The sequence below is a fragment of the Paroedura picta genome, chromosome 1 (genome assembly GCF_049243985.1).
Source record: "Paroedura picta isolate Pp20150507F chromosome 1, Ppicta_v3.0, whole genome shotgun sequence".
Taxonomy (NCBI): domain Eukaryota; kingdom Metazoa; phylum Chordata; class Lepidosauria; order Squamata; family Gekkonidae; genus Paroedura; species Paroedura picta.
The window spans coordinates 70,061,347-70,301,497 of record NC_135369.1 but is presented as its reverse complement, the minus strand read 5'-3'; the positions used below and the strand labels follow the sequence as shown (position 1 = coordinate 70,301,497).

Below are 240,151 nucleotides of genomic sequence, written 5' to 3'. Positions count from 1 at the left end.
AGAAGTTAATTTCATTTTTGTGTTTGTAGTACCTAGCCTGAACAAAACAAGAAAGCATTCATCTCAGCTGACATAAAGCCCACTATGCAAAGCAGGAATTCTCAGGGGAAATTATCTGTGTAATTTGGAGATCACTTGTAACTCTGAGATATTTCCAGGCACCACCAGGAGTTTGGCAATCCTAGCAAGACCTGAGAATATATTTTTCCAGGGTTGTAAATGACTGCCAGGGCAAGGGGAAACCTTGGAAGAAAGGAATTCTTGTATAAGGTGTACACAGTCCTTGCACTGAATCCAGGAGCAGTAGCTCTCTAGGGATGCTAGCCTCCAGACGGGACCCCTGGAACTACAGAGATCAGTTTCTCTGGGGAAAACAGCTGTTTTAAATGGAAAGGAAAAAGTGGGGGAGGGGAAAATGAGATCTCCTGTTTGTTATATCTCTTTCTGGAATAAGCAAAAGAGTGTAGATTTAAAAACTCAAACACACAATGGAACAAGACAGATCAAGGTACTGTTCTACTCGCCAAGGTCACCCAACAGGCTTCATGTGAAAGAGTAGGGCATCAAACTCATTTTTTTCAAATTAGAGTCTGTGATTCTTAACCGCTACATCATGTTGGTTCTGGTTATGTAGATGGGATAGAAGGAAAGGGAAGAGGCTGCAAGCATTGAAGGGGAGGCAGAGAAGAAATACAAAAGGGAATGGTGACATAAAATTCTTTTCCACATGTTTTGTCATGAGTTCCCCACTTGTTACTTCTAAATGGGTTTCCTTTCCACTACATTTCCCCTAACCCAAAACTAAATTGAAGTCTAGATTTTTCTTTTGCAATACTATCGTTTTCAAACAAAATATACCACATAAGCCATTCAAAAACAATCTAACAACGTTTCCACACTATGAACTACAAAACAAATAAGAGTGAGATGCTTGTTGTGTTTGTGGATCAAGCTTGAGGTCTGGGGCAGAATCCAAGCAGACCAATGCACTGGTAGATCCCGTCTGCTAGATCCAATCAGTTTAAACCTCGATCCAAACAATTGCGCACAGCAATGGGAAGATCCATTGTCTTGCTTCGAGTATAAATGTTGGGATTTTCTGGGGGATTTCTCAGTCTAATTGTCGGTTTCACTAGCAGCTTGTACTCATGCTGAGATCACAATAAAAGCCCTGGCTTCCTCTGAACACACAGATCTAATGATGCTTTTAGCACGAGTTTTGAAAGAATGCTTTCCTCCAGCAATAAGGACAGCTTCTGCTATGTGAATATACAAGAGGAAGCAGCAGATGAAGTAACATTTGGTCATAAGCCAGAGAGTGGAGGGGAGCAAAGTTCTCCCCAGCCTCCAAGAGAGGGTCAAGCCCTTTCCAAGTTAGACAGCAGGAGCCCTTCCATCACAGGGCCAGTTAGCACAAATCTGAAGCACCTGAGCACATAATCATCTTCACACTGAAGCATTTGCATGCAGGAGAATATGTAAAGCACAAATACTTTCAGCAACTTTGTTGTGTGTGGCAACAAAGCCTACCCCAATTTCCAGTCACAGAATAGAATGGTAACTAAGGTATCTCAAAAACATTTTTCATTTTCTTAAAAAAAATTTAAGTGTCCTTTATAAGCCTTCCTACCCAGCAACAAGTATAAGGACTTGGGATGTTGATTCCACTTTTATAAATCCAATCCACTGGTCTAAGGGTGAATAAATTTGTATCTTTTAAGCAACATTTCCCATAACTGGATATGTATGTTCCCAAAGTCCTCCAGATACTTCAGAGGCTGTATTCATTCTAATTTTGGGAATTAGCTCCTCGGTATTTCTGTAATGTCTTTCTCTGTTACTGTTCTATTTTAGTCACCACATGATTTTATGTCTTAACCATAACTATGTTATGAAACTAAAAATACTGTTTTATTTTTGTAGCAGAAATATTTATGATTGCATATACTTAATAGGTAGATTCTTGCTGATTCTCAGAATCTGCCTCGATTTCACTGACAGTATGAGGTTCAACTGTTGATGTCAAGATATATGATCAGCTGCCCTTCCCAGACAACCTTAATGCACCCTGCCATTCATCTCTTTTTCACTTACATCCTCACTATTCAAAACGCATAGGTGAAGAAGTAACAGTTGGTGATATTTTTCAACCCTAGAAACACTGATCCGGCAAGCTTTACCTGCTGAGTGGTTTCCCTTCATCCCATTACTTCCTACAGAGCCTAACAAAGAAATGTAAAATCATTGTTTTTGAGCTGCTTCCTGGACTGTATTCCTTTGGCTTGTGCATACAGGATATACAGTACAGGGCTATAAGTTCTTTACCTAGATTTTACCCAGCCTCTGCTTCTTCTGGGAAGCTAAAAAAGTCTACACCCCTGATTGCCTGGCAGATAGTGTAGGGCAAGAAGTTGCTGGGATATATATATAATCTTTCCATCCCATTATTGGATCATCACATTCTGTGCCTGACTGTGTCAGTTTTAATCTTGCATCCTTTAGAATGCCAGGTATCCTTCCGCATATAGTCCCACATATAGACTCTGAGTGTGCTTGTTATGAATCCCTCCACCAACTGCAACCAGATGACAACCGGATTTAATTTTCTGCAGAGCAGGACAGGGAAACTGCTCAGTACTTAGTGGAAGAAGTGAAACCACTGACTTTGAGTAATCTATCTTTTTGAAGAAGGTCAGTTGAGGGACCATATTGACCTGGGGAGGGGGTGGAGTTGACATTTCTAGTCCTGCTTTAAAGCAGAACCTACTGCCTCTTATATTCTGTAATGATGTTGATTCTCTGCTCTTGATAAAGAAGACAGAATTTAATATGTTGCTCATGTTCTGTGAGAAAAATAGGTTTTTGTATCTCCAACAAATTGTTGGGAGATAGTAAAATATCTAACATCACTTGGTAGATAAGAGATTCCAAGAGCTTGATAACAAGAAATATGAACAGAGATAGAGTTGACATGTATTCAAGGTCTCTAAATCTGGGTGACATAATTTGCACCTTGTTAGCTAAATATACAAACAAATCAAATTAATTGCTGGTTAATTTATCACTTTTTTGCCCCTCCTCCTACTAACTGTCACAACAAATGGAAGAGGATAATAGAAAACATATATTTAGTTGACTCTTTGCTCATACTAAAACTTGTTTAGGCTCTCGGCTGAGACACCAGCAAATAGCTTACCTGGGAGGGGAAAAAAAGGATGGAGCAAGATTGTGTGATTCACAGTACCTGATTTTGTTGTTCCATCAATTCAGGCAATTAATGTAATTCATGTGCACAACTACCGCCTATGATTTTATTATTGGTGTTTCATACTAGCATGTGCTTTTGTAAATTGTAGGGTACAAAATGGAGGAAGCACCGGACAATAAAGAACCAGACGCAGCTGAGTCTGCTGCCCTCCAAGACAATGCCCCTGAGCCTGGTGAGCCCACAAACACAGCCCCTGCACCAGAGGATGCTCAGCAAGGCCAGGGTCTACCAGGAGATGCTGAACAGGGTGCTATTCTACCAGAGGTTACAGCTCCCCTGGGCGAAGAACCTGCAGAAAGTTCTGAACGTTCTCGATTTAGGCCTTCTCCCCGTACAGCAGTAGAAAGCACTGGCCGTAGGTCATCTAAATTCCGTCGAAGTACCAGTGGAGTTCAATCCCTGCAGGAAACTCTGAAAGAAAAACAGGTTTGTAATCACTGATTGTGGCAGTTTTTGTAGGGGAAAATCCTTAACTTTCACTGAAGTTCAATCACATCCTTATGAAACAACTTTGTGGTGCACTCTATACTTAGTTAATCCCACACCTAACAATGGACAAATAGTTATGGGCACCCTCATTGTGACTTTTTTATGGCGGTTGTAAAGAAAGCAGATAGAGCCTCTTGTGGCACAGAGTGGTAAGGCAGCAGACATGCAGTCTGAAAGCTCTGCCCATAAGGCTGGGAGTTCAATCCCAGCAGCTGGCTCAAGGTTGACTCAGCCTTCCATCCTTCCGAGGTTGGTAAAATTACCCAGCTTGCTGGGGGGTAAGCGGTAATGACTGGGGAAGGCACTGGCAAACCACCCTGTATTGAGTCTGCCATGAAAATGCTAAAGGGCGTCACCCCAAGGGTCAGACATGACCCAGTGCTTGCACAGGGGATACCTTTACCTTTACCTTAAAGAAAGCACCAAGTGTTAGCTGAGTACAGATTTCAAGAAAGTTTGGAGAGACCTGAAGGACTATCTTGTATCGTTGTTCTATATTCTGCACGTGGCTACATGATGTGCAGTTCCAATCCAAATGCAGATAACAGGACATAGCATCATTAACAGCCAAGCCTAGGTCTTGCAAACTACAGGCCATGATTTTATCAAGTCAATCGATCTCACGTTAGGTCCTCCTCTTTATTTGCTGCCTTCAACTTTATTTATTTATCACATGTCTATGCTGCCCTGAAGGCATTTCCTAAATTATAGTTTTTTCCAGGGATTCTTCTCATAATGGGACCAAAGTACAATAGCCTCAGTTTAATCATTTTCTACAGAGAGTTCAGGCTTGATTGGAACTAGAACCCTTTTATTTGTCTTTTTGGTGGTCTGTCAATTCTCCTCCAGCATTACATTTCAATTTAATCAACTTTCTTCCTGTCAGTTATCTTCATTGACCAACTTTTCCAAATATCATTTATATATATACTAGGGGCAAAGCCCGTTGTATCCAAGAATACAACGAGCGCTAGAGCTTGGCAGTGGGAAGAGGAAGGGGAGGAGTTGTCCAGTCTGTAAGGGCATGGGGTTGAATGTTGACGCCTACTGCACAGGGTTGTTGTGCAGATGAAACAGGAGACAAAAAAAAACAGTTTCATCTGCAGAATAACGTTGTGCTGTGGCCTCAAACCTGCAGAGAGTTGCAAAGAAGAAAGAAACATGGCTTGGCTGTGTCTAACCCATGGCCAGAGCAGTATTTTAAGTGAAAAGGGGCTTTTCTGTGGCCTCCCTGTCAGCCAACTGCTTGGCAGAAGGGGAAAGTCCCCCCCTCAAAAGGAAGCCCCCTAAGGCTCCCCTGCGTTGCTCTTGGAAATACCTCCCTCCCCTCAGTCAGGGCCTGTCAGAGGCTCCTTCACAGCAGGCCTGAAGGGGGGGAGGGGGAGCACTCTGCAGCCTCCTGCCAGCTCTGTCAGGGTTCTGAGGCAATTTGCAGTTGGACATGACAGTTAGGGCAGCCTTGGGGCGAAAAGGGCTGGCACAGCCTGTCCAAGCCCTGCTGATCTCCTCTCCCTGCGGTGGTCAGGGGCAGACTGGCAGCCATTTTTCCAGACTGCCCCTGGCTGGATGGAAGTTTGGTCTGTCCTGGTGAGGGGCCAATTGGAAGGCGCTTTGCACCTTCCAATTGGCCCCTTTGCTTGTCAGTCCAGGGCCATGGGACCAATTGTTGCGCTTCCTCATCACGGACTGAACCTACCCCAACACCCCTTACTGTTTTATTAAGAGGGAAAAGATATTTACATGTTGTACATTTATTTGGTGATATGACCATATATGTTAACTAGGGGCCAAGCCTGTTGCATTCAGGAAAACAACGGGTGCTAGATTTGTGTGTGTGTGTGTGGGGGGGGTGGCGGAGTGGAAGAACTCTGTGGATGGCCTCCCCCTCCCCCCAAGACCTGGAAAGGCTGGAGGCCGCTGTTATGGAACTCACCAGCAGGGACAGCTCTCATGCAGCCTCTGAGGGAAATGGAAGGAGGAGAAGGTAGTCAGGGGTGGGGGATAGAAGTTGAGTGGCTGGCCACTGGACAGACAGGCATGCCGGTTGGAGGAGGAGACACTCAGGGTCGGGACAGCCACCCTGAGTGGGTGTTAAGCACTGAGTGGCACTTAAGCCATGAGACACACTCCTCCAAAGCCTTACCAGAAATATTAAGTGGAACAGATGTCGGCCTGCCCCCTCCCAATGGCCAATAATGGGCCTGATGAGAGTGAAAAGGGTAGGGGCCCTGGGTGGACATGTACACAGCTATGTTTCCCAACCATAGTCTACACAATTGTGCCACTTCTTGTGTTTCTTGAAGCCCAAAGAATGTTTAGCCTAGAAAAAAGGTGAGTAAGGGGAGATGAGGCAGAGGTTTATAAACTTATTCTTCATTGCAGCACGTGATTTCTTTGGGGGGGAAGGGTTCAGAAAAGGGAAATAATTGAAAGATTCTCTAATATGCGATAAAAGAAGTATAGCATTGGTTTCAAGTTGTGTATCTAAACATGCAATCATAGCATCACTTTTAAATACACTTTTTCTGCTTTGCAGGCCCGATATAAAGAAGCAAGAGAAGGCCGTAAAATGAAAATTAATACTGCATATAAATATATATTTGAAATTCTTTCAGACCAACTTGCTTTAGACATTACAACAGTGGAGGAACTAATCTTAGATGGCCCGACAGTGAGTCTACTTTATTATAATTTAAAATTAGTTATTAAAGCCTCACATTGACCGATTATGCACGGTGGCAGCCACACCAGGTTGCCGCCATTCCAGTGCGCCGGGGTAAAAAGCCCTGCCATCCCCCAAGTATGGGGGCGGGGCATCCCGGGTGCACGCTGGCTGCTGTGGTGCAAAGGCCCTGTGCACACAACACGGGGCTGGGAGTACAGATAAGCTGCGGCAGCGGCTGGTGGGGGATTGGGGGCAGGGGACCCCGATGCAGGATGATGGGGAGCATCATCTCTCGCACGATGGTGGGGGGTCTCCCCTGTTGGCTCCATGGAGCCAGAGAGCTGGCAGGGGTGAGAGGCATCCCTGCAGGGATGCCATAGGTCGGGGGAGGAGCCGGGCCAAGAGCCCAGCTCCTCCGATCATACACAGGGCTCAGTCAGGCTGGCCCTCGCTTGCGCCCTTGGGAGTCCCAGGACTCCAGAAGACCCCATGTTCCGTTAACGCGGGTCTTCCAAGGGCCTGGGCTGGGTCGAGTCCTGGCTGGCAGTAGCAGCATGCATAATTGAAGATTTTCCCCAATGCTCTGCCGCCACCAGCATGAGTGTTCCGGCCCATGCATAATCGGTCATGGGCAGCAGACAAAGAAATCCAGGGACAGGAAACACAAGCTGAGTAACAGGTTGGGTACTGTAGTGAGAATTTAAAATGGAGTCCTCTGGGCCACTAGTAACATCATCTTACTATTCTACTGCACCTTTCAACATAAAAGAGGAATAATGTAAAAAGAGGAAGAATGTATGACATGCCTACTGTCTATACATACCACACTAGTAGCAAGTCTTTCTAAAAACTAGTAAAGACAACATGGCTGTTCTGTGGGGTACATGATAGAACAGGTAGGGCTCTGTATACCAGGTAAGTTTTCCATTTTGGTCACAAATCATTCAGATGGTATTGGTGAGGATAACTGAGTAGTCAGATATCCAGATTTATGGTCAATGACATTGTGAAACATATCAATATTTTAAGGAATTACTTATGAGGGCAAGGCTGCCAAAAGTGAGGAAGAGTGGCATCAACAATATTTCAGGAGCTCTGGGCCATGAAGCAATTTGATACAGCCAGGCAAGGCCTATGATTTGTTTTCATATGATATTTGAGTTTGGTCTGAATGGTATGAAGGTCTTAGGGAATATTTGCCCTGGGGGCCTTTAGCTCTGTATAAAGTAGATTCCAGTAATGTCCTTGCTATGATGTCTTGTGGCACAATCATGACTGTTCCCTTGAGAAGCACAGACAGGACTGAGAAACATTATCCCAATAGGAAAATGTTCTTTTTCCAAACCAACAAATATAAATGGGATTCTTCCAGAACAGCTAACAAAAAAAACAGCGCTTCTATGTCTCCATTTAAAAATTGTTTAGACCTCCTGCACATTCAACACAGCAGAATAATGTGTCCTATTACAAGAAATATTCTTGGGGTACCATAATATAGCTTGATCTCATCAGGTCTCAGAAGCTAAATTCAGTACTTGAAGGGGAAACCACCAAGGAAGACTGCAGAAGAAGGCAATGGCAAATCACCTCTGCTTAGTTGTGAGTTCCTGCATTGTCCAGAGGGTTGGTCTAGATGACCCTGGAGATCCCTTCCAATTCTGTGATTCTCACTTGCCTTGAAAGCTCTTTGCTTTGGGAGTGTCACATATCCTATGGGTGAACAGATTGTGCTTATGATTGGACATGGTCCTACACCAGCCTCTTTTTGTAACATGTACCCCCTCCAAACACACACACACACACACACACACACACACACACACACTCTACTTATTTAGCTAGGCCTATGAGATGAATACTTCTATACAGTTAAGGAAGTGAGCTATGACTCACAAAAGTGCATACTGTAATATTTATTTTTAATCTTTAAGGTAATTTTGCTATGCAGATAGATGAAGGCTGAAGAAACAAGAAAACATTTAGAGGGGAAAAAACAGCATTTTTTTCCAGAGGTCTCCCCCCCTCCCAGTTTTTCTAACAAAAAAATTGGAACATTTTTGGGGTAATCACTGAAAACCAAAACTTCTATCTATGAAATATTTTCTTTGAATGACATCATTCTTAAGGCAAAGTTATTTGCAATAAAAATAGATAGCATGAAAAAAATCTAAGTACTTAGTCAATTTTTTCAACAGAAAAACTGAGAGATTTAAGGGAGCACTGGGGAAAAATACTTCCTATGAAATGTTTTCCCTACTGGAGTGAAAAAACCCTTTTCTTAAAAAGCCTTTCACTCAGTCCAATTACATAACATTAAGAAATCTGAGTACCTTCTCAATTTTCCCAAGACTAAAAAACCCACACAATTTACTTTTTGCTACAAGTCAACCCAGGCAGTAGTCAGTTTATGGGGATTCTAATGAGCTTCCAAGAACTGAAAGCAAGAGGAATAATTATGCAGCGGAAATTATGCAAGAAGAAATAAGCTTGTGCTCAACCTGGACCCAGGTTCTCTCCACATCTTGACACATTGTCCAAACTGAAAAGGCAGGCTGCAAGGCAGAGCCTGAAATATCCCAGTTAGTCCCAGGTATCATGGCCTCTGGCCCCAGTTATATAATACCTGGAATGGAAACTGAAGCCCAGATTGAGCTGTTGAACTGCATAGATCACAGATACTCCCTGATTTCTATACTGCAGCTGTTCCAGTAATGCAAATTGGAAGGCATTGACTGGTAAAAGCCTGGTTTGTGTCCCAACAGGGTGCCTCACAGATATGCTGCTACTACGTATCTCCCAGTGCTACCTTGCCCGACTATTCAGTGACCTCATTCCTGTCAAACACCTGCCAAGACCCCTGATACCTGTGAATCATCAATGGCAGTCTAAACTTCTACAGTTCATTCTGCCACTTTGGCTCTTCATTTCCTTTACTCCTTATTCATCTGCCTGTCTTGAGCAGGCAAAAGAGCTGTTTGCTGACTACCAATAGAGAGGGAACTAAGGACTCTGAAGGCCTAGACCTCTTATCTTCCTCTTATCTTCAGCCAAGAGACTCCTCACAAGCACTTTCCATCAGTGATTTTAGTAGAATGTAGAGCAGTGGTCCGCAACCTTTTTCAGGTTGCGGCCCATTGCCAAGGGGTGGGGAGAGAGGGCAACCTGGGGCCCTGTTCATGCGCGGCAGCCCCACGCAAACACGCATGCATGGACCTGCCGCAGATGCACGTTTGCGCCTGGCGGTGTGCTGGTGGCTGCGCTTCCCTCTCCCCCCCCTCCCGCAGCAAGAAGCTTGCCGGGCCTCAAGCTAATCGGCCGCTTCGGCGGCCAATTTGCTCGCAGCCTGGCGAGCTTCTTGCTGCGGGGCGGGGGAGCAGGGAGAGGGAGCTGCAGACCGCTGCCGAAGCTCTCACGGCCCGGCACCGGGATGCAGACCAGTGGTTGGGGACCACTGGTGTAGAGCATATATCCTATCTGGCTGTAATGTGTAATTTTATCGTGAGCTGGGAAATAAGGGTGAAACATTTAAGTGCCACAGAAGGTAAATAGTCCTAGATAAAATAATAGGTTGTTTAAATGATAAAATTTAAATGACAAAATAGTTAGCACACTGCAGTTTAAAATTTAAAAGAAGAATCTGAATGCATCTGCCTTGCAAAAGGAAATATGAATGTTTAGTAAGAGTCATGGAATAAACAAGATTGTTATTTTATTTGTCTGCTTGCCTATCAGTTTTTTTATTTAATTATAATTCCATTTATAGCCTGTCTTAGGGGGAACAACAGTAGGAGTAGCCCAGTGACCTGGCTGGCTCAGGGACTGACCCAGATCTTCATTGCACTGGCCTCAGCCCAAGACCTGGTGAAATAGCTCCAATTTACAGGTCCTGCAGAATTGGGAAAGTTCCATCAGGGCTCTCAGCTCTCCCAGGAGCTCATTCTACCAGGTTGGGGCCAGGACCAGAAAGGCCCTGGCCAAGGCCAGGAGAACTTTCTTCAGGTCAGAGATCTCTAACAGATTCATACCCACAGAGTGAAGTGCCCTGCAAGGAGATAGGTGGTCCCACAGATATGTTGGGCTCAGACCTTAAAGGTTAACACCAGAACCTTGAACCTGATTCGGGTAATGCAACTGCCTCAGCACAGGCTGGCAATGGGTCCTCCAAGATATTCCTGTGAGGATCCTAGCAGCCACATTCTGAACAAGATGTGATTTCCGGATCAGGGACAAGGGTAGGCCTGCATAGAGTGAGTTACAGAAGTTCAGTCTGGAGGTGACCATTGCATGAATCACAGAGGCCAAGCAGTTCAAGTACAGGTAGGGCAGTAGTAGCCTCACCTGGTGGTAAAACACCGTGCAGGCTACTCCCATAACCTGGTTTCTCCATTGAAAGGGAGGCATCTATGGTCATACCCAAATTTCTGGCTGAGGAAAAGATGTTGAGCTGCACCCCAGCCAGAATGGGTAGGTGCACTTCCTGATCTGTCACCTTCCTGCCCAGCCTCCTATGCTGAGGAGGTGTTGAGTTTCAGGCAACTCTAATCTAACAATCAATTTACAAAAAAAATGATGCAGTATTTTAGAACTTTTTGACTTTGAATCTATTTCTTTCATCAGTTACAAGCATGTGAAAGTTTTTTTGCAAAAGGAGGAAGCAAAACTGTGAAGTTTTTATATCAGGAAGGTGAAGCACCTGGTGTAGGTAAGTATTAATAATTTTCTATGCACTGATGCATTTAACTTCAAAAAGGATATAGAATGTTTTGCCCCCCCCTACAGAAGTACTTTTAATCACAGTGGATAATCTCATTAATAGACCTCTATTAATTATGGATCTCAGTATGTGAGAACTTTATGAAAAATAAATCACAGAAATCTGTGAATTAATAATACCCCACCCACACATACCATGGCAAGAGGAAATTAGATTGTTCGGGTCCCTGAAAGGTTATGCAATTATCTCTCCTGCAATTCCTTGCACTCCCTTTGTTTCTATTGATATATTTTATATTATTATTATTATTATTATTATTATTATTATTATTATTATTAATTTCCTGCCATATGAAATAAACTAACAAGCAAGCAGTCAAGGAGATGTTGCTCTGGAAGGAATCCCCACTCTCCTAAAATAAGTTGATATCTCTTATCTTAACATCAGTATATCTGATTCTTAATGTTGTGCCATCTGTGTATACTTAGGTCATTTCTACACATCAGTAAAAATAGCGTTTTTCCAGCTGAATGGCAAAGCGTTAAATGTTATCTTGCTTCCCAGCCATTTCTCACCTTTTCTGCTGTCTCAACTTGTATGGCACTGTTTCATGCTTCTTACATTCCACATGTGCAGCTGAAAATGGCGGAAGAGAGCAACATGCCTTGTTTGCGACTCTCTTCCGCCTGTTAATCAATCCAGGCAGCCAATTCCTTTTCTCCATATTCTATAATGGGAATTTCGGCATTCTTGCCTTTCCTGGGGACTGGGGAGGTTGGGATTTGAGGTAGAGCCTCCAAACTTTCAAGATAGCTCTGGGAGGTTCTTCCCTGACTCCCCTCCAAATGTCAGAATGATTGGACCCAGGGGTCCATGTCTAGGGGATCCCAAAGAGGGTGCCCCCATCCCTCCATTATATTCTATGGCAGGGGTAGTCAAACTGCAGCCCTCCAGATATCCATGGACTACAATTCCCATGATCCCCTGCCAGAATTTGCATTGTAGTCCATGGACATCTGGAGAGCTGTAGTTTGACTACCCCTATGGGATGGACTCTCCATAGGATATAATGGAGGGATGGGGGCACCCTCTTTGGGAGTCCCTAGAAGTGGACCCCTTGGACCAATCATTATAAAATTTGGAGAGGAGTCAGGGAAGAGTCTTCTGGAGCTACCCTGAAAGTATGGTGGCTCTACGTCAAGCCCCCACCCCCCTGGCCCCAGGGAAGGCAACTTGGGAAATAATTACTTTTTGCTTTGCCTTCACCCATGAATACCTATTCGTTGCTCCAGGCAGTTTGCTAAAAAAAAAATCCTATACCTGGGAGAAGGGAGAGGGAGATGGGTGCAAAGGCAGGACATTGGAGGCAGAGATATTCACCTCCATACATTTCTTTAGCATGTAGCTTGTTGGTTGCTATCCTGTAGCTCACGCTTTTAGGTTGGGGAATCCACTTTATGCGATTCCACAGCCAGCACTTTAAAATGGAGGATGTAGGTAGCAGGTAAGCATTTCACTATATTTATGGTGTGCAGAAAGGCCTTTAAATCTGAGGACTGGAGACATGGATAGACAAGACAGAATGATCTGCAAACCTAAGAAAAGCTTTGTTTTTTAGGAACATCTGAAATCTTTGTTAAAAAAACCCACACTGGGATAAAAAAAAATCCCCAAATAATAAAAGCAGAAATGTATTAAGAAATAAAAGCCTTCAGTGGCTGTTGCTAAGCAATCACAACAGTATTGCCAGCTTCCTAGCCCTACTTTCTCTCAAAGGCAAATGGGGTAGGGTAGGGGCACTTCCATGGACATGTTGGGCTTTGAGGGCAGCACTCAAAGTGCCAGTCCTGGTAGTATCCACCAGGGGACTTGTTATCACCTGACTTGCCTAACTTATCCAGGGCCAGCTGTTTGGTACTGTTAAGAGCAACCACTAAATGAAAGATAGTGTAAGGTAGCATTAAGAATTTTGGGCTAGAATCTAGGAGACACATATATGAATCTCTGTTCTGCCATGAAAGTTCACTGGGTAGACCTGGGCCATTTACACATTCCCAACCTAGCCTACCTCACAGGGCTGTTGTGAGAGTAAAATGGAAGATATGAGAATACTGTAAATTATTTTAGGCCCTCATTTTGAAGAAAAGTAGGCTATAGATGCAACAAAATTCTATATATCTAATAGCTGCATGTGGCCTCCATCTGCAGACACCTAAATCTGTGGATTGGAGCCACATTGACACTAAACAGATTTCCTGAAAGATTGGAGGACCACCAGGTTTTCATAAAAATATGAGGGCTTAAAAAAAATTAGGGAGTAAAAATCCCCCCCAAATGAAAAAGTGCTGCCTACACATGCAATACAATGTATGATTCTTCAGCAGTGGACATTGGAATTTGATCCAGGCCTGGCCACTGTTTTAGCAAACATTGGGAGCCACACTGAGATGCCAGAAATCACTCTAGGCCTGGGAACAACAGCAGTGGTGGATGCTGGGTTCCATTCTGGGCTCAGAGCAGCTCCCAGACACCACCCCTGTGATCAGCCTCATAGGTAGGTGATGGGGAAAGAGGTCAGTGGATCTGAAGAGGTTTTAATTTTGTGAGAAGGGTTTCTCCCCAGCAAATCTCAGCTCGCCCCCCCCCCCGCAATAATTATAGCTGAAGACGGGGCAGATGAACATTTGGTTGCTTGATAAGTAGGAATTGCCTGGATTGGAGAAGGGAATACACCCCCCTCCCCCGAGTCCTTGCTGGTTCCCCACCATGCAGTTGGGTCAGGCACAACATTTTCTCAGGGAGAGGCTGCCAGAATGAAACGAACAGGGAAAGTTGAAGACAGGAGCAGATAAAGGTAGGTTGGCTGGTAAGTGAGAAAGAGAAAATGAAGCCCAATAAGTAGAGAAGCTATAGGGGCTTTCAGGGAAGGGAAAGAGGACTTAATGGGAGAGGTGAATAAGATGCTCTCCACAAGTCCTTGTGGGTCTATTATGGAGGTAGTTACAATAGCAAAGATCTATGTGCCTGTGACTTGATGGTTATCTCTTAAAAGAACTGGAGCAGGGCTGGCTTTAACAGTTACTTCTTTCATCAATGCCATTATCCATTCATTTTAAGATAAGGATGTTGTTTTAAAATGTTATTTTCCCAGAATGTGGAAGAGCAATCCCAGGAATGCTAAAAGGAACTAAAATGATGAAGTTGTACATTGATGAATCACAAGACAAGTTCAAAGGACTGTGCTTATTTTTTGTACGCGCTCGGAATGATATTGCTGTGAATGTAAAAACTATGCATGAGGTATTCTTCTTCCCAACTGTTCATATTACACCCATCATTATAATATATATGGGGATAGTGAAGAAGAGTGGGATAATGTATTACTTAGGTTTTTTAGTGGGTTCAACTGCTCTGTGAAGTCCTTCTCAATAGAGGCTAGGGCAAATAGTATAAGGGGTAGGCTGTTGTACAGAAATAATAATCCTGCCTGGAGCAAGGTTGAGTTCATGGTTGGGGAGTGAGAGAAGGATGACATAGACCAGTGGTTCTCAACTTTTTCTTTGCCACGACCCCAACTTCGATGCTGAAGCCCAGCGGGAACCCAGCCAGAGGAGCTGCCAGCTAACACTGCGGAGGCGCTTCTGTCAGCCCCCCTAGCCATGGCCATGGGCGACCCCCCCCTGCAGGAGGTGACTGAAGGGGGGCGAGGGCCCTGCCAAGGGGAGGCAATTGCTGCTGCCGCCGGCACCACATCTACATTGCTCGTTGTCCTGCTCCAGGCCAGGTTTGGGTGCACGTCTTGCTCCCTTGGTTCGCCACTTCTGTCCTTTCTCCCTTCTTTTAACCATGGAGAGTTCTGCGGTGGCCCTGCTGCAGAGCACACGGGGCTTCCTGGACAGAGTCGGGTGGGATGGGGCGACTTTGGACCCATGGGTGAAGGGGGTCGCTTTCTTGCCTGCCTCTGCCACCACCACCCACCTCCTCCACCACCCGCCTCTACCTGCCACCACGGCGTTGGGCAACTGAGCGACTCCGAGGAAGGGGCCAGGTGACCACTGACATAGACTGATTCCAGGCTGGTGCCCATATGGCAGTGGGACTAATCTCCACTATCCAGTTTAGGATTTCTTTTTCTGGAAAGGAACATCATGGGGAGACTTCTGGCACCCTTGTGGCTTTCCCTTGGCTCCACAGCATGGCTTTGGGTCGGTGAGGTGGAGCCACACTTTGTAGCTGCAGGAAGCTTAAAAAAAATTAGAAAGAGCTATTATATTATTACAAGTAGCCCTGGCTAGCCCGATCCCACCCCATCTCAAGAACTATGCCAGGTCAGCCCTGGTCAGCAGGGGAATGGGGATGACCGTGACATAGAGCCAGGCCATGGCAAAGCCCCTGTGGATGACTCTTGCTTTGGAAACCCAAAGCACAACTCTACCTTGCTGATCCAATTGCCAAGATGTGACCTTGTACCCAGTCCCCAAACACACACACATACACATTCACACACACAAGCACACATATGCACACGATTCAGGCACAAATTTCACTTCAGTTTAAGACAGAGAGCTAGTGTTTTTAAAAGTTCAAACTGTTTAAACTATTTTGTGCTTTGGATTTTTAATCAGTATCCTAATGTTTGATTTTCAGGATATCTATTTCTCAGTACTAGATGGGAGTGAAGGTCTCCTCCTTGGGGTCAAGAATATGCTTGCCAGAGTATTTCTACCAGCTATCCTAGCAACAAGTAATTGGGGTGCTTTGAATCAAACCAAACAGGGAGAATGTGAAAAACAGAGCTTTATGGAAACTCTTAACAGATACCTTGCCTTTTTGGATGGTAAGGACCTTGTTTAATTAAGAAATAAAGAGCTCAATGAACTGTATTTGATTTGGAAACCCTTTACTTTTGTATACTCATTACAGAGATGTGTCCTAATACAAAATTACCATGATGTGCTTGAATATTTCTGCATTTGCCCTCAACAAACAGCACTGACATTGTCATGCTTTGAAGAGATAACAATGCTAATAATTTCCACCCATATCCTAGAAGCTGGATGTGAAGCTTTTAGCTTGGCAGTGATCTATTGTGCATGTGGACCACTGTTCCAGGTAGTTGGGATATGTCTAGGAAGCTCCTCTCAAGTAGACTGGCACTATTGTGGATTTTCTTCTGCCTCTGCATTCCGAAAGCAGAGGGGAGAAAATTGGTGAGAAAAAGAGAAGATGACCAAAATTAGCATGCATAGCTCAAGAGTTTTTGTTCCCTGGGGGCATAAAATCATCAAGTCTGCAAGGAACAGTTGCATCAAACCTAGTTTCTGGGACACAGGACAACAGAGAGTACATTATTTCAACTATGAGGGGTAAGGTGGGCGAATGGTCTTATTAAATGAAACATGCTATATAGATTAAACAGCATTTCCAAATGTGTTCTCTTACTTATTTTAGGTGCTAGAGTGAGCATTGATGGGACTGTTGAGCTGAGAAAAATAGATCACATTGACTTTTCAAAACTCCAGTCTTTTGAGGAAGTGACAGCTGCAGCTGCTAATCCTGACACCATTCATCAATTAGAGGATGCGCTTATGATATGGTATAAGCAAATTGAACAAGTAAGTTTCTTGTCCATCTGCTGTGATGAATCAGGAATTCACAGTACATGGGGCATATTGTGCATACAGATTTGTAAACATAATATGTTAGCCAGGAAAGAGTAGTGGGAAGCAAGATCTTTACTGTGCATGAAGGAAGGAAGAAGTGGTATTGCTGGTGCTGGGATGATGTGAGTGAAGAACGAGAATGGGGTCAATATACAGGGATTTGGGAGAGGCACATGGAGATGGAGGGTAAAGAGGGAGTGTGATGTAAAGTTACAGGTAATGTTGTCCAAAATAAAGCTTTCTGACCACATACCAATTAAGCTGTTTAATTTTATGCAACAGGGGAAGGGATAGAGGGATTTGTATATGGAGGTATCCTTCAACGTGCACTGTTCTGACCCCAGTTTGTGCTCTAAGTCCAGGTTTACGAAGGCATATACTTGGTGTGATTTTTTTAATAACTGAGAGAGGTTTCTAATTTGAATAAATCAATATTTATTGGCTATAACAATAGAAAACGTAAGAAGAGGAAGCAAACTTAATGTAAGCAAATCTGAAATGCAGTAAGAAGGCAGTTAAACAATTCCTAATGGAAGTGATCACACTGTTTTGCTGCATTCTCCCACAGCTAGTCCAAATGGAACCCACTGATAACTGTGTGTACTGTGTCCCCAAGTAAAGAAAAAAGAACAAAAAATCAAAGGAATGAAGTTACATAATGTGAGGGGAGAGGCATATTGGCTAGGAAAGGGGAGGAGAAACAGAAGAACAGAGAGATGGAGGGAGCTGGGAAGAGGAGTGAGGGTATAACGGTAGACTGGGAAGACAGGTGGATCTACGCTGGAGTGGATGAGAATAGGAGCAGAGTGGGAGGAAGAAGTGGCATGGCTGGGTGCTGAGAGGATGTGAGGGGAGAAAGAGGGAGGAGTCAATAACTGGGAGTGACAAGAGAGCCTCATACTTTGCCTAACCTGAAGTATGTGCATTGTAAGGAGGCATGGTGGTAGAAGACAGTCCTGTGTTAAACTAAACCTAAAATGGTGGACAGTGAAGGGAACCTCTTATCCCTAACATTTGCATCCTTTTTATTAGTAGCTGGAATAAGGTAGTTTACTCTGTGGGACATGCAAACTGGGACTGGAAATGACTTTTCCTGGTGATGGAGTAGTTGATTGCTATATATGGTAGGTATGTGCTGTTCTAGATGTTTAGCGTGGAATTTCTGGTGATTGGCCCACTGTTAGGAACCCAGGCCACTTCAGTGAGCACAAGGAGGAGTTTGGCTGTGAAACTCACTTAATGAAAATATTTCTGGTACTCCTTAGCCAAATATGGCTGAGTCAGGGAGAGATAGGCTATACTTGCTCTAGTGACATGTTAACTTCAAGCAAGAGGATTCTGACAATCACAGAATAATGTAATTAATTGCACAGGAAGTCTGATTAAGTGAACTCTTTCACCTGGGAATGCCTCAAACAATTGTATAATGGTCTCTGGCAGTTTGCTATGTCTGTGATAGTCTTCAGCTATTTTCCTCACACCTGTGTCCATTCTTTCCCTAATTTCTTCCCTGATTAAATCATCTACCAACCATTTCTCCATTCAGTTGCTCCAAGTTAGCAAATCCATTTTTATAAAAGTGGCTCTGCCACACCCAAATATATATTCAGGTACAAATGGTAATGTTGCAGCTGTCCGAGAGCACCCTTTTTAACTTACCTCACTCCAGAGTCTTCACTTTAATTCACTAAATAGCATGGAACTTGTATTTTGTTATTTAATAAAAATCCTTTTTTGTTACTTTCCAAGTTTGCCTCTGCCTGAGATTTCTGGTAAGGATCCTCTCCCCGTAAACATCAGCGGAATGATCTCTCCTGTTACTCCTCTTGCTTGGCAAATCTCCTATAATCGTTAATTCCCCCATCATACCCAGCCATTCATTTGATCTGAATGTTAGGAGACCTTAAGAAGTCCCAATACAAGGCCTGGGTGCAGCAATGTTACATTTCCTTGTTGTTGTTAGGTGCAAAGTCATGTTCGACCCATCGCGACCCCATGGACAATGATCCTCCAGGCCTTCCTGTCCTCTACCATTCCCCAGAGTCCATTTAAGTTCACACCGACTGCTTCAGTGACTCCATCCAGCCACCTCATTCTCTGTCGTCCCCTTCTTCTTTTGCCCTCAATCGCTCCCAGCATTATGCTTTTCTCCAGAGAGTTCTTCCTTCTCATGAGGTGGCCAAAGTTACATTTCCTATGGAAAGTGAATTGTCTCATGTTGTTGCACTTTCTTTGTATCCTAATTCCCTGGTCAGACTGAAGATTCAGCCTACCCCTTAATCTAATAGCACACAGGAGTGTTGGGGTCCTGCGAGTAGTACTGAACAGAACCTTTTTCTGCTGACCATGGGCAGTTATGCACTCAAAGTTTTTCATCAAAGTCAGATCACTGACATTGTTAAATCAATAAAATCAGTCTTCAGACCAACACGGCTACCCATTCGAATGTGCTGTTAAATCAGTCTTTGTAAAATTGCCCTTTTGGGGGCTTTTTTGCATATCATAGTAGATTGAGGCAAATGACTTTGCATTTGAGAAAGTTTTCCTCAAGTGGGAGGATACTTCATCCATTGTACTTGGAACTCACTGGTAGGTTGCAGTAAGCAGCAATGTCACCTCTGCTGGCAGAGCCTCATGGGAATCATAGTTCATGGGCTTTCTATTCAGCCATGGGTGTAAGACAGCTCAGGGGAGGAAACAGAAAACACAGTAATGTTTATGCATGCCATAAATAGTGTCCATGGAACTGAAATACAGGAAAGAATAATAGCAAAGCACATTTACAATACTGCAAGAAAAGGACTCAGAAAGTGCCACGAAGAGTGAGTGCAATGCATAATAAAAATACTCCAATGGGTTTTCCATGGCAAAATCACTGCCACATGCAGAATCAAAAAAGCAAACATCTTTTTTGCAGCCCTTTTGTGAGGTTTCCTGTTGTGCATAATCACCCTATATCTGCAAACTTGAACTTTCAAATTAGTTGTTGCTGTTGCAACAGCTCCTACATCCAGAGAAACAAGCTGCTGTTCAGTTTTAAAACATGAATAGCCTCTTTGCCTTTTGGAACTACTGTAGGGCAAACTTCAAATAAACTGCTTTCAATGAGCATGGGTTCTCTTCTCTATGCCTAAACATTTCTTTGGAATGCTGCTTATACCTTCGATACTTGAAAAAAGTTATATCAATGACCCCATCAAGTTATGGGATAGAGATTATTTGTAGATTAAACTGGTAAAGCTGGATTTAAGCCAGTTTACTTCCGCTAGCATCTATGATCAGTGCTTACTTTCTTTCCACAGGACAGAAGAAAACAAATCTGATAAATCTAGTCATGACTGTATGTAGCATTAATTAGCTATCTCCAAGTGAAAAACTGTAATGACACACACATTATTCTGTTGATTATAGGTTTTGATTGAGAGTGAGCAAATAAGAAAAGAAGCTGATGACTCGGGTCCTCTGACTGAACTAGAGCACTGGAAGCGTATGTCTGCTAAATTTAATTTTATAATTGAACAGATCAAAGGACCACCATGCAAGAATGTTATAAATGCTCTAAATGTGTCACACTCCAAAATGATAAAGGTAAGACCAATAAATTCTACAAAATATTTAATTGATTTAAAATATGCCTAGGACTTGCATAATCCAAGCTAGCCAAGCTAGTTAAATCTCATCAGATTTTGGAAGCTAAGCAAGGTCAACCCTGGCAGGTATTTAGATGGGACATACCAAGGCATGCCAGGGTCCCTACACAGGGCAGACAATGGTGAACCACCACTGAATGTCTCTTATCTTGAAAGCCCTATGGGGGTGACATAAGTCAACTGCAACTTGACAGCAAAATAATAATAATAAGGTATTTGTTTAAAAGATTTATATGCCTGTCTTTTTTCTGAGCATCTGAGAACCAATTAAGTTCTAGACAGACTTTTTGACACTGCCCATGACTAATGCCAAATAAAGACATTGCACATGACTTTGGCTCTGATACCCTTCTCCTGGTCTTTTCACAAGTAATTCAAGATACTGAAGGATAATGAATGTGGGAAAGATAGCAGAACACCTTAATACTTTTTCAATATGCATTTCTGTTGCTGAGGACAAGAATAAATTAAAATGTCATCAGCAGAATAAGAGACGAACAACATTTTAGTATTTATATACCGCTATTTCTAAATCTTCAGAGTGATATAGACTTTTTATTTTACATTTAACTTTACAGATTCTGTATTCTTCCCAGACAAGAACCTACCCTTCTAATTTTATAGAAGGAAAACTGAGATACTGACTTGTCTAAGGCCACAGAGTGGTGGGCATCCAACCAACTTTTGTTCTGATGAAAAACAAAGGATGGGTCCCCTTTATCCACTCAAATAGTTTATGCTGGGAATCATGGGACCTGCATGAGAAAAAGCCATGCGAGATAGGGGCTGTAGTAAGGAGTATATGGAAGAGCTGGTTGGATCCACCCCACTAAGCTTGTAGCAGAGTCCAAAATGTCCAAATGACTACCATGTTTAAAACATGAAATAATTTTAAATAGTCATCCTCAGCCTTTGGTCTGCTGCTGCCCACAAAGTATGGAACATTATCAGTGAATGTCTCCCAAGCCTCAAAAATTGGGCCATACAAACAGAACTCCAGACAAGGCAACTGTCATTAATATAGGTGTACTTCTAAATGGAGAAGTATTCTTATTATTGCTATTTTTTCCAAGTGGGAAGTAGACTGTCTTGATTGGTTCCTGCTTGCTTACTATTTTTTAAAGTGCTGTGAAGAGAGATGTGGAATATTCAGGGCACAGTGAACAGTATAAAATAATGTTTCTCCACGGTTACTCAGAAACCACCTTCCACTTTCCCCACAACTTTAAATACCCCCAAGATCTTCTTATGAATTAGTGGTTTACAGAAAAACAGTTTGAGACCAATGGAACCTTTAAGTTTAAAGAAAATTATTTACAAGAGAAAGTATAATGATTATGTGGTTTGAATAGAATTTCATTTCTGTTTTAAGCTATCAAATTTCAGTTATGCTGTCACCAGTATGATCACTATTTTTTTTACCTTAGCTGTGGCGAGAACTGGATGCAAGGATAACAGATACAGCAAATGAATCAAAAGACAATGTGAGATATTTATACACACTTGAAAAAGTTTGCCAGCCCCTCTATAACTATGATTTAGTAAGTACAATTTTTCAAATTTTTTTAAACATTTCCATTTATGACATAGCACAAAATACAAACCTCTGCAGAATGTATTCTGAAATCATTAGCTCCTAAAATGGAGAATCTAATTTTACATAATCCCAATCTGGATTTTTTATAAACCCCAAAGGTGTTGGAGTGAGCAACTCAACACGCCTGGACGTTCCGGGGTGCTACATCACTCTAAATGTGTATAGGTGTTATCTCTTTGAATTGAGTGCCCCCCTTAGTCTTAACCTGGCAACTGCCCAGTGATCTCTTTCTCCATTTGTCCTTTCTCCATTTGTCTTTTCTTTATATGGCCTTCCATGGAGATACAGGTCTCTCCTGTTGATACAAAGCCCTCATACTCCCACACACATGACACCAGACATGCTGGACATTTGTGGTAAAGTACTCTATAGATTAGGGTTCTTTCTCTTCTATTGATTGCAACCTGAATGTGAACTGGATCTACTTGAATAAATGTAAGTTTACCTTTTTTTGCAATATACTTCTTGGGAGTTTTATTTACTGCATGCAGTATTACACTTCTATGACTGGGCAAAAGTCTGCTACATTAATCAAATATCCCAATAAAAGGCTGGACTTTTAAGGCTAATTATATAAGCAAAGTATAATAACATGATTTAGAAGTGCTTTTTGGCAATGATTCTAGTTAGAAGGAAAACCTTTAAGGTAAGATAACATTGTATAATATAAACATGGTACTTTGGATCATTCTGTCTTATTAAGCAAAGTGGAAAAACATTCCCCATTTTAGGTTTTGACAAGGTCTGAATCTTATTTAAAGAATTGGGGGGGGGGGGGCAGGAAACCAATAGGCATGTGGTAGTAACAAAGAACCTCTTTCTTTGAGAAGTAACTTAAGTCATCTGCTTATTATTTTCCTGTTATTTATTTATTTATTATTTAATTTCTAGCCTGCAAATAGCTCATGGTGGGTAACAACATATTTCATAAAATCCACAATAAAACCCCAAATATAAAACTCCATACATAAAACAATCCATCATGGCTAGCGACGATAACAAGCTCTCCCCCCACCCATATTCAGCCCAGACAACAACCCACTTTGGGATATAGGAGAATGCCCAATGTCCTGGTATTGCCTGCAGAGGGGCTCTCAATCTTACCTGCTCTTACCTGCATGCCAGCACCAGAGCCAGAGCCCATGCCTCCCCCCCCACACTGCGGCGCTGGCTGTTTTGGGCACAAACAGCCGCTTTGGGCAGCAAAGTGCCCAACCCTAGGACAACCCAACCCATAACTCTGGACCAGAGGGTGCATAAAGATGTTAAACAATGTGGGGGAGAGTATCGCCCCCTGTCAAACTCCACATGGGATCCAGTAGGGGTGTGACAGTTTCTCTCACACTGCCACCCTCTGTGTCCAGTTCTGGAGAAAGGAGCACAGCCAATGAAGGGCTGTCGCTCGAATCCTAGCTCTGGTGAGGCAGTGGGCCTTGTGGCTGACCACATCAGATGTGGCCTAATCTGAGGGCAAAATCATTCCACCTTCTCCAAGCTAAACTACTGGCATCCTACCTGCCCCCCTGAGCCAGTTCAAAGACTTCATGATAATGTGGGCCAAAAATATAGGGCATAATATTCAGGGCCATTCCGCACTCGTCCAAAATAGCACAATGGTTACAAATTGAAATCGCTACAGTTTTGCCATTATGCACAACGTCGTTGACAATCTGCAACACTCCTGAAACCGATCCGCTAAAAGTGCTTCGTTGTAGCGCTTTCAGGGAAATCCCCAAAAGTGTATTCACCCTCCGGAAAGTGCTACACTTTTGCAACTAATCAGCAACACTAGCAAAAAAGTTCTCTGCGTTACCATTGTTGCGGTTTCTGCAAAGTCCCGCCCCCTAGCTCTCTCCTCTGATCTTCTGGCGAAGCGATCGCCATTTTTTTCCCCTCTGAGCGAGCGGAGATCAACGCACCAGCAAGCCTTCATTTACCCAGAGAGGCTTCCCTGGCTGCAGAGCTGTTTTAAGTCACCAAGCATGAAACACACAGCCCCATTTGCTGGTTTATTTTCCCTTTATTTTTTACGGTATTTTCGGCCAAAAATCGCGCCCGTGCCGGGGGGGGGGTATTTTTTTTTCACTCGGGGGGAGCGTGGCAACGATGAAACGGCAGCTCAAACACCACCTGCTACCTAGATGGGTCTCTCCATTGCAACAAATCAACACAGATTCATTGCAACGTGTGTGTTTTTTTAAACTTCCTTAAAGGGAAAGGGGCTTTTTGGATCATGATAACGAATGCCCATTGGCTGCTTGACGGCCAGGGGCGGGATGAGCTCGGCAATATCGCTTCCTGGCTAGCGATTTTTGCCAAGACCGGAAACCTGTGGGAAACAATAGAAACACAACTGGATTCCACTACAAAGCCAGGTATGCATAACAACGAATTCCACTATTTAAAATGGCGTTTTTTCATCCCGCAATCAATTTGCCACATAGATCCTGGTGTGGAATGGCCCTCAGTTATCAGATTGGCAATATGTGTGGAAGAAAGGAGAGACCCCAGTAAAAATTTCAAAGAAAAAAAATGTTGGAAATGAAATTGGAACTTTTCCCGATCAGTGGTGGAATTATAAAAAGGCTAAAAAACAGGCAGAAGAGATTAGAAAAATATTGGGACAGTTGAAGGTAGAACCCTATTTATTAGATAAATCAATGAATAGTCAAAACAAGAGTATTTAGGTATTTTTCAGCAGCTCCTAGAATTTTGTGAGCTAAGAAATGAAAATTGGGAAAGATACCAATGATAGTTGAATGGCAGTGTAAAGACCTGGCAGCTGGAGCTAAATTGACCAATTGTATAGAGAATATTTTTTTATATATTTATATATTTATATACCACCACTCCCAGCAATGCTGGCTTGTGGTGGTTTACATATAATGACACATAATGCTGGGAGCGATTGAGGGCAAAAGAAGAAGGGGACGACAGAGAATGAGGTGGCTGGCTGGAGTTACTGAAGCAGTCGGTGCAAGCTTAAATGGACTCCGGGGAATGGTAGAGGACAGGAAGGCCTGGAGGATCATTGTCCATGGGGTCGCGATGGGTCGGACACGACTTCGCACCTAACAATAACAACACATATAATGAATAAAAACCTCATACCTCTTAAATCAAATCAAAAACATTCTAAAACATATAATGTTTTCCTGGATAATCTTGAATTTTGGAGGGATTATCCAGGACTGACTATGCTTGATAGCTGAAAATACAACACCCTTTATTTCCAGCTAAAAGAATAGCTTATAAGTGCTGATAAGGTATTTTTTTACTATTTTGGAAGAACGTGGATAGAGCTGAATGTATCCCCCTAGTCACTATCATTGCTTGTTTGGATACATGTCACTGTGTTTTTATAACATCTCATGTATGTTTGAAAATGAACAGATTACTGCAGACACACCATAATTTCAGCATCCAATATTATCTCTGTCAAAGGAAACTTACTATGTAAAGGCTGGTTGCCATAAATTTCTGACCACTCAAGGGGACAAAGATCACAAAACAATAAGAACCATGATTCTTCTAACTTAATTGGCTTTGAAGTAATCAGATATCCCATGGACATTTGTCAGTATCAGCAGGCAATATCATGCAGTCCTAAAACAATGAAATCAACAATGAGCAGCCAGTGTTTGATTAAATAAAAAGAGGGAGGAATTGAGCCCAGTAGCAGACCTTGCATTCCCATAGGATATTCCTCTGGTTCTTCTCATTCTAGCCATTATGCTAGTGAACCTAGAAATACTTCTTTGACACCAATTCCCAGTGATAGAAACAGAAGTGGAACAAGCTGCTCTGATCTGGAGGCCCTGTTCCATCTTGCTACCTGTGGGATTTTTCTCCCCCTCTTTTAGTTCACCCACTCCCACCATCTGGCCTTTGTAGAAATTATCCACTGGAAGCTCCAAGCTCTGTTTTGTCATTCTAAGGGTCTGTCACATACCTGCATCTTTCACTACCACAGGAACTATTTGCTGCACTTCCATACAACTGGGAGATGAGCAGTTTGCCAATTGATTAACTGCTCCCCCCCCCTTCCCTAGTGCATATTTAAAATTCTGTGTTTGAATGGGTAAAGGTCTAGATGGTACATAGAACAGCTACAAGCATTATGCTTGAAGGGAAAAACATTTGAAATAAAGGGCCAAACAATGCTATCAGCATAGCAACAGAATGATAAAGGGATCCCAAGTGTAAAGTGTAAACATGCTGTTTCTCTTTCCCACATTCTGTACATGCCCTAATTGATTGTATACCAAGGCAGAAGTTACAGAGGTTCTAAAAGATTCTATTTACCTTGGAGTGTTTGTTCATCCTAAAATTCCCCACATAGCAATGGATGCCTTCAGCAGAAACACAAGAGCTTTTGCTTGGATGGAACTAGCAAAAAAGGTTCTAGAACCCTCCTACATGTAACAAGGAGTTTTATCATCTCTCCTTAGTCACCTCCAAAGTTCAAAGAAGCTTTTTCCTGCAGTCTCCAGAAGGTTACTTTCTAGTACCTTAAGACTTCCTGAACTTTGTTTTTTGCTGCTAGGTGTCAGCTTCTAGTCAAAGATCATAGAATCATAGAGTTGGAAGGGGCCATACAGGCCATCTAGTCCAACCCCCTGCTCAATGCAGGATTAGCCCTAAGCATCCTAAAGATGTGATTGCCCATCTCATTATAGGCAGCCAGCAACTACTTACCATTTCTAAAGCCTCTCTGAGTAAGGTGAAGATTTCATATCACCTAAACCTCCAAACCTCCTAAACCTCCAAAGCAAAAAACATTTCTCTACAAATACACTGCCCCTCATTTATCAGTCATCAATGTATCTAATCATAAAATATATTTATTTTAGGTTTCCATGGCCCATGGAATACAAAACTTAATTAATGCTATACGAATGATACACAGTGTTTCAAGATATTACAATACTTCTGAGAGAATGACATCACTGTTTGTGAAGGTAGGTCCCTTAATAATAAGGATATGGATGATGGGAGACAGAAATATTATGTGGGTGTGGTCAGATTCATCCTCAGTCCATTGTTAGGGAAGTGTGTGCACAGTAAAACTGCCACTATAAGTATCGTGTTGTAATTATTAACTTTGAGTGAGATCCAAAGGGCTTGCTTCCACATATAAACAGGATTTTTCAAGTTTACTTTTCCTACTGCTGTCCATCATGTCCTACCCCTTCTTTTAAAGTCCAGGAAGCCCTCCAGAATAGAATCCAATCTCACTCAGGGACTTCAGTCAGAAATGGGTAAATTTTCCAATATGATTTCATTATTTGTTGTCTTCTGCATGATGGATTAGGCTGTGATCTATGATTGTTTGCGTGTGGGGCTGATTCCTGCTTTTGCACGGAATTGAGCCCAGTCTACGACAGTCCCAGGACTGGCCAAACTCAGGCCACAGTTGTCCTGCAGCAAGGGAACGTGGTGAAATCTGTGTAGAAATCTGCATTCCCTTTTCTGCCTCAGGATCCATTGGAATGTTTGTTGGGCCTGTGTTGTGCGTAAGAGGGAAAACTTGAGCCATCCCAGCCTGGCTTTGCTCCCACCCTCCCCTTGAGTAGCAGTGATGTCACTGCTACTCAGACAACATTACATGATTCCAAGACAATGAAATAGCAACCCACCCCACCACCATGTTTTGTGACCTTTCCTTTCTACTTTTACTTGGTTTTAGTGAGATCAGGGAGAGTCTGTGTGTGGGGGGAATGATGTGATAAATCAGCCAACGTTTTTTATTCTCTTGTTTGTGCTGTAATGGATTTATGTTACAAAGAAATAGTAATTTAATTTTTTTTAAATACTAATTATTTTGTTCTTGGAGGGGGTGTTTAAATGGCATTGGAAGGTGACTGGGGAGTTTTCATCATGTGACAATGATTGAGTAAAACAAACAGTGGGGAGTTTTGATTTCCTGTCCCTCTGCTATCTTAGGTGCAAACGGGGGAGATTGGGCCAGAGGCTACCTGGCTGAGTCCTCCATGTGGAAGAGGTCAGGATAAAAATTCCTGAGCCCTTGCTGGTGGGAGCAGTATGATAGATTTTCGGCATTGTTTAATGGTTAAGAACAGCAGCTTCTAATCTGGTGAGCCGAGTTTGATTCCCAGCTCCTCCACATGCAGCCAGCTTCTCACAGCCCTGATAGTGATGTTCAGACCAAGCAGAGCTCTCTCAGCCTCACCTACCTCACATGGTCTCTATTGTGGGGAGTGGAAGGAAGAAGAAGAGGAAGAAGAATTGGTTCTTATATGTCGCTTTTCCCTACCCGAAGGAGGCTCAAAGTGTCTTACAGTCACCTTCCCATTCCTCTCCCCACAACAGACACCCTGTGGGGTGAGTGAGGCTGAGAGAGCCCTGATATCACTGCCCGGACAGAACAGTTTTATCAGTGCCGTGGCGAGCCCAAGGTCACCCAGCTAGCTGCATGTGGGGGAGTGCAGAATCGAACCTGGCATGCCAGATTAGAAGTCCGCACTCCTAACCACTACACCAAACTGGCTCTCAAGGGAAGGTGATTATAAGCCACTTTGAGCTTCCTTTGGGAAAGGAAAAACGAGGTATAAAAACCAATTCTTCTAATTTGCATAAACATCCCAGAAGACTAGTCTGACATGATTCCAAATGCATGGGAGAAAGGAAATGTTCATTCTTATATTTCTAGAAGCTGCATGCCAGGACATGGCAATGCCAAATATGGGGGTCTTTCTCAAGCATAAAACTAGGAAGTAAGCAGCACTATGCAGTGGCAAAATAATAAATTTGTGGGTAGACTGTGTCACTGAACGAATGTTGAGACCCTTTGCTTTGGCATAGATTAGCAGTATGGTTTGTGGAAATATCCCTAGTTTTAGCAAAACTCCTTGCAAAAGCAATTTTTGCTAAAATCATCATATTTAAGGATCTAGAAATGAAGCAGTGATATCCCCATATACATCTATAGAGCGCTACAATGACCTTTTATGCACTGGGAACTTCACTGCCCCAGCTTCTGTGCAGGAACACAAATCGGGGGTAGATGAGGTGCTCTGGGCCAAATGCTCCCCCATGTGGGTGCAGGAAGAGGTGGGGCAACCTGCCACGACTAAAACTCCAGCCTGCAGCCCAGCATGAAACCTCCAGTGCATAAACGGTCAAAATGACCCCAAAATACCGATTAGCTGAAATGGTTTTGCATAATAGACTAACTTCATGTGTATGGTTCTTTCATTTTACCAAAGTGAGTTGTATTCTTTGTCTTTTATTTGCATGTGCTAGGTTACAAATCAGATGGTAACAGCATGTAAAGCATATATTACTGATGGAGGCTTTAGTCGTGTATGGGAACAGGATACCCCAACAGTAATTAAGAAAATCCAGGTTTGTATGCTGCATTAATGTTATATATTGTGATACAGGGACTTCCCCAAAGAGCAAAATACGCTACTGCTATAAAATAAGACTTTAGTTCTCATGCTACATAAATCACTATTGCAAATTCTCATTATACCTATTAGCAAAATATGTATGGTGCCATAATTTACATGCCCTGTTACATTTTTAAAACTTCTGGTCCTTCATATTAGGGTTTGCTGCTTAATTAGGCCTCAAGGGATTTACACTGGCACAGCTTTTTGTGAATTGATTTTTTTATAATGCAAAATTAAAATAAATTAATTTGAATAGTTACAAAATACCAAGCATCTTGTCAGAATTTCCCCTTAATTAGTAAGAAATGTTCAGCAATATAAGTAGGAAGGGGAGGGTGCTTGTCATACAAGTTAAGTAAATTTTCTCTTTAGGATTTCTACTACTTGCTCATATAAATACTGCCAATAATAATAATAATTCATTTTTTTTGCATTTTACCAGATGACAGTTATTAAAATAGTGAAATAGAGTTTTTGAATGCGAAAACTCTAAATACCTATTGGAAAGGCTCCACAGCAGTAAAAGGAATTATAGATGGTAGAACCTTTCTACATTAATTACATATCATTGAATGTATATCTTTCCTACACAGTAGGTGTGAAGCATAGCTTAGAACTCCATAATAGATGTCTTTCCTCTTCTCTACACTAACCAACTGGTTCAAGCTTACTTTTATTATTTACATTTTAGGACTGCATTTTTCTGTTTAAAGAATATCAGAAAAGTTTTCACAAAACAAGGAAACAAATTTTGGAGACCGTAGGAGAGAAAACATTTGAAGTATCTGAGATGTATATTTTTGGCAAATTTGAAGCCTTTTGCAAAAGGCTAGAAAAAGTAAGTGTGAATCTACTACCTATTTAAACAATGCATGTTCTAGTTCAGCCTGTTCTGCCAGCTGGATCCGCCAGCTGAATTGGGGCAGATTGGCCATACTCGTATGGCTTAATCTGTCAGCCATATTTGACATGGTTCATCACAAGTTACTGACCCACCACCTTGCCAGGGCTGGGATTCAGGGAGCAGCCCTTCAATGGCTGTGCTCCTTTTTCTGTAACTAGACACAGAGGGTGGCAGTGGGGGAGACTATTGAGCCTGGATGGACTCCCTTGTGGGGTCCTACAGGACATGATACTCTCCCCCACACTATTTAACATTTTTATGTGGCCTCTTGGATAGCTGATCCGGAGTTATGGGCTGGGTTGCCATAAATATGCAGGTGACACCTAGCTCTATCTCCTCATGGATAGCCTCCTAGACTCCCCCCCCAGATACAGATGTTTGGAAGCCGGAGCTGGATGGTTAGAGGAGATCTGCCTGAAACTCAACACCTCCAAGTCAGAGGTCCTGTTGACCAGGAAAGGGGCAGGATAGGAAGTGTACGTCCCCATCTTTGCAGGGGCTCAACTTAACATTTTGCCCACAGCAAGGAATTGGGGGTGATCCTGGATGTCTCCCTATCGATGGGGGCACAGGTCACAGGGGTAGTGTGCATGGCATTTCACCTTCTTCACCAGGTGAGGCTATTAGCGCCCTACCTGTCTCTGGACTGTTTGACCACAGTGATCCATGTGATTGTCACCTCTAGATTGGACTTTTGTAACTTGTTCTATGATGGCCTACCCTTATCCTTGACCCAGAAACTCCAGCTGGTGTATAACACAACTGCTAGGGTTCTTAATGTCTTATCTTGGAGGACTCCCATTTGTTATCAGAGAAGTACACCTGGCCTCAACTTGGGCCAGGGGCTTTTCAGTCCTGGCCCCAACCTGGTAGAATGAGCTCCAGGTAGATCTGAGGGCCCTGATGGAGCTACCAACGTTCTGCAGGGCCTGTAAAGCAGAACTCTTCTGCCAGGTATGTATGATTCTATGATTCTAGGTCTTTGGTTGAAGCCAGGTCATTTAAGATTACTGCCCCCCCCCCCAGGCTACGTTGTCATCAGATTAACCTTTCGTGGATGACTGTGGAGAGGACTGGAGGGTTTCTCTGCCATCTGAGTTCTTGGTTTTAAGACTGGAGGGTTTTTTTTTTGGGGGGGGGGTTAAGGATTCTACTATGTAATCCGCCTTGAGTCTAAGGAGAAAGGTGAACTAGAAATTCGATTAACAACAACAACAATCGTAAACAACTTATGTTCACTTCAAGCCTCTAAACAGTCTGGGACTGTTGTATCTGCAGAACCAGCTTTACCAATACAACTCCCAAAGAATACTTTAATCAAGCAAACAAAACCTACACAGGATTCCCGGCCTTTTCAGCATTGGCCACAGCCTGGTGGAACATTCTGCCTAAATAGATCCGGGTCCTGTGGGATCTTAAACAGTTCTGTTGGGCCTGTAAGATGGAATTGTTCTGCCAGGCCTATCCTTGAAGCCTAGGTTGAGGGTTGGGTTTTTACTGGCCGGCCAGCCTGCCCGCCCACCCGCCTACCTACATGCTAGAATCTATCAATCCCATTCTAACTTAATGTACTAGCATTTCTATGCATTGTCCTCCTCTTTTTTGATGTTGACTACTGCACTGGAAAAACATCATGTCCTTTTGTAATTTTATATTTATATTTTAGAGTTAGATTTTAATGTAATTTAAAGCGAAATTTTATATTTAAATATTATATGTTTTTACCTGTTGTAACCCATCCTGAACCTTTGGGGAAGGGCAGGCTAAGGGGCTTTTCGCACACCTTCAAAATCGCACAATGGTTGCCAATTGAAAACGCTACTGATTTGCCATTATGCACAACGTCGTTGACAATCTGCCACACACCTGAAACCGATCCGCAAAAAGCGCTTCCTTGTAGCGCTTTCAGGGAAATCCCCAAAAGTGGATTCACCCTCCGGAAAGCGCTACACTCCTGCAACCAATCTGCAACACTAGCGGGAAAGTTCTGTGCATTACCATTGTTGCGATTTCTGCAAAGTCCCTCCCCCTGGCTCTCTCCTCTGATCTTCCGGCGAAGCGATCGCCATTTTTTTTTCTCCGAGCGAGCGGGGCTCAACCCACCAGCAAGCCTGTTTAGAGGCTTCCCCGGCTTCAGTCCCTCCCCAGAGCTGTTTATTCACTAAGCACAAACAACAGACAAGCCCGTTTGCTGATGTATTTTCCCTTTATTTTTTACACTGTTTTCGGCCGAAAATCGGGCCCGTGAGGGGGGGGGATTTTTTTTTTCACTTGGGGGGAGCGTGGCAACGATGAAACGACAGCTCAAACACACCTGCCAGCTGATGGGTCTCTCCGTTGCAACAAATCAACACATATTCGTTGCAATGGGTGTGTTTTGTTTTTTTTTTTTTAAAAACCCTTTCTTAAAGGGAAAGGGGCTGTTTGGGAGCATGCTAACGGCTGCCCATTGGCTGCTTGACGGTCAGGGGCGGGACGAGCTTGGCAATAGCGCTTCCTGTCTAGCGATTTTTGCTGAGACCGGAAGCTTGTGGGAAACGATAGAAACGCAACTGGATTCCACTACAAAGGCAGGTATGCATAATGACGAATTGCACTATTTTAAATGGCGATTTTTCATTCAGCAAACAATTTGCTACAAGGATCCCGGTGCGGAAAGCCCCTAAGAATGCAATTATGAAATAAACAAAAAAACAAATAAATAAATAAATAGCGACGTGTTAGTAAAGCTGGGGGCTGTCAAACTGGGGGAGAGCCAGTTTCGTGTAGAGATTAAAAGTGGTGACCTCTAATCACATACAGCCAGTTCAGTGACCTTGGGCCTGTAGTGAAATAGTAGCTTAAAGTCTTGTTCTTGAAACTTTGGTTCCGGCTTTGGCCCTGCAAAATCTTTAGTGGGCCTTCTGAGAAAGTCTTTGCTCTCATAGTGTAGGAATGTAGTGCCAATTAGTTGCAGCTGTGCCCTTGAGAAGCTTCACACTATTCGCACTTACTGATAAGACAATTGGCTTCAGTTGTTTCCAATTAACTTGTTGTGAGAAATGGGCCTTGAGTGAGGTGGGTCGACATTACATCATCTGATTTAGGATTGGCTCATCTAATTTGACATTAGTAACCCTATTGGTTAATTAATAAATTGTTAATTTGGATATGATTGGTTTTTGTGCCCAAGACCCCACGTGGGAATCAGCCATAAAGGTTTTGTATTGTAACATCCTATTGTGCAGTTCTGATTTTGGGAAAACCTTGTCTGTGCCTTGTGAACCTGCAACTTTGAAATTCTGTCTTGTCATTCTGCCATTCTTGTGAGTATCATGTGTTAGCTAGATATATTGTATAACGTTTTTGTTTTCTCACTGCCAGTATATAATTATATGTGTGTACCTTAATAAATATCAACTTATTTTTTAGAACTGTGTCGTTTGATTCTGAGACAAGCTAAGACGAAGCCTAGCCCGCCTAACTTGTGCCATGCTACCAACTAAGCCTTTTGATTGTGGGACTTGTCCCTGGACAGGGTCAAGCTCCCTGGTAACTCCCTGATAGGCTTCAAGACTGCCTCTGGGTCTTGGATGCCTAGGGACCCGTTCAGAGGTGGTGGCAGACTACCAGCCAAGGAGGATAGACTATCTGCCTTCTTGGGTTTTGTAACTGTTTTGTCTTCTTGTGTGCCACCCTGTTCTCTAAAGTCTGCGGACTTGGCTTTGGGGAACTGGGATGTGACCACAGGGCCAGTCAGAGTTCTTTCAGAGCTCTCTCAGTCTCATCTACCTCACAGAGTGACTGTTGTGGGGAGATGAAAAGAAAGTGATTGTAAGCCACTTTGAGACTCCTACAGGTAGTAAAGCAGGGAAAACTCTGTGGTTTCCTGATCTCCCTGGACAGGTTTCTCTGACTGAGTGCAAGTTAAATAATTTTTTATGTATTTTTAAAAAATTAAAAATATTATTGGGATATGACCAAATATGGTCATGACAAGCTTTTCTCCTTCCCAAAATGGCCAGTGATGGTCCTGGAGGGGATGGGAAGGGAAGGGGCCCCAGCCAAACAAATCTCTGTCAGCCTGGTGATGTCAAATCTGGTGGGAGTGTCTGGGTGATGTCACTTCTGGTGACATGTGACTTCCATGGGCATTGCAGGGAGGTGTGGCCTACTGACATCACTTCTTGGATTTCTCAAAGTCTGAAGATTGTTTCAGGGGTTTTTCAGTGGTAAAAAGATTGAGAAAGTCTGGTCTAGTTCCTACTGAGATAATAAAATTGTGTGAGCTGTACGACTTTAAGCTGTCTGACATGATCAAGGCCTCCCCTGTACAAAAATATCCCAACAACATCAAATCTGGATGTCAAGGTAAAGGGTCTGAAACACAGACTTCTTTGATATGCTAATTATCTATGTGCAGGGAAGCAGCTGTACTGATAAGCATATACTGCTCAGTCACAAGTTTACCTCTCCCACGAAAAATAAGCCATAGTATTTTGTTTACAACAGCCTCTTGTGGCGCAGAGTGGTAAGCAGCAGACATGCAGTCTGAAAGCTCTGCCCATGAGGCTGGGAGTTCAATCCCAGCAGTCAGCTCAAGGTTGACTCAGCCTTCCATCCTTCTGAGGTTGGTAAATCGAGTACCCAGCTTGCCGGGGGCTAAACGGTAATGACTGGAGAAGGCACTGGCAAGGCTACCCTCTATTGAGTCTGCCATGAAAATGCTGGAGGGCGTCATCCCAAGAGTCAGACATGACCCACTGCTTGCAAATATTAGCAGAAGAGCCACAACTGTATTAAAGAAGCCCATGATTCTTAGAGTGATTTTTTTTTAAATTTCAGATTACAGAAATGATAACCATAGTTCAAACTTTCTCTGCACTGAGTATGTCTACCATTGAAGGAATTGATATTATGGCAATTAAATTCAAAAATATTTACCAAAGTGTTCAAAAGAAAAAATATGATATTCTAGATCCAAGGAAAACTGAATTTGATGTCGACTTTGCTGATTTCATGACAAAAATAGAAGGTTTAGAGGTATGTAACATAATGATTCTAATTTGGACTGAAGCTTATTTTGCAGAGCACATAGTAGACCTGGCATCTGTGACAAAAACCTGAACCAGGGAGGTCAAATTTGTTTCTCTAAAAGAACTTGGCGCTCCAAGTTTTTTTGGTCCTTCATCAGTCATGGACCTTGAGTCAGGGAGGAAGTAGTAATGCTGGTTTGGGAGGATTACACTACAGGGCACTCTCCAAACCAAAGATCCCAGGAATTGACCGTGTTAGTCTTGGGTGGGGTTCGGTTGAGGTCTTAGATATCTGGTAAGTGTACCATCCACGTTGTGTACCTGCAGATGACCTTCTGGACCTCTTAGAGGCAGCAGCCACTGGGGTGTTACAGTACCTTAAATGGATTATTTTGGGGACTTCAGTATCCACACAGACAAGCCTGACTTGGGGCATGGCCTGAGCCTGATGTTAGTCATGGTGACACTGGGGGTCTTGCAATTGTTACTGGCCCCACCCATTTAGCAGGTCACACCCTCAACCTGATCTTTTTGGTGGGGGTTGGAGTGGGTCTGATAGCCATTAATGTTATTTAGGAACCTAAGAGATTAGGCAGCAGAAGAATAAGTTAAATATTAAAATTCAAATATTTATTACATTCATGTACACATGTCTTCCAAGTCCAACAAATTCCTGATTGGGGCTAAACTACCTGGGCAGGCCATTCCTGGCTGAGAGCCATCTACTATTGGGGGAATTTTTTTGGGGGGGGGAAGGAATAAGTTGGGGAATGAGTTGTCTGAATGCAGTTTGAACTGATTTGCCCTCATTGGCATAATGCTGTCTCCCTATTAGTCACACCCCCCAGGGAGAGCCAATCAGGTAGGGAGTAAGTAATCTGCACACAATTTGACCTGATTGTCCCTGACTGGCAGAGTGATATTTGAACTGATTGTCCCTCATTGGCAGAATGCTATCTCTATTAGTGGCATACCCCCGGGACAGCCAATTAGGTAGGCAGTGAGTTGTCTATAAGCATTTTGAACTGATTGGCCCTGATTGGCAGACTGCAACTTGTACTGTTTGGCTCTCATTGGCAGAATGCTCTCTATTGGTGGCATTCCCCCAAGGAGGGCCAATCAGATAGGGAATGAGTTGTCAAATTGAGCTTTATTATGTTGAGTGATGTTAATTACTAATTCAAAGACAGTTGACATCTTCAGATAGAAATGTAAGAGCAAATAGTATTTCTGGAATTGTTTTCCCAATGAGGCTGAGCATCTTCAGAGGGCCCTGTGGCCACATATCCATTCTGATTTTACTTCCCTCTCCAGGCTCTGCACCCTACCTGGCAACCCTTCTCTCTCAAGTGCTTTTCTTTTCCCAATAGACAAAAATGATAACAGATCATTTGCTTCTAATGTTGCCAAACTTGGGTTGGAAACTTCCTTGAGATTTGGAGTTGAAACCTGGAGAAGGCAGGATTTGGGGATGGGAGGACTGCCCTCCAGGGTGCTAATCCATGTTGTCCAGAGATTGTAATCCTGGCAGTTCTCCACATCCCAACTGGAGGTTGGCATCCCTATTTACTTTCCTTTGGCCAAGCCTCTCTCCATAACCTAAGGGATGGTTTCATGCTGGTCTTGTTGATAGTGCTTCCAGACAGCATAGCCACATGTACCTGGGAACAGTCAAAGAAGCAAATATTTTGGTAAGGCAGTATTTTAATCACTGCATATTTAGTGGCTTTCCCTGAATATAGCAATCTTGTGTTCCCTTCCCCTTCCTGTTTGCATTCACTAATACAGGGAGCGATAACATCTTTAGCCGCTCCCGCGGAGTGGATTAAATAAAAGGGTAAGGGCTCCTGGGGAGGAGTTAGGGCAGGACCAGTCCAGGATAAAAACTCGGAGGGACCCAATCAGGAGCCGCAAAGTGCATAGCGCGCCTCCCTATTGGCCACTTGGCCCGCCCTGTACTGGCTGGCCAGATGGTTCGCTGCCAGGAAAGGAGCAGGGCCACCGCGTCGAAGATGCGGTGGCCCTGCTCCTTTCCCACCACCAGAACATCGCCCTTGGCTACAGAGAGGCTGCCCGGGAAAGGAGCGCGGCCATCGCGCCACCAACGCCATGGCCCTGCTCCACCAGCCCACCTCGCTGACTCGACAGTGACGGCCGGGGGGCCTTCCAGAGCCTCCCCACAGCCCTCCTCTCCAGGCTGCGCTTCCTGCTCGGCCCACCACCGCCCCGAGCAGCTGCCTGCCGGGAGGCACCAGGCCGCGGCCTCGCGGAATGGCACCCTTCTACACACCACTATGCTCAAGGTAAGCCTACCCTCCTAACACCCCCCCACACACACACCCATCCCCATGCTTCGCTGACCAGCACCCCCATGCTCTGCTCACTGCAGCTGCCCGCCCCCTCGCCTGCCCACCCCCTCGCCCCTACTCACACATCCAGTCGCCTACCCCTTTGCGGCACCTCCCAGCCACGCAGCGACATGGCCGCAGACAAGCTGTGCGACCCGCCCGGCCGGGGCCACTACCTCACACTGAACCACGCATGCACGGACCTCCATGCATGCCTGGTTCCTCTCAACCATGGCTGCCCCCCTGCTCGGCCCAGCTGATACACCAGGCATACACAGACTCCTGCACATGCCTGGTCCCGTCCCCATCACTCCAACACCCCCCACCCCCCGCTGCCTGAGATCGCCATGACACGTCGCCCGCCACCATGATTGCCCCGGGAATCCCCGCCACCGCTGCCCACCGTGCCTGCCAATGCTTTCAGGTAGGCCCCACCACGGCCCGCTACCCCAGCCACCGCCCACTGCCCAGCCTCCGCTGCGAAGGAACAGATGCCCAGGCGGGGAGCCGCCCGGACTGACCCAGCACACCGGCTAGCGCCCGTTATTCACAACACAGCGGGCTTACTTTCTAGTTTTAATTATAAAATGCTTCCAGTGCTCTGATAACTTGCATCTTTAATAATTTATTATGAATTAATGTATCACTATAAAATGTATAATTTTTGCTTTAGGTTCAGATACAGTCATTTATGAGAAGTTGTTTTGGAAGAATCTTACCTTCACAACTTGCTGTCCAACTGCTACAAAGGTAGGTTTAAAATCAGTTTAAACTGAGTACTAAGAGCCAGCATGGTGTAGTGGTTAAGAACAGCGGCCTCTAAGCTGGAGAATCAGGTTTGATTCCTCACTCTTCCACATGCTGGGTGACTTTGGCCCAGCTACAATTCTCTCAAACTTCTCTCAGCCCCACCTACCTCACAGGGTGTCTGTTGTGGAGAGAGAAAGGGAAGGCTAGTTTGGGACTCCTTTGGGTAGTGAAAACCAGGGTATAAAAAAACAGGTCTTCTTCTCATACATTTTGAAAAACTGCAAGGAGGTGTGTTATGTTCCCGCATGTTACTTCTAACTTATGGTGACCCTATGAATTTATGGCCTTCAAAGTGTCCTATCATTAACAGCTTTGCTCGGATCTTGCAAACTGAAGGCTGTGGCTTCAGTTATTCTCTCTATCCTTTTTGTGTTAAGTATAGGCTTCAATTGTTCTGTTTCCAGCGAAACATCATCTCACATTTTGATCAAAGTATGGTAGTGTCAATTTAGTAATTTTAGTTTCTAGAGAGAATTCAGGCTTGATTTGTGTTCTTATGAACAATCTCCTCTTTTCCTCTGAAATATAGTTGACCAAGAAGGAAGCTATTAATTCCAGCCTGTTTCTTATTTCCTTGATTAACATTTCACAAGCTGAAACAAATTAAATTATACTATTACAAATTCTGTTCCTTAGCAGAGACATTGTTACAATTATCACCTACAAAATTACTTTTTGTATGAAAATACTATTTCAGTGAGAACGCTTTTTAACATAAAGGGTATCAACTGAATGGACATCTATCTGGGGGAACTTGGTAGAAAGATCTGCTTCAGACTGAGATCCATGTGGTATTTATGTCAAATGCCTGAGGCCATATACTGGAACAGACTTTTGCAACATTTTTCCCATGAGAAACCTCTGAAACATTCTTCAGGCTTCAAGAACCCCCAGAAGTGGTGCAACCATGCAGAATATGGTTGGGAAGCATAGCTGTATGCTGGAAGGGTCCATCTGGGGCCCTTCCAACCCCCTCCAGGCCTACCACTGGCCATTTGGTCAGGGTTTCCACAGCAGCTGTGGGGAACAGTCATTTTTAAAGCTTATGGAGGCCCAATTCTGCTCAGGACCTTCCTTCCTTTGCACCATTTTTCTTGAGTTGAAACAGCCACAGGGGGAGTTATTTGCCCCATTTTGCAGTTACCTGTACATGAAATACTCCACATATACCCCCAAAGTTATGGAAATAGCTCTGCCCAGGCCATTTTGACATGGAAGTAAGGATCCCTGTTCCACTCACAACATTGCTTTGAGTTGAAATGGGCTTCCCTGGACCCAACTTGTTAAAAAATATAATTGCAGTTTGGACCTGACTCATACACTTAAGCTATCAAAATCAGTATTATGTAATCTGACTGGCAGTGTTTCTACAGGGTCTCAGGTAGAGATATTTCATATCACCTGAATCTTTGAACTAGATATATTGGGAAGTTAACCTAAATCCAATAATTTGACCCCCAGATCTGTCCTTAGTTTAAGATGCACCTTTAGTGCAGCAAATATGAATTGATCAATAGGCAAGAAATATTCAAATGAACATTAGTATGCCTGTCATTACTAATGTAATTTATAGCAGTTTAATAAATATTTTGAAGGGCAAGTGTCCTTTTTATTGCTGATCACAAGAAAATTTAGTTATTTAGTGTAAATCATGCTGACCTAATTAGGATCCTTATGGTGGCAATTTAAAAAAATTGCAACACACTTTTTGAAAAGTGCAGAGTAGAGCAATGGGAGAAATCAGACCAAAAAGGTAACTTCATGAGAATGCAGCATTGTCACTTCCAACCACATAATTAGAACTGTCATCTCTTGAAGCTCTAGCAGTTCCAGAAAGCACTATTATAAAACCACAGAGTTTGGGAAGATTGCAAGAGCATCCCCAGTGACACATGATTTCACATACAGTTATGCAGTCAGAAGTGGCATTACACAGTATGACATGTGACTGCATGATTCCCTAATACATATAAAATAACAATTTGAAACATAAACAGGAAAAAGGGTTGGAGAAAAAATACACCGCACAGGCCAAAAAAGCCACGAGGGAGCTCATGTGGAAGCGGGGCTAATCCCTGTTTCCACATGACAATGATACTGAGCCTGTCCCTTCCCGGGCCTTCCATGGATCAGGCCCTCATTTACCCCACGCAAAGGGAAATTGGAAGAATCTGTGTTCCTTTTTCAAAGTGGGATCTAATAGGTCCTGTCCACTGGCAGGCCTGTGTAGATAGGGAAGCGTTAGGCATGGCTCCTCCCTGTCCTATGGAGACCTGGAGGTGGCCGAAAATGCCCCACTTGGCTTCGCAGTGCTTCGCCATGCCACAGGGCTGAATTTATTTTTTGTTTTGCAGGAAGTTGGGATTGTGTTGTCATGTAATCCCACCTTCCTGCAAAACAACCCTCCTGCTGCCCCCCCTCCCCAGCGGAACCTTTCCACCATGGCTGTGTCCCCCAGAATCATTAGCCAGCAGTCTGGAAGCAGTGACAAAATGGTTCAAACAGAGTCATTTGAAGCTCAATTCTTCAAAGCAGAGGTCCTATGGCTGAGCAGTAAGGGACTATGCGAGGAAGTGCATCTGCCCACCCTGGGTGTTGTGCAGTTATCAGAGGCTCACTTTGCCAGGAACCTGGGTGTGATCCTGGATGCTTCCCTCTCAATGGAAACTCAGGCCACAAGAGTAGTGTGGCTGGCATTCTACCACCTTTGCCAAGCCAGAATACTAGCTCCCTACTTGGCTCCAGAACACCTAGCCATAGTGATCCATGTGACCGTCACCTCTAGACTGGACATCTGCAACCTGCAGGCTTGCCCTTAATCTTGATCCAGAAACTACAGCTGGTCCAAAATGCAGCAGCTAAGGTCTTCAAAGCAACACCATGGAGGTCCCACATTTGACCCACCCTCTGACAACTGCAGTGTCTATCAGTTGAATTCTGGATCAGGCTAAAGGTTCTGGTAATTACATTTAAGGCCATATGTGGTCAGGGCTCAGTATACCTTTCTGCCCATCCCCCTCAAAGAGCTTTGCACTCTGCCACCTCCAACTGGATAGTGATCCCTGACCCCAAAGAAGCCTGCTTGACCTCAACCAGGCCCAGAGCCTTCTTTGTCCTGGCCCCCACCTAGTGGAATGCGCTTCCAGAGGAGATCAGGGCCCTAATGGAACTAAAACAGTTCTGCAGGGCCTGCAAAAGGGAGCTCTTCTGCCAGGCATTTGGTTGAGGCTGACCTGAAGCAGCAACACTTGTTGGGCCCCTGAACGTCCCTCCCAGGAATCCATGTACCTGAACTAAACCATGGACCCGTTTGATTGTTATCCTATTAAATTGTTATTCTCTGTTGTTATTATCATTGCTGTATTTTTATTTGACACAAAATCTGAGTTTGATGTATTGTTCCTTTTACATTCGATGTGAACCACCCTGAGCCTCAGGGGAGGGCAGTATACAAATGTATAAATAAATAAATAAATAAATAAATAAATAAATAGTTCAAAAGTTATTGCAATTGTCATTCATTATGGTCATTTTATTCTAAATAGAAAACAGTAGTATCAGTTTGGATTGTAACTTTCTCAACTTACATGTGAGTGAATTAAATGCTGTGGAATTGCTTCTAACTTACAGCAAACCTATGAATGAATGCCCTCCTAAATGTCCTATCTTTAACAGCCTTGATCAGATCTTGCAAATCGAGAGCCCTGGCTTCCTTGATGGAGTCTATCCATCTCATGTTGGTAATACTGCTTTGACACTTTCTGCTACACCTTCATTAGTAGTCATTTCATGTCTTCATTGTTTTCTGTGAGTGATATCTGCATATCTCAAATGGTTAATGTTCCTTCCACCAATTTTCAATCCAACTTCTTCCGAATCTCAACCAGCACTTCTTATTGAAGAGTTAGCGATATAAAATACATCCATGTCTGACAACTTTTTCCAAGTGTAAACCATTCCATTTCTCCACTTCCTATAGCCTCCTGTCTAAAATACAGGTTGTACATCAAGACCATTAGATGGTGTGATACACCCATTTCTTTTAAAACCAAGCATAACTTTTCGTGAATCAAATTTATAGGACACAGTCTCAGAGTCAGTTTAAGGATTTGCTGGACCTATAGCACCAGAGCCAGTTTAAGTATTCACAGGGCTTTAGCAGAGCGCGACTGGCACTGTTATCTGCACTGTAGCAGCAGGGCACTCTTCTCAAGGATAGCTGGAACTATGGAAACAACTGACAGGTTCTTTATTTATTCCTATGGTCCAGAAGCCACATAAGAATGAAGACCCCCTAACATCACAGTGAGATAGCTCCCTAACAATACAGTATCGTGGGGCCCCTGAAACTGTGGGGCACATAGCATGTGCTTCATATGCTACTAGGCTAAATTTCCTCTGTACATTCTGAGTCTAAATACTATCTTCTATGTAGGTTTCAAAAGCTAAACATGCCATGCCTTCAACATGAAATAGAGCGCACTATTGGATGTATTCTTCAGAATTATGTTTCAGAACTTGAAGCCACTAAAAAGGTATTTGAAGTATTTACCATAAGGAGAGATAGCCTGCTTTAATTGCTTTTGTGGAAGCCTTAGATGATTTATTAAGACAGTCTAACCTTAGTCAGCCAGGGCAATTTTAACAGGTGAGACTAGATTTAGCCCACTTTAATTTTGGCATTTTACTGCTGTGGTGGAGGGTCTTTATGGTAGAAGTGTGTCATATAGTTTTGAATGTATTAAAAAGAAAATATCAGTGGTGGCCTTTTGTTCTAAGACTAGGTGTTCATTTTATTGAAATTATAATTCATTTTACACTCTTTGACTGTTTGAAAAACCACAATACATTGTGGTTTTGAAATATGCACATTTATTTGTTATTCATTCATTTATTGACAAATTGGTTAAAAGGCAAATATTTGATCAAGAAAAATATTTGATTGGTTGACAACACTAATAATCTCACTTCCTTAGACGTATCTTGGCCTTACCTAAAGGAACTCCTGCCGCACATATGCGTGCAGAGTTAGGGCTTCCATCGATCAGGGCTCGAGTCAACTTAGCTTTGTTAAAATTTTGGGCAAAACATAGGAAAACACTACCAATTCAATATTCAAGCAATGTTTTGAACTAACCTTGAATACTGAACCTTTCCGACTTGCCAGTTATGATAAAATACAATCACGGTATTCCATCCCAGATGATTTATTAAGAGCACAAGTTGATGGGTCTAATCTGAGAGACTGGATCTTTAATACTGATGCCATACTGGATAGACAAACAATAATAAAATCTAACTTTTCTCCTTTGTTTAAACTATTCAAAACAGTCCATCTCAGATCAGACTACTTAGTAACCATCTCTGTACAAAAACTTCGAACGGCGTTTGCTCATTTACGCTTTCAAGTTATGCCATCAGCCCTACTCTCAGGCCGTTTTTCTGGTGTACCTTTTGCCCTTCGCCTATGTATTTGTGGAGAACCTGCTGTTGAAGACCTTTATCATTATGTTTTGGATTGCCCACTATACTTGGAGCCAAGAACCAAATATATTGAGAGATGTTTGAGTGGCCAGAACTTCCCTATGAATTTGGACAAAATAGTCTTTTTATTATCAGATACCAACCCCCTGGAGCCTCTTGTGGCACAGAGTGGTAAGGCAGCCGTCTGAAAGCTTTGCCCATAAGGCTGGGAGTTCAATCCCAGCAGCCGGCTCAAGGTTGACTCAGCCTTCCATCCTTCCGAGGTCGGTAAAATGAGTACCCAGCTTGCTGGGGGGTAAACGGTCATGACTGGGGAAGGCACTGGCAAACCACCCCGTATTGAGTCTGCCATGAAAATGCTAGAGGGCGTCACCCCAAGGGTCAGACATGACTCGGTGCTTGCACAGGGGATACCTTTACCTTTACCTTTACCAACCCCCTAATTAGTTATAATGTTTCCCTATTTGCATTAGCCGCAAGGAAAATTCGAGCCAAACTTATGCCACCAGAGAGCTAGAAACCTGAATTCTTATTGTCTTTTATTATCTATGGACTACCACATGTATTGTTCTAATTCTTTTACTGTTTTTATATCAACTGATATATTGATTGCATTACATTGTAATGGCCTATGGCTGGAAACAATAAAGTCTTATGATAATGATGATGACAACACTAATAATAAATGGCTTAAAATAGTCTGCCTCTCCAGGTCTATTAACTATGTTTATATCAGTCTGTATTGTAAACTATAATTTTACTTTATCAGTCTCTGGTAATGCTGCATTGAAGATTGGGCTGATCAGCATTGAAAAGAGAGTAAAACTGACAACAATAGACCCATGGGAGAGGGGAATAAAGAACTCTTATGCATTTTAAAGCTATCATTAAGTTGGAAATCAAAAGTTGGGAATGTGTAGTGTCACTAAATGATGTTGCACATAGTTATTAGCATGTCAAGCTAGCTTTAAATCAGTGTTTCAACCCCCCCTCCCCCGCTTGGTATAGTGGTTAAGAGTGGCTGGTTCTAATCTGGCAAGGCAGATCTGATTCCTCACTCTTTCCTTCACAAGCAGCCAGCTGTGTGATCCTGGGCTAGTCACAGTCCTGTTAGAGCTCTTCTCTCAGCCCCATCTACCTCACAGGGTGTCTATTGTGGGAAGAGGAAAGGAATGCGATTGTAAGCCACTTTAAGACTCCTTTGGGTAGTGAAAAGTGGGGTATAGAAAGCAACTCTTCTTCTTCTCTTCATTCTGTTATGGAAAATTGTGTACCTTATGGAATTGCAATTAATAGATTGTCAGAACATCACCTGCAGTTTAATACTACACATTTTCATTCAATTCCAAATGCTTAGAGATGTACAAGAGTTACACTGTCACAAGTAGGTATGTTTTAAACCTGTGTTTATTACAGCTTTATCAGGCTCAAAAAGATGATCCTCCCCTGGCTCGAAATATGCCTCCAGTAGCTGGGAAGATACTGTGGGTGAGGCAGCTCTTCAGGCGCATAAATGAGCCAATTGATTATTTTTATGTAAGTTTATTATCATCCTCTACTTGAAGGAGACAAATCTGGTAAAGCGTAAGATTCTGTCCCTTTAAAAACTGTGATCAAGCGACAGGAATAGTGATGTTTATCATGTGTTCCCAATTCTCTTAGAGATTACATTTGGAGTAAAGAGATACAGGATAGTCTGTAGGTGGTGCTGTTTGACTGTCATGAAAGCAAATATTCAGCTTTACTCCTGTCAAGTGTATATTGAGATGTAGATTTTGACAATTTAGCGGTAGTCTTTAAGGTGTGTATCAAGCTTACTTTACAATGGTTTCAGGTCTCCTGAAAATCCAAAAAAAATCTGGAAACCATGTTTCCTGAAGAAACCCATTTTTATTGAACAATCTCCAGCAGTTTTTTCTGTACTTTTAATCAAGTGATATGAATGAGCACCTTAAGCCACCCACAATTTTAAGTAAAATGTGATAAAGGGATTTTGGGGAATGTTTGGAAAATGTGGCATTGTATATTAATATGCCACCTGAAGATATTTCCCATTCCAGATACTTGATTGCATGAATTTTTGAGAGAGAGCCAAACTTGTTGACATGGAAAGCCATGCTTTGTGTTTGTAATTATAGCACATTGCCCTTTTTTGTTGGTTAATCATTAAAGTTATCATACGATAGCTTCTTTTGTGCCTTTGACCAAGATCCAAAGAAATATAATGTGAGTACAGGGTCGAACCACATATGCCACTGCAATTTTGTTAGGTTCCATGCAATATTTCAACACTTATACAACTCTTTCCTTAAAAAATTCCTTGTCTGTTTAGCTTTGAGATCTTCTAGAAGATAAACAATAAACAAACCTGGGCCTGCATTTGTGTTTTCCCACTATATCATAGGACTTTTGAATCCATGCCCAGAAAAGCTGAAGTCTGTAATTAAAAAAACACACACACACAAATGTGTATAATCTTGATAAAAATAAGCCACATTATGTAATCTCCTAGACTGATGAGAGGAAGAGAGAAACAAGAGGCAGTATTCTACTTATATATTTTAATTTATGTATATCACTGATTCCAAATATTTTAACAGAAAAATTCAGATATCTTGTCAAGTCCAGAAGGTAAAACAGTTGTTCGATTGTACAATAAAATTTCCTATGTGCTGGTGGAATTTGAGGTACTCTATCACACAGCTTGGATGAAGGAAATTTCACAGCTACAATATGGTGAGCTTATTGTTCCACCACAAGTATTATATTACATAATTGTATCTTTGTTGGACAATTTTACAGATTTGTACAACATTCTTTTGTAATAAAACTTTATTTAAAAGGGGAAAAAATTATGTTTTGCACTTGAATTCTATAATATTTTTTTGTATTGAATTGTAGCATTGCAAGTAACACTTTTGGTACGGCATCCTGAAACTGGAAAGCTACTAGTTAATTTTGACCCCAAAATATTAGAGATTGTCCGAGAAACAAAATGTATGATAAAGATGGCACTTGATGTACCAGAGCAGGCAAAGAGGATAGTTAAAATTGAAAGTGAGGTTAAGACAAACAAATTACGATTGGAGGTATGTAGAATTAATACTGTTGATTTTTTAAAAATAATGAATCATCATATTAACATATTATTTTGTATAATTTAAACTTCATTCCACTAGTCTTGCTAATACCGATTCCGCACGGGTAGAAAAGGCTGGGCTGGCACCCATATGGTAGTGGGGCTAATCCCTGCAGACACATGATGTTGGCACCATACCAGTTCCGTCCTGGGCCTGGCCTACTTTAGGCGGTCTGTTGCCTCACAACAAGGGAATGCAGATGTTTCCACATTCTCAGGTTTGCCACAGGGGCCAAAGGGACCTGTCCAGTCGAGGCCTACGTGGATGGGGACCCCCTCCTATAGTGTCTCAGAAGGGACAGAAAATGCCCCATTTGATTCTGTGGCACTTTGCAGCATTGCAGCGCCAAATGGCATTTTTAAAATTTGCACAAAAGTGGAATTGTGTTGTGATGCAATCCCACATTTATACAAACGCCTCCCCCATGCAGCAGAACTTTTCCACCCTGGCTGTGTTGTGCGGATGCAGAAATCTGGGGTGGACAGTATACACCGCTGAAATAGGCCCCCTGTTGGGACACAGGAAGTGGTGGAGCACACTGCTCCACCACAATGCACCGGTGGCCTGGAGCTGCATCACTAGTGTGGAATCGATATAGGAGATTGTTCGTTGACTATTAACTGTCACCCTAAACAGACAAAATATAGTTCATTTACGTGAATAAAGATATTCAGATGTTTAGCTATATGTATCTGCTTTCACAAGCTCCAATGGCTTTTTTGATAATATATAGCTGATTGTGGCAACTTTTGATGAAATATATGTGAAGTACCTTAGGTTAACCAAGTATCTTAATCTGTGTTTCTTCCTTGGTTCAGCTTCTGTGTGAAATACATGAGGCAACTGAACTATTTTATTGTGACAAGTGTGCCATGACAATCATAATCTCTATTATTTGCAGAAGACTGTAGATTTTTAAATATGTTCTTCATATCTGTTACTAGCAAACATAGCTTGCATTCTGATAAGAATTCTTATCTTTAATATAGAACAGTTACAAAAGAGATTATAAGAAAAAGAACAAAGCACTGATATTTTATATCTTTTACATTACATTACAGGATGACATCAGTCATTATTGTTACAACATTATTTTACTTCACCTTTAACCAAATTAAATGTTGTCCACCTTCTAATAATTAGTCCCTTTTCATATGTTATACATACTCAAAGATCTACATTCTATAATCTCCAACTCCACAAAGTGTCCATCCATTTTTTCCCTTCCCTGTAAAAAGTCAATAAAAGGTTTCCACTGGGTCAGAAATGTACATTTTGATTTTTCTCTAACCAAAACAATAAGGTTAGCTCTTTCAGCCAATTCTATTTGACAATCTAGTCTTCTGTTGTAGGTAAATGTGATATTTTCTTGTTCTGAGCATATATAATTTTCACTGCTTTTGCCATATATCTAAAAAGAATACTTATTTATTATGATTATTTTCCCATTCATTATTAATCCCTTTTTTAAAATGTAGGATTTTTTTCTATATTGATAATGTCTAGTTTTAACTTTGTTAAATGGCAAAATATTTTTTTTCTCTTCCGAGGAGCATTGTCCATTTATATTCTATCTCAACATTTTGTAATCCATATTTAGCTCTTAGTGGATTCGGAGTCTCTTTTTCCCACTCTATTTTTTTCCCCTTGGTCTTTCCCCTTGGTCTTGCTGGTTCTGGCCCCAGTGCAGCACTGCATTACATGTGCAAAGAGGTGATAGAATTCACATCTCATCATATGTGATATAAATGAAGAAAATAATTTTATATTAAAAATTTCATGGAGTGATTTACTTGTAGCACAATGCTCCATTTTTCTTTTAAAAATTTCTTTTTTTTTACAATATTGAACATTAATTTTAATTCATAGGGTATTCTTGCATGTTATGAAAATTTGTGCCAGGAAGTGCCGACTGTGTTTGTAAATTTGATGGCACCAAAAATGAAGAAGGTGAGTCATAGTCATTTAATTCAGCAGAATGCACTTACTGTATATATAAGTACATATGTAGGCACAGACCAAAGTAGAGGGATGTGTATATATTCAGTATGGTATAGCTCAGAGTGGCATGGCCACTCCCCCCAAACACACCAGCACAACTCACCAATGATAGTGGCTGGATAGTAGGTTAACAAGGAGCAAGCAGAGCACTAGAAGGATGGTTTTAAATGTTTCATTGGATATGATTTTATTGCATTGATTTATGTCTATTTTAACATGTTGTCCATCACCCCGAGCCTTGCATAGAAGGGCTGTTTTTAAATCCCTAATAAATGCTTTAGGGTGCTTAGGGCTGATCCTGCATTGAGCAGGGGGTTGGACTAGATGGCCTGTATGGCCCCTTCCAACTCTATGACACAAGGATCACAAGGATGCTAAGATAATGTTAAACTTAATGAAAAAGGATATGTTAGTTATTTAATATTCATGATTGCCGATGTACTGCAGTCCCACTATTTTTCTTTATCCTGTCTGTTTTCTTTAGGTGGAATCTGTGTTAAGACAAGGACTTACTATTTTAACATGGTCATCTTTGACTTTAGACAGCTTCTTTCAAGAAGTTGATGAAGTCATGAAAATGTTTAATCAGCTTTTGAAAAAGGTAAACAGATTTTCCAGTGTCAAAGACATTGGCTTAATTGGCCTTTTATTTCATTTCGTTTTGAGAAATCTTCTATAACTAACCTTCTATAACCCCAGATGCTTACAGGAGAGGTGAATCCATAAAATAGTCAAGTGACTTGTATTTGAAAAATGTTGTTTTGATTGATAACCCTACTCTTAGCTTTGATATGGAAATTACAGCTGGTACAGAATGCAGCTTCTAGGGTCCTGGAGGACCCATGTCCAGCCTCTGCATTAGCTATCAGTCTGTTTCTGCATCTAGTTCAAGGTTTTGGTTTTGACCTTTAAAGCTATACGTGGCTGGGGTCCTACCTACCTGTGGGACCGCTTACCATCTTATGTCCCCTGCAGGTCACTTCACTCTGTGAGTATGAATCTGCTGATGGTCACGGGGCCCTGGGAAGCATGCCTAGCCTCAACCAGGGCCAAGGCCTTTTCGGTCCTGGCCCCTACCTGGTGGAATGAGCTCCATGAAGAGCTGTGGGCCCTGTTGGAACTTTCAAGGTTCCGCAGGGCCTGCAAAATGGAGCTCTTCCACCAGGCATTTGGTTGAGGCTGGGTGTGAAGAGTACCGGGGAATTTCAAACTTCCTCCCGCAGGTTCTTGGGTATTAGATCATATAGAACCACCCTGTTGTAGTCCATATCCACTCAAGCCCACCAAGTTGATTGTGTTGGAGACTAATTGTACCACTGTCTTGTTTCACTGTAATTCATAGTTAGGTGTATTTTATTGGGGTAAGATTTCAAGATTTTATTGTTATAAGATTTTATGTTACCATGTTTTATATATGTGTTGTAAACCGCCATGAGCCAGTTCGCTGGGAGCGGCAGTCTAGAAATCAAATTATAAATAAATATAAATAAGTTGTTTTTCAAAAAAATGTTGTATGAGGCAGGCAATTTAAAAACACTTAAGGGATAAATATACAGGATTAGATAAGGAGTCCTTGAGCAGAACCTGATTTGGTTTATGTCATGTCTGTTTCTGGTGATACCAGAGGGCATGCCTTGATGGGAAACTTGCACCATTGGTGATTAAACCTCTTCACCAAGTTGTTTCTGCATCGACTGCTATGCATTCAGATATAGCTGGGGAGTGAATCCAGACTGCCACCATGTACTGCTGCAGTTGTGGAAAGAACTGCTGCACTGCTGCAGTTGTGGAAAGAACAAACTTACATCTCAGATGCAGCCCCTCTTATCATTGACAAAGTACAGTTAGTTCAGTTCTCTCCTCCCTTCCAAGATCAAAATCTTACCAGACAGCTTAACAGAAATAAGTAGTATGCTATTAATTATTGTTTTGTTTATTGTAGATTAATGATTTGTGTGAAATGCAGATTGATTTAACAATGAAAGATATATCAAATACGCTTTTGCTTGTACTACCAGTCAGTGCTACAAAAGTAGAGGATTTATTGGCACGCAATGAGGTGACCATTTTTCTCTAGTTTCTTTTAACATAAATGTTATTTACTACATTGTTCCTAATAGATATGTTTTCAGTTTTTCAGTTTTTACTAATCTGCATGTAGTAAAATGTTTATAAAAGAAAAAAATGTATATTGCTTAAAGAATTCTGAATGCATTTTAAGAGTCTATCACTAGATGGCATACATCTCTTGAATCCTCATGTTATTGTTTTATCATTGCAGTATTTTCCTGGCTTAGGCCTGTGAGCTCCAGGATTCCAAAAGAAACCCTAGATTCTCAAACTTTCTCTGAGTTTCTTGATTTAGATTTGAAAGACTATGCACCTGGAAGAATCTGATCATTATTTCTTGACTGGAAATGTTAACTTATGTCATTCTGGGTTACCTGATGTGAGTGAGGTTCCCAGGAGTGGCAGCAAAGAAAATTTTTAAATAAATTTCACAACATACCTTTCACTTTCAGTTGAGCTAATCACTATATTTTAAGCATGGCCCTGTAATTTGGGAACTGCAGGACTGAGAAAGGAAATATTACACGGACTTGGATGAAATTATGGTAGATCCTGCTTCAGATCTATTTCATGAATTGGTGTTTTTCATATCACTTCATATCATATGAAGCGTGTGTTCCTTCTTGTTCTAGTAATCCAGATTAACAAAAGTGTTAGTTCAGTATTGAAGCCCCTTATGGAGCAGGCCATTAGGAAAGTCTCCATACATTTCATGAGAAAATTGCTGGGGAGGGGGGGGGGGCTGCAGGAGCCTTTCCTCCCCCTATGACATTATTCCAAGCCCATTTAGGCTTTTTGTAAAGAAGTAGTTCCTGCAGCCTGCCTGTCCTTGTCCTTCCTCCAATTGGCCAGGCACAGTCTCCATCACCTTGGACACTTCATCTCACACGAGACCTGGGTGGCCCAGATGCCTTGCCCCAAGCTCTGCTGGGCCAGACACCACCCCCTTCTGCCAGAGTTCTGACCTAGCCCAGGGAGGAAGGCCACCGGCATGCTGAAAGAAAGCACAGTTACTGTGCTTTCATATTCAGTACCACTGATGTAGATGTTAAAAAATACTAAATGCATTCTGAACAAATTTTAATTGTAATATCTTACCTTAATATCAACTTTGCTCAAATGCTTCCATTTCTCCCTTACTACATGTGTATACTAAACATCCTAACTGTGTATCACTGACAGACATATACCAAAGAGTGGGCTGAAATATTAAACAACAGAAGCAGACATGTAGAAGATGCTGTACAGGAGCTGATATCTATATTTGAGCACATTTATGAAGTCAAGCGTGTTAAAAAGGCACCTGTCAAACGATTGGCACCACAAGGTATATGTGTGTGAGCAAAAGGATTTTCTTACCATATTTATTGAAATGTTATAGCTTGAGGTTGTTTCAGACTAGTCTCAATATACTGCTTATCCAAAACCATTGCAGCATTAGCTAACATTGTTTTGCATGACATTTCAGAACTTTATCTCCTTCAGTTATTGTTTTGCTTTCCATTCTTCCTTCAAATCATCCCCATGGAGTTAAAAAAGATGCTCTGAGTCCTACTGAGATACAGTGATTCAATAAGTGCATCACTCTGGGTCTTGGTGATGAATCCCAAGGGACTAGTATTGTGGAGTAAAGTGAAGCAGACTCTTCCAGCTGCCTTCCTTTTCCTGGAGATGCATTTATATTCTAGCTCAAGGGAGTGGCTAATTGGACAGATTGGTTTGGCGAGCATCTCCGTCACACCTTGGGGCTTTAATATCTAGCATAAAATTGGTGCTATAATATTGCAACATTTAGGGATCTGGTTCTCTGGCCTTCTTCTTGTACCACCTTCTCCTTGTTCTTCCCTCTCTGTACTTTCACAATAATCCATCTCTTTTGTAGAGTGATGCCAGAATATTAATGATTCCAGCTTTAATTGCTACTAATCTGACCTAATTGACAGGGGCATGATTATTTTTTGCTGCACAGTATAACTAGCAGCTGCTTAGATTTCTTTTTTTGTCTGAACTGCTTGCACACACACCCTGCCTACCACATCACACATTGCTTTTGAGATTCTCACTGTCTTAAGCAGTTTGCCATCTGGTACGTGGGGAAGACTGATACTTGATTAAGAAAAAAAAAACAAGTCTAAGAGACATTCTTACTTTGGGCTTGAAGAACCAAGACTAGGGGTTCTGGTCACCTTGTTGGAGAAACAACAGACTTATTCCAATCAAGTAGTAGAAGAAGAAGAGTTGGTTCTTATATGCCGCTTTTCCCTACCCGAAGGAGGCTCAAAGTGTCATGGTATAAGGTTCTGAAAATGAGTAGAACCCAAATGTAGTATGGGAGGACAAATGGCATCTTGTCTGGGGCTCCATAGTGGCTTTCGAGAGTCTTTTGCAGAATGAATTGTTTAGTTCCTTGAAAGATTTGTGAAATAAAAATGTGAAATGATAATCTAATTAGAAGTGTCAAAGCATAGTAAGTATACTTTTGATTCTGTGACAATAATGTCTTTCACTGATCCAACTAAACAATAGCAAGAATCAGACAAACATATGTGTCTGGTAATTAACTCAATGTTGTATTTACATTCATTAGTTAACACATTGAGCTGGACAGCTTTTCATCTGCAGAAATTGCAAATCATTAAATATTATTTAAGAAAAGGAAAACAGTTAATATTGAAATTTGGCATATGTTCATAATGGCTACCCTGTAATGCAAATTTAGGCAAGCAAACTCATATGTCTAAAAAGTTTAACAACACTGCTTCTATACTGGATTGTGGCCATATAGTCCCCCACCCCGCCCACTATTTTGGAAATATTTTGTCCAATCTATTAATGGTGTTGTTCTCAGTAAACCAGTTAATTATGCCGCTTTTTGCTACCAGAAGGAGTCTCAAAGTGGCTTACAATTGCTTTCTCTTTCCTCTCTCCACAACAGACACTGAGGTAGGTGAAGTTGGGAGAGCCCTGATATTACTGCTCGGTTAGAACAACTTTATCAGTGCTGTGGTAAGCCCAAGGTCACTCAGCTGGCTGCATGTGGAGGAGGAGCAGGGAACAAAATTTGGCTTGCCAGATTAGAAGTTGGTACTCCTAACCACTCCACCAAGGTGGCTCAAGGGTTCAGTTCAGTCCCTTTGGTTAGATTCAGAGGAGATTAGGTATTGTTAGCATTCAGAAATGTAAGATGACTAATACAAAAACTACATATGGTATTAAACAACTAATATAATTCCAGTGCAGATGTTCTGATTATACACACTTCTTGTAGTGTTCCCATCTGGTTTTTGCCTATTTGTGCTTGATGCAACATTGCATAGGAAATTACATAGAGTTGCTATATTTTGAAAAGCAAATAAAAAAAAAAAGACATATTTCCTGGCTACTTCAAGCAAGTGATCACTATGACAAATCTAATTTTAAATGCCACCACTATTTGAACTGTGATAATTGCTACTAACTAGGATATTTTCATCAGTATTTTAAGAACCCAAGAGGATGGACACCAAAAAAGAGGACATCTGGTACTCCTAGTTTATCTGCATGCTAGCTTAATTCACATGATTAATTCACTTTATTTAGAAGGTATACAAATTACACAGACGGGGCCTATGTGTGAATTGGCCTCTACCAGAGCAGGACACTACTTTAAATCAAATGTGTGAATGGCAAGCAGAGGCAGCCCAGTGTAGTCCCTGTGCCCCATATTTGTAGATTCAGCTTTTGCCTTATTATCAGTTGAATGAAATCAGTTGAATTTTTATTTTACCATAGAAGGGAAGCATGTGGCATTTGGAGGTACAGGAATGGAAGACAGTTCTTCTGCAATTTCCATTGTTTCTAGTGAGGATGCTGAAGACAGTGAGAAGGAAGATGAGTTTAAAAAGGTACATCATTGTGAAACAGTAAAAATACATATATTTTATCACAGATTACTGAAAATGATTAAAATATACCTTTTAAGAATACAGTAAGACTGTCTTATCTAGCTGGCCAGTACTCCAATAACTTGGATGACTCCCAGTTGAATTCCAGATTAAGTTTAAGGTTTTGGTAATCACCTTTAAGGCCATACGTGGTCTGGGACCAGTGTATTTGAGAGACTGCCTCCCTGCCTATACTCCCAAAATTGCTTTATGCTCTGCCACTTCCAGCTGGCTGTGGATTCCTGGATAGCTGAGTATCTCCTGTTGGACTCTAGATGACAGAGATCACTTCCCTTGCTTTGGAGGATGGAGGATGGACTCTATGGCATTATACCCTGCTGAGGTCCCTCCCCTCCCTAAACTCTTCCTCCCCCCAAATCTCCAGGTACTTCTCAAGTTACAGCTGGTAACCCTATGAAGAAGCAAGGGATTGCATGGCTGCTGAGAGAAGGTGGAGGAGGGCAGGAAGTACTTCTCCACCATGGGCATCCCCCATGGCAACAGAAGGAGCAGAAAGCACCCATAGTTATGAGCTGGCCAAGAATCACTTCCTGCCAAGAATCATTTCCTGCTGCTCTGCTGTTTGTTACTCCACATAAGCTGGCAGTAATAATAATAATAATAATAATAATAATAATAATAATAATAATAATAATAATAATAATAATAATAATAATAATAATAATAAATTGAGGGGGGATTAAAAAATGATCCACCCTGGGCACCAAAAAGGTTAGGTATGCCACTGAGTAGCACTAATCTGGAAGGTGAATTCCAACACTAATCTGGAAGGGCTGCAGTCTTAACTCCTTGTCTGAAAGTAGAGAGTCCTCCCTATGGTCTGCTCAGTTGTTAATGGAGAACCATATCTTTAGTTTAAAGAATTAAAGGGAATTCAGAGGCATTATTGCATCAGAAATTTGAACTGTGATCTTCACTTTATTAGTTTAATATACTGAATAGCTCAGGACTAGGCCATGTTTGGTTCACGTGAACTGAAAAAAGACCATTGTGTTGTTGTTATGTGCGAAGTCGTGTCCGACCCATCGCGACCCCATGGACAATGATCCTCCAGGCCTTCCTGTCCTCTACCATTCCCCGGAGTCCATTTAAGTTTGCACCTACTGATTCAGTGACTCCATCTAGCCACCTCATTCTCTGTCGTCCCCTTCTTCTTTTGCCCTCGATCGCTCCCAGCATTAGGCTCTTCTCCAGGGAGTCCTTCCTTCTCATGAGGTGGCCAAAGTATTTGAGTTTCATCTTCAGGATCTGGCCTTCTAAAGAGCAGTCAGGGTTGATCTCTTCTAGGACTGACCGGAAAAAAGACCATACTGGTACTTTTTTGGTATTTTTAAGGCAGATGGAGATTCTCTAATTTGCTTCAGCTACCGGTATAGCTGACATAAATAAAACCTATCTTTTTTTTTTTGCTTTTATTCAGGCATACTCAGCAGTTATACTGCTGAAATACATATATACACTTTTGTAGGGACTCAGAGAATCATCCCATGGCCAAGAATGTTGGAAGATAAAGGAATGGTGGGCTCTCCTTAAACAAGAGCTATTGCATGCTCAAGCCATGACTATTCCAGCAAGATGAAAACATAATAGGGGATCCAAGAAGCCTATTAGAATAAGTAGAGAGCATCAGGAGGAGCATCAAACTGGGCCCTCCAGCATAGCCCAAGCCAATCCTGCAGATAGATGAGCTGTTTTGTCCGGCTCTGCATGGGTTCCCCAGCTGACTCCAAGGCCTTCCTGCAGAGAAAGTTTTCTTCACAGGATCTCAATCCCTTTAAATGCCTGGGAGCTGAAAATTTTGGCTCTTCTGGATACTATACCAGTATTGAGTTCAGGCATATCACAGTATAACAATATTTGTTTGCTCCAATATACCTGAACCTGAACAATACTGTTTTATTTTTTCACATGCCTACTCATCAAGAAGAACAGTTGGTTTTTATGCCCCTCTTTTCACTGCCTGAAGGAGTCTCAAAGTGGGCAGCTATGGATTTTTTTTTCATTGATTGCAGGAATGCAAAGAGGTCATTGCTTATTTTAGTCATCAGCTTTTGGATAGTTTGCAGAAAGCCACTCGATTGTCTTTGGATGCTCTTAAAAGAAGAATATTTGTTGCAAGGTACATTTGTTTATTTCTTTTATATCCTACTCCTCATAAAACACAAGGTGGCAGGACCTCCCAAGAGGGGCCATCTCCACACACAATCAGACCCAGACAAGCTGAGCTTTGACAGAATTTCTGTATCTAGTAGATGTATTTGCCATTGCCTAACCTGCTATTTCCCTTCACTGGTACTGTAAAGTGCCATCAAGTCACATCTGACTTATGGTGACCCCCTAGGGCAGGGGTAGCCAAACTATGGCTCCATTTCCCTTGATTCATGATCACTGTGGGAAAGAGATTTAGTATGCCTTTCAAGCCGTGCTTTTTCTGGCCTGGCTGAACCCAAAGCAAGACTCCCATGGAACAGAGGTTTTGGGTATTACTAGTATTATTCTTGGACTCTGTATGCACAAAGGAATTAGAATGTCAGATCAAGTCACCTTTCCTTTTAGTCTAATGCATTTTGCAGTGGCATATTTGTATTGTATTGTAATTCCTATTTACATTGCAGCTCTAGCACCTTCGGGCGGCCATCTTATTTGCCTCAGGCAGCTATTAGACAGGAGGATATTGTTTCATTTCTAAAAGCTGAAGTGCATTTAGCTATTCCAAATGTGGTAAGTAATTTATGCAACTAAGAAGGTAAAAGCCATAATCTTAGAATTTATTTAGAATAGAAAACTAAATGCAAGCATATAAAATGAAAATATCCATAAGAACATAAGAAGAGACCATCTGGATCAGACCAATGTTCTACCTAGTCCAGCATCCTGGAAGGTCAACAACAGGGCATAGTGACTGAGGCCTTCCCCTGATGTTGCCTCCTAGCTCTGGGATTCAGAGGCTTAGTGCTAAGGTGTTGAACTCATTTGCTACAAAGACCAGATCTGATATAAATGTCACGTTGCCAAACCAGGCCATGTGCATCATAAATTGTAATGCCAGGAATCAGATATATAAACTTTATAAAGGACAAGGTTTTAAGTTTTTTACTCAAAACACAAACACAAGCTATGGATTCTTAGCAGTGAAAGCAGTTGATTTACTGAGTAACCCACAAAAGCATAAAAATGTATTTAATTATATGCAACTAGGTTTTTTCCAGGGTAATACCATAAAAGGAGGAGCTTCCTACATTTCCAGACAAATTAGTCACTTTTAGGAGATGAGTCATCAGCATTGCAAGTAAATAAAGTAGTTTCTCAGCATACATCCTTATTCACCCAGTCTCAGCAGCAAATTCCAGTCTCAGCAGCAAATTCCATATTTTGTTCACTCTGTGTAAAGTAGTATTTCCTTTTGTCTATCCTGAACTTATGGCCCATCAGTTTCTTCAAATGCCCTTGAGATGCCCTGTACTTTTCCCAGTTCTGCTATGTCCTTTTTGAGATACGGTATGCAAATACATGCAAGCACTGGGTCATGTCTGACCCTTGGGGTGACGCCCTCTAGCATTTTCATGGCAGACTCAATACGGGGTGGTTTGCCAGTGCCTTCCCCAGTCATTACTGTTTACCCCCAGCAAACTGGGTACTCATTTTACCGACCTCAGAAGGATGGAAGGCTGAGTCAACCTTGAGCCGGCTGCTGGGATTGAACTCCCAGCCTCATGGGCAGAGCTTCAAACAGCATGCCTGCTGCCTTACCACTCTGCGCCACACTTTGGGTGTGATCTGTCAACCAATTCTCTTTCCATCTAACAGTAATAGAATCCATACCACATTTTGCCAACTTGCCAATAAGAATATCATGTGGAACCTTATCAAAAGCCTTAATGAAATCAAGGTAAACAATGTGCACAATATTCCCATGATCTAGCAAGGTAGTAACTTTCTCAAAAAAGAGAAGTTTAGTTTGACATGATTTGTTCTTGAGAAAGCCATGTTGCTTCTTAGTCATTACAGCCATCTGCTCTAGCTGCTCAAGGACCAAAGCTTGATGATTTGTTATGAAATTTTGTCAGCTACAGACATTAAGCTGACAGGTTGGTAGTTACTCGGATCTTCCTTTTCCCCCTTCTTGAAGACATATTTCTTATGGGATGAAATTATAGTGTGAAAGACTCTTGTCATACTTGACAGACAACATGAAAAGTCCAGGACTTCATAAGGGGATCCCAAGCATCACTTCCCCCATTCCAGCAAAGTCTTTGAAATGCAATGCTGATGTGGGGAGAAGCAGCAGCAGCCCAGATTTTCCCTGCAATTTCCCTATGGTTTTGTTTTAGGTTTCTAATAGTTACCAACCAGCTTACAGGCAAAAACTGTCTAATATGAGCAGTGTAATGGAATGGTATAGGAAATTGTTTCTTTTCTTTTACAGATTGGAAAACCAATCTGTAAATGAGGAATCCAGTCTTCTGTGCTGGATATTATTCGATTATCAGAATAGGCCATTCATGTGTGATTTTTTTGAAGAATATAGCTGGTAGCAAAATGTTTGCATAAGTTCCAGTTTGTGTTTAAGAAAATTTTATTGCATTGCCTGAAACATACCTTTACATTTTGTATAGATAATGGTGCCAAGTTTAGATGATATCCAGCAGTCCATCAATCGCATGATACAATTGACCCTGGATGTTAGCCGGGGTGTGGCACACTGGGGACAGCAACGCCAGCCAAAATCTAATATAACGCTGGAGGCCAATTTACAAGGATCGCCTAGCCAAGCAGGGGTAAAAACAGCTAAAAAAGAAGAAAGTACGATGACTGCTTGCTTTACCTTTTTTATGAAATGTAGTTATGAAGTAGTTATGAAGAGCTGTATGGGAGGGCAGTATATAAATTTAATGTAGTTATAAATGTAGTTATGAAGAGCTGTATGGGAGGGCAGTATATAAATTTAATAAATAAATAAATAAATAAATATATTTCAGCCCTATCCTTTGAAACTATACTTAGCCTGGAAGAGTGCTTTCTTGGGCATAACCTCTATTGAATAGACTTGAGCAGGACTCTGTTTAGGATAGCACTCTAATTTTCAAGTATTAGAGATTTTAATTTTAAAAATTGTATGCTGTGTAAATCAAATTTAATGTTACTCTTTTAATGTGTTTTTGTCCATTTAGACTAGCAAAAGCACTGCAATGTTAATGTATCTGTACCTCATACTGATGAGGGATTTTTGATAAGGTGAACTGCCATTACACTTTACCAAGTAACACCTTAATGTCATTGTTTGTACTGTTTTCTATTACTCTGTGCTGTTAAATCAGCAATGTCTAAAGAGGAAATTTAGACCTACAATCATCAACAAAGTTCTTATAGTACACCTGAGATTGTAGTTTCTGGTTCTGAAACATTATAATTAAGTGGGACATAACTCTGAAAATCTGCATTGTAATCCACTCCCATTGTAATCCAATTCTTGAGACTAAGTAGGAAAACAAAGATTTGCTTGTAGTGCAGATTTTTGTAGATGCTGTGGCTCATATATTGAGGGGTGGGATGTGGGGAGACACTGCAGCATTTATGGTAAACATTCTTTATTTTTCAGAAACAGTAGAAGAGACATTTCCAGCAAGAAAGTTGAGAAATTTTTATCCAGGTGTTGCAGAACATAAAGATATTTCCAAATTGGTTGTGCTTCTGTCCTCATCAGTAAACTCTGTACGGAAAGCAGCTAGTGAAGCCCTCCTTGACTTCCAGAAATATAAAGCTCTGTGGACGGAAGACAGAGATGCTAAAGTTCAGGTTAGTTGATCTATGAGTTTTTGTAGCCATTTTTGCAAGATGGCTATTATCCTAAGTGGTTCTTGGTTCAAAGGTTACCACATGGAATCTTTGAGGAACAAACTCAGTGCTGGAATGTGGGTGTACTAGCCTAATGAGCTTTTTTAAAAATTGTAAATAGCAGTTATGGAGGGTTCCAATAGCACACAAGGGGAGGAGAATTAAAATTCTTCCCCTGCACTGTTTTATTGACCTGAAACAGCCCTTTGGCATTTTGCCCCATTGTATTTTGCCCCATTGGCATAGACATACCACTACTATGTGTCCTCTGGGTAAAATAAAAGTTTATTATGCATTATTTGACTTTTTTGGCAGAAAAAATTCTGTTGTGGCTCTGTCTTAGATCCTGGAAAGCCTAACAATCAGAGTAGACAGTATTGACCCTAATAGACCAATGCTCTGACTTAGTATAAGACAACTTCATGTGCTTATTTGCACCAAAATTACAAAGATAGCACTCAAATTCCTACACCTACATTAAGGGAAAAGCACATACAGGCACAACTGTACATGTAGGATGGAAATTGATATGTAGAGCTATTCCCAATTTGAATATGGCATTCAACAATTATGACAGGTTCCTGGGATAGCCTAGTTGTGGGTAGATGGCAACAGTCAGGAGAAGGTGCTTGGGGAACAACAATGGGAGGGCTTCTGGATTTCTGGCTCTGCTTATAAACCTCCTAGGTTTACACCTAGGTTTTGACCACTGTGTTACAGAGAGTGTCAGACTGGATGGGCCACTGGCCTGATGCGATATGGCTTCTCTTTTGTTTTTAAGATTATAGGGGAGATGTCATGCTAATGGAGCAGGGAAAGTGTTATTTTTAGGCCTCCTGTATCTGTTATATGCATGGGGCAAAATTCATGCGTAATGTTTTAAGTAATAATATTAAATTGAGGAGCATTTTAACACAGCAAAAGAATATCTATTAAGGGTTTGTTTTATCTGTGCACAGCAATTTCTGGCCAGTAATCCCTCTCTGACAGAAATCAGATCAGAAATTCTTCATTATGCGACCTTTGAACAAGAGATAGAAGATTTAAAACCTTCAGTTTCTGTTGGCCCCATTGAACTGAATACAGGTATGAGATAATTTTTTCTTGCAGATTTTCAGAGTCATAACCTTTTAATCTTTGGACTCTGTGTCCACCTTATGCACCATTCTTTTTCCTCCAATGTATTTATTCTGCAGCTCCAATTTTAAAAATACACTTCTCTAAATCAGAATGGAATGTCACTTGTAACATGCAGGAGGTAGCATCCAAAGTTTTTTTTTTAAATTACACAATTGACCTATCACAGCTGCACAGTAGTGTCCAGCAAGCACCTTCCATGTAAATCATTGTGGATCAGGTTCATTGAACACAAGGGAACAGAAATAAATGCAGGCAAAGGGGGGAAATCAGATATTTGACCAGAATTTTTTTTAAACTGACAAGCATCTACAAAGTCTTATTTTCCATGTTGCTAAGCATTAGGGGATTCTCTTCTGTGTCACTGGCCAATTAAAAAAAATGGAAGTCACATGATCTCATAATATGGGGGAATATGTTGAATGTACAGAATGCACTGTCATTGCAAGCTCTCGTTATTGGCATTGTTTATGCATGTGCACGCATGCACCTGTGCAAAGTAAGCTGCAACTCTATCAAACTTTGCATGGGGCTGAAATTTGTATAGAGAAGTCCTCTGGTAGAAGCTCCAGAGATTTTTTTAAAATTCTTGTGCCACTAAATGTGAAAAAATGTATTTTCACTGATGCCCTAGCACAGTTATATAGTAATGCTAATTTTCTGTCTTTCCTTGCAATTTTTTTTGTGTTTTTTTTCTTTGTGATTCTCTTATTTGATCCTGCACAGGGGTTATGATCTTGGCAGTTTTCTTAGAGCCTGTTCCATGCATATTGCACTCTGTCCACCAAATGAATCAATCTCAAGCAATTCTGAAGTTCAGCAGTTTGTAGAAGGTCCATGTGGTTTCACTGCCATTTTAATGTTAGGCTTCCAAAACGCCCCCTCCCCAAACTTTGTATACTAACAGGAAAAAATGTTTCCAAAGCTTTAGGCTTCCCATCACAGCATCTCTTTTTATTTACATCTCAAGTCAATTTCATTCTGAACTGATGATCTCTGCTTTTATCTTGTTTGCATGTAGCACTGAAATTCTTTTCTATTATTGTCCTGCTGTTTGCCTCCTCCCCAATCCTGCTTGCAGACCAATAACAGCAGGGAACTAAACCCCACACAGCTCTTTTCAATTTTCCATCTGTCAATTACTTTTTAAATAATTTACTGATCCAAGACTAGCAATAGTATCCTATCACAAGACTCATGCCACTTGTCAGAAAATATAAAAATTTCAAAATGAAGGGGAATGGAATTTATATACCAACTAGTAATCAAGCCCGCTGTAATCTAAATACAGCGGGTGCTAGACCAGGGAGCCCCAGGCAGTTGTGCGGAGTGCGGCTGCTGGGGGCTCCCTTTGTCAGCGGCCTGACGCGGCAAGAGGCGCGAAGTGCCTCTCGCCGTGTCAGGCCGTCGGGCAAGGAGCCCCCGGCAGCCGTGCGGGGTTCCCTTTGTCAGCGGCCTGATGCGGCGAGAGGCGCGAAGTGCCTCTCGCCACATCAGGCCGCCATCAAGGGAGCAACTGCGAGCCGTGCTCTGCGCAGCTCGCAGTTGCTTCCTTGTCAGCAGGGCGGGAATCGGCCGGGCCAATCGGCAGGCGCAAAGCACCTGCCAATTGGCCCGCCCGATGGTCTGTCCAGAGGAAGGGGCCAATCAAGCCCCTTCCTCATCACGGACAAAGCCCTCCCACAAAGCCCTTACCGAATTATTTAGTCCGCGGCGCCTGTGGCGCCGCGGGCGTGTTAAGGATGAAGGGGGAGTACAGCAGAAGCAAGTAAGATTCGACTATGGCCTATTAATACCCCAAGGCATCTTATGTTCTTTACGTTTTCTGTGATTGGGGATGGGGATGAGCTTTTACTCCGCTGCCAACTTTCTGGTATTTATTGTTTGGATTTTTGCTTTTTAGCGGGATTTTACTGTGGGGTTTTATCTGTTAGCCATCACAAGCTGGTTCCAGGAGTGGCAGGTATAAATTAAATGACCTTGATGTGAGTGTGGGAGTGACCCTTGGGGGGGGATGACAAAAAGGTGGGGAGGTAATCTGTATACTTTTGAATTACCTTCTGACTTGGAAGCAAAACAAAGGAAAAATCTGTACAAATGCAGTCTCAGAAAACCAGAGAAACAGCAGCCAGGAAGTGAACTGAACAGTGAAGGGAAGAAAATCAATATGGAATGACTAAAAAAATCCAATATACATGGTGAAAACAAAGCAAAACACCCATGCATAGTCTTTATTATTTGTTTATTAGACCTAACACTGTAAAATGCACTAATTCAGATTTATATTTAAAGTATGTGATTTGCTTTGCTGCTGAGAGTCCATAATTCATATTTACAAATATATTCAGTAATCAGTAATCGGTGGATACAAATGTTTAAATAGACATGATCAAAGGAAAAATCTAATTGTCTGTAGCCTTTTCCCATTTTTACAATATATGTTTTTGAAGCAAGGTTTGGAATAGCTGAAGCTACCAAAGGTTACTTTTCATGTTATCTTTATTTTACCTTTTCCTGTTGTCTGTACATTTTCAGCTTTTCCTCTGTCTGTACCTTAATTTGGTATTGAGGGGAGATGTGAGGAGAACAAAAGTATAGCCTAATCTGGAAATGCCAGACTATCACTAAATTTTAAAAAATGGTATTAGTGGAAATTTATTTTAAAATACATTTTACATGACAATGGCCATTTTGCAACAATTGTTGTTGTTGAAGTCATGTCCCACCGATCGTGACACCATGGACAATGATCTTCCAGGTCTTTCTGTCATCTACCATTCCCTTGAGTCCATTTAAGCTCGCACCAACTGCTTCAGTGACTCCATCCAGCCAAATTCTCTGTCTGCAACAATAACAATATTTTATTAATTGCTTGCCTTTCTGAGGGAGGGGCATAGACCACCAGGAATAGTGCAAAAGAAATGGATTTATGTTGGCTATGTCTACTAAACTTCCTAACAAAATTATGATATTATGAATTCTTGTCTGAATAGGAACAGGAATGTTTAAATTAATTATTCAAAGGGAGAGCAATTGAGCAGATATTTATACTGAAAGAATCGTCCTATAAACCCAACATCCTCAGGGGAAGTCAGCAGATTTCCATGAAGCCACTCCAGTTTATACTATTTAAAAGTTATCCCTAGTATAGGTTTATTTGAGAGTGGTGGTGGAAGGAAATAGGATGACAATGTTTCAAATTAGGCCACATGTGCCTGTGAAACATCCATCCTGCTCTGTATGACAAAGCAGAGTCATTTTAACTCACATGAAAAGCAGTTATATATTTTTAGGTGCTCCTGAAAAGGGCTTTGGAGATAATAAAGTCCTTAAGATTAGTGGAAGTCTGTTAGTGGCAGAATACATTTAAACATTCAGGAATCTTGTTGTTGTTATGTGCGAAGTCGTGTTCGACCCATCGCGACCCCATGGACAATGATCCTCCAGGCCTTCCTGTCCTCTACCATTCCCCGGAGTCCATTTAAGTTTGCACCTACTGCTTCAGTGACTCCATCCATCCACCTCATTCTCTGTCGTCCCCTTCTTCTTTTGCCCTCGATCACTCCCAGCATTAGGCTCTTCTCCAGGGAGTCCTTCCTTCTCATGAGGTGGCCAAAGTATTTGAGTTTCATCTTCAGGATCTGGCCTTCTAAAGAGCAGTCAGGGCTCTATCAAATCAGGAATCTATCAAATCCAAATATTTTATTCACTATAACCATGATTCATAAAGTTGATTAGACATGCACAAGAGTTTGATCACATCTAACATTGCTTTTTAAAATTCATTTTTATTTCCACACATACAAACATGCACAAAATATCAACTTGCACTGGAAAAGTTCTTTAAGTCCTGCACCAGATTTTGCCTTACCATGTCCAGATTAAGGCTCTGGCTAGGGATGAGCATGAACTAAGAAAGTGCAGTTCAGTTTGTGGTTTGTGCAGTTTGTGGTTTCAAAAATGAAACCAGGAAGTTTGTTTACAAACAAAAGTGGTTGATTTATGGCCCTGCAAACTCCATAGAAAGGGACTACAGCAGTTTCTTTAAATGGGGTTTGCAGAAAGCCTTAAAAAAAGCTGGGCTCAGCTGTATGGGGCTGTCTGGTACAGACCTTTAAAGTTTAAAGGTCCTGCAGTAGCTAGCCCAGAAAGAGTTTTGTGGTAGGGAGCTGCACCCCACTGTTTGGGGCTGTCTTGTGCAATCCCTTTAAAACAGCTGTGTGATGGAAAGCACCACCCAGCTGCTCAGCTGTTTTTGCAGTTTTCATGGGGAACAGAAGACAGGAGTTTAAAGGGACACAGAGTCCCAGTAAGCCGCTGCAACTCCTTGCCACTCAGCTGTTTTTGCAGCTTTTGCAGGGAAAAGAAAGCAGGGATTTAAAGGGACTTTGTGTCCTTTAAAATCTCTGTTTTCTGTTCCCCCTACAAATCACTACAAACTGCTTTAAAGGTTCATAGAAATTCATCATGGTAGTCCTGTCACAAAGTTTTCTTTGCAAACTACAAACAGCATAGAAATCTAAGTATAAAAATAAATAAATAAAAACATAAGAGTTAGAGAATCATAGAATAATAGAGTTGGAAGGGGCCTTATGGGTCATGTAGTCCAACCCCCTGCACTATGCAGGACAGCAACATTTGTGATGAATTTTGCTTTATGGTTCAGTTTGTACCAACCCATCTCCTAGCATCATAGATATAGGTTGTTTAGCCCCAAATTTGGAAAGTAAGGCCATTCCTGTGAGGGCTGTAGTATGAGATAAACACTACAAAAAATGTCTGGCAACATAAAACTATTTTTACAGTTTCTTTAGATCTAATGTCTAAATATGGTCATTTTTTGACTTAGACTGTTATGTCTTAAAGGACTTTGTGTAATTTCTTTGATGGTCAATTATATAAATAACCTTGAGATCATAATTTTTAACAGGACCAATGAAACTAGCTCTGTCAATTGAAGCCAAAGCATGGAAAATGTTACTCTGTCGCTATTTAAATGAAGAATACAAGAAGAAAATGCAAGACATGATAATCTTTATAACAGAATATTTGAAAAAGCTGTCTCGACCGATTCGAGATTTGGATGATGTCAGATTTGCAATGGAAGCTCTAGCTAACATACGTGACAAGGAAATAGAAATGGATATGACCTTGGGGCCCATTGAAGTAAGGTTCTTCCCCCTCCCATGGATCCTAGTTATGGATGTTGAACTTTTCTGAAAAGGTGATTATGTGGCATTCCCGTTTTGTTTCATCTAGGAAGCCTATACAATTTTAAATAGATTTGAAGTTGAAGTGACAAAAGAAGAATCAGAAGGAGTTGATACATTGCGGTATTCTTTTAACAAGTTACAAAGCAAAGCAGTAAGTATATGAAAGTAGGCTTTTATACTCTTATTTCTGACAATATAAATAATGAATATCAGCTGACACTGAGGTGTATAAATCAATCCTCCCCCCCAAAAAAAGTTTTTCCAGGCCTCCAACTAAGATTTGTATTACAAATCCTGCTCTCTGAACCTCCGCCTTCAGAGGTACAGTTATGTGTCAACCAGAGACAGGGCTTTTTAGTAGTGGCACCACTCTTCTGGGTTACCCTGTTCCTTGAGGTTTACCTGGTATCTATGTTGCTTTCTCTTAGGTACTAGACCAAAATGTTTATGTTTACCCATGCTTTTAGCGAAAGGGTTTATTTTTAATAAAGGGTTTATTTTTATTTTGTAACCCACCACGAGCTGTCAGGGAGTGGCAGGCAATTAAACAAACAAACAAACAAACAATACTTATTTAAGTTTGGAAACATATTTTAAGCTGTCAGGGAGCTGTTTTTATGGTCTTTTAAAATGCTGGGCTGTGTTTTTAATGCTGTATTTTAATTAATGCCTTATAATGCTTTGATTTTTATTAATCTTTTTGTTTTGTGAGTCGCCCCAGGTACATTCCAGGAGAGGCAGCATTTCTTTTTTCTAAATAAATAAATAATATTGATTAATGAATTCCTCTGAAGCTATTCAGCTGGATATGGTTATAGTTCATTTATTCAGCTTTTCAACTATAATGACTTCTATAGAAAGTCTTTGCCTTGTGAAAGATTTTTGAGTAGTCCTATTTAATATTCTGACATATACCTCTAATACCAGATCACCACTCAAGCCTTCACAATGTAAGGCTTTTCCTTTTGCCTGGTAGGAGACCAGTTCTGGCAAAGATGCAATACCTTGTATGGCTTATAATATGTCCACAGCTTTATTCAATAGCCTCCATGATGGAGGGTTGGCACAACATGATGACGAGCGTGATGTATGCAGCCCACTGGCTGCTACCGCACATCCAAGGCCCCATGGAGTCTGTCACTTATCCCCACCGGGAGAACACGGATCCCCATACTCTTGACAATCCATATGGGAAGGGGCCAAAGGGCACAAACCTCCTTGGCCATCCCCCTGGGGTTGTGCGGCAGAAGCAGCATGCCTCCCCCACCGGGTCAGCTCCCTGCTCATGCAACCACCACTTTAATAAGGCCCCACTTCCAGGGGAGTCCAATCGCACACTGGTTCCTCACAAAAAAGGCTCATCTCATTTTACAAAACCTGCTGTGACAAAAACAACAACAACAACCTTATAACAGGAAAGGTGGGAGGGGTCTGCTGATCTGGCACCCAGCAAAGAGGCAGGGGCCTGGCACCTGGCACTATACATAGTAGGGCTAGCCAGCCTTGCCTCCTACATGCTGAACATGCCACCACAAGAGGCATGCTCAGTGATGCTCCAGCCAGGTCGCCTGTGCCATGCTCTTCTTGGCCCACCCTCCATCCTGGCAAATGGTGGCTCAGGTAAGTCACCGCCGCATATTATGAATTAGGGCCTGCCAGCTGGACCTTTTCTTCATATTCCTTTTCACTTGCACCAGATTACCTCAGATCTTGCCTGATAGTTGCAGACTTCCTCCTTCTTGATCAAATGCTTTGTAATACTTCAGTTTATCTGTTTTAGAATGCTTCTGATACACCAACCTTTGAAAATAAATTTCCTAGACAATTCTCAATGAGTCTCTGGATGTTGAATCAACCTTTCAATAGATAAAATTGACAACAGGTGATATTAATCTTCTGTACATATAACACATGAACATTTACTTCTATTTCAGTCTAATGTTCAAGACGAATTGATTCAAGTGCAGCCCAAGTTTAAGGCTCAACTATTGGAAGCTGTTGAGGTTTTCCGTGAAGATGTATCAAACTATGAACTAGCATATGAGATGGTAATATATTTGCATGACTTTTGGGAAATGTTTTTTTTCATTGTCTATCTCATTTTGTCTCATGTTAAACACAGCACAAAGGTTCAGAAAAGGCAAGTGGGTTTGAAATTTTAAATTGCATTCAATTGAGGTTTTAACAGGCTTATATAGCTCTGATCAGAAACAGCTTTGTTGCTATCCTATACGAAGAAATACATTCTCAGAGAGAACAGTCTATAAATTTAAATAAATAAAGACAAAATTATAAGAAAAAATGTTTAATAACGAGAACATTTTTATTGCACACATGGGAAAAAATCCAAAGATTACGGTGTCTCCAGCACAATGCTCAATGTGGAATGAGCAACTGCTGTAAAAAAAAGAAATCTTGCCTCTGGCTGCAATCCTAAAAACAATTTCCTTGTCAATAATACCCATTTAATAAAACGGGACTTGATTAGGATTGCTCGCTCTGTGTGTTTACGCATGTCTGGTACTCACAATCAGCCCTCTGTAGATCATGGGTCCCAGGTTTCATCCAGATACATCAGGCTTTATAAATTAACTTCTTCAGTCAAACAATATTATCTATACATTGAACATCCTTCTAAAAATATCTCAAAACCCAAGACCAATGTAAGTAATCTTTATTAACTATGGCATGTTGATACTTAAAAAAAAGCAACTGAAGGAATATGTTCTTGTAAATATTGCCAAGTAATTACTAACTGTTGTGGTATTTATGGACAACTTTGATAGATTTTCTAGTGTTTAAAATCTGCCTGTCATTTGGAATTCAGTTTAAGCATATTTACTTTTAGATAATCGCGCTGGTTCCAAAATAACTATGTATATGAAAAAAGTGCTGTTCACATGTTATTTTAATGACTCTACCTGCTGTGGGGCAGTGGGATTACATATATTTCTCTTTGCTCCTCCATTAGACCCAGGGATAAGGTAGAATATTTGTAGCTAAAACATCATCAGGAGAATCAAAACAACTGCTACTCAAGAATGAATGTGTTATAACACATGGCATATCCAATATATTTTCAAAAGCTATCTTCTTCAGATGCAGAAGAATATACCTTTCTGATAGCTCTTATATATTCAAGCATGGATACATTCCAACATATATATAACACTAGGAGCCAAGCCCGTTGCATTCAGAAATACAACAGGCTCTAAATTGGGGGGGGGTGGGGGTGGAAGAACTCTGTGGATAGCCTCCCTCTCCCCCCAGGATCTGGAAAGGCTGAAGGCAGCTGTTATGGAGCTCATCAGCAGGGGCAGCTCTCATGCAGCAGGGATCTGCAGCCTCCAAGCCTCAGAGGGAAGTGGAAAGAGGAGGGGTGGTCAGGGGTGTGGGACAGAAGGCGATTGGCTGGCCACTGGACAGACAGGCAAGCCAGTTGGAGGAGGACGCACTCAGCGGTGGGACAGTCACCCTGAGGGGGTATTAAACATTGAGTGGCACTTAAGCCATGAGACATGCTCCTCCTCCAAGGCCTTTTCAGAAATATATGGTGGAACAGATTATACACCTGTGCCCTAGCACTCATATGATCAATTCACTGAAGGATTGTGAAAATAGGGGATAAGGCCTGTTATAAATAGCTACTATTCATCATTGGCCATACTTCTGTTTTAGGAAGGACCCATGGTTCCAAATACACCACCTCAAGAAGCTAGCAATAGATTACAGGTATTCCAGGTAAGCTGAATGATTTGCTAGGTTTTAATCACTATATCAAATATAGTTTCAGCAATCTTTTTGCTGTTTAATTATTCAAAAAGTAATTTCAGTCATTAGAATTACAGTATTTACGCATACGTAAACCTCAGGTACCCCTTCAAAAAAGACAGGATTGTCTTAAATTCCCATATGAATTAGTATTTCCAGTAATGTAAAAAACCTACTTCATGTGTATAAATTTTTTTTGAAGTTCCTCATATTCAGGATTGTCTTCATTTCATGTAAATAATGTGGTATTCTGTACAAGATATCATGCTATTATATTTTGCCTTCAGAATCTCCAAAATCACAAAGATCATAAAAACTTTTAAATTAGGAGGTAGAATAATTTTGGGGGATTCTTCCTCATAAAGCCTGTTGTACAGGTAGATCAAAGAACTCTTTATTGGCTGGATTTATTTCATTTTCTAGGTGCTTTATTTTCTAAATGAATGGACTTTGAATTATTGCCTCCTGATCACTTTTTTACCACTAGGCAATTTCTGCTGTCTGCTTTCCAATGTCTATATATTTTGCATTATGAGGAATTCATAACTTTTATTGAACACTGTGATATCCCACCATCATGAATTGTGTATACATCAATAAATGAAGCTATCCACCATTGATCTATCAAAATCAGTATGATCTACTCTGACTGGCAGTAGGCCTCTAGGTTTTGAGTAGAGGTCTTTCACATTGCCTACTAGTTGAGTTAAAAAAACAAAACAACTGTAGGTGGTAGGGATTAAGCCTGAGGCCTTCTGCATGTAAAACAGAAATCTTACCACTGAGTCACAGCCCCATCCCTTGTACAGTTATTTAAATCAGTATAAGAGCTCCTCAGGATTTGCAAAATAATGAAAATGTTCATGTTAGCCTCCCATAAGAACAAGTTTTATGTTGTTTCATCCCCAGACAGTGACTCATTTTCCATGTGTATAGAAATTCTTGTGAAGCTTGTAAGAACTCCAGATTTAAAAGGTTCACTGGGGCTTTTTTTCTTCCATATCTGTTCAGTTCTTGGCAACAATCTTTATTTTCTCAAATGAGAATAAAATGCAAAGGATTTATCACAAACACCATATGTTGTGTTAATTAAAAATGAACACTGAGTTTTGATGCTGGACAAACATGTAGTAAAACCTCACAATTATTGTATTGCATAATCTAGATCCTTTATTAATTTTTATGCTTATATTTATTAGGCTAATTTTGATGAGCTGTGGAGGAAATTTGTTACTTATTCATCTGGTGAGCAGCTCTTTGGGTTGCCTGTCACGGACTATGAGATTTTACATAAAATCAGGTAACTGTGGAAATTTGCTCTATTTGCCAGAATAAACTGAGCATTGATGAAAAGCTTCAGTGATAGAGGAAGGCAGTGATAGAGAAATTGTACCTACTTATGTTACTGTCCACTGAAAATATTATATAGTAGAATCATAGAATCATAGATTTGGAAGGGGCCATACAGGCCATCTAGTCCAACCCCCTGCTCTACGCAGGATCAGCCCAAAGCATCCAAGAAAAGTGTGTATCCAACCTTTGCTTGAAGACTGCCAGTACAGTCTTCAGAACTAAACTCCTTCAAAAGTTGTTTGGATGAAACCACCCTAGAAAGAATGAAAAGAGAGGACAGCTTTGTGGTATGTTTCCAAAGTGCAGAATCAAAGAACTACTGAATTTAAAAAGTTAGTGGTTGGGGTCAATGAAAGAAAAAAGGGTTGTTAAGACATGCAAATATAATCTGGGAACTGGAACTGTTACATGTCAGAAATAATACAATAATGGAGGAGGAAACAGGAATGATAATTTGTAGAGGTCTATTTGGGGAGAATTTTAAGAACTATGGAATTGAACAGATATTGGGCCCTTATGTTTCACACATGCTTTATCCATGGGACAAACAAATCATGTGTGCAAAGACAACAATAACATTACAAGTTGATCTAGAGACATTAATAAACAAGAAGCAATTTCTTAGACTCCCCTTGAAATATAAGGTTTTAATAATATAATTTTTATTTTACAATATCCTAAAATCCAGGGCTAAAATCTGAAAATCAAGTTAATACAGGCTGTCAGCAGCCTCTCAATCCTCACTTTGTGATGACGCACATTCTTCTGCAGTCAGCAGTTGTCTTGTTAACATGGTATGGTGCCTTTTAGACTGGAGCTGTCTTCCAGCACATAGCTGGAATTGCTTAATTGGCTCAGGTGAGCCAGGTGGGTTGACAAGATAGGGAGCTGCAGCTGGAGGCCAAGCAGAGGAACTCCTGAAACAACTTTGGAATCTAAGCCCTAGTTTGTCTGCAGCTTCATTCCCTCCTGCTGGTCAGAGCTCTCCGCATGTTCAACATCTGGCTGAGCTAAGCTCTCATCTAGCTAAGACTCAGGTGAAGTTTAGAGCTCCTGGCAAGGTTTTTCATCCGAGGAGTCCTCCCTAACCAGACATAGGTTCACAATATTTCCCCATGTCCCTGCAGCTGGCCATCGGAGCACTCCTTGCTTTTCCTCACCTTCCCTCTCAGAGGGTCTAGGGAGATCCAGCAGCCTTTCCCACCCAGCCTGGGCATTGGGAGATGTGAGGGGGTTTGAAGGAGACAGCACCTTCCTCCATGGCCTTCCCCAAGCAGCCTGGCCTTTGGGAGATTTGGTGGTGGGTTTTTCCTGCCTTGCCCAGTCTTTGTTAAATGTGGAGGAGAAGGCAGAAGGTGGCAGCCCCCCTCCTGCAGCTTTTCTGGCCTGGCATTTGGAAGATGTGAGGTTTGATGGGAAGGTGGGGACAGTGGTGAGCTGTATGGGGGTGGAAATAGGAGGGCCAGTGCCCCCCCCCAAAGCAGCTGTTTTTCTCCAGGAGATCTGATGCCTTCCTTTGACTCCCCCCTCTTTCTTTCTGTCTCTTTCATCCAGTCTTTCTCTCTTTCATCTTCCTAAAGGTTTCCAGACTCCCATCTGGAAATTGGCAACCCAGCTCGATGAATATGGATGAGTCAGGAATCAAACCCAGCTCCTGAGATTAGAGTCTGCTGTTCTTTAACCACTTTATCACACTGGATCTCAAGAATGACCAGGGCACGCGTGGGGGGGGGGCAGAACCCAGGAAGGTCCCAGGGCAGGTGTTTGTGCTAGCACCCATTGTATTCCTAGGTACAATGAGCTTTACCTCTAGTAAATAAATAAAATACAGATAATTTAGAAGAAGAAGAGTTTGTTCTTATATACCTCTTTTTCTCTACCAGAAGGAGTCTTAAAGTAGCTTACAATTGCCTTTCCTTTCCTCTTCCCACAAAAGACACACTGTGAGGTAGGTGAAGCTGAGAGAGCCTTGATATTACTGCTCGGTGAGAGCAGCTTTATTAGTGCTTTGGCGAGCCCAAGGTCACCCAGCTGGTTGTACGTGGGGGAGTGGGGAATCAAACCTGGCCGGCCAGATTAGAAATCCATGCTCCTAACGACTACACCAATTAATTTGTCAATTCTTTATCATTTAACATTTACTATTTGTCCACATGTAGCTTGTAGACAAATGTCTATTGTACAGAATTTAGGGGCCTGAAAATAATTTTTCACAGTGCTTAAATTACAGTTGGAATGCATTTATGATTTCAGAGTTTCTAGAGAACACTGAGATCAACTTCAATTGTATGCCCTATGGGTTTATATTTCAGAATGTATTTGCTATACTTTTATAATCTTGTTATCCTAATGAGTCTAATTAAACACTGCTGCTTTTGTCTTGTAGAAAGGAGCTTAGTTTGCTTCAAAAATTGTATGGATTGTATGATACTGTGATGAATAATATTAGTGGGTATTATGAAATCCTTTGGGGAGATGTAGACATTGAAAAAATTAATGCTGAACTTCTGGATTTTCAGAACAGGTAAGCTTTCTTTCTATATTAAGGAGCAGTTGGCTCTACTTGTATATTTTAACAGGATATGCTTTATAGATTATGCTGTATAATCCACAGTTTGACAAAGTGTACACTTTACATCATAGTATATGTTCTGAGTGAATGGCTCTTCCTTGTGACCTTTCATAGCTTCTAAGCAACTACAGAGTTAGTTTTTATAACCTGCTTTTCATTGCCCAAAAGAGAAGCAGGGAATCAAACGCAGCTGGCTAGATTAGATGCTACTGCTCTTAACCACTACACCAACTGGAAGACAATAGTAGCAGTTATGCATACCTTCATAGCTGTCATTCCAGTTTTGTTGAAATTGTTACTTAAATCTGCTTGATCTTGGCTATGCAATTCTTTAGAGTGCAATGCATCACCTTCCTTTTAAAGAAATTTTTCTAGGGATTAAAAAAAAATGATATTGTTATCTTATAACTGAGTTGTTTTTGCATTATTTTTTCTACTAAAGGTGCCGCAAACTACCCAAAGGGCTTAAAGACTGGCAAGCATATTTAGATCTTAAAAAAAGAATAGATGATTTCAGTGAATCATGCCCACTGTTAGAAATGATGACCAATAAAGCAATGAAGCTGAGGCACTGGAACCGTATTTCTGAAACTACTTCGCATCCATTTGATGTAGAATCTGATTCCTTTTGCCTTCGAAATATCATGGAAGCGCCACTTCTTAAGCACAAGGATGATATTGAGGTAAGAACCATTTTATAATTCAAACTTAAGCTTCCATTTTATTATGTTCAGACAAAGGATTCACACCAGCACTAATCAAAGCTATGTTTTTGGAAAAGACAATTAAACATCAATCAACCTCAATAAACCTTTATTGGCAAACAAAACCAGCATTTCATAGGTTAAGTTAGAGTGCATAACAGAAATACAAATTAAAATCAAAACCTCAGCACCTTCACTTAGTGCAAACTCACTATCCAGAGTAACCATAAAACTCCAAATATTTAGGTGTTCTCTCACCAAAATCCTTAGTTGTACAAGATTGTGCCCTTTATCAGAGCTGTAAGAGTTGAGCTGAGACTCTTTTGCTTTTCCATCATTCTCTAATGTTATTGTTGTTATCATGTTATTACTGTTATCACCTGTTGTTACCATATTGTTATCTGTTCCTGTTTCCTGTAAACCGCCCTGAGCACCCTGAGCCTTTGGGGAGAGCGGTATATGAATGAATGAATGAATGAATGAATGAATGAATGAATGAATGAATGAATGAATGAATGAATGAATGAATGATGGCTAAGAATTCTGCTACATATTCCATTACCACAGAGGATGTGTCCACTAATAACTTTTAATATCATGAGCAGAAGATTTGTCAATCTGCAAGAGAGGGCCCAACAAGGAAGAGCATTGTTTATAAAATAAAGGGCAAGAAAAAAGTATGTGAGAAATGGATTCAGATTCACCAACATGGCAAGCACACATTCTTTGGTCATAAGAAGTGTCCTGATATCTCGCTAACAGTACTGCTGTTGGAAAAACATTCATTCTAGCCTGCATGAAAGCTTCGGCAATGGAAAGGGTTTAATAAATTGGCAAAGTATTGGGCCATAGATTTCTCAGGCAAAAGGAGGCCAAAGAAAGAATGAGTATAATTAACCGTGTGAAAGTTCATCCAAAAAACAGGTGCAAGAAAATAATGTTTTTTTAAAAATTAGGGCCATTGCACACAACGACCAATGTTGTTAATGTTTGCAGTATGCAGAAACGCTATATTTAATTGTGGAATTTCATCATTCTGCACGCCTTCAATTCTAGCGGAATATTGAAGTCCCAGTAGCAGTCTATTCATTCCCCACAGGTTTCCGATCTTGCCGGAATCACAACAAGAGAGGCAATATTTTTCCACATTTTTTCCCACCCCTGGCCGTCACTCAAACAGAACAGCCAATGAACTGTTGTGTTCGTGCTCCCCAAAAGCCCCTTTCCCTTTAAAAATTGTTTTTTAAAAACCTGAAAACACCAGTAGCAACAAATATTTGTTCATTCAATGTCTTAGAAAGACCTTTTTCGCAGCTGTAGGAGCTGGCGCTTAATTGTTTACAAGTAAAAAAAAAAAATCCCCCCCCCCCCCGAGGAGTACAATTTCTGGCCGAAATTACGGGCAGTGTCGAACAGGAGGCTGTATTGTGCTCGGAAACTTTAAAGACAATTGCAGAAGGGAGCTTTGTTTTACTGTTAAGCGCTTCTGTGGAGGGACTGCAGCCAAAGAAGCCTCGCTTATTCGTTGCTTTTGCTTTTGGTTTAAGGGGGGGAAATGGCGATCGCATCTCCGGAAGCTTGGGGGCGTGAGATAGGAAGGGACATTCTTTCTATCACTATTTTGAGAACGCACATGTCTTTTGCTGATGTGTTGCAGCCTGTGCTCAGAAGTGTAGTGTTTTTTTCGGGAGGAATCCACTTTTCTGGATTTCCCCCTAAGCGCTATAAAATTCCGATGGTTGCTGGAGTTTGGCAGGAGTTTTGCAGTTTGTTTACGATGTCATGCAGAAAGTTAAATTAATAGCGTTTACAAAATGTAAACTTCGGCTACATTTAAGTTGTGCAGAATGGCCCTTAGTATCATGTGTTTTTGATGACTATAAATCGATCAGTGGTATATATATCCTGATGGCTTGCTAGAATTGCTTTCAGGTACAAGACAATAGGCTCTTTAATAACATTATTGGTTCTGAAAATACCATTTGAAGGAAATAACATACAGCAGTGGTCTCCAATCTTTTTAAGGTTGAGGACTGCCTCTGGGAGTGGGGAAGAACCGGCAGCCCGGGTGCCACGCATGTGTGTTTTCACCACCAGGGGGCGCTAAAACGCATGCGTGGCAGCTCTGCGCATGTGCATTTGTGTCCGCCGACGTGCCAGTGGCCGCGCCTGCCTCTTCCCCCCCTCTTGCAGCAAGAAGCTAGCTGGGCCAACATACAGCCTCAACCAGAGCCAAGGCCTTTTTGGTCCTGGCCCCTACCTGGTGGAATGAGCTCCCTGAAGAGCTGGGGGCCCTGTCGGAGCTCTCTGAGTTCTGCAGGGCCTGCAAAACAGAGCTCTTCCACAGGCATTTGTCTGAGGCCAGGTGGTGGCCTGGAGGCTAAGATTGGGCCCTTCTCCCTGGAGGGGGAGGCCAGTATTAGATTGGCCTGGTTCCCCAGATCATTCCACCCTATGCCCAATTATCCATCCACTCCCTTCTGCTCATCCAGTAGGCCTGTATGGGAATAGTTTTTTCTTAATCGTCATCATTGTGACTGAATAATTTTTATGGAGTTTTAATGGGGAATTTTGATGGTTTTTAATGTACTGATTTGTATTGAAATATTGTGAACTGCCGAGAGCCAGTTTCTGAGAGCGGCGGTCATACAAATTGAATTAATAATAATAATAATAATAACAACAACAACAACAACAACAATATGAACATGTGGTGGGAAAATGCACAGTATTTATAACAAGGTTGATCACCTATATATTAGGCACATCTAGATACTTTTTAGTATTTAAATATCATATGAATATGCTTTGCTTGCCAGGACATTTGCATATCTGCTATAAAAGAAAAAGATATTGAAGCTAAACTGGCTCAGGTGATTGACAGTTGGGCAAACCAGATCCTCAGTTTTTCAGCATTCAAGGGAAGAGGAGAATTGCTCCTCAAGGGAACTGAATCACTTGAAATTATCACACTGATGGAAGACAGTTTAATGATCCTGGGCTCTTTACTTAGCAACAGGTAGGTTAAAGCAATTTATAGTGAGTTTTTGCATTTTTATTAATATAGTTTTATCCTGTCCCTAACTTCACCGCTGTTCCATCAAGGATGTTGGGGGGATATCCCAGCATAACTGACTACCTTGTTAGGGTTGCCACCCTCCAACTGGGGACTGGAGTTCTTGCAGAATGACTATTAGGGTTGCCAGACAGGAGAGTTGCCTACTTTCAGGAAGTTCTGACCACAGAGTTCCTAGTGAATGATGATTCCTAGAGCTGCCGAGAAGTGACAAGGGTAGCTGTAGGGATAATCAGAAATAGATAATAATATTTGGATTGAAGTTAGCAGAAGTCATGGCACCCATTTATGTGATCTAAAGTGCATTGTCTCTCCTGTTATGGAGAACTATGATTAACAGTACAGGTAAATGTTAATGATAGTTAATCCAAATGACACTATGCAACACTAGCTTGGGGAATTCTTGAAGACTGGCAGGAACTTCCTGGAGAGAGTGAAGGGGGAGTGATGCCACAAAGTGATGCCACAAAGTGATGCCACAAAGTCTACTCTCTATAATTGCCATTTTCTCCAGGGGAATTGATATTTGTAGTCTGGAGTTCAGTTATAAGAGAACTTGAGGCATCAACTGGAGGTTAGCAACCCTATTTCCAAACCGAGTTCCAAACATTGTTGCTGGTTTTGTACTAACTGAGGTGATGCATTCATTCATGTTGATGCAAGTTCAACCATGGTTAGTTGCAGAACTGAAAGGGCAGTGGAAGTGCAATCAAGAGAGAAAGATTGTATCACCCACGGGTAGCATTCTGCCTATGCCAAACCATGGACTGTAGAAACATTTGGATGAATCAAGTCAAAATAGTCTGTTAATGGTATTTTAGCAAGTAATGTGAAAAATGTAATTGAACATATTGATCTAATTTTTGTCTCCTATTTTAGATACAATGCACCTTTTAAAAAAGATATTCAGACTTGGGTATACAAACTCAGTACCTCCAGTGATATAATTGAAGAATGGCTGGTAGTACAAAACCTTTGGGTTTACCTTGAAGCTGTTTTTGTAGGAGGAGATATTGCCAAGCAGTTACCCCAGGTAAATCTTTAACTGTTCTGTTATGTAAATAGTATTCTTTAAACATCCCTTAGTGCAGTGGTTCTCAATCTGGGGGTCAGAACCCCATTGGGGGTCAAACGACACTTTCACAGGTGTCACGGCAGGGTGAGCAGCTTGGCCCGGAGGGGGGGCACGGCCACTGTTGCTGCTCCTCCTGCAGGTGCCCATGCTCAGCTGCCAGCTGCTCTAGCAGTGCCTCCAGCACAGTGCAGTTTCCCACCAGGCACTCCAGGTGGTGGCACAGCTCGGTGGGACAAGAGGCAGAAAGGAACTGAGAAACCCCAGAAAAAAAAAACAATTTATATACAATCAGGAACAATGGATCTTCACACCATTGGTCAGTTTCGGTTTAATTTCTGTGAAAGAACAATTGCATAATTTTATGGTTGAGGGTCACCAGAACATGAGGAACTATATTAAAGGGTCACAGCATTAGGAAGGTTGAGAACCACTGCCTTAGTGCCAGTTTAACTTGGTAGTGTCCTATGATACAAATTCACAGATTTATTCCAGATTTTCTATTTAGGAAGCAAAACGTTTTCAAAACATTGACAAATCATGGATAAAAATAATGCAACGAGCTCATGAAAATCCAAATGTTGTTAGCTGTTGTGTTGGAGATGAGACCATGGGCCAGCTTTTACCACATTTGCATGAGCAGCTGGAAGTGTGCCAGAAGTCACTCACAGGGTACAAATAATGTTTTTTTGTTAAATGTGTGTGTTTTTTAATAATAGTCAGAATAAAGTAATAATGTATTGTCTTAGGTATCATGTATTAATGTAGGTTGTAAGAAAATTATCTCCTTCTTAGCAATTTATTTTTAATTAATATTATTTATAGTGTCATTGAGAGTCAAAGAGTTTGTGACATATTCTTTCCACTCACACAGAGGGCTGACCACGCTCCACAGCCTCTCTTAGGTTCTGGGTTACAAGTAGGTTAGGCCATCATTTTTGCTTCTTTTAAAATACAGAGGGAGCCATGACCATTTCATATCTTCTCTTTCAGTTACACAGAAATCAACAGATAGGGTAGCACAGAGCCCTTTAAGAATTTACCCTTCAATCAAACACTGTGCAGAGTTAAAAGAGTTGGGGATGCATAACTGTTCCATTCACACACTGCCACCATATATATATTCAGATCTTAGCCTGTGTGGGTTTCTTTCCCACAATTAGCCCACAGGGCAGAATAAAAAAGAACAAGAAGTTAACTTTTATTTTTGGTTTGAATGTAACACTGAAGGAAGAGCCAGCTTGATGTTGTCAGGAGTGCGGATTTCTAATCTGGCAAGCCGGGTTTGATTCTGTGTTCCCCCACATGCTGCCTGGGTGACCTTGGGCTTGCCACAGCACTGATAAAGCTGTTCTGACTGAACAGTAATATTTATTTATTTATTTATTTATTTATTTATTTATTTATTTATTTATTTATTTATTTATTTATTTATTTATTTATTTATTTATTTATTTATTTATTTATATTTCTATACCGCCCATTTCTTTGAAGCTCTGGGCGGTTTACATTGAACATTATCTAACTTACATGGAATATCAGGCCTCTCTCAGCCTGGCCTACCTCACAGGGTGTCTGTTGTGGGGAGAGGGAAGGGAAGGCCACTTTGAGACTCCTCCTGGTAGAGAAAAGCGGCATATAAGAACCAACTCTTCTTCTTCTCAGATTATCAACAGAACCTGCTTGGTCAGAACAGCTTTATCAGTGCTGTGGCGAGCCCAAGGTCACCCAGCTGGCTGCATGTGGAGGAGCGGGAAATCAAACCTGGCTTGCCAGATTAGAAGCCACTGATTAGAATTAGATTAGATTAGAAGCTGCCCCACTTAACCACTACACCATGCTAGCTCTCATTTGATCTTATCTTTTTTCCTGAAACCTAGGTTGGGTGCCATATTGGGGAATGCTTAAAACAGCTGTATCTGGCTCCCAAGACATTGGAGCTTTAGGCACTTTAATATGATAAAATACATACATTTTAAGATAAAGAAATATGTTTTTCTTAAAACTTTCTTTTTTTTAAAGGTATTTAGAAAAGAAAAGACTGCTGTTTCCCAGATTCTTTTTTATCTCTGACCCTGCTCTTCTAGAAATCCTTGGACAAGCTAGTGATTCACATACTATTCAGGTGTGTTCCAGGTATATCTTCAAAATTGCATTTATAAAATGATGGACAAAGATGACCTTAATAGAAATAAAGGTATAAAAGACACCACTAATCAAAGTTCATTTCTAATTTCTATCATGTGTATGCATTACTAAATGTCATTGCAAGATGATCCTGTAATATGACTGGATTTTTTAACTCAGATAAAATTACTATTTTAAAATTTTAAAAGATTTTATATTTATACATACTAAGTGTTTTGCTTTGTATTGTTTCTAATCTGTAATGGGAAACTAAAACCTTTTGGAAAAATTTCATTTAGCAAGTTGGTTTTAGATGCCATAAATACTAGAAAAGGTCACTGTAGAAAAGGGGGTAGATGGAAAGAGGGTCAGTGTTCTTTTATTTCATTATAAATATTTAAGAGAGATTCAAAGAAAACTTGTAATTAACTCCTGCACTATTCTGGGTTCACACTGGTATTCCCTTTTCATTAAGACAAAATTTGGTTGACTCTTCATACTGATAATTATGACAAATCTGGTGATTCCCATAATGGTTATGCAGTTATTCTGAAACCAGATAATGTTTATCAGTGGTTCTCAGCCGGGGAGGTTGCGACCCCTTTGGGGGTTGAACAACCCTTTCACAGGGGTCGTGGCAGGGCAAGCAGCTTGGTCAGGGGGGGGGGGTGCTGCCACTGTTGTTGTTCCTCCTGCAAGTGCCTGTGCTCAGCCGCCAGCCGCTCCAGCAGTGCCTCCAGCACAGTTTCCTGCCAGGCGCTCCAGGTGCCAGTGCAGCTCGGTGGGACAAGAGGCAGAACTGAACTGAGAAACCCCGGAAAAAACAATTTATATATAATCATGAGCAATGAATCTTAACACCATTGGTCAGTTTTGGTTTAATTTCTGTGAAAGACCACTTGCATAATTTTATGGGTGGGGATCACCTCAACATGAGGAACTGTATTAAAGGGTCACAGCATTAGGAAGGTTGAGCCTCTTTGTGAAATCATTTTGTCTAGATCAGCCTTTCTCAACTCTTTTACTGTTGAGAAACCCCTGGAACATTCTTTAGCCTTTGAGAAACCCCAGAAGTGGTGCGATCATGCAGAATATGATTGGGAAGGATAGCTTCTACATGTCCACCCAGAGCTCCTTCCCTTCCCACCCCCTTCAGGCCCATCACTGACCATTTTAGGAGGGGGTGGGTGGGTTGACATGACCATATATAGTCATATCACCTGATTAATATTTAACATGCCCATCCATTCAGGAAACCCTTTCAGGGATTTCATGAAATCCTGGTTGAGAAAGCCTGGTCTAGATATTTCTATAATTTTTTCCCCTTTCAGCCACACCTGCCTGGTTTGTCAGACAACATAAATGAAGTGGAATTTCATCACAAGGATTATGATCGCATACTGGCAGTCATTTCAAGAGAAGGAGAAAAGATTCCAGTAAAATTTTAAATTTATTATCTAATTCTATATGGAATTTTAATATTAGTCCCTTTTTTTGCTCCCCTAAGAAAATTGGCTAAGTCAAAAAGAAATTCTGTATTATAATATATTATATAATTATAATATAATATATATTATATATTATATATTATATATAATTATATAATTATATAATCATATAATATATTAATATTATTATATAATAATAAATATATAACTATAAATATAATTATTATATATTATTATTATATCTATATTATCTAACTACCTACCTACCTACTCATATATACATACACATATATGCTGGTTGTTCCACTGTGGCAGTAGCCCTCAGGGCCCAACAGGAATGCTAGCCTCCAGGTGGGGACTGCGGATTACAGAACGAATCTCCAGATTACAGAGATCGTTTCCTCTGGAGAAAATGGCTAGGTTGGATAATTTGCTTAGTTCTTCATTTTCAAAATTGTCTGAAGAACAAACACAAGTACTTTATTGCCATCTCTGAAACTGTGGTACTGGTGTATTTATTACACTTAACAAAGAGGCCTGTTCTGTAAAATGGGTAGAAAGGAAGATATTAAGAGAAAATAGTTTTAAACTGAGAGAGGTTACAGTAGAATAAATAGTCCCAATACCTGGGCATATATTTTTTTAAAGCAGTAATAAATTCTTGGGTAATGTTGACCTGTTCAACACCCTCTATAGCTCTTCATGGGACATAGTTTTCAACAAGTCTTAAAAGATCTTGGGGACAGATAAACACCTTTTTTATTTTTTACTAGGGGCAAAGCCCGTTGTCTCCAAGAATACAACGGGCGCTAGAGCTTGGCAGTGGGAAGAGGAAGGGGAGGAGTTGTCCAGTCTGTAAGGGCATGGGGTTGTCATGTGTGTTGTGTGGGAGGCTGTGGTGGCATGGTGGCAAATGAGGCCATGGGTGTGGAGATATGGGTGTCAAGAACCTGTGGTGTGGAATGTTCGTTGATTGTGGGAGAGGACTGACCTTTGAGAATTGTGGCATAGTAGTTACAGAGGAGCTTTCCAGAGCCATGTCCTCAGATGTGTGAAGGGAAAATCAGACTGGAGACTCTTCTTAGGGGAAGATTACATGGCAACCAATTTTCCCCAGTTCTGTATCATTTCCCTTCTTGTGTGAATTAGGCCACATTCACCGAAATGCCCCTCTGCCCTAATACACATGGGGTAGTCACAGTACACAGGTGTCCACCCAGTTCCTTCTGTCTCCCATGTTTTCACTGTTGGTAAAATGTTATGTGGCCACATGCTTCTTTCATGGTTGCTCCTTAGAAGAACGGATTTTTGTACCCTATTGCTTACTACCCAAAGGAGTCTCAAAGCGGTTTACAAACACCTTTTCCATTCGTCTCCCCACAATAGTCAACCTGTGAGGTATGTGGGGCTGTGAGAGATCTGAGAGAACTGGGAATGGGCCGCAGTGACCCAGCAGGCCTCAGGTGTCTCAAAGCATTTTCCAATCGTCTTCCCCTTCTCTCCCCATAGCAGACTCCCCATGAGGGAGGTGGGGTAGCGAGCCTCACAGGGAAGCTGGCAACCCTAAGAGGAAGACTGTGCACAGCAGTCTTGACCTTAGTAAGGTTTTTAATACTGTTTTTTTATTTGCCAGGCCAAGGTTATTTGCCAGTTACTATTTCAGTTACGATGTGTCTCCAGACATTTACTTGTTCTCTATTTAGTTTCAGGCTGTAAATATTTATTTAGATCTTCCTGCACTTTCCAGACTCACAGGACTGATGCTGGTCTGCCTGTCTGCGCCCCAGAATACAAACAGTTGCTGATAAGGGCTGGCCATAACCCATAGGCCAGGAGGGACACTCCCTACCAACTGCAGGCAAAAATGGCTCCTTTGAAGGCTGGACTCTGAGGCATTGTACGATTTTGAAGTCCCACCTCCAAACCTCCAGGAATATTTCCAACCCAGGGGTAGCCAACCTACAGGTGTGGCCTGGAGAGCTGCTGGAATTACAGCTCACCTGCAGAGTATAAAGATCAGCTCCCCAGGCAGAAAGGGCTACTTTGGACAGGGTTGTGGTAGAGAAGAAACATTTAAGGCTTCCCACACAGGTTGTTGTTGAATTGAAAGACTTGAGGCCTACTGCACAGGGTTGTTGTGCAGATGAACCAGGAGACAAAAGAGCCAGCTTCCTCTGCAGAATAATGCTGTGCAGTGGCCTCAAATCTGCAGAGAGTTGCAAAGAAGAAAGACACATGGCTTGGCTGTGTCTAACCCCCAGCCAGAGCAGTATTTTAAGTGAGAAGGGGCTTTTCTGTAGCCTCCCTGTCAGGCAACTGTTTGGCAGAAGGGGAAAGTCCCCCCCCCCTCAAAAGGAAGGCCCTCAGTCTCCCCTGCGTTGCTCTTGGAAAGGCCTCCTTCCCTCAGTCAGGGCCTGTCAGAGGCTCCTTCGCAGCAGGGGGGGAGGGGGAGCACGCTGCAGCCTCCGGCCAGCTCTGTCAGGGTTCTGAAGTAATTTGCAGTTGGACATGACAGTTGGGGCAAAAAGGGCTGGCGCAGCCTCTGTTCTCATCCCCCTTGGCAGCCCTGCTGACCTCCTCTCCCTGCGGTGGTCAGGAGCAGACTGGCAGCCAGACTGGGCTGGGTGAATGGAATTTTGGTCTGTCCTGGTGAGGGGCCAATAGGAAGACACTTTGCGCGCCTCCCCATTGGCTGCTTGGCCCTGGATGGACACTCGGAGGGCCCAATCAGGAGCTGCTTCGCAGCTCCTGATTGGGCCCTCTGAGTTTTTATCCTGGACAGGGCCCGCCCTAACTCCTCCCCAGGTGGCCTTACTCTTTTATTTAATAGGACCCTGTCCTATTTAAAGATATGACTGTTCTCAAGAAACCGGTAGAAGAGTTAGCACAACTGTCTCCCTTCTACCCTATCAAGATTCCAGTTCAATTTTTTTACTTAACTCCCTGGGTAAACTACTGGAATTCAACAATAAACACCAATCCTCTATTCTAAAACAATTATATAGTGATAGTGAACATATCAGTTTTTTAAAAATATATAATCCTATTTTGTATGACTAACAAACTGAATTTTTAGCTGGACTCCCCAGTGAATGCAAAGGGACCGGTAGAACTCTGGCTCATGGATCTATTGAAAATGCAACAATCTTCATTACACTGCATAATTCGAGCAGCATTCTATCAGATTAGTGATCCAAGTTACCAGCTGCTGAACTTCCTTAGCCATTTTCCAGCACAGGTGAGAAATTCAAAAGAAGTCTGTAGAGTGGCAAGATAGAGATTGGCCTGCAAGCTGAACAAAACACTTGATGAAGTGTACCCACTTTGGTGTAGTCAGTTGGTGTAGTGGTTAGGAGTGCGGACTTCTAATCTGGCATGCCGGGTTCAATTCTGCACTCCCCCACATGCAGCCAGCTGGGTGACCTTGGGCTCGCCACGGCACTGATAAAACTGTTCTGACCGGGCAGTGATATCAGCGCTCTCTCAGCCTCACCCACCTCACAGGGTGTCTGTTTTGGGGAGAGGAATGGGAAGGTGACTGTAAGCCGCTTTGAGCCTCTTTTGGGTAGGGAAAAGCAGCATATCAGAACCAACTCTTCTTCTTCTTCTGCACTGAGCCCTATGCATTTACATCCAGTCACTTTTAAATTATCTTAGTTACCAGTTAAATCAGTTGCTTAACAGTGGCTGGACTGTGTTCAAGATAATTGTTTTCATCTGAAGATGAGCATATGCCTGGTGACCAGTATAACTGTTCTGTGATGTAGTTGCTAAGGACGAGAGAGAAAGAAAGAAAGACCAGTTAAATATCAGAACAACCAAGTGCTGGAATTGTCAATTTATGTATGTACTAATAATTTAAAAGAAAAATTTAGTCAAGGAAGACAGAATGGAATAGATGACAATGTGCTCAACAGATGCAATAGTTTCCCCCTGTATTATTTTATGCTGTAACAATCACTGTGACTGCATTTTCCTGCATGGCAAAAGGTGCCTTCTACTTAAAACAAAATCACAGCCATGGAAGCAGATTTAGCAGCCTCCAGGTGGGACCTGAATATCTCTTGGAATTACAGCTGATCTCCAAACTGCAGAAATCAGTTTCCCTGGGGAAGATGGATGATCTGAATGGCGTGTTGCACCATGCTGAGGTTCTTCTCCTCCCCAAACACTACTTCCCCAAGACTTGACCTCCAAATCTCCAGGAATTTCCCACCCTGGAGTTAGTAACCCTATATTAGTGTTGTGACAAAAGCAACTCCTGTGATTTCATATGTTCTGATAACTGAAGTATTGGTAGAGAGCCTATAGTATGAGTCATCAATTTATTTGTGAAAGTACAGTCCACTTGTAGTGAAAGATGGGGCACTAGACCTGAACGTACTTGATAAACATCTGCTGACTTTGTGCCTGTCAAATTTTATCTAGTTTTTATAACTTATTTTAGTATTCAAAAAGGTTGTGAGCGTCTTACCGGAAGCTTTCTGGCAAACTTTCAAAATTGCTTCCTTGTATTTTTAAGAGGTATACGTGATTGGAAGAGGGCTAGGGCCATATTTATGCCATAATGGATTTGCAGAAGAGTGGTGTTTTTATATTATGAATGATGTCTGTATTTAATTATCAGAATGCAGTAACAGATTTACTTATAAGTCAGATTTACTTATGAATATATCTGAGTATGAGATAGAAGATTACCTTAGAAACTCCCTGATTTATTTTCTATATACAAAAGAAAAACATAGCAAAAAAAAAACAGTAATCACTCCAGTTAATCACTCTAAATTATAATTTTAAACTATGAGCTGTTGGACCATTCATTATCTAAAGTGGAATGTTCTGTAAATGTTCATATGTATTTTTGATTAGTTGTTTGTTAAATTTATAGGTAGGGTTGCTGGGAATTCAGATGCTATGGACCCATGATTCAGAAGAAGCCTTAACGAATGCAAAAGATGACAGGAAAGTCATGTCAGTAACCAATCAGAAATTTCTGGATATTCTAAATACTCTTATTGGCCAGACTACTCATGATCTTTCCAAGTTTGAAAGAGTCAAGTTTGAAACTCTTATTACCATTCATGTGCATCAACGTGATATATTTGATGACTTGGTAAAGTATAAATGTTAATTTTAAAAATTTAATATATTTCATATCTGTTCAGTGGAATTGTCTCAGTCAGCCAGTTAATTAGAGGAGGAACATCTGTTCCTGTGTCTCTGATTAGCAGATCATTGCAAATCCTAAGGTTGTAATAATAATGTAACAGTCTATCATTATCCCCTTTCCTGAAGTGCACTTTAAACTTAAGAGTTTTTTGCTTCAGAAAAAACTTGTAGACAGCCAGTTCTCCCTCAAAGGAGTTTACAATCCAGTGAGCAGAATCTGCTCAAGATTCCTGCCCCAAGGATGTCAAATTGGCCTTGACCAAGGCCAGGGGCCTTTTAAGTCCTAGCCTTGTCCTGGTGAAATGCACTTCTTCAGAGGGCCCTGAGGGATTTGGGAGAGCTCGGCAGGGCCTGCAAAACAGAATTTTTCCATCAGGCCTATAGCTGAGGACAGGAGGAATATCGAAATTCTGGTCTTCCAAATCAAAACATCTGTCAAACTGTCACCATACTACAAAATAACATCTGCACCACCCTCAATAGAAAACTAAATGTGACTTTGAAATAATTTGGTTTTCTAGGTTGTATTAATATGCATTTTAATATGATAATTATTATTTTATTGTTTTATATGTATTACGCACCTAAGCCTTTGGGGAAGAGTAGGATATAAATAATAATAATTATTATTGCACAGCTACAGTTGCTTCTTGTAAATATAATGAAAAATAACTCATAATCCCCAGCATTTTATCAAGTTTTGTTTTGTACTAGATATGTAACATTATGTAGATATGTAGATTGTACTAGATATGTAACCAGATATGCATTAGGAAAGAGCCTCTTGTGGCGCAGAGTGGTAAGGCAGCTGCCTGAAAGCTTTGCTCATGAGGTTGGGAGTTCGATCCCAGCAGCCGGCTCAAGGTTGACTCAGCCTTCCATCCTTCCGAGGTCGGTAAAATGAGTACCCAGCTTGCTGCTGGGGGGTAAACGGTCATGACTGGGGAAGGCACTGGCAAACCACCCCGTATTGAGTCTGCCATGAAAACGCTAGAGGGCGTCACCCCAAGGGTCAGACATGACTCGGTGCTTGCACAGGGGATACCTTTACCTTTACCTTTATGCATTAGGAAGATCTCCCCCTATGAAACTATCAGCTAAATTACACAGATTAAAATCTTACGACAGAAATACTTTTTATCAAAAGCCTGGTGCAGATATTTTTGTGACCTTTTCCAGGTCTTCTAGGAGAATAGAAGCTGCTGTTCAGTAAGCAATGAGCTATCTGTTGGAGACTTCTGTTTTAGAATAATAGCTGTGATTCCTTCCTCTTTTAAATGTACCAGTTCACGCGTAATACATTGTATCTATACATATTTAGAATGATTCATGTGGTATTTCCCCTCTCTTTTTAAGGTTAAAATGCATATCAAATCAGTGACTGATTTTGAATGGTTAAAGCAGAGCAGGTTTTATTTTAAGGAAGATCTGGATCAAACATTGGTATCTATTACTGATGTTGATTTTGTTTACCAAAATGAATTTCTTGGATGTACAGATCGTCTAGTCATAACACCCTTAACTGACAGGTGAGAAGCATAGTCTTTATTGACAAATATAGCAATGCAGAATTTTTATACTGAGGGCCTCATCTATCTTGGCGATAGCTGGTTGTAGTGGTTAGGAGCGGTGGCTTCTAATCTGATGAGCTAGGTTGGATTCCCCAGTCTTCCACATGCAGCCAGCTGGGTGATCTTGGGCTTATCACAGCACTGAGAGATCTGTTCTAACTAATATCAGGGCTCTCTCAGACCTTTTCTGCATAGACAGTGCCAAAGTATGACTCCACCTGCTTTTCAAACCATGTCCAATTACTGTCTTGTCCTGGATTTCTGCTTCCTGACAAGTTAGTTGGTAGAACAGAAGTCAGGACTTCCTGCTGAGTTTTTTCTCTGTTTTGGCCTGTCAATCAATGTCATGTGACAGAAACTCTCAATCACCTTCCATTGCGACATGTGAGCACCTCCCTTCCCACCCACCCTTTCCAAGGTTGAAATAAATCTTGTATAGTTAAAAAAAAAAATAAAAGGCAGGAATTGCATTGCAACACAATTCTAGTATAATGAAATTACACCCAGTCCACTTCATGTACGCATTGTTTGAATTATGCTTAGGTGGAGGAGTGACTGGAACTGAGGGGGAGTGACACATTTTCTTTCTTTTTTTTAAAGGACTGTAGCCCATGTGTCCAGGGTCTTACTTGTGAGGAACTAGGTTTAGGTTTGGGGTATCAAGAGCAGAATTTCTGAGAAGGAGTTGTGATTTGTTTTTGGTTTTTTTCCCTACAGTGATCTTTGACTTTTCCTTGGCTTGGAGAGAGATGGGGCACCACTGCTGCTTTTCCTCAGCTCTGCAGTGGAGCTCCAGTCACAGCCATGCTATTGAGCCGAAGGAAAGCAGCGGGGTGCCTGGCCCCTCTCCCTTAGCTCCCCAGCATGGCTGCATCTAAAGCTGTACTGCAGAGCCAAGGAAAAGTGTTGGGACACTGAGCCTCTATCCTTTGGCTGCTCAGTGTGGTTCTGACTGGAGCTGTGATGCAGAGCCAAGGAAAGGTGGTGGGGTGCTTTTACAAAGAAGGCTGTTGCATGTCAAAGATCTTTTATTTTTAAAATTTTTTTATGTAAGATTCATTTCAACCTCCGGGGGGAGGTGCTCAAACATCGCAATGGAAGGTGATTGGGAGTTTCTGCCCTGTGACATTGATTCACAAGCCAAAATGGGGAAAAAACAGCAGAAAGTCCTGACTTCCAGTCCACCAGCTGACTTGTCAGGAAGCAGAAATCCAGAACAAGGCAGGGTGAGATGTGAGACAGAGATTTTAGCGAAGCAGGAAACTTTACGGCAACTGGGCACAGTTTGGAAAGCAGATGGCATCATACTTTGGCAGTATCCATGCAGAAAAGGTCTGAGAAAGCCCTGATATTATTGTTCAGTTAGAACAGCTCTATTGCATTGCAATGCAATTTCAGCTATTTTTTAAAAAAAATTATACAAGATTGCCTCTGCGGCGCAGTTCCATGAAGCAGGCTCCCTTGCTGACCCTGCAGAAGAAGGCTTTGAAAAGTCCTTTGAAAATAAGGAGGGGGGATTGCAGTGACACTTGGGAGGTGGGAGAGTGGGAAAAGGGACAGCTGAGTTTTCCCTTCCTGATGGCCCTGCTACAACTTTGTCCCCCTCAGCAAAAAAGGGACCGTGGGTTTATCCACATTCCCTTATTGCAGGGCAACTGACTGACATAACTGGGACAGCCCTCGTACAGCCATGGCAGGGCACTGACATCAGGAAGCGGGAATTGGCCCCACAACCAGACAAGTGCAAATTCCTCATGTGGAAAAGGTCTCAGCCTCACCTCACAGGGTGTCTGTTGTGGGGAGAGGAAAGGGAAGCCGCTTTGAGACTCCTGGTAAAGTGGCATATAAGAACCAACTTTTCTTCTTCTAATTGCTACTTCTGAGTAGTTTTCCAAGGGTTAGGTTTAAGATTTCTACAGGTGCATCGTCTGCATTTGACAAACGTTTGAACATTATCGGAATATCAAATGTACAGTTAGATGAATGATATGTAAATATATAATTTCACATTTAAATGTTTTATATTATAATGATCTGAATTTACATTTACAGATGCTATATTACATTGGCTCAGGCCTTAGGAATGAACATGGGAGGAGCTCCAGCAGGACCTGCTGGAACTGGTAAAACAGAAACCACAAAAGACATGGGAAAAGCTTTGGGGAAATATGTGGTAGTGTTTAACTGTTCAGATCAAATGGATTTCAGAGGGCTGGGCCGAATTTTCAAAGGTGAGACTTGGCTTGTCATTTGCATTTTAGAATCATGCATTGTGAAGTGAACAGTATTCACAATACAGCATACCTCCACAAATGTGTATCAGTAACTGTAATTAACAGCAAAGTCAGAGCAAGCACAGACAAATTACCAGGGATGTACCTTCATCATCATCATCTTTATACATGAATGCCACCCTCACCTGCCCTGTTCTGATGAATGAATGAGGTATCAAATTAAAGCACAGAATAAATGAAACTGTAAGCCAAAGTGTAGACATAGCGAAAAGAAAAGTAAAAGCAAAAAAAGGAAGTAAAATGTTCAAAAGTTCTTTATCTATTTCTCACTAGCTGGGATATCAGGAGCCAGGAGGTTAGAACAGGAGTCTTGGGCCTCTCTTTAGCTTTAGTATTGTGGGATGCACATGCACATTCCTTCTGGTAAAGTGAGATGCCAGCATAAGGGCCAAAGGACAGGAAGACATGTCTGGTTGGTGAGAGAAGCACAGATGTGCAGAGAAATAGAGCACTATTGCAATCTGCTAGGTGTGCAGATGATTATAATGAACTGTGAATATGAATGTAGTATGTATAAATAGAAAAGGAACACAAGGCATTTTAAGCCGAAAATATAATGGACTTTATACTGTTCTTTACTTCCAAAATCGTATTTGTGTTTCCTTTACAATATTTCTCATATGAATAATTTGAAATATAAACTGAATGAAACTTGCATCTAAACAGATGATAGTGTTACCGTCTATCAGTACTGAGAAATGAATTAAGGTATGTTTTATGGCACTTTAGTTCTAAAGATATAAAGTTGTACTCTGCAACATTTATCATTTTTGACTGGTTTGCCAGAGTTGAAATTACCTAATAATGATAAGGATGTCAGCTTGTGACAAGAGGCTTTTGGGAAATCAGTTGAGTGAGACAAAGCTAGCAAGGATTTTATGTCTTGATAGCTTTGGTCAACTCATCATGCTGACTGAAAAGAAGTTGTTACCCTACAACCCAATTGAGCTTTCTGTGTGTTTAAAAGCACACTAGTTACAGTATTCCTTGCTGTAAGCTGCTCTCACTTCTCTGTCCTCCCAAGGTGTATATTATGATAACCATATAAAGATTGCCTAAAGAAGCAATTCTATGCACATTCACCTGGTATTAATTTCTATTGAATGGGATTAATTCTGAGTAAATTTGGCATAGGATTGATCTGCCTGTATCAAATAAGAGGGAAATCAATATCATAAAAAGAAGAAAATGTTGATGGTAGAGTTAGGTGAGAACAATAATTATAATTTATAACATTAACATTACATAAAATGCAGATGAGAGCAACATATTAAAATATATTGGAAGTGATGCTGCACTTCACTAAACTTTAATGGTATATAAATAATACTTGTTTCATAATTAGAAATGTAATGGCCTGGTTATTATCATGACTGTGGAGGAGTACATTGTTAAAAAGGTCATATAACTTTGGTGCTTATGATAAGATGAGAGAGAATATTATAGTTTAGCACCACTTATATAAAGTATGGAGGGGAGAATTTTCATAGCTGCAACATATATAGCAAGACACTTCAGTCCAGATGAAAAACTGGAGGATTATTTATTTTATTTATTTAGTATAATTATTTAGCATAATAATATTCTACCTTTTTCTTTGGACAGACACAAAGTGGTAAATAATACACAGAGAAATAAGCCACAACAAAGGGGGAGGGAAAGCTTCCAGGGATCAAGCAGAACATCTCTCTCCACCAACTGACTTCCTGCCCATCTCTAGACCCAAGTTAGAGGCTAGGAGCCAACAAGAGCCCTTTAGGCTAGCTCTTGTCTTTTGGCTTATATCTCTGGATATACTCAGGCCTCATATGTATGCTTGTGCAGAGGAAAACAATCTCAAGCAAGATATTTTTCAGCTGCTGCTATCTATCAGATGCCTCTCTAATTATTTCCTGGTCACTGATTACATGACCTAGTGCTATAGTTTCAGGACCTTTGAGCTTCAAATGTCATGTTTTTGTATGGCTGCATACAACTGGCATCTTACTTTCCTGCCTTCATCAGCCACTGTGTAAGCACAGTGGGTCTCTGGAAAGATGGTCTGATTATAGTCCAAAAGTAGGAACTGCAAAAATGTATTTACATGTCAGTATTTCCAATAGGGGCCATAAATGGCAGTTTTGGAATGGATGAGGTCTAATAAACTTAAATGTAATCCTGACAAAACAAAGGTGTTATTGATGTGGGGAGGAAATCTGACCCAGGAACTGGAATATCTCCCTTTCTGGGCAGGGTTGCACTTCACAAAGTGAGCCAGTTTGTGGCTTGGAAATGCTTCTTGATCCAGGCTTCCTTTTGCATAAACAGGTGGCAGAAGTGGCAAAGGGCATGTTTCATTGCCTTCAGCTTGTCACTGTAGTGTATATTCTAATAACATCTCGATTCAGTCACTGAAAGTACTCTCTACATGCTACCCATGAAGACTTTCCAGAAGCTGCAGTTGGTATAGAATTCTGTGGCTACAATGTTGATTGGAGTAAATTGTAGGGAAAATAATCATTCCAGCCTTGTTCCATCTACATGGGCTCCCAGTTTCCTTCCAAGCCAAGTTCATATTATTGGTATATACCTTAATGTCTTATATGACTTGCGGCCAAACTAAAAATCTGCCTGGTATGGAGGTTTGGGTTGGGTTGCCACCAATATGCTGATGACACCCAGTTCTTCCTCCTGATGCATGGCCACCATGACTCTCCCCCAGAAACATTAGCCTGGAGGCAGTAATGAGGTGGCTCAAGCTAGGCAGGAAAAACTCCTGTGGATAGACAGGAAAGGTCCAATCGAAGAAGCGTGGCCCACTCCGCCAGGAACCTGGGAGTGATTCTTGAGGCCTCCCTCTCAATGGAGGCTCAGATCATGACAGTAGCATTTTACCATCTTCGCCAAGCCAAACTACTAGCACTCTACTTGGCCCCGGTACCCCTAGCCACAGTGATCCACACAACAGTCACCTCTAGACTGGACTTCTGCAACTCACTTTATGCTGGCCTGCTCTTATCCATGATCCAGAAACTACAGTTGGTCCAGAACGCCGCTGCCAGGGTCCTCACAGCAATACCTTGGAGGTCCCACATCCAGCCCATCCTCCAGCAGCAGTGCTGGCTTCCAGTTGAATTCTGGATCAGGCTTAAGGTTTTGCTTATCGCCTTTAAGGCCATACACGGTCTGGGCCCAGTATACTTCAGTGATTGCCTCTCCGCCTATATCCCTCAAAGAGCCTTGCGTTCTAACACCTCCAACCTCCTGGTGGTCCCTGCCCCCAAGGAAGCCCACTTGACCTCAACCAGGGCCAGAGATTTCTCCATCCTGGCCTCCACCTGGTGGACCGAGCTCCTAGAGGAGATCAGGGCCCTGATGGAACTTGAGCAGTTCCACAGGGCCTGCAAAAGGGATCTCCTCCACCAGGCATTTGGTTGAGGTCGACCTAAACCACCGCTTTCTATTGGCCCCCAAGCCTCCCTCCTATGACAACCACTACAAATTCACTCAACCTACTGGGCCTGTTTGAGTTGAACTGTTGCTCTTTTCAGTTTCCACCATTCTTTAATGTTATTGTTGTTATCACCTCATTATTACTACAAATGGAGTTACCTGTATCATTTCTTGTTTCGTGTAAACCGCCCTGAGCCTTTGAGGAGGGCAGTATATAAATACAATAAATAAATAAATAAAATTCCAGTCATCTCCATAGGCTCAGTTTTGGATGTCCCTACCATCTCAGCCTAGATGGGGGCAGCTCAAGAAAAGGCTTTCTCATTTGTGGCATAAAAACTTTGGAATTCCCTCCCCAAGGAGATTCATCTGTCTCGCTCTCTCACCATCTGCTACCAGAAGGAGAAGACTTTTATATTCTTCAACGTTAAAAGTTTGGAAGCAAGTCAGTAATGTGTCAGTAATATGTTCTATAAGAGCTTGAGAATAACACAACTGCCTAATTATTCATATATTAACCATGAACAATATCAGGAGTATGCTAAATGATGATTTGCTACCATTGTCCTCCCAAGGCTAGCTAATACTCTGAAACTCCATGTTTAAAGGTTCTTCTCTTAATCTTATCCTGGAAAAAAATATTATAGGAGAGTGAAAAAGAAAGGGTTTAATCAGGAAGAAAAAATTCTGTTCCCATTTTAGGTCTTGCACAGTCTGGTTCCTGGGGATGCTTTGATGAATTTAACAGAATTGAATTACCGGTGTTGTCAGTAGCAGCTCAACAAATTTATATAATTTTGACAGCAAGGAAAGAAAGGAAGAAGCAGTTCATATTTTCTGATGGAGATGTTGTAGATTTAAACCCAGAGTTTGGAATTTTTCTGACAATGGTAAATTTATTGATAAGGTTATAAATGTTCCATTCTTGATGGGAGACAATTAATCATATGTCTGTTACTAGGCATACTTGAAAATAATTAATATGTGTACTTAATTACTATGTCTACAATAGCAATATATTTGCAAACATTATATTTATTAATATTTCATACATATTAACTAATAATATCTAGATATGTTGGTAGTTGTATGCCTTTTCTTACTGTCCTAGGAATATTAAGAGTATATAAGCCATTTTTGTGAGTGGTTTGTTAGTGGAGATAATGGCCATTCTTGCAGTATGACTATACTCCTCCCTTCAGGCTTGCTGTGAAGGGAGCCTCTAATAGCCTCTGACTGTGTTTCTGAGAGCAATGCAGGGGAGTCTGTGGACATGTGTATGCTTTCTTTTTGAGGGTGGAGGAAAACTTACCATTCTGCCTAACTGCTGGCAGGCAGGGAGGTCATAGAAAAGCCCTAGAGTGCCGCAAGCTACGTTTAGCTATTGTTAGCATGACTTTCTACTCTTTCAAGAGATTCCTTAATAAGTTGAAATTGGTCCTTAAATATAAAAACCATTGTCCCTTGAAAAAGCTGTAAGGCAAAACGCATCGGGACTTGTGTGAAATAATAAGAATAAAGAATTACTGAAGAGAGAAGACTCTATATAAGTCCAATTTAGATATTTTATTGCCATAGTGGTTTCCCAGTACATCTGCAATTTTCTATATTTGTTTCTTCACTGGGACCCACCCCTCCCAGTTCATTATTTTTGCACTCTCTAAAGCAGTCATTTTCGCCAGGGAAGCTAATCTTCTGCATGTGAGGGGGGAGAGCTTTCCTTTCAGCCTAACTGCCTGGAGATGAGCTATACTTCCACGGGATCCACAGAGGGTGGCATCCCTAAATCTCAGTGGAAATCTCACCCCTCCAAAGCAGCCATTTTTGCCTGGGGAGCTGATCTTTATAGTCTGGAGATGAGCAGCAATTCCAGAAGATCTCCAGGCCCCACCTGGAGTTTGGCCATCCCTGGCCTGGAAATATTCCTTGAGGTTTGCAAGTGGGACCTCAAAAATGTGTGATGCCACCGCAGCCACCTTACCAGCCACATAGCACCCCTAACCTATTTCAGTTCAAGAAAACATTGCAGAAAGGATTGTAGGTTCATGTTCTGGAATTCCACACTACTTGGGTGTGCATAAACCTGACTATAATCAAGACTACTATGCACAGAAGGACCTCCTCTTAGGGTTGCCAGCTTCCAAGTGAGGCACTAAACCCACACCAAACCATGAGCTGGTGCCCATTGCATTACAGAATGCAATGGGCTTTACTGCTAGTACATATATAAAATCGGTAGCAAAAGGAATTTCATTTTTAATACTATGTGTATTGCTTCAGAATATTTACAATGTAACATTGGGCTGCAGTCCAGCTGGAATAAGTAGGCCTTTGCCAATATAACTGAGAATTTCTACTAATACATATTTCAAAACAAAACTCCCTCCTAGCTTAACCAGGGTTAAGTAGGACCACTGGTAACTACAGTTGTTAAGAGTGGTGGCTTCTAATATGGTGAGACAGGTTTGAATCCTCTCCTCTCCATGTAGGCACCTTGGGCTAGTAACAGACCTATTCTCACAGAGCAGTCCTGTCAGAGCCCCCTCAGCCTCACCTACTTCACAGAGTGTCTATTGAGGGGAGAGAAAGGGAAGGCAATTGTAAGCTGCTATGAGACTCCTTTGGGTAGTGAAAAACCAATTCTAAATCCTTTGCATTTATTTGTAGAATCCTGGCTATGCTGGACGCCAGGAACTGCCAGAAAACCTAAAAATTCAATTTCGAACTGTTGCTATGATGGTTCCAGATAGACAGGTATTGTTTATCACTATGTTGTAGAAAATCTATTGATTTGAATTATTTGTTTATTCCTGTATTTATGTACTGCCCTTCCCCAGTATACAACATTCTTTGCTTTAAAAAAAAAACCTCACTTACAAATGTTGATGTAATTCTTAATACTGTATTATTCTATTTCAGATAATCATGAGAGTGAAACTTGCAAGTTGTGGCTTTATTGAAAATGTTATATTGGCTCAAAAATTCTTTGTTCTTTATAAGCTTTGCGAAGAGCAGCTTACAAAGCAGGTAAACTTATAGTACTAGTGTATCTTTGCGGCAATGAACTGCAGATGGCAATAACAGAGTGGTTCGGTTCAGCAAGCCAAAGACCTTTGTAGGAACTCCGAAGGTATCTTCTGACATAATCTGACCTATACATATAAGGAGGATTGCTTGCTGGGTGTACTTCATTTTCATATTTGTTTATGTATTTCCTGCCACTATTGAAGATCGCCTCATGGTGGGTTACAAGCACAATTCCCCTTGCAAGACAAGACTGAGAAGAAGTAGGAATTCAGCAATTCAGCAATTCTCTCCCTACAGACATTGGTTATTTGTCTATATTCCTCCTTGGTTATAAGGTCCTCCTTCCATTTCTTAAAGGAGTCTTTTTATTATTCAATTCTTTTGAAAGCTGTTTAAGGGGCCATCTTGGTTTTTTAGATTCCTCCCAGTTTTGCTTCTTAAGGAAATTGTCTTTGTGCCTTCAGTATTTCACTTTTGAGAAACTCCCAACCGTCTTGGACTATAGATAAGTACCTATAATGTTATTTATTGAGAAGGAAATAGGGGCTATCCTGCTGAAGGTCAACACTGGACTTCAAAAAGAAGTACAAAACTCAGGAAAGCATACCATAATTTGGGCAGCTAGTCTGTTAATATGATTACGGGGCTTTTTTTGAGAGCAGAAGTGATCAATAAATGACTTTTGTGATGAGTTTCATTTGCACTACAAGAATGAGAATTGATCTCTACTATAATTTTACTATGAAGAACTGATATTGTAAATACATAGCCTGGTGTTTTTTTGAGAATTGTGTTGCCTGCTTTTATTGCTATGTGCTAATCTGATGAGGTATCTTGTTCAGTATCTATTTCTTGGTAATGGCAATTTATTTCTTGATGCAGTCAAGTGTAGCATGATGGTATGTCTTCAGCATGCATATTTATTAGTTCTCATATCTACATCATGAAAGGTATTCCTCATGAGATAGAGCAAACAAAATCCAATCCATTTGGAGAATTGGATTGTAATGTTTATATATGTCAAAATATCCACATTAGCATTATATCTTTTTACAAAAGAAATTATTATTCATGGATATATTTGGTAGTTTTAAATGTTCTTAATTTTCCTAAGATTCTTTATTTTGCAATGTGTAAGTATGATGGTCCAGCATACATTTCAGAGCCTGTCATTATGGGTGCAGCATATCTGGAGAACACCCAAAATTGATGAACTTTTTGGTTTCCATTTTTAGGTTCATTATGACTTTGGACTGAGGAATATCCTTTCAGTGTTGAGAACTCTTGGAGCTCAGAAAAGAGCCAGACCAGATGACAGTGAATTGAGTACAGTCATGAGAGGGCTAAGGGATATGAATCTGTCTAAACTTGTAAGAATCAAATCTGTGTGCTCCACATGGTATTTAACAGACATTTAATCAGCTGTTGGCTTTTGTGCTTTCAGTGGGAGACTTACGTATTTTGGTTCTACCTCTCAGAGGACCGGTTGTGGAACCTGACACCAGAACCTTTTAAAACCTGCATATCTATTTTCATAGAGGATGCTTACAATACAAGGCTTTCAGATTATGGCATCCAACCTTTAACATCTAATCTGATGAAGACTTCTAGAGAGCTCAATAGTTTGCATACGTATTATTTTGGTTGGTTCTAATTAAAAGAATTACATAGGCTTTGTTTTTAGATTTTGCTCTGAGCCCATGCAGCTACCTTTAAACTGTATGGATAGCTTGACATTTAACAAGTCTTTTCAGTGCAGAACATGCCATTTCACAATCAACAGATTTGTGTCTTTATACAATTGTTTTGTCCCTCTGTATAGAGTGCAACCTAATAGCCTCTTTTTATAAACTGCTGATTCTAGATCAAGGCCATGCTGTGAAGACTCTTAAGCATTTTATTTATTTGTTTATTGTATTTGTATACCTCCTTCCCCTGAGGCTCAGAGCGGTTCACTTGGAACGTAAAGAACAATACATTGAACTCAGTTTTGTGTAAAATACAGCAATAATAATAACAACAACAACAGCAGAGAATAACAATTTAACAGGATAACAATCAAACAGGTCCATGGTTCAGTTCAGATGCATGGATTCCTGGGAGGGAGGTTCAGGGGCCTAGCAATTTTCTGGTTCCAGTCGACCTCAACCAAATGCCTGCCAGAAGAGTTGCCTTTTGCAGGCCCTGTGGAACTGCTGTAGTTCCAGAATAATGTTTACAATATACACTTCCACATCTAGCTTTGGCTAATCTAGCAAAAAATGGTGAGCTAATGTCTTCTGTAGGGCAAAATCCCCTTTTCTAATGTTTTGTCAACATAATGTCTCTATAGAAAGGCACAGTAATTGTTCAATCTCTTTGGATTTTTTCAGCCCTGGGAGCATCTGGGAAGGAGTAGAGTGGTCTTTTCACTAAAACCCCTTAGTCAGAATGGCACTTAGGCATTTATGTCTTCTATAAAGTTCCCATGAACTTTCCCTCTGGTTCTTAGAAAGTGAGCACTCTGGGCATGTACCACATCTTTCTCCCTTTCTCACACACATGAATCTTCAGAAATACTCCTGTGATCTCCCCTTACAACTAGATCATGGTTGCACCTTCTCTTCCCTAGAAGGTTTCTCTTCATACTTTGGATTAATTTGGGAGTATTCACCTGACTCCCCAAATTCTCTCTGCCAAATTACTACTCTAGTTGCCAGATACTGTGTTGATTAGCTCTCAATAGAAAATCTAGTACTATCACTAAAATCTCTCCTCAGATAAGTTTTTCAGCTAATTTTTTGAACCAGACCTTTCTCTGAACAGTCTCAAACTGAACTTAACTGAACTTCCAGACCATAGCTAGTATAACAACTCCCATTCAGCTGTGGCTGGCCAATCAAAGGGCTCAGAGCCTGATGCCCTGGCACAAAGTCTAGTCAGGATTTTTTGACCCCTCATTCATTGCTGCTGTTTTTCAGCAAATACAGCCTCATTTTCTAGGGCAAAATTCCTTTTTCTGACATTTTGTCAACATGATGAGACTATCGAAAAGCAAAGATATTATGCATTTCAACATATTCTAAAGCATACTCTAAAGCATATTATTATTTTAAAGCACATTCTAAAGCATATTATTTGAAAACATATTATTATTTCTAGGTGGACGAAGATGAACCCCTATTTCTTAGTCTTATCAATGATCTCTTTCCCGGGTTAGTGCTGGACAGCAATACATACGTTGAACTTCAAGCAGCTGTTGCAAATCAGGTTGAAGAGGCAGGACTGATTAATCATCCACCTTGGAACCTTAAGCTTGTACAGGTACAGCATAATACATTTTACAGTTTGAAGAAGGAAATAACATAAACTAAGCCAATTAGTGACATTTAACACTTTTTTAGTGAAGTTTAGCATGAAACCTTTTCCATATTGTCTAATCATTAGAACTATGAGATATAATTGTCTCTAGAGGGAACAAAAGCCCAAGGGTAATGTTCTGTAACTTGTAGTATGCATATGACTATTAATACACAATCCCAGTGTAACACCTGGTATAAGAAGACTAATAAACCCAAGTGGTTATTGAACTGTTCCAACCCCTGCCCCTTTTTAGTTGTATGAAACTTCCAAAGTGCGCCATGGATTGATGACTCTCGGACCCAGTGGATCTGGAAAAACAGCTGTGATAACTATACTTATGAGGGCAATGACAGAATGTGGATATCCTCACCGAGAAATGCGAATGAATCCCAAAGCTATTACTGCCCCTCAAATGTTTGGCAAACTGGATACAGCAACTAACGATTGGACAGATGGAATCTTTTCCACGCTGTGGAGAAAAACCCTAAAAGCTAAAAAAGGTATGCCAAATACAGTGATTTATACAGCGTAGAATTACACACTATTGGTAGTCTGCTGACATAGATTTACAGTTTGCAGATTATTAACTTCTTTCATAAAGTAGACATACCCTGAATATATAATACATGTAACTTTAGTTCTAAAAAATTGTAAAGTGCTGTTGGAAAATAAGTATTACTAGCTGTACAGTTGTACAGTTGTACAGATTTGAGACCTGTTGATTTCAATAGGGTTTTAAGCAGTGTGTGCAATCCAGAGCTATTAAGAGCCTAAATCCACTGTGAGAATACTGTACTGTTGTTGTAGCTATTCTGTGTCATATAGAAATGAAGAAGAGCTAGTTGTTTTATACCTTGCTTTTCACTACCTGAAGGAGTCCCAAAGTTCTTTACAAACATTTTCCCCTTCCTCTCCCTAGGGCAATAAATGAGTGAAAACATATTTGAAAACCACGCAAAATTAAAAAATGCTCTTATGTACAAACTGAACATGTCAGGGAGAAAATAGGGCTAGAATTTTATAAGATACGAGTCCTCTGTGTATTTGAAATGCTAAATTCATTGCATTCCACTAACAAAGCCTCAATTTGGTTAATTGCCTTCTGTTCATGGACATTTTTTTTTTTACAAATCCTTCCTTCCTTCCTTCCTTCCTTCCTTCCTTCCTTCCTTCCTTCCTTCCTTCCTTCCTTCCTTCCTTCCTTCCTTCCTTCCTTCCTTCCTTCCTTCCAAAAAAACCCCAAGGTGAGTAACAAACAAATATTACTTAGAAACTGGCCTGAAAGCAGGCCAGTGTAAGGATCCTGGAAGTTTCTTCCTCCCGCTTTTGTATAGTGGTCAGTTCCTGATAGTGTAGCCACTGAACTGGGCTGGCCTGTTAATCTATATGACCAATGCAAAGCATGGAGGGAAGTGTTTCATAATTGTTTCAGTGATGATCTCATAGGTCACTTCTTCTGTCATGTCTGGTGCCATTAGGTCTTGACCCAACTCAAGAGTTGCTGCTTCACAGACACTGAGTAGCATGTTTTTTTTTTGCATTTTGGCTTCCATTATGTCATTTGCTGCCCGGATAAAGCTGGGGCAAGTGGCTTATCACTCCCATTTGGAAGGGAGTGCTGGGAAGAACTCTTCAATGTGGCTCCCAGTGGCCATGATGGTAGCTGGTGCTGTGCACTCCACACAGGTTGGCACACAATGGCTCTTTTGGACAGTCCATCCCCAAAGGCAGGGCACTGATGTGATTTCAGTAGTCCCTCCTCAGAAAGCAGGGAGTAGGAGCGTTTTCAGCAGTCCCTTCTCTGAAGGCAGGGAGCAGAAGCGATTGGAATATTACTAGCCAGGGTTGCATCCCATCCTCGTTGCCAGTATTAAATCATGGTTTCAGTTAGTCACAAAGGCACCTTTTAAAAATAAACAACTAGCAAACCCTGAATGCAGAACAACAATAACCTGAAACTTATATACAGTTTAACGCATCAGCCCAAGTCACTTGATTGGCCATTAATAGATGCCTTAGATTGGTCCATAGAACTGTCCAATGAGTACATAGTCTCTGGTCCCCAGTAAATCACTGTGCAGTGTCTCTGATCCCAGCCCCTGGCTCCAAACTCACTGCCTACATTAGACCACATTCACAACAGGGGCCATGTGGCAGCTGCCTGGGCAAGCTTGATGGCGGGAGCTGCCTTCTTTCTCCCTCACCTGAAGAATCACAGGAAGCCTGATAATATCTTTTTATTTACTTGTTCATTTTGCAGTTTTATACTCACTGTGTAATCCCTACCTCTTAATTTCCAGGAGAGAATATTTTCCTAGTTCTTGATGGCCCTGTGGATGCCATTTGGATTGAAAATCTGAATTCAGTGTTGGACGATAATAAGACTCTCACTCTAGCAAATGGTGATCGGATTCCCATGGCTCCAACTTGCAAGCTGCTTTTTGAAGTTCATAACATCGAAAATGCTTCTCCTGCTACAGTTTCTAGGATGGGTATGGTGTATATCAGTTCTTCTGCCTTAAGCTGGAGGCCAATATTGCAGGTACATTTAGCAGTGAGGGCTGTTCTTTTTACAGTTTTAATTACAATTATTGAAGGGGTTTATGCTTACTGATGTCTGCTTATTTATAGGGTTGGCTAAAGACACGGACTGCACAAGAAGCGGATGTGTTGTTAGGCTTATATGATAAAGTATTTGAGGCAGCATACACATACATGAAACTAAACCTTTCCCCCAAAATGGAGCTCCTGGAATGTAACTATATTATGCAGGTATATAAATTATTGGTGTCTCAGTCCTTTAAAATAAGTATGAGCTTGCTTTCTTGACAATATTAGATATCTTTAATCTAAACCTGATATTATTTTGGAGAGGAGCAATGCATTCTGTTCACCTGTCTTTGATTTCACTGAATATCACATTGAAATTTTATTTAGCAAAAAATAAACGTATATATTTTTTCCTTCTATAAACATTTCCAGTCGATTAACCTTTTAGAAGGTTTGATACCTTCAAAGGAAGAAGGAGGCATATCATGTTTGGGACATCTTCATAAACTGTTTGTGTTTGGCCTGATGTGGAGTTTAGGCTCCCTTCTAGAACTGGAAAGCAGAGACAAGTTGGAGGCCTTTCTTAGAAGTCATGAAAGCAAAATAGATTTGCCGCAAATCCCTAAAGACACCATACAAACAATGTATGAGTTTTATGTCAGTGACTGTGGTAAGTTAAAAAATATTCTGATTCTTCTTATTAGTATATATTATTAATTGTGTTTATGGGGGTTATCTTTTCATCATGTTCCTAAACACATTTTGTTGATACTATTGAAAATTTCAAATAAATGTATTTGAGTTAACAGGCTTAAGTTTTCAGTATCAGAATAATGATTCATGCTTTCTGTCTCTGGTAATAAGAATCTAATCATTGAACTGGCTTTAGGATACTTAGGGCTGATCCTGCGTTGAGCAGGGGGTTGGACTAGATGGCCTGTATGGCCCCTTCCAACTCTATGATTCTATGAGTCTATGATTCTATGAACTAAATAATGCACCAATGTTTATTTGAATGACTTGGGTAATACATTAACTATTATTACTGGAGAAAATTGTCTTATTAAGTTTAAGATGAGAAAGTTATGTAAAGGTCATTAAGTTAAGTAATTGTTCACTGGGTCCTGTAAATTTACTCATCCCAATTTACCTCTAGCAGGTTGGCCATTAATAGGGGGAAGCAATAGGGGAAGGGGGGAACAGCTGGAAAACTACTAAAAACAGTTAAGAGGTGGGAGCAGAATGGTCCTAACTCTTAGCTGTTTTAAAGGCTTTATCTATCATCTATCTATCATCTATACTGTATTTATATACCACCCTTCTCAAAGGCTCACGGTGGTTTACATGAAACAAGAAATGATACAGGTATTCTACAATACTGTTTAAAGGGGTTGCACAAGAGAGGCCAAAACAACTGAGTCTGTGGGAGCAATCTCTACATTGGCCCAGCTCTCTTGTGGCCCTTTTGGGCTTTCTTATGCAGCTTTTAAAAACTGGCTCCTTTTACAATAGCATGTCCGAGATGATGGAGATCTGTGTGTTATATAGTATAATAAAGTATTTATTTAAAAGAAAATGTTCATACAGATACTTTGGCACAACACTAGACTGAGCAAGAGTTCTAAAAGAACTAGGTAAAATGTGAATTCTCTGTCTCTCTTTTTATATATGTCCTAAGAGATTATAAAATATAAGAGGTTCCTTAGCTTATGCAGCTGCAAATCTCCATTACTATTTCCATTACCATTTCCATTAGCCTGACACTTCCTTCATCTCTCCAGGAGGCCGCATGTTTAATGGCCACTCCTCCAAATTGCAGTCCTGTCTCCCCAATCAGCTTCATACCCAAGAGCCTTTCTCTTTGCTGCAAGGAGACTGTCCAGTCTAAAGTCCTCCAAAGCTCTGTCCCCTGCTTGGAGAAGGGGGAAGGTCCTGACTATTGTATTTGGCAGGACTGATTACCATTTCTTAAGAGGCCGTTGCAGTGCACATGGAAAGCCATTGACTAATTTCCTCCTTCCTGCCTAATCTCTGTTCAACTGGGGGGATTGGGAACATATGGACATGGACTGTTAAAACACTCAGTTCCAGCCTCCATAGAAAAATTGCATTTCTTCACCCTGGTATATCCAAATATATCCAGGATTTGGGGGAGATCCCCCCCCAACAAATCTCAGCTTTCAGGTACTATATATACTTGCATATAAGTTGACCCGCATATAAGCCGAGGCACCTAATTTTACCACAAAATCTGGGCAAATTTATTGACTCACATATAAGCCGAGGGTGGGAAAAGCTCCATCATCACAAGGTCTTCCATCCAGCCCCCCCCCCAACAAATACAGAAAAGTCAAGAGGATGAATAGCTGCTGGTTTTTGTACCCCGCTTTTAACTAACCAAAGGAGTCTCAAAGCAGCTTACAATTGTCTTGCCTTCCTCTCTTGATGCCGGACAGCCTGAGAGAGCTCTGACAGAACTGCTCTGGGAGAACGGCTCTAACAGGAGAACCAAACATTGACCACCAGGCCAGCAAACCAGAGCAGAACAACAGTTCCCCAAGTTGGCAACTTACTACAACAAGTACAATAGCTACTAAACTGGGAGAATGGACAACTCTAACTACAACTGCAGTGCTCCCTCTGAACAAAACAGTGAAATAAAGAGCTGTAAAACTGAACACTGAAAGAACAAAATGTAAAAATCAATTTTTAAAAGAAACACAACTCCAAAAAGAAAAGGCAAACAATGCTGCCCCTCAGATAAAAGAAAAAACACTAGGAGAAAAAAACCCAGTAAATCCCAAAACATCCTCAAAACCCACCCCACCCCACCCACAGAAACCAAAAGTATAGTTTGGAAGAAGTGATTAAGAAGAGGAAGAAGTGAAGGCAAAAGGAAAAAAATATCAGAGACCCTCAGTCAAACTGTTGATGTCCTACAAGAGCAAGCTCAGCTTGCAGTAGGCATTTGCAAAAGGCAATGGAACGAATGGCTGGCTGGAGCAGGCTTTTATTTCAATTACCCTATAAGCCGAGAGGGGGCTTTTTCAGTGTGAAAAAAGGTGCTGAAAAACTAGGCTTATTTTCATTTTAGGTAGATCTGATGGCACACCCTAGTCATTAATGTCTGGGTTTTTCTTATAAGGCAAGAAGCAGCAGGCCTAGAAAATGCAGTACCCCATTTCTTCCTTTATCTCTTGCCATTCTCCTTTATAGTCACTCACAGTGGAGGTATGGCAGATAATGCTTTACAATGTATTGTTCAGTGAGTGTAATCCTAGTGTTTTTGTCTTCTTGTAATTCTGACTTGAGGTCTCCTATCATTATTTTGTTCCTTTTAGGCGACTGGGAGCACTGGAATAAAAAAGTTCAGGAATATGTTTATCCCACAGACAGTATTCCAGAGTATTCATCTATTCTGGTTCCAAACGTTGATAATGTTAGGACACAGTTTTTGATAGATACCATAGCAAAACAACACAAAGTAAGTGCCTTATATCTGAGCAAAGGGACATAAAATGGTACAGAAAGGTACTCTACTCTAACTTGGAAAGTGGACTTGATCAAGCAGAAAATCTAAAGCACCCATGATTCTTGACTCAAAAATATCTGATTCCAGTCCTGGATGGATAATGATCTGGTCTGGTAATGATCACTTAAAAGGATTGTTGCCAATGATATAAGAAAATATCGGTAAAGGGGCCAGTACTGTCAATCCTAGATGTTTCCTTTCTAAGCAAGCATGAGTTTATACTATTCCAGTAAAGACTTTTGGGGGGGGGGGGAGGACTGAAATTTGAATAATATTTGCATGCATATATATCAGAATGTACACTAGAATAGCCACATGTAGACTGGTAAGTGATATAGCTTTGTCATACCATATGACTGCATAATAGTAATGGTCATAAAATATTGCAGGCCGTGTTGCTCATCGGTGAACAAGGTACTGCAAAGACTGTAATGATTAAAGGCTATTTAAAGAAATATGATCCTGAGGAACACCTGTCAAAAAGTTTAAACTTTTCCTCAGCAACAGAACCTGGCATGTTTCAGGTAAAGTATAGGGAGTTTTTTTGCTAATTCTACATGATGTTGCTTGTACTAATATTTTAAATATTTGGAACAATCCAGTATAAACTCCATTATTGGCTCAACAGTTTTTAAACATTACATTCCAATTATATTCATGCTTCTAAAATTTCAGGTCTATTGCAGACATTTTAATCCTCTTCCAATTAAAAACATATTGGGATGATTGCAGGGCCTCTTCTGCATGATGGATAAGCTGATGAAAACTCACTAAATACATCTTTGTTTTTCTGATCTCTGCACAGAAGAGTGAATTTACTCCGCAAAACTGATTTTGCTCTGCATGGTGAACTGCCTCTTCGGTGCTTTAAACGTCTTTTAAGTGTTGTTTCTGAAAGATGCTTTTCACCAATTCATTTCTCTCCTGCCTGCCTGAGATGTGTTTTTAGTAATGCAGAGAAGCTCCTTGTTATGCAGATTAGTGACTGCATTAGAGAACAAAGTAGAATTGGCAAAACTACAGGGGACAGGGCTATGAATTGTTTCATGTAACGACCATTGCAACATAGTTTTTCAACATACTATATTCAATGCAGAACAATGATTGTAATATAATAAAGAGGTCTAAACTGGTTGTTTTTAAAACCGTTCTTTTTGGCTCCGTGCAGAATACCTCCAGGAGAGGCATTTTCTGAACAGCTTTAATGTTCCAGTTTCATTTCACTCTGTTAACATTTTTTTCCATCTTTGTGGCTTCTGTGCAATTCCACAAAGATACTGCACTTTTGCAGGCCAGCCATGGGGAGGAGCTAGCAAGCTTTATAGAGAAGTTCCCAAAAGTGCTCCCCCTCCCCTACATCAGCATAGCCTTTCCTACCTAATGGTTATGTGACAGGTGAGGGGCAAGCACTCTTCCCTTAGTTCCCTTCTTGCCACCATAAGGAGAGGATGTTCCTAAGTGAGTTGTTTGACTTTACAAAAGATCTCCTTCAAACTTAGATGGGTTGTATGGAATTTTTCTAAAAATGCACGGCATATGGAACCAAAATGATGAGCACAAACAACAAGCACAAATCATGCCTATTATGTTTGGGTGAAGTGCAATGCTACCTAAAGCCTGGCCTGCCATTGCCTCACACCAAAGGCAGAGTGACCAGATTCACGGCCATTCTGCACCTCTAAAAACATAGCATTAAGCAACCACAAGTGCTTAGTGGTATAAAAGATCGCCCCCTCCTCCCCGGCCATTTCTCACTTCCTTGCACTTTTGCTTTCTTCTCCCGCTTTCTCATGCTTCCAGGCACTCTGCATGGCTGATTAAAATGGCGGAGGAGAGGATTCACTATACCTGCGAGTCTCCCCCCACCTGCCAGTCTTGGCAGCCAGCCAATCACCTTTCTGTTTTTTAAAGGGAAAGCTGTGCAAATGATCTTTAAAAAAAAAAAAAGGAAAAATTCTCTGTTCATCTTCGTGGTTTCTGTGCAGTCCCACATGGGTTCTGCGAAGATCGCAGGCCTGCCACGGAGAACTAACTAGCCAGCTCAAAGCAAAAAAAGGCTCCCAAGAGTGCTCACCCCTCCCCTCACAGAGTGACTTTCCCGCCCAAAGTCACGTGATGTGGGAGGAGTTAGCACTCTCCCCTCAGTCCTTTCTTTGCCGCTGCGGAGGAAGGATCCTAGCCAATTTGCTCTTCGAATTTCCCTCAGGAATTTCTGTGAGGAAAATATTTCAATATTTCAATATTCTAATATTATGGCACTGTTTAAAAAGTGCGGGGAGTGTGGTGCCAAGATGGCACAATCTGATCTGCACTCCTCTTGCCTCTTATGCCTGGGTGAGGGGCACCTGACTTCTAACTGCCCCTCCTGTAAAAGACTTAAACCTAAAACTAGGGATGAGAGGGCAAGAAGATTAAAGGCTGCTTTATGGGAGAAATCTCTCAGGCCTTCTGAGGCACCTGGGCCTTCTACTTCTGGAGTTCCCCCCTCTAACATTGAGGTGGCGGAGAAACAAAGGGCTTCTTCTGAACCGCCTAAGAAGAAGAAGAAAAGGGCTGTGGTTCCCTCTCGAGGACGTTCCCCTTCTATTTCTAAGAAAAAATCCAGAAGGGTGATTTCTCCCTCACCATCGCCGACGCGACCGGCATCGAGGGGCCATTCACAAGGCCGAGAGCCTACACCGGCGATGATAGATCGAGCTTCCAACGTTTCGCCGCCGCGTGATTCGTCGACGCCGAGATTGGTGCCCCCTCTCGTGGACGAGCTGTTAATTGCTGATCAGGGCTCTGGTTCAGCGTCGCGTCCGAGGTCGGCTTCTCAGCGTCGATCTGCCACGCCACCTAGTGGTCGACGTCGTAGGTCGGCGTCCATCGTTGAGGAGGCGGGTCCATCTTCGAGCAATGTTCAACGCTCGCCGCCGACCCTGAGCCGCCAGCACTTACCCTCGACTGATGACGACGAGGCGGTGCGGTTGAGACGCCGCCGAAGATTATCATTGTCGGAGTCATCCACCGAGTCCTGGGTCCCAATGCTGGTTCCAGCCTCTTGGCGCCGCTGGGGCAAGGATGCTCCGACTTCGATGAGAGAACTCCCTCCTGCTTCGGCCGGGCGGTGTCGGCGTCGTAGTTCTCTGTCTCCGGCCCCGTCGTCGACGAGAGAATCTTTCGACGGCAAAGACCCTCATCGACGTCGAAGATCTCTGTCGCCGGCAGTGACTTTGGCCCCGACCCTTCCCGTTGTCGATGACAGTCGACGTCGACAACGGAGGTCAGAAAGAACAATTGACATTGATTCTGTCTATGATTCCTTGTCTGAAGCTGATGATGTGATATTACCTTCACCGTCTGATGTAGTTAGAGATTCTGTATCCAGGTCTCCAACTGATGATAACAAGCCATATGCCCAGCAAGTCATAAGGATGGCTAATGCATTAAGTCTCCAATACAGGGTGAACATGGAGAAGTCTGAAGACCCTCTTATGGAGTTTTTATATTCCGCAGAGGGTGGTCCTGTGGCCCTTCCCTTAATTAGAGGGGTCACAGAGGTTCTTGATCGGGCTTGGCAGAATCCTGCCTCAGCCTCCCCATCTGCCAAAAAGATTGAGCATCTATACAAGGTGCAGGATGAGGGCTGTTCGTTTTTATTTAATCACCCTAAAGCATCATCCGTTTTTTCAGCAGTGCTCCCTGGAAAAGGCAAACCTGACCAACATTCCACTCCTCTTGATAAAGACGGAAGATGGATGGATGCTTTTGGGAAAAAAATATACTCTTCTTCCACTATGAGAGTTAGAGTTTCTAACCTGCAGACTCCAATGAGTCGGTATCAGGTGGTACTATGGGAGAAATTGAAACCCTTTTTGGCAGGGCTTCCTGAAGACCAAAAGTCGTTTGTACAGGCTTTGGTCACGGAAGGGAAAGATCTGGCAAAGCAACAGGTCAAAACGGCAAGGCACTCAGTAGATTGCTTGGGGAGAATCATGGGTACAGCCGTAGTAATGCGCAGACACTCATGGTTAAAAAATTCAACTCTCTCCACAGATATTAAATCTGCCCTGGAAGACCTTCCGTTTGAGGGAGAAGACCTGTTTAGCAGTAGAACTGATGAGGTTCTCGAGAAAATGAGAAAATATCACTTACAGGCGAGATCCTTAGGAATAGGGGCTTCCTCGTCTAGTCAATCAAAACCTAAACGATGGGGTCGCCTGTTTTATCGCCCTCGGCCATTCAGGCCTTTCGGGCAATTTGATTCTAAAAAGGTAAAGGTAAAGGTATCCCCTGTGCAAGCACCGAGTCATGTCTGACCCTTGGGGTGACGCCCTCTAGCGTTTTCATGGCAGACTCAATACGGGGTGGTTTGCCAGTGCCTTCCCCAGTCATTACCGTTTTACCCCCCAGCAGCAAGCTGGGTACCCATTTTACCGACCTCGGAAGGATGGAAGGCTGAGTCAACCTTGAGCCGGCTGCTGGGATCGAACTCCCAGCCTTATGGGCAAAGCTTTCAGATGGCTGCCTTACCACTCTGCGCCACAAGAGGCTCATAATTTGATTCTACACCCCAAGAATTCTCCCCTCCTCCCCGTTTTCAGCAGAACTGTAGGAGAGGTGGGGGATGCAACCGTCAGAATGGGTCTGACAGGGATAATAGGGTCCGACAGACCCAATCACAATGACTGCCACAGCAGTCCGTCACAGTTGGCGGGCTTTTTGGCAATTTACATGGTTGGTACGGTATTACACCAAATGCTTGGGTCCTTTCTATAATAAAGAATGGTTATTATTTGGAGTTCCTGAGTGTTTCCGACTTTAATACTCCATGTACCCATTGGGATTCACGTTCACCTGACATTCTGTCAGAGGTGGCTGATCTTATAGACAAAGGAGCAGTGCAGTGCTTGGGTCCTGCGCCCACCACGCAAGGGTTTTACTCCAAATACTTCCTTGTAGACAAGAAGGATGGAGGGAAATGACCTATTTTAGACCTATGGAAACTGAACGTGTTTATTAAGGTCAAACGTTTTCGTATGCTGTCCCTAGCTGAATTGATTCCTCTTTTATCAAAGAATTTATGGTTCGCTAAAGTGGATCTCAAGGATGCATATTTTCATATCATGATTAATGCATCCTATACGAGATTTCTCAGATTTTATGTGGGGGGTAATCACTATGAATTTAAGGTGCTCCCGTTTGGCTTGGCATCTGCCCCACGAGTATTCACTAAAGTCACTTACGTGGTAATAGCATACCTCAGAAAGCTGGGTATCCAGGTTTATCCGTATCTTGATGACTGGCTTTTAATTGGACACTCTGCAGAAGATCTTTCAACTTCTGTGTCTACCTCTCTCCAGCTATTATATATCTTTGGTTTTAATGTGAACTACAAGAAATCCATTCTTACTCCAAAGCGCGCTTTAGAGTTCATTGGTGCATGGCTGGATGGTGAGAATGGGATGGTATACCTACCCCCAGCTAGGGTCGATAAGATTTCAGCCTTGGCATTAAAATCTACCAAAGTCAGATCCAGGTCTGTTCATGAGATACAGACATTGTTAGGACATATGTCATCCACCACTGCTGTCACACCGTTCGCTAGACTAAAAATGAGACCCTTGCAGCTGTGGTTTTTGTCAATCTGTAAACCACATACAGTCAGCAGTTGGAAACATTTCACATTACCCCGTTCGGTTTCCCGATCTCTCAAATGGTGGACCGTCCCTTCAAATTTAGCTACAGGGGTACCTTTTGGGTTGCAACAAGAGGATTTACTCCTTTATACAGATGCCTCTCTGGACGGTTGGGGGGCTCATTGCCTCCAGCATGCCACTAGTGGTCGCTGGGGTGAGGCAGAAAAATTTTTACATATCAATATTTTGGAATTGCGAGCCATAAGACATGCTCTTTCTTTCTTTGCAGACCTGTTTACGGAAAAACATGTTCTGGTAGCATCGGACAATATGGCAGCAGTTTTTTACATAAAAAAACAGGGAGGCACCAAGTCCAAAAGACTATGCCGAGAAGCGACAAGGATTTGGGACTGGGCTGTGTCCAATCGAACAACCTTGTCTGCCATTCACATTGCCGGGTCACTGAACACATGGGCAGACGCATTGAGCAGGGATGTAAACATGGTTCAGGAGTGGTCTCTCAACCCATCCTGTATAAACCCCATTTTTCATCAGTGGGGTCGACCAACCGTGGATTTGTTTGCAACTCATCAAAACACAAAGTGCACTCAATTTTATTCCAGGGGAGGAATAGATCCCGCCTCACTGGGAGATGCCTTCCTCCATTGTTGGAAGGGATCCCTTTTTTATGCCTTCCCTCCGTTCGGATTAATAAACAGGATGGTGACCAAATTGGTAGCAGACGACACTCAATGTATCTGTGTCATGCCCTTTTGGATGCAAAAGACATGGTTCCCCACTCTCTTCCGATTGGCCAAAGGGAGGTATCTGCACCTACCGACCCAGGCAGATCTCCTAACTTGGGGAGAGCACCTGCACCCAAACCCCCAACCCCTCTACCTGACGGTCTGGAGGGTAGGTTTGTAGAAGACTTGAGAGTAGACCAGATTTTGGAAGCCGCCCGCAGGCCTTCCACTCGCCGCTCCTATGCTGCGAAGTGGGAGAAGTTTGTGAAATGGGCAACAGAGTCTAATAGGGTTGCTAACTCCTGTTCTTTACCGATCATTTTTTCTTAACTAAATAAGTTGAAGATAGAGGACTATCCAATTCTTCTATCAAAGTGCACCTAGCGGCTATTTCCGCTTCTCATGAAATGGTCGACGGTAAAACTGTTTTTGCTCATCCTTTAACTACAAAGTTTTTGAAAGGTTTAAAGAATGTGTTCCCACCTAATGTTCCTGTAATCCCACAATGGAGTCTATCCCTTGTTTTATCTCGTTTAACTCATAAACCTTTTGAACCTCTGGCCAAGTCGGATTTGTCTTTTTTGTCATTCAAAGTTGCATTTTTGGTTGCAATAACCTCAGCACGTAGAGTGGGGGAACTCACGGCACTATCTTCTGAGCCTCCATTTTTACAAACTTTTCCTGACAAGATTGTGCTACGTCCTAGTGTCTCTTTTCTTCCAAAGGTAGTTTCCAAGTTCCACATGGAACAATATTTGGTCCTCCCGGTGTTTTTTCCACAACCCACCTCTCAATTTGAAACACACATGCATACACTTGACGTTCGCAGAGCCATACTTTTTTATTTGGACAGAACCAAAGACTTTAGACAAGATAAGTCTCTTTTTATCTGTTGCCGGGGTGCGAGAAAAGGTAAAGCTGCATCTGCGCAAACCATTTCAAGATGGATTGTACAAGCAATTTCTCTGGCATACAAAGCTTCTGGCTTAGACTGTCCGCTCGGGATTAAAGCGCACTCCACATGGGCACAAGCATCATCTGCAGCGTTTGCAGCTAACCTTCCGATGAGTGACATTTGCAGAGCAGCGACATGGTCAACGCCTGGCACCTTTATACGCCACTACTCCATTGACGTTGACTCTGGAAAAGATGCAGCAGTGGGAAAAGCAGTGTTAAGATCAATAATCCGCTAATAGCCCACCCCAACTCCTTTGCTGTGTCATCTTGTTAATCTCCCATGTGGGACTGCACAGAAACCACAAAGATGAAAACAGGGTTGCACTTACCTGTAACTGTTGTTCATCGAGTGGTCTTCTGTGCAGTCACACAACCCTCCCTCCATCCCCGCTGGGCCGCTACTTATTGATATCCCGCTGAGCGGCAAGGGGAAAGGACTGAGGGGAGAGTGCTAACTCCTCCCACATCACGTGACTTTGGGTGGGAAAGTCACTCTGTGAGGGGAGGGGTGAGCACTCTTGGAAGCCTTTTTTTGCTTTGAGCTGGCTTGTTAGTTCTCCGTGGCAGGCCTGCGATCTTCGCAGAACCCATGTGTGACTGTGTCGGGAACCCGCTTGCTAACTGAAAAAACAGGGTGCCCCTTTGAAGAAAACGTCACGCCAGGCCTGGTGAACGATACAACAGGAACAAGCTTTATTTCAGCAACGTGGAGTCCGCTGGTATGGAGTAAGAGCTTCCACCGAACTCCAGGTGGAAGCTCCCTTTTATACAAAACCCACCTCCTTAGGCTGTATTGCCCCACCCAGTACTTGCGGAGGGAACATGCTGATACAATCATGACTCATGCACATATGCGAGGTTTTCCGGGGTTCCTGATGGCCCATTTTCCTGGAACAAAGGGCCATCTCCGGGCCCTTGTCAAAAGGTGGAGGAGGACATTGAGGTTCTTTAGCGGCCATTGCCACCTCAACGATCGGGTGGGGCGCCCAGCTGCCGGCTTGCCTATGATCACCATGCCCTACCTCCGTGATCGCGGGCGCCTCTGATGTCGGGGTTCGGTCCCGTTCCCAAGCCACCAAGGACCGAACCACGACATTCTGCCCCCCCAAAGGTCCATTCTCCAACCCCCCGGGACGGCCAGGATACCGCTTGTGGAAACGTTCAGTGAGTCGGGGCGCAAGGACGTCCGCTACCCAGACCCATTCCCGGTCCCCCAAAGCGAAGTCCTTCCATTCCACGAGGTACTGCAACTTCCCCCTGTGGAGTCTAGAGTCCAGGATATCCGCCACCTCGTGGTGCTCCCCCCCCGGCAGGACCTCGGGCGCTGGCGGGGAAAACACGGGGTGCCAAACGTCACCGTCCGGAGTTTTTTTTAGAAGGCTCACGTGAAAGACGGGATGGATGTGCCGGAGGTTCTTGGGGAGCTTGAGCTTGACCGACACTTCGTTGATCGGGGCCAAGACCTCGAAAGGCCCCAAAAACCGAGGGCCTAGCTTCTTGCTGGGCAAATTCAACCGTAGGTTCCGGGTGGAAAGGTAAACTCGATCCCCCGGTCGGATCTCCTCAGCTGGTCGTCTCTTCCGGTCGGCGTCCTCTTTCTGCGCTGCCTTGACTTTGTGGAGCTGCTCCTGCAGCGACTTCCAGCAGCTCCCGGCACGCTTCCCCCACTCGCGAAGGTCGGCCGATTCCCGGGCGGGGACCTCTCCAAGCTCCGGGAAGTGTCTCAGGTCTGTCCCGTAGACGACGGCAAAAGGCGACATCTCCGTGCTGCTGTGGTCTGCGTTGTTGTACGCGAACTCGGCCAGGGGGAGCAGGGGCACCCAGGTGTCTTGATGATAGGAACCGAAACACCGCAAGTACTGCTCCAGTACTTGATTAACCCGCTCGGTCTGCCCGTCCGTCTGGGGGTGGTAAGCGGAGCTCAGCCCTTGCTCGATGTCTAACAGGCGCAGGAAAGCTTGCCAAAACCGGGACACGAATTGTGAGCCCCGATCGGAAATCACCTTGTCCGGCAGCCCGTGCAGTCGGAAAACGTGATCCAGGAACATCCGAGCCAACTGTGAAGCACTGGGGACACTGGCGCAAGGAATGAAATGGGCCTGTTTGGAAAATAGATCTACCACCACCCAGATCACCGTTTTCCCCTTGCTGGGAGGCAAGTCTGTTATAAAGTCCATGGAGATCACTGACCACGGCCGGGTCGGGACCTCGAGCGGGTGCAGCAGACCTTTCGGCTTGCCAACCCCCGGCTTGCAGGTCAGGCAGACAGGACAACCACTGACGTAAGCTTTTGTGTCCCGCCGCAGACTGGGCCACCAAAACCGCCGCCGGGCCAACTTCCAGGATTTTACGAAACCGAAGTGCCCGGCGGTCTTAGCATCGTGGCAGAGGCTGAGGGCTTCCCGTCGTAGCCCTTCCGGGACGTAGACAGCCTCCCCCCTCCGCCAGAGACCGGAGTCCAAAATCAAAGAGTCCCGGAGCTCAGCCAGCTCCTCGTCTGTCCCGTAGGCTGCCACTAGGCGGTCTCGGAGCGGGGCGGTCGCCGGGTCGGGCTCCCATTCCTCCCTGGCCCGACGCCTAGTGACGACCCCCCGTCCCAGCTGCTCCTCACCAAACACGGACCTGGTGCAGGGAGCGTACCCCTCCCCATAATGCGGCAGACGGGAGAGGGCGTCCGCGAGGAAATTCTCTTTGCCGGGGATGTGACCAAGCTTGAAATTGTACCGTGAAAAGAACTCCGCCCACCTCATCTGCTTGGCGTTCAGGGATCGCGGTTGCCGGAGCGCCTCCAGATTCTTGTGATCTGTCCAGACCTCGAACGGCTCCTCTGTTTCCTCCAGCCAATGCCGCCATTCGGTGAGGGCGAACTTAATCGCAAACGCCTCCTTCTCCCAGGTAGACCAGTTCCGCTCCGTTTCGGCGAATTTTCGTGAGAGGTAGGCCGCCGGCCTCAGCTGTCCCGCCTTGTCTCGCTGCAGGAGAACCGCCCCGGCTGCTGCGTCGCTGGCGTCGACTTGTACCACCATCGGCTGGGTTGGGTCGACGTGCAGTAGCGTGGGCTCAGACGCGAAAGCTTGCTTGAGGGCCAGGAACGCTGCCTCCGATTTCTCATTCCAGCCGAGCGCTGCGCTGGGCCGCGTGGCGCGAGGACCTCTCCCCTTGGTACCTAGCAAGTCCGTGAGGGGAGCCACTACGGAGGAGTATCTGGGGATGAAGCCTCTAAAAAAGTTAGCAAACCCCAGGAAGCTTTGTAGCTGTTTCCGGGTGCGGGGCCTTTCCCAGGCCAGCACCGCCTGCACCTTCTCGGGGTCCATAGCTATGCCCTGGGCTGAGATGCGGTAGCCCAAATAGTCCAGGGAGGGACGGTGGAATTCGCACTTAGCCAGCTTCACGTATAGGTGGTTTGCCAGCAGGCGCTTTAACACCTCCCTCACCAGGGTCACGTGCTCTTGGGGATCTTGGCTGTAGATCAGGACGTCATCCAAATAAACCACCACCCCCTGAAACAGAAGGTCCTGCAACACCTCATTAATTAGACTCATGAAAACCCCAGGTGCCCCGCTTAAACCGAACGGCATCACTTTAAATTCGAATTGTCCCAATTGACAGTTAAACGCTGTTTTCCACTCATCCCCCTCCCGGATGCGTACCCGGTAGTACGCCTCCCTTAGGTCCAGCTTAGTGAACAGAGTCCCTTTGCCCAGCCGGGCCAGCAAATCCGGGATCAGCGGGAGGGGGTAAGCGTTCCCCGCTGCGATGGCGTTGAGGCCCCGGTAGTCCTGGCCAGCCGTCGGGACCCATCCTTTTTCCGGACGAACAAGACTGGAGCTCCCATGGGACTGGAAGCGGGCCGGATGAAACCTCGGGCCAGATTTTTACCCAAAAACTCCCGGAGGTCCTTGAGCTCACCCTCACTCATCTTGTAGATGCGCCCTTTGGGTAGTACCGCCCCCTCTGGGATGTTGATAGCGCAGTCCGTGCGGCGGTGTGGGGGTAGCTCGTCCGCTTCCCGCTCGCTGAAAACGGCTGCGAGGTCTCGGTACTCTGGCGGGACCTCGGGCTCTGGTTTCTCCTGCTGCGCCGCCGCCGCTCCCCTGGGACGCGCCGCCGTCCTCTTGTGGCTGGAATTCTCGTGGGGGACCCGATGCCGTGCACCCACCGTCAAGTCGAACTTCAGGGTCCCCGCCCGCCAGTCCACCATGGGGTTGTGTTCCTTCAGCCAATCCAGGCCCAACACCGCCCGATATCCCGCTACGGGGACCTGGATCAGCCACCGCAGCTCTTGGTGGTCCCCTATGTGGATGGCGATGGGACCCACCTCCTCCCCGAAAGGTCCCCCCTGAATCGGGCTGCCGTCCATCTGGACGAAAACCAGGGGAACCTTCCGAATGCGCTTCGGTAGCCCCAAAACCCGGGCTATCTGGGGGTGGACCATGCTGTGGTCGCATCCAGAGTCCAAAAGAGCCTCCCCCACCCAACTTAGTCCGTTCTCCGGGTTCCGGAGCTCTAAAATTACCACGTTCGGAGGTCGCGCCTCATGCTGTAGGGGTTTTCCCTCGCACCGCGGGACCTGCTGCCCGGCGCCGTCTACAGCAGGTCCTGGCCGTTTTCCCGTCGCCTGGGCGCTTCCCGGTTCGTTGCGGAGGTCCTCCGCCCGGCGTGCCTGCTGGGGGCGTGTCGCACCTCCCCCCTGGGAGAGCCCGCGGTCCTCCCCCCCTTGCCGTTGGCACGCTGCTGCGAAATGTCCTGACCCCCCGCATTTCAGGCACAGACCTTCCCGGCGTCTCCTTTCCCGCTCGGGGTTCGGGGGTCGTTTGGGGCGAGAGTTGTCGGGGCCCGGTCTCGGCGCCTCGGCTGACCCGCCTTTGGCCTCCCGGGGGGGTGCGGCGGCCCAACCCAGGCTGGCTTCCAGCTTGGCGACCACAAAACACCACCCCTCCAGTGTAGACAGATCTTCTTCCGTCCCCTTGATCACGGCCCATTCCCTGAGCTTCGGGTTAAGGCCCTCCCGGAAGTACTCGATTTGGGTCTCCTCGTTCCAGGAGAACACCTTGCCTGCTTCCCTCCGGAAAATGTCTATATAGTCCATAACCCCCCTAGTACCCTGTCGAAGTCCCTTGATCCGACTCTTTGCCTTGTCCTCAGCCTGGGGGTCCTGGAATCGTCGGCGGAGCGCGACCACGAAGTCCTGCAGGTCCCGAGTTGCCGGGTCGCCGCGCTCGGCCAACCCTAGGTACCACTGACCCGCCTTGCCCTGGAGACACGAGGCCACCCCCCAGACCAAGTCCTCGGAGTCCTCATACCGGTCTCCATACCTCCGGGCATGCGTCAGCGCGTGGAGGAGGAACTGCGGGAGGTCGTCCGGCGTCCCGTCGAAACGCGCCTTAAGCTCTGGGGGGGAACGTTTTGGAGAGTAGTCCGACCCCCTCCGGATCCGGGATTCTCGGCGTCCGCCGTCTCGTCCTGCTCCGCTCCACCGGCTACCAACTTGCCCAACGACGCCGTGCCGCTCCCTGCCTTGCACGTCGCTCCTGCGTTGGTCCGGCTCTCGCCGCCCCGTCGGCTCACCCGCTCCCCCGAGATCCTCTGCTATCTCGCCTCTCCGCTGGCCGTCTCGCCTACTCGGGACTGAAAACTGCTCCGGGTCGGGGTCCGGGGCCCGCTCACCAGTACCGGGCTCGTCCTCGTCGCTGGAGACGTCCTCACTCGACGCGATCCCCTCCGCCGTTGTATTACCAGTCCCTCCGGGCCCGGCCCGAGCTTGCTCACGGGCTTCAGCTGCCTGCAAGCGCCTGGCCAAGTCCGCCATGGCCCGCCGCAGGTCCTCTAGGGATTCCTCAGGTCCTACCGGGCGAAGCGCCTGCCTCAGCTGGGTGTCCCAGGTTGGGGCCAACCCCCCAGACCTCGGCGCGCTCCCCGCCGTGCTTGGGAAACCCATGGCCCGGCGCCTTCCCTTGGCCGCCGCTGCCGAGGGTCTCGGGGTCCCGGACAGCTGCTCCTGGGCCCCCGATTTTCGGAGGAAATCTCCCGGGGACATTAAACTCATGTTCCCGGGGTTCGTGGGGGTCGAGACCGCCCCGTTGCTTGAAAACGCCATCTCTGGATCCGTCCCGATAAGCGCTCGGATGCGATGCCGACCCTGGAGTTCGGTGGGAAGCTCTTACGATGTCGGGAACCCGCTTGCTAACTGAAAAAACAGGGTGCCCCTTTGAAGAAAACGTCACGCCAGGCCTGGTGAACGATACAACAGGAACAAGCTTTATTTCAGCAACGTGGAGTCCGCTGGTATGGAGTAAGAGCTTCCACCGAACTCCAGGTGGAAGCTCCCTTTTATACAAAACCCACCTCCTTAGGCTGTATTGCCCCACCCAGTACTTGCGGAGGGAACATGCTGATACAATCATGACTCATGCACATATGCGAGGTTTTCCGGGGTTCCTGATGGCCCATTTTCCTGGAACAAAGGGCCATCTCCGGGCCCTTGTCAAAAGGTGGAGGAGGACATTGAGGTTCTTTAGCGGCCATTGCCACCTCAACGATCGGGTGGGGCGCCCAGCTGCCGGCTTGCCTATGATCACCATGCCCTATCTCCGTGATCGCGGGCGCCTCTGATGTCGGGGTTCGGTCCCGTTCCCAAGCCACCAAGGACCGAACCACGACAGACTGCACAGAAGACGATGAACAACAGTTACAGGTAAGTGCAACCCTGTTTTGCTATGCCTATGCTTCATAATTATAGATTTATAGTGCATATTTTAATGCCACCTTGTTTTGGAATCATGAGACCTGAAGATCAACAAAAGTAATTATTTTCCCGATTTTGGGATGGGGGTTGAGAAGGCATGCTTTGTGTGCCAACTTGTGGGTAGAAAAAACATTTCCCCCTCTGCCTGGGTCAAGCAATGCATATTCGCTGCTCCAGGCATCTTGGTACAAAAAAAAGGCCTGTTCAAGGAAGAAGGGAAAGGTAGGTGGGCATGTGGGCGGGCGCTGGAGATGGAGGTCATGCTACTTCTGGCCACTTTAGTTACGCACAGCTATTTCACTAGTGGTTGCTGGTTGCTTTCCTCCTGCTCGTGCAATATAGTTGGGGGAATCCACTTTATGCAATTCCCCAACTTAAAATGGAGGATGTAGCTGCTAGTTTGCTGCTGGAACACTGGATGCTGACGGTGTCATGTAAAATGTAAAAAAAAAAAAATAGCGTCTGCAAGAGGTAATCCTTTCACTACATTTTCTGGGTGTGGAATGGCCCTCAATATTGCATTGTGTGAAAAGGCTTTAGGGGGCCTAGATGCAATACTGGATAAGTGGCCTGCCTTAGAGAGTCAACAGACTGAAAAACCGACCACTGGTTGATTGGCATCAAGAGAAACCTGCCTGCATCCCCTCCTATAATGATGTTCCCTATACAATGGGGCTCATGGGACTCACTGCCATTCAACTGTATAAGTAAAGGAAGCATTCATTTCAGCTTTCATCAAGCCCACCATGCAAAGCTGCAGTTCTCCTCAGGGGAAATTATCTTTGTGATTTGGAGATCACTTGTAACTCTCCTTCCCACCCCTTTCCATTGTATGGGAATTCAGCAAGGCCACTGCAGACCAGACAGATGAGCAGAAAGCTACTCTGTCCTCCTGACTTCTCCCCAAGTTAGTTAAACACGTTTAATATAAATATATAATATACAAAAAATCTTTTACATTTCTGAGGCAGAGCTCAACTGCATTGTTGGAAGATTAAGATTGAAAAATTAACAGGGATTAATAATTTACTTATATTTTCTTTTCTCATTTTTGTGTTACTTAATTGTTTAGAGGACAATAGAAAGTTATGTGGACAAACGGATGGGTAGTACATATGGACCTCCAGGTGGCAGGAAAATGACTATATTCATTGATGATATTAACATGCCAATTATTAATGAATGGGGAGATCAGGTAAAGTTCAAGTATATATACATATTAAAACAGCCCAGCCATGATTCCCTGTGTAGTTCTCCATACAAGTATTTAATTCATCAGCTGTCATGTAGACTTCATCTTCTTGGGTTAAGAACAGTTTTGTCTGTTGATGAACTTTTCAGTTATTAGCAGCCTGATTCTATGGCTTGCTTTGTAAGATAAAAATGTGGATAGGACAGGATGTTGCTGATCATGATGTACCACTGCAATAAGATACTTAACGAATTGCAGTTGCAGAGGAACTCCAAAATGATTCAACAAATAGACATAGTTAAAAGGTAAATGACAAATATTCAGCATGAAGCTTTGTAATGTGAGAGCTAGCTGACCAGTTCAGCTACACTGTGTAAGGGTTTGAACATGGGTCATATCATTCTTTTGGAACTTAACAGAATTCCAATGCATGCTAGAAGTCTATGAGCAGTGAGCACATATGAATGCATAAAAGTGTTCTGGCCCCAGGGCAGTCCAGTACCTTAATCACATAGTTTCTTTAGCCCATCATCACAGAATATAAAAAAGTGTTTGCATTAATGTCATATTTTGTCATGAAGAACCATATTATTGTACACAAATATCAAGTAGGATTTATGATCCTTCATCTCATTTTGATATATGATTTGAACTGATTGAAACCAGAAGAATTTTGCACACTTAAATTCTGTTGTTTTCAATAAGGCATAAGTGTACACACATTAAGGGTAAATTAATCTGTGCTGTGCCTTATTTGTATGTTCCTGGTTAAATCAGTAAGGTTTTATCTTTGCTACTTTCATTGGTGATAAACAATTTCATTATAAATTGCATAGGTGACAAATGAAATAGTGCGTCAAATGATGGAAATGGAAGGAATGTACAGCTTGGATAAACCTGGAGACTTTACTACGATTGTTGATGTACAGTTAATAGCCGCAATGATTCACCCAGGAGGAGGCCGAAATGATATCCCACAGCGCCTAAAGAGACAATTTACTGTGTTTAATTGCACACTGCCATCTAATGCATCCATAGACAAAATATTTGGTATTGAAGCTTATTTTGTGGTTTTAAATTCAATGTATTGTACAGAGTTCATCTATGGAGCATTAAAATACTTTCCCTTTCCCTCCTGTTAATATTGTATTATGAGGTAATTGAATAAGGTGACCAGATAGTCCCACTTTTGGAGGGACATCTGGGGGTACCTGGCCAATTGTACGTATGTTGAAATTAAATATATATATATTACAATACTATTTTTGCGTTCTATATGTTTTATAAAACTTTTTGTTGCTCAATATAGACCAAATTTTTAATCAAGACTCCCCCCCCCCCCGGTCAATGGTGCCCTGCTTTACCAATGTTAAAATCTGGTCACCTTATAATTGAAGCCTATACGTGTGTACGGAATCAAATATTTATTGCCAAACTTTGAAGTGGGCTACACGTCTTTCAATGTTACCAACATGAAACATCAGTTTAATTGCTACTAACAATACTAAAGTTCCACCCACCCACTCACCTCCACACACATAATGCACTTTATTTTTATATACTTCATTTATAGTCCACATTTCTCGTTGGCACTCAAGGCACATTACCTAACTAAAAACAATGCAATAAGATTAGCATAATACATATAACAAGCACTGCAATCAAATGGAATTACAAAATTACAGAAAAATGCATTAAAGACAGGATTAGGATTACAAAATAGGAAAACCATGCAGTAAAACAGCATATTGCATATAACAAACAATGGAATAAACCTGGGTTACTAGAAAACGATGCAATAAAACAGTACAATATAGACAATGAACAATGCAGTTGAAACTGCCTAAAATTTCACAGACCATATTCCCTTTATAAAACACATGCAACTCTATTCCCTGCATAAAAATATTTTCTGAACAAGTCTGTTTTATACATTCCTGAAAATGATGGTAAAGTAGGAGTCTACCTGGCCTTTTCTCGTGGGAGCTACAATGGAGAATGCTCAAGTTTGGGTAGCTGTTAATCTCATCTGATGACCTTGTAGCACTTTCAAAAGGCAACATTGTCACAGTGCAGCATATTGGGAAAGGTGAACTTGTATATATACTGATCACCGTCCATGAAGGGTTTTGAAAATAATGATGACTCATACTTTAAACTAAGCCCAGACACTAAATGTTCACCTGTGGGACATTTAAGAAGATTTTCAGTTTATAGTTGAATTATCTTTGTGCAAGAAAGCTCTATCAAGTCTGTATTGATTTTAAAACTTTTGCTCAAGTCTTTAAAACTGTGCATTGTTGATCAGGAGATAATCTAAACTTTTAACTATAGTTTCTGTAAGTTATTTAAAAAATGCTTTATACAGAGACAACCAAAAATGTTTACTTATTCCTTGTGCTGGCCTTATCATCTTGGAAGTCTTGCTGTTAGTGCCCCTGCTTCAGAGCTAAAATCATTTTTTAAAGATCATTAAAGTGTTAGGATTGTTAACAGTATTCCCTTCCTTTTCAGGTATAATTGGCTGTGGGTACTTTCACGCATGTAGATCTTTTGTACCAGAAATATGTGATATGATTGTGAAATTAGTATCAGCGGGCAGAATATTGTGGCAATGGACTAAGGTACAAATGGCTGAATGTACAGAAGTATAGTCTCTAATTGAAATATTTACAATAGAGGGCAGAAATCTGTTATATACCACTAGGTGCATGCCCCCAAAGATCGTTTCATGTTTTCTGTTTATTTTCATTTTTTAAATCTTGTTTATTTTTGCTATTATCCTTTTTACCTTTTTATTTTTGTATAATTTTATAGTTTATTATTTTTCCTTGTCCTGATTTCCTCCTCACTTCCTACGAGATGGACACTGCTGCTGCTGGCAAGCAGACCAAGTACAAAGGTCCTGCGTTCTGGCAGACTACCCAATAGAAAATTCATCTATTTTTCATTCTGTAAGATATGTACTGGTACATATCACAGTTTTCTTATGAATTCCATTTTTTCACTAATTTTGCCTAAATAAAGATGCATAGGAACAAAAAATGAGAAAGCAGGGGTATTTATTGTTTGGCAAGTATGAGTACCTTTATTACTTTGCAGCTACCATGGAAACCTTCAATGTATTGTTTTTGCTTTAGGTAAAGATGCTTCCCACACCATCCAAATTCCATTACATCTTCAATCTTCGAGACCTTTCCAGAATTTGGCAAGGAATGTTAACTGTAAAAGCAGACGAGTGTACTAATGTTGATGTTCTTCTGGCACTATTTAAACATGAATGCACTAGAGTAATTGCTGACAGGTATGTCCATTACATTTTTTACAGAAGAGTTTAGTAGGACAAGAGAGAAAGTCACTTTCCACACAGGTCTTCTTGAGACAGCCACACAGCCCCAGAGGTATACTGAGTAAAGCAAGAACCAGGAAAAAAGCTTCCTTATGAGTATAATTCCTCATCTCTTGAAAAAGGCTCAAGCAAGTCTGCAGTTGTGTCAGTGCACATGAGACTGGTCATCTTTTGGCTTACTGTCCTGCATTAATGTGAGAAGGAAAATTCATAGAATATCACACTCTGAACAGTGCCCTCACGGAAGTACTAATTTTATGTGCTTGGGTCCTGTAAATTTTTTTAAATCTGCTGTTCCAAAACAGGAAATGAGAATGGCCCCAGCTCTACAGCAATTTTGAAGCATGTATGAGGTACTTGTTCTGGAAAACCATTGGGATATATTGATTGAAAAATACTGCCAGTTGGCTGTATTGCATGTGATGTTTCCTGTATTGTTTTCATTTGATGCCAGCTTTTAATTGAATTTTATTTACAATATTTTTTGCTAAATTGTTAGCCACCTTGGATGTCTCTAAAGGCCAGCAGGTGACATAAAAGCACTGAATTAATAAGAGCAAGATTCTAAAAAAAGAAAACTCAACGGCTAAAATATGACATAAACCTGGGCTGATTCTGCACTTACTTTGTTTTTTCCGTTGTGGACCCTGCTGAATTCGGATCGATTTGAACTTGGTTCTTCCTCCCCCCCCCCCCCAATTGAAACAGAAAGTGTTCTGCACTCAATTGGGAAAGCTCGATTGGGAGGGGAGTCAAGCGCAGCAGGAGTGTCTTTTCTTGAATGGGGGGAGGGGGTTTGGAGGCAGCAGAGGAGGGCTTCTGGAGCGCAATCTCTTTAAGACAAGCCTTGCAACCAGGAACCAGAAAGTTTTTTAATTGATGTCCTGGCCAGTCAGGGAAGACTGCTTTGCTACAGTGTTGGTGGCACAAGGCAGGAAGTTAATTTGCAAAAAGCAGAGATCGGCACATTTACTGATGCTGATTTTTGAAATATTGAGGGTTATATCCACTTCTGGATATCATGGGGGAAAGATAGGGTCACTCTGGATCAATCATGCATGTTGCAGAGGGAAAATTTAAAGCTCCCAAAATCAAAGTGGAAATTGAATTCAGTGTGGACTGCAGAGATTTATTTGATCTGGCAATGGGTAAAAAGCCCCGTGCAGACTACACCCCGGTTTACAGGATAAAGAACAAACCACAGTTTGTCATACCTATCTCAGACATCACAAACCAAGATGATTTTAGCTCTCCAGTTGCACAGGGGGAAAGAAGCAGGTGGGAGGAGGAAAGTGTGTAAGGCCAAAAAAATTTTGGTTCATTCTTATTCTTATTTGGATTTATAGCCCACCACTCCCCTAAGATTCATGGCGGGTAACAGCATATAAAACCCCCTGATAAAACCCCCCAATACATAAAAACCATCCTAATACATAAACACATCAACCAACCCAACACTGCGACATTACCCAAGGAGGAGACCAGGGATAGCCTAAAAGGACTGCAGAAGAGGGGGACCCAATCTCACCAGGTGGTGGCAGCCTCAGCCATAAGCCTGGTGGAAGAGCTCTGTTTTGCAGGCCCTGTGGAAAGCTCATGGGCATTGTAGTCCATGGACACCTGGAGGGCTGCAGTTTGACTACCCCTGGTCTTAAAGGTGCTACTGGACTCTGATTTTATTACTGTACCTTGTATATGAATTTAATGTGATGAACCTCTCTTTATGATATATGTTGAAAAACCCTAATCTTCCCTTCAGGTAAACAGAATAACTTCAATAGTTATTGAACCCATGTTTGAAAAACAATTTTATTTTCTGATCATTTTAACCCACTTATATCTTGCAGATTTGTAACTGAAGAAGATGAAGCTTGGTTTGACAGAAACTTTACCAGGGCAATTGAGGAGCATGTTGATTCAGAATTAGTATCCATTATCCAAGCTGAGCCATATTTCGTAGATTTTCTGAGAGATATGCCTGAACCAACTGGTGAAGAACCTGAAGATTATGTATTTGAAGCACCCAAAATTTATGAATTGGTATTTAATTAATTTATTCCTTAGCCCTTCCTTTTCTAGATTTTTATCTGGGTAATAAAAATAATCTAATAGTAAACACATTAAAGTTACATAAAACATATAACTGAAAAATGTATGCAATTAATACTAAAATAGCCCAAGGATTTCTAATCTGATGAGATGTGCAGAAGTGCCCCAAGAATATGTTGTAGTGCTAGAGAAAGAAAATAAGATACATGTTATCTAAATACAATTCTGCTGAGGAAATTTTTTTGTCTGACGTCGGAATTCTACATTTCTAAGGCAGAATCTGTGAACAGAATTAAAAAAAATTATGTAATACTATGAGAAAGTTTATCTTTGCTACTATGTCAAATATATGATTTTCTTTTATTTCCATTTCTATTTTAACTTTATTATTCATTTATTGAATCTGATGTTTTAATTTTCCTTATTTTTTCTCCTTTTAGATTCCAAGCTTTGAATTTTTATGTGACAAACTGCAGTTTTACCAGAAACAATACAATGAAGCTGTTAGAGGAGCATTCCTTGATTTGGTGTTTTTCAAAGATGCAATAACACATCTTGTTAAGGTTTGTACTTTTATAGTAATCATTTCCAGTTGTATACCAATTGTAAATGAATTTTGGAAGGAAACAATAGGTTCACCAAACAGGCGTCTGAAGTCTCTAGTTTTTATTAGATGTGCTTTCTCGTCTAAAGTGGATTGGAAAACCACACATTAACTGATTTATCAAATGTAGGATTTTACTGCACTTTAAAGCGTGTCAGAAATAAATGGGGTTGATCACAATCAGTACTGGGGTGAGAGACCACTCAAGAAGACTGGGGTTGCAATGCAGAAGAAGGCAGTAGCAACCAACCTACCCTTCAAGATGGTCCAGAGCTGAAAAATTGTATAGAATGCAGGAGCTCAACTGTTGATGAGAGCCTCTGGCCAGATACATATCATACCAGAAAGATATGTACTGAGTCCAGTTCAAGATGATGATGTTAACATATAAAGCCCTAAATGTTTTGGGTCTCATTTATATGAAGGAGCATCTTTTTCTATACAGGCCTGTCCAAGCACTGAGATCTAAAGGAGAGCATTTTCTTGCAGTCCCACCTCTCTCAGACTGGAGGTTTCATGCCAGGCTGTAGGCTGGAGTTTTAGTTGCAGCAGGTTGCCCCACCTCTTTCTGCACCCACACGGGGGAGCATTTGGCCTGGTGCACCTCATCTGTTCATGATTTGTGGTCCTGCACGGGAGCTGGGGCAGTGAAGTTCCCAGTGCATAAACAGTCTCAGAGTTGCAGGGGTGTTATCATACACCCTGGTAGCCCCCAGACATCAGAACAGCCTCCCTCTTGTGATTCACCAGGTTCCTGTATAATAAAATCAGAGTCCAGTAGCACCTTTAAGACCAACAAAGATTTATTCAAGGCGTCCACGAGAGTGTCCTGTATGATATTGCTTTTGGGCATCTGGTGAAAACACACCTCTTCAGCCAGACTTTTGACATCTAGCTTCACCTGTGTGCTGTCCTGCCATGTTGGGGAGGGATGGGGTTTCATTTTAAATTTTTAAAATATATTTTATTTTTATTCTGAACCATTTTGACCCACCCTGAGACCTTCGGTATAGGGTGGGATATAAAAGCCTAATGCTGGGAGCGATTGAGGGCAAAAGAAAAAGGGAACGACAGAGACTGAGGTGGCTGGATGGAGTCACTGAAGTAGTCGGTGCAAACTTAAATAGACTCCAGGGAATGGTAGAAGACAGGAAGGCCTGGAGGATCATTGTCCAGGGGGTCGCGATGGGTCGGACACTTCTTCGCACCTAACAACAACAACATAAATATACAAATGCAATAAAATAACTAAAATAAATCCACATATAAATATTTAATAAACTGTTTAATTAATGTTTTAACCCTGTGTAACTATATTTGTACACCACAGTTTCCATTTCTTTGTAATCTAGATTTCACGAATAATCCGTACAGCATGTGGAAATGCTTTACTTGTAGGAGTTGGTGGATCCGGAAAACAGAGTCTTTCAAGGCTGGCCTCTTTTATAGCTGGATACAAAATATTTCAGATAACTTTAACTAGGTGAGAATTAATTGGAACAAGCTTTCATAATTGTTTTTTCTGCAAAGATAAAAGCTGCTGCTATACATGAAGTCTCATCATCACATTTCCATCTTGCAAATTAGATTAATGACAGACTTAGCCTGTTTATTGATAGGAAGATGGTACATACCATGATACAATCAAAAATTAGGAACATACTTCTTGTTAATTGAACTTCACTTTAAGCACATTTTCTAACTGCAGATTGAAATATAGAGTTTTATTCTTCAGCTATTCAACTAACAGTGATACCATCCTTCAGCACAATTAAAGAGTTTTCTTCTAGTACAGGGCTCTTCCACAGCAGAAGACTCTCTTGCATGAGAGGAAACCTTCTTACATCAGACGAGCACACCACTTTTAATTGAGCAAAGTATTTTGGCTCATGAGTGGGGAGGGGTACAAACTATCTCACAGGCCAACATTTGGTATGAATATTGAATGGTTCTAAAGCCTGAAATTGATGTTTGGGGAAGGTGCCTTCCTTGAACATTTACCAGACTTTTGTTCAGTTCAGTTTGGCTGTTCAGGGCCATTTAAATTTAACCACTGAGCAATGCAGGGTCCACAACAAATCTGTTAGTTTTAAATGGCTGGCAGCTATTTCACCAGTCAGTTTCAGTTCCTTCCATTTTGAAGCAGGGGAAGTGAAACAGATTATTGAAATTGCTGCTAGCCATTTCAGCCTAACAGCTGATGGGCACACCCACCAAATTGTAAGGCTGAAATGGCTGCAATTTTTTTTACTGATTGGTTTCATTTCCCCTAAATCAAAGCCACAATTTCAACCTAACAACTGACAGACTGATACATCCTTGTTAGGTTTAAATGGCTGTAAACCTACCACTTTGTTTTACTCTGCCCTCTGCTTTGAAGCAGACGGAGAATGGATGGGTTAATATTAAACCCCATCCTTTCTCCCTGCCACAGCAAACCAGAGCCATGAGAAATGGAAAAACAAACTTACTGGACTGGCTCAGGTTTGGTGGGAATCTTTTGGCTCCAAGTTCAGTTTGGGAGCCATTCTAAACCCTGAACCAAACTAGAGGTTTTAGGTTGATGTCCATCCTTATTGATGGGACAGTTCGGGCCAATCCCTAATATCAGATTCCCTCCTTTTAGTAGGGTAAGTCCAGTATCAGTGTGACTAAGGAGTACATGGTTTCATATTACCATGCTCTACAATCCAGCTCTCTGGAGAATGATGTACCACAGGCCTGGCTGTTGTCTCTAGTGATAGTATTTCTGTATGTGTGTTCCCTTTAAATTATATCAGTTTGCAGCTAATCAGCATGGTACACAAGAGCAGTTCATATTGAAATCAATGGTAATTTATTATCTCAGTTGACTTCACTGGCATCTTACAGGTATTATGTGGGTAATGTTAAGATTTTTTTTCCTCCTCGCAGATCTTATAATGTGTCCAATCTCACAGATGATCTAAAGGTTTTATATAGAGTTGCTGGTGGTGAAGGAAAAGGAATCACATTCATTTTCACAGATAATGAAATAAAAGACGAGGCATTTCTTGAATATCTCAACAATCTACTTTCTTCTGGAGAGGTAAGGATTTCACATTGATGTACTTGATATTGTATTTATTTCATTCTTATAATTATTGAATGTTTAGCCTACTGTACCTCAAAGTGCCTAGGACAAGTTACAGTAAAGATGTACATCCAAAGAAAAACATGTATAATTGAGGATGAATTCCAGTAGAAATTCTTAGGTATTCCTTCCCAATGATTTTTGCAGTAATAATTGGAAACATGAATTTTGGCCACTGATAATCAGAATACTGGCATATTGTAAAGCAGTGTGTTTTTGCAGGATTATTGTGGAACATATAGAAGTATTGGTTCTGATGTGAATTGGCTCAGAAATTCTGTGGAAGTTCAGGTCCTTTCTCTTGTGGTTCAGGAGCTGCCTTTGCCCAATCTCTTCTTTCAGTTAAAGGAAACTTTTGAATGGATATTTGAGAGGAATGGGCTCCTCATCTATTCAGGGGGAGGGAGCAAGAAAAGTGTATAGGCTTGCTCCTCAGAAGTGTCACTTTAAACTTTTCACACACACAGACACACCATCCCTGAATTTGGTAATGTGGGTTTAGCTGGTCACCTCAAGACCAAGCAGGGAGAGTTTTGTTTTTTTTAAACAGTTCTTTTCTTGCCTGCTTCACTTTGCCGCTTTCTATATATGAATTGGCCTGGTTTAGAATGATTATAGAGTCTCTTGTGGCGCAGAGTGGTAAGGCAGCAGAAATGCTGTCTGAAGTGTCTGCCCATGAGGCTGGGAGTTCAATCCCAGCAGCCTGCTCAAGGTTGACTCAGCCTTCCATCCTCCCGAGGTCAGTAAAATGAGTACCCAGCATGCTGGGTGGTAAATGGTAATGACTGGGGAAGGCACTGGCAAACCACCCCGTATTGATTCCGCAATGAAAATGCTGGAGGGCGTCTCATCAGACATGATCAGACATGTGCTTGCACAGAAGAAGAAGTGTTGGTTCTTATATGCCGCTTTTCTCTACCCGAAGGAGGCTCAAAGCGGCTTACAGTCACCTTCCCATTCCTCTCCCCACAACAGACACCCTGTGGGGTGGGTGAGGCTGAGAGAGCCCTGATATCACTGCTCAGTCAGAACAGTTTTATCAGTGCCGTGGCGAGCCCAAGGTCACCCAGCTGGCTGCACGTGGGGGAGCGCAGAATCGAACCTGGCATGCCAGATTAGAAGTCCGCACTCCTGTTTGGTGTAGTGGTTAGGAGTGCGGACTTCTAATCTGGCATGCCGGGTTCGATTCTGCACTCCCCCACATGCAACCAGCTGGGTGACCTTGGGCTCGCCACAGCACTGATAAAACTGTTCTGACCGGGCAGTGATATCAGGGCTCTCTCAGCCTCACCCACCCCACAGGGTGTCTGTTGTGGGGAGAGGAATGGGAAGGCGACTGTAAGCCGCTTTGAGCCTCCTTCAGGTAGGGAAAAGCGGCATATAAGAACCAACTCTTCTTCTTCTTCTAACCACTACACCAAACTGGCTCTCCAGGGGATACCTTTACCTTTTAGAATGGTTAAGCCCTGCTGAGTTTGACCAGAACAGTATGGGCATTTGCTCAAGTTAGGAATATCTGGTGTGCACCCTACAGCATCTTATGATGTTGTAGGAGAAGCTTCCTAAACCAAGCCAAACCTTCATGGCTTCACCAGTCTAAATCCTAGCGTTTGCTATCATGAGGAGGCTGATGGAATAAGAGGTCCTCTCAGCATACCATTGTATCCAGCAAGGAAAGAAATATGGCCGGATCAAGGCCTTTGGCAGCTCAATAGATAGGTTGCTTAGTGGAGTTTTGGACTATAATTCACTCCAGATCAGCTTTTTACTAAAGAATCTCAGCTGAACCAATTTGATTGTGTTAGTGTCTTTATTTGCACAAATGTTTAAAAGAAAACCAAAGGGTAATGGGTACCTGTCTTCTACCATGCCACTTAGCAAAGCCTGAAACCTTCTTCAAACTTAACCATCTTTTTCTTCAGTACAAATGGCATTTCAGTTGAAGGAAAGTTCCTTACCTAGAGAAATGTTCTCTGGCATAAGGTAAATACTGCCCAATACATTATTTTTAAGAATACTGCCCAACATGTAATTTTATTAAAACATTTAGTAAGGGAAAACTTGCTTCTACATGTGTATCCTTGACTGGCTAGATAATAGGAAACAGTAATATGGCTATTGACTGGGTGTGCAGTTCTCCTCTCTGATCCCACTTTTCTTGACACGTATATGAAACCCTTAAGATGCTAAAATAGTGGTTTTATGCTTATTAAATAGACCAGGTAAGTTCAAATAGTGGAAGAAGCTGGCCTTTTAAATCTACTTAATTTATGAATGTGCATATCTGGAGACATAAATACACAATTTATAAAAGAAGAAGAAGAATTGGTTTTTATACCCTGCTTTTACAACTCAAAGGTGTCTCAAAGTGGCTTACAATCATCTTTCCTTTCCTCACAACAGACAACCTATGAGGTAGTTGGGGCTGAGCGACTGACTCAAGGTCACCCAACTGGCTTCATGTGGAGGAGTGGGGAAACAAACCCAGTTTTCCAGATTAGAGGCCACCACTCTTAATCACTACGTCATACTGGTTCTCTAAACATCTCTAATATTATAATGATCTTAAACTTGCATTTTGTTTTCTAAATTTAATTTTTCTTCCTATTTTTAATTTTTTTGCTAAGATCTCCAATTTGTTTCCTCGAGATGAACTGGATGAAATAACTCAAGCACTGATATCTGTAATGAAAAAAGAGTTGCCACGAGTTCCACCAACTTTTGATAATCTTTACGAATATTTTATCTCACGATCAAGGAAAAATCTTCATGTTGTTCTCTGCTTTTCTCCAGTGAGTTTCTTTTACAAATATTCTTAAGCAGATTTTCTCATGTGAAAATGTTTTCATTCAGGTTTCATGAGGACTCATAAAGGGTTAAAGGTACAAAATAATATTTTTATTAAAAAATACAATCCAGGGACAATTTTAGTGAAGCTTGCTCTGCAAATTAATCTTATGAGAGCTTTGCTACTAGCTTTTCTATGAGTCTATTTGAATATGTGAGTTTTGAAACTGAGACATGCAATCCAGTATTAGGCCTGTTATGTTCAATGAGTTGATTCTTTTTAAAAAATGTATAAGATTACAACCCTAATCTTTTAAGATACATATCACAAAACCCAGCAAAACTTTCTAGAAATATATATATATATAACTCAGCAAAACTTTCAGAAATATATATATATATATATATATATATATATATATATATATATATATATATATATATATATATATATATATATTTATTTATATATATATATATATATATATATATATATATATATTTATTTATATATATATATATATATATATATATATATATATATATATATATATATATATATATATATATATATATATATATATATATATATATATTTATTTATATATATATATATATATATATATATATATATGTAAATAGAGCCTCTTGTGGTGCAGAGTGGTAAGGCAGCAACATGCTATCTGAAGCTGTCTGTCCACGAGGTTGGGAGTTCGATCCCAGCAGCTGGCTCAAGGTTGACTCAGCCTTCCATCCTTCCGAGGTCGGTAAAATGAGTACCCAGCTTGCTGGGGGGTAAACGGTAATGACTGGGGAAGGCACTGGCAAACCACCCCGTATTGAGTCTGCCATGAACACACTAGAGGGCGTCACCCCAAGGGTCAGACATGACCCGGTGCTTGCACAGGGGATACCTTTACCTTTTTATATATGTAAATATAATGTATTTATGAATTTAATCCATTTATTTGCTGCCTTTCCCCCTTTCAGAACTCAAGGCAGCTTACAATATATATATTTTTTAAATTAAACACTCAATACAATCAATAAGAATTTTTTTTAAAGATAAAAACTCATAAGAGGTCACAGTTTTAAAAATTCTGGTTAGGATTGCCAATAAATAAAAACTACATCAGTCATATGCAGTCCTTAATAATAATACACACATACAAGTAAAATAAACTAAGATGTTATTTTCTACTCTAGTCCAAAGCCTGCTCTAAGGATAAAAGCAGAGGGTGCTAGTGGGACAGGGGTTCTGAGTGGGGGTGAGGCAGCATTGGCGAGGAGTAGAGAGGATGGAGCCCCAAGGCCTCAACCAGGGCCAGGATGTTTTCAGTCCTGGCCCCTACTTGGTGGAATGAGCTTCCAGAGGGAAGCTGCGTAAGGGTTGGGCTTTGCTGGCCATACCCTGATTGGCCCTTTTCCAACTCCGACACACTCCACCCCCCTGCTGGTTTCATAAATTAAGAAGAACCATGGATAAGACTATATTTTCAAGACAATCTGTACAAGTATTGTAACATTTTGAGGCATAGTATGTTATTCAGATCCAATAAAATTTCATGCATGCTGCCCAAATTAGATTAGTTTGAATTTGGTTGGTGAAATTAGCTTTGCTAGAGAGGATAACAATAGATTCTCAGCTAAGTCAGCTGGGAAGAAGGCAAGGAGCACTTGGAGAGTCTCTGGCAAAGTGAGGGGTTTTTCTTTATTTTTGCCTCTTCTAAATGAGCCTCTTGTGGTGCAGGGTGGTAAGGTAAGGCAGCTGACATGCTGTCTGAAGCTCTGACCACAGGCTGGGAGGTTGATCCCAGCAGCCGGCTCAAGGTTGACTCAGCCTTCCATCCTTCCGAGGTCGGTAAAATGAGTACCCAGCTTGCTGGGGGGTAAAATGGTAATGACTGGGGAAGGGAATGGCAAACCACCCTGTATTGAGTCTGCCAAGAAAATCCTAGAGGGCATAACCCCAAGGGTCAGACATGACTCTGTGCTTGCACCGGGGATACCTTTACCTTTACCTTTAACCATGGCTGATGTGTACAAGGACAGTATTTGTGAATGAGTGTGTATTTTATAGCCTGCTGGAGAGTGATTTCTATGAGTAGTTTTGTTTGTAGCTGATTGAGGAAGTGTGTTGCTGGGGGTAGAGTGCAGCAGATTTGCAAGCCCCATCCTGTGATCCTGTGAACTCAAAGACTCCTCATCAGAGGTGCGAGGTGCAAGTCAAATGGCCCTTGCATGCAGTAAAATTGGGGCTTGTGTGAGAAAGCTCAATAAAAAAATTGTTCCTATAAATATGATGGGTTACTTATATTACTTAATTTATTCCTATTCTTATTAGGTTGGTGAGAAATTTCGTGCACGCTCTTTGAAATTCCCTGGTCTTATATCAGGCTGTACCATGGATTGGTTCACTCAGTGGCCCAAGGAAGCCCTTGTTGCTGTATCCCATTATTTCCTGTCAGACTTTAACATTGTCTGCTCCGCTGAAGTTAAAGCACAAGTAGTAGAAACGATGGGTATCTTTCATGACCTAGTTTCAGAAAGCTGTGAGAACTATTTCCAAAGGTAATATATGTAGTACTGCTGCAGTTACTTAAGTGAAGTTACTTGTGATTGGAATTTTGTCTCCTATTAAGATGTCAGTTGATACAGTTACTGGACAAATATTAAAGGGAGTGTAAAGAGTCCTTATGTTAAAAATCCTGCAGTTGTTTTGGTTATATTTTTATATGAAAACATAAATGCATCTTGTTTGCTTTCCAATTACATTGACTTCTGTTCTGCTATTAAGACATATCAGACAGCTGTGTGATTGAATGGACTGGTGTTATATAAGTTACCTTGGGCCTTTTTGGTGTTCGGGGAGATATAAATGTTTTCAATAAATAATATTGATAATTAACATCAAGAAAATGCCTGTTTATCATTATTTCAAAATTATTATTTAGATATCTATTTTTATAATTGTATCTCATTAAAATTTATTTACTTTAAATTTGAGAGTATACCTTGTGGCCTCTGCCTGTTATACTAGTCAACTGCTTATGGGTAAGCCTGTTTTTAGGATTGCATGTTGATTGTAATAATATCATGTTTATGTAGTATCTGGTTTATTGAAATTTCAACTATTACTATACATTACAGATACCGACGAAGAGCTCATGTCACACCCAAGTCATATCTCTCTTTCATTAATGGCTACAAGGAAGTTTATAGTGAAAAGTTATCCAGCATTAATGAACAAGCCGAACGTATGCATATAGGTAAGATTACCAGGAATGTGAAGTGCCACTGGAAGACCACGCCTGTCAGGCAGCAGTGAAGCTGGAGGGGATGGGGCCTCAGAAGTCCTGGGAGGTTCTTCAGCAATTAGCCTAGAGAAGCATGGCAGAGTCTGTTTCAACCTATGCTGCAGATATACTAACAATCAGCTGGCTGACAGGAGTGGACTATAAGCTAAATATGAGCAGTTAGTGTGATGCAGTGGTAGGAAAGTCTAATGTTATCTTGGGCTATATTAACAGAGGCCTAACAACCAAATTTCAAACAGTCATACACTGCATTGGTCAGGTCGCACCTTGAGTACTGTGTGAAGTAGGTTGGGTTGGGAGGCAGAAAGAGAGACTGATGAAGAAGGGAGCAGAAAGAATGATGGTGGTATAGAAAGAGAGTGATGGAACAGGGGACAAAGTGATGTAGTGGGATAGAGTAGAGAAGATATAAAAAGGAGAAGAGAGATTATGTAACATAATTACATATATCAAGGATAATTATAGATTACGGACTGTATAAACAGAAAATAGTTTTCCCTAACATCTCCATTATTATTTTAAAGACATTATCTAAAAATACAATGGTCCTTGCTTCTGTCGGGGTACTTTTATATTCAGCATTTTAAATTTCATAACTGATATATTTAGCAACTATATTATTACTTTACTAGTAATTAAGCCCACTGTAAAAAAAATACAGCGGGCGCTAGCCGCCCCCAACTGCCCTGGCAGTGCTGCCTGGGTGGCTGGGAAGGGCTGGGCCCCCCAACCCTCCCCCAGGCTGAAGCTATTCCCAGGCGCCTGGGAACGCTATTGCTGCCTCTCCGAGGCGGCGATTGGGCTCCCAGGCGCCTGGGAAGTGCTGTCTCCTAACCTCCCCATGCTAAAGCCTTCCCAGGTGGTGGAGAGCACGATGGGGGGCTCTCCGAGCCGGCAATCATGCTCCCCAGCACCTGGGAAGGCTTTCTTCTCCCCCCCCAGGCAAAAGGCCTTCACAGGCGGCGGGAAGTGCAATTGGGGGCTCTCCGAGCTGGCTCCCCAGTGCTTGGGAAGGCTTTTTCCTCCCACCCAGGCGAAAGGCCTTCCCAGGCTTCGCACCTCCCAACTGGTCTGTGCTGGGGCAAGGAGCCAATCAGCAGCCACACTGTGTGCGGCTGGTGATTGGCACTTTGGGGCCCTCCCCTTGTCAGTCTGGGGGAAGGGGCCAATGGACACCCTTCCTCATCCCAGACTGGGCCCACCTAAGGGCTGTTAGTCTTTTATTTTTACCACTCCCGTGGAGCGGTTTAAAGATTACTGCATATTCAATATTACATATTTTGTGATTTCTACATGTTCACAATAACTTTTTTCTCCTCAAAATCCACTTCTTCATACATTTATACTCCAAACTTGTACTCATTTTGCTTCTGAATTGAAAAAATATTTATATGCAATTTTTAAACTGTTTCTCATTCTAAATCTGTCTCCTGCTTGCATAATACACACTCCATTTCTACTCAGATTTTGTAGTTGATCTCTTTCTCAAATAAATTGTTAATTTTGCCATTACTGCATATTTAACAAGTTTATTTCCCATTTTTCTAAGCTTGGACATTTGTCTAATTTTAATGCATTGATAATTCTAGCAGCTGTCAACATATTTGTATAGCCCTTCTAAATTATCAAACACTTTCTCAGCATCCAGAAATTAAAATGCTGCTTTCTTTTCTTGTATGCAAATCCTTTCTTTTTTCTTGTTTCACAAATCCTTTCTTTTCTTTTGTTCCCAAATTCAAGCAGGCAAAGGGGAAGCAGACAGGAAGCAGAAAAAGCAAAGAGGATTTGGGGGCTGCCAAGGAAGGGAAGGAAGATGTAGTCAGGGAGGGAAATGCCCCCCCCCTTCAAAAAACTTTAAAGGTTCCCAAAACTTTAAAGGTTCCCATTAAGTAATCCCTGTGGCTTTTGATCACTGTAAACAGGTCTTTCTAAGCTGATGGAAGCAAGTGAATCTGTTGCTAAACTCTCTCAAGAACTTGCCGTGAAAGAGAAGGAACTGGCTTTGGCTTCTGTAAAAGCAGACAAAGTGAGTACCAAAACACATTGCCATGATAAATATACAGTTACAGTTTTGTTGAGCACTGATTTCATGTTTAGAGATTATATTTCTGCTACAGGGATATTGCAGTATTCAAAGAATACGTATTCAGTGTTTTGATGTAAAATTACAAAATTAGGTTGTTCATCCCAGATACCACATTTCATTGCTGTTGTCATTATCTTCTGGCATATATTGTAGGGCACAGTGAATTTTCTCTGCAATGTGAATAAAGAACATCTGGGCCTGCAAGAGATCTATTGCCAGCTGTTGTCAGTCCCTCCATTTTTACAAGAATATGTTTGCTGTTTGCTCAGAAAGAGGATGGAACAGGGAGGGCTGGGGGGGCATTCCATTACATGCTGATTATGAATTCCTTTGGAGTTTCTTCTTTAATTTGCATTAGTGAGCCTCCCTTTCTTCTGCATCACTAAAGATAACCACAGTCCTGATTATTAACATTTTAATTAGGTGTTGGCAGAAGTAACAGTAAGTGCTGAGGCTTCAGCTAAAGTGAAAAATGAAGTTCAAGGTGTCAAAGACAAAGCACAAAAGATTGTGGATGAAATTGATTCTGAGAAAGTGGTAGCAGAGGCCAAGCTGGAGGCAGCTAGACCAGCATTAGAGGAAGCAGAAGCTGCTTTGAATGTAAGTGACCATTTTTTCTGTTCAGCTGTTCTCTTGGAAGCACTGTACATTGATAGTCTTCTCTGTTAGCTACTACTGTTTTGAACATTGTATTTCTTTCTTTGAATTAGTGCCTTGCCTGCCTCTCTTGGTAACAGTTGAGACTTTTGGATTTGACTTGATTGTAGGTCCCTCCAGAAAAATAGAGCTGGAGAGTAACAGTGTTTTCAGTTATTGGTTATCTTGGTGGATGATGCACAGATTCAGCACTTTGAGGTTTAAAAAGAATAATCTTTCCTGCAAAGATTATACAGAAATATATATCATCTTCATCTTACAAGCAGTGCACAAAAAACTTAGGAAGTAAGGTAAAGGTAAAGGTATCCCCTGTGCAAGCATGGAGTCATGTCTGACCCTTGGGGTGATGCCCTCTAGCGTTTTCATGGCAGACTCAATATGGGGTAGTTTGCCAGTGCCTTCCTCAGTCATTACCGTTTACCCCCCAGCAAGCTGGGTACTCATTTTACCGACCTCGGAAGGATGGAAGGCTGAGTCAACCTTGAGCTGGCTGCTGGGATCGAACTCCCAGCTTCACGGTCAGAGCTTCAGACAGCATGTCGGCTGCCTTACCACCCTGCGCCACAAGAGGCTTTGGAAGTAGTTACAAGCAAACCTCTATTGCTGGCTTAGTGTGATGGACCCACATAGCTAGGAGCACAAAGGGACCTCTATAGAACCTAGGAAATCCCTAGTGGGAGGGGCACTCCTGAAGGAGAAGGGGGAGTAGCCTTGGAGGATTTTAAGGGAGAGATTCTAGAAGGGCAGTAAGTGAGGCTGGTACTGGGACCCAATATCCAGAATGCCCGTGCTGGCAGCATCAGGGCACCGGGGAGAATCCCCAGTTATGCAAGCCCCCACTGCCAGAGCGGGCATGTCCCGGTCCAGGGCCATGGAAGGCCTGTGATATGGAAATGCAGGGACTGCAATTTTCTGGATATCGCAGGCTCCTGCATGGGCTGGGGTGGGCTGATGCTGTGCATAATTGCCAGCTTCCTGGTTCCAGCACACAGCAAATTTGTGCGCACTATGCCGGGGCAGCCCCGTACGCCCTGTCCCCGTGCATACATGTGGAACAGGGGGCATCCTGCCCTGCCACAATGGCACAGCGGCCACCCGATGTAGCGGCTGCCGTGCATAATGGGTCTTAGAGAGAATCAGTGAGTGGGACTTGATCTATGAGTGGGAGTTGAGGAAGTCAAAGAGTGAGACTTGGCTGTCAATCCTAACAGCTCTGATTAAAACATGGGAAATTTGGCTTTGCAGAAGGGGATAACCAGCAAGAATCTGTCTTGCACAACTTGAGTTAAGTAAACCCTTTAGGAAACTCAGGCAGACAACAAATACTTTAAAAATATGATTGTGGCTTTATTTACAAAATAAGACACAAGACAAACACTAAACAATCACACTGCACATGTAGCAGGAAAAAATAAAAAAGGAAATGGTTAAGTTTGGGGAAGAGGACAGCAAAGTTCATACAATTACCTAACTTGCACAGTGAAGGAATTGGGTGCATTGAGGGAGGGAATCAGGGCAACACAAATAAAACTAACACCCAAGTCAGGTGTCACCAGAGGAGAGTGTGCGCATGGAGCCCAAAGCAAGGTTTTATATACCCTTTACATAAGCAGTCATGTAGGCTTTTGGACAAAAGGGTGCAGTTGCCCTTTTGATGTGATAACCAAAAGGTTGATTCATCCAGGGTGGCGAAGATCAAAATGATCAGAGAGAATGCTCTGGGAAGCTCTGGACCTGGTTTGATCTAGGTGTATACATAGAACAATAAAGCTCTTGTCAGGTTGGCATTATATTGGAAGGACAGGAAGGGGATTCAGGGGTAAGAAAACACTTCTGAGATCAGCTGTTTCCCCTGTTTGCCCTACAGTGAATAGTTGGGGAGGGTGGATCAGAAAGGATGTTCTTTGTAGGTGCAGGCAACGTGCATGTGTTTCCCACAGATGCAGGGATGCTGAGTTCATGAGAGGTCAGTCAATCATGCCAAGCTTCATTGATTCTCTCTTGAAAAGGTTGGCCTGACTTAGCTTTTTCTCTAGGCCAAAGCAAATGTCCAAAGTCCAGAGTATAATCTTAATTGAAATAGTCTTGAAGAAGCACACAAGTGCTAGGCTTGTCCCACTATGAGGTCTGTTGCCATTAGTACTGGTCCAGGGTTTCTGGCATCATAGAATATAGTCCAAAGGTCTGGTTTTCACTGGTTACAATCCAGGATCTGGTACCATAGGTAAGTATTCTGGGGTATGGTTTCACCGGTTACATGGTATTGGAGAGGAGTCTGAGGTGGAGGTTTGGTAAAAGAGAGTGGATATAGGAGATCCTCTGGGCCAAACAAGGTCGCATGTCTCAGAAAGACAGGGGAACCGTGGCTGCCTCAGTATTCATAAGGAATACAGTACTCATGGGCTTAGAGAGAACCTAGGTCTCTGACAGAACTGACGGTTGAAGCTGAACAGTCATATATAGTGCTTAATGACACAAGCATGCAGTGATTTATACACACTATACAAAGTGACCTTTTAATTAACAAGTTAAAGTGGAGAGTTGTGGAAGTTCCTTATTCCCAGAGGCAATAGCCTCCAGGGACAGGAGTAAGAGTGTCTCACAAACATATTGAAAACTATATCTTTCCTAAATAGTGAAAATGTCACACTTAACAAGCAAGACTACATGTCCACATGCCAGCAGATGGAGGACACTTTCCCTCTGGCAAGTAGAGCTCCTTCTCTTCTTGAAGAAAAAGGAAGTGGGCAGTGACCCCGCTTAAACAAAGGGGTCTCCCAGGCCATGTGCTTGGGCTTTATCCACTGGAATCTCACCAGTGACCACAAAGCTTAGCAACAACCCTTAAAGGCTGACTTCACCAAATTACTTGCTGATTGCCATTCCAATGCTAATATTATCAAATGTAGTCTCATGAAAAATACAAAACAAGTTCAAATTTAGGAAAATGTACTTTACATTTACTATAGTTTGATGAAACTGTCCTCCTCCCCCCATTGCTGTCTTCACATTCTGATTTTTCCACCTGGGTCTTCTACTGGAACCTGAGTGTTTTATTAATCCCAGCACAGTCTGTTGCTTAGAGAAATGCAGTCTGTTCATAATTCTTCATGCTTCTGACATTTTACATAGTCAGTCAGTCAGTAACCTTTTATTGGCCTAAAATATGTATAAGACATGTAAAAATAGGGTTTAAAATTTCAACAAAATAATAAAATAGGCCATGGGGTTACATAACCAAACAGATCTTAACATGATTAAATAAACTATAAAATATAAAATACAAGGTAGGCAGAATATTATAAAAGCATCTTAGTTAAAACTCTGGCAACTAAAATGGTTACCTCTGGGTCTTTGTCAGAGAGCAGAAATTGCAAGGTCATAGATTTACTTACAGAAGGCTTGTTTCCCAGCAAAGCATTTTACATAGGTAATAATTGAAACTAATTTTGTTCTTTGCAGACTATCAAACCAGCAGATATTGCAACCGTTCGGAAACTTGCCAAGCCACCTCATCTGATTATGAGGATCATGGATTGTTGTCTGTTGTTGTTCCAAAAGAAAATAGACCCAGTTACCATGGACCCAGAAAAACCTTGCTTGAAACCATCGTGGAGCGAATCCTTGAAAGTAAACTAGTATTTGAAAGTTCTAATAGATACCAACATAAATAATCTTTCTATTAGATATAACATGATATTCTAAACAGTATTTGAAAGTTATAATATTTAAAGTCTGTTCATTTGTATACATTAGTATACAGCTTGGTGTAGTGGTTAGAAGTACCGACTTCTAATCTGGCAAGCCGGGTTTGATTCCCCGCTCCTCCTCCACATGCAGCCAGCTGGGTGACCTTGGGCTTGCCACAGCACTGATAAAGCTGTTCTGACCAAGCAATGATATCAGGGCTCTCCCAGCCTCACCTACCCAGAGAAGCAATTTGGCCTGCCAAGACAGGGATTCTTATACCCCGCTTGAGAGGAGATCATGCCTGAAACTGCAGGTACTGTGCAAAACCAAAAAGGGAAACCAAAACCCAACCTAACCAGAAAAGCTAGGAACCCAAAGGTTGAGCTGCAAAACTAATGTTAAAAATTGCAAATATTGATTATAAAGTGCAATTTTTTTAAAAAATCTATGAATCACATAATCATCATAATTTAAAAACATCACATTTCTAAGATCAACTTAGTATGGACCAAACACATTTTGACCCTGAGAGGTCTTCCTCAGTGGTCAAATTGCTATGAGAAATGCACTAATGTATAAAATCAAAGGGCTTGCTGGATGGCAAAAATCTGTTTGGTGCTGCTCCAACTAGTCTTTCTAATATAAAGCTTTTTCTGACACACATGGGAATGAATTGGTGATTGAGAGCTGGAAGTATATATTTTAAACAGTGAGCTCCAAATCAGATACCTTCATAAATTACCTTTATACCTGGCTCACTAGATTAAAAGTCCGCGCTGCTAAGCACTACACCAAGCTGGCTCTTTAGATCCTCTTAAACAAATATAATAGATATACAACATAAAATTAAAAAATATAAGGTAAGATAAAACAAACAAAACAACCAAACAAAGTGCCTTCCCTGACCAATAACAACATATACTACTTTTTCATGACACTCTCTTGCCAAAACAAGCCAAAACCAAAACAAAATAAAACAGCTGTTCAGAGAGAACTCCTTCACAGCACACTACTTCCTACATGAGAGTTCTCAGTCCCCTAAGGCAGTGTTCCCCAGCTTCTGGTCCGGGGACCGGGACCGGTCCGTGGATCAGTCGGTACCGGGCCGCAACTCCTCCTCATCCTCTTCCCCGGCTGCTGCCTCGGGGTCTGCCCTGCCACTCTGCCACCAGCTCACCTTTGGTGCTCTTCGGTGGCCCCCATGGCTGGGGCTCCCCCTTGGCATGGCACTGCGCAGCTGCTGCTGGCAGCGTACCCCAGTGAGTGGTGGAAAGTCAGGGGCGCCGGCAGGAAAGCAAGCGGAGCAGGGGCTCAGGCAGCAGCAACATCCCTCGGCAAAAGACTACCCGCCTGGGCCTCAGTAAAATTGTCAACCGTTGACTGGTCCCGGTGATAAAAAGATTGGGGACCACTGCCCTAAAGGAAAACCAAAAGCTACAGAAAGGAATTTAAAAAATAATTATAAACAACAGCACACTGCCAACAAATGCCCATCCCTACTGACCAGAACTGGAATTCCCCAGCCAAGGCCGACTGTTTCCCAAACCATGATCATCCTCCAATTCTGCAGCCTGCTTGTACTGTAGAATCTCATGCAGTAGAACATCCAGTAAATGAACTCTCTCTTAATGCAGAAGGTATTTAAAGTAGCCAGAAAAAATTGCTTAGAACATTCTTCAGTTGAGCCTAGGATCAGTAAACAGACATGGATAATCTCTAGGAAACACCTAGTGCTAGGGGTTTCCCACACCATTCTGCACACATAGGATAATGCACTTTCAATGCACTTGGGCAGCTTGATTTTCCTGTGCAGAACAGGAAAATCTACTTCTAAAGTGCATTATCTACGATGTTCTCCAGCTTGGGTTCTAAGCTCTACTCTCTTACACCCAATATCATTTAGACCAAGACAAAAGTGGTCTGCAAAAAGCGAAAAACCAACCTACAAGAAAAAAAGAAGATTGGGACACTACAATAGAAGAGCAAAACAGTTAAAAAGTCAAGCTGGAGCAAAACTCTGGTGCAGAAAAGCACAATTTCTTCCACTCTTTTTTGTTATATAAATCCAATTATAAATAAATTAAAATACAATGAAATGAGGAATACATGAAAATATAGAAAGCATCCTTCTCCGAAAAAGTAACAGTGTAATGGTGAATGCTAAAACAGCAAACTGCATCTTAGGTGGCTTTGTTTTCATTTTTCTTGTGGGCTTTTTTTTCAGCTAATGAGTGGGCCATTTCTGCAGAGTCTCCAGCAGTTTGCAAAAGATTCAATCAACGAAGAGACAGTGGAATTACTTCAGCCATATTTTCAAATGGAGGATTATACTTTTGAGAATGGCAAAAAGGTCTGCGGTAATGTGGCAGGCCTCCTTTCTTGGACACAGGCGATGGCAACTTTCTATGGCATAAACAGAGATGTGTTGCCTCTTAAGGTAAAGAGCAATATTTGTGTGTGTGTGTTGTGGGGGGATCCTATTGATCTGAACTGAAAAAAAACAGGGAACAATGTTGTTGGCTTTTGTGTCTGTACCATGCTAGGTATGATAGCAGTACAGAGGTGTACATTTGCTTTCCCCTCATCCTGACTTCATTAGCCTCAGATATGCCTGGCAGTTCAAATTATTATTTCGCCTGGATAGTTCCCTCCAAATTTACTTTTAATTTTGCTTTGAATTCTGCTGGAACTGAAAATTTGCTAGCAATGCCAAAAAGTTTTATTGAGTAATCCAATGTTGTTGGTAACATAGGTTTGGATCTTGGGGATGTATGTGGAAGAAGACCTTTTTTCTCCCAAGCTTTGTTTGAGGAGCCAGTTTTTCCCAGTTACCCAGTGCCACCATGCTTCCTTTTGCTGTTGACAAGGGGCTCTCTAACCCTCAACAGGATTTTCAGGGTATATGGGAAGGGAGGGTTGGGGAGTAAAAGAGAAGGTGAGGGAAATTATGTCACACAAGCTCCTTTACTTACACATCTGTACAATACAGACTCTGGTACAAATAATAGCTTTAAAAAATCTCCCCAAAAGGGTTAGCCTTATCTCTGGTATTAATACTTTTATCTATCTATAGGTGTGATAAAGTTTAAACATTAAATTAGAGTCTAAGTTAGCCCTGTGACTTCAGTTTTGAAACTTGTCCTATGTTTGACCTCCACTTAATCCAGTGGTTCTCAAGCTTCCTAATGCTGCAACCCTTTAATATAGTTCCTCATATTGTTGTGACCCCCAACCATAACCTTATTTTTATTGTCGTAATCCTTTTGTCTGGTTTTGCCTGGAGAATATGGCTGCCAGCCTCCAGGTGAGCCCTGGGGATCCCCTGGAATCACAGCTCCTCTGCAGACCACAGAATGCAGTTCTGCTAGAGAAAGTGGTTGCTTCAGAGGAGAGAGGGACTGGATGGTATCGCCCCCAACTGAAGCCCCTATCCTCCCCAAGCGCCAAGCCCCAAATCCCCAAGAGTTCCCCCACATGGATCTCCCTCCCCCCCACCTGGCACCCTGCCTCCTCCAAGGCCCTCTGCAGGAGCTCAGAAGCACCTGCCCACCTGCAGCAGCTCCAGGACATCAAAGACACAGTTGACGTGCCTCTGGCTGGCCAGCAGCATCTCCAGGCAGGCACTCAGCATGGTGTCTATGGCAGCCATGGCTATCCCTCGCCCATGTGCATGGAAGGAAGGAGGAAGGTTGCCCAGCTCGCTTTGCTTTCCCTTCTCTGCCGTACTGCCTCCAGCCCTTGTGGGGAAATGCCTGCAGGGGGGTGATGCTGCCCTTTTGCATGCAGGGGCCCACAAGTAGGTGTGCCGGTCTCCGGGTGGAGCCTGGGGAATCCCCAGTGATTACCACTCCTCCCCAGAGTCCAGAGAGCAGGGAATGGCTGCTTTGGAGAGGGACGAGCTCTAGGCCTGATGATCATGACCCCTGTGAAAGGATCGTTCGACCCCTAAAGAGAACCACTGACAATCCTTCCTGTACTGTCCAAGATGAAAGGACAGGTGGCTTCTAGCTAAATCTGAGAAAGTGAGCTGTGACTTGGAAAAATTCATACCTCACCACAAAATTTGCTAATCTTTAAGATGCTACTGGATGTGCTGTTTTCCACTTTTTAGGATTGCTCTTCTAGTTAAGGTTGCTAGCTCTGTGTTGGGAAATACCTAGAGATTTTGGGGGGAAAGCCTGGGAAAAGCAGTACTGGGGGACGGAGGGGGTTGACAATTCTACCCTTAGTGGTTCTTTGGATTGCCAGGCAAAACAAAATCAAGTAGGCATTTTCTGAGGGTAAACCATTTTGGGACACAAATTCCTATTAGATGGCTTGTGTTAATTTAGCTAATATAGAAAAAAGCTTATAGATTCTTGTAAAATGATTAACTGATTTCTATAAAGGTATTATGGCTTCACTTTTCATTTCAGGCCAACTTGGCAAAACAAGAAGGACGTTTGAAAATAGCAAATGCAGAATTAGGAAAGGCTCAGGCATTATTAGATGAGAAGCAGGCAGAACTGGATAAAGTACAAGCAAAATTTGATGCAGCTATGAAGGAGAAAATGGTAAAATGAGAACATTTTGTAAAGCATAACTTTGTTTTTACTAAAGTTCTTCAAAATAGCATTAAGTAAAACGTTTCTTGCTTATTAATTCTTGACCATGATTACCTAGGTAGTTACTATGCTATGTAGCAGAATCCAGATAAGACTGGTAATACTGCTTGCGAAGATTGATATTTTTGAGGAACTGAGACAATTTGTGAGAGCAGGTTAAAAGCTTGGGATGTTCGTGTACCCTGCCTGGCTGTTCGAAAACTAGGTTAGCATGGTGGCTAGGAACACATTCTGTCAGTTGCATCTGATTTGTCAAGTGTCCTTACCTAGACTCAGCCAATTTGGTCATGCTCTTCCACGGTTCTGTAACGTCACAGTTGGATTACTGCAACACACTCTACGTGAGGCTGCCCAGAAATTACAACTATGGCAGGCCAATGATAGCCAGGGGCTAGCTGCTGGGGACAAAATGTTGCCCATTTTGAAACAGCTACATTGGCTGATCTTCAGGAGGTGCTACCAGGTCTGCCAATTTTCCAGGTATTTTGTAGGGGGTTGAATTACAGACATCTTTTAAGGGGCAAATGAGGGAGATATATGGGATTTGCTCTTTTCTTTTTGGTTTTAATTGATAATGATCAGTCCTATTGGAGGCCTTTTTGAACCATAAGGAAGGGTGGGATACAAATGTTTGAACAAAGTAATAGATAAATGGCAGAGGAACAGAGCAGCCATGATTTTATCCACCATCACCAAAAGGTCCTTCTTAAACATCTCCTGTATTATTCTGTGGAGACAAGGCTCTTAAGGTCCCACCTATGTGGCTAGCCTCACGTAACATTGGTTTCATTTCTCTCTTGAGAGTCCTACATTTTAATGAAATGCAAAAATGGGGAAATAAATGGGCCAACAACTTTTCTATAGGCCTATGTGGGGAGGGAGCAGTTCTTCCTGACCCAGCATCAACCAAACAACTGGTGGAAGACCTGCGGAATGTTGACAATTTTGTCAGGGGCCTTATCTGTTCTGGGAGCTCATTGCACTAGGTTGGTCAAGGCCAGGCACGGAACAGGAACAGTACAGAGAAATCAGTAGCTATAAATAACAATAATAGTGTATGACTGGTGATCTTTGCTTCTTTTTACTTGGTATTGTTCATGAATCACTCTGTCATGACTGCTGTATTTTGACCTAGAAGAAACTGAGGGATCCAATGCATGTTAGAGTCTTGAATCTTTGGCCACTTTCAGTGCCATCCTAAGCAGAATTACAATGGACTTAGAAGGGTGTGACTTTGCTTAGGGCGACACTGTAAGGGTCCTAGACCTATTGGTGTTTCCGGAAAGGCAAGAAAATGAAGGGGAAAATAGCTAAGAATATTTTATCAGCCATGAGTTGAAAATGCTATAATATTTTAGCTCCAAACTAACAACTATAATTAGTGCTATACAAGCCCTAAAACAATTAAGCAGGTTGCCAAATTTTGTGCTCATGTGCTTAGCATGCAGGAAAGACAACTAAAGCTTAATTAAAGGTATTTTAGAGCAATTTTACTATGCAATTTTTTATAATGTACCTGTTAATCATGCAACTTTAAATATTTTTAAATTTTGTATTGGTTCCCAGATTATGTAATTTCTGCTGTGAAGTGTTCTTTGCTATTTGTTTTATCTGGCTGTAGTGCTGTATTAAATAAATTTGATTTATTTGAAGCCCTAAAATATACATTTGTTTTCAAGAAGTAAGTTTATAAGTCATTTTGAAGCAAAAGCTATATTTCAGGGTGATACTTTGAAAATAATGTTATGTTCAATTTCTTCATTTTAGGACCTTTTGAATGATGCAGACATGTGCAGAAAAAAGATGCAGGCAGCTTCTACACTTATAGATGGCTTGAGTGGAGAGAAAATTAGATGGACCCAGCAAAGTAAAGAGTTCCGAGCCCAGATAAACAGGTACAGCATTATATATACACCAAGTAATAGGGCAGCATTCGTTTAATTTATTTTACATTTATATACCACCCTTTCCTGGGGCTTATGGCAGTTTACATAAAACTTTGCAGAACAGGAACAGTACAGAGAAATCAGTGGTTATACATAACAATAATGGTAAACAGTAATAACAACAGAACAGTATCCAATAAACAATTTTAAAGCTTGGCTCCACTTGGCACTACTTGGCTCCTGGGGTACTTGAAATGCTTCACTTGCTAAAATGGTACTGTGATGGATTGCACTTTTCAAAACTTATGAGTGCTGTACAAACAGGTAAAAGGACTGTGAAGGCTTAATTTTTCACAGAGCCCAACAGCCTTGAGTGACAGGCTGTTCCAAGAGATCTGGTTGGTTAGCATCAATTGACCAGGAAAGATTTCTGAACAGCATGCTGAGGAGAATTCAGTCAGATTTCAGCCTTAGCTGAGAAGAGTTGAGTACTGATATTTCCAGAATGCAGCCCTGACTGAGAGCAGTTTAAAACTGACAGGAAAAATTGGGGAAAGTTGGCAAGTAGTGGTGTTTCAAGAGAAGGGGCATGGGTACCTTCTGGAAACCAAAAGAGTCAGAGAATACTAAAGAAAGTGTGGTGGAATGTTTGGAAAACATTGTAACAAGCTTCATAGCTTAAAGTGAGAGCTTGGTGTAGTGGTTAGGAGCGTGGAGTGCTAATCTGGCAAGCTGAGTTTGATTCCCTGCTCCTCCACATGCAGCTGGGTGACTTTGGGCTCACCACAGCATTGATAAAGCTGTTCTGACCAAACAGTAATATCAGGGGAGTAATGTCATGGGGAAAGGAAAGGGAAGGCGATTGTAAGCAGCTTTGAGACTCCTTCGGGTAGAGAAAACCGGCATATAAGAACCAACTCTTCTTCTTCCAATTTAAAGGTATAATGTTAACCTTGTAATACCCACAATTTATTAAATTCCTGATTGTTGTTGTTGTTGTTAGGTGCGAAGTCGTGTCCGACCCATCGCAACCCCATGGACAATGATCCTCCAGGCCTTCCTGTCCTCTACCATTCCCCGGAGTCCATTTAAGGTTGCACCTACTGCTTCAGTGACTCCATCCAGCCACCTCATTCTCTGTCATCCCCTTCTTCTTTTGCCCTCAATCGCTCCCAGCATTAGGCTCTTCTCCAGGGAGTCCTTCCTTCTCATGAGGTGGCCAAAGTATTTGAGTTTCATCTTCAGGATCTGGCCTTCTAAGGAGCAGTCAGGGCTGATCTCCTCTAGGACTGACCGGTTTGTTCGCCTTGCAGTCCAAGGGACTCACAAGAGTCTTCTCCAGCACCAGAGTTCAAAAGCCTCAATTCTTTGACGCTCGGCCTTCCTTATGGTCCAACTTTTACAGCCTGATTAATTTACATTAATATAGGTTTAGGTGGTTAACTATGTTGGTCTGAAGCAGCAGAACAGAGTTTGAGTCCAATGACACCTTTAAGGCCATTTCAATTTATTCAAAGTAGTATGCTTGCACATAAAAGCTTATACCTTGAATAAAATTTTGCTGGTCTTAAAGGTGCCACTGGATTCCAACTGTGTTCTTTTTCTTACACAAATATAGGCATTCATTACTTTTTTTAGAGTCTTTCCTTCCTTTTGGTAGCTAGGAGCATGAGCATTACTTCCAAAATTAAACAAGACACCTACTGTGAGTCAGGCCTCACAGTCTTCAAAAAGGTCTCACCTTAAAAGCATTTGGAAGGAAGCCCTGAGAAGACGTTTCAGCCTGCACCTCCCAGTGCATCCCTATTGGTCTTAAGGTGAGCCCCCTCTTGAATGTGTGACCAAGAGTCAACCCCAATCTCATGTAATGGCACCTCAGTCAGTTCAAGTGGAGTTTTTTGGTTCCTGCTTGCAGTATAAATTAATGATGCTGATGATTAAAGTACTATGGTGTTCTGACTTGTATTGAATCATCTTACTGAAACAAGGGTCAACTCGCTAACAAGGGTTAGTGCTAGTAGATATTTCATCAACTTAAACAGTCAGTCATGTGGTTTGAATGCATATTTCCATTTTTAAAACTCACAAGTCAAAACAGACATCATGCTAAAAATAATGGCTGTAACACTTGGAACTTTTTTGAGACTAAAAATGTATTAACAGATTCATTCTTTTTCTAGGCTTGTTGGAGATGTTTTACTGTGCACAGGTTTCCTGTCATACTGTGGCCCTTTTAATCAGATATTCAGGAATCTTTTGCTTAAGGATTTATGGGAGTCGGAGATGAGAGCCCGGAAAATCCCTTTTACTGAAAACTTGAACCTAATATCAATGTTGGTGGATCCACCAACGGTAAGTCTAGTTCTAATTTTTATTGATGCTTAGTATGTGATTATGCATGTTATCAACTTGTTTCCAACTTATTTGAACAATGCTATCTCTTTATGCAAGCCATGAGACATAATTTATAGAGAGCCTTGCTAAACTTGATTGCTATCCCTGTAAGGAAGCAGGGCCCTGAGTGTTCTTTGAGTGGGTGCATGGAGGGAAGCTGTGAGGGGAAAGCAGTGAGACCTGAACCCTGGGGCAGCAGGTCTTTTATGTTACATTGTTGCAAGAGTTGTACAGCATTCATTAAAATTTGTTTGTTCTGGAGCAAGTTATAGAATCACACTAGGGTTAGATTGTTGAAATGTGCTGCTGTGGGACTTCCTCTGAAGATGGCTAGGAAGCTTTAGTTGGAACAGAATGCCACAGCAAGATTGCTGATTGATACCAGGTTTTTTGTAACTATTCCACCAATTTTGAAAGAATTGCACGGACATTACAAAGAATCCATTCCATAGTTAGTTCATCATTGTCGTCTTACAATGTCTAGAAATGTATTTAGAAGGAAGATTTATATAAAATTCACGCATAATCATTGTTTCTTGTACATCTGTAAGATAAAACTGTTTAGTATGTAGCACACAGAGTGTATGAAGTTCTTGCTTACTCTTATTGGGCTGGACCCTGCTTGAAATGTCTATTGTGCAAGGGGGGGGGGACAATGTATGCTGATCCTCTCCTCCCTTGGCATATTGTAAATTCCCACAAAGTTATTCCTGGGGGGGGGGTCTCCTGTTCCCAAAGAGCAGCATTTGGGGTGGGTGGGGGTGCAGTAGGTTGGAGGAAGTAAAGGAGATCACACTTCTGGGGACAGAGTTTAAGCAAGAACCAAACCATTGAGTTCATCCCTGACTTAAAGATAGTTCTTACAGGGAAACCTATGGGTGATTGTATACATGCATTCAAGACTACATGTAAGTTAATGTAAATTGAAAGGACTAGGACTAAGAGTGTTTCTATGATCACAAGAGTAATTTTGCTAGCTGCTATTATCATGGAAATGGATTTAACTGTCTTCATATAGTTAAATACTTCTGACCTCATACCAGATAATTTTGGAGCTTTATTACGTTTAGTGATATAGTAATGATGATGATGAAATGATAATGATGATGATTTAGTAGTAAGTTCAATTTTTATTTAAGTATATGGGGAAATAAAGGATTTATGGATCTCTACAATGGTCTTAGAATTGTGGTTTTCCTGTCTTGAGGATATGGTAGCTCATCAATCAGCTTTTCAGAACTGAAATAACCAGGTGTTAACCCTACAGCATACTATTGCTTTGAGAAAGCAATCCCATTATGGTGACTGTGGACAGTACGGCACTCACAGGTATGTTTTCTGGTGCCAAGTGTTTTTAGGAAATAAGTGGGGTCAGATAGGGCTTTTGAACAGCAAGGTTTCTGACTGATTATTTAATTATTTGTTTTTTTGACTCCTATACCTCCCTTACACAGCAAATATTTGATTGGCTGTGCAGATTTTAAAAGAAATGTTGCTTTGACAGCAGCTGCTGACACCACAAGGATTTACAATGCGTTACTGAAGTTAAACCATCATTTTGCGGCTGACTCTGCCTCCTGTGGCAGCCATTTTGTCTCGGCACCCTCTATGGTATATCAGAATTATAAATGTGTCTACAGGCTCAAAAAGTCTGGGACCCCTGGCTTTAAACATAATTTGGGACAATATTTCTCAGACCTTAAAAATATCAAAGCTAAGAAAAAGCAAGTCTATCTTTCTTTTGTGTTGTGACCAAGATGGTTGTTGTTTTACTGCATATTACAGTCATTGTGTTCATTAAATCTCTAAATATATACCTGAAAAAATCAGTATTAGTTTCTCTGGCAGTGACTTCTTCTCGATATACAGATTAGTGAGTGGAACCTACAAGGGCTTCCAGGAGATGAACTCTCAGTTCAAAATGGCATTATTGTCACTAAGGCAACAAGATACCCTCTTTTGATAGATCCACAGACTCAAGGGAAAACATGGATTAAACAGAAAGAAAAGGACAATGAACTACAAGTAAGTGCTGCAAGTTTTAAAGGAAAAAATATTTTTTCTACCTGTATATATCTGAGGGTCCCCCCCCCCCAGAAACACATTTCAAGTAAATATGAGTAAACCTTATACATTTATACTGTGGCAATACAGAAATTCATTTTGGGATGGGTACCATCTTCCGCAAAAGTCTGTGTCCTGAAATCTTGCTTATCAGTCAAATGTTCATTCTGGGACACCTTTGATTTCTTCTGATAACTTTACTTCCAGGTTTGATGGCTTATTAGACATTTCCTGTGTCACACCAATGAGCAAAGAAGTTATACTCAAACCCCTCTGGTACTAGTGTTTGTCCTCTTTTTCTGTTTCTGTATCATATCTGAAGGGCTTATGGTCCACCATTTCTAGACCATTTTAGCATATCCATTAACATTCCTGTAAAAATTAAGTTGACAAGTGACTAAAATAAAATGTGAGTACCATAATTTTTCCAAATTCTGATATTAAAAAATGTTCAAATATCACACGTGTTACTTTGAGTACCAGAACTCAACATTCAGCAGCTTTTTGATGTAAAGGTAAATATAACAACAGCCCTTGACGAAATCATACTTGATTAACTGTACTGGACATTGTTTGAGGTTATTTTTGTTTCTTTGGAGATGCCTCTGTTGTCTCAAGAATACCTGATTCACATATGCTTGTGTGTGTAAAGCACATATGCTTTACACATCAAAATAGATCCACAAAACTACAGAGATGGTCAGTAAACTCTGGTTAGTGACATGAAAATATTTATATGATTTGATTTCAGATCAGAAATGAACTTTTACTTGCACGTTTTCCTGTAAGTCTGTTTCCTGGGAAAGGTCAATATATAGAGTTATATGTGTTGGTCTAGACTTGAGATTCCTGAATTTGAGCCTTGGCATCCTGTAGCCATGGGCTCACAGGGTGTACTTGGATAAATAGTTTTCAGCTTCATTTCACAATCTTTTCCATTACAGAGTTATTGGGAGACTAAAAACTGGAAAGAACTGCACACTATGAATGTTTTAGAAATCAATAAAACCAAACAGAAGTATTTTATTTTTCTTCTAAAGAAATGGGCTGTTTCTTTTTCCAAGGTGACAACATTGAATCATAAATATTTCCGCACACACCTAGAGGACAGCCTTTCACTGGGAAGACCACTTTTGATTGAGGATATAAGTGAAGAATTAGATCCTGCCCTTGATAATATATTAGAAAAGAACTTCATTAAATCAGGAACCTCTTTCAAGGTTAGTTACCTTACAAAAGGAAATTGTACGTATTGTTTAAATGTCTGATCAGTGATTGCCCATTTCAGTTGGTAAATGATAGAAATTCTGTGTGCCCAAATGAGCGTATGGCCACAGATTTCTGTATCTTACAGCATCTGGCCCACCTGTCCTCACCTCTCCCAGTAAGGGATGGGATGTGTCTGCCTTGGTCTCCTGACCATCCTTTTCAGCCCTAATATAAGGTGACCAGATTTTAACATTGATAAAGCGGGACACCATAGATCGCGGGGGGGGGGGGTTCTTGATTAAAATTTTGGTCTACATGGAGCAACAAAAAGTTTCATAGAATGCATAAAATGCAAAAATAGTATTGTAATATATATTTTTAATTTCAACAATTTGTCAGGTACCCCCAGATGTTCCTCCAAAGGTGGGACAATCTGGTCACCTTACCCTAATAGTTACTCAAGCAGGGAGGTCTTAGAAGTGCCAGAACAGATTCCTTCACGTCTATCGATAGCTAAATGAAATTATATTTTATCAATAGAGTTGTTTTAGCTGCATAAGAGGTGGATGCATTAACGACATTATTTCTGTCTGTCTTTGCGGGAAATCAGCATTAAAACTGTGCTTTAGTATATCAACTAACACATTTAATATATACTGAATTATAGTTCCAATGCAGCTGCCTTCACATGCCAGCAGTTCCCTCCCCTGTCCAGCTGATGCCCATTAGAACAGGTCCACCAGTCCAGTTAATGATCTGCCTCCATGATTTATCTTACCAGCTGGAGCAGTTCAAGGGAGTCCTAGTTCTTCTCATTTCCTTGCAGTAGTTGAGATGGACTGAAAATAGTTCACTTTATTTTCTTTTTACTATTGGTCTTTCCCATTTTCTTCATGGTCATTTGGGCTGGATTATTGTGTGTGTGCCCTAAAACTGTGATATTTGCATGGGAAGGCTAGAAAGTCAGGAGTCTGGCAAAGGCCCTAGGGGAGTGTGGAGGAGAAATCTCTGAGTTGCAGTATGATGACAAGAACATTAAGAATTATTAGTTGCATCTAGTAGATTAAATGTATTTAATTGTGCATAAATAATGGGAATATTAAATGTATCTAGAGGTATTTCAAATGAATAATTATCTGTCTCAGTAATTAATAGTACTGAGCAACAGTACTGATTACGATGCAATAAAATGTTGTTTGAATTGTTTTCTAGGTGAAAGTTGGGGATAAGGAAGTAGATATCATGGGTACATTTAGACTTTATATTACTACGAAACTGCCCAATCCTGCCTTCACACCTGAGATCAATGCTAAAACATCAGTCATTGATTTTACTGTTACTATGAAAGGCCTTGAAAATCAGTTATTGAAAAGAGTAATTCTTACAGAGAAACAGGTAAGGTCACCAGTGACAATAAACTTCTACAAATAGCATAATGAAACAATAAGGCTTCATGGATGTCTGGGGGCCATTTCGCACGGCTTCAAAGTAGCACAATGGTTGCTATTTGGAAACGCTACTAATTTGCCATAACCCACGACGTCGTAGACAATCTGCAACAATCCTGAAACCAATCAGCAAAAAGCGCTTCGTTGTGGCGCTTTCAGGGGAATCCAGAAAAGTGGATTCACCCTCCGGATAGCGATACACTCCTGCAACCAATCTGCAACAGTAGCGCTAAAGACCTGTGCGTTACCATTGTTGCTGGTTCTTCAAAGTCCCTCCCCCTGGCTCTCTCCTCCAAACTTCCGGCGAAGCGTTCGCCATTTTTTTTTCTCCGAGCGAGCGGGGATAAACGCACCAGCGAGCCTCTTTCTGTTTAGAGGCTTCCCTGGCTTCAGTCCTTCACCTTTAGTCACTAAGCACAAACCACTGAAAAGCCCGTTTGCTGAAATAAAGTCCCTTTATTTTTTACAAATAAATTCAGCCGAAAATCGGGCCCGTGAGAGGGGGGGGGGATTTTTTTTTATCACTCGAGGCAGCGTGCAAACGATCATACAATCAAACGACAGCTCACATTAGGCAGCTGGATGGGTCTCTCCGTAGCAACGAATCTACCTAGATTCGTTGCTATGGGTCGTTTTTTTTTTTTTTAAACCTTTCTTAAAGGGAAAGGGGCTGTTTGGGAGCATGCTAACGGCTGCCCATTGGCTGCTTGACGGCCAGGGGCGGGACGAGCTTGGCAATAGCGCTTCCTTTCTAGCGATTTCTGCCGAGACCGGAAGCCTGTGGGAAACGCTAAAAAACGCAACTGATTCCACTACAAAGGCAGGTATGCATAACGACGAATTCCACTATTTTAAATGGTGATTTTTCATTCCGCAAACAATTTGCAACAAAGATCCCTGTGCGAAAAGGCCCTCAGAGTTGATTCAGAAGTGGTGTTCTGGCTCTCATCAAGAGATAGTTTTGAATAGATTTTAGGAAAAAGAAATTACAAATGAGTCAATATTTCATGACTGTTATATCAAGGACAAGATCACTTCATAATTATCCAGGCATGAAAAAATACTATAAGTGAATGAAAGGCCTCAATCTTGCCTAAGTTATTAGTCCCCTTGATTTGATTGGGAGGTGTGTGCATGGGGGGGGGGGAGTGTCTATCTCCCTAAGTATTTTATTGGATGTGGAAAACTGCAAGAGGCTAACAAACCATGTTCTGGTTATTACGGGATAGATCCAAAGTTCTTTTTCCGTTGTCTCTTTCTATGAATGCAAGATTTCTCCATGAGCAAAATGGTATCTTAGGATCTAGCCTTACGTCTTTACTAGGGGCCAAGCCCGTTGTATTCAGAAATACAATGGACACTAGATTGAGGGGGTAAGGTGGAAGAACTCTGTGGACAACCTCCCCCTCCCGGACGTGGAAAGGCTGCAGGCAGCTGTTAGGGAATGCACCGGCAGGGGCAGCTCTCAAACAGCAGGGATCTGCAGCCTCTGAGCCTCCGAGGGTAGTGGAAGGAGGAGGAGGGTGGTCAGGAGTGGGGGATGGAAGGTGATTTGCTAGCAACTGGACAGACGGGCAAACCAGTTGGAGGAGGAGGCACTTGGGTGGGACAGCCGCCCTGAGTGGGTGTTAAGCTCTGAGTGGCACTAAAGCCATGAGACCCACTCCTTCTCCAAGTTCTTCTCTTAGCTACTTTTCCCCATCAGGTTTTCTGAGACAGGTTTGCTGGTCTGAACAAAAGTAGTTGGGAAGAAAGTTTCATAGGAAAACCGGTGGGTGTGAAAGCATTAGGCACCCCTTGTTAGCATGGTTTTAGAAATTCTGTATTTGGAGTCATGTGTAATTGAATATGAACACAAAGCTGCCTTATACCGAATCAGACCATTAGTCCATCAAGCTCTATATTGTTGACTTGACTGGCAGCTCTCAGGGGTTTCAGGTAGTTCACTTTCATATTATCTGCTGTGTATAAAGTATGGTCAAGTTTAAGATAAGTTATGGCAACGCCAGTAAGAGGCTTTCGAGGCAACAGAGAAGTGGTTGGCCAAACCCTTCCTCTGAAGAATCTTCCTTGGTGGTTTTCCTTCTGAGATGACCCTACTTTGCTCCTGAGATCTGATAAGATCCATAGATACCATTCTACCTTCCCTCTTCTCTAGCACTTACTACCTGATTGTTAACTAGAGATGCAAGAGATTGAGCCTAGAACCCCCTGCATGCCAAACAGATGTTCTAGCACTGAGACATACCCTCTCCCCAAATGAGTTCCACTGATAAAGGTTAAAGTATGGAATACTTTGAAGGTATCAGTTACAGGTTTGAAATATCTGCTGTATGGTAAATATTGACCAGGTCTCCCTTGTGTAGTGTAAAATATAGAAAAAATAGAACTTCTATAAATTGATAAATTATAACATTATTTTTAAAAAAATATATAAAACACAGAAGTGTATTGTAATGTGAGCAAATGAGTTGTCATAAAACAACGATAAAGTGTATCATGGTGTATCTCTTTCAATATTAAATGTATTAAATTTAGGAACTGGAAGCAGAGAGAGTAAAACTCATGGAAGATGTAACTTACAATAAACGGAAAATGAAAGAACTGGAAGACAATCTCCTTTATAAATTAACTGCAACTAAGGGTACTATATATATATATATATATATTATTTATGAAGACATAGCTGCCTTATACCGAATCAGACCATTAGTATTTTTCATCAACATGAAAAAAAATGGAATTTACAACAACAAAATCTTACCAGGTTTACTGGCCACAGTGCAATTATTTAAGGTATTTTAGAACTTCTTGACTCCAAAGACTTGAGTCTCTGAAGTCCCAGGAAGTCCCAGTTCATTGAAATGCTTTTGGAAAGGGGTTTTTTGGCACATAAAATCTCTTGAATGCATTCTCATTGGGATGCTGACATTAATATAGCTGAGATGCTAGAAATTCCTATACGCTACTAAGTCCAATTATGGATCATTTTGATCTGGTATAGTAATTCCTGACTGAATTCTGGAGTCTGTGAAGACCATTCCCTGTACTGTGGATTCTTGTCACTTCCTGGTTACCGAAATCATGGAAGGATCACATCAGTGAGTTCCTGATGTCATGTATAAATCAATCACTCAGGATCCCACTGGCAAAAGGAGTAAAACAGGAGGTCCTGGCATGCCTACTTTTCACCTTTTATATTAATTCCATGGTGTGATCTTTATCAAACTGAAGTTTCCACCCTCCTAAACCAGCAATTAGAGTAATCTCCACTTTATTGTAAGCAGATGATGCAGTAATTTTATCTAATTCTCAAGAAGGCCTTAGGAGACACTTTGGGCCTTTACTGTACAATGCTAAGAGGAACAGCTGTCAGCGTTCCACAGGGCCTGTAAAACGGAGCTCTTCCACCAGGTCTATGGTTGAGGCTGGGATTGGCGAGGAAGAACATTGCCCCCCCCTCCCTGGGGTTTGAATTATACACTACTACTCTCCATTCTCTAACGTCCTAGGGGGATAGGGGGAGAGTGGTATTTTCTGCTATGTTGGGAATTTTTAAAAGTCTTTTAGTGGGAGTTTTAATGGGGGATTTTAAGACTGCTGTTACCCGCCACGAGCCTTGCAGGGAGTGGTGGGAAATAAATATAATAATAATAATAATAATAATAATAATAATAATAATAATAATAATAATAATAATAATAATATAAATTACCCCCAAAACTAAAATTCTCACCTTTATCAAAAAGTGTGAAGAAGAAGAGTTGGTTCTTATATTCTGCTTTTTTCTACCCAAAAGAGTCTCAAAGCAGCTTACAGATGCCTTCTCTTTCCTCTCCCCACAACAGATACCCTGTGGGGTGGGTGAGGCTGAGAAAGCCCTGATATCACTGTTTGGTCAGAACAACTTTATCAGTGCTGTGGCGAGCCTTAGGTCACCCAGCTGGCTGCATGTGGGGGAGCGTGGAATCAACCCTGGCTTGCCAGATTAGAAGTCTGTACTCCTAACCACTACACCAGGTTGGTTTTCTTGAGAGAGACGGATAGTAGATTGAGGAACATGATACTGAAATATTTTAGTGTAGGCTTCCAGTCAACAGAGTCTTAGAGGGCCCAAGCAACCAATAGGGTTGAGAATGCTCAAAGAGCAGCCTCAGCCATTATGAAGTTGTTCTTTGGATAAGGTACTTCCTATATCCCTGCAGCTATTAAGGTTTTTCGGGGAAAGGTTATTACCCAACTAATATATGGCTCCCAGCTCTGTCTTTACAAAGATCTTTACCCCCTGGGAGCAGTGCTATCTAAGTTTTTGCAATCATTATTTGGAGTCCCTCGATGTATGCTAAATGCTTTCCTTACACTGGAGACATGGATAGTCTGACTTGAGGTATGCATGTGGGTTCAAATAACCACATACTGGTTAAAATTAAACTAACCCCCAAGGATTGCCCCCCCCCAAAATAATCATTGTTCAGATTGGCTGAGAACTGTCAAAGGAAACTTGTAAGAGTATAGATTCTCCCCTTCAGCCTTGTTACAGCTAGACTTTCAGAAAGCCAAAGAAATATGTAAACAACAGATGACACCCAGCTCTATCTCTTGATGGATGGCTGCCCCAATTCTCCCTCTCCCCATAAACATTTGTCAGTTGTTTGGATGGAGTGGTGACAATGTGGCTTAGGCAAAGCTAGCTGAAACTCAGCCCCTTCAAGATGGAGTTCCTGTGGTTCTGTAGGAAAGGGTCATATCAAGAAGCGCATTTTCCCAGCCTGGATGAAGTGCAATTGAAGATCTTGCACTCAGCCAGGAATCTGGGTGTGATTCTTGATGCCTTCCTTACAATGGAGGGTCAGGTGTCATCTATGCCAGGCAAGGCTACTAGCACCCTATCTGACCCCAGAACACCTGGCCACAGTGATCCACATGACAATCATCTCCAGACTGGATTTCTGTAACTTGCTCTATAAGTAAACAAATAGAGATGCAGGAGCAGGAAGAGGTGGGGCAACCTGCTCCAGCTCAAACTCCATCCTTCAGCCTGGTGTGAATCCTACAGTGTGGAAACCATCTAGCTGAGTCAGTGAAAACATGTCTTTGGAATTGGCTGCAGTTTTCCTCCTGTAACCATTGAATGTCTCTACTGAGCACACAACTAGAACATTGTGTTTACAGCAAATAGCCCTGCAAGTTAGGCCTTTTTCCGAACATATAAAACAAGCAATCAGTAAAATTGCTCAAAATCTAATGCTTTGCAGCCTTTCTCAACCAGGGTTTTGTGAAATCCTAGAGTTTCTTGATGGGCCTGGAAGGGTTTCCTGAATTAGTGAGTTAATTAATTTTTAATATATGTTAAAATTTTCTTAAACATTTATCAAATTATATGACCATATATGGTGATGTCGACCTGCCCCCTCCCAATGGCCAATGATGGGCCTGGAGGGGGTAAGAAGGGGTGGGTCCCCGGGTGGGCATGTATACAGCTTTGTTTCCCAACTATATTCTGCACCATCATGGCACTTCTGGGGTTTCTTGAATCCTGAAGAATGTTTCAGGGGTTTCTCAATGGTAAAAAAGTTGAGAAAGGCTGCTCTAAATTGTTTGGTTATACTGTTTAAATTAGTTCAATTAAGTAGCATTTGTTTGATAAAGATAAAAGGAACTTTTCATGCTTAGTTCTGAATAAATACTAAAAAATTCATTATGAAATTTCTTTAGGCTCTTTGGTGGATGATGAATCTTTAATAGGTGTTCTGCGAACAACTAAGCAAACTGCTACAGAGGTATCAGAAAAGCTGGAAGTTGCAGGAGAGACAGAGAAAAAAATTAACACAGCACAAGAGGAGTATCGCCCTGCTGCTACACGAGGAAGCATTCTTTATTTTCTTATCACAGAAATGAGCATGGTCAATAATATGTACCAAACTTCACTGGCTCAGTTCCTAAAACTGTTTGATCAGTCAATGGCAAAGTAAGAACAGAGTGCTGTTGCTGCTCTTCAAAGGTCCATTATTTCTTTGCCTTTCCCCATTTCATCCAGTATTAACAGTAATCACGTTACTTGCTTTGCTTTTGTTTTCATATTGTAGGTCTGAGAAGTCCCCTATCCCACAGAAAAGAATCTCAAATATTATAGAGTTTTTGACATATGAAACATTTGCGTATTCTGTTAGAGGCTTGTATGAAAACCACAAATTTCTCTTTACCCTACTTCTGACATTAAAAATTGACCTTCAAAGGGGCCAAGTGAAGCCAAAGGAATTCCAAGCACTCATTAAAGGTAACAATTTAATTGTGAATTCTCTGTACTCTATTGCTTGTGATGGGTTATACATTGTTATCCTTCCACATAATGAATCATAGAATCATAGAGTTGGAAGGGGCCATACAGGCCATCTAGTCCAACCCCCTGCTCAACGCAGGATCAGCCCAAAGCATCCTAAAGCATCCAAGAAAAGTGTGTATCCAACCTTTGCTTGAAGACTGCCAGTGAGGGGGAGCTCACCACCTCCTTAGGCAGCCTATTCCACTGCTGAACTACTCTGACTGAAATTTTTTTTCCTGATATCTAGCCTATATCGTTGTACTTGTAGTTTAAACCCATTACTGCATGCCCTTTCGTCTGCAGCCAATGGGAACAGCATCCTGCCCTCCTCTAAATGACAACCTTTCAAATACTTAAAAAGGGCTATCATGTCCCCTCTCAACCTCCTTTTCTCCAGGCTGAACATTCCCAAGTCCCTCAACCTATCTTCATAGGGCTTGGTCCCTTGGCCCCAGATCATCCTCGTCACTCTCCTCTGTACCCTTTCAATTTTATTTATGTCCTTCTTGAATTGAGGCCTCCAGAACTGCACACAGTACTCCAGGTGTGGTCTGACCAGTGCCGTATACAATGGGACTATGACATCTTGTGATTTTGATGTGATGCCTCTGTTGATACAGGCCAAAATGGCATTTGCCTTTTTTACCGCTGCATCACACTGCCTGCTCATGTTTAGTTTACAATCCACAAGTATCCCAAGGTCTCGTTCACACACAGTGTTACCTAGAAGTGTATCCCCCATCCAGTAGGTATGCTTTTCATTTTTCTGACCCAGATGCAGAACTTTACACTTATCTTTATGAAATTGCATCTTGTTCTCTTTTGCCCATTTTTCCATTGTGTTCAGATCTTGTTGAACTCTGTCTCTATCTTCTGGAGTATTTGCCAGTTTACAGATGTAGATGTCAATCTCATGAGATGTCTGAGCACAGAGACCTGAGAACTTGTTAAAAGCTATATAGTTAGTTTCATTAGAAAAACAGAGATTTGGCTCTGGGTCCCCTACATGTGACTCATTCATGCAGTACAACTCACTAATATTATAAACACTAGTGGTGAAGCCTGTTGCTTGCTATAATGCAGTGGGTGCTAGGTAGCCTTCTCCCTGCTGCAGACAAGGAGGAAGGTTTAAGAAGAAAAAGAAGAGAAAAGGTGTCCCAATAGCCTTCCTTTCTTCTCCTCACAACAGACATCCTGTGAGGTAGGTGGGGCTGAGAGAGATATAACAGAAACGGCTCTAAGAGAACCACTCTATCAGGATTGTGACTAGCCCAAGGTAGTCTAGCCCATTTGGCTGCATGTGGAAGAGCAGGGAATCAAACCCAGCTCACCAAATTAGAAGCCACTGCTTTTAACCACTACACCAAGCTGGCTTGCCAACTGCTTTCTCACCTTACTGTGCTGGCAAATTGCTTTCCCCATTGGGAGAGCTGGTTACTGGTTCCTTTTTCCCTTTTAGGTGACTTGCTAGATGTTCCAAAGCCTCTTTCCATTAACAAGGCAATATCTGGAGACTTTGGAATGTACAACATCTCGTTGTAAGTATGGATACACTTTAATATGTTATAATAAATATTAGCTGTAATAAAACATTATTCACCATTTTGTTTGAAACCACATATGGACTCATTAATTCTCCTGAAATTAATAGTCCCCATTTGTGTGTATAAATGGGGATTATTTCAGCAGTGGAATATGTTGCCTAAGGAGGTGGTGAGCTCCCCCTCACTGGCAGTCTTCAAGCAAAGGTTGGATGCACACTTTTCTTGGATGCTTTAGGATGCTTTGGGCTGATCTTGCGTAGAGCAGGGGGTTGGACTAGATGGCCTGTATGGCCCCTTCCAACTCTACAATTCTATGATTCTAGGGTACAGAATGAAATGGTAAGTATACCATGAACTAAATCCATCAATCTATGTGCATAAGGGTCATGGACATTTCCTGCATTCTACTAACTCCTGACAGTTCTTTCCAGTATTACTTTTTTATGATTGACTGATGTTATGTTCTTGTTTACTTTGGGGGTTTTGTTTACTTTTTTGTTTTTTTATTTATTTATTGGATTTCTAGCTCGCCGCTCTCAAAGACTGGCTCACGGCGGGTTACACAAAAATCCATACAATAGAATAAAAGTTTCATAAAATCCCATTAATATACAATACAATACAGATGGGAAAAAAACATTGTCCCCTAAGACAATACTTGACAAAGGCAGCATAGGGGAACCAGATGTTCAGCGCCAAAATATTTGGGCACCAACAGGATAGGGAACCCATACCATTTGCTCTAGCACTTTAATTTCACATGTAAGCCACTTTTGAGTGCTATATTAGTAGGAAAAAATGAAATAAATACTATTTTAAAGCATTCAACTGTACCATTACATGGTTTTTAATAAGGAATTCTACAATGTACAACTATTTAAAGTTTAAGCATGCTCAAGAACTACATTCTTTACATAAAATGTTTGTTAAAAAGTGGTAAATAACAATGAGGCAAGTCTACAAGTTTTCAAGTCCTTCTATAGTCCCCTTCTGCATCTGCCAGTAGTCAGGATACCTGAGGACCCTAACAGGCTTTGAGGACTATTAAGAACTATTCCAACTACCCCCTCTGTGTTTCTGTCCTTTACGATACCTGGAGCTAATCCCTGGCTTCTTGGAGGGAAACACTAAGTAACCTTGTTAGTGTTTTCATTCATTATGGCTAAACTTTAAATACCCTCAAAATGGTTCCCTCTAATACTTGAATATAGCTGAAATACAGTAAAACAAATCCATGGAATACAATGAACAGCAGAAGGAAAACACAGACCAACAATGCAATCCAAAGAAGAATTGTACCTTTCTAAGCCCGTTGTACCTTTCTAGAGCCTCTTGTGGCGCAGAGTGGTAAGGCAGCAGGCATGCAGCCTGAAAACTCTGCCGATGAGGCTGGGAGTTCAATCCCAGCAGCCGGCTCAAGGTTGACTCAGCCTTCCATCCTTCCAAGGTCGGTAAAATGAGTACCCAGCTTGCTGGGGGGTAAACGGTAATGACTGGGGAAGGCACTGGCAAACCACCCCGTATTGAGTCTGCCATGAAAACGCTAGAGGGCGCCACCCCAAGGGTCAGACATGACCCGGTGCTTGCACAGAGGATACCTTTACCTTTACCTTTAAGCCCGTTGTACCTTTCTAGATGGGGAAGAAATGGAGATAGTGACAGATTTTATTTTCCTGGGCTCCAAGATCACTGCAGATAGGGACTGCAGCAAAGAAATTAAAAGATGCTTGCTTCTGGGGAGGAAAGCTATGGCAAATCTAGACAGCATCCTAAAAAGCAGAGACGTCATCCTGCCAACAAAAATGCGTTTAGTCAAGGCTATGGTATTCCCAGTTGTAATGTATGGCTGTGAAAGTTGGACCATAAGGAAGGCCGAGCGTCAAAGAATTGAGGCTTTTGAACTCTGTGCTGGAGAAGACTCTTGTGAGTCCCTTGGACTGCAAGGCGAACAAACCGGTCAGTCCTAGAGGAGATCAGCCCTGGCTGCTCCTTAGAAGGCCAGATCCTGTTCCTCTATAAGATTTTTATTTTTGTTTTCCAAGATTAAAGATAATGAAATACAGGCAATCTACATTGTTAATACAGAAAAAGAAAGGTTATGCTCTTCATTTGATACATTTAGTCCCCCGTTTCAATCCCCTTTTGTAATATTTAAAGATAATACAATGCAAATAATCTACATTATTGATACAGAAAGAAAAAGATTATGCTCTTCGTTTGATACACTTGATACCCCGTTTCAATCCCCTTTTAACTTATTTTCTTAGGTAGATCAGATAAGGGCCCCATTGTTCTTGAAAGGCCTCTTCTCTTCATTTAAGATTATAAGACTCCACATGGCTACAATATTATGGACTTTTACCCAAAGCTTATAAACTTTTTCACGTTTCTACCACATTTTAAAAGAAAAGTCTACTTTGTTACCATCGTTTCAACATTTGTTTGCATAGTTTTTAACAATTTTAACAATCATAAACAATTTATACTTAACGTGATCTTAGAGCCATCCTCATTTCCACTAGGGAAAATAAAAAATAAAAGCCTACTTAGTTGTACGGAAAAAGAAATATATATATATATAGGTTGTTAAGGTTGTAAGCTATATAAGTGTACATTATTAATACAAAAAATGATAAAATAGAGTCTTCATTAGTTTGTAAAATAAAGTCTTCGTTAGTTACATTTACACCTCCTCAGTTAGGTGCCTCCTGTTAGTTATGCTTTAAGTTTAAGCTGAGAGTCAATACAGAAATATGTTAATTCTAATTCAGCTTGCCTATATGGCTACGGAAAAAAAGCAGAAGGAGGAAAAGAATTTCAACCACTGTGTTTCATTTCCGTTCCCCAAGCTTCTTAAGGGGGTCTCATATTGAGGCCTGCCGCATCCTGTTGTTCCCGCTGACCCATGTTCTGTCCAGTTGGCCTTTGGCTTAGAGAGTGCAGTTGTAGTCTTTCTCTCGGAGTATACATCAGTGAGCCTTGAAACAGTTGTACCTCTTGGGCTCCAATATCAGTACAGTTTTTTTCCCAAGAAGCTCCTTTCAATCGATTACTTTCACAGCAGATCCATATATCTTTTGATTGGTTCTTGTATACTGTTGTTTTGGAGTGGCTGTATGTCTTCTTAGGTAAAGGTAAAGGTAAAGGTATCCCCTGTGCAAGCACCGAGTCATGTCTGACCCTTGGGGTGACGCCCTCTAGCGTTTTCATGGCAGACTCAATACGGGGTGGTTTGCCAGTGCCTTCCCCAGTCATGACCGTTTACCCCCCAGCAGCAAGCTGGGTACTCATTTTACCGACCTCGGAAGGATGGAAGGCTGAGTCAACCTTGAGCCGGCTGCTGGGATCGAACTCCCAACCTCATGGGCAAAGCTTTCAGGCGGCTGCCTTACCACTCTGCGCCACAAGAGGCTCTTTCTTCTTAGGTAGGGAGTCCTTATCTAGGCTGCAAAGCTCCGACATCCCCTTTTCTATCTCCAAAGTTTCAAATTTCTCTTCTGCTGGTAATTTTCCACCTTGTTTAGAGCTATCATCAGCCACTGTTATTGATTCATCATTCCTGTTAGAGACTTCTTCCTTGCCGCCCTTGAACTCCTTGAGCATATCTTTAAGCAAGCCATCTGTATATGCTTTCAAATCTTGGGTCTGTTTCTCTAATAAATAAGCAAATTTCTTTAACATGGACATGTTGTAGGCAATTTTGCAAATAACCAATAGAGGTCCTACGGAGTCCTAACAAAGAGCAACAGTCTGTTTTGATATTAAAGCAATGTCTCGTACTGGAACAGAATTCTCGCGAGATCTTCTCACCCACGGCTCTTATCTCTTATCTCCGAAAACCAAAACAAATGCCGTAAGAGCTATTACTAATTAGTTTGAGTTATTTTAAGTCCTTCTTCTACTTAGAAAAGAGAATTGGCCTGCCTCATATCGAGGTGGCTTCAAGCAGAGCCAGAGACGGGGGAAAAGAAAAAACGGGAAAGTACTTGCATCTATGCGTTGATTGATGTCTTAATATCTTGGAGTTTAGCAGATGTCCTCCCCTCAGTTCACAGTTGCAATAAATCGTAGTAGAGGATCAAAGTAGATTCGCTTATCTTCCTGTCTCTCTAGCTTGCTTAAATTAAAGAAAGCAGCTTTCCACGCCGAGAGTTTGTTCCAGAGGAGAAGGTGCCGGGGGAAACCCCACTCACTGTTTATAGGCTCGATCTGATGTCTAACAGATATTTTCACTCCAAAGTTGTGATGAATTGAAAGTCTTGCAGGGAAGTATCCAATTAGCTTTGTAGATTGAGAAGAATGCTGGGAGGGATTGAGGGCAAAAGAAGAAGGGGACGACAGAGAATGAGGTGGCTGGATGGAGTCACTGAAGCAGTAGGTGCAACCTTAAATGGACTCTGGGGAATGGTAGAGGACAGGAAGGCCTGGAGGATCATTGTCCGTGGGTTCATGATGGGTCGGACATTATTATTATTATTATTATTATTATTATTATTATTGTTGTTGTTGTTGTTGTTGTTGTTGTTGTTGTTGTTGTTGTTGTTGTTGTTATTTAATTTTTAGACCACCCTTCTCCCAATAGGTCTCAGGGCGGTTTACAACATAAATAGTTAAAACACAATAAAATCCCCATAAAAACCCCAATTAAAAGTTACATATAACATATCACATAACATATAGCGGTCACAATTCTGATCTTAGTTCAGCCTGGTGGAGAGAATAATGTTCAGAAGAGGGTGGCACCAGTACAATACATCTAACCATTATCTCGGTGTTAGAGATCTCAATATTGGAGGGGATCCTCTGATGGATTAGTGGGAGAGCTGCCCTGGCCTCAACCATATGCCTGGCGGAAGAGCTCCGTCTTACAGGCCCTGCGGAAAGCTGGTAGATCCTGCAGGGCCCTTAGCTCTTCTGGGAGCTCGTTCCACCAGGTTGGGGCCAGGACTGAAAAGGCCCTGGCCCGGGTCGAGGCCAGGCGAACATCCCGTGGGCCCGGGACAACCAGTAAATTCATACCCGCAGAGCGGAGTGCCCTGCGGGGGGGCATAAGCAACCAAGCGGTCCCGCAGGTAGACGGGACCCAGGCCACGTATAGCCTTAAAGGTCAATACCAATACCTTGAATCTGATTCGGAAACAGACTGGTAACCAGTGCAGATGACGAAGCACCGGCTGAATGTGGGCCCTCAAAGGTGTTCTAGTGAGGACCCTGGCAGCCGCATTTTGGACCAGCTGTAACTTCCGAGTCAAAGACAGGGGAAGGCCCGCGTAGAGCGAGTTACAGAAGTCTAATCTGGAAGTGACCGTTGCATGGATCACTGTGGCCAGGTGTTCTGAGGACAGGTAGGGCGCTAGTAGCCGGGCTTGGCGAAGATGGAAAAATGCCGTCCGAGCTACATTGGTGACCTGAGCCTCCATAGAGAGGGAGGCATCAAATGTCACTCCCAAATTCCTGGCAACTGGTGCAGGTGTTAATTGCACCCCATTCAGGCATGGGAGGCGCGCTTCCTGGTCCTGCCCTCTTCTGCCCAGCCACAGGACCTCCGTCTTGGAGGGGTTGAGTTTCAGGCGACTCTGCCTGAGCCATCCAGCTACCGCTTCCAAACAGCTGGCAAATGTATCTGGGGTGGAGTCCGGCCGGTCGTCCATTAGGAAGTAGAGCTGGGTGTCATCCGCATATTGGTGGCAACCCAGCCCATAGCCCCGGACCAGCTGGGCTAGAGGGCGCATATAGATGTTAAAAAGTGTGGGAGAGAGTATCGCCCCCTGCGGAACCCCACAAGGGAGCTCACAAGGGCTCGACATACTCTCCCCCATCGCAACCCTCTGCGTCCGGTTCTGGAGGAAGGAGACCAGCCATTGAAGTGCAGTCCCCCTTATTCCAGCTCCGGCGAGGCGGTGTACCAATAACTCGTGGTCGACCACATCAAATGCGGCCGACAGGTCTAGAAGCATGAGAATGGCGGAGCCGCCCCGATCCAGCTGGCGCCGGATATCATCCATGAGGGCGACCAGCACGGTCTCCACCCCGTGGCCAGGGCGGAAGCCAGACTGGTATGGGTCAAGGGCCGAAGTTTCATCCAAGAAACCTAGGAGTTGGTCCGCTGCGGCCCGCTCTATCACCTTACCCAGAAACGCCAAATGCGAAACTGGGCGGTAACTGGCGGGGTTCCGCGGGTCCAATGATGGCTTTTTCAGTAAGGGGCGTACCACTGCTTCCTTGAGCCCCTTGGGAAACTCTCCAGATGTTAAGGAGAGGTTGACAATCTCCCTCAAGGGGCCTCCTATCCGCTGGTCGCCCGATTTGAGCAACCAGGACGGACAGGGATCCAAGGGGCAAGTGGTCGCCCTCACTGAACCCAGTAACTTGTCCACTTCGGTTACAGAGAGCCGCCTGAAGCCATCAAACACTAACCCCCTTGACGGCCACGGAGCTTCCAGTTCACTAACTGTATCAATCGTGGCAGGTAGGTCACGGGGGAGCGACAGGACTTTGTCCGCAAAATAGCTCGATAATGCCACACAGCTCAATTCCAATTGCCTTATCGTTTGTCGCCCTTCTTCCAGGGCGGTAAGTGATCTAATTACCTTAAATAATTGTGCTGGGCGAGAGCTTGCGGACGCGATTTCTGCGGCGTAGAAGTCTCGTTTCGCCGCTTTCACCGCATTCTCATACGCCTTCATAAGTGTGCGATGAGATGTCCTTGTAGCTTCGTCACGAGTCTTCCTCCACACTCGCTCAAACCGTCTCACTTCCTTCTTCCTCTCCCGAAGCTCCTGGGAATACCATGGAGCCTGTTTGAGGCGAAGGCGGAGAGGGCGCCTAGGAGCAATCTTGTCAATGGTGGCCGTAAGGCGGGACTGCCAGTCCTCCACCAAGGCCGTCAACGAGGTGCCGGAGGGCATCGGGTCCCGCAGGGCATTCAGGAATCTCTCAGATTCCATGAGTCTCCGCGGGCGGACTAGAATACGTCCGTCACCCAAACGGAGAGGGGGTGGTATCCTCAGTCGAGCCTTCAGGGCATGGTGGTCTGACCATGGAACGATGTTATTCGCCACCAGATCTACCGCTATACCTGCACCAAAGATCAAATCGAGGGTGTGACCAGCCTGATGGGTGGGACCAGCAACAATCTGCGAGAACCCTAGTGTCTCCATGGCTGACACTAGATCCAGGCCAAGTCCTGAAGACGGTGCATCCGCATGAACGTTGAAGTCCCCCAAAACTAAAAGTTTTGGGTACTGCAACGTCCAGGCAGCCACCGCCTCCAGCAGGCCTGGCAGGGAATTGGGCGGGGCAGTGGGTGATCGATACACCAACCAGATCGCCACGTTCTCGACCGATTCCCACCCAAGACCGACACACTCAATCCCCGGAATCGTTGGCGCAGGGAGAGCCCTGAAGGAGAAGGTCTCTCTGACCAGAATTGCCACCCCCCTCCCCTCCCATGGAGCCGGGGTTGATGCAGGACGGAAAACCCAGGCGGTGCCAGATCTTTCAAGGCGACGGTCTCGCCTTCACGCACCCAGCTTTCCGTCACGCAAGCCAGGTCAGTCTCATGCCTTACGAAGTAATCCCGCAGGGTTGAGGACTTGTTGTTTATTGACCTGGCATTGCATAGGATCAACACCGGTTCCACCCTAGCCCTCTCCCCCATGAACCTGGGGATGGGACGAAGATTTGAAGGGCAACGTCCATATCGACCAGGCCACCGTCCGTGGGAATTCCACGGTCAGGGCCTTCTTGGACCTATGTACGTCGTTGCCCCCCTATTATTGAATCTCCTCCCACCGCTATGGACATGAATTTGCACCTAAGAACAACAATATCCATTGACTTAAATGAAATTTGAAATGTGTGACTGTTTAGGACGGCACTGTAAATCAAGCCGGAACACAATTATAAAGCAGCAGTAGATCAGAATAAAAATAGTTTTTTTTTAAAGTACCATAAATGGGTGTTAACCTGATGCCTAAGGATCAGTAGATTCAGCATCAAGGAATTACAGGAAGTGTCTTCCATAACTGGAATGCCACAACACAGGAGTTTTCCTTAATGGTTTCCCAAGTCATCTTAGAAGATGTGGAACAGGCCAGAGATGCTGACAGTATCTCCACAAAGCAGTATGTGTGTATCTTATTATTGTTGTAGAATATCATCTACGAGAGTAGAATATAATGGTTATAATGTGGTTGGGGTATGCTTTGAATGATTATTGGGAAGGCACTCAGCTTTTGACTGCTATTGGAACCATTAAGAAGGGTTAATAGATTTCTCAGTTAATGCACCCACATTTTTTAAAAACAAAAAGCTTTATATGAGTTCAAAATATTAAAGAAGGCAATGCTGCTGATGGACTATTGTGTATGACACTATTAGAGTTATTCTTGGCTCTTGTTTTGTATTACTCATATAAAAAGATTCTCTAAAAAGAAGTTATTCATAAAGGAAAATGTGTATGTGTCATACAGAAATGTAGAATTGCCCATAATACATTTATCACAGATGCAAAGAGGATGAATTAATACAATCATGTATAATGCCATGAAACTAGGCCAATTAAAAGTTTGTAGCAGACAATATGAATTGAAGCCTGAAAATTGATTCTGTGTTATTGCTATGGAGGATAATGGCAGGAATCTAAGTATTCATCTTGTAAGCATTCATCTTACAAGTATTCAGCTATTTTCTATTAAGAATGTGAAGACGACAAAAAAAGCAGTTTCTATAGGCATTCATATTATCCAGAATTAGTTTTAGTGAATTGCTGATTTATGATGATGATGATTTTACTTTATTGATTAAGTATTTTGAGTGAATGGTGTTTGCATTTTCTTTTCTTTTTTTTTTTTTACCGTCCAGGGAAAACAAAAATATCTCAAGGAGCTTCAGCACACAGATTGCTATGAAATGTTTCAGGCACAAGTTTGTGTAGTAGTTAAGAGTGTGGACTTCTAATCTGGCAAGCCAGATTTGATTCTGCACTCCCCCACGTGCAAACAGCTGGGTAACCTTGGGCTTGCCACAGCACTGATAAAGCTGTTCTGACCGAGCAGTAATATCAGGGCTCTCTCAGCCTCACCCGCCTCACAGGGTGTCTGTTGTGGGGAGAGGAAAAGGAAAGTGAATGTAAGTCGCTCTGAGACTCCTTTGGGTAGAGAAAAGGGGCATACAAGAACCACTTCTTCGTCTTCTCTGTCGTCTTCTTCTGTTCTTTCCAGAACAGACTACCTTTGTGGTGTGTCAGTTTTCTTTCTCTGTTGTTTGGTGTGATTTTTTTTTTGATAATCTGAAATTCAGACCTGCTAATACCAAGCATAATTTATATGTACTTCATAATAATAACATGATTGTTTTTGTCCAGGGGGCGCAGCACTGGATCTAAAAGCTTGTCCTCCAAAACCATTCCGGTGGATTCTTGATATGACATGGTTGAATCTGGTGGAATTGAGCAAACTACCACAGTTTTCTGAAATCATGAATCAGGTGTCAATATTATTGTAATTATTTATATTCCATATATTTTCATTGTTAGATCCTGCTGGTTTAGATCAAGGGTCCCCAAACATTTTGAGCCTTAAGGCACCTTTGAAGTTCTGACACAGGGTGGTCAATGCAACCTTAAAATGGCTGCTACAAAATGAATAATTTTTCAAAATTTCAGGCAGAAGCTCTATAAAAAGGATGCTTTTAAACTGATCATATGTTACTTTCAGTCCCTCAATGAAGTTCCTTGTGCTGTGGCAAGAGCTACTGACCAGGCAATTAAAAAGAAAATCCCTGTATAGTCAATCTGAACCGCTGCAGGCCAGAGCAACATGTGGCCTTGCCCACTTTCTTAAAACACTTGACAAACCCCAGGAAAGGTGTTAGCAGGCACCAGGAAGCCCACAGAGTCCATACCAGGGACCACTAGATTAGATAATGTTTAGATAATCTAAATCAATCTTACTTAACTTTTTTTTTACCATTGAGAAACCCTTGAAACATTCATGAGGCTTTGGGGAACTCCAGAAGTGGCACAATTTAGCAGAATATGGTTGAAGAGCATAGCTGTGTACATGCCCACCGGGCGCCTCTCTCCTTCCCACCCCATCCAAGCCCATCATTGGCCTTGGTGAGGCAGGTCAATATGACCATATATGAATACTACCCGAGAAATATAAAAATTAATTAACTCTCACTTATTGGGGAAACCCAGGGCTGTCAATAAACCCCAGGGATTCATGAAACCCAGGTTGAGAAAGCCTGATTTAGATAGAGTCATTATGTCAAGTTTATATATTTCTATGTCTTAATGTTGTACTATCTTCCTTCCACAAAGACATGTGAAAATAAGAACCACATAGCTGCTAGAATATTTTCCAGTTGTAGGTAAAATATAACCAAGGTGGTACTACCTGAAATTTATCAGACTTTGAAATGGGAAAATGATCACCTACTACTTTGGTCCATATTTAGATTTGTCGTAATGAGAAGGGATGGAAAAGTTGGTTTGATAAGGATGCTCCAGAGGAAGAAGTTATTCCTGATGGATATAATGACTCTCTAGATACTTGTCGTAAACTTTTGCTTATCAGGTGAGAAATCTTGTTTCTATATTTCTGTTTTGAATTAAGTTATGTGTCCCTCTTTAAGTGTATTGTATTTTAATACTTCTGTATGCTACATATTTTTACCATGTCAGTTTGTATCTAATACTTACATATACTGTACATTTTCCCCATATCAGTATGTATCTGAACCTGACACTCATATGAATCATTAGACCCAAATAATTTAGATAGGGGATACTCTTCTGAAGACCTGTGTGATTCTCCTGGTTTGTAGAAAAAATAGGAAAAAAAGAGGTGGGGTTTAAATCACATCAAGAGAAGTACGTTTTCTGTAATTGTGCAGACAATATACAGGAGCATTCTCCATTGGGTGAGAGAGCTCAGATGAGGGAGGGAGAGTAAGACCTGCCACCACCCTAGCTGAAAAGGCAAGGTGGGGGGACAGAGCCACCGCTACTAATGTATGAATAAGGTAAACAAGGAAAAGCAGGAGCTACCATTGTGCAAGCCAGTCAGCCAGCTAGGCAAAACATCCCAGCATAGAGGAATGAGAGCCTGCATTGCTGGTGCTAGAAGTGGGTGGGTGGGTGGGTGGGTGGGGAGGAGCAGCAGCCACCACCTCCTCATGAACCAGGTATGCAGAGGCAGCAGCATTGCAAGTGGGGGGAGGAGGAGAAGCCACTGCTACCCCCCAAACACACACACACACTGCAACAGCAACAGCCGCTGTCATGCAAGGCAGAACAGCTGGCAAGTGGCCAGCTGAGTAATCAAGACTGAGGATTATGGCATTTCCTTCCCCCTATAATATTTTTACAAACCTGAGAAATTCCCCAGGTTTGCAGAAAAATCTGAACTTAAAAAATGACATGGGGGTATAAGCCTCCACAAAATAATCAAAGCAAAACTTGTGGCTTTAAGATATGACCATCCCTTGAGATTTTACAGGCTGTTGTGGTCCTTGCGAGGCACAACAATATTGCCACCATTCATCTGTCTGCCTCTATCATTGTCCCTTGCCAGCAGGTGGAGTCTTTTTAGTTTCATCTCACTTATCCCTGATTATGAGTACTTGTCTTTCATCCCACGTTGTTTAATTGAATTATTTTATAACTTAAAAAATATTTTTAATTATTCAAATTTTTAAAGAATTTTTAAAGAAATGTTTGCTGCCTTTTGGACCCTGATTTGGTAGAAGGGCAGCATAAAATGTTTTAAATAGATAAATATAAGGTTGGGTATAAATTAAATGAATAAATAATGAAGAAAGTTGTAGGGAGGGCACTTTGGGTGGTGAGTGAGATGAGAGAAGGAAGCAGGGAAAGGGGGCTAAGCTATGGGGGTTGCCAGAAGGAGGGAAAGAAATATTGTGGGGAGTAGGATACACTGGAAAATGAGCTGCCCCCTGAAAATTGTTTCCAAAGTCTTGAAATTATTCAACATAAAGGAAAGCTGCTCTTAATATGAAGTTATATGTTTGTTTCTAGGTCTTGGTGTCCAGATCGCACACTTTCTCAAGCCAGGAAGTACATTGCAGATTCATTGAATGAGAAATATACAGAGCCAGTCATTTTAAATTTAGAAAAAACTTGGGAGGAAAGTGATAGACGAACACCACTCATCTGCTTTTTATCAATGGGATCTGACCCAACTCTTCAGATTGATGCCTTGGCCAGGAAAATTAGACTGGGTACAATTAAATTCATCACAGAAAACTGTTTTGCTAAATTTTCCTTGTTATTAAGCATTCATGTGTAACTAGCATTTTTCTTACCTTTATAGGACCTTCAGTATTATGCATTAGTTTTTTAGTCTTTAGCCTGTATTGGATTTAACTAGAGGATAATCAACTAAGGGTCTTGTTACACTGTCTTTATGAAATGTGAGTTGTACTGGTAACCTGACTTGCATTACAAATCTGACACAGGACTCAGCTTAAAACAATGTGTGTGTGTGTGTGTGTGGGGGGGGGGAGGTAGGATCGGCTTAATAGCTGAGCGGATTCAGGTTTCTCTCCCTTCCATCCTGCTGTACCTTTGTCAGAAAAGAAAAATGGCTGGGGCAGTGGTTTGTCTGGCTGCCAGTTCCATGTGTCTGCTCAGGATATGCAGGCAGATAAGTGAAACTGGCAGCAGGATGAGCCACCACCCTCACTGGCCATTTTTTGTCTGGTGAAGGAGGGAAGGTTGAATTTGCTTATTACACCCCCCACCCCCAACAGACTATTTTAAAGGTCCTAGGTCATACATGAGATACGAGTTGAGCAGGGAGGACCCACATCCCAATTCCTAAGTACTACAAAAAACTTCTAACTACAAGATCAGTTTAGTAGTGACACATAAGGGAGAGTGTGGAATCTGTTTCTTTGGTAGTAATGTGAAAAAAAGACCAGGAGCACAAACACCTGAAAATGGTTATGCAGACAGCTGTCTGGCTGAGATGCCCTCTCTGAGCCAGTTACTTTCAGTTTTCAGGCAAATGTATGATTGCATAATTTCTATGTGACTTAAATCCACAATTTGCCTCAATGCCCTGTGGGAAAGAGCGGATTTGATTCTTCAGTTCCCTCTCAGTTTCACTGTTTGCAAGGCAAGATCGCTGATTCCAAATCATGAAACCATCTGGAGGTTGAAGAGTTAAAGCTCCTGTCCTTCTACAAAGCCCCAAGCTAATGAAAAATCCTTTCAGTGATCAGCAGAATTATGAATAAGTGTCCTCTTAGATAATTTTCAGGGGGCAGATATTACCCTTTATTTTTCATTTAACGATGTTGTTGTTGGTATCCTAAGAAATTTATGCTGGCAAAAAGTCACATCATAATAATATATTGGGTAGGATTCAGAGTACTGCCAAGCTGGTGGAGCAGGATGTCCTCCCCATCTTCTCCACTTCTACTGCAGCACAAAATTCTGTTCCTTGAGTTCAAGGAAACCCCAGGCACAATGTGGGGGGAGGGCAAAGGGGAGTAGGGAGGGAGGTGGGGGGGGGAAGTAATCAGTGAAAATCACCCTCCATCACCAATGGAAATGCTATGTTATTGTAATGGCACCTTCAGATCCAACTTATTAAGAGTAAAATGCAGGTACATTTTATTACTGAGCAGAAAACAAAACAATTGATAATACAAATGAATGCAAGAGACATAGAAAAATATAACCCTGAAAATCTGATAATAAACACAAAAGTCCTTTTTGTCAGTGGCGAATCAAATCACAGAACTGAAAAATTGAATTAACAAAGAAAACTCTTGATCCTTTTTAAAAAGTTACTTGTAGCTGAGGAAGCTGATACTCCTGTTCTTATTGCCATAATGGCATTTCATTTGTTACAGAAAACAGAGCTATCTCTATGGGTCAGGGACAAGAAGTTCACGCACGCAAACTAATACAGATGTCAATGGTACAGGTATGTGCATTATCTACAATCCTGGGAAATACCCAGGTCTGATCTTGAAGTTAGCAATCCCATCTTTCATAGTAAGATCATCACACCAAAGACATGCATTTGGAAGTGCCACAGATTTGAATAGATCTTATAAACACCTGTAACTGCTACCCTAGGTTTGAGCACAAGAAACAGAAAGTAAGGTTCGCTGCACTCAGTCACTGACTTACTTCCAAGTAATGTTTATAGGCTGGAAAGGTTAATACAGCTTAGCTCCATAGCATAGCTGATTTTTTCATTTCATCTTTCAATATTCAGATATAAAAGATAAGATATATTTGCTTACTCTGAAGAGCAAAATTCTTTGATGATTTCTTTAGAAATGATGCATTATTTCAGGGGATCAAAGCTTGTTGAAATTGCCCTTTTATAATTTCTGTAACTACCACTAGATGTCAGTACTACTTTACTTACTCAGTGGACAGAGACTTGCTGTTCACATTTTTCTATGCAAATACATGTTTATTCTTGGTCAATATAACAATTTTAAAGTAGCTATGAGAGAGAAATGCTGCAATAAAATAGTACAACTTGCTCCAAATGGTATTTTCATATGTATTTATATTTATGTATAATTGTATTTTATTTCCATCCCATCTCTTGAGACTTTGGGACTTCATTATAATAAAATACACATATAAAATAATATATGGATAAAATATGGAAAATTATAATATATCTTAAATACAGTTAAAATCTAAAACATGTGGTCATTAAATTGCATTATCCTGGAAGGTATACGCATTGTTGACTGGATTATTGTTGGATGCAGGGTGGCTGGGTGCTGCTTCAGAACTGCCATCTAGGTCTAGAGTTCATGGAAGAGCTTTTGGAAACATTGCTGACTGCTGACATTCCTGATGACAGCTTTCGTGTTTGGATAACCACTGAACCACACGATAAGTTTCCAATTACTTTGCTGCAGGTTAGACCTAGTATATTCAGCGGGATTTAGATAAACTAAATGGAAAACAGAAGTAAAAATATTGTCTGCACTGAAATGTGGAAGCAAATGAAGAATGTCTTAATGTTTCCTCAGGTGAGGAACAATGAAGTATGGGTTGTCTACTGAATGAAAGGGGATTTCACTTATTCCAGAGAAAAACAAGCTTCCTATAGCAAGGTTCTGCTGCTTTCTGACCTAGATAGCCCAGGCATACCTGATCCTATCAGATCCCAGAAACTAAGCTCTGAGATCTGGTTAATATTTGGATGGGAGCCCTCCAAGGATTTGGATGGAGTTCCTCCAAGGAACACGAGGGTTCATGATGGGAAGGGAGGAGATGGCATACAACCTCTGAACGTGTCTTACATAACTGCCAGACATCCTCAGATCTCCTGGGTACACGACATGCACCATATGATAGATAAATAAATAAATAATACATCTACTTGACTTTGCTCCCCTGTTATTGATCAGTGGCAGCTGTTGGAAACCAACTTTTGGGTAGCAGGTTGAGGTGCTGCTGTTTTGGGATGGCATCACCGACATTAGGTTTGTTTTCTGGATTTTCTGAGCATGCAACTGAACATCAAGTCATTGATGTTCTGATTCTATAAGAGGATACATAGTTTTTTGGATTTATTGCATTGTGCTTTAAAAATGGCGAAATCACAACCCGGCTACTGGACAGCCTCAAGATGTTGTCAGCATCATATGGAGGGGGCTGTATATGCCATCAACAGGCCAAGGCTGTCCAGGAACATTGTCCTAATGTGGAAATGGTCTGATTTTTTTCAAATCTTATAACCTATCCTATGAGAAAGAGCCTCTTGTGGCACAAGGTGGTAAGGCAGCAGACATGCAGTCTGAAAGCTCTGCCCATGAGGCTGGGAGTTCAGCAGCCAGCTCAAGGTTGACTCAGCCATCCATCCTTCTGAGGTCGGTAAAATGAGTACCAAGCTTGCTGTGGGGGGGGGGGGTAAACGGTAATGACTGGGGAAGGCACTGGCAAACCACCCCATATTGAGTCTGCCAAGAAAATGCTAGAGGGCATCACCCCAAGGGTCAGACATGACCTGGTGCTTGTATAGGGGATACCTTTACCTTTACCTTTTATCCTATGAGAAAATACTGGGCATGTATTTAAATAAATGTGTATCATCTTATAGAATCAGGGCATCAATGACTTGATGTTCAGTTGCATGCTCAGAAAATTAAACATTGCATATCAAAACAAATATCCTGGCCTCTGATGTTTCTGTAAATGATATAATAGCATTTCATATATATGGAGGCAATGAACTCTATCTTTAGAAACAGCACACATTTTAGGGATGCCTCTTTTGGAGTCAAGTCTGATAAACATATTTTCTTTATATGACAGACTTCAATAAAATTCACAAATGAACCACCCCAGGGTGTCCGCGCAGGACTGAAAAGAACATTTTCCAGTATTAACCAAGATCTGCTTGATATCAGCAATATGCCTATGTGGAAGCCCCTTCTTTATACTGTTGCTTTTCTGCACTCCACTGTTCAGGTAATACATATATACTATGGATTTCACTGTATGTAGAATAGAATATGTCCACTAGGATATATTAAGACTAAACCTGTGTACTTCTACTGTGGCATACAAGCTGTATTTCCAGGGCTTACACTGAAAGTACAATTGTGCTTCAAATGTTTCCAAATTTGGCCTTTCAAGCTTAGTAGTAGCTTTTGTTATGACCGCTGCTAGCAGAGCTGATCTGTCTTTTCCCCTTCTCATTGCTGAGAAACAACAGCAATTTTTCAAACATGAGAAATAGTAACACTGGGGAAAAATAGTTTTAGCCTTTCACTATACTTATATCAAGTTTATCTGCTAAATTCACTGAAAGATCCAAACAAAAGTCCCTTCCTCACAGTGTACGGACAGAATAGCAAGCTTCCTTCTAAAACCAGTGCTGATTATAATAGGTTCAACAGCTAACTGTACATTTTGTAACAACATCTGATATTTAACACTTTACACAGAGATTATTTCAGTAGAGGAAATGTTGCCCTTTATTTACTGTACTCAGAATCTGTATGTGCAGAGGAGTAGAGAGATGTGATTACCTCATGCCTTCCCACTGCACATTAAACACAACCAGTCATAATATGTTCCTCTTTATCGGAAGGTATATTGAGCTACATAAAAGAGAACTGATGAGCAGACCCTTGAATAGGAGGAAGTAAATAGATTGCTTGCTGTTAAATGAGTTGGTATGCAGTAGTGTTTCTCCCAAAATTGTAGTAGCATTGCCTGTATGTTCTGGTTAACACAAGATTTAGCATTAAATAGTCTGCAAAAGTTCAAATTGTTGCTCTAAAAGAGAGATATCAAGCTTTTGCTGCAACTCAGATGCATTTTTCCTTTAATATTAGTTGCTTGCCCATGAACATATAACCCATGTAATCTGTATTACACTGTGGATCAAAGTCACAGTAGAAACCAGTACAACTGTTAGTGTCTAAATGGGATGTTGAATGGCTACACCATACTATTTCTGGTTCTCAAGATATTATGTGTCCTGGCCTTGACCCTGGTGTCCTTTCATTTGTTTCCAGTTGTGTTAGAGTTCCACAAAGTACAGACAAAGATATGTATATAATTAATTCATGCAAAGAATCACTTGTCCCTCTTCTATCAGTGGTACAAGCAAATTTTCATGAAAATGTTTGGACCAACAAATCATTTTAATCAGAAATTTTTGTAATTAGTTAAAACAAATGCATGAAAAGCAATCATACCACTTGTTTTGCATTGTCTTTTTGAAGGAAAGGCGCAAATTTGGTCCTTTGGGCTGGAATATTCCCTATGAATTCAACTCAGCAGACTTCACAGCAAGTGTTCAATTTATACAGAATCATTTGGATGAATGTGACATTAAGAAAGTTAGTAACTGTATACTATATTGTTCCCCAAGTGCCTTACTATGATGGTTAATTCATTTCTAACATCTGCAGTGTATATCTAATAAAGAAAAGATTCAGTTAAACAGTTTCTGCCCGTTGGACAGATGTTTGATTGCCAATGTTAACCAACATTATCTCATATTTAATAAATTGTGCATTTATGGTTTCCTAGGCTCAATTAGGTGAAGTTTAAGATATAGAGAATGACCCACTCCCCAGTGAGTGCAGCTATATGTCCAGAGGAGAATCAGCATAGAACCCAATGGGAATATTTCTTCCCTTACCCTCCTCTCTAGATCTTGACTGGATGTGCAGTTCAGTTTGTCAAGCTTTACTATCAACAGGAAGCCTGAGTGTAACTTTCCTATATTTATTTTATTCATTTATTTATTTATTGGATTGGTTTTATACCCCACCACTCTTGAAAATCGGCTCGCGGTGGGTCATATAAAAGAAAATCCATACAATAAAATTCAATAAAACTCCCATTAAAATGTTATCACAGTACCCAAAAATTTAACTGATGGCAAAAATCCCATGGCCCTCCATAAAACAGGAAGGCCCTTGTGAAGACAGCATGGGGGAAGCAAGATGATCGGTACCAGATGCTCAGATACCAGTGCCAAAAGGGGCCAATATCACCTGCTCTAGCACTAGCCCTGACCGTAAACCTGGCGGAAGAGCTCCATTTTGCAGGCCCTGTGGAAAGCAGGGCACACAGCTCCTCGATCTAGCTGGCACCGGAGATCATCCAATAGGGCAATCAGTACTGTCTCCACCCTGTGGCCAGGACAGAAGCCAGACTGGTATGGGTCGAGGGCTGTTTCTTCCAAGTTTCTTCCAAGAATGCCAGGAACTGGTCCGCAGCAGCCCATTCAACCACCTTACCCAGAAACGTCATATGCACTCAGCTGTTCCTCTTTTCCACAAATCTTGCACCCAAGTTACTCATGACATGAGTTGCTAGCAAGTCAGGACTTGAAGAGAAGAGGAATGGCTAGGTGTACATATGGAAAGCTTACATGGTCCTCATGTTGAAAGTAATGGCCTACTCTGAGGTATGCACGTGATATCATAGGGATATAATACCACTGTATCCCACATTAGTTAGACTGTGTTTGGAATACTGTGTCCAATTTTGGTGCCACAGTTCAAAAGAATATCAACAAGTAGGAATGTTTTTAGAGAAGAGTGACTAGGGCAGAGTCTGCACTTACTTTGTTTATTCCATTGTCAATCCTGTTGAATTCAGATTGCTTTGAACTCGGATCTTCCTCTCCCCCCCCCCCATTGAAACAGGAAAGTCTTCTGCACGTGGTTACGGTAGTTCAGAAGGGGGGGGGAGCCAAGCCTCTTTCTTTCTTTTCTTGAAGGGTGGGGGGAGAGGAGCCAAGCAGGGAGCCTCTTTCTTTTCTTGGAGGGGGGGGGGGAGATGATTGAAAAAGGCAGAGAAGGGAGTAAAAATCCAGGACCTACAGAAGTTGAGAGAAATTAGGGGCTTCTCCTTTAAGGCAAGTTTATTCACATGACCACCTGTGGCTAATCACGGGTCCTCTACCACGGAGGAGAGCCCAGATTCAAAACAGCTTTTAAATATTGAGGGTTAAAAGCACTCTAAGATATCGCACAATAAAGGTAGGGTCACTCCGGATCAATCCTTCTTGCTGCAGAAGGAAATTTTAAGTTGCCCCAAATCCAAATGGAAATTGCATTCTGTGTAGAGGGCAGGGACTGAATCGATCTGGGGTTGGAATAAAAGCTCCGTGCAGTTTACACCTAGGATGGCCAAACGGTTGAAATCCATGCATTACAAGGACCGTTTATGCACTGAAGGTTTCATGCTGGGCTCCAGGCTGGAGTTTTAGTCGTGGCAGGTTGCCCCACCTCTTCCTGCACCCACATGGGGGAGAATTTGGCCTGGTGCACCTCATCCACTCCCTACCTGTGCTCCTGATAAGGGGGTGGGGCAGTGAAGTTCCCAGTGCATAAACGGTCAAGGAGAGGTTGGAAGAGCTGGGTACATGTAGCTTGGAGAAGAGGGGGAGAAGATAACAGTGGCATTCTTTCCTGAGAGTAAGTTCCATTCCATAGGTCTCAGTAGGATTCTGAGTATACATGTTTAGGACAATCCCCTGCCAATCTTTTTCAATTCACCATTTTTTTTTCTAGGGCATATCTTGGAGTACAGTCCGATACATGATTGGAGAGGTGCAGTATGGAGGCAGGGTCACAGATGACTATGATAAGCGTCTTCTTAACTGCTTTGCAAGAGTAAGAAAATGTGATAGAACTGGGACTTTTTAGTAAGAAAACATGTTTCAAATGGAAAATGTTATATTTTCAGTTGAATTATTCTACAGAATCCTGTCAAAAATTTAGGGTTAGATCTCACAGAGAATTTCTGCTCACACAAGAGGTTTTTCACAAGCAGGAACACAAGAAAGTTATCACAAGCAGCACTTGGGATAAGTCAACTTGACTGTATCGAGTCTTGCATTTCCACTTGCACAAGACAGAGCATGAGGAAGCCAGTAACCCACAACCCCCAATAATGACCGATGATAACTTCCAATAATACACAGCAACACAAATTGAAACTCACTGGCTGATCCTACAGTAGCTTTGGTGCAAAATCTTGCACAAACAGAAACATTAAATAAACCTTATAGATGTTGTTGTTGTTAGTTGCGAAGTCGTGTCCGACCCATCGCGACCCCATGGACAAGGATCCTCCTGGGCTTCCTGTCCTCTCCCATTCCCCGGAGTCCCTTTAAGTTCACACCCACTGCTTCAGTGACTCCATCCAGCCACCTCATTCTCTGTCGTCCCCTTCTTCTTTTGCCCTCAATTGCTCCCAGCATTAGGCTGCTCTCCAGGGAGTCCTTCCTTCTCATGAGGTGGCCAAAGTATTTGAGTTTCATCTTCAGGATCTGGCCGTCTAAGGAGCAGTCAGGGCTGATCTCCTAGAGGAATCAGCTGACCAGTTTGTTTACCTTGCAGTCCAAGGGATTCGCAAGAGTCTTCTCCAGCAGCAGAGTTTAAAAGCCTCAATTCTTTGACGCTCGGCCTTCCTTATGGTCCAGCTTTCGTAGCCATACATTGCAACTGGGAATACCATAGCTTTGACTAAACGCACTTTTGTTGGCAGGGTGATGTCTCTGCTTTTTAGGATGCTATCTAGATTTGCCATAGCTTTCCTCCCCAGGAGCAAGCGTCTTTTAATTTCTTTGCTCCCCATTTGCAGTGATCTTGGAGCCCAGGAAAATAAAATCTGTCACTATCTCCATTTCTTTCCCATCTATTTGCCAGGAATTGAGAGGGCCAGATGCCATGATCTTCGTTTTCTTGATGTTGAATTTCAAGCCAACTTTTGTACTCTTTACCCGCATCAACAGGCTCTTTAGTTCCTCTTCACTTTCTGCCATTAGAGTTGTATCATCTTCATATCTGAAGTTGTTGATATTTCTCCCTGCAATCTTGATCCCAATTTGTGACTCCTCTAATCCCGCCTTTCTCATGATGTGCTCCGCATACAAGTTAAATAGGCAAGGCAACAGTATACATCCTTGCCGAACTCCTTTCTCAATTTTGAACCAATCAGTGATTCCATGTTCAGTTCTCACTGTTGCTTCTTGACCTGCATATAAGTTTCTCAAGAGACCAATAAGATGCTCTGGTATTCCCATCTCTTTAAGAACTTGCCACAGTTTGTTGTGCTCCACACAATCAAAGGCTTTAGCATAGTCAATGAAGCAGAAGTAGACATTCTTCTGGAACTCCCTAGCTTTCTCCATGATCCAGTGTATATTGGCAATTTGATCTCTAGTTCCTCTGCCTCTTCAAAATCCTGCCTGTACATCTGGAAGTTCTCGGTCCACATATTGCTGGAGCCTAGCTTGTAAAATTTTGAGCATAACTTTGCTAGCATGAGAAATGAGTGCAATGGTGCGCTAGCTTGAACATTCTTTGGCATTGCCCTTCTTTGGGATTGGAATGTAAACTGACCTTTCCAATCCTGTGGCCATTGTTGAGTTTTCCAAATTTGCTGGCATTTTGAGTGTAGCACTTTTACTGCATTGTCTTTTAAGATTTTGAATAGTTCAACTGGAATGCTGTCACCACCACTAGCTTTATTGTTGCTCAGACTTCCTAAGGCCCATTTGACTTCACATTCCAGTATGTCTGGCTCCAGGTCAGTAACTACCTCATTGTGGTTATCAGGGATGTTAAGCTTGCTCTTGTATAGTTCTTCTGTATAATATTGCCACCTTTTAAAAATTTCTTCTGCTTCTGTGAGGTCCCTACAATTTGGTCCCTTATCATACCCATATTTGCATGAAACGTTCTCTTTATATCTCCAATTTTCTTGAAAAGATCTCTGGTCCTCTCCATTCTATTGTTTTCTTCTATTTGTTTGCACTGCTCATTTAAGAAGGCATTCTTATCTCTTCTATCTTTTCTCTGGAATTCTGCATTCAATTGGGTGTATCTTTATCTTTCTCCCTTGCCTTTCACTTCCCTTCTCTCCTTAGCTATTTGTAAAGCTTCCTCAGACAGCCATTTTGATTTCTTGCATTTCTTTTTCTTTGGGATGGTTTTAGTTGCTACCTCTTGTACAATGTTGCGAACCTCCGTCCATAGTTCTTCAGGCACTCTGTCTATCAGATCTAATTCCTTAAATCTATTTGTCACCTCTACTGTATATTCGTCGGGGATATTATTTAGTTCATAGCTGAATGGCCTAGTGCTTTCCCCTACTTTCTTCAATTTAAGCCTAACCTATTTATAGGTTTGGCTATTTTCTAAAATCAATAGATACAAGTTTTAATATATGCGTAGGTTGCAATTGGCCAACATGACACTTTTCCATGATATTCTTGTCTAAGTAGTAAGCTTTTAGCTCCTTGAATGATTTGGAAAGGATTATTGTTTTTTGTGTTGTTGTCATTTGTTGTAAGAAGGGCTTATTCTCTTCCCACAAGTTATGGCTGCTTCCTTTCATCCTCTTTCCTCTCATCGCCCTCTGAAGAATCAAGCTCCTTGCCACTTTACCATCTTTATTGAAGTCATCTGGAGATAATTAGCAAAATGTTATTACTTTGCCGTTATACAGGATTATGAATGAATCTGTCTTTACTTTGTTCAGGTCTGGTTCAGTGAAAAGATGTTTGAGAACACATTCTGCTTTTACACTGGATACAAAATTCCAGTGTGTAAAACTCTGGATCAGTATCATGAATATATTTCAACTCTTCCTAGTATGGATAGTCCAGAAGTCTTTGGTCTTCATCCAAATGCAGATATAACGTGAGTACATCTAATTCTGTAGCAAAGATGACACTATTCAATTTTTTGAAGTTACACAACGTATGCTTTGAATAACAGTGTACACATTATGAGAAATTTCCAATCTGCATACCATGCTTCATGGTATAAATAAAACAGTAAGGGGGGTTGGGGTGGGCCGAGTCTGGGATTGAAATCCCGGATTGGCCCCTTGCCCCAGGACTGACAACAGAGAGGCCAATCGGAAGGCGCAAAGTGCTTTCCGATTGGCCCCTCTGCCATTCCTCACTGGGACGCGCCAGGTAGGCGGCTGCTGAGGTTTCAGTGTGGGCCTTGGATCAGGTCCACCGTGTTGGAGATGGGGCGGGCAGGGGAGGCTTTGCTGCAGGCCCGCTCTGAGCAGGGAAGTCCCCGGGAGGCGGGGTGGGCGGGGAAGGCTTCAGTGTTGCCCTCAGAGCAGGCCTGCCACATCTCTGATGTGGTGGGCCTGCTCCCGGGGCTGCAGCAACGCAATGAAGTCGCCAGGGGGTGGGGCGGGTGGGGGAGGCTCTCTGCAGGCCCGCTCTGAGGGCTGCGGCAAAGCAGGGAAGTCCCCAGGGGACGTGGGAGGCTTCAGCATGACCCTCAGAGCAGACCTGCCACATCTATGATGCTGCAGCCCTGCTCCGAGGGCCATGCCAAAGCAGGGAAGTCTCTGGGGAGGGGGAGGCTGGGGGAGGCCTCCGGGGGAACAATGGGGAGGGGGCCGGCAGGAAAAGGTTTCCCGCGGGCCTCGGCCCAGCCTCCGAGGTCCATGGGGAGCCAGCCAACTCGGTGGCGATGGGGGCCGGCGGAGGGGGGGCAGGCCCCTTCCAAACCACCCTCTTCCCCCCCTGCCCCATCCCCTTTCAAAGCCCATTTATTTTAAATGGGTTTTCAAGCTAGTATTATTATTATTATATTATTATATTTATATTTATACTCCGCCTCCCCCTGAAGGCTCGAGGTAGTATGTATATAAATCCCAACAAGGAAACTTTCCTTGATTTAAAAAAAAGTAAAATATAATAAAAATATAATAAATTTTATATAATAAAAAATAATAATACTTATGACAATGTTATAAGCAAGCTTTCTCTAATGATCTGACTTTATTTCTCAAGAACACAATTTAGTAGACATTTTTGACAAGGTGAACTTTTAGCAAACAGATGACATCATTATATTTTTTGTTACGTAGCCTTTTATTTTTAATGATGATGGAATTTCAATCTTACCTAATAACCAGTTCCATTTTAAATGTTGCCTTTCATTGAATCACTTTACCCACACGTAAATAGCAAGTTGTTTGTTACTTTGTTTCAAACATTATATAATCTGATACAAGATATAATCAGTCATTACATTTTACATGTTTTTCTGTTGTTCCTGTAATTCCATTATGAATTATAATTTGCAGATGTTCATTCTTAACTCTTCTAGGATTGTAAAAGTTGATCAAATGATTTGTTTAACAAGTTTTATACACTTGATTTTCAAATGTGTTATTATATAAATAGCCCAAGGGATCCAAAAGTTTTACTGTCTGAACAAAATATATATTTCCTCACTCTCCAATTTGATGGGGACAATAAGGTCTATTTCTTGTATTACTTTTGAAAGTTACAAGTGTAGTCTCAGTTTCCATGACTGAAGTTCCTCTCCAAAACAGATATTCTTATTACAGCTCTGACATTTTGTATTATATGATAGCATGTATTATGGTTTTGACATTTTGTTATTATTTGGGCATGCATGCGTTCTGCAATTACACCCATATCTTTGAGAAGTAATGTGAGGAGAAGCCCTAAGATATAGAAGTGTTCAGGAAAGTAAAATTTACCAGTGTCTTTTTTCTTATGAATTCCTGATTTGCAGTACTTGTGTAAGCGTAGTTGCATGGGGGTTATGCTCATATATGATGCCTAGCACTAAATCACTTGGAGTGCTAGAAATTGTGCATCAGAATTATATATGTAGTAAAGCCTGTTACACGATGGTTTGGTGTGGGTTTAGTGCCTCACTTGAAATCTGGCAACCCGAAGGAAGTCTCTCTGTGTACAGCAGTCCTGATCCAAGTTAGGTTCATGCACACCTAGGAATTGTGGAATTCCAGAACATGGACCTATCTGGCAAACTTACCTCCTCTCTGTAATGTTTTCTTGACCTGAAACAGTTATTCTCAAAACATGTAAAATGTAATAAATATTTGTAATATTTGAAAAAATTATTTTTGCAGCTCAACCTTTGGGTTCCTAACTTGACATGAAACAGGCCAGGGGGTGCTATGTGGCTGGTTGGGTGGCTGCGGAGGCATTATACTCTTTTGAGGCCCCACTTCCAAACCTCAAGGAATATGTTCAGACCAGGGACAGCTAACCTCCAGGTGGAGTCTGGAGATCTCCTGGAATTACTGTTTACCTCTAGACTATAAAGATCAGCTCTCCAGGCAAAAAGGGCTGCTTTGGAGGGGGCACCCAGGAGTGCACCAGGTGCTAGGATGCAGGCTTGGTGCCAGTGTGCAAAGGCCTCTCCGAGGGCTGCCATGCACTGGGGCAGTTGTCAGAGGCTCCAAAAATGACACATGCCAGGGGTGGTATGCAGTATTTTCAGAGCTTCCAAGGGCAGCCCCAGTGCATGGTGGCCCATGGAGAGCCCTGTGCATGTCAGCGCCATCCTGCCCAGGGCAGCATGTATCATTTTTGGGGTCTTCCTCCTTCCACTTGAGTGGGGGGCAGGTGGGTGAGGGTCTATTTGGTCTGTGGGCAGGCTGTGCGTTGTTCTTTCATCTTTATGTTATTTTATGATGATGATCAAGTCAGTTTGGCCAGGCAAATTACAGAAAAGCGGATGGAAACAATTCAGAATTTGTTTCAGTTCTTCCTAATTTCAGTGCACTTCCATTTTGCAGGCCTACATAGACATTATCATCCTCAAGTGCAGAGTAATTAGCTTCTCATGAGAACCTGCAGCCCAAAAAAATGGGGGAGGGGTGAAATCAGAAGTAATGAGGTAACTTTCTAGTGGGTTCCAGTAAGAATGTATCCTGATTGGGTGTCATCATCACTTCATGCAGCTTGGCCTAAAATTGAGCTATGAGCCTAGAGAAAGGAGGCTAGCTTGGATTCTGATGGATTAAACCCTGGGCTATGATATTTATTTATTTTATTTATTACATTTATATACCACCCTCCCCTCATACTCATATTACAATAGGCAACAATTTAGAGAATGCATAAGTTGTGGCCTTTGAATCTTAAGGTTTATAACATCTAATGCAGCTCTTGGAAATATGTTGGATAATTAAGCTAGTTTATCTGGTTGTGTGATATAAATTAAACATTTTGTTTTGAAAGATATTAAATAAAACTTTATATAATTTTTAAAAGGTTGAGATACTTGTGGGCTACTTTAGCCTTGGACTCCTTGACATTTGGGTTGCCGTAACTCAGAAGTAACTTGACAGTACTTCACCCACACCCAAAATCTGTGTTTTCGTGAACTATCATATTCAGAATTTCTAAATGTATAGTTATATCCTGGGCTCCAAGATCACTGTAGATGAGGACTGCAGCAAAGAAATTAAAAGACACCTCCTCCTGGGGAGGAAAGCTATGGCAAATCTAGACAGCATCCTAAAAAACAGAGACATCACCCTGCCAACAAAAGTGCGTCTACTCAAGTCTATGGTCTTCCCAGTTGCAATGCATGGCTGTGAAAGTTGGACCATAAGGAAGGCCGAGCGTCAAAGAATTGAGGCTTTTGAACTCTGGTGCTGGAGAAGACTCTTGCGAGTCCCCTTGGACTGCAAGGGGAACAAACCGGTCAGTCCTAGAGGAGATCAGCCCTGACTGCTCTTTAGAAGGCCAGATCCTGAAGATGAAACTCAAATACTTTGGCCACCTCATGAAAGGAAGGACTCCCTGGAGAAGAGCCTAATGCTGGGAGCAATTGAGGGAAAAAGAAGAAAGGAACGACAGAGAATGAGGTGGCTGGATGGAGTCACTGAAGCAGTCGGTGCAAACTTAAATGGACTCCGGGGAATGGTAGAGGAGAGGAAGGCCTGGAGGATCATTGTCCATTGGATTGCGATGGGTCGGACATGACTTCGCAACTAACAACAAATAGTTATATACATTGAGTTGGATCCACATTTTCACACAGATGCAGGAGTTCATGAAACATGTCTTACTTGCTTTGCCCTTCCCAAAGTGCCCCCTCCGTGTCCTGTACTGAAGAACTCCCATAAACACTAATGGTCTGTGGTTTGGGGGCTGCAGTCAAGAGGGGAAATTGGGTGAAATAACCCTGCTACTTTCAAAAGAATACTGTGGGTAAGAGAAGCAAGGAAAGATCATTTTATGTGAACTTGTTATGATTGCATGGATCTGTAGTCGGCCAACAGTGTGGGTTGTTATAGGACATTTCATGTATGGATATAGCATTCACTAACAGGAAATGTTCCCTATTTGGAAATGAAGGCTCATTGAAATGTTAGGAGTCAAAAATCAGAAAGCTACACCAAATCAACAGCAAAAATAAGAATAAAACATCCAAAGAGACAAAAGGGTTTTAATTCCTCTTTTGCAACTCCTAGGCCCATTATGCACGGCCGCCGCAACTGCGATTTCGGGTCACATGGAAAACGCGGAGGGGGAAGACGCGAAGCACACCGGTTATGCACGGGACGGGGCGTGACGGCAGCAAAACCCAGAGAAACAATTATGCACGCGGCGATCCTGGCGCCGCTTCTGGTTGCGCCCCGGTCACCAGGAAGCTGCGCTTTCTTCTGCGTTTCGCTAACAAAGCTGCAGCCGGTTGCAGCCGGCTCCGTGCATTATCGGTGATTTTAGTCGCCGCCATTCCACCCCGAATGTGCGTTATTCCCCCCATGCATAATGGGTCCTATAGAAGAAATGAAGTCTCTTTATTCACTTCCTTTTGGTAAGTCATCTACAGAGTTGGGCATTCTAGTAATTGTATATTATTTAAAATTACTCTCAGGTATCAGAGTAACACAGCAGCTGATGTTCTGAACACCATAACAAATATTCAGCCCAAAGAAAGTGGAGGTGGAGTAGGAGAAACTCGAGAAGCCATTGTCTATCGATTAGCTGAAGATATGCTTGAGAAACTTCCTCCTGATTATATACCCCATGAGGTGATTGTTTTAAATTTCCTATGAGAACTTCCCTAAAATCACAAATATGAATATATTAATTCATCTAGCAGACCCGTGGAACTGTTGTGGCTTCTGTTTGGCCTGGAAGGTGCACTGTGTAAAAGACTGGATTGCTAGAAACGGCATTAATTTATGTCAGTTATGTAATAAACAACTCACTGACTGTAGTGTAATGGGGAAGCTGTGAGCAGGAGGCTATAATGGAGGGAAACAGCTCAGAGTCCTAGGAAAGCAAACTCTCACAGTTCGTGTTGAAATAAAATCTTTGGACTAAGAACGGGCAGATGCTAAGTTAACACAAATCCATTCTAGAAAAATCTAGCAAAGTGGGTCACAACTTTATTCCCTATTAACAGCTCCTTCCTGTTTTGATGTGCAGTTTTGGTTTAGTTTTTCTTAAAAGCAGATACTTTTTCTAAAGCGAACCAATCAATCAGTAAATACATAGGCAGCATCATGACATTTCACAGTCAGTCCGATTTAATCATCTGATGACATCATGAAGCCAAATTAAAAAGTGGATGGTGCTTCCTGCCTACACTTTATTATTTATTCATTCATTCATTCATTCATTCATTCATTCATTCATTCATTCATTCATTCATTCATTCATTCATTCATTCATTCATTCATTATTTTTATATTTAGATTTATTGGCCACCACTCGCTGAGGACAGGCTCAAGGTAGCTAACACCTCCAAAACATATCCAAAGTATATATATAAAAACATTTGTGAAACAGCAATTAAAAATTAGCTAAAAGCCCCAATAGAGTGCTGTGATTTGGCCCTTTTTCATAGCATCATTCTACTCAAGGGGTCCTTTACCAAGAGGTGATGTTTTTTTCAAATATACCCCATTTCAGCTCACTTCTAAAAAATCTGCTACAGGGAATCCTCTGGTGTTGCATAAAAGGAATATCACATCTCCATTATTATGGTAGAACAGGAATTTGGCTGGATGTATATCTAATGGCTGTACCTTGAGGAAAAATTATTAGCTAATCAATTTCCAATGAGAATGGTTCCCTTGATGCCATATATCACACCAAAGGTCATGTGTTTCCCCAGATTATAGTAACTTCAGACAACTGTACTTATTAGTGAATAATTCTCTTTTTATAGTCAGGATGCTGCAAACATTTGGCATGAGTGCTGCCAATGAAAAATTCAGTGGCAATGAAAAAGCATTCAAGGGCAATGAAAAAAGCAAATTATAAGATTCTTCCAGAAGCAATATGAAAGAATAAAAGTAGCAACAAAGTTGTATTTAGTTTATTCTAAAAAGAAATCTGTACAAGATTTATTAAAAGCAGCATATAGCTGCAGAATTTAATTCTAAAAAATTAATAGGTGCATGTATTGACCACAATGAACAGATTACAAATCTTTAAGTAAAACACGAGAACACAATAATTGCATTTTCTTCCCACTAACTAGCTAGTCATTCCCTTATATATCTGGTCATAGAGGGTCATAAAATCTACTGACTGAGGATTCAGTCTACTGAGTGCTTTTCTGAGGGACTCCCCATTGAAATAAAAGGAGGTTGTGCAGCAGCAGTGCTTTGTGGACTGCAAGGCCTTTCCCCCCTAAAATCTTCATTTGATTCTCAGCTTGTGTTTAAGCATCAAATTATTGTAGTGACTAGTTTGTAGGTTCAACTGCTATCTTACTTCTATCCTTACTCATGATTTCCCACCCTGTGCATGCAACATAGCTTGGCATAACCTTTTAGATAAACACATATACAGAAATGTACAGCTTGACTTTTGAAGTGGTTCTGTGTCTTAGACCTGCACATTTACTTGGAAATCTTGTTAAGTTGACTTGTTCTTCAGCAAGTATGATTGCATCTATTTTCAGTTCCATTTTAGTGAATTTTCCCCAATAGGGGCCATAACCACTTACAGCCTTTCTCCATATCATCTTCACAAAAGCCCTGAGAAGTAGCTTAGGCTAAGAGTGAGTGAGTGGCCTAAGGTCACTCTGCAAGCTTCCATAGCAGTTTGGGGATTAGAACCAGGCTCTCCCAGATCCTAGTCCATCACTCTAATTACTACCTCATGCTGGCAATGGTATTTGTCCAGTTAGAGCCAAGGGCTTCAATTCAGGCTAGATGCTTGCAGCATATACAAGCACTGTAGTTTTTCTACTTCTCCCTCTCACAACAACCTGAAATGCACTCCTCCAATCTTATTCTTGGGGGAAGAGTGAGCACTGGCGAATATAAATTTAGTTTTTAAAGTGCTACTGGCCTCTGTTGGATTATGGACATATTAGAGCCATGTACAGGGACTACTGGCATAACCTATGTAGGACTCAGTTTAGTGTAAAGGTGACTTGCTAGCAATAAAATACCTGATAGCTCTTTGAATTTCTAAGGCTCCCCCCCATCAGAAATTGAATGTCTGCTATTTTTCCAAGTATTAAACAAAATTATTTTGCTAGTACTATTATTGTGCCTTATTGACCAACTTTTCATTTTCTGTGTTTAGGTTAAAGCTCGCTTAATTAAAATGGGACATCTCAATTCTATGAATATTTTTCTCCGCCAAGAAATTGACCGCATGCAAAAAGTTATCAGACTAGTTCGGAACAGTCTGAGTGATCTTAAATTAGCCATTGAAGGAACTATTATTATGAGTGAGGTAACCAAGCACTTCATACTTATGTACAATTATTGCTATGGATACATTCTTGATTAATTTTATTTCTCTAGAACAGGGATAGTCAAACTGGCAGGGGCTCATGGGAATTGAATGCTGGCAGGGGCTCATGGGAATTGTAGTCCATGGACATCTGGAGGGCTGCAGTTTGACTACCCCTGCTCTAGAACATTATTAGGTTTTGTTAAACATTATTAGGTTTTGTTAAAGTATGCATTGCCAAATTGTGTCCTGTCCTGCACCTTATCTCTCTGGGCTCCATTTTGTTCCGCACTTTTTCTCAGAGCTGGGCTTTCTGCTGGAAGAAAGAATGCTGAGAACACCAGAATGCAGAGACGTACGATTCAGGAAAAGGATGGATTTACAAGCACAATCCTAACCATAACTGTAACATTCTACATTGATTGAAGTCAATGGGGTATAGCTGTGTGTAGGACTGCAGTGTTAGTTCATTTTCATTGTACAGTATAGTCCCTCCATGGGTACTGACCAAGAACAAGCCAGGCATTGGAAGAAGTTTAAGCTAGCACAATAACAGATCAAGAGGAGCCCCTCCCAACTGGAGGTGCTGAGGCCATGTCCTGCCTAATGGTTACATGCTTCAGGGAGGAGCTCCTCATACTCCCTCAGATCTTACTTTGCCACTACTTGAGAAGAATTATTCCAGTTTTCTTCTTAAGATAAATGATTTCACTTTTCAAGAAGTGTTTTATCATGTTTGACAAAAATGACAAAGACAGATAAAGACAGATAAACATGAGGTTTGTTTGCTGTTTTGGTGAAGATCACAATGGTGCAGCATACACAATCTGCCAGCACTTCACCGCTAAAGAGAGAACCAATGGGGCCTCCCAGCTAAAAGCCACAGTATGGGAGAGAGTAATCAATAACCTGGCAGTTAAGATATCTGTCCCAGTAACCCAGCCTATACCCCAAGTGCCAAAGCCAATTTCTGATTGAGCTTCACATGCTCTACCACTAATGTCTACCTATTCAGTTCCACAATCAGACCTGATGGTCAGACCTTCAGGGACGCCTGATAAGACCCTCAATAGGTTGTCTTCAGAACCACCTTAAAAAAAATACCAAAACCAAAACAGAAATCCAAGCACAGGTCATACAGCTTGAACCCCATGGTTCCAAAGGAAAAAAAAAACTGATCCAAAGACGGGATTCCAATCTGAAGGTCAATAACGAACCGTGTGCATATCACTCCACACTAGTTTACCTATCTCTACCAAAGTCACCTTACATGCTCACACACCCAACTTTACCCTCTAAGGGGAAAGGCATGTCAGCACAAATCTTACCTAGATGGATACAGTTCACAATCAAGACAGCCTACAAAGATGCAAATGTACAGTGACAACTGAATATAACTGCACATTTGACTAGAATGCAATTGACACTGGCTGCTTTCCAAAGAGGCATTACACTGATGGAGGTGTGAAAAACTGCTATCTGTTCATCTGTAGGAATGCAGTCCTACAGTCTGTTTCAGTGAAACATTTACACCTGGTAAGTCAGCTTGGTGGTCTCACACGTGGAACTGCACAGGACAACAATGATGAAAATAGTGTTGCACATGCCTGTAACTTTTGTTCATTGAGTTGTCACTGTGCAGGCACACATTCCTCCCTCCTACAATGCTGTGAGCTATTTTTTTTAAAATAAAAATTAAAGAGTAAGAGAACTCATTCCAAGTCTAGCTTATAGTGTTGGCTTAGGAGAACTGAGGGTGTGGAGCCCCTCCCTGGAGCTCGTGATCATTAGGCAGGAAACAGCTCCAGCATCTCCATTTGGGCCTTTTATGCACGGCCGCTGAAACGGTGGCATGGAGAACGAGGAGGAGGAAGAAGTGAAGCAAACCGATTACGCACGGTATGGAACACAACGGCGGCAAAACCCAGAGTATCCAATTATGCACGCGGATACTGTGGAGCCGCTTCTGGTTGCACCCTGGTCCCGGGAAGCTCCACTTTCTTCCGCATCTCGCTAACGTGGCTTTTTCGGCGGCATACGTTGACTCTGCGCCCGGTTGCCGCCTGCAGCGTGCATAATTGGTGATTTTAGCCGCTGCCATTCCACCCCGAATGTGGACTTTCCACTCCGTGCATAATGGGCCTTGGGGAGGACTCCTGCTCTACTGCTATGCTAGCTAAAAAAAATGTCTGGTGGTTGTTACAGATAAGTGTAACACTGTTTTGCTTTCATACTCCATTATTGTTTCAACATCATTTCACCTTGTACTTTAGACGAAAGTGGGAAGACACTTGAATATATGTGCATGCATCTCCCTCCATTTGATTCTTATTTTAATTAACTAAAAAATGTTTCCTCTCTTTATTCCCAATCAGGGTTAATAGTAGTTCAAGAGGAAAGTGAGAACAGTGCAAGCCTAACAGTGGTGGTGAAAAGTGCCATCAAGTTCTGGCCTACTTATGGCAATCCCTCATAGCAAGAGATATTTCAAACAAGAGATGTTCCTGCCTGCCTCTGCAGGAGTAATAGTTGTGCAGGAAAACTATTTCACCCTCCCTCCTTCAGTGTCATGACCCTGATCAAAATCATTTCCCTTTGGCTGCTTTCTAGGAAAATTGAAGGCATCAAGAACTCTTTTGCATTTTATCTGATATGACTTTAGCTGTCTGTGTCAAGCGTGCATGCACACAAGAGCTTATACCCAGAATTTAACTTTGTTGGTCTTAAAGATGCCATTGGACTCAAACCTTGTTCTGTTGCTTCATACCAACACTGCTACCTACCTGCATGTGTCTTCCTTGTCATTGATTTTAGTGAAGTTGCACTTATTCTTGAGAGAATTATGCCTGCCTGGAATATGTGTGCAAATAAAAAGTCAGCCTCTCTGGCTGCCCAATGTGCAGAGATACACTATATTTCCAAGAAAGAATGAGCAAGTATAACATTTGCCCCTCTGCCCTCCATGAGTCTTCAGTGCTGCCTGGGTTTCTCAGGGTGCAACCCAAATGTTTAACCTTAATGTCTTTTTACCCCTGCAGCTACGCCACCTGTTGCTTTGGAATATTTAGTTGTATCTATCCCTCCCAGTCCATAGCACTTTCTGTATGCCAAGATATGCATGTATATCTCAGATCAGAATAAAACCAGATTAAAACATCAAAGAACAATCACTCCAGGAAAAAGGAGGCACAGGTTATACTGAGCAAAGCCCTTCCTGAGTCACTGAACTATCAGCGTTAATGCTTACAGATATTACCAATTTGTTATTTTTTCCAGTTTGGATCAAGTTTAACAAGTATATCAATAAATGGGAGCTTTTCAGCTCACTTTTGATTAGTTAATGTTTGAATACACATTTCTAATATCTCAAGTTATCAGCTACTTTATATATTTGGATTTTCATTTATTCAGAATTTAAGAGATGCGCTTGATAACATGTATGATGCTCGAATTCCTCACATTTGGAAGCGTGTGTCTTGGGATTCCTCCACACTTGGATTCTGGTTTACTGAACTATTGGAGAGAAACAACCAGTTCCGCATCTGGATATTTGAAATGAGGCCATATGTATTTTGGATGACTGGATTTTTTAATCCTCAAGGTCAGTGTTAGGAGAGACCATGTATTATACATGGCCCTATAGTTAACTACTACATTTACTGTACCTGATTTTGAAGTGAATGGTAGAGTAGGATCATGCAGAGTGGTAATTCAAAAAAGTTTAGAGGGTATTTTTTAAAAATTCTATAGTGAGAAAACTTACACTTGTAAGATGTAAGAAAGTTATAATAACTATTTGTATTTTTTATGCAAGAAGAAATTTCCATCTATTTGAATGTCTGATTATTTAAATAGGTTTGTGCTCATTAAGTCTTGTAACACAAAAAAGAGTATATAGTCCTTTCTAAAGTACAAGTGGCAAGGACTGGCTGTATGACTTTCACTGTAGTATTTAATTTCTCATAAAAATGAAAACCTGTGCACTATGTGATGTGAACTATCTGTTAAATGGATTAAAGTCTTATCAAGAAATATTTCAATTTAGGGAGGGGCATTCTATCCTCACCAAATTTTGGTGCCTGTTAATACCATAGTATTTTATCAGGGGCTTAAACCATTGCATTACAGTGCAAGTGGCCCGGCCTGACAACCGTTCCAGAACAGAATCTGATGCTTACAGTTGAGTTAGATGTGAATACATTCCTTGGCTATCTTTATAGAATTGTTCATCCTTTTTCAGCAGCCAGTTTCTACCCACCAATAGAACTCTGCATGTGTAAGGATAAGCAAAGGGGGTGGTATTTACTATCAGAGAGAAAAACTCAGGAATACCATGAAACATAATAAATCATATGCCACTTTCAGTGACTGAGTGACCACTTTGTAGTGTGGTGAATTTATGAGTGCTACCACCTGACTTGTAAGAAAATCAATTTGCTTCATGTAAAGTGAAAATAAAAGCTTTTGCTGAAATATACTTCCTTCCATAAAGCATTGTTTGTCATCTGTGGGCTTAAGATAGGAATCACTAGGGATGTCCAGATATAAAATACAATGCAGACCAATAACAGCCATAACTCCTTAGCCCGACTGTGCCTCCCCTCATAACTTGGCCAGCCCTGTGTTTTGTTGATTAAGCTTCCCGGTTGATCAAATTCTTAATATTCACTGCAACTCTGGATAGGGCTAGTTTGGTGTAGTGGTTAGGAGTGCGGACTTCTAATCTGGCATGCTGGGTTCGATTCTGCGCTCCCCCACATGCAACCGGCTGGGTGACCTTGGGCTCGCCACGGCACTGATAAAATTGTTCTGACCGAGCAGTGATATCAGCGCTCTCTCAGCCTCACCCACCCCACAGGGTGTCTGTTGTGGGGAGAGGAATGGGAAGGTGACTGCAAGCCGCTTTGAGCCTCCTTCGGGTAGGGAAAAGCGGCATATAAGAACCAACTCTTCTTCTTCTTCTAGTATTAACTCATAAATAAATAGCAACAGCTAAGTCTGCAGCACTGCTTTCTTTATTTGTGGCATTTTCCCTTATTTATGCCATTCACTTCTGTTATTAATGTATTCCAGTAAACTTTAGTCACCAACTGCTGCAGTTTAGTAGAAGACAACAGTTGGAGCTGTATTGTTGACCTGGTTTGTTCTTCCACTGACTTTGCAGGTTTCCTCACAGCTATGAGGCAAGAAGTGACTCGAGCACACAAAGGGTGGGCTTTGGATACAGTCACAATTCATAATGAAGTGTTGAAACAAGTTAGAGAAGAAATCACGGCGGCACCTGCTGTACGTGTAAAACATGTTTGTACATGTGTGTATATATGTAGGTATTTATCTGACAACAAATCAGACTTTATGATAATTCTGGGTTCTGGATGAGATGGTGAGTTACACCTGGGCCAGGGTGGGCAGTTGCACTTCCCAGTCCAATCCTTTCCTACCCAGCCACAGGACCTCCATCTTGGAGGGGTTGTGTTTCAGGTGATTCTGCTCTAACAATCCAGCTACGGCTTCCAAATATCTGCCAAATGTATCGGGGGGGGGATCCGGGTGGCCATCCATCAGGAGATAGAGCTGGGTGTCATCCATATATTGGTGACAACACACCTTGAAACTCCGTACCAGCTGGGCCAGAGAGTACATAAAGATGATAAACAATGTGGGGGACAACACTGCACCCTGCAGAACTCCACAAGGAAGTTGAAAGGGGACTGACTGCTCCTCCTCCACTGCAACCCTCTGTATCTGGTTCTGGAGAAAGGAGATTAGCTACTGGAGGGCTGTCCCACGTATCCCAGCCCCAGCGAAGTGGCAAGACAACAACTTGTGGTCAACCACATCAAATGCAACAATAATTTTCTCCCTATCATTTATAGTGATGACAAAAAGTGAAAGAGTGGAAATACGCACCTGGCCCACATGTTTATTCATAGAGCTCTGTAGACATGCATGCATAAACAAAGTACAGAGGCAGGACCCATGGGCACATTCCTGTTCCCCCTCTATGCATGTTCAGTATACATGTGATCAAATATCTGAAAAGGGCCATTGTATTTTTCGTGTGGAAACTGAATTTGAGAAACTGACATCATATTAAACTTTGCTAATTTACACCATGTTGTATATTGAAAAGCCTAACAGCACAATCCTAAACAGAGTTATATCTTTCCTGTTTATGAGGTTGGAAGACTGCAAACTTGCTTAGGGTTGCCCTGCAAGTCACCCAGGCATGTCATAATTTTAAAGAACAGATACTTTTCTATGCATTAATAAACATGCATTTTTTTCCTTACAGGAAGGAGTATATATTTATGGATTGTACTTGGATGGAGCTGGGTGGGATAGACGAAATAATAAACTCACGGAATCAACAGCAAAGATTCTTTTTACGGTACTGCCAGTTGTGCATATATTTGCAATTAATACAACTGGGCCAAGAGATCCCAAACTCTATGTTTGTCCTATTTACAAGAAGCCAAGGAGAACCGATCTGACCTATATCACTGCAGTCTACCTGAGGACAACTGTGTCTCCAGATCACTGGATACTGAGAGGAGTGGCTCTCCTGTGTGACGTCAAATAAATCCTCATCCTTAGACAACTATAAAAACTCTTTAAAATATCAGATATTGATCAAAAATATAACTTGTTTCCTTCTGTTTGGTATCTGTTCTCTTCTTCCTTAAACTACAGTGGTGTTACTGCTTCAATAATTCTGTCCATGTACATTAATGCTTTGATAGTCTGACTTTGTCAGCTCTATTAAATCTTTCTGTTGAAATGTAAAATCAAGTTCTGATTTCTTCCTCTCTTTTCACTTCGGATGAAAATCACAATTCCAGTCAGGACCTGTCAGGTCCAAGTCACTAACCAGTTGTGCTGGAGTACTTAGATTTAATGGCTAGTCATCGTGGTTAAATTGGCTTAAGTCCGGGTAGTCTGCTTCAACTTGGTGAATCAAGCTGTAGGATAGAAATAAATCCTGAAAGCTGTTCAGAACTGAATTGCAGTTCAGTTTTTTCTTCTTCTTGATGGACAGTGCAAGCTATAACACCATTGTTCCTGAGCCAGTTCAGCCAATTCAAGCCAATGAAATTAAGTCAAGAGAATATGCTACTTTAGATTTTGTGGATTACATGCAGTATTTGCAGGACAAAAGTCCCTAGTGGAACCTATTTCACTGCAGAGTGATATGCTCAAAAGTTTCATGCACAAAGGTTCTTTCATAGAAAGCAGTTTTTTTTCAGCTGACTTTACAGAACATAAAAAACAGAAGTTATGCCTGTAAAAGACATTGTACAGGTGTTTGATAGTCCATGAAATCCATCTCTACCTGATAAAAGGACACTGTGAATTCCTGCTCATGTATTGAATAGTTCAGACAGCACGAGAAATTATGTAAAAGGGTAACCCACGCACATGTCTTTTGGCCTCTTTGACTATTCTCTATAGTTTTTGTACTGATGCATATTGTAAAAAAGGGCTGGAGGCATTCAGGACAGAAAGCAATCTGTTTCATGCATCAAAATTTTCATAATTATTTCTGCTACATTTCTCACCCTCACAGCTTAAGTGTTTCCCAAAGTCATGGACTCTACTTCTTATGATACCATTGTATTGACTGATGCACCAGTCAGTACTATTAATACTGGGAAAGAACTCAGCCAAGTTATGATACCCAGTAAACCAAAACCGTTATTGTAAAGCAAACCGATATGATATAATCAACAGGACAGTTATTCTTCTAGCACAGGAATTAGAGCCTTAACTGCCTATGTGTATTCATCCTCAAATTAGCAGTTTGGCTTCCCTGTTCTTGTTAGTAGAGGGGAAAAAGTTCTTTCAGTGCCTGCACAGCTGCACTACTAGACAACAATTGGGCAGGAATCAGTCATCTTAGACTGGAGTAACTTTGCATAGGATTGCACGGTTAATCATTCACATACATTGGCATCGTAAAAACCCTTTCGTACTCAGCCTCCATTTTCTGATCCAGAAAATTCAACTGGACGTCGACTGCACAGGAGCTGTTATGCTGCGCTGCCCCGATTTTTGGCCCGGGGATAGTTGCCCCAAATTCTTTTCACAACTGCACAGAAACATTGGATGGCAAAGAACATACAGAGAGTATCTCAATTACTCCCTCTATGCCAGCTTTTCTCAACTGTTTTACCATTGAGAACCCCCTGAAATATTCTTCAGGCTTCTGGGTCTTCTGCAGTCCCCCACCTCCAGAACGCTCTCAGAGGCTGCCCCAGTTCCCCCTTCCAATATCTTCTGTGTTGAAAAAGACCAGAACAACTTACTGGCAGCAGGGCATCCTCTGAGGCTGGCTCCTCTTTCACCCAGCAAACTTCTGAAACCAGCAGGAAGTTGGAGATGGAGAGCTGATTCCTTATTAAGACCTTCCTGACTGAGGGCTACTTCCTGATTGGGTCTAAACTACCTGGGCAGGCCATTCCTGGATGAGGGCCAATCAGATAGTAGTCAGTTTGGGTTTTATAAGATTTACTGATGATAATAACATCCAGATGCCATTTAATAATGTCATCTCAGCAGTTTATTCCCCCTCCCTGCCATCAGAGAGAAGATGGTGAACTCCTGAGTTTTAATGGGAATTGGTTTTAATAATTAATTTTAAAATATAACTGTATATTACATGTTATAAGTCGTCCTGAGTCCTCGGGGAAGGATGGCATAGCAATCTAAAAAATAAACTCTTCTTCTTCTACTTGATTTAGTGTTCCTACATACTCTATGCTTTTCTTAACATTATCCTGTCCCAGATTTGCGCATACCTTATTCAGAAGCCTTTTACATTTTCAATTGATATGGAAGGTTTTCTAGACCCTGGCCCATTACGCATGGACATTCTACTACAGATTTTAAGAACAGTAAGCCTTTAAACTTGTCTTTGGATTCTCTGCCCACTTTATGCACCAATCTTTTTCCTCCAGTGTATTTATAAGGGTTGTGTGTGATGGTGTCCTAATCGGCCATTCCAGGCCAGCACCAAGGGGAGGCACGGGTGCTGGTGTGCGGAGTTGTGCACTAGTGTCTGCACCTCCCCTTCCCCCCCACCCCCGCGGCGCAGCATTGGCTGTGTTGGCCTGGGCGATTTGGACACCGCTGCACACAATTTATTTTGCAACTACAATGTTTTTAACGCATTTTTCTAAATTTTGGGGAAATATAACTTGTGATGGGGGTGGCATTAAAAGTTTTAAAAATTTAAACAATAGCCCTATCACAGCTGCGCTGTAGCATCCAGCAAGTGCCTTCCATTTAAATCCCTATGGTTCAAGTTTTGTGCATGCATTTTAGTGTTAGCTCACTAAAAAGGGAACAGAATGGAATACAGGCAAAGGAGGGAAACATGAAGTTGAAACTGACATGTAGATATGAATCTCTATTTTCCATAGTGCCAAGCACTAGGGGGTTTTCTGCTGTGTTATTTGACGTTGTGAAAAATGGGAAAGTCACATGATCTCATAATCTGGGGAAGCACATTGAGTATACCGAATACATGGCATTGCCAATGGAACTGGCATTGCAAGCTGTGATTGTTGGCACTGTACATGTATGTGTGTACATGCACACCTATGCTGTCTACCACCCTTGCTGCCTTGCCTTGTTCCCAGTGTGTGTTAGACATGCATCCTCCTTGTAGGGGGACTATTGAAGACTTGCCTTTTGCAGCCACCACATCACCTGCATCAAAAAGGATTCTCTTCCCACCCCTCCCTTTTCTTACTCCACCTCTCTCCCCCCATCTATCTATCTATCTATCTATCTATCTATCTATCTATCTATCTATCTATCTATCTATCTATCTATCTATCTATCTATCTATCTATCTATCTATACACACACGTACACATCTTCCTTTTCTGAAAAGCAGCAACCACCACAAGGACCTCACTTGAAACAGATGCTCATTGTATCTCTGGATGTCAAATATCAGTGCATGGGCCTGTGGCCACCACATGCCAAACTGGGAAGACTATTAGTGCTTCCCAACACACAATATTGTGGGGAGGTTTAAGGTATCCTGTCATACAGCCACCATGATGAGTTGATTTATTTACTTAAAACATTTTCATGCCACATTCCCATGTTATCAGTGTCCCCAGCAGCACACATTCCTCCTGCATAGTTGTGCAAAATTGGTGCTGTGTTACTAGATGGTGCGAATTGGTAGCTGGCCTTTGCATTCACTCCCTAAGAACAAAATTCAGCTACCCACCCAAAACTTTAAGTGTAGGCAGGTGAATATAAACTGATTCTACTAGCTACTGGCTCTAGGAATAAGAGATCTCTTACTAAAGGTTTAGCATGTGTATTGTAGCAGGCATCATCATCTGACTTCAGCAAGAAAGTTGAGCTATTTCATTTTTTAAATACAGATTTCCTTTCCTTAAAAGATTTGTTTCAATAGCTTGGAGTAATGTGCCCCACAGCTCATAAGTCTTGGCTCCCAAACAAGGTTTAATAGCATTTACTGAACTCAGGGGGCCCTCGGTTTCTGTTTCCAATTGTCTGTGTAAGAAATGAACTGAAACAAATTTATCTGCTGCTGCTGTTATAAACACCAGTTCCAAAGCTCTTAGATCCCTTAAAAAAATCAACAAGATATGTTCTCTTGAGAACCCCAAGAATCTATCATTTGTCAAGATGCTTAACTGTCTTTTTTGTCATTGTCTTGGGCAACCCATTTCCCATACCAATCTGTTTGGAAGTATGCTGAAAGCTTCACCATAATCTGTAAACCACTCAAGGAGCGGCATAAATAATTTGCTATGGCTAAGGGGGGTGGACTGAGTCCAGGATAGGAAACAGGGGCCATTGACCCCCTTGGCCCCAGACTGATAATCAGAGGAGCCAATCAGAAGGTGTGAAGCACCTTCTGATTGGGCCCTCACCAGGATAGATCAGAGTTCCATCCAGTCAGCCCAGCAAGGGGCAATCTGGAGACATCGCTGCCAGTCTGCTCCTGACCATTGCAGGGAGAGGAGGTCAGTAGGGCTGCCAAGGGGGATGGGAACAGAAGCTGCGCCAGCCCTTTTCACCCCAAGGCTGTCCTAACTGTCATGTCCAACTGTAACTTTGCCTCAGAACACTGACAGAGCTGGCCTGCTGGGAAGGAGCCTTTAACAACCCCTGACTGAGGCGTTTCCGAGAGCAACACAGGGGAGCCTCAGGGCATGGGGGTGGGCATTACTTTTGAGGGGGGGATTTCTTCTTCTGCCAAATGGCAGAGAGGGAGGCCACAGAAAAGTCGCTTCTCACTTAAAATACTGCTCTGGCTGGGGGTTACACACGGCCAAGCCATGTGTATTTCTTCTTTGCAACTCTCTGCAGATTTGAGACCTACTGCACAGCGCTATTCTGCAGACGAAACTGGATGCTGCTGCGGAGGCTCTTTTGTCTCCTGTTTCATCTGCACAACAACCCTTTGCAGTAGGCCTCAAGTCTTTCAATTCAACAACAACCTGTGTGGGAGGCCTTAAATGTTTCTTCTCTTCTACAACCCTGTCCAAAGTAGCCCTTTCTGCCTGGGGGGCTGATCTTTATACTCTGCAGGTGAGCTGTAATTCCTGGAGCTCTCCGGACCCAACCTGGAGGTTGGCTACCCCTGGGTTGGAAATATTCCTCGGGTTTTGGAGGTGGGACTTCAAAATCGTACAATGCCTCAGAGTCCAACCTTCGAGGAGGTCGCGGGTGCACTTCTGGGCCCGGGGGAAAGGCCACGCACCTAGTGCCTGTTGTATTTACAAGTACAATGGGCTTGTCCCTGGTACAAAATAATCTCGATGACTCTTTGAGGTGTTCGCAGGTTCTGCAGATGATGTAGCCAAGAGATCCTTGTGGTGTTTTCTTTCTGATTAAATAATGGCAAGTATACAAGCATACAGGAGTAGGCCAAGAACTGAGTGTCATTGCCAGATGTTTTTACTGTAGTACTTTACATTTTGCTTTATCCTGAAATGTGTGGATGACCACTTAACTGAGGACTAGCTCTCATTCTCATAAAAGCAGAAAAGAAGAAATAACAAACATAACTGTACTTCTCTCTCTCCCCCGTACTCCTCGGCTTCTGATGAAATGTGTGAAACAGAACCTGTGGATCTCATACATGGTGGAGCTGTGAAGCCCAGACATAATTTTGGCCTCATGCAAGTCATCCACAGGCTCCAAATGACTTCTAGAACTCAGATTTCACATCTTTGTAACCTACAAGGCACACTTCACATGAAAAAGTACAAGTCTACTTGTATGTTCCTTTCTCTCTGCTAGGAGACATACAAACTGGTCCAGATAGACAATCATGAGTGTTCATCAGACTTTAAAGTAGCATTACTTTTTAAACCAATCTTTCCAGATTTAACAATCCAGTTTCAATTTGCATGTTAGTGGCATTGTTGCATGTGCTTCTTTCCAGAAACTGCTGTGTCAGCAGTTTCATCAAAAATAAAGTAACTTCTCCCCTGTCAGATCATAGACAGGGCAACATACCTTCTCATTGTAAATAACTGAAATTCTGCACTAGCCTAACAATCTGTCCAAAGGGGAAATATTACAGTTACCCTTCCCTCCAGGACTCACCATATCCTTATCCATGGTTCCTCCTCTTTATATTTGTGAAACCGGCCTCGGGGAGGAGCGAGTCCAGTTGTCAGAGATGGAATTGGGCCAACCAGGGTACGGCCTGTGGCTCCTGCCCTCACTCTCCAAGTGCTCACCCCTTGCCTCACAGACGCGCCTGGCTGCTGGAGCCACCAAGTCTCCGCTGCTCTACCCATGCACTTGCTGGGCCCCAAGTAAACGGCTGTGGCGGCAGGCAGGGAAGATCCCTGTTCCGCATCTGGGTCAGAAAAATGAAAAGCATGCCTACTGGATGGGGGATACGCTTCTAGGTAACACTGAGTATGAACGAGACCTTGGGGTACTTGTGGATTGTAAACTAAACATGAGCAGGCAGTGTGATGCAGCGGTAAAAAAGGCAAATGCCATTTTGGGCTGTATCAACAGGGGCATCACATCAAAATCACAAGATGTCATAGTCCCATTGTATACAGCACTGGTCAGACCACACCTGGAGTACCTTGTGCAGTTCTGGAGGCCTCACTTCAAGAAGGACGTCGATAAAATTGAAAGGGTACAGAGGAGAGCGACGAAGATGATCTGGGGCCAAGGGACCAAGCCCTATGAAGATAGGTTGAGGGACTTGGGAATGTTCAGCCTGGAGAAAAGGAGGTTGAGAGGGGACATGATAGCCCTCTTTAAGTATTTGAAAGGTTGTCACTTGGAGGAGGGCAGGATGCTGTTTCTGTTGGCTGCAGAGGAGAGGACACGCAGTAATGGGTTTAAACTTCAAGTTCAACGATATAGGCTAGATATCAGGAAAAAATTTCCCCAGTCAGAGTAGTTCAGCAGTGGAATAGGCTGCCTAAGGAGGTGGTGAGCTCCCCCTCACTGGCAGTCTTCAAGCAAAGGTTGGATTCACACTTTTCTTGGATGCTTTAGGATGCTTAGGGCTGATCCTGCGTTGAACAGGGGGTTGGACTAGATGGCCTGTGTGGCCCCTTCCAACTCCATGATTCCATGATTCTATTCTATGATTCTATCCCTTCCTTGGGGCCATGCAAGTGCTTTCGCTGCCTTGCATGGGCGGGCGAGAGCACTTACCAGGCCCCTGGGATGTGGACACGCCACCACAGGCCCACAGGGCCTGGGGGGGGGGGACCTTTCAAAGCCCATGCTTTGCAGCTAGTTGGATAATATTTCTTAAGTTTGAATGTGAGCTAGTCCTCAGTTAAGTGGTCATCCACGTGTTTTATGATGAAGCAGAATGTAAAGTACTCCCCTCCTCCATTATGTTAAGCAACACCCAGCAAACCTAAGCACCTTTAAGGGCCATTGGATGCACTTGCAGACAATGTTACTTGTCCTTATATTTGTTTATTCCTTTAAATGAGCCAGCACAAACTATTTTCTGTTTCCCCCCTTAAAGCTTGTATGGGAGGAGTCTCAATGTTCCAAGTGTGTGCAAAACAACACTGCCTAACATGGACTGCAGGAGAAAAGTTGTAGGCCTGGGAAATTATAGATTTTTATATCAAATGCTAGAAGTGTCCAAGGTAAAATGGGTGCGCCCTACCACCCATCTTGTTTGGGGAAAAACAGAAGGTGTTTGGCTAATGGGAGAGAGAGCAGTAACTCACCAACTCCAAAATCAGACCTGGTGGATAGGTGTGTTTTGGCATGAGATCTACAAATCTTTCAGAAAGGGCAGGGGGCAAACATAGTAGGGCTCCTCTCATGAGTCACAAACCACCTCTTGCAGGAAAGCAACAAAGGGATGCCTCAAGTGTCACTGAATATAAAACAAGGAAAAGCCCCAAGGCAAAGGAAAACCAAAAAGTGTGATTACTCAGGTAAACGACCATGGAAAGGAGGGGAAAGTGGTAAACTAGATCCTCTGCCAAATGCCTCTCAAATTACCCCTTGACACCAGCCTGATGCAATGAGCTCCCAGGAGTACTGTGGGCCCTGACGGAGCTATCAACTTTCAACAGGGCCTGTAAGATTGAGCTATTCAGCCAGGCTTTTGGTTGAGGCTAGGGAGGAAGGTTGACTGAGCCTTCCATCCTTCCGAGGTCGGTAAAATGAGTACCCAGCTGCTTGCTGGGGGGTAAACGGTAATGACTGGGGAAGGCACTGGCAAACCACCCCGTATTGAGTCTGCCATGAAAATGCTGGAGGGCGTCACCCCAAGGGTCAGACATGACTTGGTGCTTGCACAGGGGATACCTTTACCTTTACCTTTAGGGAGGAAGAGCTGTCCTGGGGAATAATCTACAGACTGGAGGCTCTGCTGTCTTGCCAGGTCAAAGTGGCAAATGGTTCTTTTATTCTGATTTGAAAGCAATAAGCACACTGGTGTAAAGGTAGATGAGTTGTGATTTATTTAGTACTAGTAAAAAAGCCCATTGTATGAAGAAGACAATGGGCGCTAGCAGGTGGGGACCAGAGCGAGCGGCAGGCGAGGGACAGAGCGAGGGACAGGCTACCTGAAAGAGGAGGCGGGCGGCGGCTCCTCGGCATCTCGTAGTTTTTGCCGAGGAGCACCAGGTGTGGTGCGCTGGGCTGCGGCGGCTCCTCTGCATTTTTTTGTTCTTCTGCAGCTTTCCCGGCGGCTCCATTGTGTTCTGGGGCCATGAGGGCAGGGAGCCGCCAGCAGCAGCGCTGTGGGCGGCTGCCGGGGCTCCCAGGGCGCCGGCTTGAAGCGGCGACAGGCTCCTCCAGGGTTTTTTTTTTCTGCTGCCTCTCGTGGGCGCGCCGGCTTGGAGCTGCGAAAGGCTCCTACAGGGTTAATTTTTTTCTGCTGCTTGGAGTTGCGAAAGGCTCCTACAGGGTTTTTTTTTTTTCTGCTAGCTCTCGTGGGAGCGCCGGCTTGGAGCTGCGAAAGGCTCCTACAGGGTTAATTTTTTTCTGCTGCTTGGAGCTGGGAAAGGCTCCTAAAGGTTTTTTTTTTTCTGCTGCTTGGAGCTGTGAAAGGCTCCTACAGGGTTTGTTTTTTTTTCTGCTAGCTCTCGTGGGCTTGGAGCTGCGAATGGCTCCTACAGGGTTTTTTTCCCCTGCTGCTTGGAGCTGCGAAAGGCTCCTACAGGGTTAATTTTTTTCTTCTGCTTGGAGCTGCGAAAGGCTCCTACAGGGTTAATTTTTTTCTGCTAGCTCTCGTGGGCTTGGAGCTCCTACAGGGTTTTTTTTTTTTTTCTGCTGGGAGCTGCGAAAGGCTCCTACAGGGTTTTTTTTCCTGCTGCTTGGAGCTGCGAAAGGCTCCTACAGGGTTAATTTTTTTCTGCTGCCTCTCGTGGGCGTGCTGGCTTGGAGCTCCTACAGGGTTTTTTTTTCTGCTGCTTGGAGCTGGGAAAGGCTCCTTCAGGGTTTTGTTTTCTGCTGCTTGGATCTGCGAAAGGCTCCTACAGGGTTTTTTTTTCTGCTGCTTGGAGCTGGGAAAGGCTCCTTCAGGGTTTTGTTTTCTGCTGCTTGGATCTGCGAAAGGCTCCTACAGGGTTTTGTTTTCTGCTGCTTGGAGCTGGGAAAGGCTCCTACAGGGTTTTTTTTTCTGCTGCTTGGAGCTGGGAAAGGCTCCTACAGGGTTTTGTTTTCTGCTGCTTGGATCTGCGAAAGGCTCCTACAGGGTTTTTTTTTCTGCTGCTTGGAGCTGGGAAAGGCTCCTACAGGGTTTTTTTTTCTGCTGCTTGGAGCTGGGAAAGGCTCCTACAGGGTTTTTTTTTTCTGCTGCTTGGAGCTGGGAAAGGCTCCTTCAGGGTTTTGTTTTCTGCTGCTTGGAGCTGGGAAAGGCTCCTACAGGGTTTTTTTTTCTGCTGCTTGGAGCTGGGAAAGGCTCCTTCAGGGTTTTGTTTTCTGCTGCTTGGAGCTGTGAAAGGCTCCTACAGGGTTTTTTTTTTCTGCTGCCTCTCGTGGGCGTGCCGGCTTGGAGCTCCTTCAGGGTTTTTTTTTTCTGCTGCCTGGAGCTGGGAAAGGCTCCTACAGGGTTTTGTTTTCAGCTGCCTCTCGTGGGCGTGCCGGCTTGGAGCTCCTACAGGGTTTTTTTTTTCTGCTGCCTGGAGCTGGGAAAGGCTCCTACAGGGTTTTTTTTTCTGCTGCCTCTCGTGGGCGTGCCGGTTTGGAGCTCCTACAGGGTTTTTTTTTTTCTGCTGCTTGGAGCTGGGAAAGGCTCTTTCAGGGTTTTGTTTTCTGCTGCTTGGAGCTGGGAAAGGCTCCTACAGGGTTTTTTTTTCTGCTGCTTGGAGCTGGGAAAGGCTCCTACAGGGTTTTTTTTTCTGCTGCTTGGAGCTGTGAAAGGCTCCTACAGGGTTTTTTTTTTCTGCTAGCTCTGGTGGGCGTGCCGGCTTGGAGCTCCTACAGGGGTTTTTTTTTCTGCTGCTTGGAGCTGGGAAAGGCTCCTTCAGGGTTTTGTTTTCTGCTGCTTGGATCTGCGAAAGGCTCCTACAGGGTTTTTTTTTCTGTCTACGACGCTGTGAGCCCGCTGCGGCCGGCGGCAGAAGGCTTCCCTTCCCCCCCCCCACCCATCCACCCCCGAGGCTCTCTGGAGCCTTCTCTCGGCCGGCGGAGCGGGCTCGCAGCGTCCACAACGCTGCGAGGCCGCTCCGCCGGCCGAGAGAAGGCTTCCCGGCCCACCCCCCAGCCGAGGCTCTCACCAGGCGGGCCGCCATTTTCCGAGCGAGTGAAGCAGGCAATGGGGAGCCGCGCTTCGCGCGGCTCCCCATTGTCTGCTTGGGGCGGGATTGACACTCGGAGGGGCCAATCAGGAGCCGCTTCGCGGCTCCTGATTGGCCCCCCCCCCCCGAGTTTTTATCCCGGACCGGTCCCGCCCTAACTCCTCCCCACTACCCCTTACTCCTTTATACAGTCCGTGGCGCCCGTGGCGCCACGGGCTGTTTACAGATAATTAGCAGGCAATTGCAACACGGATTTTCACAGTTACATCAATCAACATCAAATCCAATCCCACCCTTTCATACTCTCCTAATAAGCAGTTTCTAATTTCTAATCAGCCACTGGGAGGCTAGTCAGCAGCAGAAATTGTGACCCCTGGCCAGGGATGTGCAGCGTCTGGGCCCGACCCACACAGAGCTCCCAGTGTTCAGCTAACAACTAGTTTTTAAACTACAACTAAAAGCCCCAAACGGGGGGGGGGGGTCTCTTACTTCCCAATACGTAATATTAGGAGTATTTTTCATAAGGAAAACAAAGGCCTGTGATGTCTCCCAATTATAACGCACCACCTGTTGTTAACAAGCTGAGATCATGTGAATCTTCACCCAGCCTCCTGTGTCCAGGTTCAAAAGGTTGAGATAAGCATGTTTACATATGAGCGATACTTGCCGCTGACAGCTGCGTTTTAGCAAGAAAACTAAAAGCAAGGCCTGCTTCTAGCCCCTTACAAAATGGAAGGAACAAAGCTATGTGATATGAGAAAGGACAAAGGCCCATCACTAGCTCCTCGTAACAATATCTTCCATGTGATTTTCCCATACACCTGCCAAGTAGAAGATCTATTTGATTGTACCAGACCACGGATACAGTTAGGATAGGTGATCCACTGACTGGGGTAGGGGAGGGGCTCCGCCATCTGCTAGATATTTTAGATTGTTTTAGTATTTTACTGGGGATTAATTCAAGGGGTTTTTATGGCAATTGTTGTATTTTACTCTTTTATGTAAGCCGCCACGGGCCATCTACGTTGGGAGGGGTGGGGTATAAATTAAAATATAAATGAATAAATAAATGACTTGCTGTCAGACTATGGAATGTCAAAAGGGGAAATGAGCATGCAGATAGAAAGGAAGGAGGACTGTTCAATGGATTTCCTCCACAGGCAATTGGATAAAGATAGTGTATTGCAGTGGTCCCCAACCTTTTTTGGCCCGGGGACTGGGGGGGAGAGGGAGGCGCCGGTGCTGGCATGCCAGCGGGCACAAATGCGCCGGCACAGCAGCTCCGTGCCTGCGCGTTTGCACCCACTGGCGCCAGTGCCTCCTCCCCCCCCCATGATGCAGCGCTAGCTGTGCCTGTAGTGATCAACCACATCGGCGATCAGCCCACTGGCGCACCGGCACCAATGCCTCCCTCCCCCTCCCTGCCATGGCCCAGTACTGAGGGCTCCATGGCCCGATACCAGTCTGTGTCCCGGGGTTTGGGGAAGACTGGTGTATTGGATGTGGTGATACCAAGAAGCAGTGAATTCAGGATTTCTGTGTTGTCCTTAGGATCCATGCTTTGAAACCATGGATTTCCACAATGGCAACAACACAAAGCAGTGGATCCATGTTTTTCATGTTGAAATATGAGGCAAAGAAAACAATATGTGTTTCGGGTGATGCAACACAAATGTTCTGAGATCCATGAGGATACCATGGATAAAATCTTAGCACCATGGCAGAGCCCGAGAGATGTGTGTTTAGAGATTTCTGTGGTGCTAAAAGTGGCCATACCCATAGCTATGATATGTTATTTGGTAATGATTTGGGGGGCGACTAAAAGTGAAACTCCTTGTATCCATGGGTATCCAACCTTTGGAACCATGTTTTTGCCCCATGGCATTGCCACAAAGGCATGGCTCTGTGATTTTGGGGTTTATGCTGTGGCTATTGCTAGAATCGATGATCTTATATTGAGTTTAAGGGCAAAAATGCAAAAATCACGAGGATCTGACCTTTGGAACCATGTTTTTGCCTCGTGGCATTGCCATGAAGACATGTGATTTTTGTGGTGTATGTTGTGCCTATTGATAGAATAGATGATTTTATGGTGAATTTTGGGTAACTGGCTATAAAACCCCTGAGTATGGAACCATGTTTTTGCCCCATGGCATAACCAGGAAGGCATGGATCTGTGATATTTGTGATGCATGGTTTGGATATTGATAGAATAGATGATCTTACATTGAGTTTGGGGTGACAGGATGCAAAAACTCTGACGATCCGTGAGGATCCAACCCTTGCAACCATGTTTTTGCACCCTGGCATCACCACGAAGGTGTGGATCGATCTGTGATTTTTGTGGTGAATACTGTGGCTATTGATAGAAGAATTGATCTTATGGTGAGTTGGGGTAGCCCAGTACAAAAATCATGAGTATCCCTCCCAAGCCACTTCTATATCAGAAGAGAGATTTTTGTGCACTTCATGTGCTTACGTGCGTGCACCAAGGAAGGAAATTCTGCCCCCCCAAAAGCCTGCAAACATGCACAGAGGGATAAGACCCATATGTGGTCATGCACGGTCATTGGGACATGCCCTTATGAACCCAGTTTGTGAGTTCAAGGAGACACGTGGGCTGGCCCATGCCCCTCTCTATGGAGGATGCTGGTGGATGGTGCTGTTTCGTGGCAGTGGCAAACTAGGTGCACTCGATCTCTGTGTCCTTGTCCTCACTGCCTTTGTAATTGTGCTTGTGCATGGCCTTGTGATGTGCTCATATACATTGTGACAGGCGTTGTGGGTGGCTGTGTCAGCGGAAACAGCTTCTTCTAGCATGGCCTTGAACTTGAGGTCCTTTTTGGCAAACAGGCAGGATTCAGTATGTTTGTCCTAGAGGCAACATACCAGGCAGCCCTGCAGTACTTCTTCCAAGTTGCTGAACTGGCAGTTGCAGGCCATGTTACACATTACAGCAACAAAGGCAGACTCACTGGTAGAAGGCATGGTGGCTGACATTTTCTCCCAGTTGCAAATTGAAGTGCCTCCACAGATAGTGGAGAATCTCCTCAAGGTTGGCCATCTCGACATCAGTTGGGGCAAGTAGGTCTTGGGTGAAGTTGAATGTAGCTGGTCCACAGATGCCTAGAAATATGGCGCTCTTCCTCTCACCATCAGTGTTTCTCATAGGATGTCCATCTGGGCAGCTGTGGTCAAAATGCTTGATTTGGCCCATTGTGGCCATAACTTCCATAGTGATTGAGCCTGCTCTCTGGTCAGTGCATCAGTCACATCGGTTGGTCACTTCCCTGGAGGTCAGTCACCAAACAGAAAGAGGGATTTCAGGTGGCTTGTCCCTTCTTGGAAGGCAGGGCCACACTAGTGATTTCAGACAGTTTGTTCCTCCTTGGAAGGCATGTTCTACATGGGCAAGTGGAAAGTAATGCACATTGGAGCAAAAAATATCAACTATAAATACACATTTATGGGATCTGAACTGGAGGAGCTGACCAGGAGTCATGGTAGATAACTCACTGAAAATGTTGACTCAGTTTGCTATTGCAATAAAAAGGGCAAATGCTATGCTGGGGATCATTAGGAAGGGAATTGAAAACAAATCAGCCAGTATCATAATGTCCCTGTATAAATCTATGGTGCTGCCTCATTTGAAATCTGTGTACAGTTCTGGTCACCGCATCTCAAAAAAGATATTATAGCTTTGAAAAAAGAATAAAAAAGGCAACTAAAATGATTAAGGGGATGGAACACTTTCTCTATGAAGAAAGGTTAAAGCGATATAATGAAAAGTGTCCAATGATTATAGTGTGGTTAGAGGTAAAGTAAAATAATGATGTATCAATAGCAACTACTGTAATCTTATATTGTAATGTAAACAATATAAAATATCTGTTCTTTTTCTTATAGTCTTTTTCTAAGCTGTTCTATCCTACCCTAGAACAAAAGAAAGGTTAAAGAGATTAGGGCTCTTTAGCTTGGAGAAATGACAAGTGGGGAGTTTTACAAAATTATGCATGGGATAGAGAAGGTAGAGAAAGAGGTACTTTTCTCCCTTTCTCACACTACAAGAACTTGTGGGCACTCAATGAAATTGATTAGCAGTAGACTTTGAACAGATAAAGGAACTGCTGCTTCATCCAAAGCGTAATTAACATGTGGAAATCACTGTTGCGGGAAGAGGTGGCAGCTACAAGCATAGACAGCTTCAAGAGGGATGGGATAAATATATGGAACAAAGTCCTGTCCATATCTCTTAGCCACAAGGTACAGATCAAACATTAAGTCAGAGGCAGTGATGCTCTAAATTCTTGGTGTTTGGGAGGTCACAGTGGAAGGGCTCCTGGAGTTCTTGTCCCACTGATGGACCTCCTGGTGAAAGCTGGATTTTGCCACACTCCGTGTAACACAGAGTGTTGGACTGAATGGGCATTGGCCTGATCCAATGTGACTTCTCTTATGTTCGTAACAAAGAAGCCTTGTGTTGAAGCTGCCAGAGTTTCCTGTGCCCTCTATGAAGAGGTAAGTTTAAAACTGCTTGCCCGACCCCAAAGGACACTACATAATGTCAGAAGAGTTTGCAACTTTCTAGTTGAGAATCCTGCATTGAACAGAAAGAATTTTTATTATTTTATATTTGTATTCCCCACCACTCCTGAAATCGGCTCGTGGTGAGTTGCAGGAATCCGTTAATAAAACCCCCAATAAAAACCCATTAATGGGAGAATTCCTGGAGGGATTAAAACAGGCAGTGGTACACCCATTGCTCAAAAAACCATCCTTGGCTCTGCAGGAGCCTGACAACTACCGCCCCATCTCGCATCTGGCATTTCTGGGGAAGTTGGTTGAAAGGGCTGCTGCAGGCCAAATATCAGCACTCCTGGAAGAAACTTCAGCCCTTGAGCCATTTCAGTTGGACTTCTGGCCTGGCCATAGGGTGGAGACAGCGCTAGTTGCCCTGACGGATGACCTCCGCCACCAACTGAACCAAGGTGAGTCAGTGCTGCTGTTACTATTAGACCTGTCAGCAGCGTTTGACACAGTCGATCATGAGCTTCTAGCTCACCACCTTGCCAATGCTGGGATACAGGGAACAGCCCTCAAATAGCTGATCTCCTTCCTCCAGGGTTGCGGACAGAGGGTAGCAATAGGAGAGAGAGTATCTAGCCATCACCAGCTCACATGTTGAGTCCCACAAGGAGCAGTCCTCTCTCCTATCCTATTTAATATTAATGTGCCCTCTTGCTCAGCTGGAGCGGAGGTTTGGGCTGGGTTGCCACCAATACGCAGATGACACCCAGCTCTTCGTCCTGATAGATGACTACCCTGACCCCCCCCCCCCAGAATCTTTAGCCAGATGCCTGGAAGGAGTGACAAAATGGATCAAGCAGAGTCGTCTGAAGCTCAGCCCTGCAAAGACGGAGGTCCTGTGGTTGGGTAGGAAGGGACCATGGGAGGAAGCTGGACAGTGTGCAGCTCCTAGCGATGCACTCCACCAGGAACCTGGGCGTGATCCTGGATGCTTCCCTTACAATGGAAGCCCAGGTTGACCTCTGCAACTCGCTCTACGCAGGCCTACCCTTATCCTTGATCCAAAAACTTCAACTGGTGCAGAACGCTGCAGCTAGGATTCTCACTAAGACATCATGGATATCTCATATCCAACCGGTACTCCAAGAACTCGGCTGGCTCCCAGTTGAATTCCGGATTAAGCTTAAGGTTTTAGTAATCACCTTTAAGTCCATACGATGTCTGGGCCCATTGTATATGAGAGACCACCTCCCTGCCTATACCCCCAGAAGAATGCTACGCTCTTCCACTTCCAACAGGCTATGGATCCCTGGCCCTAAAGAGGCATGTCGGGCCTCAACAAGGGCCAGGGCCTTTTCAGTCCTGGCCTCCACCTGGTGGAATGAGCTCCCCGAAGAGATCAGGGCCCTGCCAGAACTTCCACAATTCTGCAGGGCCTGCAAAAGGGAGGTCTTCCACCAGGCATTTGGTAAGGCCAACTGACTTATAACACCTACAGGTCCCCCCCCCCCTGACTGAAGGATCCAACCTACTGAGGGAGTGTCAAAGTTATTGTTGAAATACTATTCTAGGTGTTCTAGTTGGTATGTTATTGTTATTGTTATATTGAGAGTGTTCTATGTAAATGTTCCAAAATGTTTTATGTAAACCACCCAGAGCCGTAGGGAAGGGTGATATAAAAATCTAAATAAATAAATAGATAAATAGATTAATAGATTAATTAATTAATTAATTAATTAATTAAAATTAAGACAGGACATTAACAATTAAACATATAAGTAAGAAACATGGAATAAATCAACTATCCAACCCCCCATTATAAGATCTAATAGGGGAAGTGGCGAGGGGCAGCCATAACCCAATGCCAATAGATGACCTTGGTATATTGCTGACCTTGGTATATTTTGATGCAAAGGTGGGGGGGGGGGCTACGAGATCTTCCTCTCAACTTGTGGCCTCAACCATAAACTTAGCGGAACAGCTCCGTCTTGCATGCCCTGCGGAACACAGAGCCTGCAGCTTTCCCGAGAGCTCATTCTACCAGGTGGGGCCCGGACCGAAAAGGCCCTGGCCCTGGTTGAGGCCAGACAAGCTTCTGTAGGGCAAGGAACAACCAATAAAGCAGTACCCACAAAGTGCAAGGTAGACACTCCTTCAGATATGTGGGTCCCAGAATGGAACAGTTCAAGCCACCCTATGACTAAGGTTCACTGGAAATTTTTGAATAAATTGGAGAAAATGGGAGCAGAAATTAAAATTGTAACTCCAAATTACAAAAGCTGAGAATGAGTCAGAGGGTAATAAAATTGCAATAATGTTGCACTGCATAGAAGACGAGGCTTTGGAAATATATAACAATCTGCTTGTATCTATGCAGACCTGGCAAATAAGAAGCCCTTGCAGCATTCAAAAGCCAGGAGAAAAAACTGTTTTTGAATGGTTTCAGTTTTGACAACTTCCTTATGATGAGACAGCAGGCATAGGGTCCTTTATTACAATGCTCAGGCAGAAATCTCAGCACTGAAATTTGCGGCCTCCACAGAGCTGATGTTAAGAGACAACTGGCTTTAGCATTTCAGAAAGCAAGATCACAGAGCACATTTTGGAAACACCCAATTTAACACTGTCTCAAACAATTAATATTTGTAGAGCAAAAGCCTCAAGCATCTTTAATGACTGTGGAAATCAGAATTCTAACAGTTCAGTGCAGAAAGAACAATCTAGATACCCCCTCAGAGAAAGCAAACCAACAGGGCACTCATCTCCAGCAGAGAGAGGGCTTTGCAACCACGGAAGGCAATTATTGCAAGAGATATGGACATGTCCACAAGCTATGGCAATGCTCAATTTCTGAAGAAATTTGCTGTAAGTGGGTAGGGAGAAATCATTTTGCAAACAAGTGCAATGTACAGCATGTGCCCTCTCATCTTGTCAGAAGTATGAACACTTTGTTCATTGCAGCAATGACTAAATACCAGCCAACTAAGCATACAGGGAACTCTGACAATACTTGATATAGCCTGGTCACTGTTGCTGGTTTACTCATTCTTCTCAAACTATATACTGGGGCTGAGGTCAACACAATCCCCCAAGATATTGCAGAATGCCTGCAACACTAAGTATGTAGAACACTAGTTGCTTTTGGCCAAGAAACAAACTGAAATGCGCCATAATGACTCACCGCAGAGTGATCATCCCACATGCAATCTCACATTCTGTGTTACAGAGAAAGGGGTAGGTCAGCCCATACTGCCCTTGACTAGATCCAACATATCCATAATCTATCACTGCATTTCCATCAAGAACATTTTCAGATATTATGCTGCTTTTTAAATGGTCTTCTTGGGTACTTCTTAGGTGTGCATCACATTTATGTAGACCTTAAAGTACGACCAGTGGTGCATGGGTGCAGAACCCATATGAATCATAGAATCATAGAGAATCATAATGTTGGAAGGGGCCATACAGGCCATCTAGTCCAACCCCCTGCTCAACGCAGGATCAGCCCAAAGCATCCTAAAGCATCCAAGAAAAGTGTGTATCCAACCTTTGCTTGAAGACTGCCAGTGAGGGGGAGCTCACCACCTCCTTAGGCAGCCTATTCCACTGTTGAACTACTCTGACTGTGAAAATTGTTTTCCTGATATCTAGCCTATATCATTGTACTTGTAGTTTAAACCCATTACTGTGTGTCCTTTCCTCTGCAGCCAATGGGAACAGCATCCTGCCATCCTCCAAATCAGGGGTCCTCAATCCCCGGTCCATGGCCCGGTAGCGGGCCGCGAAGGCCATGGTACCAGGCCGCCAGCAGCCATGCCTGCCTCCCCCCCCCCGCAGCGAGAGGGGGGGAAGAGGCAGGCGCGGCCGCCGGCACGCCAGCGACACAAACACCCCTGCTGGTGAAAACGTGCATGCGCGGCAACTGCGTGTGCGCGTTTACGTGCAGCTGCGGCGGCCGGGCCGCCGGCTCTCTCCCACCCTCCGAGGCGGTCCCTGACTACAAGAAGGTTGGGGACCGCTACTCCAAATGACAACCTTTCAAATACTTAAAGAGGGCTATCATGTCCCCTCTCAACCTCCTTTTCTCCAGGCTGAACATTCCCAAGTCCCTCAACCTATCTTCATAGGGCTTGGTCCCTTGGCCCCAGATCATCTTCGTCGCTCTCCTCTGTACCCTTTCAATTTTATCTACATCCTTCTTGAAGTGAGGCCTCCGGAACTGCACAGAGTACTCCAGGTGTGGTCTGACCAGTGCCGTATACAATGGGACTATGACATCTTGTGATTTTGATGTGATGCCTCTGTTGATACAGCCCAAAATGGCATTCGCCTTTTTTACCGCTGCATCACACTGCCTGCTCACGTTTAGTTTACAATCCACAAGTACCCCAAGGTCTCGTTCACACACAGTGTTACCTAGAAGCGTATCCCCCATCCAGTAGGTATGCTTTTCATTTTTCTGACCCAGATGCAGAACTTTACACTTATCTTTATTAAATTGCATCTTGTTCTCATTTGCCCATTTTTCCATTGTGTTCAGATCTTGTTGAACTCTGTCTCTATCTTCTGGAGTATTTGCCAGTCCTCCCAATTTGGTGTCATCTGCAAACTTGATGAGTAGTCCCTCCACCCCCTCCTCTAGATCATTAATAAATATGTTTAAAAGTACCGGGCCGAGCACTGAGCCCTGAGGTACCCCGCTACTCACCTCTCTCCAGTCTGATGAAACACCATTGACAACAACTCTTTGAGTGCGGTTCTCTAACCAATTCCCTATCCACCTAATATGCTGTCCTTTCTCTCCTGAAAGCATTCCTGGATTATATTGAGGTAAAAGCGGTCATCATAGCACGGATCAAGAGCCTGGTGACAACTCAGAAAAACAATGGATTACTTGGATTATGCCTAGATCTCAGGGATCCCAACAAGTGACAAAGTTCTCTGTTCCTTAATTAGGAGGGCTCACACTCAGCCAGTGCTGAAGTAGCTGCATTGGTTGCTAGTGGTGTTCCAGATCAAGTTCAAAGTTTTGGTTTTAACCTTCAAGGCCATACGTGGTCTGGACTTGACATATCTGAACAACCGTCTGTCTCCCTTTGCCCCTCGCAGAGCTTTGTGTTCTGTGGGTAAACTGGAGCTCCCTGTCCCGAGTGAGGCGCACCTGACCCCAACCAGGGCCAGGGCCTTTTCAGCAGTTTATGATATTCCTCTCCCATGGCATGGGCTTATAGAGGAACCACTGTTGTAGTCAGGGAATACATTAGTGGTGGGGCTTTTTTTGGGGGGGAGGGGGGAGATTATGATTTTGCCATGCTATTCTTATTATTGTAATTTTATATCATGATGGGTTAGGGATTTAATTGTTTTTATCAGAGCCTAGATGGCTCAATTTGTACCCAGCCCGAGCCAGTGTGTCAGAGAGCAGAGGTAAACAAACAAACAAACAAACAAAAACAAACAAACAGTGTGCAAAGGAACCTGGCTGGCAAAAGCTTTTCACTATTCTGGATGAACAAGATGACAATGGGCAAGTGGCCCTAGAAAGACTCTGCAGAGTTCTGTACCTTCATCATCCCTTGAGGAGTATCATAGCAGCCACAACTCCTGTCCTGGGGCCCAGGCTACCAGTCGGAGTGCTTTTCTGATGGCAAGAGCATCAACAACATTAGAAGGGTCAGTCTGACAGAAACACAGTCCCTATGCTCTCTTTTCAAAAGAAGGGGACAGAGTAAGGAAATGGTGGGTGCCAGCAGCAGTAACTGAAAAAAAGATGTGAGCCATGCTCATACATGCTCACAAATTCTGAGGTCACAACTATTGAAGGACCAGAAGGCACCTTTTGAGAGAGTGTTCTTCCTCAGTCATATAACTTAGGAATGACTAACTGTGGCACCACTCCCACCAGAAAGGGGACCTGATCAGGAGATGCATGCTGTCCTTCAGTGGCAGAAACACTGATGTAATTAGGGAAATGGAGTGGGGGTGAGATAAGGTTATCTGCAAAATTCAAGGACTATGTTGTGGGATGGTGGTAAAGACTAATCCTCAACAGTGAGTCAAGGACTAGTGACTTCTGTTTCCCAGTTCTGAAGTGGTTTTAATAAATTGACAGTTAATTGATAAGAAGACAGTATCAGTTTGAAGAAGAGGGATGTGATATATAAATGTGAGTCCTCACAAACGAGTTTCTGTTCCCCTACCAAGGCCTTTAAGGGAGGGGCCTCTGTTTGTTCTGTGTGTACAGGTTGTATGTGAAGCAATAAAGAAGTCTTATGTTGAAGCTGTTGGAGTTTCCTCTGTGCTATCTGGAGAGGTGAGCTTAATGCTTACACACCAGACCTCAGGGATACTGCTCTACTTTTTCTGCTGAAATTAGTGCCACAATTCCGGCTCAATTGAGCTCAAAATGCTTTTGGTTGCTTTTTAACTTAACTTTTCACATTAATGGCCAATGCATTTGAAAATAAGCAATGGATGTTCATTATCACCTCTCTGATGTGGGAAGCAGGATTCAGAATCCCAATGCAAAAGTGTTTAGGGATTGTGATAAAGCCCCAGAACACCATAGAGAAACGTTGGTGTGTCTCAAAAGATACATGAATAAGAAGGAATGGATGTGATAACACTAAATCCAAAATGCTATACAGCAGTGGTCCCCAACCTTTTGATGGTCGGGGACTGCCTCTGAGGGTGCCGGCGGCCATGCCTACCTCTTCCCCACCCTGTGTCAGCAAGAAGCTAGCCGGGCCACGAGCGAAGCGGCCGATTTGACGGCCGCTTCTCTCACGGCCTGGTGAGTTTCTCACTGCGGGGGAGGGAGAGGCAGGCGTGACTGCCGGCGGCCTGCTGCCGAGGCCTTCGCAGCCTGGTACCGGGCCACAGACTGGGGGTTGACGACCCCCGCTATACAGCACACAGTATTATAATGAACTACATATACATTAAAGACAGAATGTGCAAAATGTAAGTGATATGATTTGAACACACACACGCATATTATAAAATTTGACATTGTTGGAATATGCAAAATTCAAGAGCATATGAAGAATATCCTACATGATTCAAGAGGATATGAAGAATATCCTAGAGGGTCATCAGGTGAGATTTATAGTTAACATATTTAGGTCAGGAGCTTCCTGTCATTTTTTTCATATAATCTCCTGCTGTGTTCTGATTATCTCATTTGGAGACTTCCTGCTCCTTTGAGCATATTTCCTCTCTCTTTGTGAACAGGCTAAATGAACAAAGAAGAACAGTTAGTTAGTTAAATATCTCTCCTCTTTGTTTCTCTGTTCACAAAAGAACTATTTCATTCTTTTAAGCATCCTGGTGTTTCAATTCTTCTTTGCATATTTAAATTCTGCCAACATCCAAAAACCATAGCACAAAACTGTGGCACAACATAAAACATAACAAAACAGAATATATTTTAGAACATGTGAACGTAAGTACTGTACTCTGTTTCAAAGATTCCTTATCGAATGATTACAAAATTGAGGTAAGATAAAATTTCTGCAACTAGGTCTCCAGTCTCTGATTCTAATCAGCACCAGCTGCTATTCTAGCTTACTCCCACACAATTTACACTCTAAACATTTGAAAATGCTGTACAATCCTTAGCGCAACAGAAAATTTAGAGATATCATATTCGGCATTTCAGGTAGCAAGGTTAAGGAATAGTTTCTGGAAAATGCCAATTTTAACTCTGGCTCAAGTAATTAATATTTGTACGGCTCTGTGGAATGACCATGGAACTCCATTCCACACAACTTAAATGTAGCTGAAGTCTTACATTTTGTAAACGCTATTAATTTAACGTTCCTCATGACGTCGTAAACAAACCACAAAACTCCTGCCAAACTCCAGCAACAATCGGAATTTTATAGCGCTTAGGGGGAAATCCAGAAAAGTGAATTCCTGCCAAAAAAACTGCTACACTTCTGAGCACAAGCCGCAACACATCAGCAAAAGACATGTGCGTTCTCAAAATAGCGGTAGAAAGAATGTCCCTCCGTAGCTCTCGCCCCCGAGCTTCGCCATTTTTTCCCCCTTAAACCGGCGAAAGCAATGAATAAGCGAGGCTTCTTCGGTTGAAGTCCCTCCACAGAAGCGCTTAACAGTAAAACAAAGCTCCCTTCTGCAATTGTCTTTAACGTTTCCAAGCACAATACAGCTCCCTGTTTGACACTGCTCGTAATTTCGGCCAGAAATTGCACCCATTGGGGAAGAAACAATTAAGTGCCAGCTCCTACGCCAGTGAAAAAGGTATTTTCCGAGACATTGAATGAACAAATATTCGTTGCTACTGGTGTTTTCAGGTTTAAAAAAAACAGTTTTTAAAGGGAAAGGGGCTTTTCAGGAGCACAAACACAACAGTTCATTGGCTGTTCTGTTTGACTGACAGCCAGGGGTGGGAAGAAACGTGGAAAAATATTGCCTCCTTTGTTGCGATTCTGGCAAGACCAGAAACCTGTGGGGAATGAATAGACCGCTACTGGGACTTCAATATTCCGCTAGAATTGAAGGTGTGCAGAATGATGAAATTCCACTATTAAATATAGCGTTTCTGCATACTGCAAACATTTAGCAAACATTTAGCAACACTGGTTGTTGTGCGGAATGGCCCTCAGAATTGTAGCAATTGTAGCAATTCAGCAACAAGCCACTAGGGCACTCATTTCCAAGGGCTTTGCGATTGCAAAAAGCAATACTTGTAAGAGATGTGGGTATGTCCACAAGCTACACCAATGCCTAATTTTTGGATAAATTAGCTATAAGTGGGTGGGGAGAGATCATTTTACAAAAATGTGCAATGGAAAACATGTGCCTTCTTATTTTGACAGAAATATAAACATAGCAGCAATGACTAAGCACCAGCAAGCTAAACATATAGGGAGCTTAGACATTGGTTGATATAGCATAGTCGCTGTTACCCTTCAAACTAGGTTTGTAACTTCAGGAAAACTCTGGGCTCCACCTTAAGGTTCAAAACTCTATGACCCTCCAGTTGCAATGTATGGCTGTAAAAGTTGGACCATAAAGAAGGCCGAGCATCAAAGAACTGAGGCTTTTGAACTCTGGTGCTGGAGAAGACTCTTGCGAGTCCTTTGGACTGCAAGGCGAACAAACCGGTCAGTCCTAGAGGAGATCAGCCCTAACTGCTCCTTAGAAGGCCAGATCCTGAAGATGAAACTCAAATACTTTGGCCACCTTATGAGAAGGAAGAAGAGTCTAATGCTGGGAGCAATTAAGGGCAAAAGAAGAAGGGGATGACAGAGAATGAGGTGGCTGGATGGAGTCACTGAACCAGTCGGTGCAAATTTAAATGGACTCCTGGGAATGGTAGAGGACAGGAAGCCCTGGAGGATCATTGTCCATGGGGTCACGATGGGTCAGTCATGACTTCGCACCTAAAAACAACAAATCTAATGTCAGGAACTGGAGGTACAAACTTTAGAAAGGACAATAGCTGGTAGGCTCTGAGTTGGTGCGTCCTCACTGCAAGGCTCCTTGAGCTAGGTGGGTGCAAAGGAAAACTATCATGGGTGGACTGGAGAACCAGTAGTACAGCACTGGGCAGATGGCCCCCAGGCTGCTTGGAAGGGGTAAACCTCTTTCCCAACCAACTCCTACACTAGTGCTGTGAGTTTGGGCCCCAGGGTAAAATTATGAAGTGACTAGTTGTTACGAGCTCCTCTCTGCCCCTGAGCCACCATGGAAGGGGACTGGATAGACAAGTAGAACTAACCCCCTCCACTACCACCCACAGATGCAGGGGGCAGTGTCCCAGACTCAGGGCCACATGCTTGGCAGTACCCAGGCCAAGCAAAGCTTAATAAGCTGGAGATACACTTGTGGCAGCTGCTGCATCCACTCAGGTCCATCAGGCAAATCCATGGTGGGGTGATGCTGGAGGCTCAAGCCAAAGATCATTCACAAGCCATGCTATTCTGATATGGTAGTGGCCAATCCAAACCAAAGGACACTGGATTGTCTGATGAGGGAATGGGCACCATATGTGCAAAGTTGCACACATGCCAGAGGCCCCAGGCCACCCAGTGACCAGTACAGCCAAAGACTGCCTTCCCATGAGGTGGCAGCTGCTTATGACTGATGGCTGCCAAGGGAAGGAGGCCTGGCCACTGAGTTGCATGCTTGGTTGCAGGACTAGGTTCCTGATGTGTGGAAGAAATTGCTGAAGAATGCCCCCCATGGGCCAAAGGATGTGGTGTGTGAATATTCACACACCACATCTTTTGGCCCATGGGGGGCATTCTTCAGCACTGCCACCAGCTAGACTCAGTTTAGGATAATCCCCTCCCATGCAAACACTGATCACTGCAGCCATCTGGGAGAGCATCTGTGGAGCTTCAGGCTGAACAGAGAGGCATGCAACCTTGCCTTGGAACCTGTGCTGGCATGAATGCAGCTGTGGCAGCACCCGACTTACTGGTGAGGTTGCCACTGAAGTGAAGAAGTTCTTCTTCACTGCAGCAGACAAGGTTTTTCTGCTGTACTGAAGTCACAATTCCCCCCACTTGCAAACAGCTCTGTCACACTAGTTGCTCATGGGCTGGATAAGAGCCTGAACAGGCTGGTTCCGGCCCTCAGGGCTTATGTTTGACACCCATGGTATCACAAGTGTGGGCAGCCAATTGGTATGTATGGGGGATCTGCCATGATGATGTTTGGTGGGACAAAATTTCATCTTTGTGTAAGGGTTGAATTGGATAGCTTCGGGGCTTCGAGCCCATACTAAATTTTCCTACTCAGCTACTGGGAGTGAGTGCAATAGTCTTGGCTTTGTTGACAGAGCTGCTCCAATGTCAGAAGTTGGCTTGTGTGGCAAAAGGCTAATGCTCCCAAGTCCCACCCTAGCCGGTATCTGAACCTTCAACCAGGAGGGGTCTTGGACATTCTGCTATGGCTTCCTCTGCTGATTGAATCACACAGGAACAGGGGAATGCTGTGGCTTGAGTGGCCATGTTCCACTTGTGACACTGGCAAAAGGGAACTCAGCTGCAAGCAGAAATTCAAGCTCACCTCTGTAGAGCTTCCTAGCATATATCTCCAGAGATCCTGCCGATTATATCATGGCATTTCTTCCAGTAAGGAAAAGCTGTGTTCTCTTTCTTTCTTCCCTTGAGGGATTCAGCACATGGTTGCCCAGACCACTGCCTAATGTCAAGGGGTCATGGCCACATCAGCTGTTACTAGTTGGCTGCATCCATGTATATCATCACCCTGAGGATATCAGATGGATGCCACTCTGTCATTGGTGGACATTGGCAGGGTTGCTATAGACTCTGGTATGATCACTAGGCAGTCTAAGCCTTGACGACAAGTGTCTGAGTCACTAATGTACCCTCGGCAGAACGGCCACAGGGTGCCAATCAGTGGCCTCAGGGTCAAGCATTAATATGTCAAGCAATTGACAAAGCTAAGAATTCCCAGAAACCTGCTCCTGACACTATGGAGATGCCTTTAATCAACCCCTCCCACAAACTGTTAATTACTGGACATTCCCCTAGCATCTACAGGAAAGTGCCCTCTATTATATCCTGGCCATTAAAGATAACTGACTTGCAGCTGCTTGAGGTAATAGCTGTTTGATAGCCATAATTAAAATGTAGCATTTTTATTTAATCTTTCAAGATGTGTTTTTGATTAGCTTAAAGCATATTACCCCAGAGAGAGAGAGAGAATGGCCTATGGGCTCACTGTGCTGTTATGCCACTCAACTTAAGGTCTCTGGCTGTTCCGTGACAGTGTGTGGGAGACTTACATAAGCAGCTCTGAGCCTCTTCGTGCAAGAATAATAAATAAAAATAATATACTTTCGTATCATAGACTCGGTTCATCTACTAAGGCTCACAGAAAGATATAGCAATGCACATGACATTCATTTCAAATAGCCTCACTAAATCTGGCTTGACGGTCTGCATAGCACAATGTCCAGGGACTTGCCGCTGTTGTATAAATTGCACAGAGTGGTTCACAGTAGTAGACTGAGGCAAGACAATTCTAGATTATGTCACTTCAGGCTGCTGATAGGCTGTCATCACCTAGAAGCTCCCTGTAGGTAGTAAGTTAACATATCAGATAGTGGACTACTTGCTAGAAAGATACGGATGCCTCATTGCTATCTAGCAACTTCTTTTGGTCCCCTTTAATTCTGGTATTGTGTGAAAGCACATGCACACACATCTCTTTCTCTCTTGGAGCAAGTCAGATGGTCCATTTAGCTTAAAACCATCCAGTCTGGCTACATCTCTCCAAGGTTTTAGGCAGACAGTGGAACTGAGATCCTTGCAGCTGGAGATGCTCCTGGGATGAGCATCAATCTTAAAAGCCTCTGTTCTATTACTGAGCCACAGTTCTTTCTATAACTATTCACTTTTCTAGTCATGCTCTTATTTTCCTCATCATTTCCCTTTTCAAAGTCTTTCTCACCTGTCCATTAATTAAGTTAAATGGGGCAAAAATTATGCATTTTCATTACGCCTAGCAGAGATCTTGCTTAAGTGAAGACAATGTAAGGCCTCATTACTGCAAATGTTGTTGCCAAATGTGCTAGGAAATCCTCCTTGGTAAGCCTTATTAAATTAATGCAGCCTTTCTGACACAGATCCCATTCATTTCAGGGCTGCTTACTCAGGAGAAAGCCTACTTTGCACCCAAGGCTAAATGAACACATTGAGAGTATGTCATCATTTTCGGCATTAACTACTGCACATGGTTTGTTTAAAATCCAAAGTACATAAAGCTTCACAAATTAATATCCTTTGTTTCAGTATAGACAAATGCTTTATGGTATTTGCTGCTGCTATACACCTTGAAATGTTTGATTTGTTCATTCTGTTTTTGCACTATTCAGTTAACACACACTGTCTTCTTTCATTTTTGAAAGGGATTGTGATATCTCTGACAGTACACAGTCTTGTTGAGTTTGGAAAACCACGGATGCATTACAAGGTATCAAAGGGTAATATAATTAGATTGGCAGTGTGCTAGCATAATAGAGTTGTTCAACTCACTTTTATGTTTCTAATTGTGTTTATGGCTACACCAATAGACATTTCATATCAAAACAAGCACAAAAGATTTCTCCCTTATTTCCCCCCCCTCCCATTTTCTAAGGAAAACCATGGCTTTTCATGGGGGGGATATAGTTGTCTGTGTATTTACAGAGAGCTATTACCAACAAAATAAACAAAAGGCCTCCCCATAGGCAGGAGAGGAGGAAATATAGATGTACTGGAAAGTAGGTTTGATGGCAGGTTTTGATAGACAAACTGGCCTAAAAGGGCTTGAGAAGAAAGACACAAACGTATATACAATCAAGAAGTACTTCCTGACTGAATGGTTTTTTGGTAAACTGAGTGGAAAATAGGGGTGAGCTGCATGATTCTGGAATACAGGCAAAAGTTGAGGGTGTCATTTACACGTCTTCAAAACTTCAAAAGTTGAAGTTCAAAACTTGAGGATGGACACCCAGAATCGTTCAGATAGGTGGAGAGGATCAATCAGCTGTGGCTTATTGGCTTAGCAATGAACACAATTAGAAACATAGAAGTGAATTGAACAACTCTATTAGACTAAAACACTGCCACTCTAATTATTATCCTGTAGGGGAACCCGTGTTACAATTAGTCACCCTCCACACACACAGCCTGAGTGTCAGGAAGCAGACAGAGCAAAGGCTGTATAGCGATCCTTGCCCTGTAGCTGATTGCCTTCCCTTTTGCTTGAATCCCCCCCATCACCCCCCGCAGTGTGGAGATCAGCAAAGGCAGAGGGGGCTCTGCCTACAATACTTGACTGCAGCATGGTGGCATCTCCCAGTGCAGGGTCTGCTGGTCCAGATGTCCTGTGACTAAGACTGCCCTAGTGTAAAAACATGTATCTCAAGTCAGTTACTTGGAGAAAACACTTAGTAATTTGAAGAGAGAAAATTGCAAGTAGGGAAAACTTAAGCTCTTTCCCCTTCAAGATGTCATAGTCCCATTGTATACGGCACTGGTCAGACCACACCTGGAGTACTGTGTGCAGTTCTGGAGGCCTCACTTCAAGAAGGACGTCGATAAAATTGAAAGGGTAAAGAGGAGAACGACAAAGATGATCTGGGGCCAACCAAGCCCTATGAAGACAGGTTGAGGGACTTGGGAATGTTCAGCCTGGAGAAAAGGAGGTTGAGAGGGGACATGATAGCCCTCTTTAAGTATTTGAAAGGTTGTCACTTGGAGGAGGGCAGGATGCATTTTCTGCTGGCTGCAGAGGAAAGGACACGCAGTAATGGGTTTAAACTTCAAGTACAACGATATAGGCTAGATATCAGGAAAAAAATTTTCACAGTCAGAGTAGTTCAGCAGTGGAATAGGCTGCCTAAGGAGGTGGTGAGCTCCCCCTCACTGGCAGTCTTCAAGCAAAGGTTGGATACACACTTTTCTTGGATGCTTTAGGATGCTTAGGGCTGATCCTGCGTAGAGCAGGGGGTTGGACTAGATGGCCTGTATGGCCCCTTCCAACTCTATGGTTCTATGATTCTGTGATTCATTTTCTTCTCCCTCAGGTAACCCCTCCCCATCAAACTAGGTCATGGAGTTGTAGCCACAGAATGCCCAGCACCTGGATGCGTAATGGAGACCTGTGGGTGTGCAGTGAACAGGACAGGATGGAATAACTGTAGTATCAAAACCTACATTTTTCTGGAGCTCAGGTGATCTCACTTTCTTCGCCTGGAAGGGGTGGGAAAGGGAGACACCCTGGGTGGGTGTGTACACAACTATGCTTCCCAACCATATTCTGCCTGATCATGTCACTTCTGGGGTTTCTTGAAGGCTGAAGAATGTTTCAGGGGTTTCTCAATCGTAAAAAGTTTAGAAAGGCGGGGTTACAGTGTTGATTTATTTATTTATTAAATTTCTATACTGCCCGTCCTTGAGGGTGGTTTACAACATATACTTTTAAAAGTTGCTTTTTATATCCTGCTTTTAATTACACGGAGTCTCAAAGCAGCATACAATTGCCTTCCCTTACTCTCCCCACAACAGACACCCTGTGAGGTAGGTGGAACTGAGAGGGCTCTAAGAGAACTGTGACTGGCCCAAGATTACCCAACTTGCTGCATGTAGAGAAATGGGGAGCCCAAGCTGGTTCTACAGATTAGAATCTGCCACTCTTGGCTACTACACCACACTAGTTCTAAAAGTCCTGGGTTCAAATCCCCATTCTGTCATGAAGAAGAAGAAGAGTTGGTTCTTATATGCTGCTTTTCCCTACCCGAAGGAGGCTCAAAGCAGCTTACAATCGCCTTCCCATTTCTCTTCACACAACAGACACCTTGTGGGGTGGGTGAGGCTGAGAGAGCGCTAATATCACTGCCCGGTCTGAACAGTTTTATCAGTGCCGTGGCGAGCCCAAGGTCACCCAGCTGGTTGCATGTGGGGGAGCGCAGAATCGAACCTGGCATGCCAGATTAGAAGTCCGCACTCCTAATCACTACACCAAACTGGCTCTCCAAGCTTTCTTGGTGACTGTGGACTATCATTCAACCTGATTTATGTCACAGGGATTTTGTGAGGATAAAATGGAGGGAGAGCCATGTGAGACAGCCTATGCTCTTGAGAGGAAGGGTAGGATAAAAATACATGAGATAGAAAGATTGTTGCTAAACACCCCTCATCAGAATCCACAAGGTGCCTGCAGGCTCAGGAAGGCTGGGGACTGCTGTTCTGATATTATTTCAATTTGGTTTTAAGTGAAGTGATACCTACAGGGTTGCACTGAAAAATCTGCACCTTCTCACACTCTGTGTTTTAGATTTGTCCTTTGTGTATTTCATTAAAAGTGGTGTATGGTTATAAACTAATTTTGTCACGGAGAGCCAAATACAATAATAAAATAAACTGTAAACCTATCCTTCTACATTAGTGTTAGATTGTTCCTTTTAGATACACATCTCAGCAAAGTATATAATTGTCTCTTCTCACTTTCCACTCAGTGCAAGCCAGATATTGCCTGTGATTTAACAATTAATGCCTTCTGCAAACACTGATGTTCTCTTTTACTGCAACAGTCCTGGGAGATTACGCATAAACTTTTGGGAAAGTTACAGTCTCAGAGGAGGGTTACTTAGTGCATTACGTTGCAAGATGTGTTTCTGGCCACAAGATGGGGAGTGGAGGGGAAAGGGGAAAGTCAGTCCTGGCTACTTTACTGGAGCATATCCCTATATAATACATCCATAGGTATAAACAGTTTTACTTCCTGGCACATGTGACATCCCTCAAGGGTAGCAGTATCTCACACCCTTAGCTCTACATGGCACAAAGGACAACTGTAGCCTCAGGGTGCTGTGCTTACTGCTTCACTATTTATTTATTATTACATTTGTCACAATTAGGGATGCCTTCAGGTGGGACCCGGGGATCCCCCAGAATTACACCTAATCTCCCGTCTATAGAGATCAGTTCTTTTGGAGAAAATGGCTGCTTTAGAGTATGAACTCCATGGCATTGTACCACACTAAGGTCCCTCTCCTCCCCAGGCTCTGGACCAAATCTCCAGTGGTTTCCTAACTTGGATATGGCAACTCTACCCTTTCATTCCCCCGCCAGTGTCTGGGGGAAAAGGGTCTTGACAAGCCAAGTCACGCTCTCTTGAGTGACATCACTGAGGAGTACTGGTATAGCCTCACTTAGCCGGTCACCTAACTTCCACCTTCTGATCATGATTTTATTTATTTATATTTGTACTTGTTGACCACCCCTCCCGGGTCTAGCCGGCTTGTAGTGGTTTACATAAAAATCTTTAAAAACCCGTATAAAAACAGTACACAACAATCTAGGATGGCAGCAAAAATCCCAATCTACAGGACATCCCAACCTCCATTCACATAGCCAACAGCCTTCCAGGGGCATGATTACAAGTGATATCTGGCTGAACAGGCCTTACCAGGCCTGTATAGGGAGGGAGCTGCTCTTCCTAGCCTGACCTCAACCAAACGCCTGGCAGAAGAGCTCTGTTTTGCAGGCCCTACGTAACAATGACAGCTCCATCAGGGCTCTCAGCTCTTCCAGGAGCTCATTCCACAAGGTTGGGGCCAGGACTGAAAAGGCCCTGGCTCTGGTTGGAGCCAAGTGTACATCCTGGGGGCCGGGGACAAAAAGCAGATTCCTACCCGCAGAGTGAAGAGCCCTGCGAGGGGCATAAGAAGACAAGTGGTCCCTCAGATAAGTGGGGCCCAGGGTGCAGATGGCCTTAAAGGTAAGAACCAAAACCTTGAAGCTGATCCGGAAGCTGATTGGCAACCAATGCAACTACCTAGGCTGAACATAGGACCTCCAAGATGACCTCATGAGGACCCTAGCAACTGCTTTTTGTACCAGCTGAAATGTCCAGGTTAGAGACAAGAGAAGACGTGTGTAGAGAGAATTACAGAAGTCTATTCTGGAAGTGACCATGGAATGGATCGCCATGGCCAGATCGTCGAAGGATAGGTAGGGTGCTAGTAGCCTAGCCTGCTGCAGATGGAAAAAGGCCACTTGGGTTACTTTTTTGACCTGAGCCTCTATAGATAAGGAGGCATCAAAGATCACCTCCAAATTCCTGGCCGCAGGCACAGCCATAAGCTGCACTCCTTCTAGGCAGGGGAGGCACACTTCCTGGTCCTATCCCCTTCTACCCAGCCATAGGACATCTGTCTTGGAGGGGCTGAGTTTCAGGGGACTCTTCCTGAGCCATCCAGACATGGCTTTCAAACATCTGGTGAATTATTTTTTTGAGGGGGGGGGAGTCCATCTGGCTGTCTATCAGAAGACAGAGCTAGTTGTCATCTGTGTACTGATGACAACCCAGTCCCAAACCCCAGATCAGTTGTGCCAGATGGCACATATAGATGTTAAAAACTGTAGGCCCCCTGTGGCACCCCACAAGGATGCTCTTCACCCTACCCCATCATGGGCATTCAGGAGCTTTCCTCTCTTTTCCCTTCACTGAACTCTTCTTGCTCCTCCCTCCAGTTTAAGTGACAGACAGACAACGTCTGTGCCCTGCTCTGATGCCTCATACAGAAGGGTTGATATTGTGCTTAGTTGGACAGCTCTGCTCCTGCTCCTGGCAAACAACCATATTCCCCCTTGCTGGAACACTCCCCTCCCTTCAGGCCTGTGGCAGAGACTGTCTACGCTCTGGGAACTTCACTGCCCCAGCTCCCATGCAGGAGCACAAATCAGGGGCGGATGAATACACCAGGCCAAATACTCCCCTATGTGAGTGCAGGAAGAGGTGGGGCAACCTGCCACAACTAAAACTTCAGCCTGCAACCTGGCATGAAACCTCCAGTGCGTAAACAGAGTGTCACACAGATGTGATGCAGCTCTCATGTTGTTCAGAGAAAGTCAGCTTCTGATAGTGGCTACCTTACAGGGTGTCTGTTGTGGGGAGAGGAAGGGATGGCAATTGTAAGCCACTTTGAGACTCCTTCAGGTAGTAAAAAATGAGGTATAAAAACCAACTTCTTCAGTGAACAGATTACACCCTCCAGAACAGTAGATCCTGCAGTGAATTACAGTGAAATCCTCATCAAATGTGACAATGCACACACACAGTGTCTCGTTTAAAATGTTGCTATGTGTGTAATATTAGCACAACGAAAAACAGGGTGGGTGGAGCACTGACTTGCTAATGCTATGTGCCTAGCACTGCAAAGCTACATGGCCATACATACACATTAAGTTCTTCTTGCCCCATCAGCATCATGCTTAAACCAAGTCTGCTGGTAGATCTCTCAGATTTAAAATGTTCAAAATCAAGGACTTGCCAAGAGTGGTAAGATCCTTTCTCTAGAGCCCAGTGGATGGAAAGAAGGAATGCCCTAAATGGCATTGTGGGGGGGGGATCTAGTTGCCCTAGTGGGAGGTGCCTGCACATGTGGCCCATTAGTATTCTTGCAGCCCCTCTCAGAAGGGCAGAGAGCAACTGCCAAGGGCTGTTTTGCATCACAATAACAGTGCAGGTGGAAGGCTGAAATCTTCTCTTCCCCATGCCATAGTCTTGATCTTAAAAGATCTTGCACTCTTGAGAAATATGCCGCTTTAGGTCAAATACATAGGGGAATACCATTCACTGTAAATCCCACGCTCCTAACACTTTGCAACATGAACATATCAACCTGCATTAATTATGTAGAACCTATACCATAGAAGGTGGCACAGGGCGAATATAAAAGAAGGAGAGTTGGTTTTTATAACCCCACTTTTCACTGCCTGAAGGAGTCCCTAAGCCACTTACAATCTCCTTCCCTTCCTTTCCCCACAACAGATACCCTGCAGAGTAGGTGAGGCTGAGAGAGCTCTAACAGAACTGCCCTGTGAGAACAGCCCTATTAGGGCTGTGACAAACCTAAGGTCACCCAGCTGGCTGCATGTGGAGGAGCGGGGAATCAAACACAACTCATCAGATTAGAAACTGCCACTCTTAACCACTACACCAAACTGGCTCTCTGTAAACAGTGTTGCACCCTTCTAAGTCCACAGACTTCAATGGATTTAGAAGAATGGTCCTGTAAAGCAGTTGCAGAATCATGAGGGAAAGCAGATCAACAGAGCCTTCTCCTTTACCTGTGCAACATAGCTCAGTGCTAAAGAATTTGGAAGAAAAAACACTCCCCCTCACAGCCTTCCCAACCAATTTTTGCATATTTGTTCTGATTTGTTTTCAAATCCAAATATGGCTATCTCCCACCTGGCAGGACCGCATTATGTTTACTTGTTCATGATGCAGTGTGGGGAAGACTACTAATGGGAAAGAACAGAAATGTTAAAAATGGCCCAGAAAAGCCCACAGAATTTGTAGCCACATAAATTGCTTGATTTTTACAGTACATTAAACTTTCCCCTGGGATAGTGTGTGTAAATAACCCACCTTTCTTAGCTGGTGATGCTGGGTAATTAGTGGTCCTGATCTGGTGATGCAGTCTCTACTGAAGAAAAATATAGTGGAGAGGTGACTTTAATCAGGCAGTTACTGAAGCATTACTTCTCTGAACCTGGCACAAATTTGTAACATGCCTCCTCCTCCAACATTTCATCCTATAATCTCATGATTTATGAAGAAAATTCTCTAATTTTGTCCCCAGAAATGAAAAGAGATTACATAAACTCCTGGATCTGGTTTTGTGTCCTGCGTTTGGTACCCACACCTGGGAGGCTGTACCGACACCTTTGTGCAGTTCTGCCCCATTCTGAACTTTGACCATGATTATATAAGGGCAGGTCAAGTTTTGCTAAATGCAGGATTGCTACTGAAGTGAAGTAATTGACCAGGTAGTGTAATTGTAGAATGGAATGAAATGGATCCTTTGTGGGACTATACAGTTGCCAACTTCATGGTGGTGGCTGGAGATCTCCTGGGATTCCAAATGATCTCCATGTAAGAGAGATTCATCACTTTGAAAAAACGGCTGCCCTGCAAGGTGCTCTCCAAGGTACATCCCACTGAAGTCTTGTCCCTTTCAACGCTCTGCCCTCCTCACGCTCTCTCCCCCCCCCCTCTCCA

General features: G+C 42.6%; 1 protein-coding gene across 1 annotated transcript; it reads left to right on the top strand.

The window, feature by feature from the left end:
* The first annotated feature begins 2,557 nt into the window (after window positions 1-2,557).
* On the top strand, window positions 2,558-204,542 carry DNAH8 (dynein axonemal heavy chain 8). The gene is made up of 93 exons (XM_077342050.1): window positions 2,558-2,691; window positions 3,357-3,694; window positions 6,294-6,428; window positions 11,040-11,124; window positions 14,288-14,436; window positions 15,784-15,973; window positions 16,588-16,751; window positions 20,211-20,387; window positions 21,877-21,990; window positions 26,900-27,007; window positions 29,313-29,414; window positions 30,156-30,302; window positions 35,193-35,390; window positions 38,405-38,481; window positions 42,977-43,076; window positions 45,442-45,561; window positions 46,626-46,761; window positions 46,927-47,114; window positions 49,035-49,115; window positions 49,651-49,767; window positions 51,109-51,225; window positions 52,419-52,563; window positions 55,008-55,120; window positions 57,193-57,299; window positions 57,796-57,901; window positions 59,797-59,983; window positions 60,780-60,976; window positions 61,975-62,101; window positions 67,083-67,318; window positions 67,412-67,516; window positions 69,300-69,413; window positions 71,044-71,106; window positions 72,336-72,436; window positions 74,876-75,013; window positions 75,504-75,744; window positions 78,585-78,784; window positions 79,721-79,874; window positions 80,422-80,585; window positions 81,936-82,038; window positions 83,372-83,476; window positions 86,565-86,726; window positions 88,377-88,601; window positions 90,014-90,186; window positions 92,281-92,459; window positions 96,657-96,844; window positions 98,622-98,708; window positions 98,874-98,981; window positions 100,217-100,351; window positions 102,123-102,284; window positions 102,577-102,823; window positions 104,624-104,865; window positions 104,955-105,095; window positions 105,306-105,543; window positions 108,215-108,357; window positions 108,795-108,929; window positions 123,547-123,669; window positions 124,503-124,716; window positions 126,181-126,290; window positions 126,807-126,970; window positions 128,863-129,055; window positions 129,505-129,627; window positions 131,021-131,151; window positions 132,582-132,735; window positions 135,408-135,572; window positions 137,912-138,138; window positions 138,718-138,836; window positions 140,807-140,910; window positions 141,394-141,570; window positions 145,090-145,257; window positions 147,542-147,754; window positions 149,733-149,870; window positions 151,689-151,816; window positions 153,988-154,159; window positions 156,071-156,226; window positions 157,330-157,485; window positions 158,687-158,869; window positions 161,461-161,566; window positions 164,638-164,890; window positions 165,009-165,199; window positions 176,156-176,277; window positions 177,253-177,371; window positions 178,835-179,037; window positions 180,679-180,752; window positions 181,564-181,716; window positions 183,119-183,274; window positions 184,540-184,656; window positions 186,847-186,948; window positions 189,824-189,984; window positions 194,986-195,142; window positions 197,661-197,813; window positions 201,225-201,414; window positions 202,978-203,099; window positions 204,109-204,542. The coding sequence occupies exons 2-93, from the start codon at window positions 3,365-3,367 to the stop codon at window positions 204,394-204,396; spliced, it is 14,091 nt and encodes a 4,696-aa protein (XP_077198165.1). The 5' UTR covers window positions 2,558-2,691; window positions 3,357-3,364; the 3' UTR covers window positions 204,397-204,542.
* The last annotated feature ends 35,609 nt before the right edge of the window (window positions 204,543-240,151 follow it).

What these genes read in the sequence shown, in the direction of transcription:
- DNAH8 (XM_077342050.1), top strand. Translation starts at nt 3,365, where the DNA reads ATGGAGGAAGCACCGGACAATAAAGAACCAGACGCAGCTGAGTCTGCT. An exon ending in AATTTCACAGCTACAATATG is followed by an intron (nt 46,762 to 46,926) that starts GTGAGCTTATTG and finishes ATTGAATTGTAG; the next exon opens with CATTGCAAGTAACACTTTTG. An exon ending in TTAGCCATTTTCCAGCACAG is followed by an intron (nt 86,727 to 88,376) that starts GTGAGAAATTCA and finishes TTAAATTTATAG; the next exon opens with GTAGGGTTGCTGGGAATTCA.